Below are 285150 nucleotides of genomic sequence, written 5' to 3'. Positions count from 1 at the left end.
AATCCACGTGGAGACGGTGTTAACGCATGGTTCCTGAATATAAACTCAATTGAATTTATAAATAGTCTACGGGTTAGGGTTAATGCAATTTAACGAAATCTTCCTCTCTTTCAATACATTTGCACGTTGTGTTTTTTTCTGTGAAGCTTGATATTGCTCCTTCATTTGCAAACTGTCTCCAAGCTCAAAAATACATTAAAAAGAGCGTGTCAAATTTGGGCCTGTGCCTTGCTCTTTAGTTTCTAAGATTGAAGCTGACGATTCGTCAGTTTTCTTGAATACAATCTCATTATTATTGTCTCCAAACCTTTACTTGCATTCGAAGTGATTCTGTTTCGATGCCGTCGTTTATTGGTCCCTTTCTTTATCCCAACAAAGCCAGTTACGCGTTTTCTGGAATTTAACTTTACAAAGAAATATAAGCGAAGCTGAAGCAAGAAACAAAAAGATGTAAACCCTGTTTCGTTAAAGGATCTAAAGCAGCGTCTCTTCTTTCTATCGTCTGTTACCTGTGAGGAGATCTGTTTGATTTTCATCCAGGACTTCAAATGTTCCCTTTGAGCCAAATGGACATAAACAGGAGCCAGAAGATCATCACATATTTATCCTCCACTCACCATCTGAGAGTGATTCTCTTTGTGAAACCTGTTCAACACCAGGAGAGTCTGAGGTGAGCTGTACATCCTGTGCCAAACACTTTGTCCTCCACTGGCTCCATAATGTGCTGAGATTTCAAGGCAACATTTTCTCAGACCAGAGAACTTGAACGAGGGAAGCAGCAAGTTTATTACCAAGGACAATAGACGGCGGATAGCTTCCTTCAAAGGGCCTGGGAAAACAGCCGCAGACTGCAGCTCCTCAGTTTGGCTCCTGACGCACTAAACGTGAAGGACGCAGAGCAGTAAAAGACACTAAAAGTCTGCACTAAAACTTCTTTCTCTGATTGTGGAAGTCTGGCTGCTTTTTGGACACAACACTGAAGACGGAGCAAACACTTTCAAACGCGTTTGTCCCAAATACAAACTTATTCATTTATATTTTTGAATAGAAAAACTGTGGAGAGCTGGTAGATAACCCAACAAGGTTTGTGGATATTTCATAACGCGTGGAAACACATTACAATGACCCACCGAGGTAACTTAGCAAAACAATTTCCTATTTATTACTTTAAAATGTAAAAACTGTACCTATATGCATTTTTTCCTCATTCGTTATCTCCATAAAGATTTTAAAAATAATTCCTATACCTCGGATGTTTTACCTTAGGGGCAACAGGCGATTCAGACATGGTTCAAATTGGAGTAGTTTGGCCTTTATATTAAAAACACGGTTGACCATAATCTAAATATGTTTTAAACTCCTTTTTAAACAATATATATATATAAAGGCTGATCCAAATAAATAGAAGAGCGCTTGTTAAACGTTTTTTATTGGCTCTCAGCTCTCTCTCGTTCACTTTATAGAAAATGTCGTTATCTTTGTTTTTATTTTTCACTTTCATCTTTTAATTGGAGACCCGTTTTAATAAACCATTCCAGATTCAAATACTTATTATTTCTATATGATTCTGTTTAATTTCTACATTTAAATGTTTTGGTCATCTCCCTTAAATGATTGCGGTTGCTCTGTCTGTTTTTTCTGTTGGTTTTCTTCGTTTTAAAATATAGTAGCTTACTAACAGGAGTGATCTGCAGCTAATGTTTGTGTAAGGATGTTTTCCGTATAGACTACTCGTCTTAACCTTGACTGCTACAATCACAGCATGGGACTAAGACAGGTCTACTAAAGGATGGTAGCCAGTAACACAAAGGAATAAGTGCCCTGACCACCTACTTTTTATTTTCATTAATTAATTTCATATCTAGTTTAATTTTTGTGCTTTGTATGTTATTCGTCTGTTTACCTGTGGAAATAGTTTTTTTTTAAACTGGACGGTTAATGTTAGCATCACATACATTATCACGTGGTCTCTCATTCTGACACACACACACATTTTTATCATCGAGCATTAATGTGCTCAGCTCCAGTGATGAAACTGATGAAGATTTTTTATTGTAGAATTTAAACCACTGTCAAACAATGAAAAGAGGTTATATATGAACCTATACTGCCCCCTATTGGGTTACAGCAGCAACAGCTCACATGATTGCATCAAACAGTAATGAAGAAACGTGTCTATAGTTTTAACCCTGAGTATGATTTAAATCTCTTGTCTTTTCTGGTGGTGGGTGTTATGTCTGATATCCTCAGGATTTTTTCAGGAGTTCTACATCTGGGCATATGCTATAGAGCTTGCTTCAGGAAAGACGAGCAGGTTCAGTCGCCTTTCTTGGCCTGCACCCCCGAAGAGATGTGCCCTTAGACTGGTTTTTATCACATTAATAACCCAAATAAACCTGTTTGAACTCAAGATGAAGTCGTAAGGGATCTGTTAGATACAGATTAGGTTTAGTTTCTCGGGAAGCGGACAGGATGAGCATCTCCTAAATATAATGTTCCCACTGCACTACTACACATGGAGGCCCAATGAAAATACAACAGCTTCTCAGTGTCAACACACACACAGACACTTGTCTCTCTATAGTTCTCAGGACACTCATTGGGATAATGCATCACCTTACCCTAACCTTAACCATCACAACTAAATGCTTAACCCTAACGCTAACCCTAAAACCAAGTCTTAACCCTTAAACAGCCCTGAATTTAAATTTCTGAGGAACAGCCAAAATGTCCTCACATCAAAATGTCGTGATGATGGTTTTGAACCAAAATGTGGCCTCATAACTATAGAAAAATATGCATACACACACACACACACACACACACACACACACACATTGACTTTCATTCACTGTGTACCGCCTATAACACAGACCTCGTCCCATAACCTCAACCATGACCAATTTCACCTAACCATAATCTTAGAATTCACATACCTACAGAGGTGACGACAAACGAGTAGACACACACACACACACACACACACACTCAACTCTTACTTAATCCTAATCTGTAAAGTAAATTGTAAAAATGTAAAGATCCAATTAAATCGATTATTAAATAGAATTTCGGACTATAAAGTTTCCATGTTTCTGCTGTACTATGTGGTAATGGTAATACTACAGGATTATTCTTATGACTCAGTATAAAACACGCAGTTAAACACCTAACCATATACATTGTTAAATCCCCGCTGGAGAAGTGCGTAACAGGGTTGGTAAAATGCTCTTGGAATATGATACTGTGCTTGTATGTAGTTTTGATAATTAGTGCTTAAATTCAACATGAGCGTGAATGAGTGGAATCATTTTGTTGTGGGAGATAATTCTTTTTCTTCTAGTTCCAAGTATTTGTATTTGAAGGTACATTTGACCGCATACATTCACGGTTGTAGTTTTTCAGTAGCGTTGTCATACAGAGGGTTTTATCGATATCACTGCTTGTAAAGATCCTTTTCTTTACACCCGAAAATAGTAAAATTCCCTTTTTCTCGGACAGATAAGTTTTAATATCAAATATGACTTTAAGATAAGTGCATTTAGTTTTTACAGAAGCCTTATATATATATAGGACAGTTTGTAAACAAGATATTTACATGATTCCTAAAACTAAATCTTCCTCAGAGCTTCACACTGGAGGTTTATTCATTTTTTTTCTCCTTGAATGTGTATTTTTTTCGAAATACGGATATTTCATCATGTGTGTTGTCTTCAGCTCATGGAGCTCCGTGGCGAACTCGAGCATAAAGGCCGCATTGTTTACTGGGGAGGGTCCGCAGGAACAGTGCGCACATCCAGGGCTCCAGTGTTCTTTGAAATAAGCAGTGGTCCTCCAGTGTGTGGGGGGGAAAGGGGGATTTTTATGATTGTGATGATGTATTACAATGCAAATATGCATTGTAACGTGGTTAGTGTATCATATGGTGTATTTAAGGCATTGCATTGTGCATTGGTTCGCTTCATTTCTATCTATGCAAGAAAACATTTTTAAGAGCAAATCATTATTTTATAATCATTCTAAATGTGTCATATTTAGGGTGTGGGTTATTCATTGCCTTAGGACTGTTCTCTTGTGCATGCATGGCCCTGCATTTCTCCCTGCAGCCTATGGCTCAGTCTATAGTCACATTGTTATTGCTCATGTCACAGCACCAAAATAAAACCCGTGGTCATGTGACCCTGAAACTGACAGAAGCCTAAGAATTCTTTAGATGTGACGCGTTTTTTTTCAGTGTAAATATAGAGCACTGCACGCAGGGTTTGAATTGAACCTCCATCCTCCACCCACAATACCCAAATATTTCCTCATGGAGTATTTGCTTTGCAGTGTTGGAGCAAGGGTGGAGCGCAACAACATATTTTGCATATCACGTGACGCCGTATTAACAAATCAACAATTACCCAGGCTTTATTCTTCAGGAGTTGCTAAAAGGCTTTGCAAGAAGACGCGTTTGAGGGGAGCTCCATGGAAATGTGTGAGCGGAATCCGTTAAATCCCAGCTACGTTGGTTCTCTGCTGAATTTTGCTCCACCTGATTCGCTATATTTCTCCAACTTGCGGGGCAATGGAGCCCACATACCCGGGCTGCATCAGCTCCCGTACAACAGGAGAGAGGTGTGCACGCTCCCGTGGACTTCCTCAAGTTCGTGCACGTCCAGAGGAGCACAGCCAGCAGCCGCACAGAGCCGCGCCTTCGGAGGCTACTGTCCGCCGTTTCTGTCCAGCTCCGTGTCTCTGAACTCCTCCGGCGGACACATCAGGGCGCATTTGGAGGAGCCCGTGCGGTGCTTCCAGGACGTTGGGCATAAGGCGGAGGAGGCTGGGAGGAGGGAGGAGGTTTACGCCGGGGAGCACGGGGCGCTGAGTGACGGCGGATACTCGGATGTGCACGGCCGGCCTCACGGTGTTGCGGCCCATACAGATGCGGAGTCAGCAGGCCCGTTAAACGTGAACGGCACCAAGCAGGAGCACGACCCTCTGCAGCCTCCAGCGAGGAACACATGCTCCAGGACCAGTTTTACTGAAGGTTAAGTAGCATTTGTGATCATTTAATGTTTTCTACCATTTCTACGATTAATAATACTGTTTAAAAAACCCACCATGATATTACAAGAATGATTTGATATGTTTGTGTCTTATTTTATGGCAACAACTCTTTATCCAGTATTACGCGTCATCATCATGGAAATATTGTTAAATAAGAATTATATTTAGGCCATATAGTAGGGTCACTTTATTTCTCCTATAGCATCAGTTTTATTATATATATTAATATTCATAGAATGTCCAAATAGATGCTACTGCTCATTGCAATAGCCCTGTTTTCACATTCACACTGTAGGCGTGCTTCCATGGGTTAGCAATATTAAACCGTATTTTTGTAAGGCACTAGCAGCTCTATGTATAAGCAGTGCCACTGGGAGCTTTTATTTCCCTACAGAGCTTCTAACTGTTGCTGAAGTTGGTGTTAATTTAAAAGTGAAAAACTCTGCCTCTCCTCTCAAGGTGCCCCGTGGTGCTCTTCACAAGTGAAAATCCGCAAGAAGAGGAAGCCTTACTCGAAGCCACAACTGGCTGAACTTGAGAACGAATTCATGATGAACGAGTTCATCAACAGACAGAAGCGCAAGGAGCTGTCGAACAGACTGGACCTGAGCGACCAGCAAGTGAAAATATGGTTTCAGAACCGCAGGATGAAGAAGAAGCGGCTCATGATGCGCGACCAGGCTTTCTCCGCGTACTGATGCGATGACCTTTGGACTTGATCGTGACCAGCAGCGCACAGAATATGTTGTGTTGTGTGTGTATGGTATGAATGTTGCAGCACCTCACGAGCCCTCTCGGTTTTAAGGCATTGACATGTATTTATAAATAAGTAAAGTGTTTACAGTCAAATCACAAAATGTTTTACAGTTTTATCAATGATCACACAATGAGTTCAGGAATATTAATAGTAGCCTAATTTAAAAAGAGATTACAGATTAGATTTTACGCAGTGTTCGTCATTGACTGGGATTCCTCAAATGCGCAGGAGGCCTCCTGATGGGCCGTAATGCGTTTAAAATAAACCTGTGAGACTAATTCTTTCTCATTCAACACAAGCGTTACTCCAGTTTAATCAGGATTATAGTCCAGTCTGTCTTTGTGTTTTTATAAATTGGCCTGCGCATGAAGTGTAGGCCCAAACAGTCAAGTTCATGTTTACCGACGGATGGAACGTAAACAAAAAGTCAGTATTTCAAATATTATATAGCTGCATGTCTTATCCCCCCCACCCCTTCCCAGTTTATTGTGAGTCTGTTAGAATAAGTAACGTTACATTTTGTTCCATGTGTGACCGCGTCCACATTCAAGGTCGCTTGTATGGAGGAGAAACAATGCGACGCTTTCAGTGGTGGAAAGTGTTTTTTCTTTAAATGTCTGTAAAACAACGCGAGTTTGTGGATGTGAAACGTTCTGGTTGTCTTCCACATTTCCACTGTGCTGAAGTAAGATTTGATTTTCATCTTTAAACTTGGTTTTTGTGTCGCTAAACAAACAAACCAACATGGTTGTACAATACCACATGAGATTGCATTGGAATCACTCTTGCTTTGAAACTCTGTCCTTTATAACTATACTTGATTAATATTAAATAAAGATATTTAAACTTCGGATTGGACTCAATTTAGAATATCATTCCATAAAGCATGTTATTGGTAGATATTAATATGTGAATGCGACCGGTCATCTCTTTACGCACGGACCACAGATCTTGAAAAGTACCCGCAACCCGAGATAAATTATAAATACTCCATTCTTTATAACTATACTAGATTAATTTAATAAAGATATTCAAACTTCTGATTGGAATCATTTTAAATATAATTCCATAAAACCTGTTATTCGTAAACATGAAAATGTGAATACGACCCTCCAGCTCTTTACGCAGGGATCAGAGATCTTGTAAAGTAGCCGCAACCTGAGAAGAAACCCATTCATAAATAAAGAACATATTGAATACCCTGTAAATAACTTATTGAACATCATATGAGTCGTTTTATATTTTTAAACAGGTAATTAAACCTCGAATTTAATCCATAGCGAGGCTCCACTTTTACAGATTTGCAAATTCAGGATCTTTCAGTCAGGCGGTCACTATTTGTTCAAAATATTCATTTTTTTGAGCTTATGTAAACCTCGTACCACAAAATGTTAGGAACTATTTCTAAACTGGAGGTCAGAGGGATTTATCCAGAAAACCTCGATGGTCATGTCTGCGGCGATGGAAGAGAAACCGCGTATGCCATTGTCCTTATACCTCTTCCTTAAGATAAACAGAATAGTCCTCACCTCATAAAAGTGTGTATGGATAAATAAATACATAATGCATAATGAAAAATATTTTTCTGTTATACCCAAAATCTTTAATTTTGAATGAGTGGGGATGAGCAACCCCCATCTTACAATTTAACGTCCTGGTTTGCAGCTTTCCCATTTGCACATATCTGTCCTCGTCTTTTCAAAAAGAGAAGTACACATTTTCATATAGTCACACTGCTTCAGCAATATTTTATCATAATCATCCAGTTTATTCTTATTTGTAAATTCATTCGCTAATACATCAAAATAGTACTTTGAAATATTCCTATATTTTCTGACGTTTGGCTCCTATGTGCTATAGTAATATTTGGCTCTCCTCCTTAGCACTGATGCGTAATTCCTGCTCTCAGTCGAAGCATAACACAGCAGCAGTTCACAGCCACAGCCAAGACCTCCGCACGTCAGTTGGAACAAGGGGTAGATTCTGTGGCTGTGACCAAATGGATCTGGTGCCACTCAAAAGTTTTTAATTTTACTGTGCACGTTACACACATTTTGAATGCGGTTTATGCGCCAAATGAGTTTACTCTGTGCGTATTAGAAGACATTTTAGGGAACTATATGTGTTTTGTGACAATATTTAGGAGTTTATATTTTCCCAAAACACTTCACTGTTATGTTAAGTGTTCTCTTTCCACATTTTGGTTGTGAATTGACAATATTTAAACCGAATGCTCAGCCTGAAAGCAGAGATTCAGATATGCAGCAGAGATTCAAGATGCAGCTATCTCAGAATAAACCAACCACCAACAGATAGGAAACCTTACAGGAGACTGCATCTAATAATGGTCCCTCCCATTGCATCGTCACCACGTCATCATCACCTCATTACTGCTATTTTCGTGTCTCTGTAACACTGCAGTCATATTATAGCTTCATGAAAGTCACAGTAACATTTCAATCCTGTAATTTGTAATGATATGCGAAGAAATGTGTTTTCCATCAGAGTGACAGTTCTCAGATCATCACTCTTCTGCGTTTTCGGCCGAGGGCTTTTATTTTGTAGAGCAGTATGGGCTAAATGCGTCCGTTTTAACCTTCACAGTTGTTGAGTTTTTTTTAATGTAGAATATGTGTATTCTGCGCCCATAGGCTGCCGGCCTGTTGTTCCACAGCTTCTCTGCCTCCTATAGTTTAAAATCCTTACCACACGCCATACTTCACCTACTGTTAGTTTTTATTGCTCGGACTATTTTGAAGAGCTGTACGCTGAGTTTTCTCTGTGTGCAACACGTAACGTTTTCTCTCTGTATTTGTTACTTTATTGCTTAACTGCCAAACGCAGACAGACTGCGCCATAGCTCAAGCTCCTTTCAGATTGTGGGGGCGCCAAAACAAAGTTAAGGTCAAGTTAGTAGGACGTGCATCAATTCTAACCACAATATTCGCACAAAGTAGTTTATTTGTAAGCTTGTGGTTACATAAAATAATGTCTTACTCATGATGTGAACGATTTTGAAGTGGTATCTTACATGAATTTGGTCAATAGAAGCATCAAAGTGAAGATTACGCACAGCAACAAGATGTTTTCGACTTTGAGTTCAAAATATCAACCTTTCCAGTACAGAATAATTATAAATGTGAAATATTAAAGTGAATCATCCAAAGCACATTTTTAATTTGTAGTGCAGTCATGGAGGATACCCGTAATCTTAGTTATTGCACAAGTTGCATTTTCCAGTCATTCTAAGGTACAAAAGTGAACAGTAAAAAATACAATATTATGTAATAATTGGGTAAGACATTTAAAAAAAAAAAAAATACTGTGCTTCACAACAAATAAAAATACTGAGAAGTGACCCTCAACAGGTCCAGGTTCCCCAAACTCTATCTATTTTAAAGGTTATTCAGTCTTGACGTTTAGGATTTCACTGCAATGTTTTCCTCTCTGCGTTTTTCTGGACTATGAACAGTGGTGCGTGTTAAGTGCCCGAGGGCTTTCAACGTGAAGTATAGTGAAGGGCTGCAGGCTGAGAAGACGACCACAAAGCTGATTTTACCCCCCAATAACAATAAACCTAGTTTCCTTACAGCTTCTTCCACATTGTGTGTGTGTGTGTGTGTGTGTGTGTGTGTGTGTGACCTTCAAGCTCAAAGCAGTGAACGATCTGCGTCTTTGGCCACAGTTACACTGAGCTACAATTAGAACAGAGGGCGACTTTGTGGTCACTGATTCAGGCCTGTGAAAACCATTAAGTGCTTTGCTTTTAATTTAATGTTTTTCTGTCTTATTCTGTAGTTTTTTATGAGAAGAATGGAGATAAAATCATACTCACTCATGCAATATTATTGGTGGAAGATATGACGTTTATCCGTTCACCAGAAGTTGTGCCTCCGTTTTATCCCACCAACATGCAGGGAGGCCTAAACACTGCAGGGATCTCTGCTCTGGCGCAATAAACAGATTTGGGCGCAGCGGCTTGTTGGTGAATTCTTGTTGGACATCACCTGGACCACAGACGGTCAAAGCTGTATAATTTTTTTCTGGACTTGGCCATGGTGTGCTCAGTGATTCATGCTTGCAAGTTGACTTGAGTTCCAAAATCCACTTTGCAAGAGCGCACACCGTGCTCTGTTGGATTTGGGTGCGTCCAAAAACGCGTTCCTAAGCATTCAACATTAAGGTGCTGGCAATGAAAATAAAGACGATGCAACAAATGTTTTAGCATTCCAGTGCGAGAGGTAGAGGCAAATGTGTGAGAGTGCATGCTGAACAATAGAATGTGTCACAGTGCGTAATGGCACAGCAGTTTTGCAGTATTTACTTTATTGTGCATGAGCTTTTTTGCACCGTGATGCACGTAAATGTGACAATGAATTCATTACATTTACATTACATATTATTTATCTCAATCTTTTATCCAAAGCGACTTACTATAAGTTCATTCAACCATTAGGGTACAAACCCCGAACAGCAATAATCATGTAGGTACAATAGCTTCAAATAGCCAAACTACAAGTGCTAAATGTAAGTGCAGCATAACTTAGCTTATTTTATTTTATTTTTTATAAACACCAGAGTTGACGATGGTTATTAGACATCATCTTCTTAACCAAGGTGTAGTCTAATCTATTATTCTAGTATTCAAATATTTATTTCGTGTGTGCTTATTTAACTCTCCTCCAACTATCATGGTGCTTGGTGTGTTATATGCAATTAACCCTAAAGTGTATTTGCATAAAAACTGACTTAATGAGACAGACACACACACACACACACACACACACACACACACTTCTGCAGTACTGTGTTACCGTGCAGCAGCAATGCACACACACACACACACACACACACACACACACACACACACACACACACACACACGCCTTCACCCACATTGGCCTTGGTGCCATTCTCCTCAAGCGTTGCGTCTTACAGGGAGGTCAACTCCAATGTTTGTAGTCTAACTGTTGCCGCAAACAAACATGCCTCCTCCCCAAAAGAGCGCCACTCTAGCGGAATGCGCCTGTGCGGCTGTCATTACATGTCATTACAAGATGGAGAAGGTGCTGCTGTAGAGCTTTAAATCAAATATTCCAGCAGTGGTTCACAAATTTTCTTTTTTTCTTCCCTGAGCTATAGGGCAAGAAGGCTGGAGAGGAGTTTCCTCTGCAGCCAGGGAGCCAATGAAGTCTCTCGTATGCGCTCACATGAGTTTCTCCGGACAGGTTTTAATGACTGATATTATGTATGGTAATTTCTTAGCTGGATCACATGACACAATTACCTCAAGAATCGATCAAGATGTATTGCAGGTCTGCCTACGTTTCCGATTTTTTCTCCCTGGCGGGGTCTTTCCACGCGCCCGCGGTGCTATAGATGGACAAAGTTTAGCACAGTCGAGCTGCCAATTCCTCTCCTCCCTTTTTGCACAGAGGGAAAGGGAAGCAGAGATATGACGGAATACGATGATCGCAGCTGTGCGTCAAATATGTATTTACCGAGCTGCACTTATTACGTTTCGACGCCCGATTTCACATCAGTCTCGTCGTTTCTACCGCAGACCACTTCGTGCCAGGTCAATTTCCCCTATTCCCCCAACATAGCCCAAGTCCAACCTGTACGAGAGGTCGCTTTCAGGGATTATGGACTGGACCATCCTAGCAAATGGCACTACAGGGGCAATTACGCGTCGTACTACTCAACGGACGAGATAATGCACCGGGACTTGATCCAGTCCTCGGGCAGCAGGGCGGAAGTGATCTTCAAAAACGAGTCCTTGTACGGCCACCACGGAGGGACGAGCTCGCCGTGCAATTTCTTCACCGGTGTCGGCCGCAACGGGGTGCTCCCCCAGGGCTTCGACCAGTTCCTGGACACCCCTAACTCGGACAAGCTCGGCGCGGAGCTCCCCAAACAAAAGACAGACTCTGCTGCGCCCGGAGATGCTGCGAACAACAACAACGACACCGAGTCTTTAACCAAACTCGAGCAGGACAAAGCGGACCCGAGCGGGAGCGTGGACGAGGACTCATCCTCCAACTGCGGCGACAAGAGCAGCCAACAGAGTAAGTCACCCTTTTCCTCCTCTTTTGTCCTACAAGGTGTTCACCCAGAGACAATAGCAGTGTCTGCACCGCACTATGCGTCCTCTACTGTGGCCGTGCACGGTTATGTGGCTCCTTTATAAGCATGCAAACGCTTTTTATATCCCAATAAGATCTACTTTACGCTTGTAAAGGTATTTACTGTGGGAAACAGTCAAGTAACCGTGGTTTAAAGGTTACCTGGCGTCTAGTAACAGTAAGAGGTTGGTGGAATTGATTTTTATTGGCAGAGAACTGGAAATAAAATATGCATCTTTTTATTAAAGTTAATATAATTTGCTTATAGGCAGCGTTGTGCAGATATAGCGACACTTAAAGGGGAATAAATCTCCAAACAGCAACGTATGCGTAAAATCCAGTGCAATATAAGTTCATTTTGATGCTAATTTCTCTAGTGGTGGTGTGTGTAGCCTGAGTCTGTGTGTGTGCGTGTCTGAGTGTATGTGTGTGTGTCTGAGTGTGTGTGCAAAGAAAGAGAGGGGCCTTTTTGTTCACCATTTGGTGTATAACTATCTGCAACACGTTAAGTGGACTTAAGTTCAAATTTACAACATTTTATGACATGATGTTCATTTCTGTCAACATTGTTTTCACGCTTTTACTTATTTTCTTCCTGCAGGTTCATCGACCAAGTCGAGGAAGAAGAGGTGCCCTTACACCAAATACCAGATCCGAGAACTTGAACGAGAGTTTTTCTTCAACGTGTACATTAACAAGGAGAAGCGGCTGCAACTGTCCAGGATGTTAAACCTGTCGGATCGACAGGTGAAGATCTGGTTTCAGAACAGACGCATGAAGGAGAAAAAGCTCAACCGCGACCGCCTACAGTATTTCACCGGGAACCCTTTATTCTGATGCATGTGACACACACACACACACACATACACTACATTTTTCAAAGACTGCTCTCCTCTGTACATATGAACCCTGATCATCCTCTTTTTATTCCAAAAAATTCTGGCATTTAAAAAAAAAAAATCAAACAAGATGCCATAATTTTTATGTTTATGTTTTTGCATTACAATCCAATAATACATTTATTTATTTGTGTTCATATATTTTTTTTTCGCGTTACTGGCAATTGAATATCTCTGCAAAGCGCGAGCTGTGCTTTGAAATAATTTATATAAACCCTATAATATGTAGCCTTCTTCCTTGTGTACTGTATGTGCATTTATAAAGACGCATGTAATGTACGTTGTGGTGTGAAATAAAGTAGACACGAAAAAAATATGTATCGTCATATAGTCACGAAACCTGTCACATGATCCATATATGTGAGATTACATGGAGGGAGTTCTCAGGCCTGTTTGGTCCAGTTATTTTCTTTCCCTTTCAAACACTAGATTGTTTACTAAACCTTGAACCGTCTAGACAGTACAATAAAAGCAGCTGTAAATGTCTAAATAGGGGGCTATTGGACTTTGGTGTCCCAACCCCCAGACCACAAGAAGACTGTTGTTATTTTTCACCTCCTTGTCTCAAAAGTAGTTTCACCCAGGCTGTAGATACTTTGGAGAATTCAGGAGTTAAGCTTTCTCCGTATCTCGCCCGAATTTGGCGCATTCTGGCATCCATGGGGGGGGGGGGGGGGGGGGGGTTTAAATGTAGCACATTTAAGAATCGCCATTTGAAAAGATAAGTACATTCACCCGCGAGTGAATCTGCTTGTGCGTTTTTCAAAATGGACGAAATGTGGATTTTGACGCAGAGGATGAAGGGAAAAGGCGCATTTTCCTCTTTGTTTTATTAATGCAGGTGGACCAGCTCCATAATAAGAACCTAAGGTGATTATAGGGGACTCATCTCAACGCAATATCTCAGCAGGGTATAATTCTGTAATCACCAAAGAAAATACAAATGCGTTCTCGTGATGCCACCAGATAATTTCCACTCCAGCAACAATTGGACCTCACCCACTCTCCTTGTTTCAGCGAGCTTTATAAAAATAACAACGAAGTGGGATCATTGCTTATTTCATTCACTAGTTTGCCCCAAAAAGGTTGTTAGAGAACTGAGGTTTCATTACGCGTTTAATTGGCTTGTCATCATGTCCCACAGTGAAATTGCATTACCAACTGTGTGGAGGATCTCACTCTGATTCTCTCTGTATCCACATGAGGGCAGACTTGCCACTTTGGCTCGGAGTGGAAATGCAGAGTTCAGCCAATTTAACACCCTGCACGAAAACCAGGAGTAAACCACCCAACACAGGTTTTATTTAGATGTATTTTATTTTTATTCTAACTGCACCCCATTAGCCATAAATATTATATTTTTGCAGCGTTACTATCTTGATGTTTTGGTTAAAAGTCCCCTGGTTTGATATCAAACTGTTAAAGGGTCTATTTTCTGTGGCGCTTTCAGAGCATAAACTGATAATTGTAGCCCAGATTATTTTCCACTCAGTTTAACTTGTGCAAACGCTACGTGGCGTCTTCCACACATGACAACTACATGTGCAAGTCATGTTCAAGTGTTGAGGAAGGACAAGGTAAACAAAAGAAATATAATTCCTCTCGTGTCTTTGTCCTGTGGACCTCACACACTTCGATCTGTACCTGAAGGCCGCACAGGCCACACACATCTGTGGGCTGCAGATATTATGGCATTCTTAGTGGAAATCAATCATGTGCTTTGTTTCTTTTTTATTTTGATTCACGTTGCATCTTTCTGAATCTGTGTAAACTGTCTTTTGTCTGCGTTTGTAGTTTCGATTTTCTTCCATAAGAACAAAGCTCCTCCGAAGAAACGTTGTTGTAGTTTTCATACTTTTTTATTTCCTCCCTTTTTTGTTATCCTTTATTAAACATCACTGTGTATTTGCAATTTATCATTATTGTTATTAATATGGCTGATAGTTGACTATACACGAATAATATACTCCCATATTTTATATTTTTTTACTGCGTCACATGATGTACTAAATCCCAATGTTATGTCTGAGAAATTGTCAAAATAAGCAACATGATAATTAAAGCAAACATAATGTCCGTGTCATCATAAGTCTCACTTACATGTTTACCTTTTCCTCCATTTAAAATCACAGAATATGAAAGGCTGTGTGGGGAAAGTAGATTTTCTAAAGCCTAATTTTAATGATTAAAATGAAGAGTTTATTAGTTCTATGCCTTTCATTGTGTATTTTGCGATGTCGTTGATTTGCACATGTTTATTTAAAAACAACTTTTAATACCCAACACGGAAACAACTAATACGATATCTACACACCGCAAACACGTATGATTATTTCAAACTTGCCGCAAGGCCAAGGATATAATTATTTCAACTTACTATATTCTATTTTTGTAAAAACCAAAGGAGTCATTAAATTAACCGTGGCTTCTCATCTTTAACATTTTTCCCTTTTTTTTTACTCTAACATTTTAATTGAATCCCCTCTCAGTTGAGAGTCTAAGTCTTTGTATTACACACATTTTCCTTCCTCTGCAAACAAAAACGATGGAGCCCTGCAAAGATAGTCCCCATGACTGTGAACGCACCGCCACCTAAAGCAGATTCCTCTTTTTTTTTAGTTTTGCATTTGAACGTCTAAAAATAAACTTGTGACGAATTGCGAACAGCGGCTGTTGACGTCAATGGCGTGTGCAAATGATAAAAATAACTTTAAGACACATTTCTATGTGCGTTAGATGGACTTTATTTCACAAACAGTATTGACCTTCATATACAAGCACAGCTTGGAGTGACTGATTGCTCGAAGTTTGAATGGTGGATTGTCCAGGTGGTTTATTCTAACGCTGACATGTTGCAGGAAATGTGAAAGTCTTTATTTTCGACTGAACTCGACAACATTTGAAAAACATTTGTGCAAATGAGCATAAAGCAAAATACAAAACCCTGAATTAGTTTTCACTAAGAGCAAGTATATTTACAGCAAAACATTTTATCAATTTAATTCTTAGTTGAAGTGAAAATATTGGAGAGAGTTAATTTGGGTTTGGAGACATTTCAATTATTAACATGAATAAAAAACACTATTAGTCTGCAGTTGTCGACTATGCGCCATGCAGGCAGCATGCACACACACACATACAAGCACGCACACACACACATATGTACATCCTTAGTCTTTCACACAAAGAGACAAATGTCCTCTGGGTGTTTCGCACGGACTCTGCAGAGCCTCGGTGGCGGAGCGGGTCCAATATGAAAGTCTGCGTCTGCCTCCAATTCAAATCAAACGTGATAATTGCCTGAGTTTTATTGAGCAGCCTGCGTGTGTGAAAGTCCCGCGATGCCCCCGCGTTGTGTGTTCAGACCAATTTCAAGTCCGCGTCGTAGGTGTCGCTGTTGACCACGTCTGCATCCGCGGCGCAGAGCGAGTGCGGGGAGAGAGGAGGCTGCGTCTCAAGGCCATTTTCAAATCTCATTGGTGGGCTCGTCATGTGGTCGGGAGGCATCCTGACTTGCAGGGAGATTGTTTTTCCTAGATATGTCAGCTTCCACAGGACATCTCTCTCCTCCAAAGAGCTTAACCCCCAAAAATGTCCTTCCCCGGTAGCTCTCCTGCGGCCAACACCTTCTTGGTGGACTCTTTAATTGGTGCGTGCAGGACGGACAGCTTCTACTCCGGCAGCAGCAACATGTACATGCCGTCCGGCTCAGACATGGGAACTTACGGAATGCAAACCTGTGGACTCCTGCCGTCTTTCGGCAAGAGAGGGGAGCTCAACCACCAAAACATGGGCATGAACGTGCACTCCTACATACCTCAACTAGATAACTGGACTGATCCGAGCAGACCCTGCAGGATAGAGCCGTCAAGTCAGATGACAAACTGTTCATTCTCACAGAGCATAAAGGAAGAGAGTAACTGCTGCATGTACTCCGATAAGAGAGTGCAAAAAGTCAGCCTGACAGAAGTCCCTGCTTATCCCAATGTCGCCCCCGAGTCCTGTCCCGTCGACGGCCCCGAGATCCCGGTGCCGGGCTATTTCAGACTGAGCCAAACTTACGCGAATGGGAAGCACCAGGACAACTACTGCCATGAGCCGCCGAGTCCAAACCCAACACTGATGCAGCTCAGCCGGCTCACCCCAAAACCGCAGTCCACTTCCTCCACGTCCTCCACGTCGTCTAATTTTGCAGAGGTCGAGAAGAAAAGTGAGGACTTGCGGCACGACCCCGAGAACTCCAGGACCCCGGTACCCGCAGAGAGTCCGGATCCAAAGTCTGGCTCGGAGGAGAAGAGCTGCTCCGTGGACATGGAGGCGCCGGTATCCAGTCCTGAGCTGCTGCAGCAGAAGGAAGGGAAAGGTGGGTTGGCTGCAAATGAATGCTTTTATCTTTGTGGCGCTGTGTTGAGAGAAGGCTCGAGCATCATAAAACCAAGTATAAAACACAAACAACCCCGAAAGTCGTAATGTTTAATGAGAGTCTTTCTCAAGTTGCAGTTATAGGCAGCAGAGAATGGTTTTTACCATGCAGCATGCAGACTCTGACCCCTTCCTTTAACTCAGACATTTAAATTCTTACATTGTATTTTTTTAAATAGATATAGCATGCTTTATTTTAAAATGCATTGTACTATTGCGTTATTTCTAGACTCTCGTGCTGTACTTGTAATCCTATTATCAATCTCTGCGGTGTAAATTAAAAATGCAGGCTCTTTAATAAATTGGTGCATTTGCAGCCACAGTGCACAGTTCAGTTCCTGCAGCCTGGCAACATATCAAAAACCACTGTGTTTGAAATTCAATTTCCAATGGAGTACTTTGAGCATTGCATTAATTACACGTTAATATATTTAATATTTAATCCAATTAATGGATTTTTTTTATCATCGTCCTTCAAGCTGCACGTATACAGGTGTAATCCCCCGTGTGCGCTTTGATCAGTTGGGGTTTGATTTCATTTCTCTTTTATTAGTGGTGGCACGGTCGTGACTAATAACATCCGCTGCATATGAATTATTCTGGGATGGTGTTGTTATATTGTGTTATTTCCCATGAGGAGAGGTGTGAAGCAGCAGGTGAGGCTAAAAATAAATGTGTGTGAATCTCCACAGATTGCAAGAGCGACACGCCGACCAGCAACTGGTTAACAGCGAAGAGTGGGAGAAAGAAGAGATGCCCTTACACAAAGCACCAGACCTTGGAGTTGGAGAAGGAGTTTCTCTTCAATATGTATCTGACCCGAGAGCGCCGCCTAGAGATCAGCCGGTGCGTCAACCTGACTGACAGGCAGGTCAAGATCTGGTTTCAGAACCGCAGGATGAAGCTGAAGAAGATGAACAGGGAAAACCGCATCCGTGAACTGACCTCAAATCTCACCTTTTCGTGAGCTCGCATGCTCTCAGTGGTTAAAGCTGTTTTTTTTTATATGTCTCTTCGTGTTCAGTTCAGTTCACTTTTTGGTGGCATTGGACGTTCATTCTCAATTTCAGCGAAACTGTGACTATATATATTTCAGTACTTTGTATGGCATCTTGTATTCTATTTGTTTCATTTATTATTTTGTTATTGTATCACATCAGGGTAAGATTTTGTGTTGTTAAATTATTGGAGACTTCTTCCTCTCCCCTCTGCCCGTATATGGATATAAATCTATTGTGTCGGGGTGGTGGTGGTGAGCTGTGTGTGGGAAAAGACGTTGCTTTTATTTCAGTCATGAAAGCACATTTATTGTCGTATAGTGCAACATTTGTTTTACAGTGTGTGCAAGCCATTTGCTCAGTAGTGAAATGTTTCTATGGGCCTTTTAAAAGTGAAGGAAAACAGTGTTAATCTGTGAATTTACTGCATGTTTGTGGCATGTATCTTGCAATAAATAGATTGTCAAATAAGTTTGTTTTCCTTTTTGTTCATGTTGTGGTCCAACAACTGTCATTTATCGGTATTTGCTGCACCGAAGTGGAAATGTGTGGTATTGCTTGCTTTCATGCAGGAACTATTTCTCCTTAAAACGCTTAAAATCGGGAGGAGGAAAATATGTTTTCTGAATGAGGCTCTACTTTAATGAAAGTTGAAAAGTGGCATCCAAACATTTTGCTAATATGTTCCTGATTTAACTGACGGGATACAGTTTGATATAACTTCTTGCAAAGGTAAGTATTTTTTGATTATATCTCTTTTACGCACAGTACCACCGTTTTTACGCACGCATTTTTAAGATGTTAGGAGAAAACTCCTAATCTACCATCACATGTTTTCAAGAAATTACACTTCCCTCAAGCTAAACAGAGAAGAAAATACTGCTATTTGTTAAACTAAATTAAAAAAGATTCAATAAATGATCTAAATAACAGAAAGGTTGCAGCCTTTTGTGCCGTTCTCTTCCACTCGTCTGTTTCTGTGTATAAGGAAAGCTGCAGCAGAGACGCACAGGGGCGGGGGTCTTGTAATCAAATAAATATGCAGTTGCTTTTATTTGCAGGTCTGTTTGTAACTAAACTAACCGTCTACAGGACTCATCAGGCGGGGTAAGTACGTTCAAGCACAAATTCACAGACACGAATCGCCTCTTCCTCCCTGTACGAGGGTCGCAGGCCTCAATATCCACGTTGTACTCCTTATTGGCATCACTTATTTGATCCTTATGCGTGATAAAATAACATAAAGCTGCAGATCTGACTCATACTGCAACTATAGTACTTTCATTCTGGAGTGATTGTAAAAATAAATCTGCTTCACAACACGCAAAAACGTACCTTCTTTTTTAATCCAAGTGAATTTAAGCCATTACTTTTAAATTACATCTTTCACGCAGCAATATACAGATGTACTTATCCTCTTCAAGTCTCCTTTTTATTGACGGCATGTATAATCACACGCACCTCATAAAACATTTATTGATACATAAAGGCATTATTGCCTTCCTTTGAATTAATGCAATCATTTTCACAACTGCCATTTCCGGCTCGACTTTTTAAAAAATTAAAGCAACCCAGAAAAATATGTTTCCTGGCCGAAATATTAACAATGGATCCGCCGCATTGTGTGAAAAGGGGGGAAATGGCGTCTGTTATTTTACAGCATGTTATTACATCTATTTTACGAGGACCCCGTCAGTCTATAAACCATTTTACTGGCATTGAGGGTATCGGGACGATATTATAAGAGTTTTCCTCAAATATTGAGATGCAGAGAATCCGTCTTGGTGAAGTGAGTGTGTGTTTGTGTGTGTGTGTGTGTGTGCGCGTGGGAAGGGGGGGGTCTTATTCCTTTTTTGTATTGTTGCAACATCCTGCAGCCTCAAGCTCATGAGAAACGGAGAAAAAAAATCATTTGCATTTATTTGAGCGATGGTTTTCTCCCTCAAGTCACATCTGACGGAGCTTTTTATTATTTGCGAAATGAAAAGCGAAATTAAACCTGACGAGGAAAAGAAAAAAAACCGAGGGAGCCCGGACAGGATTGATTTACTTGCTGTATTGGTAAATATGACCACGTGATCCATGTAACCAATCCCTGTAGATGCAGGCCAAGCAAAAATACCATGATTGTTCATAGAGGGAAGCTTCCCGTAACAGTGCAACCCTTATTATATGAGTAGGAAGAGATCAAAAATGTCTTCCAGTGGCACTCTCAGTAACTGCTATGTGGACGCTATCATGGGGCAGGAGCCGGAGGATGTTTACGGCGCTCGCTTTCTCCAGGCTCCACACTCGGTGACCCCGAGGCCGTCAGGTGCCGGGGACAACGCAGACTTCTCCTCTTGCAATTTTGCACCAAAGTCCGCCGTCTTCCCCTCGTCGTGGTCCTCGATTCACCCGCAGGGAATTTATCATCCGTACGCGCACCACCACCATCACCACCACCAGTCCCCGCATCTGCCCGCGTCGGACGGCAGATACGTGGGCGTCCGCTCCTGGATGGACCCCATCTCCAACCACGTTTCGTTCGCCGGATTTCACGCCGGCAGCCGCTCGTACGGGACAAAGCCCGAGGTGCTGCCGCCCAAAGCTGCGGCGGAGTGCGACGCGTTGGAGGCAGAGGCTCGGCCGCTGGAGTTCGCTTGTGCGGCGTCGGAGTGTCCGGAGAAGCCGAGCAAAGAGCACAGTGGCAGCGAGCTGTCGAGCCACAGCGAGCCCAAAGAGGAGAAACAACAACAACTTGACCCAAGTAAGTAAACGAAATAGCCTGTAGTGATTTACAGCCCCAAGAACTGTATGAGCTGGGTGTGTAAAACTGGAGGTTTTACTAACCTATAAAAATGTCTCGAGCTATACCGCGGCTCGGGAAGGGGAGAAAAAACCCACCCTACATGGGTTATTACAGGGGGATCTTAAACTCTTTCATGTTACAGGACACCCAAAATAGATACAGTGCTGCATTTCGATAAGATTTTACCTGAGGGCTGGATTTAGGGAACATTCACTTTCTTCATTTTACAAGAACCCATTGGAAAAAACACGTAAAAGTCTTCTTTACGCATCGTTTATCCCCAAAAATAAATCAGAATTCTCATCTTGCTTTTTATTCCTTGTATTCAATATCACCCAAATTCACTTTGAAACCCATTTACTGAAATTATTTAAGTTGAATTTCAACATGTGCCTCTTGTCTTTCCCCCCAGACAACCCTGCAGCAAACTGGATTCACGCACGCTCCACGAGAAAGAAGCGATGCCCGTACACAAAATATCAGACTTTAGAGCTGGAGAAGGAGTTCCTGTTCAACATGTATCTGACACGAGACCGGCGCTACGAGGTCGCCCGCATACTGAGTTTAACCGAGAGACAAGTGAAGATCTGGTTCCAGAACAGGAGGATGAAAATGAAGAAGATGAACAGGGAGAGGGGCGGCAAGGAGCTGCTATGAGTCCCCTGCTGCTGCTGCCATTTCACACGTTTCCATGTTTGTACCAACTGACGCCATCTGAACCATTACATTTCTTTTTTGGTAGGAGCCTCGATGGCCATTCTTTTAAACTTTCTTTTAGCAAAATGTTGAGTGTGAGTGTCACTACTTGTATGCCCAATGCGCAGGAGTCTGTCCCGGTGAGACTGGTACAGACAGGATCCCTCATCAGAGACTTTAGCCACTCGGAAGTTTTCTGTTTCTATTATTTTCCACACAATCACAAAGTGATGATTGTTGAGCAGTCCCCCTTTCTCCCAAGTAGGAAACGTGCCTATATGTGTATTGCTTTTATAGTTGTTAAGAATTTGGAGTTGTGTATATATAAAACACTTTCACAGCTAAACTACTTTGACTACTGTTTGTCTCAGGACGCACACTATTACGCAGACTGTGGGTGAATACTGACCCTGCGTTGCCTTCTGGAAAAACCTTAAAACAAGAAAATCAAATTCTACATTTCATTTTAAATATATACACGTATATACATATTTCCCTTTAATTAACACATTTGACAACTTTTATTTCCTGCGTGCTGCTGCTATTTTGTGACCTATTTTATTTTATTTCTTCGTAAACCAAAACATTAGTCCCTGAGGCTTTGTTTGCACAAACGCTGCTTGACTCCAGAAACAATTTCATTCAGGCAAATAATATAACGCACAATTTAACCATGCGGAATCACTCGACTTCCTTATTTGCAGCCAAACTAAATCAATAGATTTTCAATCCAAAATAGGCTTAAATTCTGCACGAGCCTTTGTTAAAATCCACTTTTCTGAATGTTGGATTTGAACGGTAGAAAACACAAGTAGTAAAGTGTTTACGACATGGGAGAGGTGTCGCGGCGCATTTCCAATTTATTGTTCAACTTGTACGAAGAATTGCTTTAAAGCAGGAAGAGACGTGGTCCAATAAAACGATAGAAATGGCTAGACGTCTGGGCTAAATGAGTTTATGGCAGGTAATTACACCCCCTCCTTTGAAACTCCTTTTCTTTTTCTGAGGCGTTTGGGTCTGTTGCTGACAAACAGAATGTGGATACTTCTCTTTTTTTCCACAGGGTGTCTGTTCGATGAATTGTTTGAGAGGAAATCAACCCCCCACCCATCCACCGTAATGGTCACGTTTATTCATCAACTCCACTTCCCACCGATGGGAAAAAAAAACTTAACTTTGACTGGTGTGTGATGCAGTGGTGAATTTCCTCTGATTTAAAAATGTGGTGTGTCCAGGTTTTTACCTCAAATAGGCTGGAGTAACATTTATACTTTATATTATTGCTGATTGATACAAATGTTCAACTGCAATATTCAAATGATCAATAGATAAATAGGTCGTTTTAAAATAGGCTCCAATGTGTTTGCATTTACATTGTAGCACCGGTCTACGTTGGAGTAGTACTGGTATCGCTAGAGGGCGATGTTGATCTTTTAGTCCCAGTCCCAGCAGTGTAGTCAAAGCTGGAACATGCAGACATTTACACAACACCTCATGCAACCTATTCACAGATTCAGTCATATATATAAAAAATACTTGTCCTGTATATCTCTATTGGTATACGAATGTTGGGGGGAATTCTCTAAAAAGTCCAGAGAAGTAGATTTGACATCAAAGCTACTAAAAAGCATCTTCAAGCTTCTTTTAAAAACCTTAAACTCTAAATGTGTGTTTATTAATCGCTCCTATTAGTTCCTCATGTAGTTGTTAAAATATTCAGAGGCAACATTCCAGCACTTTGTCATTTTAATCCATACGGAAAAGGGGGAAGAAAGTTCCAGGAGCAGCCTCTGTTTATCACCATTTACATTAACTTCCTTGCAAAGTCCATATCCTCTCATCAACTCAACCCCACTGATTTATTATTTCTGAAAGTATGCAGCACAGTAAGTCCCCTGTTGTCTTTGCATATTAATCCTGGCCTAATGAAAATACTGATGGCAGACTCGTATTTCATTTTACCAAACGTCACAGCGACTCATGCGCAGCCACTGGTTTTTATCAAGGCCACACACACAAAGCGCTGAAGCACTGTGGATCCTCTCTTTTTGTTGTTGCTGTAGATATGTCGAGCTCAGACGTGGTGCTATACTGGGCCTATAGGGAAGGAAATATCCTATAGATATTTTCCTGTTTTCCAAATGGTGCAGCCTCCTCCATTTTTAAAAGCACTGCATGTGTATAAAACATACCTGGAACTAAGAATAATTAACAGTCGGGTTAATTGCAGTTTGAGTGACCCACAAAACACTCCAGGCCTCTGAAGTCTTCTGATCTCCATTAGGCCATGAGGCGTTCACTGTACATGTGGCTGACTTTCAGCGGAAATATACGCGCTTCAAACATCACATGACTCTTATCTGACACATTGGACGTAGACGCTTTACTACTCCGTGTCCCGAGGAGTTGGAGCGAACGTGTCTTCAGTCGTCGCCGACGCCACTAGAAACGATGATTGTCATGAGGTCTCCAGTTGTTTCTAGCAACCAGACAATGACAGCCATTGGCAGCGCGCGCAGAGCACAAGATGGATGCAACAATATTGAAGCAATCAGAGAAACGGCTGAATCGATTATTTGAGCCTTGATGCGACATTTGATGATGAACGCTACGGCATATAATTATGTAATTACTGCTGACTTTCATTGCTGGAGACTTGACCCCAGAGTGACGACGTTCTACGTCTTTATTTGAATAAAAAAATACATGTGGCAAACCGATTACGCACGGGTTTTACGCACACAATAACTGGATTAAACACTGCGTATCTGGGCATGCGCATGGAGGATTCCATGCAGTCGTCCTGGCTGTACTGTTGAAGGCTACAGTCATGTGTCTCTTGACTTTACAGGTCACGGGTGAGGTCAGTTATTTCACTCTCACCATCAGCTGCGTTCACGTTACTCCCTGTTTGTTGCTGCACATCCACAGACTTGTGGTGCAGCGTTATTTCTGTCAGGGCTGCATAGGCCAAGATGTCGTGGCTGTGAACATGAGCCAATGTGGAGCACAAACCCACTCCCTCCCTAATGTTGAGCTTTTCTATTAAATGTAAGATTTAAAGCAACACAGGAAAAAAATGTCCAATCGCAAAAAAACAACAAAAAACACCACGAGATGATATAGGACTTTGGTTGGCTCCTAATTATCACACTCAATGTTAGTGTGCATATGTTACTGTTTTAAAATACATATCCATTTTTGATCTATTCTCTTTGCAACATAAATATTCTTAGCACATTATTTTTCAGTTACTATTTTCAACTTTAGATTCCACACTGCACTGTTTTTAATTCGTTTCATTTTCCTTTCATCCGTTGAAGTTTAAACAGATCGAGGTTTTTATGCGGCTCTAATATTCTGGTTTTGTGGATAATGAGAAGGAAGAAAGTGCAACACGAAGCCTTGTCATAAAACACTGAGAGATGCTGTTTCGATTTCTTACAGAAGAGATAAAATCTAACACATTGAAATATTGTGGCTTCAATTCAAACCACTACTAGTGGAAGATCCACCAAGATGATCAGTGGAGTTTTGACTCGCCCATTAGTTTGTGATTCCTTTTAATTCATGATCAAAGCAACAATACTGTATTTGTTCCAGGAACTACAGTAAAGTATCAATGCACACACATCACTGCAATTACGTTATCAGTAACGTCATGGGGAGAAAACATGAAAAGAATGGAGAAAGAAAAACACAATCACAATCGAGATGTAGCCTCAGGGTTGACTTCTGAGGAATCAGGCCGCACAGAAAGTACAATCAGAGCCCTGTGGTCACAGCAAACCGGAACATCTGAGCCTATCAGAACATTATGTCACATTGACCGTAAACCCACCACACACTGTCCTGTTAGACTCTGCTTGGGAGCACGTGTCAAATTTCTAAATTCATTTACATTTTCATTCAATAATAAAACGTCTTTATCTTCTAGAAATCTCTTAGTATTTGGAGACGACAATACGCGCGGAAAAAGAGTTGATTTATCCAGTTTAATAATCTTGGATGTTTGTCTTTATTAACGTAACTGGTATAAAAATGGGTTAATTTGGCCTTAAACCATGACGACTACTTATGACTATACAGAATATGAAAACATGGAGGCCTGCAGCCCTGTGACGTGCTGAGCTGGTGGTTGCCACATATTTTTTAATGTGCGAGGTAACACTGCTGCAGCTGTGTGTTATATAGATTGAGAACACACACACACACAGACACGCACACACACAAGCAACGTCTAGCTTCCTTTTTAGTCACACCTAGGACATTTATTCATTTAGGCCCCATAATAAAGTTTGTGCTTTACATTTTAAAAGGCCCACACGTGCACCCTGTGTACATTATTAATAAATCATGTAATTCAATTTCTATCATGTTCTAAACGCTATTTATTTTCCATAATCTAATGCCACTGATTGGTTTCTTTGGTTTGTGGCTCTCATCCATTTACTTAACGCATTATATTATGGAGCCGTAGCACCGTTCTTCTCAGTGCAACGTGGCCACTCTCTCTCCATCTGTGATGTCCAATAAAAAAAGGCGGTAACTTCACGACAGAAGAATGAGCAGATAAAATAGTCCCGTATCTTTGCACCGCGACTAAAGCGACGTTAATCCAGATTCTCTTTTTCTCCAATAGAACCATCTAATCCACATAGATTACAGTGGACTATAGTGTTACCATACTGTCATAGTCGTGTAATGCAACAAATCCTGATCTCTTGCATCGCCATTGCGCGTAACACACACACACACACACACACACACACACACACACACACTCACACTCACACTCTATAAGACAGGAAACCAGAGACAGAGCCTGACTATAAATCGCACATGCTGACTCTGGCATGCCACCAGATGACCGAGAATGAAATGGAATAAATTCCTTTTTGCTGCACAAATATTCACACACAAACAATAATGCACTTGCAACAATTTAAATGTCGAGAAGAGGAAAAACCAAAATGAAATTATATGCAGTTATGATTTAGCCCACATCTCTTGCAAAATATTTCGTTCAGGGACTCGTAAGGAACTAGAACAATAGCTGTGCGTCAAGATGGAGGCCAGCGTCAAAATATAAATATGTATTCTTATCTTAGTTGTGACCAAAAAAAAGCCCACTGCTTTTATAATGTGCCATTGTGTTGACATTTACTGCACAGGCCTCCACACTGAAAAAAGCCCAAAAGAAGAGAAACACCCAATCTCGTTGTTCCTCGTTAGTGCGTAAAGCTTCCACTCGACGCAGAATGATTTATAATTACGCCTAAAATGTTTCTTTATTATCAAACTTTAAACAGTAATAGATTGTCCTTCATTGTGGCCTAAGCAGACATTGTACCATCATGTTTTTTTTAAATAGCGAATAACTTAAATGTTCACCAAATCTGCTCTGTGTTGCAGCTTAAACATTTGAAGGCTACGAAGTGTGTTTTCAGATGGAGCCTTACATTTAATGGTGAAGTTGCTTGATAGAAACAGAAAACAGAATAGTGGGGCGACCTTATTGTGTGTTTTTCTCTCTAGAGGACATGGAGGGGCTTCAGCCATTATGCGCAAAGATGGGGAGCACTGCTGCAGTCGAAATTCCTTTTTGTGAGAGGACAATTTACAACTTGGTAATAGACCTTTTTATGTGCCTCCATCGCCTGTCATTGGATGCCACTGGTCATGTGTGAGAGGCAAACGTCTTCATGGCTCTTTTCCTGATTTCCCAGGCGATTCTTTTTCCCACTGCATTCTGCGTCTATGCTGCTCAAACCGATGCGCCACGCTCAGCTTTCTTATTTAAAAAAGAAAAAGAAAAAAGAAAATTCCCACTCATTCGTTTCATCAACGTCCGGTCTGCTGTTATCTGCGGCACAAGAGCTGCCTCCTTCTCCTGGATGACAAGAGGAGCGTTTCAACTTCCTCACTGTCTCACCTCGTCTTTACAAACAGCAGCAGCAGCAACAACACTGGCTTTTCCAGAAAAAACATCCTAATGCAGCGCATAAGTCAAAGTCCCAGAATGGACATGGATTACCTCCTGGTTATAGGTAAGATTTGATTCTGAGCGTGTGAAAACAGCTTTTCTTTCCATGTGCATGTGAAGTTTGACAGCTTCCTGTTTCATTAGTCATGTAAATTAACTGAAGGGTCATATGCAGCTCGCCGGTAATTTGGCGAATTCACGTGTTTGTAGGTGTGCTGCAATAAATGGTTGTTAATGATTTAGACGTGGAAATGTTTGAAGATTTGTTTTAGCGATGATTGAAAGATGTTTTACAGCCTTTATGCTGCACGAATAACTCAGAAATTATTGTGTGCGAATGCTGGATTTTAAATGGATTCACTTGTAAATATTTTGGGAAATGTGCTGGTAATTTTGCTGTCATGTCGCTTCAATTTGAAGACACTGATGATTGGTCATTGCAGTATTCTCAACACATATTAAGAGCTTGTTTAATTCAATCTTAGTTTTCGTTTTGAATCTTTGTCAACGAGCCTTTCCCCCCATTTCCCCTTCTGTTATGTGACACTGAGCCCCACACTTGTATGATCTTGCGTTTCCTCAGCCACCAGAAAATCTGCATCGCTCCCCTGAACCCACTTTATCTGCGCACACTCGTTCCACTTGCTAAAAGAGAAACACCGCACTACAATGGCCACAGAACAAATCGGCGTTGCTGTATATTGCACACATGCAGGTCTGCAGGCAGAAGAGGCTCAGTTTTCATAGCTGCTGTGTTCAGCTGCCTGGAGATGGGGGCCAACTGAACAAAGACAGTATTTCACCGCTGGCTGACAGGCAGCTGCGAAAGTATTTACAGCCTTGCTGCAATGCGGCAAAATGGACACTGTGGAAGACAGCAGGCTCCAGTGCAAAGCTGAGGAAATAAGACAGGATTCAGTTTGTAATGGTGAAATCTGGAGGTGTATATAAAGCTTCTTTTGTCTCTGTTTATATATGTAATTATGTAGATCAGTGTCTGACCACAGGGCCTGCATGTGCACATTTTAACAGAGCATGCAGCTTCCATGTATGGACGTGGTTCCATCCTTCATTCAAATCCATTCACATTTATTTTCGGCTCTTTTGTTTCATTGTGACACAGTGGAAGCTTCTATAAACAGGTTTTTACATATTTAAAACCTAAGAGATACAGCAGCTATTATTTTCTATTTCCTTGATTCTTTATTTATTTATTATTTGTTCCAGTCATATAATCCAATTATTGCACTGATTTAATTACTTAAAAATATTTGTTTTAACTTAATCACCATCTTCCCAAACGAGTTTATTTTTTGCTTTATCTGCTAAATAACGAGTATTAACATCTAGCCTACACTGCAGAAGATTCTCAAGTGGCCTTCCGGTGCAAATCAATGACTCATTCTGTCTATACTTTTCAAATATTATGAGATTTGCAAATTCAGACTTTAGAAATGAAGATAACCTTTCAAATAGGCTGCCAGATGATTTCTTCTTCTTTGTTGAATTAAATCAACCAAATCTGGAGTCATATATCAGCAGCTCACTTGTTTTAAAAAAATCGACTTTATTGAACGAATATTGTAATTGCATGTGAATATTTGAAAGCTCAATATCACTTCCTTCTTCCTCTTTGCGCATCTGCACCAAGAGCTTGATGAAAGATACCATTTCTTTAAATAGCTCGTGTGGATACATGGACATTTTTTACAGTGGGGAGGGGGGGGGGGGGGGTCGTTAAAATTCCAGCAGAAGGCGCTGTTGCCCAACACTCAGCATCACTGCTCCCACCCTGCAGTCCTTTCCCGGCAGCCTCCTGGGCGCTGTGATTGGCTGAGACGCGGGGTCATGTGATGTGGTTCTTGTTTGAAAGTGGGTTTTGGAGAACTTGTGTTTGAGTTTGTTTCAGATGAACGATGAATGATCAGACATTGTGAATAGATATAAATGCATCTGAGATATTTTTGTATTTTTAGCGGTTTGATGTTTCCTGTTTTCAAAGTAAAACAGAAAACTGTTGATCGTATTATTCTCACTCAAAGCTCCCATGGGAGACTTGGACAGTTTCAAGATGTCGCACAGACAAGATCCCACATTGTGACAGATTCTTAATCTTATACTCTGACATCTTCCTCCTGATGAAGAGGATCCTAATGTTAAAGAACATATTTCAGAAGAGAGCTTGTGGACATGACATTTCCTACAAGCCATTACATTACAGATACACAAGGAAGGATGCTGCTCATACACCCAGGGGGCGATGCTGGGGCTCTTACACAAGAATATTTTTTTACGAGGACATGCATGTAGAAAGTGACAAGCCTCTGATCTGGATATGATTAATCTTATTACCTTTCTCTATGTGGCGAGCATCCAAACATTGGACCTCATCATGCAGCTCAGTGTGCAGCTTTGGACAGGAAAGGGAGGGGCTAACGTCTCCTGCGCTCTGGGATTGGTCCGGAAGGATGAGTGACATCAGTCTTGTTGTGGCAGGTTCACTGGTGGTGGTGGGGGGGGGGACCGTGTGTTTTGGCACGAGTCAGTGACGCACGTTGAATGTTTGTGTTTTACATTTCGAGGTCAGATTGCAGCAGTGGATTCATCTAAGTTGAGATGTGCAAGAATGTTCAGAATTTTTAGATTCAGACGAAATGATTGTGAATGTTAATGAGCAGATGCAGTTATGAGACTTTTCTTTTCTGCTAATTACTTCAGTCAAAATGAGATAACATACTGAAAATTATATTAAAACGACTTCTAATTTGAATCCTAGTGCATTGTTGTTCCCCTGTGCGCAATGACAGCCCCTGCAGCCCCTCGGCTTCCTCGTTTCCACGACTTTTCCTCGGCGCACATCAGTGTAATCGGCGTTATTGAGTAAGTGCAACTTTGAGGGTTATTTATGGGCCAGCGCGCCGCCGTGAATGGCTGCGAGGAAACACGTGACACCATTAAAGTTTGTTTTATGGCCTGAGACTTGACAAGCCAAAATATAATTCTCATTGTGTATTAGTAGGGAGCGTGCAGATGGGTTGGAATAGAGCTGGACTTGGCAGCAGCGGCGGTGGCAGCCAGATTCCTTCTCTTCTTCTTCTTCTTACTGCTCCTGCGTGCGTGGATGCGTTTTGTTGGCGCGCCATGAGTTGCGGTCTCTGCGGTAAGCTGCGTTTTATCATCGTGCTCGTGGTGTGCTATGGGCGTGTGATGTCATCAGTGCTGCTTTTACTGTCAATGCTGCAACAGTGCGAGCTCCGGATGGTCTCACAGAAAATGTGCTGCTCTATGAGAAGCTGCGTGTAACTCTGGTCCGTGTTTTGCGTTTAAAACATTTTTTTTCCATGATCCAGTCGGTGCCTTTTTTGTCTGGATGTTGCTGAAGTGATTCCCTGTCACATGATTTTGTTATTGTGCAACACCGAGCTTCTTATTCGCTAATTTCTCATATATTGTAAATATAAGACTCATTTTGTTGAAGATTTGTTTGATTTTCTTGATTTAATTCAATTAAAACGATATATATTTTTTTTTATTATGAATATGTTCTTATAAATATGTTATGGTTCCAAGAAAAATCACAATTCGTTTCAATGAGATTAACTTTAGCCGAACTGGATTTTATAAACCACAAAAATCCTGCAAGAAAAAACCTGCACTACCTTACACAATAAAGCCATTTTAAAATTCTCAATATAACCGTCACTGCAGGCCTAATGCATTTCAATTATAGGCCTTTAAATTATTAATTTGCGCCACTCATTGGGAGGGATCCAGTCTAATGATTAAATGGGTTTATTTGGAGTATTTAAGCTTTACTTTTTATTCTTGTCAGTCAGAAAAAAGGCTTCACATGAGGCCTGCTTATCCCGAAAATTAGATTAAGCAGGCCTCATGTTTTCTGTCGCTGCCATACGATCACACGAGGCTTTATTTCTGTTTTAAAACGTGAAGGAGTGCAGCTGCAGCTTTGAGGCTTTTCGTTGAAGTGGGGCTGCTGCAGGAAACGCTGACTTTATCTTTCTTTTGTTGGGATTCTCGGCTTTGACCCGTCTGCAGGACTGGCAGGGGCAAGGTGACAGACAGGTCAGCCTGTCTCACAAACACTGAAATGTGAAGTGCAAGAACGACATTTAAAAAACGAAAAAAAGATTATTATTTCATGGCCTTTAACTGCGGGTGAAACGATTGTTTTATGCTTTTACTGGAGTTTAAAGAGGAATTTACAGCCTGAAGCTGCGTCATGATTAAAAGTTGACCTCTCCTGTTTTATTCTCGCTCGCTGGGGGCCTGTTTGATAACTTTCAACTTTGAATTTTAGGGCTTTGCTCTATTTCAATAAAGTCAGAATATTGAATCGTAGTCAAAACTATTTTGCTCATATTCCAGTAAATAACTAGTTAGTAAAATTGTAACTATTTGCTTAGTTTATCCTAATAAAGAAGGAAACTTTATGTTTGGCCCAATATTTCTTCAAACTTTCACAATCGTGCCATTGAGCCGTAGAGTCATATTTTGCCTCACATTCAAATCAGAGATAATTACCTAATAATTTAATCTGACTGTAACCAACTCAATGCGTAATGCAGCTCCCTTAAATCCTTCAAATGATTTTGGGTGGATTTCTTTACATTTCAAAATTGAAGCTAAATTTCTCAAATTCAATTTTTTGATAAACATTTTTAGTGGGAATTGAATCATTAGAATATATGTGTGTCCCTTTTCACGAATAAATATAAGACCTCAGTTTCAATCGTTCCCAGCCTCCAACCATTTGTAAAAGATGATTTTTTGCAGTATGTGGTCGCCATGGTGGTTTGGTTAATGGCTGACGAGGGTTTGGTAAACTTTTGCACCCTTTGAGCTGTCAGCAGAGCCGAGAAATAATCGAAGTTTTTGATAACTTTGTAAATGATTCGGTTTGACCTCGGTGGCCTCTGGCCCCATCTTTTGGCCACTGGTGATAAACACTCTGCTTGATGAGCCTGGTATCTGCTGATGCGTTTACACCACTGATCTCTTACCGGACAGAGAAGCTTATATATTTGATTCTGAGCTGGAAACTGGTTTATATTCTTCTTATTGTCTATCGTTTTGGGAATGTGGAGTTTAAAGGAGAGCCGCTGCACAGAATCTTTGGTTGACCTGCAGTTTACAGGCTCATGTTTTCGTTCAGTGTGGTTTTCTCTCTTGACGTGTTACAGCTGAAAATGACAGGGATGGCCCGGTCAGCTGTGCCCTGAGGTCCTGTTTGACTTGTTTCTTGGAGAAGCTTTGACTGACAGGGACTTTTTGAAGCCACTGTGTGACTAACTTTTGATGCAACGTTACAGAAAGTGAAAGAGAAGGAGAGGCTTGTGCTGGAGAAATGCAACAGAAGGAAATCAGCAAAAATGGGAATAAATGGATGATTCATTGAGAGAAAAATAATTGAAACCATAAAGTGACACTCAGATATTATCATAACCCATAATAAGACTTATTCAGTGGGCGTTGTCGCCTTTTGCCTCTTATTTCCTGATGCAACCCCATTTCTGTGTTTTCCACCCTCAGTCTTCGGCACCTTCCAAATCCAGTTTTTGTGATTCATGGGCCCAATGGTGGTCGCTTCCCGTCGTCTATATATACCCTGTAGAACCGAATTTGTGTGATGCAACCACAGTCACAGATTCGATTCTAGGGGAGTATATGGTCGATGAAAAAACTTCGATTGATTGGCGTTCATCGGGAGCTTGGTGGTGCGCGCACAGGCTACAGTGACAGTGAGTTTTATGAATGAGAGTGGATCTGACAACAGCACATGCTTCATAAGAGAGAGGCTCCTGTGGGGGCGTGCTGAAACTCTAGAGGCTCCCAGGGAATCTGATGCAAAATGTTTCACATGTTTGAGGACGGGGGCTGTGGATGATGTTTGTGGTTGGAGTGCAATGGATTTGGTAAAAGTGCGCGCACACACACGCACAATCCAGCTGTATCTTCTCTCTCCTGTGCGTTCGTTTCTGTCTCTGCATTATTGATTCCCAGAGGCTGCTGCTGCTGCTGCTTTCAGCCAATAGGCTCCTGCATGAGACAGTTTTTTTTTGTGGTCAAAGGGATGGGAGCAGATGAAGTGATGAGATTCGTGTAACTTTTGGATGACCCCTTCTTGACAAAGACAGTGTCCATCAATTGTCCTCAGTCATTATGCGCTGCTTTTATGCCAAGGGGCTTTTTGTGTCTTTTGTTGGTTTCTCTGTTCAACACAGCGCCTTCAAGTTAGACTTTAGAAACTGATATGTTTGTATCTACACGGAAAAAAACAACCTCGTGCAACAATATAAGTTTATTCAGGAATTTTATAAATTCTAAACATACATATTGAGATGTATTTAAACCATGCGTGTTTTTTCTATTCATTTTTCGGCTTCATTTTCATTTTTTCTCACGTGACTCTGTTTAAAAGCTTTATTATGATTGTTTTATTCCCACAGGGGTTTGATTTAGACGCATCTTAAGTTGTATCAAATTGCTCTTAGTTGTATGTTTACTCGCGTGTGGACCAGCATCACCTCCATTGGCCGATCTGGTCACATGGTTCGCTAACTTTATTCAGTTGACACCAAGTAGGAGGGCTTTATGGAGGGAAGGGGAAAAAAAGACAACTCGAGAAAAATTAGTATTTTCTACCTTCAGAAATTAATGGCCATGAGTTCGTATATGGTGAACTCTAAGTATGTGGACCCGAAATTTCCTCCCTGCGAGGAATATTCACAGAATAACTATATACCTGAGCAGGGCTCGGACTACTTCAGTCCATCGCAGGACACAGACTTTCAGCATCCAGGGATCTACCCACGGCCAAACTACACGGAGCAGCCCTTCAGCTGCACCACTGTGCAGGACTCCACGGTGCAGCCACGGGGTCATGTGCAGGAGAGATCCGGCCACGCGAGCCCCTTTGACGCACAGACTGAGCAGGGGGCCCCGGTGCCAGTGGCCGGACCCCGGACTTGTGGACAGCAGCAAAACACAAAGAGTCAAAATGGGATACAAGCCAAGCAGCCTGCAGTAGTTTACCCCTGGATGAAGAAAGTCCACGTAACTACTGGTAAGTCTCCTTCTTCTTCTCTTCCTCTAATATGGACCCAGTGAGAGCTGCAGTTTAGAAATCATTCAGTGCAATATTTATGGGAGTCTTTGAAAGGCCTCGCCAATTACACAAGTCATAAATTTTTATAGCTCAGGAAATAGGCCGCGAGGTGAGCGCCTGAAAGCTCCTGAAAACACATATTGACCGCTTGTAATCGTGCTTCAATCTGCTTTAATCCACTTTCAAACCATTCATAATTTCCTGCTCGGGCTTCCATGTGAATTGTCTTAAAGTTTGTGCGCCTCGGGTAAAAAAATTAATAAAAAGAAGGGAACCCACTCCAGTATTGTTTTTGCCTGCATGCTACACTGGCCACATTTGGTGACTTCTTTTGTGTGTGTGTTGTTTTCTTTTCCCAACAGTGAACCCAGATTACACGGGACCTGAGCCCAAACGGTCCAGAACAGCCTACACCCGGCAGCAGGTCCTGGAGCTGGAGAAGGAGTTTCATTTTAACAGGTACCTGACCAGGCGGCGGCGAATCGAGATTGCGCACACGCTTTGTCTCTCCGAGAGGCAGATCAAGATCTGGTTCCAGAACAGACGGATGAAATGGAAGAAAGATCACAAGCTGCCCAACACCAAGGGCAGATCCGCACCAGCCTCCAGCCATCTGCAGAGCATTCAGAAGGATAACCAGACTGATATCACAGCATTATAAGGAAGGATGGATGGAAAAGAAGGAAGGAGAGAGGTGCCATGTCTTATTAGAAGTTAACTGTACATAAAAAAGACAAAGGTTGCATCTGACTTTTTTTGCATGGACTGATGTCGTTCTTTACCTTTATTATTTTTTAATTTAACAAAAATGACCCCAGCAGTGTTGACTCAAGACTGAGTCAGAAAATCAATCAGTCCTTGTAACTGAGAGATTTTTAGTTTTGCAAGTTCCTTCTTTTAATTTCCTCAAAGAGACACAAATGCATCGAAACTTTAATTTTTTCTTTACTTTTCTTTTTTCTTTTTGGGACGTTTCACCTCTGAAGACATTTAATGATCATCCTTCGGCAGATTTCGTGGATTTAAACCAAGTGTCTCTGCCCCTCTTATAACATGGATCCACAGACGTCTTTATGCAGAACAGGGAAGCCCTTCGTTCCAATTACGCACAAAGGTTATTTCAGTTTTATTTTTCCTCCTGGTGAAACTTCATATTAAACGCACAATAATAAATAAACACATGCATATATCGGCCTATATATATATATATATATATATAGAAAATATATATACTTGAAGCATTTATTTGCATAGAGGCACGCCAAACACAATTTCGTAAATCGCAGAATTCCCGCTGGATATTTCAGTTCCACGTTTTTCTTTGTGACTTGTATGTTTTTAACTTATTTTGTACAATAAAGCTTTGAGAAAAATAAAAATTTCTAAAATAGCCTAAAAGCAAGACATTCCTGTTTGCAAACTATTCTGAGTGCCCTTATAAATCTCTCCTGACATCTTTGTAAACAGTGTACATTTTCAGAGGCTCTCTCGTGCCATCTGAAACCCTACATGAAAGATCATTTGTTTCCTGCATGGCATCGACTTACTTCGATATTGGATGTTTTTTTTCTCTCTCAATCGGAAATTATCAAATCCAGGATATTTAGGATTATTATAATAGTTTATTTTTCTCCTTTGATATGAATTTCCACGTCATTATTTATTTGTTTAAAGAACGTGTACATTTTTTCGTGTAATAGCACACATGTATTTTTTAATTAAAAAGTATTCGTTAAACTTTAATTAATCTAGGAAAATATGTTTCTCGTGCGTCATTGGCATGGCTTTACGCAAAAGTTTTTCGGTCTCAGTTAAAGTGGGGGCTGGTTTTTTTTTTCTTTTTGAGGTTTCCATTCACACCAGGACAACCGAGGGGGTTTTCACGTCACGTTTCAAGACAGATATTTCTTGTTTTCCACCGTTATTGTCTTCGGACACGCACACAAAAAAAGCCCAGAAGCTCTCCCAGTATCCGAGGAGGTCTTCCCTCTGAAGTCTTCGCGATGAGGGAGTTGAAAAGGTATTTCAAGCGAAGGTCGACAAAGCAGTAGAGGCAGGTTCATCCAGGGGACACGTTTCAGCCGCAAGGACTGACCCCAGCACCCCTGACCCGCCGGACAGGCAGCATTTTCGCTCCCAGGCGCTTCTTAGCCCCCCTCAGAACTGGAGCTTCTTCTCCTCGACACTTACAAAAAAGCTCCAAGAATGCACAGTAAGAGTCAGTGCGTGAAATCCAGTCTTTTACACTTTTTACAATAGTATTTATATCAGACCAAAAGCTTCTGATTTGCGCATCTGTCTCCTCGTGTCAAGATATCGCCTACAGTCTTTTTTGGTTTTATTTTTGTACATGCTTTCTACCTTGTATTGTGCATTGAGATGTGAGAAGTATATTGGAAAGAAAATAAAGATTTCTACTGATTATGCATTTAAATGTTTGCAAAATGCACTTTGTCGCGAGATACATTTTTATTTTTCCTACTCTCGAAATCATTTCACATTTTCCCTCTGTTACTGAGGATTTTATATTTTCAAAAATTTCTGAAAACTAAATTTTAATTTCAATGTATTCAACACCATTAGGGTTTGCATCATTGACAAAAGAAACACTTGTGGTGTGAAGGCAGTGTTTTTTTTTCCCACTGGTGCCACGAACGTGGAGCCAAATGGAGCTCTAGACAAAACACACACAAATGCACCAAACGTTCGCTACTTTGGCAAATTGAGCCTCGTCCCCCGTCAAGTGTGAGAGTTGAAAACACAAATGTGCCATTTTTTACACAATTACTTGAGTTAATATTTAAAAATGGAATAAAGGAGTTTGTATTTCTCCCCATCTCCATTTTCACTCGTTAGCTCTCGTTAGATTAAAGCAACTGATTCTGTGCGTAAAAACATCCTCGTAGAAAAGGCTCTGCAGCTCATATCAAGCTGATTACGTTCAACAAAAAACACATTTAGATCAAAAGTTTAATTCAACTCTTTAATGTAGATTGATTTCCACATCACTTTAAAAAAACATTTAAACAAACCCAAATGTCCATAAAGTCCACTGTCCTCCTCAGACTCAAACTCACAAAGAGAAACTTTTCCAGATTTCTTTGTTTCGCTCCAAAACCAGATTACGTCCCATTGATTGCTGCTGTATAACATTACGCACACATGATATAAGCAACTGTAGGCTTGATTTTAGACCTCCCCTCCCCTCCCCCACCACACACACACACACACACACACACACACACACACACACAGACACACAGACACTCACACACACACACACCTTTATTGAAGATGACCCCCTGCAACACTGACCCCCTACCCTCCACATTGCAGGATTCAGTTCTGATCTACACAGACAGTGACCATCTAAACAGACATGTGGAGAAACACTGTGCGCTCACTCTGCAGTGTTTTCCTCCCCTGTGACCACTGTCTGATCCCCACTGACCATCTGCGGACATGTAGACGTGCACAGACGCATACATGTTTATGTGCATGTGTATGTGTACAGACGTCTGTCATATGGATTCACAGAGAAGCTGAGACAAAGTGATGCCACCAATCCACCATCCTGCCATAAATGATCTGCACACAGATGCTGAAGGGAGGATGAGAAGGGGAGGGAGATATAGGTGCTGACAATTGCACATCTAACTAACCTACACTAACTAATACACACTTACTAAAAGACAGCGAGTTCTGATCTTTATTTATTATTCAAAAGTCATTAAACATGAATAAAATGGCCAGATACCAAGATTAAATGAAAAGAAATACTTTTCTCCCTCAGCTGTTCTCAGGTCAGATCAGCCTACTACACACCGTGCAGCGTGTAGCCACACTGACCTACATGTCTGAGCAGCAATAAATGGGAGCCAAAGGCAGTGCCATTTTCAATGACACTGCACCCAGTGTAAGGAACACAACGCCGTTGCTCTCCATCCGGCCATATTTGATTTCCAGCTGGTTTCGCAGAAGCCTCCTCTCTCCGAGCCCAGACCCAAACCCCCTCTAAAGATACATTAAAGTGCGCTGTCTGCATTCAGAGATATCATCCAGAGACCATACCACTCCGCTCTCCACTCCTCGACCACGTGATTGTCTAAATAATTAATGCAGCACGTCCCCCTAGAAACACGGCGTCGTCATTAATCGCAAGGACTCTATCAGACTTGAAAACTGAAGAGATCCCCCAAGAAAATAATATCCGATTCCCGAACGCAAGCGTAAAAAGCCGCGCACTTTTAGCGACACATCCGAACCGATGGATGCTTGGGTAGGTAAATATTTCAGCATTTTCTCATGTTGAGCGCTGTGGCTGCTGAATGACGATATCAAATGTCGTGATATTTTGATAAATTGCTCCTTTTGATGTGTGAGAGGAATTGTGTACGGCTGTGGCTGCAGTCGCTCTGTGCATGTCGCTTTCCTTTTCTTTTCCAAAATATAAATGGTTGTAGAAATTGCAGCCCTGGGTGTCGGAGTTTGCAGTTTTACGCATGCATCTTGAAATGGATTGATAGGATAAGTGGTGAAAACGAAGGGACGCTGACATGTATTTATGGATGCTCACTCTAAATAAATGCTCTTTCGGACACATAGCTCATTGTGGCTCCTCCACTGGGTCCATTAATTCTTTTATTCTGGCTTTAAATCAGATTTGAACCAATTAAGCTCAAAATAAAAAACACATGACTAAATATTTTCTTTGAAAACATCCAACATTTTCAATTCCAAACTGCTTTGTTTTGTTGGCAACACATCTTCTTCTTTTTTTTATAGTGGATTTCCACCTCACTATAAGATAAATAACAGGAGAGATAAATAACAGGTTATTTATCTCTCCTTTTTCTCTTTGTGGGACAGTCTGTTTTTATTGTTAGAAGGAATGATCTCATTTTGATTTCTCAGAGGTTTAGTGGAAGTTTGGCCAGGCTGACACTTCTGCCTCCTTGTAAATCATTCTCAGTAATTCCTGAAAGGGTGCGAGGCTGTTGGGGGGCCGGGCGAAAACTGTAAATCTTTCACTTTTATTACCCTCCGAACATATGCTGCGACGCTACCAGTCCTGCATCCCTTCTTCTTCTCCTTCTTCAGCTTCTTCTCCTCCTCCTGCTCCTTCCTCTTCTTAGCAAAGATAAAAAACCACCGGGGCTCTGCCGTCGCTCTCTGCGGCTCCAAATCCTCACCTTCAAATTCACCCTGGCCCCTTTCTTTAATCCATTTATTTACCAACTATCAAACAGTGGTATTATTTAATTAAACTTTTATTTTTTCTTTCCTGTGATTGATAGTGAAAACAATGCAGGAGAAGACATGGCTCCCTCACTCTTTGTGTTTCAGCAGAGACACAACAAACAAAAGATGATAATGTGCTTTATTTGAATACAATCCAGTTCCAGATGGAGGAGGGAGAAAAAAACACCACATGTCATTTATTTCATAAATCATTTTCAAAATGCACATCCCACATCTCTGCAGTAATTGGGCGACTAAACATTCATTGTAAAATAATGCATGTGGGTTATTGTATAGGCCAGTTTTATAGGTTGTATTGCGCAAATCCTGATAGTTTCTATTTGCGGATAAATGATGTTAAAAGAAATCCCTAAAAAGGAAGAAAATGTCAAAGCTGCTGCAGCATTTAAAACGCACAAATCATTTCTACGCAAATGCACTGCACTACATCCCCCAAACAGTGCACGAGATCACGCACTTCTTTAATACCCAAACAAAACCATATCTGCTCCCATGTGTTTAAATACTGGATGTGGCGCAGGCGAGATGCAATGCTCGCAGTTCAGGGGCAGATGAGAAGAAATGGGCAGTGGAACATTTTCACACAGTTGAGGAGGAAATAAACGCCACCCTTTATCAAAATGGATTGGTGAGGTAAGGCTTGGATGAAGAAGGGAACAATCACGTGAACAAATATGCTTGTATCTTAAGGCAGCGCCTTTATTTGTCACCATAACGCTTCCGAAACAGCCTAAAAAAACCTCACTGATGTTATAGCTCCAAATCTGCACAGGCCTATCACTTTCTGAATTCCTGTATATTCCAATGGGTGATTGATTGCCAGGGATTTTTTTTTCTGGAATAAGGATACCTCGTTCGCTTTTTATTGGTAGTTGAATGCGAGTCCTTCCATTCTTTCGGGAATACTGTCTCCATTGGTATATGGAAATGTCTGAAAAACAGCAAGATCAGGTTTAGGACAGCATTGTCTGCAGACAAAGGGTGAAGGATTTATTCCAGTAGAGGAGCTGAGGCTGAGAGGGAAACTGCTCCATGATGAATTGATTCACAGGTAAGCAACTGCGAGGCACAAAGCAACCTTTAACCACGGGTTAATATAATGCAAGGGAAATATTTATGATTTATTCCACTCAGGGAGCTGATGCTTGTTAATGTCGCTCTCTCCAGCGAACCTGCAGCGGATCTGGGATATCCATGCACAGCTACTCCTCAAAAAGCAGCGCTCCAATTCATTTTCTTTCTCAAATATTATCGACACATTGAGCCTGAGCTGCCCTGCTGCTTTTTTCCCCCTTTCTTTTCAGCTGATTTTCTAAATCCTCGACTCGGAGGAAGAAGTAGCAGAGGAACTTTTCTCTTTTTTTTCGCCTCTTGGATCGTAAATCACATTAATTTGTTGTCTTATCGTCACAGTGGCGTTTGCCGTGATTTATGTGGTTTCAACTGTATGGCTTTGTTAACCTGCGACGTTATATTATACATGAGTTCATATTGGATGTTTGAAGGGATGACCGGGCTGGAGAGTCGACAAGGACAAAGGCACATACTCATATTTTCCTGCTGTTTGGACACTTTTCTCTTGCATTCTGGTTATTTGTGGCTCATGCGTAATTTTGTTTATCTACATGGGAATAAACAACATGCCTGGTATATTGTTTATAAGTCAAATATTCCCCATGTGGCTAACATGCTATTAATTATTTGAATTTATCAGCATTTCATCTTTAGCAACTATTTACTCATGATTGTGCGTCTTTTTCAGTTGAATCTTTGAAGGATTGCTGCTGAATTTCTACCGAAAATTACGCATTTTACGCATTTTCTTCAGCAGCACATATTTTCTACAGGAAAAAAAAAACAAACTTTGCATTTTCTCACAACAACAACAGCGAGAATTGAAGAATAGTTTTAAATACAATTATTATTAGCTGCTATTATGGTTGAATTCATGTAAATACAAACGCCTCCTGTTGTTGTTTAACTCAGACTCTGAAGGGAATAAGTGAGATAATAACACTCCACACTGACTCCGGCCCTTTTGTGCGAGGCAAACTTACCGTAACAGCGCGTAGGCGAAAAACACTGTGGTTTGAATGGAGGAGCATGTCTGCGACTAGTAGCTCAGTGTGCACCACCGCACTTGAGGCGCTTATTATTGACCAGCATTAACAAATAATCCACACCGAAGGAATTTTAAATCTCCATCATATATTTATAAAAATATTATCCTCAAATGGAAGCTGGCAGGAACACCCATGTTTTCCAACAACAAAGAGAAAAAGAGTAATAAAATATAAATAAGTTTTCTGAGGTTCCATCTCTACTCTCTCGCCGCCGCTCCAGCATCTTGGTCCTCGGCTGAAAATCTGCTCTGAGTTTTGGTTGAGACTTGAGGCTACTTGAAGTCAAACTGCTCGTTGTTCATTAAACTTTGACTTAAATGCTGAATGACCCACAGGTCACCTAAAAAAGCTTATGACTGCTGAATATTTGGCCTGGCTCTTTGTGTAAAAAGTGCACATGCAAGACTTTTCACTCTCAAGCCGTTGAAAGCAGAGAGTAAAAAAAATCATCCCATGTGGTCATTGCAGGGACAATTGACAATGTTCAACTTGAGTGGAAACAAACCAAAATATCATGTGGTCCAGAGACAATTCGAATTAGAAAAATGATTTTTGGCTGGAGCTTGAATTAATACATGTCCACTAATGTATTGTTTTAAAAACAGGTGAAAATAACCTGGTGTGGTCCTGGTGCTGAATCTTTATCTTTCTCCACAATATGCTGAATTAAATGTCTATTTATTTTGCTGGGATTTCAAGGGGTGAAAAAAGAAAATCTCCACTTCGAGGACATTTTTATTACATTTTATTTCCCTTCCAGGTCGAGGTGAGAGCAGCGGTGATGAATGCGTGAGGCAAACCGAGGAGATCTGCGCAGATTTCGGTGAGTAACACTTCTTTAATGAAGGGAGTGGACGACACAGCCAACTGCTAACCAGGTGAAAGGGCGATGTGTTATTAGGCTGCATATTAACGCTCTCAGACTTTCACAGGAGGCTTAAATCCCACAAACAGACATGAGGGATGGCTTTAACTTAACCTGGACGTGCCATGATTTACGCACGCAGGCCGGAGTCCCCATTTGCAACACAGCCGCTGATATAAGGCCTATAGTTAACGAAGGGAATTTTGTAAAAATAAATACATGTTTACATCTTGCACATTCTCAAATATAACAAGTAGCACATCCATGCAAAACAAAAGGCGTAAAATTAAGAAGAGCTTCACCACTTCATCCCACGATTTCCACACTTTAACGGGTGTAACCTGCTCCATACAAACCTTTCCCTCTTTTTAAACCAGTAAAACAGCTCCAGGCTCTCAGCTCGGCGTGTGTGTGTCTGCGGCCTCGCTCTCAGCCAGAATGGAGGCATCATTTATGAGCCGGAGCCTGTGCATGAAGTGGGAGAAGTCGCCGAGTATGAAATTCTTTCCCTTGCCTTCCTCCTACGCGTAGTTTTACACTTCTGAGGGGCTGCGAGTCTCCAGCGCTGTTTTGCTTTTCATTCCTCTCGCAGGCCGTTTACAACCATAACATTTGCGGTCATAAATTTTGCCGCGGTCCACACTGACAGGTGCAATTGTTATGCACGCCGCGCACTGCGCCTCCTCAAGCCACCAACATACAGTAGAGCCGGGGCCCTTTGATATTTGTGTTTTAGTTAAAACACTGACATGATTTCTCTGTTAGATTCTAAAACAAATGGAGCTGCTGTGTAGAAAATATACACTGGAATATTTCTGCTCATTTGTTTTTGCAAACAACATTTTTTTGAATGAAGGGGGCACAAAAGGGAAAAAGACCAACCACCCAAAATATATTTGGTTGGGGCGTAAGATCTAATGAAATATCATATTTACCTCCCACCCCCACCCACTCAATCTGTCTCTCCCTCTCTCTGCCACCCCCCACCCCTCTCTCTCTCACACACTCACAGCTATCACCTACATTTCTGATACCAACATTAATAACAACCAGTGGAGGGTTTCAGTATTTAGCTATATCTTCTATGCGTAATCATGTGATCCAACATTATGTGAGCCTTGGTGGGCCATATATTTCTGCTGCTGGGGGAACAATGAATGACGGGCTTTGTCAGGCCGTGTGATTAGTGAAAGGGTATTGTGTGTATGCGTGTGTCAAACGCTGATTCAGCTTATTTCTAAGGGACTCCCAAAGCCTCCCAGAGGGTCATTTTGCTGCAAGTTAAACTTTAACTGTTTTGTGCCATAAACAAGTCATGTGGACGGCTCTTGAGTTTTTGGGGGGCTGCAAGTAAAACTGTGGTGTGACGCTTGATATTGGCCTGCAATGTCTGCAGCCTGAGTGTGGGCCCAGCAGAGGCAGTCTCCTGTGAATTAGTTTATTTAAAACCTCTACTATAGGGATTGGAGTAATGTAAGGGAAGGCGCATGTATAATGAGTGAAGGCCTCATCCATGAGTACCCACAGGAGTCTGATATATTTCTCTTTGTAGGTCAAAGACTGGAGCAACGGTGGGAAACACCAATCACGTGAATAAACAACACCCATGCCATTGGATAGAGCTGCACTGGCTTATTGGCTTTGAATCTACAAAATGCAGAAAGCAACATATTACGATAACTCTGGACTTTTTGGAAGCTACACCTACCCCAAACCAGACTCTTACAACTATGGCCCGGCACACCAGTCGTACCCTTCTTCCAACATTGAGAGTGACTACCAGGGCCCAGTGTGTCCCATCCAGACCTCTGCCGTCCGGCCTCCAACCCTCAAAGAAAGTGACCTGAACGGAGACTGCATGCGGCAAAACAGCAGTCAAAGCAGCAGCAGCAGCAGCAGCCAGGCCACGAGTATTGGGGAGCAGCAGGCACCACCACTGTCCGCATCCTCCCCCAGCTCCAACAGCCCTACGCCCCAGAAGAAGAAAACCCCATCAAGCAGTGGCTCCAGCTCCTCCACACCAGTCCTCACCAAGCAGATCTTCCCCTGGATGAAGGAGACCCGGCAGAACGCAAAGCAGAAGGGCAACAACTGCACCACTGCAGGTAGAGGTCATAATGGAAAAAGTGTGTGCGTGAGTGTGTATGCATGGGGGGTGACCTATGGTGACCTGGCCTAGTTGTGCGTAAAGTTTATGAAGTGGTTTTATTATGGATCATAAGATGCACATGTGTTGACTTGCAGGTGGCGAGGTGAGTGATGAGAAGAGCCCACCAGGACCTGCGTCCAAACGGGTCAGAACTGCGTACACCAGCGCGCAGCTCGTGGAGCTGGAGAAGGAGTTTCACTTTAACCGCTACCTGTGTCGCCCCCGGAGAGTGGAGATGGCGAATCTGTTGAATCTCACCGAGCGCCAAATAAAGATCTGGTTTCAGAACCGGAGGATGAAATACAAAAAGGACCAGAAGTCTAAAGGGCTGGCGCACTCTCCCCTGGGACACTCCCCGGACAGAAGCCCGCCGCTCAGCGGCCCCAATCACATTGGATACTCTGGGCAGCTCCAGAACGTGAACAGCCTCAGCTATGACGCGCCCTCGCCCCCGTCCTTCGCCAAGCCCCAGCAGAACATGTACGGCTTGGCGGCGTACACGGCGCCCTTGGGCGGCTGCATCCCGCAGCAGAAGAGGTACCCGGGCTCCGAGTACGAACACCACGGCATGCAGAGCAACGGCTTTGCCAACGCCAATTTGCAAGGCAGCCCCGTGTACGTGGGTGGGAACTTTGTTGATTCCATGCCAGCCTCGGGCCCCATGTTCAACCTCGGCCATCTCCCCCACCCGTCATCCACCAGTGTGGACTACAGCTGTGCCGCTCAGATCCCGGGAAACCACCACCACGGACCGTGTGATCCCCATCCCACGTACACAGACCTCACCTCTCACCAAGCGTCTCAGGGAAGGATTCAGGAAGCGCCTAAACTCACGCATTTGTAATATGTGGTCTCTCTCTGTGTGTATGCGTGCGTGCGTGTGCGTACGTGTGTGTTCGTGTGTGTGTGTGTGTGTGTGTGTGTGTGTGCCAAAATTACGTTGCGCTCTTTTTATTACCTCACTAGTCTAATAACTGCACTCCAAGCGAGTCGTGTGTATTATTACAGTATTATTGATATTACTATTAATGCTATTGTGTAATTATTTTCTAAATACTACAGCTTTGTCCATTTCTCTTGAGTATTTGGGGATGCGCAGATGAGGCACACATGGTTGTCAGTTGTTAATCTTTTTTTGTTTTCTCTCAAGTGCAATGCGCAGATTTTTTGAGTATTTCGTTATCGCCGTTACTTGAAGGTAAGTCTTGTAGAATCACGAAAAGTAGAAGAAGCTCATCATTAGAGCGAAAGAGACAAAGAGAGAGTTAAAGACTCTTCGGGACATTTTTCCTTCTGTTTTTCCAGGATCTCACTCCTCTATTTATTTATTTTCTATTATGCTGCATAATCTTTTCATACTAGCATATTATAGCCTATTTATTATTTAAATCCTTTTGTATTGCACATTATTTATCGTTTTATATGCGAGTATTTATAAGTGTGTGGGGACTTTTTTGGACATGATCAGTGCACTTGGAAGTGTTGGTAAAACAGGGTTTGGAAAAAAAATGCTTTGACTCGCAGTGTATTGTTGCAAAAAAGAAAAAGAGCATTTCTAATTGTAAATCTGGGATAAATGGGGCATTTTGATAGTGTATAAACACCACTATACAGTATGTCCATGGTTAATCTTGTTGTCAAACCTTAAGCAAAACGTAGACTATCGAAGTATCAAATATTATTATACACACCAGCATGTCATTTTTTTGTGTAGTCATTGCTATGTTTGATTTCGTCTTCCATTGTTATTCCATTCAGTTGGATACCCATAAATTTACCTAATGATATCGAAATGTTATATTTTATTGTGTTTAACATTTTGTAAATAAAGTGCTCAAACTTGTCTTGTTTGTTATTGCGTTTTGTTGCTGCTTCTTGTGTTTGGGTTGAAACGCCCTGCAGCAGGAACACACGCTCATCCACCGCCTGTGTGATGATTTGAATTCGTCCCTCAGTGGAGCTGTCAGGTTAACAGTATAGAGAGGAGGCTTATTGACTCACAGCTCCACTGTACAGTCCAAACATTGGGAGCTAATCGATAATTAGACACCGCGATATCTAAGACTCATCAGGCGGCTCCAATGCAAAGTGCATTTCAGCAAAAATAGAGGGCTCTGGAGATTATTGATGTTTTATTGGTGTATGAGGGGAAGTGAGCTTATTTCATCTTTCACGTGTCACATCATTGTTTTTAGACTTGGCTACACGATTATCAGAATAAGCTCAATCACTGCAGACTGTTTAAATTGATCACTGAATAATATTGAAATAATAATAATAGTAATACAGTGGGAATAAAAACCTGCCCATTCCTTGATGGCTATTTAGAGCAGATTAGTGATAATAAAAGTATAGAGGAGTAAAAAAAAAAAGAAAAAAAAAAGAGGTGGTTCTTTGACACTGGAAATGATGCAACGATGGATGGAGGCCCGTGCGTGTGCGCGTGCGCGAGAGCGCAGTTCATCCTTTATTGCTCCTGGAGAGCCATTTCAAAGCTCATTAATCAAAAACTCGTCGCTTTCAGACTCCTCGCTGATCCCTCCTCCTCGTGAACAAAGCATTTGCATTCCACGTCCAAAGCAAAGCGAGCAGCACCCCCCCACCCAAAAAAACAATCTGTAATGGTGGAGGGGGAAGCTGCAGGAAGAAGCATCCCAACTGCTTTCACGTTTCATTTTTTATTATTATTATTTTCTGCAGGTGATGTATCCAAGAATTTAAGAGCATCAGGGCAAATGAAAACTCGTGTCACATGGAATCATCAGCAGGTCCCACACAGCAACAGAGATCCACAAAGTAAATCATAAAACCTGCAGCCATGAAGTGATTGTGTCTCAGCAGGTTTTAATCTAAATACTCCACTGACTGCTTTACTTCTTGATCAGATCCAGTCTGGATGGTTTTGGCTACCAGATTCTACTTTGGGCTACAGATCATCCCAGTGTTCAATGGTTGGCGGCCATTTTAACCCTGGCTGAGTTCTTTCTCTCTTCTCCCCCATCGCTGCTCCCTGCTGCAGGTACTGAGCCCCTGAAAGCTTTTTTAAAATTAAGATATTGAAAAGAACACATTTTGCCCCAAAACAAATGGAATTTATTTATCAAATAAATTCTGGTGATAAAATATGATTTTTTTGATTTCTGATTTTTGCATAAATACATAACTGGACCAAATTGCATGAAAGGAAAACAAGTCAAATTATGAAATATAATAATAATAATAATAATAATAATAATAATAATAATACACTTTATTCACAGCACTTTTCTTCACAATGTTAGAAAGTGCTTAACATGAATAAGTAAAATTAAAAACCAGACAAGACGAGATTAAACAGTAATAATAAAACATCTTTCTGCATGAGCTTCAAAATCTGAACATATATAGAAATAATTAATGTATTATTTTTTGAATCTATGTCATTATTAATATATCGAAAGGTTATTTTTGTATTTATATTTTATTTTTAAATTATTTAATTGTAACATATCCTTTAACTCTGACATGTGATGACCATATTTTGGACAAATGAACCATCAACATAGGAAAGAATCTAGACAACATGGCGCCTCAGAAGCATCAATTTAAACAAACTGATTTCCAGATTTTATGTTAACCCTGCTAAACTAGAAATGTGTGTCAGTAATAATACACACGATAAAGAACCACCCCAATACAATGCATCCACTGCAACTTTATTTTATTAGGATGCACGACTAACAGATTGTTTTAAATGTGCAATAAAGATATTTTCCTCTCAAAAGTAAAGGCCTGTGTCTGTAAAACTACATTTATGGATCTGGTTTGTTGCTCTAATTTGATCATGTATGAAACAATCTTGTTTCATTTGCTTAATAATGTGAACTTTTTATTACATTTTGAAATGGATCAGGCTACTTCCTGAATGATCGTCAGCCTGGTGCCTTGTTGGAGCAGCTGGGAGCTGATTTATTGTCCCTGATTGGATGAAAGCAGAGGAGACCACGCCTGCTCAGTGGAGGCTAATGTTTACATGTGGGCAAGTGTATAGTCCTAGTGTGGGATCACTATTAATGAGAACAAGACACAATCTCTGCACAGGACACACGAGGACAATCACTATTTTAATCCACAGTTTTGTTTTTGACAGGTTGAGGTGTGAGTTGAGGGACAGGGAGTCTGGAGAGGATCTTTATTTCTTTCAGAGACTCTCATGTAGAATAAAGGAGGGACAGTCATGGCTGCTTCTTGGTGTCTGTAACTCTTTAAAGGCTAAACTGGGACATCTCTCCTGCTGCACCAACATGTTGCAGCCCCTGGAAGAAAGTTGGTGGATGTGCACGTCGTCTTCGTCATATCGCGATGGTTCCTCTGTGCGTAAGAGAGCAGCAGCTCTCATCTCCATCCCAGGAGGGCTTTTATGTTTTACGCGCGCTGACTCCAGAGACAACAGGGAGCTGCAGCTGAGAAAAGGTTTTAACACAGAGTATTTACAGGCCGATGTGTATTTATATTTTTATTTCTATTCTTTAACTTCGTCTTTGACCGAACACAGTTATTGTGGATTATCGTCGGATGAAGACTGAGCAGAGGAAGGATTTTCTTTTATGACATAAAGTAAAAAGGACTTGACCCATAGTTAACTGGAGCTGAGGAGCAGAAGACGTGAGGGGAAAAGGGCCTGAAGGTCTGATTTGTTTTTAACACAGCAACTCATTCATTTTCTGTAATGGAGAAATGATAACAATAATAATATGTGTTTTGCCTGTGACTTCTACTGTCTTAAACATGATGGAACACTGTGACTGGAGCATATGTCACTGTAATGTGTAGGATTAATTGCTGGTCTGATTTTAATGTTTGTAAAATTAAATTATAAAGACTATTTGATTGTACGATCCAGTGTCACTTACCTTGAATTTACTAAATTGAAGAAAATATTGTTGATTATTTTGTGTGATAACTGAACGCTATCAATTGATTTTACTGTATAAATGTATTTTTAATTCATTCACCTGATTTTATTCTTCTGTATCAGCCAATCATAAGATAATAACAAGATGTTATTATTAATATTATTAAACCTATTGTCCTTGTGCCAAATGTTGCTAAATTAAATTGCCAGTGACCTCATTTTGTATTCTTATGTATATTGATAAAAGAGAATGTCTCAATATCTGAAATGCAATTTTTATTCTAAATAAAGGACTTAATTTGATGCTCGTTCTCTCACTCTTTGTCTCATTTAAACTTACATTTGTGTTTTTATAGTAAAGAATTTGCCATTTTCCCCCTCACAGTGTCCACACATCTACAAACAGTGTTCATTCTATATAAAATGTTTATATAAATGGTTTTACATCCCAGGTTTTCTTGCTTCAGTCTCTTGAACTGACAGCCAGGATTTCCTCTCTTCTCCCCCACACAGTGCTGCAGTTAAGGCTGAATTCTTTAGTATCAGACGAGAGGAGGAAAAATGATCTGTACCACACACACCCTGAGCATCTGTAAACACTGACAGAAGATGTGAATGTTAGAGGACACCGTTGTCACAAGTCCTTCCTGTTCTCCGGCCTCTGCTGTCATTAAGGATTCACCACACACACAGTGTGGAGGTGAGTGAGCAGAGGAGGCTCACACTGGGCTCGTGGTGCAGGGGGGGGCATCATCTGTGTCGTTTGCCAACTCAGTCTGCACTGTATGTCTCCTGCACAAGCACTGCGTGGCTTACATCACCATATTATTAATGCAAAATCATCCCTAAAGCCAGAAATATTTAGATAAAGGTGAAAACCCTGAAATAAGAATGCAGCACTCCAATCAGGAATGACTGACTGCTGCAGAGTTGCTTTCCATTTTGCAAAATCCACATCTGAAGCACATAAAATCTTAAAATACTATTTCCCCTGTCAGCTCCTATACTCTCCTCTGCTCCTCTGCAGCTGACAGAAATGGATTCCCCATGCACAAAGCGTAGGTGGCCCTTTGTTTTGCTCACCCATGGGAGCCCAAGCCACAACAGCAGTCTTCGTGTTTTCAAATCAGAACATGCAAAAAAAAAAAAAAAATTATAAGGGGAGCTGAAGAAAGATGAGAATTGATGTGAGACTGAAACTCTGGCTGTGATACAATCATTTCTGTGGTGCGGCTGAAGTGTTGCTGATTCATAAAACATTTCAACTTTGAGAAAACCACGCAGCCAAACCACCAAGAATAACAGTAGTCGAGGACCCCCACATTGATCATGCATGTTGTCACAGAAACTGATGTGCGTGGATTTATCGCAGCTCTTATGTGTTAGTGATATTGATATAATTGTAACTATAATAAATGACTCGCTCCTCTGGGTATGATTTAGAGGGCTTGGCCAAAAGGCTCCTCTCCTCCTTCCTTCCTCTGTGTGAAAGATGGCTCAGTGATGTGAGGAAACCTGAAGTAACTCATACATTACCCGAGCCTTGACTACAATGCACTGGGTAGTCTATATCAAAAAGTATTAGTGCCTCTACCTTCTTCTGATGCTCATATGGATTTCTTTCACAGCATTTTCTGTATGAAATTATGAGTGAATAAATTGCATCTTCATTTATCTTCGAAAAACCCTTCTGTGCTGACTGCGATACTCAGCTCTCAGCACTTTACATAATTATATTAGTCTTCTGCTACACCACGAAATTGATTGCCCAGGAAAATGAACCTGGCTTTGCTATAAATTACACCTATGGATCATAAGAAATGTGTTATTTTGTTTAAAATAGTACCTAATATAATTAGAGCTCTAATTCATGGCAAGCTACAAGTGTGCCTATTACAGTAACAGGGTTTGGAATTTAATCTGTCTGCTGGATAAAGAATGATCCCGTGTGGTTTTCATTTGTAATCCCAGACACATTATTTCAGTAAAATAGTCTATGACTTTTAGATATGAGAGATGGATTGTTGAATGAATAACTATATTCATATAACTTTCAGTATCAAAGTTAACAATTCAACTATGGAAGGAAGTTTCAACGTTTGTCCCAAGGCCTATAACTTTTCTTTGTACAGTGAAACTGACTCTGGCTTCAGTGGAGGTGTTAAACCTCTATTGGTGTAAACGCACAGGATCTGCAAGAAGATTTTTTGTGGACAACAGAAAGGAAAAAATACTGTAAAGACATAAAATCTCTAGTTTTTAGGAAACGTCACTCAAATGTGTATAAATACTGCAGTTATTTGAGATTAATATGCAACAGATTAACACACATGTGAGTATCTATAACACTGTGACCATGTTCCCATTTAGCAATGTTTGCAATGGTTTTTGAAGGCCAGAATTTACAAGAGGAATATCCATATATCAGTAGATATATTGATATCAAGATATAAATTCAATACTCATTGATTTTGATCTTATAAAATATAAAAAAATCAGCAGACCTATTCTTTAACTTTCACATCAAACAAGAGAAATTCAGCTTGGTCAATGGATCCAACAGCTCATCACGCCTTGAGCAAGCGCCACATTTTAAAACTGCAACAGTATTTGGTGGAGTATGAGTTTAATCTTAAAAACTACCCTTGTAACACAATGAATCTGTGACTGTGATCCTGAGCTGATGATAAATGAATATTGTTTGACAAAGGGCCGGCAAATAAAACAGTAACAATAAACATCACAATATCATTTTCATTAATTGTAATATAACAAGGTTGAAGGTTCAGCCAACTGCATTGATTAAACACAGTGAGGAGGTAAAGACATAATTGCTCAAGTCAAATGTTTAGTTTGACATCTTTTGTCTAGTTTAGTGAAATCCGTCATCATATTTACCTCTTTTGTTTCTTTACAAAGACACGATAAAAAACTCCAAATTTCAAATAGCAGATGGATGAGTCGGGTAAAGAGAAGGATTTTTCCTAAACCATTTATTCACTATCCAATGTAAAATGATATTTCTGTGACCTCACAGATTACACTTAATGATTCTGAACACAATAATTAATCACGTTTCTGGACAACAAATTGAAGCAGTTTCCAATTCCTTTCAAATTCTTCACTCTAGGTCTTGAATCTCAGTTTTCTAAACTACAATGTGTAGCCCCATTTCTCAATTCCGAGGAGCATTTCCTCCCTCCATTGTTCTCCTTACCTTCAGACCCCTGCATTACAATCTGAAATCCAAGAGCACCGTGGCAGCGTGCAGGGTTAAGTAATTCTGCACCACTGAGGAAGACATTTGATTTCATTTGTAGCATGTCTTGCAGTGGGTGGAGGTGAGCCCACCTTTGGCTGCGGGAGGAGTGAAGCGGCACACATATCTAGTGTTGGGAGACACAAAATTGACAATGCATTTATCTTTGAATAATGTAAATGTCCTGAGAATACGGTGGCAGTGGTCCTGGTGTGTCCGCTGAGGGCGTGGGGCTGTCAGACTCGCAGCTCTCTGGCTCTGCTGCGGCATAATGTGGCCTCCGGCTCCCCTGGAGCATCCCGCTGCTCTGCACCCGCTTTGCCTCAGGCCCACATTCCTGCTTCGGCACACTGCTCTAGCTCCCCACTTAATTTACACTACGGTAGGAGAGGGAGTTAATGCAGAAAACCCTGCCAAGAAGAATCGTGTCTGCTCCCCCTCTTTAGAGGTGAGCTAGTTTAGAGCACGATGTATTGAACAGAGGTGTGGAAGGTTATGGTGATTCCCCAACACATCCTGTGTGCTCATCTGATCCACGATTTGACCACCACATAAACAATAACATAAGACAACTGTGTGGTGAGAATACACTTTACCAGTGTTTGAATTGCTTCCATTATCTTTAGTAGCCGGGATGCAACTTAAATGCTGCTATGAATACTGTGAGTTATTGTGTCCAAGAAATGTGCAGCTTGGAGACTAAAACATGTATTGTTTAAAATGGATGGTTCCTGGCAGCCTGACAGTGTTGTTCAGTGAAGCAAAGTGCCAGTAAATTGTTTGTCTTCTGCAGTGCTGCCCTATAATTCTTCAGGGAACCAATGGCATTGTGTTTGCCAAAGAGAATAATGATAGATGGGATAAAATCAAACTAAAGGATTTTGGGATGCACTCTGACCACCAGGCATCATCTGAATACATTTGTGATGCTGGCAATTCTTATCCCTGCGTTTTTTTCCTGCATCTCAAAGGAACAACTGATTTTATAAAGATGTGTGATGTGCAAGCAATGATTAATATCAATATCATTGCATTTTTGTTGCACAACCAATCCAGTTTATGTCTGTTTAATGCATGCACTGATGAATAAGTAATCCTCATGCAGTGACAGCGTTCTGCAGCATCTGTCCTGGACTCTATATGCTGGATGCAACAGTGCGTGTTATTCCGCATAAAGCGCCGGCTCGTAATGTCTCCAGTTCAGAGGCACAAATGTAAATGTGCAATCTGCTTGTTCAAGTGTCCTGTTGGCCCAACAACAGGAGCACGTCCCCATCTGTTCTCTCTCTGGAGTGCCCAGACAATACATTTCCCCCGCCAGACCTTCCCATTTGCAGGAGCAGAGGTTTCCCAGCCATTTCTAAGGTTACAGGGAGGGTAAGTGCCTCTACCATGTGCTCACAGTTCTCTGGTCTGAACACGTTAGTCCTTATTAGCAGATAGAGTTCATCAAAACATTTATTTGATGCTGAGTAATATGTAAATGTGCTGTCCTTGGCTTTCGGGCTCTTTTTTGTTGCTGTTTCTGCAGTTCTACGGAAAAGACGAGCATGGCTGTCAGTGGAGTGTGATTTGTTGCAAGCCCAGCCTTGCCAACTGTGAGGCACTGAGGTGTGACCACAGAGATGCCTAACATCTCCAGTTGCCTCAGGGCCAGCCAGTCAATTACACAATACTGTCTACCCCGAGCAATGACATGTGCTCAATAATGGACCAAAGGCAAAGAGGAAAACATACCTCAGAACAGTTTATACGAGCGGCAACACCATAATTAGAAAAAGTGTTAGTCAAATACTTTCTCATTATGTTGTATTGTGCTGTGGTCTGTTGTGAAAATGCATGGATTGCTGTCTGTGTGAGCATCTGCTTGCGGCATAGTGCGATTTTGTGTCAGCGCTGTTACACACACACACACAAACACAAACACACACAACAGTTTGTTATACTTGTACTTGCATTTATCCGTTTTCATCAGTTTGCCTCAGAAGAAGAACGTTTGGTTATTTCTGGACCACAGCTGTTTATGAAGACCATGTGTGTGGAAACTCCGAGAGGGTCCTCGTTCAAAGAAAACTGCCTCTCCTTTGTGAGAGACTTTATCGTTGTAGATGCAGATGTGCTTTTTGTTCAAACCTTGCACCTCATCCATTACCCCCGGCCTGCCAGAGAGATAGTGGAGAGTGAATCCATTCAAAGGGACCATGACAGAGCCTGCTGCTCAACTGAACTTTCCATGAACTAGGCTCAACAGCGGGATCCATGCATCAAAAAAATAAGTAATTTCTCTTTGCTGCTCTGGCCTGTGTTTCATACAGATTGCTACTATCAACACGTCCAGCATCCTCATGTATCAATCTGTCAATCTGATATTCGTTTGAGCACTGTATCTGTCTCAGAGGATCCTTGTAGGTAGAGAACAAGAGCGAGCTGGGAATCTCTGGCTTTCTTGTCTTGTTGGATCAAGATTTCACTGAACAGACTGTACAGATATATTTAAAAAAATATACCAACAATGGTCCACAGTGGTGTCAGTGACAGGGAAACTGCTGTTTCTTAATTTTACATTTAAAATCTGAAGCTAAAATCTTTACCTGCTCAAACAGGATGAATTGTTCTTTAATCGCTGTCATTTCCCCTGAAGAAATAAAGAGAAGAGATGTTTTGTATTAGTTGTTCTACATATAAAATACCAAATGAAAAAAAATTCCCTCGCATTGCTAGACACAAACGCGTATAGGCTAAATGTTGTCTTCCCAATTATATGAAATCCACATGCTACGGCCTTTGTAAACTGAGAAAACCACAAAGGCCAAACCAAAATGTGACGATCCAGTTTACGGAGGATTTATGTTTACGTCATGAGCTTTTCCAACTCTTACTGTTATACAGTATCAGTATATCTTACCGTATCGTTAGCTACTTTGAACTGCTGCGCTTACAGCAGCTCGTTCACCCACATAGCAAACTAGCTACCTTCACCGACAGCATGATAGCTCGGCCCAAGAAGGATCCACCCATCGGTTGGGAATGGGAAGACACATATCTCGGCTGCGAATGAAGGAGTCTTTGAAATGGTGACGCAATCGGTCTCCACATGTATCCTCCCAAGGATCTAGCTCCTGAATTTTGACACTCAAATATCACTTCTAACACTTACATGTTCTACTATTGTGGGAACGGATCACATTCACCCATTCATTATCTATATCACTTATCCCTCGAGTGTGAGCTGGAGCCAAGCCCAGCTGACTTTGGTCACCAGTGTATCGCTGTAACAACCAATTACACTCATATTCACACCTAAGGTCAATTTAGTCAATATGATACCAAAAAGAGAACTACCTTTGGAAATTAGCTTAAATAACATAATATCATTTTGCACGATTACTAGAAATTGCATGTGTCATATATATTATATATAACCTATGTATTGACTTTTAGTTTTAACTCACTAGTGAAAAGTCATTTAAAGTGAAGACTTTGTAGAAAAGGTGCAGAAGAAAAACACCCTGTGGCTACAGAATGTTGCTAGGCAACTTACATTTTAAATTCACCGGAGTGAAAAGAGATTTACTTCTGTTCTACTGTACGACCAACCATTCAGATTTGTGCATCACATCAGAGCTGCAGAATTTTGTAGCTGGATCTGACTGGTGGCATTTTACAGAAAAAGATGAGAGCAGCATGAAACTAATAATAGTAAAGGACTATGTATTTTTCAGCAACTCACTTTACTTTCTAATATTGCTAATATTTCATTACCATCAGGAGTATATGACACGGCATATTTTATTATCTGGATTCTTCGGTTGCAAAGTGCTTTTTAAAAACATGCACGGGAAGGTTCCTGTGCATGTTTATAAAAAGCATTTATTTTTAACTAATCAGTGTAAATAAAATGGCTGTTATGCTGACTGTCATTAAATTTCACCGCTGAAAATTGCACCGTGCTTCCTTTATTAGAAATTGCTCATGTGTGAGAGCAAGATAAAGGAAACTGAAAGGTTGACATTTGCAGTACAAACAAAAAAGCTTTTTTCGCTTGCTCAGTAATGGTATTGAGATGGTGGCACTATTGACACAGACCTTGGGTTCGCTATATGAAAAGTCAGTGGACACAATTTAATTTCTGTCAGCAGTCAGGCTCCACAGCCACAATGGATTTCTCTTTATGCCCCAGCCTCTGACTCACCGAGCATCTGTGTGAGCGGGAAACACAGATTCTGCCGAACGCCTTCTGCTCCTCCACCCACTGCCTCTGCCCTTAAGGTGCATTTCATCCACATAGAAAATGAAGTTATATCTGAACTTCGACCAATATTCTATCTTGCCCGGGGGGAAGCTCTGTAAAGAGCTCGCCTTAGTATGACCAGGCAGCAGAGACCACCAAGTGCTGCCCAGGTTCATCAATCTCCTTCTGCACTTACCCAATCTCTAATGACTGCAAACATGACATAACCATCATCTGCCTCAGAAGTTTTACTAATATGAAATCTAAAAAAATGATGAAACCCCTGTTTTTCTTGCTTGCTTTACCTATTGCTGTAAATGCCTCTAGGTCTTTATTCTTATTGCTGCGGTATCTTAAACAAGTCATAAGATTTCCACATGGTTTTACATCTCTTGTCCTAAAGCCACATGGTTTGGATTAAGTCCAGAAGGCTGCGATTATAAAGCTCTCTCATGAAAAATGGATCACTGACAACCTGGGTGCAGTAACTGTTACTGTTTCCGATCGTGGTGGTACAGTATGTCGCAGGGCAGCGTGTTCAGGGTTTTATGGTAACTGTCTGACTGACAGGGAAATAAAGGACCTTTACGATTTTATACAAGCACCGACATAAGATGTCTTTAGTCAAGGGGTGGAGTGATTTATTTTTTACTAATGTTTCTCTCATTGTTAATGTATGCACCGAGCTTGGGCTTATTATATTTTGTCTCATTAAGCACATCAGACCCCGCGTATTCACAATCTGAGCTGTTTACACTGTGAAAATACATGATCAACAATTTCAAGTTTTTTTTATTAAAGCTGCTATTATGAATAATTTATATGAACAATGATGCAAATGAAAACATGTGATGTGAAGGGGGGGGGGGTCACTTGTGTTGATAAACCCATGTGCAATTTTTACTGCAGTTCTCCTCAGATCCACTAGTCTTAGAGCATCCTCCAGCTCTTTGTTTTGTTTTCAAATCCCGTGACTTTACTGTTCAAGTTCGGCATCATTACTTTCACTGTGGCTTCCAGAGGCAGAAAACAGCTGTTTCCAGTGAAATAGCTCTGATTAACCCACTGTAAACTAGCCGACCAGCACCAAACAGCAGATAGGGTCTGCAACAAGCTGGCGAACATTGGGGAGCATCTGGCAGCTAAAGAGCCGGAGTTTTCCCTCAGTATAGTTGGTGAAAAGCTAACCAGACACACCTAACCAATCTCAGATAATGCTAATGTTGCTTCGAGTCACACGTTTAATGACCAAAATTTGCATTGTTTAATCTTAAAATTTTCTATGTAATCTATGTGATTCTAGCTTGATGATTAACATAAAGATATCACCGAAAAAAGTGGATTGCCTATTCTCTGTAGCACTGTGAAATCTCATTAGCGACATGTTGTTAACCTTTTCGTTCCCATCATGCGTCAAAAATCCTTCAGATGGGTGCATTTCCTCCCTCTCTCTGTCCTCGGCGGTTTGTGTCCAGCTGGTTGTCACGTGACGTGGGAAAGCGACCTAAGAGATGGTGCGCTCTCCCAGATCATTTGTCTTAATTAAATTTTAATGAAACGTAGCTCTCTGTACTGTTGTGTCTTGCTGCTCATAAATGAAACATTGTGCTTTGTGGCATCGCTCACACAGTTCTCCTTATACACGCTGCAACAAATACCAAAGCCATGTGAAAGGCTCAATCAATACCTTTAAAAATACTGCTGGCTCCATTTAATGAAGCTTTTCAAGTCAAGGATTTTTAGGACCGTTGCATTGTTCAAGTATTGATTTATGTATTTTGAGAAATACAGTGTGTGTTTTTGCAGATTCCAACAACTCTTCATGTTGCCCCAGTTTGTCACCTGTGTGATTGAGCAGTCTGAATCCTTTTAAGCTTGTAGGACAGAGGCCATGCTCATTGTTCCTGTACGGACGCAGGTCTGAAAATGTGATCTTCTTAGGAAGCTGCATTTAAAGACCAATTGTGTCACGGTGGCCTGGCAAAGCTGTCAAATGGGGCCAAAAATGCATCCCTTCATCGAGTGGATCCTACTGTGGGTCAACCTATCCCAGGATTCAAGCTGTTTTTAAAGGAGATAACAGCAGCGGCAAGCCACAAGACCAAAACATGTGATGCCTACAGTTTTAGATATCAGGTTTCAGCTCAACCAATCAGCTAATGGTACATGTTTAAAAACCAAGGGTCATTAAAACTTTCTCGCTGTGTCCAACTAGCTCGGTTGCTAGGCGACAACGGTAAGGACGGGACAAGCGGGTGAACGAAATCACAGAAAACCTTCGTAGACCAGAACATCTCCTTTCTCTTCCTTTGAGCGTTGCGTAGAATGTATCTTCCGAAAGATTGGGACACAGCTTACATCCTTCACTCTGTTAGCTCAGAGTTCATTCACGGGTATTAGCATCAGAGTCCTGGATAATAATGAGTTGAGGTTTTCTCAGAAATGGATGATGAAGAAACTCTAATTTGAATGTACAACAACTCACACTGTTTTTTATTTTCAGGTTGTTTAATAAATTCTAAGAAAGTTTATCAGGCACTGCGATCAATACTCAGGTGATCAATTTAACAGGAGTTTCACAGTTTGTGTCACAGTGTCTGACTTGGTGACAGTTGATAAAAGGGGGAGATTTATGGCTTTAGACGGGAAATGCATCATGTTATGGAGAAAAATCACAAACAGGTGTGCAGAGTCTCTCATCGTGATCCTGATGAACAAAACATTTCACAGCACCAATGCACTTTATTATGAGCGAAGCTTCACCTGCGTGCACACAGCAGACATAAATATGTAGGCTGTGGTGTATTTTGATGGTTTCCTTCATGCTAACGTTATTTTCGTGAGGAGAAAGCTTCTCTTTGAATTCTCACCTCCTGTAAAGATGGCTGTGCAGTCTGGATTAGTACAGCTGCTCATTGTTATTTCCATGAGGCACTGGCTCTGAATTACTCTGTGCATACTTTATATTTGTACTTTGCTTGTAAAACACTTTATATTTTTATTTGGACATATATTTGTTATTGTTTTATTCAATGTATACTATTATATATAGTGATACTGTAATCTGTAAGGAATTACCTTCAGGATTACTTAAAGGTCCAGTGTGAGGATTTAGGTGAAGGGGAACTATTATCAGGATTTAGGATTCAGGATTCTCATGATGTTTTCACCAGTTCGTTTCATCTTAATTGAATGAATTGTAGTTTTCTTTATCCCAGAAAAGGCCCTTTATATTTAAATACTTTAAAATTACATCGAGGGGACCCTCTCTACGGAGGCCTCCATGTTTTTTTCATTAGTCCAGACTGGACAAACTAAACACCTTTTGAGTTTTTATGACAACAGAAGCTACCACAGTTTCTTTTTCATGTTTGGAAGGAGAGGGTGAGATGAGTGATGTTCAGCTGCAACAAGCAATTTCAACACTATAGATATCACTAAATTATACACACTGTACCCTTAAGTCTTGTTTTATCTCATCTGAATTTATCTTATCTTATATAATCTCATCTCATTTTATCTTATTTTATCTTTATCTCATCCCATCTCATGTTATTTGATCTCATCTCATCAGTATATCATTTAGAGACAGTGTGTGTGTGAGACAGTGTGTGTGTCCAGCAGTAAAGTGTGACGCAGTGTTTGCAGACCACCAGTGAACAGGTGTGCAGCATTGAGTGTTGTCTTCGCACCACTTCCGGGTCGAGCTCCGCTGAGAGCAGCTGAACCCTGCTGTATCTGAATAAAGAGCTCACTCTTTATCGTTATTCCACGTGTCGACACTAATAAGCTGTTTTTATTTATGAGCGGCTCCATCGAGAATTGGAGGGACACGTCCTCTGTCCAGTTAATAGTGTTGGCACTCAAAGGTGAGTTCAAGTACACGTGTCTTTGCTAGCTTGTTGCTAGTCACTGAGCAGAAAGAATGTAGGCCACTAGACTTGCGGGGTAAGTCAGTCACTTCCCATGAAAACCAACTGAGTAGAATCTCCTCTAATATTTTCACCGCACTTCGGTGCGTTGATTTAATGCTCTAAATAGATGCTAATCGCCAATGCTAAACGCTTGTGCTAAGCGCTAGCTCGGGGTGGTTATGTATTAGTTTATTTAAAAATCTAATTTCTAGCTTGGTTAGCGTGGTGAAATATTAAAAGTGCACTGCACAGTTACATTAACATTAACATATTTAATTTTAGTGAAGTTAATTTACTATAATGTTGTAGTAGGTCTACAGTGTGATTGCTTGTTAAATTGTATATTAGTTTGTGAAACTGAAATGATTTAAAAAGGGTGGTTTGAATAGAAATAACAATTTGTTATGCTAAAATCTGTTTATGAGTTTTATGGTTATATAAAATAAGTCCCAGTGTTGAAACACATAATGTCATCATATATGGGATTTCAATACTTTGCAGCTGTAGTATATACTTACAACTATTATTAGTGCTATTACTACTTGGTTAAACTGTACATCATAAGTTGTTCTTATGAAGAAAAAGAAGTTCATGTGGTATATATTTACAGTATTTGTGCTGATTGTTTTTTTCTTATAAATAATTATTTGGAGATTCTTTGATGGTGAGTCCAGCCTGTCAGACAGTGGACGTGTGAGCAGTGTTCAACCGTGGGACAAGTCCATAGAAGACCATAAGTTAAGATAAGTACACTCTTACACTTAGCCACTAACAGGTAGTAGTAGTTATATTAATAGAACATTCAACGTCATTCAACATTCAATACTATTCGATCACACATTCATTAAGAGATTCTGTTGTTTTATTAATTTTATTTTATTTAAATTCTATTTCAGCAATTTGTGGCTCAGTCCTCAAACCTAAGTAGATGTTAGAATCTCAGTTGCTCCCATTGGTTTAGACAAGAGGGAACTGACGTGACCTGTATTCACCGTAGAATCTGACAAATTGAGGTATTTAAAGAAACATAATAATCTCACCCCCCAGCTCTGACATAATTACAAAACATATTTTAGAAAAATGTCCCAAATAAATGGGTAAGGGGGGTAGGAGGGGCTGTGAGGCAGGAGTTGTTCGGTGACATCCCCAGGCAAGAGAGAAATGGAGAGTGAAACAGAATCATGAGGCACCTATGCCATAGTGCTCTTTATAGCTGGTGGTCGTACACCATCCAGAATCCCCTGAAGTGGACACAGCATGGCGGAAGACCATGAGCGTCTCAGCCTTATCAATTTGAGCAGCAGTGATGCCCGGAGCTGGAGCTCTGTGAGCTGAGTATGCAGCTCTCATGAAAAATTCCATTTGCAAATGTGCATAACAGTATGTTGCTATCAAGGGATCGTCCTGCCATCTGCAACCGCTGTTGAGCCGTATGAGGATCCGAAGGGAAAGATTGCTGCTGGTTCCACAGTGACTGCTGCAAATCTAAAAAAAAAAGTATAATAGTAGAGCAGTGTTTGCAAAAACGTCTCAATCAGCAAATGTTTGAAAATCAGTGTGGATTTACTGGCTCACTGTAGAATGAACACTGGGAGATGTGGGCTACCCACCCCTGATTAAGGGCGTTAATATCTTTTGCTAGACTATATAACCATTGGCCTTGCAAGCTACTGGATAATTTAAAACAGATGACATTAAAAGCAGATTCTTCTAACTTTTATTTCATAACTCTGCTGCTCATGCACCTGTCCACTACTGATTTAGAGCAGTTGTTAAACTGTTAAATGAAAATACATGTCAGGCAACTTATTGTACAATTTAATCACAGTATTATCAATGACCATCCTTTCATGTATAAGATATTAATATTTTCATATTCATCTATTTTACATGACAGATTACAAGCGTTTATGGACCAGCATTCTCTTACGCTGACTCTGACTGTAGTTTTAAATTCATCGATTTAACCCAAGATGATGAATTCTGAGACTGAAGAACTTTTATGAGGTGCAAATTACAGGCGAGGGTCATTAGGGATGATTAGAGGTGATGTAATGAGTTTAATCCTCACCGTTGTCTAATATTGGGCTATTACCTTCTAAAGAGTGACTTGCTTTTTATGTTCTTGCCTTAGAGCCTTTAACACAAATTAGCTAAACTTAACCTGACCTCAATATCTCTGAGTTCTTGCTTTAATTTGCAGCGGATAGACCTTCAATGAATATCTGTGCACAGTAGCTGCTTGTGTCATGTACACGTTGGGTCTGGCTTTATAGATATACACTATACATTTTAGTGCATTTGTTTGGAATTTTAAATCACTTCAGATTGAACTAAACTAGGTAGGCCTCTGAGATCATATTCAGCAGTTGTTCATTCATTCAGTTGTTTGCTAAAATCAACTGCACATTCATTGAATTGTCACACGGTACGCAGCAGGATTCAGCATTTACAGCTGAAAACAATTAGATTGTATATTTTACATGCAAAAGCTAATTGGTCTTTAGCTGCATTCAGTCATGCACTGCAGTCTGGACATTTTCCTGACATTATCCAGAGGGGCTGTGAGAACTCAATGGCTGAATCTCCTTCTGTGTTCTACATATGTAAAAGCCAGAGTCTGGGAAAAACTTTTGGAGCCAATTTTCTTCATTCAGTTCATGTCTGAGAATGGCTTTTGTCAGTCGTTGAAATGACAAGATGCACAATAAAGTTAATAGCAATAATGCATCATTAACAACAACTTGATTCAGACATATACAGTGTAGATGCTACATGATGTAGCCTAGTTGTCATTGTTTTAACTAGGCTGCCGTGAAGCGGCAGCACGGTCAGTTGCCATGATTTATATGAAAATCTGAGGGAGGACTTTGGAAGAGCTGTTAACAGTACATGACATCTTCTCTCTATTGATATTGCTCTCTTGTTCTTTTTTTTCTTCTTTAACAATGTCACAAAGGAGGTGGGACCTGAAGACAGCTTCCACATCTACCCTCTTCAATTTCTTGGCGCATGATGACATGGGTGGAGATTCTCTCTTTGAAGTGCCTCATTTGTGTCTTTCTTATGCACAGTGGCTGCAGAGAGGACCTTAGGAGCACTCGCTCACTTCTTTCATTTCATTTACTTCCAGGAAGGGTGAAGGGTAAAGCCACCGGAACGATGAAACCCGGTTACCAAACTCTCATTGTTTTTAAGGGACGCCTGTATGCGTCCACATTTCTCTTTAACTCTGAGCGCAGGGGGAAATTATAATTAATCTGTTAATGACAGTCGGGGCTGTCATAAGCTTGGGGAGTGTATAATAAATTGCTGTAATAAAAATTAAGATTGCATGCATCATTGAGGCCTTCAGAGGGTTTGTTTAATGTAGTTACAAAAATGGTAGCAGCTGATGTGGCGTCCACTGCTCTACCAGGAGAACGCTAATTTCTGAGTGACACTTAACCTGCTGTTGCTCAACCACGGCTGAGGGAGGTGAGGGGAAACCTAATGAGTTTTTCCTTCGTCCCATTTTGAAAACCACTGAACTGGATGGCCTGGTTTGTTTCCGAAAGGCAAAAAACTTTCAATGTTCATGGGAAATTAATTACACCATCTGAAAATCTAGTCAATTCAAAATTCAGCTAAAAGAATTCATTATGGTCCGCAGGTCTGGACAGTGAATGATTGGTCATCGTTTTTGAGGGCACAAACTTTAGACAAATCACCACATGCTCTGAAAAGTCATGTGAGGGTCAAAGGTTGAGTTGTTCACTTGTTCCTCTTCCCCTGAATTGGAACATGAAAGATGCAGCATCGTCTGTAACATGCACTCTGAGGGGCTCGACGTAGTTACAGCCGTAGAGGACTTCCTCCTCTTTGATGAGAGACAAAGCTTCCTCTGTGGTGCAGGCTCCCATTAGAGGAGAGCCCTCGACTTCTGCCCCGAAGGAACAAAAGAACAAATCGTAAGCGTCCTTGCACATTAGAGGATTATCATTTCAGCTGATGTATGACTAGTGTTAGAATGGCTCAACAAAGATACTCATTCAAGTGTCTTTACTTGCGTGGCCATGTTCGTATACGCTCTCCATCTGTTTCCTGTGTAGTCGCCAAGGCCCTGTCACTTCTTCTGGCCATTTCATCCAGAAATATTTGTCAAGGAGAAGACTTGGAACCTTATCTTTGGTGGTGTTGTTTGGGACACAAGGGGCCTCGTTTGGGGTTTTAGCCTGCGGGCAGGCTAGTATATTGCACTTGTAGCCTGACACCAGTTGACACAGCATAGTTGCCCAGGTCACCCTACAAAAACATTGCTCGCTCTCTGGACGAATCCACCGAACAATGGAGATATTTTTGTTGATTGACAGCCCATGGTGCTCTAATTGAGACAAAGCTCACTTAGCTGGAGTTTGTACTGAAGTTTAAAGTAATGACATCCTTCCTGTCCCGCCGTTCAACTTCGAAAAGTCCCGTTCTGTTCGGGCCCTGTCAGGTCACATTGTCTCATCACTTGATTTCAACTGGGTAAGTGAGTAGTAGCAAGTAAGCAATGTGGATGAGTAAATAAAAAATGAAATATAAAATGTTTAACTAGAATAGCACTCAACAGGATACGTTACCCAAAACTTTCAAAAGTATGGATTTGATATCAAACAGTGCAGCCTTTTCACTGTTGGTGTTTAATGTGGTTCTTGAAGCCATGAGCTTTTAAGGTTGATGTAACCAGGAGTCTGTGGTTGAAACATGAAGCTTGTGAGCCAGGTCTAATAGGGCCTCAGTGGAAGCTCGACTGCAGCAGCAGCAGCCTCGGCTGTGATTCATCTCTACTGTTTTGCTGGTTTGTTACCTTACTCTCAAAGAGCCTATAGCTCCCGTGGCTCCCACAACAATTATCACCCACTTGTCTCTCAGCTTGTCTGATTATGCCGCGTTGTTGTCTCGGCCTCTTTGCCGCCAACCTCCTCATCTATGTATTTATCTTTATGTTGCTGCCGTATCAGTCACAGATAAGCCTGTTGCACATCACCTACCAGCCATGAAAGATAATTACAGACAAAAAGGAGAAATGGGCGTAATTTCCAAATTAAGTGAAACTTAATAATACTTGCTCAAATACTGGCAGTGATTAATGGCAGGCAGAGGACTAGGCAAATATATTATGTACATCCAGGTTAGCTGCTTTGCAAGGTAGATAAACAAAGCATTGTTTTTCAGAACATTATTGGATATAAAAATGAACATTTACTACCACTATAAAGAAGATTATTATGATGAGGGAAGGAAAAAGATCTGATGTACATTATTATATGTGCAGTAATTCCATCACACATTTCCATCAAAGCACATATGGGCATTGTACACTATTTATAACAGCAAAGCAGCAAGCACCTCCCCAATAGACCATCCACTTTTTCATACATTTAGATAAAATATAATCATTCTTTTTAATTACTGCACCTAGGCACTGTATTAAAATTCTAATTCACCTCATCCACCTCGATTGATCTGTTCACAGTGGGTGGCTGTGGTGAAATGCACTGTATAATATTCATGCTGCTACGCCTTGGTTGTGCTGTGTGTCAGAAGCCATCTTGCAGCGAATCCCTCACCCACCTTGGAGCGCAGCCTGTGGAACTGATGAGGTGAAGAGCATTGCTCTGCAGCTCCATGCTAGTAATCACGGGACTGAAGAAACACATACATCATCTGCCACACAGGTTGGCATGGCGAGTGAAAAGCCTTCACATCACGTAAGATGTTGGACAAATGATGGCCATACGTGTGTTTGTCTCCTCACAGATGGCTGTGCATCTTCAGTCAGGAAAAAGCTGAGCCTGGCACTTCTCCCCCTCCCCCAATCCACTCCTCTTGCTCCATCTTCCTCTCTCCCTCCATCAGTCTTTTTGTAGCACGTCCCTTTTTTTTCCCGCCTCTCCTCTGCAGGAGGTTTGATATTGGCAACACAGTTAGTGCCCTCCACGGAAATAACAATGGAAAAAATGACATAAATTATTTGCCAATTGTTTGACACATGCAGGGCATTGTCCTTGCTATAATCATCAGCACTCTGTCACCTGAAGGTATGAACGGTGCCACTGCTGCTTTGTGTCTCACTGCTGAGCCTCTCGGGCTGTTTCAGAGCTCCTGTTCTTTCCAGGAAAAAGTATCTGATGCACGTTTCCTCAAAAACGGCGACCAGGGAGGATGGAGGAATAAATCACATCATGACTTTAAAATGTAGGGCTTCTGTATTGGCATTTGCAAATGTGTGAAAGACATCAGGCTAATTCCATATTTAAGCAAAAATGATAAATGTACAGCAATGACATCTTATTGGCTGACAGACACATATATAGCTCATCATTTCAAGGAGCAGCCAAGTTATACAGCTTGAAGTGACACATGGAAATGAACTCCTGAGAAGTCGCAGCAATCAGGCCACAAGAGGAAGTAAAATAAATACAAAAAATGTTATAAATAAAAGGGAATATTACAAGTAAATGGAATAAAATAATACAAATGAAAGTAATATAAATCCAATTCATAAAATGTTCATGTGTATGTTTTCACAATAATAAAAAGCCATATCATTTAAACTATAACATACTGTATGCTATGGTAGACTAATTGTGTGGAGGAATTTCCAACTGTTGCATCACATTCTGTATATATATGTCCTGGAATTATTCATTGGAAGATTAGACGGCAATAAATGCTATAAAATGGTTAAAAAAAACACATTACAACATTGGAGCAACTTTCTCTGAATCTGTCCAGGCCTGTTAAACAATTAACAGCAGTTAATGGCATCAAAACATAAACAGTGTTTTCCAGTTGTATTTCCCCAGGCAAGGAAAATACACTCAGCAACTGTATTTACAGTGGTGGCTGCACTAGAAAGAAACTCTGGAGAAAACAATGTCAGTTTGTGTGCAGAAGTGTTTGGTTTCCTAACGTCATATGAAAGACATTTTAATCAGCCCATGTAAAGACTATTGTGATTAAATTGTGGATGGTGATGTGTTTCAGTAAATATGTAGCATCCATAGAAAACAAGAGGGTCTCCAACTGGCTGAGGCCCATTTCTTCCACAGTACACAACATATTGTGAACTGTGGAAGAAATGCATGAATATGAGATCTTGTGCTGGATCAATACGTGATTTAGTTAGATGGAGAATGATGTGCGGCCCTGATCAGGAAAATACAACAAGAGACGAAAACGGCCCCTCCTCATGAAAAATGCTCATTATCAATGGGGGAGGTGTTTTGTCGAGATGTAATGAGATACTGTCATGCTGTGGCACAGTGCAGAACAAGCAGAGCCACCCCTATGCAGCCTGTACCATTCTATAATGTCCTTGCCCTTGATCAGTTCCCGCTGTCTTCAATTGCACCGAAACCCATTATAAATTAATCACCTCATCTTGCAATTTGCATAAAACACACACAGCACCATTTCAATTCACCTCTATCTATGAACTGGATTAGAAGAAACTGCATTAAATGGCACATTAAAGGAGACAGAGCTGATCTGTAGCAAAAGGCAGTAATTCGGTGACAATGGCAGCTGAGCAATTCCTGTGAGCTGTGTAATTAATGTGTGCCTCGCAACCATACATGGGGAAGAGCTCGCTGCATTTGGGAACAGATAGAGAGATATTTCTCCCATGATTCCTCCTGTTTCCTCTTCCTTCTTGTAATTTCTCCAACATAATACAATATCATTTGGCTGCCATATACTTTTGACATATCTGCAAACAGAATTACTCTACAGATTTCACAGGCCTTATCTTCTGTGTTTATTTTGGCTGCACAAGGCAGTGAGATCTACACCTGCTTACTCAAATTATAACAGATTTATCCCGAAATGAGGAGGCAATCAGCTATCTGAGAATGTCTTGCGATTACTCAGAAGATGAGGAGCCGGCCACGACAGTAAGCTTAACGGAAAGACTGAAGATTGATCACAGAGTTCTTATTTAGACAAACACGACTTTGAGAAAAAGGCAATTCATCTGATCTGTCCTGGAGTATTTTCCCTGTGAATCAGCAAAAAATTGAGAGGCCATCCTCAACTAACATCAGGAAAAAAGAGAATAAATCATTTAATTACTTTGTCAAAACAACATCTGATCATTGTACACAGACACATTTGTTTACCAAGAGTATAATAAGTACTTTTATGTAGACAATGGCACTCGCAAAGAAAATGGTATGAAAGAAATGTATTCTTGGGTCCGCCCATTTATCGGACCACAAAATTAATTCTATCTTGTCCCATATCACATCCTTCTGTCAGATTTCATGGGAATCTGAGCAGTAGTTGTTGTTTAATCCTGCTGACGAACAGATGAGTGAAAACATAACTTCTTTTAAAGGTATTCACTGAATCTACACAGATGCATTTTTTGTCTTTTTTCTGTTGTTAGGAATTCATTTGAAATACACCACCTTACGTTTCTCCAGCAGGTGATTCCTAAATTAAAGACAATTAAAAACTTTAAGCACTGTATATTTTTTTAAAAAAAAGAGAGAAGTCCATGCAGTTCATTGATAAAATGATCCCGCTGTGTAATGGACGTCAAGCTTGTAGAACTCCCTGCCCAACAATCTAACTTGGCAGTGAGGAGGCCGTATTAACAACACAACAGTAGTTATTCTCCCAGTGCTTTCCTAAATGCCACAGTTTGCATTTGTCAGATTGCAATGTATCACTTAGAGGGGGGTGATGGGAAACCCTCCAAGAGTAACCTTGAATGGCAGCCAATCGGCACGGGACCAATGGCCTCCCATTCCTCTGCTTCACTGCACTGCACTGGTGCTGCGCTCCACAGTATATTTAAACACATGCCGACACCCAAGAGGAGGAGAAATAGCACCTGACCCCCTGAAACTGATACCCTCGCAAGCAAGGGAGAGGGGAAATTGTTTAATGAAGATGGATCACGGTGATGGCTTTACATTTCATTTCTTAACAGCGGGCATACGGCTTTATTACAGCCAATCCTCACCTTTGTCCTCTCCCTCTCAGACGAGGCACTCAGGAGGCTCAGTGTACTAACTTTAGTTTGGGTTTTAGGGCCTTTTTTGGGATCTCTCTTTGTCTCTCCCTCTCTTTGTGTGTGTCTGTGTGTGTGTGTGTGTGTGTGTGTGTGTGTGTGTGTGTGTGTGTGTGCGCGCGCGCGTGTGTGCTGTGTCTGTTGCCTCCTGAATGTAAAAATCACCCCCTGCATTGTAGAACTTGCTTAGCTGGCTAGTCAACAGGGAAATGTTGACAATTCAGCCCAGTTCCATCTGGCCACATTCTTCCTGGTCTAGCTGCTCTGTGAGGTCTCCTGTGAAATGATGTCCTCTATCAGCACTGAATGTCACAAGCCCAACACCATTATTGCAGAATAGGATCCCCACAGACTGTACAGAAGGAGAGGGTTTCAACATTTCTTTTATCCCTTCTTTGAATCCCTCCCTCCTTCATGTAGTGGAGAAAAAAATATTCAATATATTTAAGCAAAAAAATGCATTGATTTCAAAATCCTGAATTAATGTAATGTGTAAATTAAAGATGTGCTACTAATGAGTGAAACTGTTTCAATTAGAGTTGCTGTCTGATCACAGTGAAGACAAAGGAAGTCTGAATGGCTACACCTGCATCAAGACATGGTAAAAGTCTGTTGTCGAGGCGAGATGCAATTAACTGATCAGATACAGGGATAAAAGCCATCACTTTTAGAAATATTTTTCTGGAAGACATTCATAGTATTGCACTTAGTATTTGATTTTATTGGATGGTTGGGTCAACAAAATCCTGGACCATAGTTCATTTCCACTTTTCTAGAGACAGTAAACACTGGTTTCTAGTAATCATGACCAGTTATTCTCTCACTTTAACAAAGTATTTTATCCAAATCAAGGTGGGTTTTTGCACATAAGTCTTGCACAAAGTCTTCAGACACAAAGACATGCAGTGTGTGTATAATGATGTCATTCTGCCAGTAGTGTTGTCAGATCAGAAAGGATTCTTTGGTTCAAGCATCTGACAAACACTTCTGCAGACTATTGACGCGTTTAGATTCTATTAGATTTACTTTTAGACAGATTTCTGTTTTTCATTCGCAAAAATAAAATGTGAAAAATATATCTTCAATCGGCATTTGCTCCACAATCACATTTAGCAAACACAAAGCTGCTGTCAATATCATCTCTTGTTTAAAGGTATTTGACCTGTATGTAAACAGGTTGTAAACAGGGAGCGTTAACAGATTCTCATACATTAATCCTTGGTAACTGACGATCTTTACTAAATCTTAGCTAACTGACAGACTGAGAAACAAGGAATAATTATTCTGATGAGTCTGAAAGACATAGGTGGAAGTCTTGTGTGTATGTAATCTACTTGTGGCCACACAACGAGAGCTGACTGAACTCAGATCATCTAGTCACAGGCCTTGGTGTCATCAAGTTCAACCCATCTGAAAAAGGGTAGTGTAAAAGGAACTGACTGTATTGTGCTATAAATAACAGCAGCATTTCAATGGCTGCTGCTGAATGTTTCTGGGATCAACTAATGCTGAATGTAACTCCATGCAGAGTATTCTCCTGCCACAAGGAAAACAGTTTTTGAAACCATATAATTTTGGATCCAAGCAATAAACCCTTTAACCTGCCCACCAGTATAATTGTCCTGCAATAAGTTAAATCATACCTGTGATTAGTTCTTTTTGCATACGAGGCAATGCTGTGAATGTTTGAGGCAGAGCAGAGTCTGGACCTCTGAACCTGAGAACAAAGGCCAAGGGTTCAAATGAACAACAGGGCCCTCAGGCACTAAGTCTGAACCTTTATCACCTTAGATGACAGACCTGAAGTGCATCAGTAGTGCAGTATTTCACTTAAACTGAGCAACCTACCACTTGTATTGAATATTTTTTACATCCTGGAAAGATTGTAATCCTCTTACGGCACCAAACATTCTGATGATTTGAGGCTGTGCTGCACCAAATCCAATTTAGCACCACAGGTAATTCATTTTTGTCCGGTGTATAAAGATATAGATGGACATGAGGGTATGATAGTTCCTCGTACAGCAGCTAGTGAATTTGAAATGGAAGTTAATGGAAGTTTCAGTCCAAAAAACAAAGGGAAGCGTTTGTCTGGTATAACAAAGATGTATGAGTCCTGCAGCACACAGCTCGCTAGTCTTAATGTTAGTTACCATCAAATTGTATCATCACACTGGTAAGTGTACCACAACCTGCCCCTCACCTTATACATTAATGAATTTCAATATTAACAGGGACATGGAATACTTAGAGGAATAATTAATGCTGGACTAAATTGAGTTTGAAAAGCCTGTGGTTTACCGTGTCATTGGTGCAAGCTGTCAGCCAATTGCAGCGGCTGAGGGATTGGGAGGGTCAATTTGTAATGTCCATGCGATGAGCAGCGCTGCTTTACGACTTCTATTTTGCTCCAGTGCGGGCTGCCTTCCCACTGGTGCCTGCTAATGACCCCTCTCTAATGCTGTGCGTAAGAGCAGGGGAGGGTAATGTAAGTGGAGATAGGGGATCCACTTGGGTAAAAATTAATACACGATAATTGATAATATTTCAATGTGGCTTAACGGAATTGCTCCATATCATGTTCAAGAGAATTATAAATGAATAATTAATAAAACATTCACATGTTTCATAATTGAAGGATACGTGCAGCGGATGTTGGGCTGCTGAGTGTTGCGGTAATGGCCAAAGTACAGTAGGAAACTACAAATGCCAACAATGAAGATATTGTTCATGTAATTCTCCAGCAAAAACAAAGAAGTTTTATTTTATTTGCTGCTTTTGTGAACTAAATATCAGTGTTGACGATGTCCAAAGCAGCCCACAGTCCTGTCTGTCTGTTTCCCCACATCTTAGCCCTTATTACCACAGTGGCTTGTGACTGGAAGACTCCCACCCAGCTCCTGAGTGCTTACGTCGCACACACCGTACCCCTCATACATATATAATGCTCTACTCTATATAGTGTCTGAAACATGCACCCTTTTAACCTTCATGCCGTTAGCAGCATTCTTTGTTTTGCATAGGTCTGCAGTTTTATGGTTGCGCTACAGTGAAGGAGGTTATGTTTTGACCCCTGTTTGTTCGTATGTTCATTTGTTTTTAAGCAGGATTACACAAATCAATTGATCCAACTCTAACTGAATTTGGGGAGAGGTGGGGCATGACCCATGAAAGAAGCTGTTACATTTAGTTGTGGATCTGGTTCAGAAGGTGAATCTAGGAATTTTTTTTTTGGGTCACTTAAAATTGAGTCATTTTTTCAACATTTTATTTGATCTCTCAGAGAATGGTTCATGGATTTTAATGGAAAAAGATCAGACATGTTCATGGAACTGATTTTATATAAGATTCTTGTTTGTTTACTAGGAATTCCTCTCTAAAACCAATGCAGTCCAATACAACCGCCCTGCGATTATTCCTCCTTTCATGAAGTTTGTGGTTTATGAATATTTTTACACAAATCAATATCAGTCATATACAGGAATCAATAATATTTCCTGTGAAAGAGAATCACACGTACGTCAAATGTGTTACTGACCTGATTTTACCACAGAGGTTAAAAGTTATACAGACTCGGTTGTAGATGAACTGGTGGACTCACTTGAGTGAACCCACAGTGTCTTGAAGCTGCAGGCGTTGATGGCATTGTGTTTGGAAGTAAAATAATTGCAGGAAGCGAGCAGCCCGGCTAAATAAAGCCAGTGTCGGGGAGAGAGGGTGAGCCGACGGGGCCAGAGCGTTCGCCCGTGATTCCTATGAGTGCGTTTCCTTTTCCAAGCCCTTCAATCCAGCTGTCCCTTATATCAAAGATGTGCTGTTTATGTTTGGAAATCGATTGATATTGTGCATGATGGATGAGCTGTTGGCAGACCTGCCCTCTCTTTGGAGTGGAGTCAGAGGTGGCCCGATTTAATGGATAGCTTGTCGGCTTCGAAACTAAATGTGCAACTACACTGCAACATAAAATATACAGCTGGTAGAAGGTGGCGTTAGCGTGCTGATAAGTCATGATACAGTATCTACAGTGAACACAAAGGGCTGCATGACATAGTCCCCTCTTAAACTCAAACTACTCCCAGCAGGGATATACATCATTTCACGTCTTGTAAAATGTCTTGTTTAAAATCTGCAGATAAATGTGAAAACATGTTTTGGAAGACACTGTGTGACTTGTAAGACAGAAACGCCTCATACTCCACACCCTATAAATACTGTCACACTGCCCTCACAGACTTCTCCTTATTATACATTGAAGTTTAAGGTATATAAAAGGTGGGTTATTAGGAGCTGGACTGCATTTTTAAATGGAGTTGCTGGTTCCTCTGCTCTCAGATATTCTGGAGAGTAAAAGACAGATAGGTGGCCTAGATTAGATAAAGCTGTGCGTGTGTCTTCACAGTCTTATACAAATAGGGAGAACCCAGCAATAGCCATCGTCTGAACGTACTTTCATCCTGGTGCTTTTTCTTGCCTCCAGCGATGGGAGTGGATGACCTTTTACTGTCAACTTCTAACATGACAAATTACAGAGGCTGGATGACCGTGTTTTTTAGGAATGCGAGAGTTCACTGCCTGGTCAGGCCGCTAGCAGGGCAGCGGACCCCTACAATGGAGACAGATGTATTAATTGATAGATAATAGTCATAGATATATTGACTGCGGGGCTCCGTATATTGAGGCTAGAAATTTGATAGCCGAGGAAGTCTTTTAAGGGTTTCGCTACTCCCTCGCCACAGGGACTGCCTGAGCTGTACAGACCTGCACAGAAACTAGATCACGTACCAACATCAGAGCAGATGAGATCAACACCCGCGCTGCTTCCCTTGGTTTTGTCCGAATATAAAGACAAAATTAAGTGCAACCATTTCTTCTGTACTTTTCGTGTGTGCAGTTGTGCGTATGTGTGTTTTCCATAATGGGCCTGTGATGAAATCTAAGAGAGTGTGTGTGACATGTCTTGGCGAGTGATCCGGAGGTGGCTCACATGGTCTGCTCTGCTGTGTGATGTCAGTGCCCTGTTTAATTGGAGATCAGCTGGGCCAAATGCAGCGAGAGCTTTTCTTTCTGACCTCATGCGTCTGATCTGTGCCATCCATTCAGCCCACTCTCTTGCAACCACATCAGTCACCGGCCTGTCAGTTTGCACAAACAGCTCGTAAGTATTTACTCTGCTGATTACGTGCGCTCCAGTCTTCTGCCAAGGATCTTTCTTGTAAGATGCACAGTTGATGCCTATATCTAATTCAAAACACTTGCAAAAAGTGAGGTCAATGATACGTTTAGTGCTGACCGGACCGGCAACTGCACGATCAGGGTCATTCGTAAAGACACAGTGAGGGCTTTTGTTCTTCGAATCAGAAGTGCAGCCATGTGGAAATCATTACATATTTACTTGCAGCGTTCACTCTGTCCCACACAGATTGGATCATTACATATTCCTCATTTGTTCAACGACACCACTGTACTATGCAAATGCTTATTGTAATGGATTTAGTCCCATACACCAAATATCACTGGCGTAGTTATCACATATTGCAGTGTAGCCAACAGTTAGTGAGCTGAGAAAATGTTGCGGAAATTGCCCAACATCTCATCCACATTTATGGAATTGAGCATTCTGCATCGTGGGAAAAATTACTATTTTACCCCCGGGGTTTTGAAACACTCAAAAGCAATAGCACGGCTTTCAATGCAGGCAGGAATTTGTGTGGCCATGATATTAACTCAACCTCTTTGAGGCTTCAGTGCAGTTATTCCCTAAGAATTAATTACACTCAGTACATATAGTAAGTGTTTGGTGCATTAAACATAACCACTCATTTTATTTTACCCATTTTCCTCAGCGTGAACTGCTTTGCAACACACACAACACAGGTAGAAGTCGATGTTTTATATTTTTGAAGTAAAACGCAGCATTTTACTGTAAATAAAACATCATAAAAAGCACTATTCCAGGCAACACACTTTAAACCCAACACACATCTGTTTGCTATTTTCACCATTGAACTGGAAAGACATAGTCCTCGGCGCTTTCGGTACTAAGGAACAAATGTTTGGCCAATAAAATCTCTCATGCAGACTGAGGGGCTCAACCTCACTGTGGCAATATCACTGAAGGCTACCTAGATTCATGGCTAGTCCTCCAATAAAATAAACAGCCAATAAAACATCAGGCTGGGGCTCCCCTGACAGCACTTTAACATCATTACACTTTCAACTGGCTTTCATTGAAAACTTGAATATATATTTGACTGTTCACTATTACTTGTAGTCAACCACATGGGTCCAGACAAGGTTTTATGGCCATCTACTTAATATCACATATCTCAATGCGCTGCGGCAGAGTGCTGTGAGCTCGGTGAGTGCGAGCATCTTGCGGGGAGATCTGGGGCTGATTTGCGCTCACCATTGCTTACATAAACTCCACTTCCACCTAATCACTCTGCCTTGACATCAGTAGCCACAGAGCATATGGAGCATATATGTTTTCCATTCACAGAGGAATTCACACGGACATCACATTGCAAAGGGAATTATATTACAGGGATTAAATAATGATAATAATCATATTAATATGATTCTGCACTGATGAAAGATTAAGAGAGGAAAAACTTGCACGTAAACCAGATAAAAAAACATTAAAATATGATTATGTTACATTATGTTGTCTTTTTTTGGAACACAGCCACTTTATCTCTGCGAATTTCACAATTCAAGTGCAATACCAACAAAACTTGCAGGCTATGTAATATGAAATTATTTAATGGCCAGAGTGTTTGTACATCTTAACATGCAGCAGAGCCAAGAAACATGTCTGAACTAACTCAACTCAGATCAGTTTCTGTGAGGTTAATCTCTTTGACCTTTGCTGTTACTACAGTATTTAACCCAGTGTGTATACAAGAATCTTCAAGAGGATTACAGAGGTCCTTAATGGGGGATTAGCCAAATCCTCATGTTGTCTGCCCCAAATTCTATCGCACCCAGGGATTAGTCGATCAACAACGGCTTAAAGGTTAAGAGGGTGATGTTTAAGACATGTTGCTCACTTTGTTCTAATTGGACTTAAATGGCTCGTAAGCTTCACAACATGGCGTAAAAGTTAAAGAGCTGTGTGCCACTTCCCAATGAAATCACTGAGCAGGGGGAATAGTGTGAAAGACGCCACACTGGCACAATCTGGAGAGCAGTTCTTTTTCTCCTGCTTTTTTAAAACTCTGGAGGTTGGATCTCGCTGGTTCAAGTCTGTAATTACGAGCTGATGACAGGATTGCACATTCCATCAGTGTGTGGTCTATCCTGTGTGTGTGTGTGTGTGTGTGTGTGTGTGTGTGTGTGTGTGTGTGTGTGTGTGTGTGTGTCCTGACACACAGAGATGATGCCAGACTCCCCCTATAGGATGCCAGAGGTACTTCAATAAATCAGGGAGGGCTGGGAACTGCCCTCCTCACTGAACAACCATTTCAACAACAAAAAATCATGAATAAGCAGATTTTTGTTAATGTATTGGTCATAAACATTCTATGTTAATCAAGTACAGCAACTTTAACATCATATTATGTTTATGCTTGATACAGTAGTGTTTACATTGTGCAGCAAATTCTAAAAGTGTGCTTCTCTCTGGTTGCATGTATGTTGTATTAGACTTTTAGTTTTGGGTAGATGCACCTAAAGCTGCTTTCTGAACATATTCCTGAGACGAAGAGAGAATTGCCAATACACTATTATAAAGTATTCTATGTTTAGTTGACCGTAGTATTTGTGTCAGTCATACTGAGTCAGTTTTCGTCACATTGTGTGGGTAAGTGTGTGTTTGCTGTCGAGCCACAGGTGCAAGCAAAGGCCAGCGCACTCCTCACGCCAGATCATGTTCTTCCCTGTTTACTCCTCAAGAAACACAAATACCTCAATTTGTTTGCGACTCATGTTTCGAGGAATCTCGCTCGTCGACTGATACTCATGGAATTCCAGCGAGAGCTTCACAGTGAGTCTGAGCAGAGACGCGGGGAGGCTGACAGTGCTAATGGCTATAAAGATAAGTGGAAGAATGTTGACGCTTGAGAAAGCCACAGGCAAAGGAAGAGGATGAAAGAGAGAGTTCACCACTTAGACTGCTCCCTCACAATGGGGGGACACAACTCGTATTTATCAGCTCTCACACTTCAAATTACAGCCTTTAAATGCTGCTTATGACAGTGAATATATGACACCAACTCATACAATACCCACAAGCCAACATTATATCATATTATGTCTGTTACATCTTTGGCCACTTGCCTGCTGTTTGAATGACACTTTGCAGAAAAATCAAGGCATAAATAAGCACAGAGAAGACAGTGATTGCTGCCTGTTGAGAAATTAGATGTTGAGATTGGAGCTGTCTGTTTGCTCATCTTTTCCTCTGTCTTTTATCTGTCTTTTTCTGCCCTCGTCTCTGCCTCTGTCTACGTCCATCTGCCTCTCTGAGGCGCAGCCAAAGTAAACAGTGTTCAGCTCTCTCAATCACAGGATCTCTCAGAGGAAGAAGGGGGCAGTGCCCTGGCATGGCGCTGGTGGCCAGGCTTGGGGAGGGGGAGAGGAAATAGGCCACTGCCTGAGATACATTCAATCACCACAGCTCCAACTGGGAATTCACATCTATCAGAACATGTGCTCGTGTACTTAAGTGTTCCTACTTGACATAAATATTTGCATGACATGGGCTGACATGGGAGATCCTATCATAAGTCATACAAACCCATCATAGCCCATTACAAGTAGCACTCACGGTGACCACCAAGACAGACAGTGGATAAGTAGAGAATAATGGCTGACTCCTGGCCCGGCAGCAGCTACAGTTACAGAGACATGGGATCATTCTGTCACCACGTTTTTAAACAAAATGTCATCCCGGCTATTAGATTGTCGTTTTTAGCTGGTCCGTCACGGACCTGCAAGAAATAGTCCTATGACAGATAGTTCTCCCGCTGCATGCCTCTCGGCAGTTGTACGCCTGTGCTTTTTCCCACGTACTTCAACCTTTGCCTGACTGCAGCGACACATCGCTCTCAATTGTGCTTTGTGTTGTAGCATGAGGAAGAGCCAGTTATTTTTGGTGTATGAATGTGCCCATGAGGTGTTTTTTTGTGTGTGTGTGTGAGACAAAACTATTAATTTTACTTTTGTCCATCAACACCTACTGTATTTGAGAGGAAGCCGGGCTTTCATGCAGCACTGGGGCCGGTTTGTGTCCATGTGGGCATTTCCTTCATTCAGTAGAGAAAAAAGAAAACACGCTCTGTGACAATATCTCTGGCTTTGCTCTCCTGCTCAGCCTGCTCCTCTGATTCAAACTGTGTGTTACGGATAGCTTTGGCTGGGAACCAGCACAGTTTGCCAAGCAGGTTATCCCGCTGTGCTCTTAAACATAAATCTACTGCTAAATAGTAACTCCTCGACATGCAGACTAGCTGGTCAGAGTCGCCTGAATGAAAAAAAAATCACTTATGAGATGTCGGATCGGTGTTCAGGACCATAAGGTACAAAGTACATGAAGAAAATGGGTCAAAATGTTTCTAGTGTGCACATAAATCTCAAATTTGTCTTAATCTCAGTGTGAATCTCTTTACACACGTCGCGAACGTTCATTTTATGTCTACATTTACATCTTAACCCAGGAAGTCCTTAAATCTTTAAAACAGCATTAGGACTATTAGACCCGTATAAATAATGGATGTCAATGTGGTCAGTTCACATGACTGTGATCAAGATAAAGATTATTTGCATGCATTCATGCTGCGTCTCTGTAGAGAATGATCACTGTCATCCCCAAACAATGGAGCTGATTTATGAAATATGACAATACTGAGACATTCATGATTATTGATTGGTATTGTTAGCAGCTTTAAAAGAGCCATATGTCTTCATCTTCAGCAATGACATACGTATAACAAATAAGTTTACCACGCTGCGAGTGGAAAACCCAAAGGCAACATTTTGGGGTTGTGATGCACATGGCGGGGTTACTTCATTACATCTCGTGTCATGTCATTATAGTGAGATTCTTGCATGAATTAGCAAAATAAATGAATACAAACCTTTTCTCTGACAAGCACATCCATCCAAAACAGGTGGGGAGAGTTTATTATCGTAATACAAATGTCTTTCTTATTAGACAGGTGTACACTTATTGTACTGTAATAAATATAATATCATAATGCACTTATAACTTTTACACTGCAGCTTGGTGAGAGAAATGCACCGAGTAGTTTCAGGGCCCATACGTCTTAGTCAAGTGCTATTCCTCTTGGAAATGTGTTTATGAAAATAATCTATTCTCTATTTGTTTTGAATTGTCACAGACAGGAGGATGTTGCTTCCTCTCAAGGTTGGCGAAGTTGCTCAGATGAATGGCTGTTTGAGACTGCGCTCATATGTCAATGTTTACCCCATTAGTGACAGCTCCGAGGCAGTAGGCCACTTAATTTTGTCTGCGTAGCCTCGACTGTCCCCGCACGCTGGTTCAAAAGTTCAGCCACTACCTCAAGGGTCTCATCACATTCTCGCCACATCTTGATTTTCAAAGCTTCACGAAGAGACTCGACCTGTCAGGAGAGATACCGCAAAAAAACAAAAAAAACAATGATGGAACACAGGTTTTGAGGCAGGGCCCGTCAGGCCAACAGAGCTGCCTCCTGGCTCTCTGGTTAGGAGGCCTGGACGATGGAGCTCATATTAAAGGCTGTGCAGTGGTCCGGGGCATGGCTGCCTGCATCCAGCTAGAAGAGCAATTGATTGTTCTGGAAAATGATGAAGCTTGGGCACAATTAGATTGCAAGGCAGTGCTGTGAGGTGAGAGAGCACCCTGCCTGCCTTGCTCTTGATTGATGGTAAAATAATAACCACTGCTTATTAACTACAGAGTTCACCACCAGGTTAAGGTGGGCCAAAAATTGCTGCTCTTATTAGATTCCGATATGACTTAGGATGTAAAAAGATTATTTTCATCGTGTTGGTGGACAGTGGTTTCTGCATGCAGCGAGGTGGTTCCCTACAGTATGTTGCTGTCAGACATCTACAGGAGGGTTTTGAGTCACAAGACCACTGGGTCAGGAGTCACACCAGGACATTAGCTTATGTTATTCTGACATTCCAGCATGCCAAAACAGATGTGAAGCTTATTCAAATACAATCACTCGCTGTGAAGGTCACACAGGGTCTCTTTATGTTTCACTGTTTCCTCATATCTCCTGCACTGCATCAACGTCCGCTCAGAAATGTTGCACCTAAAAAGCTGGGGGAGCATCAGTTCATCATATTACTGCACTTCAAGATGAATATCCTCTTTCATGCACATGTCGTGGAGCCAAACCAGTGGGTGCACGGCCACATCATAATATATGAGTAAAGAAATATGCTGCTCGTGGACAGAGGTAGTTGCACTGAGCAATCTATCCCATGGTTTAGATAAGGATTAGGGAGGCCAAACAGTCAAACAGCAAATGCATTTTTCTGGAGGAGCGTTTCCTCAAAGTGTCTTTACAAAACAATTTTCCCTCCAAGCTCAAAGCGTGTAATCCTGCTGGTGATTTGTTAACCGGTGCATCTCCCTGTGTGGAGGCGAGGCCACTGGCAGAGCGTTGGGGGGTACACAGGAGGTGAAAGCTTATAGTCGCATATCAGAGCTCAGGGATTCACGCTCATTTATCTCCATTTCTCGCACACGGTGTCTCGTAATAAAGGCTCAAGTGAAAATGGTGTTTATCATTGGAATGACAACATCTCCCAGATGCTGCTGAGAGAAATCTAGAGAAAATAGATAACGCATTACAATAACAAGTCCTTATACTCGGTGGAGAATCCAATTAAGAGAGCCTTACATCATGATAATCATGCGGAGGTGGACTGGTTCATTTAGACCGCTGGATAACAGAGCAGAGGGGAGGTCTGGTCCTGGGGATCAGGGGTAGTTGCAGTTAGACCTGCTGCACATATCAGCAACCATCTAATGTGGGAAGCTTTACCCCCTAGTGGTTCAGTGGAGGAATACAGCCTGAGCTGCTTTTCATACACATCATGGAAAATGTGATTTCAGTGCTGATTGCTGCAACACAGTGAAAACACCCACAAATAATTGAAAGGATCTAAGAGGGTTTCAGTTTGCTTTTGAGAAATAGGGTCGAGTTCATTCACAGCTAATCATTATGTATTGTGGGGTTTGTATGGGATTATATATGTGCGCTTGTACGTGCAGATGTTTCTATATGTATTTAAGGAACAACAGTGATGGTGGGGATGTTGTTGTGCTGTTGCACCACTGGGCCTGTCTGTTCTAGTGTGCTGCTTTCCGGCTGCTCAGCATTTCGGAGGGCCTCGGTGGGACAGGAGGGGGTGGGTAGGTGGGAGAGGGAGGGGACATATGACTCGGCCATGCAAAGCTGAATTAGTCAATCCTATGGTTCTGCAACAGACACATCCCTTTGGCGTCCTTCTGTCTCCCCGTCATCATCCTGCTTCTCAGCACAGCGGCAGATGCAGCATTGAGCCCGATGGTATCTCTCTCCATGTTAGTCTGCAGATTCAGGTGCACATGTTGCCCAAGGGCAAAATGGACATTTTCTATGTGCCTTTCTCAGCAAAGCTCTGTGCTGACATATTAGTTTACCACCCACCAGCACATCCTATGTTTGGCTTGCTCTTTAACATTTACATGACCATACTGTGATTTATTGATGCTATGATAATTCTTTGTTCAAGGATGAAAGGTTTACTCCAACATGTAAAAGGCACAATGCTGATGTCTTAAGATCTCTTTATATAACAATGCAAAGGCTTATTAGTTACTCAACATGATTCTCCAACTTAAATCAAGAAAGATTGTACTGATTTCCTGGAGAAAAATTAACAGCAAAAGTAGATGACATAACCACAGTTACATAACTGAAACATAAAGAAAACTGCTTAAATTATAACACACAAATCATTGCAGCATTTAATTGTAATGTTAAGCATGTTGATTTACACTTTTGTAGTGTATATTACAGTTACATCATTTTCTGATGTCATCACCTCATCTGTTTATCGATCATTCTTTACATTCAATTTTCTCTGTACTGTTTATTTCCTAATGCGCTTGACTACTGTTAGCCTGGTTGACTGTTAAACTCTATTCTACTGAAACTCACTATGTGCAACAACAATAATGTTGAATCTAACCAAATCTAAGATACATGGCTTGTGCATTGTGCAAATATAGAATAGAGTAAAATTAGGTGGTATTATGAGTCATACTCACCTAATGTGACCTTAGAGTCACACTGAAACAGAGGTATTTATAGTGTATGTCATATTTTATTTGTTATATTATATATTTTTTAAGGAAAAATCAAAAACTGAATTAGAACAGCAGGAATACTCAAAGGATGAAGAAGCTATATCCCCAAACCGTGTTTTGCATAATTACACTCAGGCTCATCTGAGCAGCCTGTGTTGACTGTCTTCTCTCTGTGCTGTGGGCAAAGCAATGCATTGTCGGTGATGAGCATGAATGCTGACCTCTGCCCTGTGCAACCCCCCCTGAAAGTTCACAGGAGGGTCAGAGAGTCCTTGTGCCTCTGCAGACACTGTGTTGATGGAAACTTACCCCCCCTCCACATACCCTCAATCTCACCACTCCACCCCCACCCCTCTGTGAGTCTGTCTGTCTGTCACAGCCGGACAGAAACAAACAAAACAAAACCTGGTCACGATGCGAGCATGAGATAGAGAAAATACTTCAGGTCTGACATTGTCGGCTCATTAGTTGATGTCAGGACAGATTAATATGTGAGGTCAACATAAAAACACAAATTTAACAGCCTTACTGATTAAAAGCAAATATCAGATTAAGTTATTTGCATTAGAACTACTGCCCAGGCAGCGACCAAACTCAATTTATCCACACACATTTTTAAAAATGAGGCCTGTTGTGTTTTTGCACTGTGATCAATGATGCCTACTTATTGTTAGTGTCACGGCTGAGGACCTCAGCTGCTAGGGCAGATTCATGCATTTTACTATGCTCTGTGGCTCCAGGCACGACCAGTGGCAAATGGGGTTGATGCTCATCACATGAGGTATCACATGCTGCTAGGCAGAACATCTACCATGTCCTGTATGTGAGATACGCTGCTGCAGCATCATTCTCATTTGAGGGAAGCCATTAATTGCAAAGATCTTACAGAACCCACCGATTTCATGATGTAAATTATTTTTTTATGTGAACCCAGAGCATAAAGGGCTCTGGGATTATTGTGATAGTTTGTTTAGGGATCAGATTAGGCCCTGTGTCATTTCATGCTAGAGATGATAATGGCTGCCACTGCCAAGATGACTGTTGACATCATTACTCATGTGTTCTGCCACATGCATCAATCTTCACATGCTGTACAGACGCTCCTGAGGTGAATGAATTTTTCACTTTGGAGTTCAGAGCGGGGTCACGCAGACACATACCCTCACATATGAGAAGAGCTCAGCAGGTAAACCAGAGGACTTAACGCTCATTTTTCTTTTTTTGTTCCACAGTATCAGGTTACTTTGGCCTTGTTTCAATTATTCCAATCAGCCGACTGGTATCTCCCTGTATGTTTTCAGGCGCATCTCTGATCCAAAATACAGATGATAATAATATCCGGTCAGTGATATGCTGGGTAGCAGATAAAGCATGTTTTGTCAATGGTTTGGAGCCTTTAAACACAAGTCCCTCATAATAGCACGAGTGCATCCTTTATATAGATCTCACACTTTCTTAACGATGAGTGGCACAGTGGTAATTCTACCTGTAATCCCGCATCTTCAATGTCATGGCCTCACAACTATGCTTGATATGATAAATAAAGCTAATCCCCAAATGAAAGATTAGGCCTCCACAATCTGTTACCCCCTTTATCAGATGTCTGAGAATCCACGTGTTCAATACAGATGTAGATGTGATGGTGTTTTAACAGAGGTGTACTCCAGTGTCAGGTGGTGTGAAAGTGTGAGAAAAGGCGGGATTTACCCTCCTAAACTGGGTGCTGTCATCTTTACAAAGTATGTTCAGGGGGTGTGAAAGGGATCATTAGTTGTGAGGCAGCGGAAGCAGCCGTGTTGTCAGCTACCTGCTATTTACTTCCCCTCATTACTGTATGCTGGCTGGTGCTGGTGGGAGTGTCAACATCATTAACATGACTGTCATTAGTCCTGTCCCACACTGCATGGAGAAGTTAGTCCTGGGGAGAAAAATGAAGCATCTTTCACCACCAGCCTCTCTCTGCTGCTGCGACTGTGCTGTGAACACCTCCATTCACTTTATAGAGAATCTGCTGCCTGAGAAGAAGGAGCAGGACTTCTGCCCAGTGGATTGAAATATCTCCCAGCTGCAGTTAATGAAATCTAAGAGAAAAGTTTATAATTTCGAATAAGATTAAAATACTTAGCTGAATGTTAAATTTGAAATAACAGCACTGGTAATTCCTGTATACTCACAGCTGTTACAGACGTGCAAGAAACTGTACAAAAACTTCCTTGTTTTGCTCAAGTTTCTCCAAGATGAAATTAAAGTTCCCCAATTTTGTTTGAAAACATGAATGTGCAGTGATTTGCACTGTCGCCTTGCAGCAAGAGGGTTCCATGTTCGAGTCCCAACTCTTTCTGTGTGGAGTTTGCATGTTCTTCTGTGACTTCATGGCTCCACCCAGTCCAGAGACATGCGTGTGTGGTTAGGTTATTGGTGTGAATGGCATTTTATCTGTATGTTGGGCTTGTAATACGCTGGTGACCTGACCAGGGTGTACCCCGCCTCTCCCTCATTGAGATTGTCTCCAGCTCCCCCTGCGACCCTCAAAGGATAAACAGTACAGATAATGGATGGATGGACTATTATTGTTACTTGAAATGATGATGAAACAAAATGAAATGATAAAACCAGAATAACCTATGTTGTTGTATTTACATAGTGTCTCAGGTTTGAATTGGCTCCTCCAGCAGGATTAAAATAAACAGGGTCCTCCACACCTTGTCATCTGCCTGACTTGGCTGGATGTTATTGTAGCCAACTTCAAGGCCTCAGCAGCAGCTGCAATCACTTATGGCAGTCTGCCCCAGTGCTCAGCCCCTTCGTGCCCCCATCTAGTTTCCCATCAGCCTTGAGGGGGTAGAGCTCCTCACACTCAGTTTCAACCCTCCTGCTCTCTGTCTTGCCTGGCTGAGACCTCCTCAACCTCTGCAGAGGTGACTGTGGATCTACCACGAGCGTAGCAGTGCAGAACACGTCCCGGTGCAGGTTTCACTAAGTGGATCCCCATACTGAGTAGCTTTCAGGCTTTTTGTACGAGGCTCATGTCCAGAGTGGGCTGGGCTTTTTCGGAGGCACAGTGTCCTCCAATGGCAGCTCCGGGATCGCTGTGTGGCTCGTCTGATTTACGGTGCATCATTAAGTCAGCGCATTCCTTTTCCCTGTGGCCCAGGTGGCTGTGGGGCCCGAGGCCCAAACTCACAGGAGCAGAGCAGGTCTCTCTGTGGAGCAGAGCACAGCACAAGGGAGGCAACAGCAGCACACAACACAGAGGGGCAGACCAGCAAATCCAGCTCCGTACCACAAACCTAACACATTCCTGCATGACAGGAAGCACTTAATACAACACATCTCAGCACCTTCTGTTTCATGAAGGATATATGTTGTCTTATGTATAGATCCTCAATTCTCTTTAGTTCAACTTCAACTGCGCCGCTACTGAGACAAAGATTAACAACTTAGAAGGTTGCACTGACCTATGACCTGTGCAACTGCTGGATTTATCATTTTAAAAGAAAAACAAATCCTCAAGAATGAGCTCATGCACTTTTAATGTGAAGGTCTCATTGATGGAATTTCATCATTTGTTTCCTGTAACAAACAGATTTTATTGAGGATTTATGTTTTATATATATTTCAGGTTGTAATTAGTAATTTACACCATTGTGAATGAATGATATGTCAAACTGTATTTTTTTTATATCCTCACAAACCTTCACAAACAACTGAGGTTGGCATAAACCATGACAGATTTTTGGAGCTGCTTTGCCCTCTAGTGGTGACACACAGTCCCAGAGTCACAGACGCAGACCCCCTCCTCCTCCAAAACACCAGCAGGCAGCCACTGCTTCAACCACAGCCTGCCCTCCCAACGCTTTGACCATGTAATAAGACGACTTGTCAATCTGCACAGAATTTCACATCATCGGCTTTATAATTTTCTGCAGACTGACAGTAAAAGGAATTAGCTGTTAGAGATTTCAGCACTTTATGAAACTTTACAAGCAGACTTTAATATTTACAAGGCCATTAAAAACCCTGGCAGACCTCTCAGCTCTGACCCGCACATTAGTGACATACTGTCGTTTATGTTTGGGAAAGAGGCGACTTTACTGATTCTGGTTGTACGACTCTGCTTGATTTATCAGTTTTATGGTTTTGTTATATAACTTCAGTCCACATGAGTAAGTGAAGAGGAAGCTCAGCAGCAGACAGAGCGCCACACTGTCCGCCATCGACAAAGTCACATTTGGCAGTGATGTGTTTTTATAAAAAGTTTATATAGTTTGATTTACCATTTCATCTGTGTGTGTGTGTGTGTGTGTGTGTGTGTGTGCGTGTGTGTGTGTGTGTGTGTGTGTGTGTGTGCGTGTGTGTGTGTGTGATGTTTTTATTTACTATCTACTGTGAGTTCATTCAGAAGGGAACACATTGTGGTTGCTCCAGCTCTTGGTTGCAGCTCAGGGAAATAGAAACGTTGAGTGTGGTGATGATGTGCTTCCTGCTTCCTGAGACCCTCTGAAATTGGCGTTGGTGTTGGTGAAAAGCTTCCCGGCCCCCCCCTCGCTGACAGTGGTAACGTGAGACAGACAGTTTGCCATTTGCTGCATGTCTGGCTCAGATGTCTTGACCTGACCAACTGGACAGGCCTGACTCTCAGCTCTGGCTTATCTCGCTGGCACAGCATTGGTCACTTAACACCCAGACGGCTTGATCAGCCCCTGAAACGGACACAGAGTCAGTCGGCAGCATTTTGTAATGATGTGATTACTGCAGCAGAACATAAACCTGAAGTATATATATCAGTCTTTACAACAAATCAAGTAGGGTTTAAGTATATGACACTTTCATTTGTTTTTTTAAATTAAAGTTATAATACTAATGTCCAAGTACTAATGTGATACATTCTCAGTGGTCACTTTGTTAGGTACCGGTCCAACTTAATCCAGTATTGGCCTTAACAAAGATAATAATATTCAAATTTGATTGACACAGAGAGAATCAGTTTAACTACATGGTTATATGTGAGGTCAATGACAGTGTGTGTAGGGTGGCTAATAAACATTACTGTCTATCAAAACTCTTTATATAGTAGAGCTGGTGTATTGGATTTCATTAGTTATCACAGTTGTAGCTAGAATGTCACTCAGTAAAGAGCATACCTGCACTGAGGCACGGTCCTCCTCTTAAATTACATCAAGCTGCATAAAACTGTGCACACCCAAAGATAGCAATACCCTAAATATCCTGATTTTATTCATCAAGATCCATTAATTATATTGAAAAATGCCCTATGTCGCAATTTTAAAGAAAGTGAAACTGAATAATATATATTAATTAAACATGGAATAATAGGTGTGATTATGGCTTAAATATACTGGAAATTGGAAATGTCACCCTTTATTGACACACTGTGCTCAAGAAATTTTACAACTCTGCAATGAACAACCATTAAAACTTCCAGGAAGAAAAATACTTGTTAATACAGGTAACACCTACACACACAGCCCGAGCCTGTTTGCTGACACAGTAAGCCTACACCCGTCACACAAAATAAATGTTCTGCCCAATAGGAAAGCAATTTTGCAATGCATCACTTTAAGTGAGTGGACCTCTGTGCCGCAACCTGTGTCTCTTAACCTTTCCTTAATTTGTCTTGTCTTGTTATGAGCTCTCAGGAACAACAACAACGTCCTTTCACTATCAAGTTGTAAGTGCTCATGTCTGTGCAGAGGAGGAACGTGTGAGTCCAGGCAGTGCTGGAGTCAGATTTTGTTGTGTTGCTCCCTGCCATAGAGTCAATGCAGCTGTTTCCTCTCTCTGTCTTTGAAGACGTGGCAATGTGAATCCAACACTCAGGCCTCATGCACCACTTCCTATGTACCCAGCACCATCATTAGTACGTTTAAATGAGGGGATAATAAAGTTACTGCTACTTTCACTCTGGATTTACTGCAACCGCCTTTCTACAGCGCACAAACATCAAACACTTCATGTCAACAGAGAGTTGATAAGGAAATGTTATCTCAGGGACTTCCCCTGCTTGACTTGTAAGAGGTTGCAGGCAAATATGTGCAGCTTTGTCCAGCATCACCCTCCTCTCAGCCAAGTAAAACAATTAATAGCTCGTTTGCCGGAGCTCTAGCGTGTAAGGTGAAAATATGCACATGGAGAGCGCTATGTGGTTTTAAAGAGTTGGTGCTGAGAGCAGAATCCCACTACAAGCTTTGGTTTCGCTTCAGCATTTAAAATAAAAAAAGGGAGTGCAGCTTTTCCACTTGTGCAGGACATCATCACTCTTGTTCAACAACCTGACACGTATTTTGGTGGGATTGTCACCACAAGAAGGAAGTTGTAAAACAGAGAGGCTCCCAGTTCAGGAAGCCTCTTTTCATTGTGGATAATGTCACCTTGAATACATGGTGGTCCTTGGTCAGACCCTACACAGAGTTTAGATCGTGAACCACGCTTACATGGACTCTAATATTCTGATACATATTTGCAATAGTCTGAATAAGACTCTGACATGTAAACAGCATTTTCTGATAACTTTAACCCAAATAAGGTCATACTAATCAAATTAAGACGTGGGGTGACTTTACATTATTTAGACATGTTTTATTTCCTTATCACATTAGGACGTATACAAGATGAAAAAATAGAAAGAAAACACACAAAGTGGTTTACACAGTAGCATGGTACATTCAACTCTTTCATATGTGGGTTTTAAAACTTGGCAGATAATGATTCATTAAAAATTTTGCTCAAGCTTCCAAGATGGACAAGGGCCTGTCACATTTGTGGCTACAGCAATTAAATAAAGCTTAGCTTAACACTGGCAGAATAACGTTGGATATAATGACATAGTGGGTGAAATGATGCAAGTCATGATCAGACTATGATCAGTAACATGTAAACAGAAATATGAATGGAATATTATTTTAGCAATTCATGTAAAAAATGAAATAAACAAATTATCGAAATAAAGTATTATTCTGAATAATGTAAATAGTTGGAATATTGTTATTCATGTAAACCTCAATGTGTGCCTGCTAGCATACTCCTATTAGAAAATAGTTTGTAATTGATTGTTCCTATAAAGAGAAATGTGCCTGAGAATATCTCTATCAAGTCTGGACCGGTTGCATGCAACATGCTTGGCAGGTTTAATTTTTAGGACTTGTTTATGTGTTGTGTTTATTCCCTCTCATTCCCCTGGACACTTTGGTAACTCCAACCCTTCATTAAGCCTTATTACGCACACCACTCACTCAACATCTGGCTTGGGGCTCCCAGAATGGCTCATTTGCTGTGCCTTTTTATTGCCGTCATATAGTTGGAGTTGTAAATGCCTGTGTGGCTATGTATTGTTGTCTGTTGTGGGGGAATCACACAGTATTCGCAGCAGTGACATGCAGAGTTAATGTGCAGAAGTTATAGTAGCACGTCCAATGAGTCTCAAGTCACATTAAATGTTCTATCTGCAGGTAGAAAGTTAAGAAACCAAAAACAACAGCGTCGTTTTTCAATCATATAGCTTCATTAGAAAATACCATCAGAAGCAACAGTATTTAGACTTTAAGTGGAAGTGGGTTGTTCAATTTAGCCCTTGGCCTGTGATTGGGTGAATGTCATTTGAGTAAGTGGCACCAAGTGGAGGGATTGGCAGCTCTATAACTCCCTCAGACAGGTTTGTCATCTGTGTCAATGACCCACCGGGGAGCTGGTCCTATTATCAAACCCAGTGGTGATGGATGACCACAGTTCCAGCTGTTAAGGCACTGTCAGAAACAGGTTCCTCCATGGCCCGTCATGCACCCTTTGTGTGTGTGTGTTGTGTGGTGTGTAGTGTGAGTGGGATGAAAAGCCATGGTCAACCTTGGTTCTCTTCGTCTGTGAGCAGTGGTGAAAATCAGAGCTACTGCTGTCACCATTAACTCACAGGGACAAATCTGTAACACGGCAGTTTCTGTTGGCTTAGGACAGAACATTCAAATAAAACATGCCTTTTTAAAACTTTAAACTTTTTCCAACTTTAACTTCCTGTCAGAAAATATTCCCAAAACAACTTCTCAATATTACCTTGTATTTGTGACAAAGGCTGAACTATCTACCACACAAGGAGTGAAGGGTAAGAATTCCAGCAGGAAATTTAACATTTAATTTAATCAAATCTGTAAAACTGCAGTTTTTAAATTAAACGTGTTTTTTGAGCTTCACACTTTTTCTCATTTTCCAATCTAACTCTAAACTCGTGAATTATTCATTTGACTGTTTTAAAACAGAAAAATTTTTTTTGACAATATTTCATTACAACTTTGATATCACTATTTGTGACAGAGGCTGAGGTAAGAAGTCAAAAGTAAAAAATCCAGCAGTTGTACTACTCATTTTCTTTGAATTTCTATTTTAAATTTTTAGATTTCCTTCTTATGATATTGCATGTTTACTTATTACTTTTACAGATGTTCTTTTTGGCTTTCCTCTTTGTTTCGGTAACAAATTTCCCTGTTGTGGGACTAAGAAAGGATTATCTTGTCTTATTGTTATATTTTTATTTAATTATCTACTTCCGCACCAGCATGAAAATGGCAAATATCTAATGGAGCCTTCGGGTTATAAGGTTTGTATTACTTGGGTGGGAGTGATTAATATTGAAGGACATCATGAAGGTGTTACAAACCACATGTCAAGTGTTGTTCTGAACTGCTGTACATGGCCACCCCGCTCCACACGGCCTCATTGTTTCATTGTTCTGCCTCAGCAAACGTGCTTCACAGTATAGTGGCTCGTGTGTAAACTACAGTACATATCGCAGGAAGGAAGAGGGACCTGGTGGTGGTGGGGGGTTGGGAGCAGGATCCCAGACCATAAAACCTGGCAACCGCCCTCCCTGCATTGTTCGCTGCCACCATTCCAGCCCGGTTTCACTGCTTCGCTCCCTGTGTTCTGTGTATCCTGTCCTTTTTAGAAGCAGTAAATGTTGCCGTTCATCAGGCAAAAACATGAGTCCTGCAGCAGGCTGCTCATCTCGTCTTTGTTCTCACCATGAGGACTCTTGCAGGCAGGAAGAAGCACTGCGCTTAAAATCAAATAAATAACCTGCTTATTAAGTCTAACACAGGCTCATATGGGTCCAATCACACAGATATCAGGTTGCATGCAGCATGCATTAGAAAGACTATAATATATACATACATAAAAGCAATTCCAGCCTCTCAGCTTGATGTTGACTCTTCCAAATCTCCTCTTAGAGCACCACCTTGTGGTTGGACTGTGGCAGTCTCCCCTACATCTTGGAAAGCATCAACTGCTGCATTGACTGTCATATGTCAAAAGAAAGATGATGATTAAAAGTGAACACTATGAGAACATACACAATTTATTTGTATTTTTTGTAATTTTATTGCACATTGTAATTGTTAGAACGACTACTTCTAGTAATTATAATTTGATAACATTTATTTTAATTAATATTTAGTCATGTTTGAATAGGGTCTTTTTATAACAAATAAAAGAGGAAACATACATAGAGACAAATAGAAATGTGTGTTTGATAACGTAATGAATATCAATGAATATTGCAGGTTCTTCTCCACATTTACAAGTACTATCTTTTGGTTTCTGTAATAATAACACAAACTGTGTCCATTAGGCTAAATTTAAATCGTTAACTCAACATTTCTTTCTTAAATGATTTCCCCTGTTTCCGTAAGTGCCATGAAACATTCAACAAGACCACAGGACGACCGTAGGACTCTTGTGGAATGCAGATGTTCTCTCTCAGTCTATTTAGTTGATTTAAGGCTGTCAAGGAAGCCGAGCAGCAGCAGGGCCCAGACAGGAGGCTGGACATGACAATGAAGCTGAGGTGCTGCAGGAACGGCTCCCTCTGCTGGCAGGGCACAGAGGCATGTGACTGGAAACACTGCAGCAGGAATATGGGATCAACTGAAAATCTTCACCTCAAATGCTTACACGAGTGTTTATCGTCTGAAAACGATGTCAGTGTTAATTTTAATCATTTGCAACTATGGAACTTAAAGACCTGACATTCTTACCTCATACATTTGAAGTATTCTAGGTCGGTTGTCACATTTTTTCTTAAGCAAATTAATTATAGCGACACATTAACCCTGACGTCTTTACAAACTATATAATTGCGATTTTCCCTCACACGTGTTTACTGCCAGTTGAGCTTATAACCACATGACCACTTGTTCTCCTCCAGTATCAATCCCTCTGCTTGTTTCCCTCCTCTTGGCAGCACAAGAACCATAAACACAGGGCAGAGAACAGCTCTGTGATCCAAGCTGCAAATAGAAAGCTGGGGTCGCAGGAATTTCTTTTTTTTACATGCCACTTTACACACACACTGCAATAAATGCAGCCTTTCTCAGAGATCAGAAGAACCGATGGAGCCTGTCATAGTCATTTCTATGCTACATTAAGAGAAGCAACACTGTAGTTTGCCTTGGCACACGCAAGTGTTGCTGCACGGCCTCAAGCATTAACACCAACCTCTACGCCCACTGATGTGAAGGGTCGATGTCTGTCTGAGTTTAAGAGGTTTTACATCAGGAGCACTTTGCCGTGTTTGTTAAAACTTTCAGAGTGTTTTAGTTTCATGGAAAAGCAAATATTCATATTATGTTTGTAGAAATGTGAGACCAATTACTAGTTATCGTCAAATCCAGTGTTAATGCAAAAAAACGTCTGCAAGCCTATCAAAATACCAGGATGTATTGTATCCAAGATGTTTTGTTATTTGGGATAACTACATTTTATAGTCCTTTATCAGATCAGAGAGCTCATGGGAAACACCCCACACTTTCCCAGCACATGGTCTGTATTTTGAAAATCAATTTCTGTCTCACCGTTGGATGCGGTGCCACTGAAGTCATCAGGGTCATGCACCTCCCTCCATAGTCGTTTGCCAGCCGCTTCCAGCTGAAAAATGGAGCTTTCTAGACTGGAGGGGTATATGAACAGAGATAGCTTGACACAACCATTTGTTTGGCTCAGGTGAATACAGCCAGACAGCAACACAGTCCCTGCTCTGCAGCAGGGCTTGCACTATGGCCAGATCCTACTGGACACTCATTCCTCAAAGATGCTCCAGAGCTCTGCTCAGAGACACTGTGCTACATGTAAAAAGACACAGCTGCTCTTTTTTATTTACTGTATAGATCTAGATTTCAGATTGAAGAGTTTAGGTGGAAAGGTTTATTAGAGGTTGTTAGTAAAGAGCAGTTAATGTAGAGAATATTCTGTATGTATAATTGAAATAACACAAAATACATGCCTTCCCTGTCAATTTTACAAACTAAACAATAGTAATGCAAATTACATTTTTAAAATTCAGGTGATCTTGGATTCCCTAAAATGCGTCTAAAATGTGTTAAAATGATAATAACAATACTGGATCAATAAAAACTATAACATACCTATTTTGTTGAATATTTGGAGAGAGAAATAAATTCTTGTCTAGATTTGCCCTAAAAATGTAATGGATTCTTTCTTGGTCTGTGTCCCATCCCTCCACTAAGTTTTGGTTGAACTTGATAGAGAGATGTGTCCAATTCCTTAAATGTGTCTGAATGTTTTCATCAAGAACCATGAATTATTCTCTTTGATGGGGGTGAAAGTCGTGAAGATATTGAAAAACTTAACTTAAACAGATTTTTCTTACAAGGGTGAAAAAGTGATTAAAAATGTCTGAATCGGTTTTGCTTTAGAATTAAAATCTTCCCTGACCCAGAACACATTTTTCCACCAAGTTCCATGGTAATAAGTTTAGTTGTTGTTGAGTAATCTTGTTCACAAACAAACAAATGGACTGGGGTGAAAAAAACCCTTCTTGGTGAAGGTAAAAATTGCTGCTCTTCTTTATGTTGTACCACAAACATCACACATCCAGTGGCGGAAAAAAACTGAGTCAAATCCTAAAGTAAAAGCAGTACTGTGATATAAAAACACTTTGAGTCCTTCATATTTAAGTAACAGGGACCTGGCATGAACGCAGTCTTCACTTATTCCACAGCATCTCTGTCTTCTTTTTTGGTCAAAGGCACTGTCCCTCTTTATTACAAATGATTAATCCATTCACTTCAATATGCAAGCTTCTACATGCACCATGTATAAATCTGTGAATTGCAGAAGTAAAAACAGCCATGGTGATAAATATAATTGATAATGAATAATAACCCTACAGCCAGTCTCCGCTGATATCATGCACATTAATTTCTCTGCTCTTTATTGCATGTGTCTCCTGCCTTCATATCAAGAGTTTTGCTGGAACTGTTGTGTCGTCCACTTCTGTAATATCCATGGCTGGATGCAGGTATGAGCAGAAACAGCCGGGCAGCTATAATGAATTTGAATCTGTGGATGCGCCAGTATTAGTCTGGTCTCACTGTTTCGGCCCAGCAGGAAATGAATTGCCCTTTATTTAACATTACAAATTACAGGTGACCCACGGTGAGCAGCACTGTGAGTTTGAGTGGTGCGACAAATAGATTTAGAGGGGCAATGATTCCCCTCCCAGATTCCTGTTGTGTCAATGCGAGAGATTAGATGACAGAGGATATTAGGAAATAATTTGTGATTCCCACGGTGATAAATGTAACGTGGTTAGGAAGAAATGAATATGTCCATTTTTGTCACAATTAAATCCGATTAGGTTTTAGATTGCATTACATTGATTTGTTGTATTGCAAATGTTGACGGTGCTAGCTGAAGGCAAAGGAGGATATAAGGTTAGCTTTGCTGCAGGGTTGGATTTTTGGAGCTTACAACGTGCATGAGTTCTGCACCAACCAACACCCTCATTAGATACCCTGAACCCTGTGGTACGGATTTAATCCTCACTTTTCACTCAGTTTAGCCTTTTGCCTTCGTGGTTTCCTGTAAGTAATAACCAAGCTAAGTGCTGTGCTGTAAAATCCTGCTGTCAGCATGGAGGCTGAGTCATGCAGCAGCCGCTTTTAACTGTGTTCTGCCAGAGATTATTCAGTCACATCAGGCCGTGTGTTTGGATCATATAACCTCAGAGATAAATCCATCAGTCCCCTTCTGTATGCATTGAGGCAAACGTTCTCAAACCGCTCTTTCGCACCGTCCTCGGCTCCCTCTCCCGCGAGTGACTTGGCCCGTTGAGTAATGAAGTGTTGGAGTTCTGTAATGAGACTGTTTACAGGGCGTGCTTGTTTCACATGAATCAAGCCCAGTGTGTGGTTAGATAAATACCAGCTTGGCCCCGCACGAAGCCAGTCAAACCTTCTCCTCTGCTCAGGAAATGGCAGCCAAATTCCTGTGGAATGAATGAAGAGGAAATCTGCAAGTGGCAGCCTACGCCGCGAGATCACTGTGAGAGGAGAGGGTGGAAAAGCCGTGGCCCTTCCTTCATGGCTCGGACCTGGGCCAGGGCTCACTAGGTGAGACTGATGGAATAATAATACACATCCTGAGTGTTCTTTTCATTAGCAGCACGGTTTCATGTTTTTCATCATCCTGCTGAGAGAAATGTAGAGACCCTTATTTCTGAGCTGGACAAATTACCTTTTCCCCTCTGGGAGATGCAGCTGCATTCAATATTGTGAGCGTGTGTGTGTTTGAGAGAGATTCTGTATCAGTGTGTGTTTTAGGTGGGGGTTGTAGCTGGATACAGGGATTTCCTGTGGAAATAATAATTAACCACAACATGCTCACAGGGCCGGCGATAAACCCTGAGCCCTCTCACTAAATATTGTCTTTTACAAGCAACCATCAGGTTCCTGGATTAATCTCATTTCCTACACAAGCTTTAGATGTGAAGGAACCTTCCATTAGGATATAAAGATGATTGGTTTAAATCCATGACCTCGATCTTGAGAGTTGTGTAAACCTATCAGTCCGGGCCGTTTGAACTGAAGTGACAGCGCGGCCATCCGTATTTAAAACACATTACCCGTGATTCATATTAGCCCTTAACCAAAGCAATCCCCCATTAACTCCACCTGCAAACACCTCATATCCCGAGTGACCTATTTTCCCAATTACCAGTGCCATTACTCTGCACTTCCCCTCCATGCTGGCCGTCACGCAGACGTCCAGATTAGAGCGGATTTCACTGAAACTCCTGCGACTGCTACATTAGCGCACATTTTTCTTCACTTATTACAGAGCACAGAGACGGAGAGTTACAGCGCCTCTCAAATGAAACAGGCTTGAGTGATAAATCTCTCCTGCTAATGCACACGCTTAAGAGTTTTTGACTGTAAATAAAGTCAGGGGGAGACATGCTGTACTTATATGGGGAGAGCCTGGAGGAAATAGTTTCCCCCTTGAAAGAACACATGGGTGTGTGTGTCTGCAGCCAATCAGATGCATGTTGAACTGCTTTTTTTCCCTCAGCGAGGCCTCATTGCCTTTTTTGCCTTCGTGTATGTGTTGTAATGTACCACAATATTTAACAGATTATGACCTAACCGTACTTGACTCACACTGATAAAAAAAGATCACTTGTTACGTCTGTTGTTTATGTCAGTTTCTCCCAAAAATAACAAGTGACACTCACCTTTTCAACAGCGAAACCAGCAGGGCAAACAGCTGCGTGAATATTTTTCAGATAACCGGGACGACAGTTCATTCTGGGTCAATATATAGCTTTTCATCGTGATCATCAAAGCATCATCCATCTCCTGTGCAAACACTGGTGACACCCTAATTGCCTTTGATAATGCATTCATCCTGTCAAAACGCTGTGATAATCAAGTCATTTCCACAGCAGCCATCGACATTTGCGCTAAATATGTATTTGAAGAAAGATGGTACAGTAAGACAGCTCAGAGGATAACGAGTGCACAGTTAACCTCCGTCTTTGTTGATGGAAGATGCTCATTTATACATTATTCAACCACGAAGTTTTACACAAAATGAAAAGCATAATCTATAACAATGTAGATACATTTGATGAAAAGGAGCATGGAGACCTGTGCCCCCCCCCCCCCCAAAAATAAGTCGCACACTGTAAATGACCACTCAACATCCTGTTATGATAGATATGCACTGAAGCTCGACTGAGTTCTGAGCCACACACCGATATCAATATTTGAGTGTCTGTAATTCAATAACAATGTATCAGCTGATATATCATAACACATGATATTAATGACGTTGGATCACGTCTGGAGAACATCACCACCTAACCACCACCTCAATGGTAAATTACATAGTTTCACTGAAATCTGGAACTCTCTGACTTTGTAACAACTGTAATTTGGTCTTTGCGTTATTTTGTTTGCGTGCTTCATTTCGTTTACTTTTGCAGATGTGTGAATCTGTGAAACTGACTGATTTTGTGTTGATCCATGGGTCTGACTTGTTCTTCAGTTTTTCTTCTTTCCTTGGGAGGTCAAGTGGGTCATCCACTAACCAACAGGTTGATGCATATTTCCTAGTACTTTGGCAAGTACTGAACCTTAAATTGCTCCTGTAGGTTGTGCCGGCAGTGTGCGAGTGATGTGTGATAGAGAAAGTGCTGTTAACTCTTGAAGTCTCAGGTTAACTTCAGATAAACTTCAGAAACACGTGAGAAGTACATATAGATACATTGGGCTTAGCTCTAGTATTTATAGTAGCTAATGCTTGGTTGAGAGTTTCACTGTGAATCTCCCGGCACTTAAACTCAAAGATCTGCCTCCTGGAGATCTATTGACTATTGAGATTAGCTTTCAGTGGAGTGGAAACCACCTTCACGCAGACCATCAAGTGCTAATTGGTTTGGAATGGAGCAAAAGTATCAAGGTACAGATTCCAGATGACAAAGCAGTGATGTAAATGTAGCAGTCGGCTCCAGCACGTTGCACCATGCTTCATCTGTTAGGGATGTCTGATTACGCAAGCAGCGAGCTCCAGCTGAAGCGCAGGGCTCCTCGTATAGTGCACTCTTCTCTTTAATGAAGTGCACTGCTGCAGTGGGGTCTGTGCGGAACTTATCTGCTCAGCCGATGAGGGGGAAGTCTGTGAGGTGGCAACATCCCGATGGGACGCAATACAGATGGAGCAATTAAAGTCGAGCCACAACAATTGTCTCTCCTGTGTCAGACATATTGGAGAATGAGCAGGAACAATACATCCCGTTTAGAATATTTTACTGAAGCTTGCAGACGATATAACTGGCCACCGGAGGATGGAAATGAGAATAGCTAGCGTTGTTGTTCAGGGATTTTTCTGGTAAGTGCATTTACCAAGTGTTAGTTTTGTTCCAGAACTCCTTTATACGTTAAGACCAATCATGATACATAATTGTGATCATCATACATTGGCAGAACTTCAACTTTTTACCCTTCAATGATTCCCAGTTCTACAAAAGACAAAATCCTCCATTGGTTGTACACTAATGAGAGGATTTATACACTGCATGCTGCAAAAGAAGACATCCTCGTTCCCTTTTGAAGATCCGACCCGTCTGCCACGGCGCCCTCTAATAGGCCGCTCAGTTTCCTCAGCTCAGTGGGAGTGGGACGACAGCAGGAGGGAGTTGTTGGGAATTATATTTTCTCTCTCATCATGGGGTCTTCCCTCGACTCGCTGTGCTCTGGAGGCGTCAGGACACTGAGCCAAGCTTGATGATATCAGGCTATAATTAATACAGAAATTAAATTTCACCCACTTTGCCTCCTCCCTGATTTAATTATTTTTTGCGTTGATTAACATCATAAAGCATCGTCCTCTCCATTTGAAATATTTTAAACTGTTTATCGTCTGTGCGTCATCCACTAAAAATAGACACATTCATTTCTAAAGGGTAAAATCTTATGTCCTGTTTAAAAAAGTCTAGCAGAAGTCCAGTTAACACCTTTTTAATGATAATTTACTCTTAAAAGTGGCTTTCAAATGTTTTATCTCTATAACTCTTTTATTCAAATCAGAATGCTCTCATCCTGCCAGCAGTGATAGGTGTTGTTCTCAGATGATTCTTACACTGTACACTCCACACCGCGCATTATTCCCTGAAAGAAAATCAAGAAGGCGTAGAGTAGAAGTAACCCACTTGTACGATACAGGGCCAGTCAGTCAGCAAGTCCTCATCAGTGTCTCTGAGCTGTAACTGAGTCATCCATGCATACTTTCCTGTATTGGGACTTCTATTTTGATGAGCAGCTAAACTCTAGTCTCATAACCTCCGGGTCATATTCCATCTGTCTGTCTGCCTGTCATCTAAACTGCTCGTCCTTTGAGGGTTGCGGGGGAAGCATGAGTCAATCCCAGCTAACATTGAATGGGAGGCTGGGTAAACCCTGGACAGTTTGTCAGCTCATATTGTGTTCCCTAATTCATATCCCACAGTAGGATGTATCTTCAAAGATATTTTCATGGTCCCACAGATGTGATCTGTCCACCGGGAAAAAATATTTCTAATAAACTGGACCAGTTAGACATGGGAAACTTTTTCTGCCTCCTTGTGGGAAGTTAGAAGACAAAACTGATGCGTGTGTCGGCAGTATGGGCTAAAGATGAAGCTACAGCCAATAGCCAGTTTGCGTTGCATTAAGAAGGATAACTAGTATTAAATTGACAAAAACCCACCTATCAGCCTCTCTCAGGCTCACTAACTGACGTCATATATATTTACATTCCTGTTAACAAAAGGGGAAACATTAAACTTTTTGCTGTAGCTTCCAATAGAGATATCCAAGTGGTATTAATCTTCAAGAAAAAGCAAATACTGATGTTTCCCAAAGTGAGAAATTATTTAACGGAATTTCCGACAAATAATAAAAGCAGAACACTTCAGCAAAACCTGTGGAATCACTGGATGTAAACATTGGTCTTCATATCGTTGTTTTTGACAGGAAGAAATCCGTTTGTATCTGTGAGATTACACTGTTTCATTTGAAGAAGCAATTTGCGGCTGGATTAATGGTAAAAAATAAAGTTTCACGCCTCCACAAAAGTTTACATAGAAAACTGAATCACAGTCTTGAACATTTTGTGGATGCATATGGGGTTAATCTGTCAACTTTTCACACATCGTCGTGAAGTGAGTGTGTGTGCGGGCGGCTGTGCACGTCATTAGCCACATACCAAGTGCTCCGGTCTTGCCAATGCCGCAATCAGATCCTGATTAAATAATGAAGACTGTTTCCTGCAGTATGCAAACCATAAGGACACTATAATAAACAGCTGGTTGTGTGCTCGATAGCCAGGCTCTTTCTTAAGAGTAATGGCTTTTTGCTAGTGTTTAATAATGACAAACTGGGGCAATGCAATATTGATCTGCATTTATAATGATGTGAAAAAGAAGATGGTTGTTGCCTCTCAGCTCTGGTTGGAGTTGTAATGAGTGCAGCAGCAGCAGCAGCAGCAGCAGCAGACGATGCATATATCTGTTTAATGAACACTGAACTGTGTGTTTGGAACAAGAGCGTAATGTGAAAAGTTCTGAACCAACGCTGAGTTTTAGTTGCAGCACATTCACAGTCTGAGCTGTGGTGAAGATACAGATCACGCTTTGACAAATGATTATGATGATTTTGATATTTCCCGTAGACAATTCTACTTTTTCATTTCCGGGTAAATTGTCTGAGCTCCACGCGGTCCCGTCCTGGTGGGCTTCTCTCCCGGTCCCGTCTCCGCTCCATGGTTTTTATTAAAGCCAACATTTGTCAGCAGGAAGATGGTTGATATGCAAAGTGTGGAGCGGCGCGCACCTCACGCTTTAGTAATTCTGGCTGTTTGAGAAATGAGATATGAGGAATGCCCTGCTACGACACAACAGATAAGAGACATGAGTAATGTTCACAAGATTTCAGTGTTATTACTCTTTATTCTGTGTTTTTTTATTTGTTCATGAGTATGTTTTGAAGAATGATGTCACTGGAGAGAAATCAAAGCACACTGACTGTGAAAAGTATGTGAAAATATCTTTTTAACACTTAAAAATGCTTTAAAGAAAGGATTTTGTGATAATAGAGTTAAACCAAACTTTTTTTCCTCATTGAATATTGTTTGTAAATATCTTAAGTTACTTTGTGCACCTCCTGTATTTTTGGGTTGAAATTTTATAATCTCAAATTTTAAATTAGAAAAGAGCTTGCACACCATTGCAGAGAAAAAGTTCTTTGGTGTGTGAATTAATTTTCAGCATTCAGTCAAAATATTAATTCAACAGATCCGCACCGTTCATACTCGGACAGTCTGCCACTCTGTAATTTCAGCACATATATCAATATATTTTGGGCGTCAGAATTTCGACTGCAGTAAACGTTTGTTTTTGTTTTAGTTAGAAAAGGAGAGAGAGAAACCAGTTTTAATATGTGCTGATTTTATTTTTGAGCCACTCTTCCTTGAATCTGTGATTCTCTGATTTCCTTGTAGCCTCCTTCAATGAACCAAGAGGAAATGTTGAACGTACACATCTACAACAATCCAATAGTCTGAGACGATCATCACGACCTCTCTTCCTTCCTTGTTTCATTGTATTTTTTCTTTGTAGTTGTTGTCTGTCCTGTTGCTTTTGTTTTAACTTGTTCACAAACAAAAAAACATAAAAAAAGAACATTTAACCTCCTTGGCAGAGGTAATAATTAAAACGTTCAGGCTTCTTAACGAGATGGCAGACTAATTTGAGGAATTACACAGATTGGATTTGTCATAAATGTATATTAAAATATTTTATGTCTTACACACTGGTACATAATGTAAGTCAATGGCAACAGTTTGCGGAGTGTATCATTATATATAATAGAACTCAAAGAGACAGATCTGTGTTTCTCCCCTGATTTTGTTGTCAGACCAGATCTGTGACACCATAAGGTAAAGAATGTTACAGTTTTGAAAGCAAGGCTATTTCTCAGAATATAATTTCTGCGGGCAAGATGAAACGAAAGGGCCATGCTGTGTGAGGAAATTGTTCGGCTAAGTGACTCTTCCCCCCTCACATTGCCAAGCAGCGTCTCACCATATAAATGGCCGTCCAGGCCATTTGTCAGGAACACACATCAATCTTGGTACGTATCGCCACAGAGCCAGGAGGCGAGTCGGTGTAGGCTGCTGTTACCAGTCAGAAATGTGTTGAGCTTGTCTCCTCGGGCCATCCTCGCTCCGTACAGTGCAGGCACAAAGCTGTAGCCACTGTTCTGAAGACTGGTCACTTTCATTAGAGAAGTCATTAAAGGAATTACAGGAGCCTGCTCATAGATTTTCCCTGGATTATTGTAGTTGGATTTGGCTCTATTTATCAAGCATATAACTGAAAAGCTGCCGCAACGGCTGCAAAGAGAAAAGGAAAGACAGAGAAACAGTTCTAATATGTGTAATTCTTATTTTTGTTTGACTCATTGTTTGCATCCACGACTTGCTGATTTCCTGACATCAAGAGAAAATATGAATCCAGTGAAGAGAATTTGACTGAGTAAGAATCTACAGATTTACAGACAGATTTCTTCAAAGATTTGCTGACCTCATTTGTCTGGGACTTTAGTTCAAACTGGTGCTGACACTTTGTTCCACTGTGTCTCAAAGGTGCTGTTCTTCAGATCTCTTAGTTTTGGAGAAAACTTAAGTTATAACATGTTCCTGTAAACACCAAAACAGAGTGTATCCAAACAACAAGCCTCATATCTTGTTCCTCTGAGCCACAGTTTTCTCTATGTCCGTTGCACTGAGTGACATCATCATTCATTATGGGGAATACTGTAGTTTATTTATCCTCAATATCACATGCACCATCTTGCTGTAACTATGTAATACTTGTACAAAACTTGTATTAAAACACAGTTGAAAGAAGTTATTGACAAAAGCAGTCCTTGTTCCTGTCCTATAGCGACGTGTGCTAAAAACTACAGCTGTTTTAAGAGATGAACTCACCATTTAATAACGGTTAAATTATATATGTGAGCAGTTTTAAAAGGTTTACATCATCAGTAGGAATGTATTTGTCATTGTTAGGGTTTTTTGTAACCTCTGAACTACTAAACTGATCATTACATTCATGAGCACAACAGTAGCAGAGAAGCAATGCGTGCACTCAGAGGAGAGCTAATGTGGTGACCTAAGGTGTTACCAGAGGGTGCAATGTGTGCTGAGAAAACATACATATAAAAAACATTAAAACAACCTAAAACGCTGGAATGGATCAGCAGGGACTCAGATTGGGACTCCTCTATAAGTGTGTTGCTTCAGGGATTTTTTCTATGGAAACCACATTACCAGTGTTGCAGGATTTCTCCATGTCTGCAGGACTAAACTGAGTGAGCAAAGTAAAACCCGAATAAAACAAATCACATGGGGAGTTATTGACAAAATAACCATCACAGCACAAAGTCCATAGCTCCTCTGGATCTTTCATTCGAATCACACAATCTACACCAGCAGAGTCACCCAGTTGGCATGGAAATGTAGATGCTCAAAGTTTTTGAATTGATATTATGTAATTATTTATTCCCCCTCTTAATGTGGTTGGTTCGTTTTTATTCATACTGTAAAATCGCCGACAGGGTTTGTGGCCAATGTTGATTTTCTTTTGTGTAGTGTGTGTGTGTGGGTGTGGGTGTTTGTGTACGGGGGTAAGCTGTGTGAATGCACACTTGTGGCGATAGGTAGGTGATGGTTTGTCTATAAAGGGGAGTCATCAGTTAGTGGGGGAAGGAACTAGGAATCGTACCTTCATGGCGGACCTCGTCTTTGCATCACCGTGCGTTGGAAAAGCCTTCAAGTCCCTTTAGTCGCCTTTTTGTAGCTTGATCGCCAGGGTAAAAGTATTTAAAGGCAAATTTTCCCGATGACTTTGAGGATAAATCTTTGATTTGATCATTTAAAATAAAACACAACAGAATGAAATTGCATGTGAACTCTGCACATACACCTTTATTAATTTATCATCTCACTGGTGCCTTGAAAATTATAGTTGCATCAAGTCTTTTGAAATTAGAGCCTCAACGTTTCTCAAATGTTCCCATTTTGACTCATCAGTTTTACTGCGTGCACTGTTAGATACAGACACATTGAAAATCCCTCTTCTGTGTAGTTATTTTTTAAAGGTTTTGTCATCTGATAATAATCAGTTATCATAAACGTGGCATATCTTTATGTGCATTTCCACCAGTTTCCCCCCCTCCATTCATTTTTCATGCTTATATTGTCATGACCTAGAAGAGAGTGTGTATTCAGGGGGATGTTTCTGATCCCGTGTCCTGAGCAGTGGAATAATGTAAGAGCACTGGTGTGTTGCTGCTGCAGCTGGGGGAGCGTGTTGCCATAAAATATTAACGACTTGGAAGCCCAGCCACATGACAAGATGAATGTAATTGGCCCTCGCAGCTCTATCTGTGCATGTTAATGAGATGGGATGGTATTTAAATCAGTCGCGCCCCAGACACTGTGGCTGCAGTCGAGAAATCCACAAACAAAGACACAGTGCGAGAGCACGGATGCACCGAGATAGATACAGAAAATGTCACTTATTATTCAGTTTTGGTGGCTGGGCTGCCAGCGTCTTCTGTGCACTATCATTGTTTTTCGTTTACTTGAGCAAAACATTATTTGCAGCTCAGCCTCTAAATGACTTTTGATCGAAATAATGGGAAATGGTCCTGAGATTAATTTGTTTTTCAGAGGATCTGAAAGGTGGAACTCACAGATAGGAGATTCTGAGAGTTGAGGACAAAAGCTAGAGCTATAAAACTGAGGTAAAGCTGTGCACCTGCACAGCACCTGTCCTGCCGAGATGCCGGGTTGAGCCCTGGTTGTCACTAATGGTCTGGAACAAAGCTGTAGTCCCTCAAACAAACTGTGGCCACCTCAGGAGAAAACGCTGGGCTGTAGTCGTAACTGCAAACAACAGCGTCAGTCTACTCTCCTGGGGGCCACGACTTGGGAAATGTACCAGGTAGTAGTGATGATATAACCTAAATCTTAGAGGAAAAGAGGGCCAGTTTGTTTTCAGAACTGATGGCCTGGTTATATGTGGACGAGGGGGAGAGAGTGCTGTGTGGTTAAATCCTCAGATTTCCAGAAGACTGGGTGAATAAGAAAGTCAGCAGATGGGAAACTGTGTCACTTTACTTTCATTATTCTGACAACTCCTACCTTTTATGTGACAGCGCTGTGCAGGTCATCCTCACTGGCACCTCATAAATGCCAAACTCATGTCCTCTGCTGTAGTCATGTGACACTGGGTGGACCAAGTTTTGATGAACCAAAAGCCCTAGACCCAAAATCTTGCCATGTCTTTGTGTGTGTCTGTGTTTGTGCGTGTGTGTGCTCGTTTTTTTTTGTGCAGACTGGGAGAGACCTGACGCCAAAGGGTGGGGGGAGGTGCAGGCAGGAGGACAGATGGTCTCCCTCATGGTGGCTGAAATAAAAGAGGGAATTAGAGGACTCGAAGGTGTACACTCTGACGGCAATTACAGCAAATAGATTGGAAGTGGACCTCCAGGCACCCGGGGAGGCAGCTCTGTGGGGGAGAGCTCCACCTCGCCGCATCTGGTCCGTACACCCTGAAACCAGTCGAGATGAAACCACACAGCCTGTCTCTCCTCAGAGCTGAGGTAGAACCTTACTGACCATTAGCACACGACTCTACATCAGTGTTGGAACATAAAAAACAGAAAATAAACTTCACGTGCACTGAGTTTGAAATGGATTTCTACATTACCATTTTCTCTTTTTGCATATGTGGCTGAAGGATTTGCAGAAACCAATTTCAGACATCCCTGGGAGCTGTTTTGGGTTAGTTATTCTGCCGCCTGCAGGAGTTTGAAAACAGTCAATTATTTTTGTCTTGCTTGCTTCCGCCCATTGATTCTCAAACGATTTCCACTGCCCCTGCAAGTAAGGATATGCAGCAATTGAATTAAATAAGCCCACCCAATCAATATAAAATACGTAGCACGTCCATGCTCCTTCTTTCATAGCCTGTGGAAACTTGAGAATTCATTGCAGATGGAAATGCAAACAAACCGAAAGATACTTTTATAGATCTATGAGAGCTGTTATGAAGTTTATTGATAGCCATCAAATGTTTAGAGTATAAAATATTTAATGCCTTACTGCTGCGGAAAATATTTGAGCGCCGACTCTCAAAACAGAAGTCGGGCTGCTGTCTGTCTTTTCTGCAGCTACTTAGAACAGTAGGGATCAGCAGATTCCATTAGCCTTGCCCTGTGGCTGAATGAGTGAAATACCATTTAGAGAATAAGTGTCTCTAACCCCAAAACCTTGTGTTCCCATCAATGCATAAATGATAAAGACGCAGTCTAATGAAACAAAAGCCTCCCTGCCAAAGTCGGCCATAAAAGTAACATTTGGGTGAGAAAGACCTGAAGCCATTAACCTCGGTAAAGTGTCTTTACTATTACTCCCACACTGTACGCTCTGCGGTGCCAATGCAAATGAAATACACACAAGACAACAGTAATAAAAAGTTAAGTGATCTAACTGCATCACTTTGCACTTCAGCGAGTAATTCTCGATTCACGTTGAACATCCAGCGGTTACACGCATCCAAAATCAACATTCAAGCTATTTAATGAAAAAAAAGGCAATTCTGAATAAAATATATCGTTGATCCTCTCATAATAAACATTTCTCATATCATTACTAATGTCTTAACAGAGGCAGAGGCACAGATAATAGATACTATAGATGTTCCTGGCTGCTACTTCAGAGTTTCAGACTTCAGAGTATCATTAGCTACGTGCGTTCTCCATGAAGATTTACACACCAGGCTTAAAAACAGAACGAGAGCCCGGGTTTGTATTGTATACAATGTAAATAAGGCTGACTTTTGGCCTATGAGTTATAGCTTCCAGAACTGGCTGCTTTCCCTTGTTGCATAAATTCATGAACAGTAAATCACTGGCCTCTGAAAAAAGTGGAAAAAAGAAACCAATACATAAAAGATAATTAGGCAGAGAACATATGTAACCAATCAATTTTTTGTACTCACGTTGTAAGAAGATGCAGAGGGAAAAACTACAAACACCAAACAAAGGTGGCCTGTATCACACTTGCTTTGCAAAGGTAGTGGCGTAATTAGAAACTTTAACAAATGTGAGAAATGTTTGAGCTAACCTGCGGATGTACAACACATTTCAAGTTCAGTTCATTCAGGGAGAGAAACAGTGGAGAGGAAAGAAGGATGCGAGCAGAATGATGTGCTACAGTCCGTGAGATTATCATCTAATAAAATCAGGTTGGTGTTAAATCATATACTGTGTATAAAGATGGACGACATGACTGCTCCCCTTAAAGTGAAACCAAAGCGTCTTGATCGCCACCTGGTGGCTGGCTGCAGTGTAGTTCAGAAGTCCATAAAAATGTTTTTGGTTTTTGTTTAATTGAGCAGCCTACAGATACGTCCAGAGCCATTTTTAGCCCTAGTCCCTCGGTCAAGTGCATACACATCAGCAGGACATAGCCCCAGCTTCCTCCTGAGATATCTACTGTGCAGACTCTAAATGTGCAAGATGGCATCATATTTTGATTTATGTCAGGATTGTGAGTAGTCTTCCATCCTCATCTATTGTCTTTGTGTTAAACCACCAGAGACCAAACTATGGATGAAAAGAAAGAATTATGACAACTGTAGTCCTATGCTATCACATGGAGAACTTAACTGTAGTTTCAACCCTTGGCATAGCCCAGACTTTAATGTCTGTGAGCAAAAGTCAAGAGTCAGCACTCTAGGAAATATTTAGCGATCTCATGTTTTCTCTTGTGGTCAGTGAGGCTGCTTCTAAATGTAACCAGTGTTCCACAGTCATATGATTTAGGACTCAGAGACCTGGATCCCGAGTACAGAGAGATGTAGAAAATCCCTGAGATAAGCGTTAGAAAGCGGTGGCATCAGAGTCCAGGATGCTTGAACATCTGGTCGAGAGTGTTTCGTATGGGTTGTCTTTTTGCTCCTGTTTTTTTTTTTTTCTTACTTCAAACATCCTCCTCCTCTCACCTTCATTACAAAGGTCAGCTGAAAGAACTGCAGAACTCCGTGTTGCATGTTTACGTGCTCGAAGCAACTATTTAAATTACCTCTCTCTTCTTATTATAAGTCAGGAACCAATCTTTTTATAAGCTTCATATTACTCTTCAACTTTCCACTTTATTTGACATGCATACCTAACAAATGGAAATTTATGTGTTTCTAGAATTTGACTCATCCTGAGAGTATGTGCAGCAGCTTCCTAACATGCAGAGGATAAAAAACATCAGACCATCACTGAGCAGGACTCCTGTGTTTGTGTTGGAGCAGAGTCTGAGGAAGTCTGCTGAACATAGCTGGGACACATGCTCATAAATCACAGACAATACTTTCTCCAAATAAAGGCAAATCGGTGGTGAAATGCAAATGCACTGAAGCTAAAATGCACGATTATGAAAATGGAAAAGAAATGCAACAACCTCTGAATTATTTCTGTTTTGGGTTTTGTGGTAATTTCTGCTTATTTGGCATCGAAGGTTGTCACCTCCACCAAGGATGGTATGTTTTCATCTGTTTGATTGTCAGCAGGATTACGCAAGAGCGACACAGTCAGTTTCATGGCAGTTTATGGAGGGGTTGGGCATGATCCAGGGATGAACCCATTCAATTTTGGTGTCGATCCAGATCAGGGGATGTATCCTGGACATTTTTTTACTTAAAAATACAAGATCGGAAATTTTTCATGGATCTTGATGAAAAAATCAAACCATATGGGACTCATATTCTTTGAGTGTGAACATAACCTTGAATTAATGTTTGTAATAAATATATAAATAAAGCAAAGGTTAAGTCTGTCGGTCGGTCGGTCGGTCGGTCGGTCGGTCGGTCTGTCGGTGGCGTCTGCAGGTCCACTCGGGTCCCATCACTGCTGTGAGCAAACAGCAGCTGCAGGAAACTCCCTGCCTGGCACAGAAAACAGAGGATTCTGAAACAAATACATGCTTTTGCAATGACTCAAACAGCCTCATCTATTCAACTGCAATTTGTAAATGAATTGAAATCTACACTGTAAAAGCAACTGTAAAAAATGGTGAAAACTTGGACAATAAAAAAAGTGCCAAAACACTTACTATCAAATTACACATTAAAAACCTTCAGTTGTTCTAAAGTGAGTGTAATAGAATAGAAATACAAAAACATTAAGGTTGTGTATTTTACGTGTTGCTACAACGGATTCAATGTAATTTAACAGTCAACACTATTCAGAAACTGAATTGTTTTTACAGTGTAACTTTTTCCAGCTGGAACAACTCAAAAAGTTATATTAAGCTCAGGAAGAAACGCTTTCCCAATTCCATGTTGAGTCTGCTCTCACACATTATTCACCAGAGCGTTTGAATGTGAAAAACAGACTCATAATTTACCCACCTATGGTAATGTCGTACAAAAGCCGTGTGTTTCCAGAAAGAGACATTTGTTTTCCCACAAACAAACGCATCCCACACCAAACTAATAACTAAACACCATCTGTGCTTTTGTCTGAGATGTAACCCTCATAAAAAACATTTCATCAAATGGAAATAAATCTTATCGGATATTTGAAGTCTTTAAAGAACTATTCAATATCCTCCGCGAATGATTTTAATAGACTGAGTCATATTTCAGGTGGCCTGCTTTTCAGATTGTATCACTGCTCAACATTTGTCACCTGTCAAATTATTTTCCCCCCACATGTCATGTTCATTTGTCAAAACTGCATTGTTCAAAGTTGCCCACTGCTTCACATCCAACTAAATCAGATTTGGGGGGGATTTCTATTTGGATGCCATATTAATGGTAACGCTGGAATAATAAAATTGTGCACAATTGTAAAAGCCATTTATCTAAGTCTTAATGCGTTTAAGCAAATACCAGGACTAATGACTGAACCATAAAGTGAGCGTGAGCAGTTGAATTTTTCAGGGCGGACACATTTAATCAGCTCAGCATACATACAGTGGTTTTTTTTGCAGAAGCAGCTGCTGCTGACACCGGCCCTGTTTGCCAGAGAGACACAGTTGCAGCAGTATGTGAAGGTGAAAGGTGAAAATAAGTGTTACATTCAAAACTACCTCATTTATTCTGTAAGAGCATTTAACCTCCTCACTTTAATGAGAGCTGGACTTGGCCAGAGTCTCGACCACCAGAGGCCACAGCTGTTCCGAAGCACCGCTGCACGACTCGTACCAGGATTTTAGGGCGTTAATATTTCTGCAGTGTCTGATCAATGCCGGAGAAAACCATTTCTTATCATTCTTCCAACTACTTAGAGCCACGTCTGAATTACGGTTGGTGTATTCGATGCACATTTATTCTTCCCCCCTGACAGTTTTATGGAGCTCATTATCCGCTTTGTGGCCATGGCTGTGAATGGCGAACCTGTGGGGGTTTTATGTGTAGCCAGTAGCTCCTCTGCTGACCACATTTAATGTTCTCTCAGAAGAAGAAGGAGGAGAAGAAGAAGAACAAGGAGGAAGAAGGAAAAAAAAAAAAAAACGGGTGGGTCAAGGGGGTGCATCCAAGCCACTCTGACAACACACAGAGCGCCAGTGTTGGGTGTGTTGATGTGAGGGCGAGGGCGCGGGCCGACAGTCGGACCCACAGTTTTATTTACCTCAGGTGCAGTGGCTCATTATAATGGTGTTAATGAGGAGCAGATGTAGCTGAGTGAGGGAGGAGGGGAGGCGGGCGGCTGGAGGAGCGAGCGATGGCCTGTACAGGGGCTAACCTACATGGAGGTCCGGTGTGGGGATTCCCAAAGTCCCCCTCTAACTACGACCAATACAGCCGCTACTCACGTGTTAATATCTACTCAGCAAGTGCTATTAGCAAACACTGAAAACTGCCGACTGCAGTGATTTACTGAGCCCCTCTAAGCTTGGCTGTGCTGAAAGGTTGTTGGGATATTACTGGAGTCATAAAGGATTCTGAGTTTTTTTTTTTTTTTTTTTTAAACGTCGAGGCTTTGAGAGGCGGAGTCTTTACACAAAGGATTTTACTGTCAAAGGAGGAGGGGTTATGAACTGAGTGTACTATAACGAAGTCATATCTGTGTATCCAAAGATTTTTCCTCTGTGCCATAAACTTCCATTGTTGTCCAGAGTGTTATTATTTTAGTTAGTCTCTGGTCAGTCACGTTCAACATCACAGACGCACTCAGAACTGAGAAAGTTTCACCTCGCTGTCAGTGTTGCGTCTTGCGCGATACAAAAAAATGCTGTTGCACGTTGTTTTCAAGATGTGAAAAAAAAAAAAAAAAAAATTTATAGCTAGAAGTTCAATAAATAGCATTCTGCCAGAGAAGTTGTGGCTCAGACTATAATCAACATAGACAAATTTCTTTTTATTATTTATTTTGGCAGTCTAGACGCTGATGCCACAAGTTTTCTGGTTCTTTACTCTGAGGAGTTCAATGGGGGCATCATGGTGTTGTGCCAGAAAAGTTGTGACATCAGCGTCTACACTGCCAAAATAAATAATAATAACAATATAGCAGTTTCTATCATTGTCGATTAGAGTCTGAGCTGATAAAAACATGTGTCTGCTGCAGAGTCTTCTGACCTGGGACCAAATGCAGATAGAATCTCATTGCAGACAAAAGCCAGATGTTCGTGGGAGTTGGTGGGTTTTTGGACCAGTGCTGAGCGGCTGTCGAACAGGCCTATATCTTATCCTTAAAACAAATCTGTTGCATGTGTTTTTCTGATACGTGTGTTCGACCTCGACTTTTCTTACATAATATGTTTAATCATAAGTGGCTAATTTGGATAACTTCAAAAAAATGGAGTCAAACCAAAGATCACAGAATTAAAAACATCTTAACATTCAAAACTAAAAGTCATATTTCAGAACCTGAAAAATCCACATTGAAATAAAATGATGAAGTGGCTAATTAAAGGATAAAGCTGCAATAATCCATATTTTTTCTATGGTCTGTGTGTTCTAAGCCTTATTCCTCTATGCCATAGGGGCTTCATTGTCGACCAATAAATATTGCAAACATGACATGAGCCCATTGTATCACTGAGTGACATCATCCTTAATTATAATATAAAGTTTTTATATACAGACTCAGATCGGTTCTATAAAATACTCACAAGTAAATGAAACGTGAATCAATCTGTGACTGCACACAGTCACCAACAAATGTAGTATTTCATTCTATATGAAAAACGTCTAGTAAAAGCAACAATTCCCTGATGTTCCAGGAAGTAGCTCAGTATTTAAGAAGATAACAGTTTTGTGATCCATATTTAAAGATTAACATCTTCAGAAGAAACGTGTTAGCATTGTTATCTGCCTCGTCTTTTTAACAAATCTTTTATTTATTTCTTCTTATGTTTTTCCTTGGCTGCACTTAATAGATGCCATTTAATCATATGGCTAATAGATGTCAGGCCATGACATCAATCTGCCATACTCAGAAGAATTAAAAGTCAGACCATTATTGTCACAGATGACAGAACAAGGTTAATATTGAGTAAAATTCCAAAACTCAAAGTCTATATTTCAGCTCCTAAAAACATCTTTTCATAAATCTGTGATATGGCTCTTTATCTGGCCCTTAATGCTTCCCCTGAATCCCTCGGCAAAGAGAAATGCATCCCTCTGCCCGTGACAGGCCCCCTTTTCGCTGATGACAATGGAATGGCTGCAGCTTTGAGTTTGCCATTGTGACTTCTTCTCTGACTGAGCCATGGCAGTAATAAGCTCCATGAGCCCTCTGTGTGTGCCAATGGTGGGCCATAACAGTCTTTATTCACCATGAAGCCTCCACTGGGAGCATCTCGTGGTCCCCGGGACAACAATGCTGGCAGCCAAGCCCACAGTCAGCCGGCCCGTCTTTTACGTTTTTATGGGCTTGGCCTTCCCCCTGCTATTGAGGCAAATGTAGGCCATCAAACAACACAATTTATGACCCAGTCTAAATTTGACCTTGGGCCTCCTGAAATGCCTTTGCTTTCAGGAAACGTAGAAACCTTATGCATTAAAACGTGTTTACATGTGAAAACATAAACTGGTTTCTTCATTTCTTTCACACTGAATGAGAAAATTTCACAACATATTCATGTGTAATGGAGAGTTATAGGTTCCACGTGAGACATAATTCTGCTTTTCTTTGTGCCTGGTGCGTGAGCGACTGTATTTTTACTGTCTGACCTCAACTATTTCTCTGCTATGTTTTTTTTTCCTGGTTACTGACGCAACACAGTGACCTGGTTGACTTTTGCCTTCTGGTTTGTGAGCAGAGCTGCAGGGAATTCCTTATTTACTGCAGGGGTGTGCCTTTCTTGTCTTCATTCACCAGCACATGTTAGATTTCTGTCTCTCTCTCCCCGCTGCAACGCTTCAGTTGTTTATGGCCTCGGTTGTTTATGGCTCATCCCTTTCTAAGAATTGGAAAACCCCAAGCTGCTGATTGTGTTGCTCCAGATTTTTATTTTTTTCAGATTTGCCTTTTCTCTTTACCATCTTCCCGATGGTTTGTTTTGGTTTTATTTGCCATAAAACAAAATGTCCAAATACTCACCAAAAAAAAACCACCAAGTCAATCCAACATCCCCCATGAAATCTAGAGTGAAACTGAATAAATCCAATTATGAATAAGAAAATGAAACAGAAGATATGTGCGTAAAACGTAAACAAGACACAGCAAAGATTTCTGTACGTCTGTTACATAGACTGATGCAAGCTTAGACATACACATTTTATTATACCAGTATTATTTATTGCAACATGCTTCAAATCATTTGGGTAACAATTTACAAAGGAATCATGCATATATGTAAATCTGCAGCTGTTTGAATTAGATTTGCAGTTTTCATTACATGGAAATCATCCTCTTTTCCTCTGAATGTGCCTGCACGTTTTCTGCATTCTCACATTTGATGTAGGGAGTGACCAGGAAGCATGAATGATACAAGATGAGAGGGGGGCTCTCCATCTCTGTATGTTATATGGATTCTTCTCACGCATTTCCCTCTGAGACAAGGGGTTCAGTAATCTGTATCCTTTAGTGAGAGAACCCCATGGAGATGCATTAAAGAGATAAATTGGTATCATCCCCAGTGTGACAGACTCCTCATCTGTCTCTGCTTGCCTCCATTGATCACAATTTATTTTATTTGTGTTGTTTCATTATTAGGCGGAAGAAAAGCATTGCATTAATAAAGCCCTGATTATAAAGTTAAACAGAAATGCTATACTGCTACACAGGAAGCTGGGGTCAGAGTACGGGGCTCCTGCACGCTCGCCCCTGTATCTTCTTACACGGTAAACTGGGATCGGAGGCGGTGCTGATCATTCACCATGGATCTAATTCATTTCTTAACGATTATGAGGCTCTCCTGGACGGGGAACACACTTTAAACAGATCACTGAAATCTGGCATTTCCCAGTCGTCTCATCAGATCTGTGAGATGAAGCACTGAGATGAACCCAAGTGGTGATTTCACTGATACAGCTCCACAGAAAAGCCCCACTCAGGGTTGTTGTCATTCACTCAGCTGTATTGAAATGATGTAGTCTACAAATTTAACATTGTCTTATATTTTACATTTCAAGCAATGATGGTATTGCTGACTCATATTAGATATATATTGAGAAAGGAATAACCTCTAACAAGGCATTTTAATATCAACATGGTAATATACTGTAAATGTCTAATGCACTGACCATAATAATTATTCTCTTTGTGTCTGTTATCATAGATCATTAAAGACAAAACAAAGATATATTGGCTTAAATTAACATATTTGCTATAAGATATAAATGATTGTTAAAATTATTTTAAAAACTAATGTTTGGTCATTCTACATTTACTCCCCTCTCCCATTATCTCTGATTATTATATACATTTTGGTTATTATTTTATACCTGTATATTTTATACACAACTTTCTATAGTTAAACTACATGAAATATACTGTTTTTAGTTTTTATCTCCCTAAATATACGGTCAAACAATCGACCTGCACATATACACGCCTATCCCAACATCTCCTTGTATTGCACAAATACAGTTTTTACATACTCGTGTGATCATCCTGTGCCACTGCAGTTTACTTAATACTATTTCTATACTAACAGTATTTCTGTGGTGATTAATAAAGTTTTATATTATCTCATCTTATCATATTTAGTACCAATCTTTCAAAATGACTGCAGTTAAATAATTGCAATCAAGCTTCCCCAAACTGATGTTTTGTGCTGATTCTGGGTTTAGGTCAGAAAACTAGACAGCCAGTAATAACACTGTGGTAAAGGGCTGGGTCCTGTGCTGTGAGCTCCAACTGTATGTCATGAGGTGATGTGGTAATGTGCTGACAGCACCATATTTCAACACCGTTTTAAAATGACCTGGCTTCATATTTTTTCTTATGAGTCACCGCGATTCACCATAAACACACTCAAACACACAGCAACCCAGATTTGTACTTAAGAGTGCTCTGTTTGAGTGCTGGTCCAGGGTCAGGGACCAATTTGCAGTGAACGTAAAAATAATTTGATGTGGTGATCAAGTCGAGTCAATTTTAAAGACAGTTGAATGTCTGTGGTGTTAGAAGAAGAAGAATAAGAGATGATTGTTAATAGAGCGGTTTTATTGTTACCTCAAAAACACAGCTGTGAAAGGAATGTGAGGATAGGGACAGTGAGAGGTATAGAGAGTTAGAAAAACCTCAGTCACTTGTTTAGGCTACTTGAATATGTGATGGGAATATAATTAATAATGCCAGTTGATTCTGCAATCAGCAATTTAGATAAATACGAAAAATGAATGTTTTAATAAAAACCAGTACAGAGACAAAATCGGAATAGTTTTGCCCTATTTTACATTTTTGTCAGTTTACATTTGAAGTTGAAGAGGTTAGAAACAGGAGCTGTTTGCATGGGATAACAATTGAACACCAATAAAGCATATAGAAATTCAAATTGATATGTAAATGCAGCTAGAATGAAACCGCGGACGTTAAGGTTGTATCCTCATTAGATCATTAGGGTCTAAATCCAAATCTCACTCTCAATATTGTAAAAGTTATTTTCAGTAAATTAAAATAAGATTCACTGAGACAAATCATTTTCTTTTCAGTGAAAGAATGACTTTGTACATGTCCACCAATCATGCTTCATGCATATCTCCTCAGTGGTATTCACTGGTCTTAACAAAACAGAACACTTTATTGATTTAGTGGTTTTAGATGCTCACATGCTGTGAGTCTTACTCTCAGTAAAGACCTCATATTGAGTAGGTCTAAGGGGAAAGGCAGCCATGCTGCTCAAAAAAAAAAATCCTCTTTTATATTCTTTTTAACTGCACAATCCTGATGACACACTTTTTCACTCAGATGTTAAGAAACAAGCAGAAGTCATCTGAACCACATAAAATAACAAGTGAAACATGAAATAATGGTAACGTGCCCTGTGAGATTTGGCTGCGAGCGTGTGGCAGCCTCAGTGAGACAGAACCAGACTGGGCCGCTCTGGAGGCCCACATGTCATGTGCGACACGCCCTCGTACAGCAGGAGCTCCAGGTTATTTTTACTCCAGCACCTGGAGGTGCTACTGACTTGCTCCGGCCTGCAAATTCTTTTCCCGCTGCACAATCAGGTGTGAGAGCAAGTGATCTCCGCTCACTGCAATTAAGATTCTGCCTTCATCTTCTCCTGGTACACAATTACTGCTCTGCTGCTGTTTGCTCTAATTGCTCTTTCTGCCAGGATTGGTGGGAAGCCAGTGATTGGGATGGCAAGGGGATTATCTCCTTTCCTTTACTCTGGCCCCTTAAAAAAATCATTTATAAACTCCCCAGTGTAATTACTGAGCCTGATGATTAATTGTCTATTGAAATTAGTGCAGGTCTAGCTTTCATTTTTATTGCAACGAATATTAATTAATGTTAACTCTCCCCTTTTTTCTTTTTTTCAACCTTTTTTCTAAAGCATATCTTTTGAATATTCATTGTGGTCTTGAAAAATGGGCAGGAGCCAGCGCCTTGAGCCGGGGAACTGACACTTGGCTATCACAAAAAAATGCATATCTGGAATTAAAAGATGCGTTTTAGGCCATAAATAACATTTGCAGGAGGTCGACAGGTGAAGAAAGCCAGCTCTTATTTAAATCATGTCTCATCTGTTTGTAGAGACGTGTCGGGGAATATGCAAAGCAGCATCTCGCCTTTTGTTTTCCTTTGGAGACGGAAGAATAGTCACATTTAATTCAGTTTGTATTTATTTAACCCTTGTGGACAATGACATGTTGAATAAGTGCCACATAATCACATTCAGCATATTGTCATACCATAATGTACAGAACACAATGTCACCTTGAATAAAGCATCCACCAGTAGAATACATTTGGGTAATAATATGGAAATTTACACTAAGGTCTGAATCAGATTAACAATACAATATCTCCATATATAAAACTTTCATTGTCCCGGCCACAGTGTAGTTACATGCACATCATGTGTATGTGCAAGGCTGTTGGAAATCAATTAAAATTCAGGTATACTTACATGTAACTAAATGTATATACATATAATGTGTTTTTAATTATTTTAGTCACATACTCTCACTTTTTGGGACTTACATATTTTTTTGAGTTTTTCATTTTGAGCTTTTTGTGGTACATTGTAAAGTGTAGTGAACACTTTTAAATGGGATGTGTCTATTTGAATACATGTGAAGGTGTTAGTCACGAGTGTATTATTCATAAATACTATGTAAAGAGGCTTGAGATAATGTACTTTGTGTACTTTGTGTGTAATAAAATAGAATTGATTGACTGAATAAATCAGAGCCACCGTCAGACATCAGCAGATTGCTCAACCAGACTAGTAATAAACTTAGTCACAATGTGGGAGGAAAGTTATCCACACACAAAAAAAATGAAATGTTTTTGACCCTCACGTCACCAGTGCTTTCAGCCTCTTCTCAATACTGATCTGATCCAAGATAAGTTGCAGACACAAATTGTCCGTGTAAAAACTACTGCTTAAACCTCTGCTGTCGCCCATCACTGAGCCACAGCATTGCACTGGGTGACATGTTTCTTCAGTTTATTTGGATTCAATCTCACATACACCAGCATTAAAAATAATCACTAGTACACAGATCGTACATTCACCTGCGATTGAAATACTCCTTAACTAAAGCAGTTTTTACTGTTACTTACTGTTTGAGTAATATTTGCTGAAAGAAAATCTACAGAACTGCTTATTGTGAATTTAGAAATAATATTTATTGCTATTTGATTTTAAAGATTTACATGGTGCTGAGTGATCTAGGGAAGCCAGAGGAGAAAGACAGCAAAATAGTTTTTTACTTTCATTTGTTGGAAGTTATCAAAAATAATAACACCTATGTCTGTGTGTGTGTGTGTGTGTGTGTGTGTGTGTGTCCCAGCATGAAATCCAGTCGACCTTCATCTTGCGTTCCTCAGTCCACGTTCAGATAAAGGGATCAAACTCGGCAGATCAAACTAATGTCTTCACCCCTTAGTGTCTCTGAACAGCCGCGGAATAAAATTGCAGCTGCTGTGAAGCGGCTGTGACATAACTTGATCCACGCTGTGACAGCGCACACCACCGCTTGCTCCCTGTAATATATCAGTGCCAGGAAACAGTGGATGTGGAGACGCACTGATTGAATCAGGGGCCATTGAGGCTCTGGGGAGAGTTCTCCACCAAACCAGCAGCAAACACACAAGGATCCCTCAGACTGTATGTGCTGTAACTATGTTTAAAGACTTCATTCAATTCAACTTCTTCCTCACTAAGAACACAGGAGGAGGAAATGCAAAATGTTTAAGTTATTAAATGTTGCATGAAACTAAACCAAAGCAAAGTCAGTAATTAAAATGAAAATGTAACTGAGTTAACTAAGCCTCTAGTTGTCCAAATCATGTCTACGTTTACATAGACAACAATATTGTGACTATTGACTTTATTCAGAATAAGACATTATTTCGATTATGGTTTTTACATGAGTTGCTAATAGAATATATTCCATTTATATTCCTGTTTACATGTTATAAAGCATAGCCTGATTATGGCTCATGTCTTTACATCACTATGCCGTTATGTCCAAAGTTATTCCACCAGTTTTAAAAACCCAACCTGAAATACCCAGAGCATGCATCGTCAAGCAACTGGTAACTATCCTACTGTTAAGATGCTGTGTAAACATTAGAAGAGGTGACGATGAGATCTAGACGTAACAAAATGTGACTAAGGTCAGAATCCTCCACATGTATGACGGGGTAAGGTCATCTGAATATGCTGTGTACATGTCAGTGTCTTATTCAGTCTGTTGGCTTATTCCAGTTCATATCAGAAAACATTTAAAATTGGCAAAAAGTGTAGTTTGATGACGTCGTGAAGGAGCATGGGATCATGGGAGTCGTTGTCTTCCCCAACATCAATGATGTAAATGTACCTGGAGCAAATCATGTTCACAGATGATGTAACATGCGACCAATGCAATCATTGGAAGGAAAACTAGCTAACTGGCTAGCTGAGTATTTTCCCTCATCATGTCTTGTTTGCAGTTGGAAGTTATAGCAGAGACGTGCAAAGCGACGGGTAGAGCTGATATGATGCAATTAAAAGGCGACTTGTAAATACCTTGAATAGAATTCGGCATTTCTCTTGGTTTGAACATTGTTGGAAACTTTTCAGAGACTGAAAGTTGGCACAAGTCAACAAAATATAAAACACACCGTCTAATCGTTTTGATGAAGAATTGTTACGTATTATATCGTTAAAGCAAATGAGCTTTAGTGGAAAAAAACAAAAGTGCCACAAGTGTAATTTCTCTGCAGCTTCCTTGTATCATACATTTGCGAGCATCAATTTGAGTGCCGTGCATAATTTTAAATGCACCACATTAAAGTTGTTTTGATAATCACTTGGCTTGAAGCAGTTCAAGCATCACTGCTCACCTCACCGCTTTTAAAATACAAATGTGATTTACAAATAAGGAGTGTACAATTTATTTGGTGCGAGCATAAACAATAAAGTGTTTACGGCCGTCGCTCCGTGCTTCTTTATGCCTTTATGAGTCACTAACTGTTACTCATCTCAACACACACAGACATATTGTTCTTCCTGGATAAATGACCAATAACTTTGACAAATGACAGTAAAATTGCTTTGAAGAGAGAGATAATAGAAATCAGATTTTTCAGATTTGACAGGTCACGTTATGGGGTTCAGGGTTTTTTAATATGAAGATTGCATTACAATCCAATAAAAGTGCGTAATTGTGAGGTTGACAAAAGATATTTTTGCTTTAGATTCAGCTGCCTGGGGAGTAATAAAACTATTTTAAGTCTTGGCCACATCGCTGATGTTAAAAATACAATAATACTTCCCATCCTACAACCTTGAGTAGGAATATGTCAGGACAGAGACTGGAGGGAGGGTCTGTGGTCATTGTATGTCTTTCTGAACCAATCAAATTCTTATAGTTAAAATTAGATACAAGTGGATGAAATAACGATATATTTGTGATAATAATGTCAACCATGAAATCTTTTGTGGAGCTAATAACATTTTTACTGAAGATTTGGGGTTTGGACAAATTTAATGTTTTGGATTAGCTGAAAAACGATGTGCCTATCTATCATCTTGTGAGTGACTGATGAGCAGACAGAGATGAGACAGTGGACCTGGCAGCTACTAAGGAAATGAAAGATGACAGTGAATCAACATAATTCGTAGCCAATCAAATATGTGTGGCACTGAGAGCTTTGCACAATCTGTATGTGGAAATCCACATGACATCGTCTTAGCACAAAAAAAACTAAACAGCACTGAGGCTTAAACTCTGTGATTTAATGATCTGTGCTCTGAGAAATAGCATGTTGGTACATTAAATAATATCCCACTCGTTTTTCTTTGTTTTGTTTTTAACCTCTGTAGAATCTCTGTTTTGTTTTATTGGCCAACTGGACACTACATGCTATGCACAGTAATGCATCTCTCTGAAAATATGACAGGTTATTAAATTCTTCCCTAATATGCTAATTTGTTAAATTAAACTGTCTTGGGCTCAGCAGGAATAATAAAACAAACTGATTTAAAGAAGTCCTCTCTTTTCATCTATATTATAACTGATAGTTATTATGTTTCTGTATCTGTGTCTTCTGGCTGCGAACGAGGACGAGTGTTACAAGTGCCCGTCCCCACCCCCCCAAAGAAAGCCGACCCCATCCCATCTCTTGCTCCTCTGTGACCCTGATCCTCCCCAGAGTTTCGCTGCTCCGAAGTAGCCTGCGTTGCCATAGTTACCTCCTCCTGGCTACTTTGTCAGGTCACCAGGTCTTGTGAGCTCTTCCCTCAGAGAGCAGGCACAACTAATGTCCTGCAGGTTCAGGCTTAATGTAAATAGTCTCACTTGACAGCCTACTGTACAAATACTCAATTACATTTGCTTAAAGGAAACGATTTGTTGCAACGGCGAGCACCCGACTTGTGTGACATCAGCGTTGCCGGGGCAACGGCAGCTGATTGCACAGGCTGGAATTAGGTATTGATCAGAGGAGGGGGTCCGGCGCCAGTGAGGGACTGGAAGCGATCCGCCAGTACGATTTACAGAGGATGGGGGTTGGGGGTGAACCTGCACACTTCGCCCCGGCTCACAGAGCTGAAAACCCCTCAGGAACCAATTTACACACAGCTACAGTGCAATATCTGCTGCAGTCAATAATGGAAATGTGATGCCCCCTCTGCCATCAATGTGACCGCTCCTCTCCCTCTTGTTAGAGCACCTTGAAAGTTCTAGGCCAATCCATAGAAACAATGGATTTCCAATGATGTGGGGATATTTTGACTTTGGTATTCTGCGTATAATTACACAGTAAGGTACCCACCTCACACAGGATCAGTCCTTTGTAGTCCTCTTTTAATGAATGTTCTTTCATTTGATCATCACCCCATCACTTGCATCCTCCTCTCACATGATTTTAAGTTGTTTACTCTTTCAGCAGGCAGTGTTATCGCTCAGCCCCCGCTGACGCATGTGATCTGAGATTCCTCACAAAATGAATTAAGAGCGTTCATTGTAGAGGGTCTCAGGGATCACTGCATACTTTTACTTGCGACTATTTATGTCCAGAGCGCTAAGAGAAAACGTAGATGGGGACAACTGTAACTTGCAGCAGTTGATTTTAAAATGATATTAAGTAGTCAAGAACATTTTAAAAGAAGCGGGAGGCTACACTTGTAGTTTTGTTCGGGCGATACATTTCTGAGAATGAGCATCTTTATTAGAGCCCCACTAATATGGATTTTTTGGGGGCCAAAAAATAATATAATCTCTTCTGCATCGTTTATTCTGTAAAATAAATAGTAATATCACTGTATATTGGCAAACATAAACATTGATACCATATGATAGGCTCATATCAGCTGATTATCAGCTTATAAATCAGCTGGCCTCTAATATTTACTTTCCAATTATTTCTAGTCAATTTTGGAAGAATACTGCTCAAGTGTGAGTCAAATTCACTTTCATTGTTGTTGAGTGAGCTGAATGTAAGAGTGTGTGATGTAGACTACAAGTGGTGGCTCAGCGGCCAGCGCTGGGTTTAACCATCGACCACAGTCCCTGTGTATGTTGAGTTTGTCAGATTCTTGAGGCTTTTCTCTGTGGTTTTGTCACAGAAAAAAAAAAACATGCATGTTCGGTAACAGGAGGAAAATCTACTGACCTCAAACTGAAAACAGACCCACTCTGTTGATTCAATCTTGTTATCATGTCTATTGGAACTGCAACACACACAAGATGCATCACACACACAACTGGATTGTGGTTTTTAGAAACATATTTCTTCGAGCTTAACTTAAGTTGGGACCAGCTGTTGAACTCTGGAGGCTGAGGTCTGGACAGACATGAGGTATCTGAAAGAAAATGCATGGTCACCCTTAATGAGCCAATCACATTCTTCACACAAGAAAAAGGAAAAACTCCCTCTCCTGGCAGAGCTCTGCAGTGCAATCCTCAGTGTGCAGTAACACCCTGTGACATCTGATGATGTTTAACCCTGCAGAGCTCACCGTAGCCAATTTTCTCCACCTTCCGAGGGAGACGTCTGCGCTGCGAAAGATAGAGCTGTCTCTTTTACATTACACAGACCCGGGAGATGTCAGCCACTTGTCTCATCACAGGAATCGATTATAGAATACATTTGCCATAATGTGATATATGCATATTAAAGTAAATCCTCAAAGGCTACAGAGACTGCTGCTTTAATAGAATCCAGCTATCATCAAGAGTAAATTCCACGACCTCAGTGTAATGGAAAAAAACTGCCTGTCTGATCCTCCCCAAAGCTCTGGTGTGGAATCTCAACGGCGTCTCGCTGCTGTCAGGCTGTGAACTGGGCTGCGGTCACAGGGGTGTTGTGGGTAGTCAGTCCTGGCATCCAGGGGATGGGGAGGGGGTGTTAGCTTCCCTGTCTGGTGTCACCAAATGTACACGTTGCTGCAAAATGATGCTCCATCAGCGAAATGACAGTTTCATAAGCTTTGATTACATCAGAAAGGAAACATGGAGCATTATATGACATAATCTACGACTCCATGATAGTTTGTCAAATGTCATGTATGACAATACTGATCATAATTTATCCTGTTGTCTGCAATCCTTGAAAATCTAATGTGCTTAACTAAAGATCTTTATAAACATTGCCACCTGCTTGTGTGTATGTGTTCACGTGCGTGCAAGTCTTTCTCCCCCCCCCCCCACCTGCTGAGATATCCATCCACTTTCTTTTCTTTTTTTATTGTGTTATTACACATGGGCTGGCGCTGCAAGTTTAATATGTTGTACATTTTTTTTGTTTCGTTCCTCACTGTAGATTCAATGTCATCTCTTTGTTGTCTCAAAATGCAATCAATGAAGGTCTTCCTACCCCATCCACTGAAAGTCAAACCCAACCTATCTGGGGCCACTCTGAGCAGTTCTGTCAAATCTAAGAATCAAGCCCATATTTCTTGGAGTCATGTTGTGCTAGTCCTCACTCCAGTTTGTGTGTTCTCTCGCACATAATATACAAAAGATCTATTGAAATATGCATGAGGCCCATGATGCCTGCACTAAAAATACACTCAAATAGGGAATACATTGACAGCTCTGTTATTGAGCTCTCCTTGAGCTTCCTCTGTCACAGCAGCCACAGATCGCTCTCAAGACTCATGTATTATCAAAAGCACGCAACAGCTCTCTCCCCCTCTCTGTCTCTCCCTACCTACAATCTATCTCCCTCCCTCACTCTTTTTCTTACCCCATCACTCTCTTTCCCTCTTTGTCTGGCAGACACATGCAACTGTAAACTCCAAAACATATAATAAAAGCTGTATTTCTTCAAACCTTTTCTTCAAAGAATAGGTTTTCTCCTCAAAATACTAGAATATTTGGTTACAGATTTCTTCTGTTTGAGAGCCGGCTGCTCCTCCGTTAAAAGGAAACAATTAAAAGGAAAATGTTTTCACTACAAACAATGTTAAATCAATGTTTTTATGTATACAGACACAGACGGAACCTTCTGTCCATACTCTTTCATTTCGTCAGTATTTGTGCATTTCCTCTGAAAGCTAACGGTAAAGGACAATACCAATAAAACGTAGCAGTACCACCAGAAATTGTAGGGGGCACTGTAGTGCAAGAAACTACAAGCATCAATATGACGTTATGCTGCGTTCCGTTACACCTCGGAGCTCGGCCCTCGAAATGACACCACATCCGAATAACCCCAGTTGATAGCACTCCAGTTGCACAGGAACAATGTTTACATTAGCCAGCTAGCCGTTGTTACACGGCATTTCACGCACTCTGCACACTGCAGTAAAACGTCCAGAGACAGTAACTAGACAGTACTATGTGTAAAACACATTTAATGACAGAGGTGCTAATAAACAGTGAAAACTACAGCTTTCACCAATGTTGATATATGAAGGGGTCATCTTGAAGTTCCAAGTCAGGGGTGGTTACTTCACCTCGGTACATTCTAAAGATGAACATTATCACACCCTCCTCCATCGTTCACATGTTTGCTTTTATGAGAACTCAAACTTGACCAGTGCTATTTTTATGAAATAACATTCCACAATACACCTCAAATGATTAAACTTTTTACCATTAACTTCAGCCCAAAGTCTAAATAATGATGTCATGTCAGTTTAATCAGATGTTGTCCTCTTACTTTGAACTATCACACTAACACGTATCGTTTAACAATGTAGATTAATAACTACATTCACAAAATATTTTGATAGATATTTAGATAGAATTTATTTGGAAAAGCTGATGCACCCTGATCCTGTCGTCTCCCTTTAAAACACATCCAAAGCACTGTGTATCAAGGAAAAGAGCAGTTACACCAAACACATTCAATACTTTACTGTCAGACTTCTTCTCAGTTTTTATGCCACCTTAGCCAATGTTTCACCATAAAGAATGAGCTGATAGAAACTAGCCACCAATATTATATTTTAATTTAAAATTTTTTATTTAACATAATATGACTATAAAAGCATTTCTTATATCCTGCAAACTCATTTGTGTGATTAGTTATATTAGAATTTTAATTCAGTATAATCGCAGTAAAATGCACGGTTGGCGTGTCCGCTTCGACCCTTTACACTTTATACTAACGGGCTAAATTTGTAGGTATCAGTTCCAGCTACACCTCTGTAATTGGGCAGATTTTAGAGAGGTGCTATGAAATACACCCCTGCAACTTTAATAAGTTCCAGAGTCCTGGGCTCCATGCAGGTTGCTGCTCCCAAGGTGCTGGTCTGAGTTAGCGAACATTTATCACATAAACATCTAACACCACTCGTGCTAAAGCAGACAAATGCCTTCCTGCTCTGCAATCCCTTCCGTAGCCATCAGAATCAGGGCAACAAATCCAGCTTTAATAGTTATCTATGGAGTCCCTCGCATGCAATGAACACCTACATTTATTTCTCTGCTTTCACCCGATGAGGGTAAGTGGATCAATTAGTGAAGACTACAAGTTCAGCATCTTTACACATAGTATCAATTGTTAAGTTGAGCAACAGCAGGTCCCTAGATTATCTAAGATACCTCCCCTCACTCCCATCCCTCCCTCCCTCCTCCACATTCAAAGCTAGCCTCATTACAAATGATCCTCTGATACACACAACCTTGGCACACACCTTCGAGCTAATGGCCCACAGATTGATTTTTAATTAGTAACACTTTTGGACGGTGGCCAACTCAAATGGACTTTTATGAAAAACTAATCACCTTTTAGCTTTGAGTGTTAAAAGGTGGAAGTGGATGGTCTAAAGCTTGAATACTGTTCAGATATTCACAACCAATGAAAACAACTTGGATGTAATTATTCACAAGTTTACATCTATGTGAATTATAGTCACGGTTAAAAGGAAAAATTGCATTTATCGCTACAAAAATAGCAAAAAAACCTAAGAGTTCACAAAGTTCTGTGCTGAGAGGACGGCTGTGGAGTAAATGAAAAGTGGGTCAGGTCAAAAAATGAAAATTGGGCCAATGAAACGTCAGTCCACATTAAACAAGCAGCTCAGATGAGCCCCAAACTGTGTACCCTGTGAGCTCATCTGGCGTGAGTTCGTTGTCAAAGTGTACCCAGCTTCGACAAACTGGGCCAGTATTTATGATGGCAAAAAGAGACACGCACAACATCTGCAACACTTTATGCCCAGATGTGCACACTGTGATCCTCTGGGTCAAGCCCATGAAGTCTGTGTGCACAGGAATACTCATCCTTCACAATCCTGTAGGGCTCGTATTAGCTTTTAGGTAATTGTTTTAATTTTACACCATAACATTAGGTTTTACATGTTGATATTCTTTTTTATTACATTTTATATCATTACAAAAAAGATTACAAAAGAAATTCTATGCTCTTATAGTTAAGTTTATTATTGTTAGAAATGGGAACATCAATAGACATTATAAATACAGCTTTTTTTTTTTTTTTGCTGAAACTGTCTGAAACTCCATTTTTCAATTTTATAATATTATTATATTTCTTTCTGATATTTGGCCTCCAACATTATTCGTGTGTGTTTATCCCATAAGAGAAATCTGTCATCTATTTTTCTTCCTGAAGTTTCCCTTTTTTTCTTCATCAAAAATCTTTAGTAGAGACCTTCTGTAAACTGAATGTCTTTTATTAGAGTCTGTACAATGTACGGATTGTGAAGTTTGTGAACATGCATGGACACATTCTGAATATTCTCTTCTGCAGAAAATGACCTGGCAACAAATTAAAGACCTACAATTTAAATATATGAGGAGTTTCAGATTTATAATTTTTTTTAACTCAAAATCGAATTAGAGAACTGAATGAGTTTGCTTTGTGAACTAACCCAGTTTGCACTCCATACTGCACAGCACCCATGAACACATGTTTGCATTTGTGTGCTTTATTTGTCTGTTTGTGTGTTTACCTTGCTCCGGGGGGTGTTCATACTTTCCTGGGTGTTCAGGGCTTTCACACGCTGCCTCCAGCTCGCACACGCACCAACACATCTGACCTAACAATCCACTCAACAGTAATTTATCGGTGTGATCCATCATTATCATGTTTTATTATGGCCACCTTTGGAGATATAATTCACAAATAGGCACACGCTCCACAGATGACAGTGAGGGAGAGGGATGTCCTTTACCTTCGTCCTCTGCCAGGAGCCTTCAGGAGTCTCTGTGGCCCTATATGCAAGAGACCAGACCCTGGAATGGGCAGGGGCACTGGGGATCTGGGGAGCAGGAGCATGCCCTGTTAGCCCACTGCATTATGGACCAGCAGGACCCCCATTAAATGCCAGAGTAAGAGAGCGAAAGAGGTAAAAACACACACCACAGCAACAGCAGAGCTGTGTCGGTGCCATGTCACATGACCACCTTTGTATTCTGTAGCCATAACTCACTGCCTGTGTGCAGGGATTGATCCCAGGCTGGACACTCCCAGGAGGAGCGCTGGCACTCAGTGGAGTTTGATCCCACAGATTAATGCAATAGGGATTCCCAGTCCAGGCCTTTGTCTCCAGCCAAACACTTAACGTCCCCCGAATTTGTATCCAGCAAAGGTTGAGACCCATGTTTATTTGGGTAATGAATTGCTGTAATTAATGCACCTATTGATTCCCCCTCAGTGTCTCCTACAAAGGCCAGTCCGATTTCTAATTTAAAGGGAGTGGGAGTGTTAGTGAGAGGATGAGGGAAGAGCAGGAGAGACCCGTATAGGCAAAACAATTGCACTATGTGCTTGTAGAATGAGGACATAATTGTTCAATGAATCACATTTGAATACTTTCAATTAAATATTTCGAGTTGGGGGCGTTTGGTCTCCGTGTGTGTGCCGTTATATCTCCGTGGTTTCCATCTTGTGTTGTAATAAAAATGTAAATCCTTGGAGGGCATCTGAGAGCCGATGAGGACGTTTGCCAAGTAGCATCTAAGAGCTCTGGTATCACGCTAATAACCACAATGCAATTTTCTCACACAAACAGGCGCGAGTGCATTAGCATATAATCCCCTGGAATTATGACGATACTAATCTCCATCACGGCGTGCTCTCGAAGGAATCCAGGATGCATGCTTTGAACTGTTGAACGTGGAGGAATTTACTGGGTGCTTCAAGGGCAGTGGGCTTTCCAGGTTTTGTGTGTGGTACAGTGTTTTTAGAGACCCTTGCGCGGCTCCTTTAAAAGCTGTTTATGTCCTCACTGTGTGGTCGGTGCCCTGTGTAAACACCTGGTCACTGCTGCTGTGGAACATCTGACCACAGAACAATGAACAAGCAGCTGCTCCATCTATTATTGTTTGTTGAGGTTCACTCCTAGAATTGCATTTGCCCCCTAGTGAGTAATTACAAGAAAATGAGCCTATGACCTTTGATGTATATTGGAAAAAACTTTAAGTGTAATATTGTCAGTATGTGCGTATTGATTACAACCGCAATTACTACTAAATACCTTGACAATCCAGGGGTGGGTGGTTTTACTGTTCGAACGATATCTGCAGCAAAGTAATAAATTACAGCACAGAACAGATAACATCGCTGTGATCATGAAGTAGTCCATTAGATTTGTTCTCGCTTACCATCATGGGTGATATTTAAATTGAGTTGATATTCAAGGAGAGCGCGCCGATTGTGTAACAACAATGTAACGGAACTAGTTATTCGAGTCATTAATAATACACCTTAACTAAATCATGGCCAGCAGTTCACTCTATTGTTCGGTTTTCAACAATCTAACAACAGTGATGATGAATAATGATTCATTCCAACCTCCTGGATTTTCTAAGAACCTATGGCATGCCTTATTAAAGAGAAAATAGGTAGAAGACTAATTAAGCAGACCAAATAGGAATGACGGCATGCACAACTGCCAGAGCCAAGTAAGAGCTTGAAAAATGGCTCCTCTGCAATTTCAATTAATCAGTTGTATTTTGCTTAATTTTGTTTGACGTTGGCAGAGGAAACGTCCTCTGGGAGTATCTGTCCTTTGACCACTAATGCTTTAGTAATTCTTCCATCAGTAGAAGCCATGATTGAAACAATCAAGTGTGTGTGTGTGTGTGTGTGTGTGTGTGTGTGTGTGGTCCAAGTATTACTCATGTTATGGGGAACATAAGTCTGTTTACTTACACAGTCACGTTATGGGGACGTATCTTCCTTGTGCGGACAAAAAATAAGTCCCCATAACGTAAATTATTACATTTTAAGGTGAAGACATGTTTTGATGAAGGTTAGAGAAAGGGTTAGGTAAGTAGTAACTATGGTTAAGATTAGAGAAAGTCTCCAGTCTCTACATGTGTTACTCATGTTGTTGGGACATAAATCTATTTTCTCAGTCATATGGGGACTTGTCATCCTTGTTGAGACAAAAGAAACAAATCTCTGGTACATACACTAAGTCATTACATCTTAATGTGATGATGGATATGGTTATGGTTGCCTAAGTCTCCAGTAAATGACTGTGAGGCCCTGTCCCTACTCCGCTGGGAGTGTCCCCCTCCAAACGGAGTCCCAAGGGAGAGGGTAAGAGAACCTTCCCCTAAGAATTGGGACACCACTCGCTATGTCATCAGCAGCCGACCTGCGTTACTATGGTGACAAACAATACTAACGTTATTATATTAACAACCATTATCAACCAACATAACTACAGGAAGGAAGGGAGAGGTTGATCTATTGATCAATACACAGTCTATGTAACGTTCGTTCTGTCAATAGAAACTGAAAACATTATAACATGAGCAGGGAAGGTTTTTTCAAACTTCATATACAGGAGTAAGGAACGTTTGTTTACATCCTTGTTTTGACCGCGTGAATAGTAATTTTCCTGAAACTCTTGTCACAGTGATTCAATTACTTTTTCATTTGCTACTGGATTAAAAAAAGATATTTTAAAAATGTCGTGGTTATGTTGCAAGATTTTTTACTCACATTTTTGAGCACTTTACCAGCATTCAGGTATTTCCTTCTACTTGTTTATTTTTTTTAGGGTGGTTCTGAATACACAATTTGAAGGGGTGTTTGGAGGGCTAGATGGCCACTACCCTACATCACATAGAGAAATGGGTAAACACTACCCCTTCAGTTGGGCCAAGTGGTAGGTTGGCACAGTCAATTTAATTTCCTCTGAAGTCGTGGAACCTTGTGTATGTGTGTGGCCAGAGTTTGTGTGAATATCCCTGTATGAAGGTATTTTAACCTACATATAGTGAATACTACAGATGTGAAGAGCAGAGCAGTATTCATCGTTCATTCTTCTGTCATTCTATCATCTACGCTGTGTTCTTCATTTCTCTTCCTCTGCAGGTTGATTGCAAAGCCCACACAACTGAGAGTAGAACCTGATTAACCTTACAGTGACTCCACAAGCATGTGACCACCACGGTTTCCCTCCTCTCCAGCCCATATAGCTCAGGAAGGAGATGTTGAGCTTAACCTCTGCTACAGTGATGAATTAACAATAGAACAATTCAGTGCCCCAGTAATTACCAAACACTTTGGACACGGCAACATTTTTCAGCTCTGCCACACAGGTTTGTCGGTATTGGTGGCTTTCACCTGGAATCCTGGGGCTCTTTGCTCTTCCTAACTTTGTTTTCTCTGACGCAGATTAGATCTGCCACCCCATTACAGATTCATTTTCCTAATTTTTCATGTCTGCGCCGCGCCCCATCTGCACAGGGCTGATAATTGTGGGGACCAGCCCTGGTGATTAACATCAGCAGAATTAATTACGCCCGCCATTAAGGCTCCAGGTTGCACACAATGATCAAGAGAAATTAACTTTCTCCCAGGCCCCTAAATCATCTCACCTTCAAGTGGAGTGATGGCAAAGAGACAGGCCTGGAGTCCTGGACCCCGCTCGCCACCTTCTTAACCAAACACGAGGTGCGCATCCTGCACCCGCGCCGCTTCCCACCGAGGAGATTACAGCCACAGCTGATGGGTATCAATTACGCTACCTTATGTGGTGGGATGAGCGAGAGGTGTCCAGGGTCTGGTGACTAATGGACCTGGGTTGGAGCCACCCTGCAGCTGCAGACCAGGGAGCTGATGGCTTCTCTGGCCAGGGACGACCTGCCAGATGCTGAGGGGCGCGGTTCACCGGCCTGACACACACAGGTATATATCTGCAAAGCATTTGCCTGCACACCGTGGAGTAGGGTGGCTGTGTGATTGCAGAATAGCCAGAAGCTGATAAGAAAAAATACATGGTCAGTTAAATCATGCAGAACTGCTGGATTAGTTTATCTGTCTGGTTCCCTGTGTGGAATATTAGTTATATCTCAAGAGGAGGCCTAATTATAAGAGAAGAGAAAGTCTTTTTTAAAGCCTTTAAAGATGTTATATTGTTATTGTGTTGTGGCGTAAAGGCATCCACAGACGAGTGTGGCTCCTCAGAGGGAGAGAGTGATGTGTTTGTAAGCTATGCTAATGGAGCAGGCCCCATGCCCCCGCAGCAGGGAGAGCAGTGGTAATGTCAGGAGGAGATAAGCAAATTGCGTCTGTATCATATTGACTTGTCAAGGTTAAGCAGTGTGAGCGAGGGGAGGAGTGAGAAAACTCTCCATCCTCCTCACTTCCTCTGCTCCTGAAAAAGATGCATGGGAGGCAGCGGAGGAGGGTGAAGAAGTGAACCCAGGCAGACAGAAAGGTGGCTTTACTTTGAAGCAGCACCGCCACAACATCCAAACACGGAGTCGTGTTGAGATAGCGATCGCACGGAGCAGACAACAGACACGCGTTTGTGCAGGGAGGGTTTGGCTCGCCGCTCTCGTTTAGACTGATTTGATTTAGCTCCACTGGATCTAATTAAGCTCAGACCCAAACCTCTTTGGACTTTCAGCAGCCATATTGTGAATGTCAGGCTCTGAGAAATGTCCACGAGCGATCAAAACCTGTGTATGTGTGTTTTTATGAAAGCACATCAACAGTGAAGGAATAATGGCCGTCAATGGATTTATGCTCATAAAAAGTGACGATCATTAGCATAAGGAGCCGCATAAATTTTGATGACGGCAAATGCAAAGTGTTGTAAAAATTATAACCAAAGCACTAACAATGATGGTGCTGCCAAGTTAACTTGCACAAAACAAGAGAAAAATGCGGTGAGAAAAAAAAATCCACTGCCCGAGGTCCGTCCCATGGTGATTGTCACAGCGCTTCCCTCTCCCTCTAATTAGCTGTTGCAGTTTTGCTTGAATTCGGTGTATAATCCCCTGGATGAGGTGCAGTCAGCATCTTTCCTGTTCCTAAAAGCACGAGAGGTGCAGTATCATCAACTCCATCTTCACTCCAACACTGCCTGTGGATGATTTAATAAGGTTAAAAGACTAGTCAGCAATTACCCCCCGCTCAGTGGAGGAAAACTCTGAAACACAATCGCATTACAGCCGTAGACAAATGCCAGACACCACATCCGCACAGAAAGTGGCTATCTCTGCTTTTTACAGTCCAGGCATGTAAGACTTTTTTTTCTAGTTAGGGGGTTTGTTAACAAGTTATTTTACTTTTGTGTTGTCTTTTTTTTTTTTGCTGCGTGTGTTTGTGAATCCCAGAGCCTTGTAATAGTCAGGGTGAGACAGTCCAGAGAGTGTCATGGGGTGACATTTACTGCTTGTGCTGTGGGGAAACAGGTAAGCAGAGCACACCATCTACAAAGTAAGTCCCCTTTGACACCGGCACTCCACAAATCAGGGCTGAAGGGCAGGCCAGAACGGGGGGCACTGACACAGAGGTCCTTTAGAGTTCTAGCGCGGCCCAGGAATGTGGCAAAGCGAAGGCAGCTGGGGCAGAGCAACCAGACGTCTGGGATTCGTCTGGCACCATGTTTGCTTTCACTAAACCCAACATGAGACAACTGAAGATGAGAGAAGAGTCTGGTCGGGGTTTGTCCCACTAAACTCCATAGTTGCTTTCCAGTTATAATAGTTCCTAACTGGGTTACCCTCTCCACCACTAGAGGCTTGAAATCTGCTCGTGGGAGGTAACCGCTCTATTGAAATTAGTCCTGCTTGTTGCTCTTATTAGATAATACTTCCTGTATTAGTGGGGCGGCTGTGATAGCAGGCAGATTTACAGCTCTCTGCAGCAGGCCGCTCACTTTTAACATGGGCCGCGTTAACTCTGCTCATTAAACAGAGGATGTCATCACTCCACGCCACCGCTGCATGTAACATGTCACACATATCCTCCACAGGCCAGCCTCTGTCCACCTCCGTCCACAACATCCTCTAAATCTGTCGTTGCCACCTGGACCACGAGTTCCAATGTTTGACCACAACGGCTTCAGCTTCGCCGTGTGCATGTGGTGGGCACATGTGGAGGGAGACACACAGGTGTTTGTGTGTCTGACAGAGCGTTGCACCCCCCGTGACTCCCCTCCAGCTATTGTATGTGTGGACGGACGTGTGGGACAGCGCTCGGTCCGTCCACATGGGGAGAGGTGTAGGCGTGACGTTCATTACAGACCCAACTCTGTACACAGGCCAGATAAGCAGAACAGGACAAGATAAGGAAGCGTGACTGGCCACAGCGGAGAGCAGCCAGATATTCTGATGCCACCACCAGATGAAACTGAACCCAGTACATTTACTGTGTTGTTTTTCCAACACTATTTTAATTACAGCGGCCTTTTAAACCATGTACTCAGAAGCTACTTGCACGCTGATGAATCTGCATGCTTTGCTTTAAACATTTTTAGCCCGAGAAAAAAGCATGGGAGTAAAAAAATATATGATTATACAGCATTTTTATGTCATTGCTCTGCATATTTTTATCTATTTAAGAAAACATCATTAAAGTCTTAATTATTTTTTATTTTTAATACCATTATTTGCTTTAGAAAAGAGAGAGAGGCTAATAGCATGTGGGCTTTCAGTTTGGGTTCAGCCTCAGGCTCCCTCCAAAGTTGTGTCTAAGCATTGCATGGGATTTTATTCATAGCTTCTTTTATACAGTTTATGATTCCTCAAATTTTCCTGGCATGCCCTCTACCTTTACCCCCAACTCACAATTTGTATCAATCAATAAAAATGATACAAAAAGGAAACAATAATAGATACAAGTTGAATTTCAGTGAAATAAAGGCCAGTGCAGTTTCATCAGCCCAACTTTATTTTTACAACATAAATCATATTCATTCGACTTAGTTCCACTCAACTTATTTTCCGCTGTCTTTTCTTTGCACAACACAAAATGTGCTGTAATGAAAAAAGTCATATTTGTGAAATTTAAACCTCATTATTTAATCAAAGTTGCATTCCACAGGGAAAAAAACTATCTTAATTTAAATCAGTTGAGTTAATATACGTATTAAAACATAATTTGCTGAAAGTGAGAACAAAAATATCACACTTCAAAATCATTTTTTGGCATTATTGGGGTTTGATTATTTGCCATATTACCGTGACAGCTGTTCCAAACGTTTCCTACAACACAATTATTCCATCTCTAGGATATAAGTTGATAAAATAATTTGTTCGAAGAATCATTTTTCTAACTGGATAACAGACCATAGAGAATTTGCCTGCATGGGTCCACTTGCAAAATGACCAGTGCCAGCACCAGCTATTATACAACATTAGTCATCGACTCCTGGGACCACAAAGGCCTTATGGTTATTCTTGTTTTAAATGGAGAATTGTCCAATTCCAAACATCACAACATGCTCGCTGTGTGTGCATGGAAATGTTATTGTGTGTGTATGTGTGTTTGTGTCTGTGCACGTTTGTGTAAATTGCCTATTTTGAGGTTTATATGTTGCATTTCTGCTTGTACATGTATATATATGTTTGTATTTGCCTGTCTGTGTGTGTGTGTGTGTGTGTGTGTGTGTGTGTGTGTGTGTGTGATCACCAGGTGCAGAGGTCATAATTCAGCTGCTTCATAGTGATGCAGATAGTGTTTACCGTGTGCAAGTGGAGCCATTAGACATCATGTCTCCAGAAATTTAGCCATTGCCTCTCATCCAATAAATTGCTCCTCTCATCATCAACAGTGCAATCATTCTCAGTGATGGTAAAGCACAGGGGAGGGACGAGGAGCCGGCCCTCCAAGATGGATGTGTGTTATTGTTTGTGGGATGACAGTGTGTTTCAATCAGGTCCTCTGTGCTCTAATCCCAGGTAGCTCTTGAAGTGCTGAGTCAGTTACTGCTTCATCGATCCATCACAGTGGGTTAGTAGTGGGCAGGTGTACTCCTCGGCTCCCCGGAGACCGAGGAAACACCTGCCCCGCACTGCTCGGGACTTCATCATCCCGCCATTCCTTTGTCTCGTTCTGCTGGGAGCTCAACGTCTGGCCACAGAAAACTGTGAAAGCAGCACTTTTGTGGTCGTTTGTTGCCTGTACACAAAAATTAGGGGAAAGGAGAGATGGTTTTCCCTTGACTCCCACACCTGCCCCCCCTCCCCTTTATCTCTCACCCAGGAAGAGGGGACATGCACTGAATGGACCCCACACAACTGCCTAAGGATCTGAACAGATTACTACAAGCTCTTTTAGCAGAGAGCAGACATGCACACAAACACTGTCCCCAAATCTTCTATTTATTATTGTGCAATCAAAATGAATACTCCTTTACAATGGATGTGGAGAACAATGACTTTGGAAGTACATTGAGAGAAAGCATAGTGGTTATTATTACATCTGAGAGTAGTGCACCAGCGAGTGGTGAGAGTCTATGTTTCTCCTGCTGCAGGCAGTCAATTAGTGCCAGAGGGAAACAGCACTCCTCAGTTGCTCTCCGCTGAGAAGCTGTAAATAAAGGCTTTTATTACACCACACTATCTGCGTCTCTTCTCTGGACATCAATAGGCCAATGCGTTGGACTGTCCCCCAGCATAACCACACCTCCTCCTTCCATTTTACCTGAAAACACCAGAGGGAAGTTCACTCTGTGCAATATTAAAATCACAAGAATTAGACAATTTTTGTGATTTACTTCACACAAATTTCTTGAATCCCACCAGAATGCATTATCCATTTAGAAAAGGATTGACAAAGCATATACAGCCGAGCACACTTTATTGCTCCCATAGAGCATTTGGAGGGGAGGTGTAATTATTTGTCCACGTACAGGAGAAGGGGAGAGGAGCTCAGAGCTCATCCTGACCTGTGGCTCATTTAAAAGGCTCTGTCACTATCAATACACAGTGTGATGGCCACCATGTATCAGACAAGAGGAACACGTCAATATTAAAACGCAAACAAAGTGCATCCATTTTCATAGAAACTAATATGTGTCGTGTCAAGCAAAACAAATAACTGAGTAAAGGTGAAGAGGGATAAAGAATCAACGACCGTTCCTTTATAAAAAAAAAAGTTATTTATCCCTCTTTTACATAAATTGTAGAAACAAAAAATAAAAATAACGTGATAGAAAGCCATAACATTAACTTCTATCTTTATCTCATTGTGTCAGTTCATCATTCTCATATCTCATAAGCATCAGCTTAAAATGTTAATTGTTGTTAATTTCATTGAATTTCTCAGGAAATTCAATATAATGTGTTTACAAGCTAATAAGTAGAATATTTCTTTCTCAGTCCAAGACTGAGATAAGATGTTTATGACTCTGAAACCACTAATCTTTCTAACATTCAGAAGCATTATATCATTATTATAATGACACTTATTTTATGACCAGCTATGCCAAGCAAAATATATTTTTGCATTTATTCAAGTTTACAATGCTGGAATGATAAAGCAAATCAAGATTCCTTTTTTAATTCCCCTCATAGGATTTAAAATACAATGCTACACAACTCCAAAGCCCTCTTTCAATCATAATGCTGGATGCTGCAGTTTCTTTGATCTTCAGGGGTTATTCTAGAAGATATAGTTGTTATCCCTTTTGAAATGGGGTTTGTAATATTTTACATTTAGTTCTGGGGTGAGGAGTATTTACAACATTTCAGTGACGGCGAGAAGCAAAAAGCAAGGCCACAGTAATAACTTTAGCTCCTGTAAATTGAATGCTGATTCTATTTATATTTGGTGTGATTTACACCCGGTTTCCTCCATCAGAGTGAACAGGAAACAGATGCTAGGAATTGTTCTCTCCCCAAATTCCTCAGAGAGAGATTCTCGTCAACACCAGCATCTGAGATTGGCTTTGTACTTGCATGTGAAAAGGTAGTAGACAGTGACTAAATTGACTCCCTGGTTTCCCTGCTCTGAATCTCCATTTCCTCAGAGTTTCCATTTGCGTATGTCCGTCTGCCCAAACCCAGGTTATGGCAGGCGGGCTTCCCTAATGGAGTCATGGAGCCAAGTTTACGCTTTCTGTGGACAAGGTCAACCTCGAACACCCAGAGCTCCGTGTGCAGTGGAGGGCCGGGTTTGTGAGGAGCGATTGGGCCATTAAGAATATTTCAGGTGATAAATGTTAAGACAAAGCAAACATATATGACTTGTGTCTCAAAAAATAAGGAGAAAACAAATGCTGCAGTGTGATGCCTGAAACTTTTCACAAACTAATTCTTAAATAAATCAGTACGTTTAACCCCAGTCTGCCTTTTAAAGTATATTTTTGTGGTTCAACAGCTAATGGGCCAATAACAAAAAGTGCATTCTCCATAATTGCATCAATTATGTGAACAAATAGAAACAAATATAATTACGGTTTTTTGGGGATTGGTTTTAATCAAGGAGGCAGAGGTGTGACACATGGGAAAAATAATAATTTAGTTTTGGGGAATATTGTTTGACATTTACAAGGTGAGATAATTTGGTAGTAAAAGGCTTTTCTTCTCGTGGACCATGGTGCCATCTAGAGGACAGTGGAAACAAAAGAGGCCTGTGTTAGTAAAGGCTCTTTGTGTAAGCAATCCTAATAAAGATATTTGTTTGTGCAAATCGCAAAAAAAAAAAACTGTGTTAAGGCAAGTGTAGGATCAGGATCCGGAAGAGAAAGTTGCTTTTATTTAATTTAAAGTGGATTAAATGGCAGGTTATCAGTTCTCATGTGTGATCACTTGACTCTGGCACATGTGGAGCATTGTGATGTGGTGCCACCTACTGTTGGATCACTTCCTCTATAACTTTAGTGATGGAGAATACAAACAGGAGCAGTAATCATATTAATATCCTCAAATTAAAGTAATGCAAAGGTCAAGAGTCTGAACAGTTATATAAATGAGTGTGTATAGGTGCGTATGTGTGTTTGTGAGTGTGTTTCCATACTGTGTGTTTTCATCAGCCACCTGATAAGAGTGAAGGGGGGAAAGGTTATATTCATGTCACCTCTAACCTCGCACATGATTTGCAGCCGCTGGCTCCTCCCTCGCAGAGATTTACTGTACATTACATTTTTGCTGACACGGTTCTCCTCAGTGGCTGTTTCCCAGATATATGGCGAACCATAATTTGGAAGTGTAAAATGGGTATAAAACCTGTATTAATTATTTAATCACGGTTCTAAGTGCTTCCTTTTAGTCCACACCAGGAATGACATCCCCCTCTATTTCAGGGGGTCGTTATATCACTCACTTGTCGCGGAAAAAATTACAATCAAGGCCGAGATTGTGTAAATCACAGCAAACCAAGACGTCTTTATGAGTGTCATTAACTAATAATTTAATTCATCTTTTTAATCCATTTGATGTAAATGAACTGCTAATTGCATTTAAATCTCAGTCTTCTTGCACTGGACCTACAGCTGAAGGCCGACCAGCATATGCAGCTGTGATACATGCCTAAAGAAATACAATGACCAAACAGAAGCTGATACTGATTTAGAAATAAAACCCCTCTTTTTCACCGGTGTTGGCAGAGCAGTCACCAGAAGAGTACAAAATAGAAATGTCCCTGGCAGGTAGCAGTGTGTGGGACCTGTGATATATCTTTGTGTCAGGGGGCTGTTTGGTACAAAGACCAGGGGATGTGATCAACAACCAAACAAACATGTTGTCCTGAGGTTGGGGCGTGGGGGGTGTACACAGAGCATCCGTCAAACTACGCCTGTGAGAGGCTGATGCTGCCCCGTTTACTCACGCTCTCAGCTCAGCTTCTCCTTCTTTGACCATGAGATTGTTTATCAGCCTCCAAGTCGAGATTACAGGGCATGTAATAATGAAAAACATGGGGTTTAAGTGTGTATTTGTATACTGTTGTCTCTATCTGTTAATTGTACAATATCAGTCTCAATGTCTTTATTGATTTAGCTTTTTGGTTTCTTACCTGCCTCAGACGGGTGATTTATCTATGATAAGAAATAATAATTACATTAAACTAAATGTATCTCTGTGACAAAGCTACAGTTTCAGTTCCTTTATGAAGCAAACAGGTACAGACAGCTGAACAACTGTGACATAATGTTTCCTAGCTTGAATGCCTGAAGGGATTGTAACTCCTGTTTGTTCCAAAACAAACAACGGAAAAAACTATTATGACATTTGGACAATATTCTTGACCATCTGCTCCAGTTCAACATCGGCGACACACACAGGCTCCACGTGCCAAGTGTGACAACGGTCTTGCTGAACAGGTGTCGACTGCAAATGCACGGATAAAATACAGCTTTTTATTGTCAGATGAACCATCAGCGTCCTCAAACGGTCCAACAGGGTCCAATTTTCAGAGCGGAAGATGGTTTTCTCATGATCACACAAGGCAGGACAGCGAATATAAATTAATAAAACAATAAAAATAGGACAGCGGTGATATTACTGCTTTAAATAATCTCCACTGAGCAAGGCTAGCCTACTGTCTGTGCTCTGAAGTGAAAACCATGTTACCATAACACTTAGAGGGCGGTAATACTGTACTGTAAAAGCTATAACATGTCTATTATCTCCAAGCAAATACAGTTACTGCAGTGGAATAAAAGGTGCAAAACACAAATTGGCTCTTGAATGTGAACTATGGTCCTATCATAAATACTCATCAATATTATTGTCAGAAAAGCATTACCCTTTTATTGGGGCTGCATTTTCCTCACACACACGACAATAAAGTTAATGACAGACATTGTCTCAACCATAAAACAGTCATATATTTGGAGATGCTGGTCAGCCTCAACAAGGCTCAGTCACACGGACCATAGATCATACTTCCGTCCGATGAAGTATTCTTGTCAGTGAGATCTGACTCGAACTGAAAACGCAGATGTGGGCCACATTTCCACAATTACAGCTGACGGCTGAGGCTAAATCTGTAGCAGCACAACAGTTTACAATACAAAGATGGAAAGTTAAAAGTGTGATGGCTACTTAAGATGATGAACAAAGCAATAAGTCAAACAACACAAATGTCTGCAGTGAAAAAAGACTTTTATGACATCAATCAGGTTTAATGAGTTATTTATTCCATTCCCTGTTAATAGTTTCTAGACTTTTAAGAAAAATCTTCAGTCAGTGTTTTTGACAAGAGACTTGCAGTGTCAGTAACTGATGTAGATGAGCCCTATGTTGAAATTCACTGAAAGAGAATTATTATTTTTGTTTGAGCTATGTTTTCGAGTTGCACATTTCTATAAACATATCCCGTTAAGGCTAATAAAATCATATGACAAACTATGTATCATTTCAGCACAAAAGCAGCATTTCCACTGAATCTAATGGGAATCAGGCCATGCAGCAAGGGCACTGGTCTTACTCAGAGTACTAACACATGACAGTTTGACAGCTTCTTACTTGATTCATGCAAAGAAATCAGTTCAAAATCAGAAGCACTTTTAAGATAAGATAAAATTATTTTTATAGTCCCAAGGACATACCGGGACATTTCCCAAAGAGGACAGTAGAAATATAAACAGAAGTAGAAGTCATAAATAAGTAAACGTACAATCTCAACACACAAAATATGAAAAATAAGTAATATAAGCAATACAAACAAAAAGTAAATTATGATGACATTATTGAACAACTGCTTTTATTTGAAAAGTTAGACCTCACTTTTAAGCTCCTGTCACTACAATGTTCATCTGGCTCATATCTGAACCTGTCACAGGATATTTGTTGTCTATGGCCTGTTGTTTATGTTTTTATTTGACAATAAACCACATAAAGATCATTCAAGTTAAGTACGATTATTAAAATGACTTCTTTTTTCTTCTGCTGTTTAGTGAATGCCCAAGGGTTAAGCAACCAAATCCGGACAGGATATTTGTTTCCTACAGAAATCATCTGAATCCATCAGTCTCAAATGCATCAAAGTGAAGAGGTTTTCAAATATCGTTTTCATACATGAACTTCATACAGTGTGCATATAGCAAATCCAAATTTGCTGTGGTAGCTGAAACAGTGTTGTTTTTCCTTGGTACACATGCACATATTTGTTCAAGGTACTTGGCAAGTAGGTCCATGTATTTTTCCACTATTTTTTCCTTACTCTTTTTGAGGGTTAAGGACAGAGGATGTCACCCTCCACAATGAATTTGGACAAAGACAAATACCAGATTGTTCTGTTGCATGAGCGAAAGATTTACAACGCATGGCACAGTGTCGTGACATTTTCTACTTGGACACCAGCAGCGTAACATTTACTCTTTTAAATGAAATGCTGCCGCAGCCATGATGGACTGAGGTCTGTCTTAGTTCAGGGTCTGGTGAGGAGTCGTCGTTTCTCTTTTAACCAGTAGATGGCGCAAATCTTCGCTTTTGTCCTAACGCAGCTATATAAGATTGAACCGTCGAACAAAACGTCTCATATGACCAGAATCAGAGTTTAGAGTTTGTACACGTGCGCCACAGAAGCTGCTCTGTGTTGTATCTGGACTGAAGGTGCAGGTTGGACGGAGCAGACATCCTGCAGCTGCATCCTCCTCATCTTTAGAGCTTTCCTCGTCACGTGACCCGCTCACTGTCTGCGCCTGCGAACCACAGACATCAGCGAAATGGAGGTGAGCTGCTCCCAAATATTGCAAATTAAACCAACGTGCACGTACAAATGCTCCGAATCCACCGTCGTAACGTGTCACATGTGCAAAACTGGTGCGGGGCGGTGCGGTTTCGTGTGCGGGTTTTCTGCAGCTGAAACGCAGCTCGAGAGCTAGCTTACAAGCCGCAGCTAAGCTATTGGTTGTCAAAAATGCTACAAGCTAACTGGGCGGTGTTGGCACCTGCGGGTTCTGCGTTGGGTTTTGGATGATGGTCACACGACTCTAACGTGTCACAGCGAATGTGCTAATGCTGCAATTTGTTGTCATGTGTATAATAAACATAGCACAGCAGTGGAGCTACAGCTATCCCGGAGTAAACTAGCTTGATGCTAAAGCTAACCAGGCCTGTCAGGCCGTTTCACGCATCGATAGCCTCGCTGCTGATTTTCTGTTTCGATATCACACGTTCACTTGAAAAAGAGAATAAATGTCGGTGTGCTGCTTTAAATTACATTTAACTGAACCTTTCACAAGCGTGGTTAGCTTAGCATGTCGCCACAGCTGGAATATCCTAGACATACAGGCTGTCAAGGATCTAGTGACGGATATGACACTGTCTACTGGAATACACAAGTATCGTTATGTACCCTTAGTTATGACGTATGATAGTGGTATTCTGTAACAGTATTTACGATACAACTCTGTGTGTTCTCTTGTTATGCCATGTTTTTGTAGGACTGTGAATCTAAGGAACCTGAGCAGCTCAGGAAACTCTTCATCGGGGGGCTGAGCTTTGAGACCACGGAGGAGAGTTTGCGGGCCCATTTTGAGCAATGGGGAAGCCTCACGGACTGTGTGGTGTGTATCTGTAACGTTAATGATGAGCATAAACAGGACATTAGAAACACAGCCACACACCACTCCAGCTGTTGACATGAGCCATTGTGTCGTTTCCAGGTGATGAGAGACCCCAGCAGCAAGCGATCGCGGGGGTTCGGCTTCGTAACATACTCCTCGGTAATAGAAGTCGACGACGCCATGAAAGCGAGGCCGCATAAAGTAGACGGCCGCGTTGTTGAACCCAAGAGGGCGGTGTCCAGAGAGGTAAACGAGTCCCAAGTAAACAAGACGGCAGATTCTGTAATTAATGTTTAATGTGCGCTCACTGATGCACTTGGTTTCAGGACTCCAACAAACCTGGCGCCCATATGACGGTGAAAAAGATCTTTGTTGGTGGGATCAAGGAGGACACCGAGGAGTATCACATCCGGGAGCATTTTGAGAAATACGGGAAGATCGAATGCATCGACATCATGGAGGAACGCTCCACTGGGAAGAAGAGAGGATTCTGCTTCGTCTCTTTTGATGACCACGACACTGTAGATAAAATTGTTGGTATGTGGTTATTTAGACTTCAGAGATATCTTGGCTGTTAGGAAATGTTAAGTAATGGTGTAGAAGTACATTCTTTTTTTTTTCTTTGTCCTTACAGCTCAGAAGTTCCACTCAATCAACTCCCACAATTGTGAGGTCAGGAAAGCTCTGTCAAAACAGGAAATGTGTGCTATGTCCAGCAACAGAGGTAAGTGCACATCGAATGGATCATAAATGTGCTGTCTTATATGACAATTACATTTTGAAGTATCTAATCTTTATTTAAATTTGTCCTCTTTTTTTTTTATATCAGACAGGAGTGGAGGATCTGGAAACTTCATGGGCAGAGGGAGTAATTTTGGAGGTGGTGGCAACTTTAGTGGCAGAGGTGAGTCATATTTACTTATCTGATGAGTGTCTAGTGTTAAAGGTCCAGTGTGTAAGATTTAGGTGAAAGGGATCTCTTGGCAGAACATGTGATGATGTTTGTATGATGAAAGAAGTCTACACCAAAGTTTTACATTCACAAAAAATGAATCTCTTTTTTTGATCAGCAAATAATATATATAATAACGGTCATAACCAACTAAACCGGTTACTCAACTTGGCCTGACTAGCCTACAGCTCTATTCTGTTCTGTCAGCTGTGTCTGTGAACTGTTACTTTGTGTTTGAGTTGAGCTAAACTTTAATTAAAATGTTTCAGACAGTAGCGGTACAAAGCAGTGTTGATTGAGATTCGTATAAGGTACCTTAGCAGAGGATAACAGTAGTAAGTCTTGTGCCTATAATTTCATTTACAGTTGTCAGACAGATTAATGTACCGTGATGGTACATATCAGTTCATTGGCTGCACTGACATGCAAAACAAGTGGTTACAGAGCCAGAGGCGACGGACAGTTGTCTTCAACATTGCTGCTCTGCAGAAATACATTGGTCATATTTGTGAAATGTTGAACACAACAGTGGCCTTATCATATTCACTGAGTCTCTTCTGGGACAAGACTTGAAGAATATACAAAGAAATCACTGTTGTTGTATTTATTATACTTTACCCTCCTGGTTTTCAGGTGGCTATGGCGGCGGCAGAGGGGGTTATGGTGATGATTTTGACAATGGTGAGCTGTTAATAAATCTTTAGGATGTATAAATGTCTTCTGATCGAGTTTTACTATGTTATGTTAATACCACATGAGTTAATTATGCCACTTTAATAGATGAGGATTAAAATTATGTTTGCATGTTTTTTATTATTTCAGGTCCAGGAGGAAATTATGGAGGAGGTCAAGGTTATGGAGGAGGCCGAGGGGGCTACGGAGGTGGTGGCCCAGGGTACGGCAACCAGGGAGGAGGATATGGTGGCAGCTGCGATGGAGGCTATGGAGGTAACGGTGGAGGTAAAAATTTAATTGACCCCATAATTCTGCATGTTACATTTAGTGCTAGATCTTAAAAAAAAAAAAAAAAAAAAAAGTATTAGACAGGTGGAATCAAGCCTTACCTTAATATGGACATTTGGCATCATCAGGTTATGGAGGAGGTGGAAATTACAACGATTTTGGAAACTATGGTGGACAGCAGTCCAACTATGGGCCCATGAAGGGAAACAACTTTGGTGGCAGAAACTCGGGTGGACCCTATGGAGGTGAGATTCACCCTCCGAACTCTTTGTGTCACTAACAAATTTCAAAACAACACATCCACTGACCAAATCTTTCTGCAGGCGGCTACAACTCTGGTGGTGGCGGTGGTGGTGGCTACGGCTCGCGGCGGTACTAAATATTTCATGTTTTGGTAAGTAGCGTTCAGTTTCACATCTCCCTCTTAGCACAGTACAGAGTGAGCTCATGAAAGTGCAGAATAACTATTTGTTCTATCCTGTATCCATTCAACAGGCTTCAGTTCTTAGCAGGAGAGGCGAGGAGGTGAGCAAAGGAATGGTCAGGAAAGCTGCAGGTTACTTTGAGGCAGTCATCTGAAAGCATTAGAGGAACACACAAGTCAGACTTTACTGAATCAAGAAGGACTGTATACACAAGACATGAGTGCAGATGATACCCTTCCCTAATTGTGATAGATGTTTCCCGATGAAGACATTTTCCTTTTGTGCGCTGAAGTGTGTGTATACTGTGCCTATGGTATCAGGAGTAAAGATGAAATTGTTGTTATTTCTTTTTAATTTTAATTTTTTTTTAAGTCAGCTCTTAACACATATTCTTTTTAAATGGATAGTTTTCTGCTGGGCAATATATTTGGAACTGGTTTTTGTCAAATAATTTAGTTGAATCAGGCCCTCAGATGAGCTAGAATTACACCACTTTGCTTTCTCACATTATTATGAGTGCTCAATTCCAAGTGTCAAGTGTATTATTGATTTTTCTTGTATGTGAAGCACAGTATGTAAATGGTTCGTAGTACCAATGTCAAACTCATATAAGCAATCTGGATTAGAATTTAGGGAATCCCTCACTCTTCTTGTTCCTAGCAAACCGAATTCTAGATTTGTTCAAATATTTTGATTGGTAGAAAAAGAGTGAATAAAACTGTGTAGTAAAGTAACACGAGGTTCAGTGCGTCATTGGTTCAGAAAAAAAGATGAAATGGGTTGTGATCTGTTGTCTTCTCTTTATGAATGTGAAGTTCAGCAAACCAGCCTCTCCAGAACTTCCTTGTCTTCTGGGAGTTTTATTTAAGACGTAATGTGGGTGAATGTAGTGTGTATTCATTTTCAATGTATTTACTTGAATGAGGGTCAATGACAAGGGAGTTTTGGGTAGTCCTAGTGCAAGGGCCCATACACACCACATATGCCAGTGTTGAGCAAGTAGGAGTTTAACAGCCACAAGCACCTGCAGTTTGGCCCTCAGCATCGCTAGTGTGGAAGATTGCAGATGACTGTCAGACAGGACGTCTTCAGCCCCCAGCACAGTGGACCAGTCAGCATTTTGAGAGAGAAAGGAGAAGGCAGCATCGACGCCCATGGAGGAAGCTTGCAGTGTCGTGCCTGGTAGTGAGCATCAATCGTCAATGTTTTCAAGGCTAGCTAAACCCTTCAGCAGCCGGTGCTAGCGAAGAAAGACTAGTTCCCGGACACATTGGAGATCCACTCTTTAAGTCAGAGATACTTCAGTTTTGCCAGCAAATGCTAGAGTTGAGACATTAACGAGGAAAGGGAGTGAGTATATTTCACAAAAAGCTGACTTTAAGAAGATGGAGCAGGTAAGAGTAACCACTTTGCTTGATTTACAGATGTGGAAAGAGTCTCTTCTTGCTGAAAATCTGTAAAGACCTGATAACATGGAAGGTTCTGGATGGGTAAGAATTTTTCAAAATATTATCCAAGGCTGCTCGTATTGTTATGTTAACAGTGCATATGTTGTAAGGTCTTTTAGTTAAACTGAGCTGGATGACGCCCAGTATTATTCCAGACCTTGACCATACTGCTTGGTTTACCTTTAGTATTGTTTTATTATCGTTTTATTCTTAGCCAATTCTGATCAATTTGATAGTGATGAATCACTCTTGAAAAAATAAAACAATAACCACAAAGAATAGAGCTGCCACCTACAGTTATTTTCATTATAATCTATCCATTTTTTTCTTGATGAATTGCCAGAATTACCAATAACTTTATTTATTTATAGAGACTAATAGCAAGTTAGCAGTCAAGTCATATAAGTAACAAGGCCATTGTTATCCCTTCTGATCACTAAGTGGTAAAAAATATAAAGGCCTCATGTAGAAACACTTATTACTCAAAAGGCATCCCAATAATTGATAAGACTGCTCATAGCAATATAGTATACTCGTGTTTTATACATTTTAGAGTTGGAGCACTTAAATGAGCTGGTTGTTAAGGCAACAAGTTAGATAACCGAAAAGATGAATCGAAACATTCTCAAAGAACATGGCAGGAAATAATAAATGGTTCGAAAGTAATCAGCATTCTGAACAGGAAGCGTTAGCTGTATGTTTAACTCTGGCGTATTAGATTGACCTCCTGATAATTCAAAATAAGTTCAGATGTCAAGGGTAGTTTTCTCTTAAATATGGGAACTACAGATCCGTTTTTACTGAACCTGACACTTGTATCAACCAGAAGTATTTGAGCATTTGAGGAAAGAGCAATCATTTCTCCAAATATCTTTAAATTATTTAATTTTGTATAATTTTAGCCTTTTAAAATGAATACGCATTAATAAGCATTTTCAACCTTCAATAAACTGAGAGCGAGCTACGTTTCTTCTCTTGAGCGTTTTGTATTTGAAAGGATTCACACAGGCAGGTCATGTGAGTCTCACAGGGGAAAACACAATGACTGATAATGTTTTGCAACCAGTTACAGGGAAATGTTTCTACTGAGGGATGCAGAATGATGACTTAATAACACATTCAAGTGTAATGAATGTGAGCTTGGAGAAAGTTCACCAGTTTCAGTCAACAGCTGTTTGTTTAAATAATGTGAATGTAAATGTATGGATTTTTGTTCTAAAAATAAAAACATTTTTTCCTGATGTGAGTAATTATTTTCCAAAACTCACTTGAAAGCAACACAAAAAGTTTGTATGATACAACTGTTAAAAGGTTTTGTTGGATTTTCTTGAGTCAGACATCCTGACTTTGTCCCACTTCAGTTCGACACACACTCTGAAGTTGAAGGTGCAGAACACATGCCTGCGGATCAAGGGGCGGTGTTTGTGTGTGAAAGTGCACGTAGAGAGCACACGGTGATTGCGAAGGGCTTTACCTTTGACTAGGCTTGGCCAGTGTGCCATTGTGAAGTTGTCATGCAAGTTCACACTGAGCACGCTCCACTGTGGCTCAACAATTATGCTCTTTGTTGTGTAGCACAATGAGTGCAGTGGGTGTGATATCTTTTTTTTACGAAGGGACTTTCACAGCATTAAAAGATTTAGGTTACTGTACAAACAAGCTTTGCCCCAATAAAATGCAAGCAGATTGTGAAAAGTGGATTAAACCTATGACGAGTTTCCTTTTATTTTCTGCTTCAATGGTCCTGAATGGTGAAGCCTTCCAGTTGAGACCTGACTTAAACATGTGGTAAGTTATGTCATCATTTCTTATGCTATACATCCATCTGGCATTAATCTGTTGCAGGCTGTGGTTGCAGCTCAAAACAGAATGTTCTCTTCTCAGGAAACTTGAGACAATATATAGCGATGGAATAGTTTATTGAAAAGCACAGAAATTAAAAAAAAAAAAAAAACCTGGGCAGCAAATCATGAAGTGGAAAGTTATAAAATATAGGTAGCAATGATTGAAACAATCATTAGCATACAGGAATATAATTTATATACAATATATATATACACACAAATACCACGTCACAGTTAATCTCAAATGCATTTAAGTGTATATTTACATACAATATTGGATCTGTGAGCATATCAGAGTACAAAAGTAAAATATCAAAAATATTACACATTCAAGAGGAGTAAACGAAAACTATACAATAGTTCTGAGCTACTGATACTTTAAAGCTGAGCGACTACAAGGTTATTGCATAGTATTACTATGTTAACGCAGTACCATACTACATGGGAGACAAGTAGTTGTCCTCGCCCTTGATGAAAGTTTTTTTAATGCGAGGGACGAGGAAGACGCTGCCGTCGGTCGACTGTTGGATGGAGTAGTCGGACGGCGAGTAGGGATTCCCCTTCTCGTCCCGCAGCAGGCTGAAGACCTCCAGGTACAAGCTGTTGACTTGCTGCTTCATCTCCTTAATGTTAGTGATGTTCTGGCTCTTTTCACTCAGCAGACGCTCTTTCTCCTCCTTCAGGGAGTCCAGCTCGCCCTCCAGGCCCACTATGTTCTCCATCTTGCGTTTGCGGCAGTTCTGGGCAGCCACTTTGTTCTTGCCGCGGCGGCGTATGTCTCGGACCAGGGCCAGCTGGGCCTCATTCAGTGGGTGCTTTGACATCATCTCGTTGAAGTCGTCAACAGGCATGTTGATAATCCTGCTCACGCTCATGGGGATTTTGAGGGCCCTGGCCCTCTGCTCGTCTCTGGGGAGACGCACATCTGAGCGCATCTTCTGCTTGTCTTTGGTAAAGGGCACATTGTTGTGGTCACTCTCCTCTGCCAGGTCCGTCTTGTATAGTTTTAGTTTCTTCTCATGGCGCTGGTGTGGCTGCCCTATCTGTGCAGATACAGAAACTACTGTCTGATCGTCATCCGGTTGGAAATTTAGCGAGAGCATCTCTGAGTAGTCGGACTCTGCGCTTCCAGGGTTGTGGTCCATCTCCTCCATGTCGGAATCGCTGTAACCAAAGGACCCGTCTCCAAATGCAGATTTTGCTGGTGAACTAGCATTTGGACTTGTGTTTGAGGAGATGCCTGAATCTGAGTCTGGCATTTCAGCCATTAGATTTTGTTTGCCTCTGTCAAATGCATCTCCAGGCGAGAGGCTATAAAGGTCCATGGTTGTAAAGGAAGGCTTGTTTGGAATATCGGAAATGGTTGAACTTTCATTTCCTTCAAGGCCATGCTGACCGCTGCTCTCCTCCAGGATGGTGTTGGGGTAAAAAATGTCACAGAAACTTTCTGCACCAAAGTTAGTATTTAACTCAGGAGCTTTCACCTCCATTTGACTGAGACTGTCCGGTGGAGCCATACTGGGAACAGACCCATCAAATGTATTAATGAACTCTGCAGGACAAACATTTAAACTGTTTGTTTCCCCCTCTGTGAGACTGGTCATGGGGTAAAACGTGAAGTTTGGATTCTGTACTTCGGGGCTGTTTGGAAGAGAATAAGTGGTTGTCTCCAGTGTGTCCTCCATTTGCATGTTCAGGCATTGCTAGAAGAAAAAGATAAAGAATGTTTTGAATACAATCAGCATATGACAGTACAAGTTCCATGTTTTGCTGTTTTTAGTGTCGGATACAAGGACTTTAACACGCTAACATGAAGCTGTGTGTGTATTGCATGTGTCGTGGTTGCATGTACACTGCTCTCATTGGCTTTTCATGATCTGACACAAAAACTTAACTGCTTGTGTAACAGGCTTTCAGACCGACCCCATTATCCACATGCCAAATTTAAGAAGTGCCATTAATCTCAAACAGAGCCAAATATTATAATCTGGGATTTACAGTTTGTGTTGAAATTGCCTTATTCCACTTCAAACAAGCCTAAACAATAAAGATTTGGTCAGCGAGATCCAGGGTATTTTTAGCCGTGCACTTTTCCCAGCTGATTGAACATTAAAATGATGGTAAAAATATTTTTTAAATGTGTATTATCTTTCTAAAATATTTCTCTTGTTCTTTCACTTAAGTGTAAAAAGATAAGATGTGTCAAATTATTCCAAGGGACATACATGAATACAGAATATTTTCTTGTTTACATTCTTGTAGTGGGTCCTTGGCTGAGAAAGGAAATTGAGAACCTGTGGTTTCTGGTGTGATTGCATAACTAACTTAAATATCCAGTCGATGAAATAGCTCAGTAATCACTTATACCAGTTTCCTAGCTTCGTGTTGGTGTGAAGTTAACCGACCACCTTATCTCCACAGCGCAGTGTCTAAAAACTGAAGCTTGTTTGTATTACATGCATCTTATCAGCAGCCTGCCAGAGGATCTAAGGCAGGGCCGCTTCATGGTAATATCTGAGGTTTACTCTCCCTAACGCAGTGAGAGGTCAAGGCTACAAATGGCACAAACACTACACCCGTCGGCTAATGCAAATATGAGCTACCTTGAAACGAAACTGATAAGGCAGGGAATGAAAACCCACCACAAACAAACGGCCACCTTTCTGCCTGTAATTAGAGGACATGTCTTCTAGCTCTGTTAAATGAAGCTAGTGTCTACTAACCATAAACACCAGATCATACCTTGAGCACCCACCTCCCTAATCCTCTAAAAGGTCTCAACAATGAAACATAATCACAGTGGGATGAGCTCCACATATGTGAGACCTCATTCTCATAGGTCAAACAAAAACATGTTTGTCCTCTGCTGCAGGGCTCCTGCCGTTGTTGCATTCTTTGGGTATTTGTCCAACAACACAAACCACAGTGCCATTGAGGCAATAGAATCCATGTATTATACCTGCAGCTCAGGGAGGGACAAAAGCTCCATCCAGGCCTGCTCCAAATCAAGGGACATCCTCTGTGGTGGTGGCGGCAGCGGCGGCGGTATCGGACCTGGGGTGAGGGTGGCTGGTGGCAGAGGTGGCTGCTCTGGGGACATCATCACGCTGTTCCTGCTGCTGGGCACTGACACAGCAGCTGTGTCCAGGCACACCGAAGGGTTCTGCGAGAGTGTGACAGCGTTCAGTTCCAACTCTAGTGCGCTATACAGCAAGATATGTGTGGTAATAACTTGGTCAATATTCTTACCTCAGTTTCCTCTACAGGAAACGTCTCTGCTAGTAGCTGCAAACATTCATCAAACGACATGGCATCACCATTCTGCTCAGTGAAGCTGACATTCTGCAACACAAGTTGAGGCACATTTAATATAGTGATTTTATATTTATAGAGCTCAGGTCTCTTCTGCTGCAGCAGACACATATGCAAAACTACAGACTCACCTGTGTGCCTGTAATTTCACAGGATGTTGTGCTAGCTACAACACAGCCAATGACCAATAACATGTGGTGGGAGCAGACCACCTCTGAGTAATGAAGCAATGAATGTGCATACCTGTGTAACCTCTAAAGGTGTGACAGACGACTGCAGCGGGGCGCTGGGTGGCAGCGGGCGGGGTATGTACTCTCCCGTCTCCTCATCGAGCTGTAGCTGAGCGAGCAGGGCCTTCTCCTGCTCCCGGAGCAGATGCAGCCTCTTCTCTTCCTCCAGCTCCCGCTGCCTCTGCAGCTCATGCTCTTTCTGCCTGTGGTTGTAGTCAAACACCTCTCGCCTGGCTCCGAGATCAATGTCCTGCTTCCACAGTATGTCGATCAGGTCCATGTCCTAGGGAGAGAGAACCTCGGATCAGTTGAGGGGAGTTCAGAGCTGCAGCCATGCTGCCCGGCAGCAAGAGTGCGAGCGGCACTGAAGCGAGGGAGAGCGTCCCTGCTGTGAAGCGTGGCTGCTGCACCTGCCACACCCTGTCCCTCAGTATCTGTTAACTGACAACAGCACTGGCACTAATGTCAACAGGGAGAAGCTGCATGAATAATAGATATATACGTCTCTGTTTCCCCTGTTGCCACCTCACACCAGCACGTATCCTCACTTGATACCCTTTACCAAAGAGATCATTGCCCATCTGATTACACTGAGGTGTGAGTTTGTTTTTCACAATCCAACTTGCATATAAGGCCACGTCATATGCCCAAGCGCCTTAGTTTTACAGTTAAGTTAAACCCCAAACACTCATATCATATTTTAGAACATTTATAAAACAGGGAAGTAAAAGGTTTCTCAGAGAAAAATTCATGGATCTTGTAAAAGAAAAAAAATCATTTAGGGGATGAATTATTTTGAGTGTGTCAAATTTGATGCAGATTTAAAGGTCCAGTGTGTAAGATTTAGGTGAAAGGAAACTATTGGCAGAAATTTAAAGTAGAGTAATTCTCATGATGTTTTCACTAGTTTGTTTCATCTAAATTGTATGAATTGTGGTTTTCTTTACCCCAGAAAAGGCCCTTTATATTTAAAACTTTATATTAACATCGAGGGGACCCTCTCTACGGACGCCGCCATGTTTTTTACATTAGTCCAGACTGGATGAACTAAACACCTTTTGAGTTTTTATGACAATTAAAGGTTCCCACAGGTGATTTTTAATGTTTGGAAGGAGAGGGTGAGGTGAGTGGTGTTCAGCTGCAACACTAGATATCACTAAAGTCTACACACTGTACCTTTAAAAAAAAATGCAGATCTAGTGAATTCAAATGTGGTTACAATAGGGGACCCTTGGGCAGTGGAGGTGGTGGTGGTGGGGGTCTAGTGTATGACTGGTTTTAAAAATAGATCTGCAATGCTTCAACATTTTTTTATTTAATTTTCTTGAATGTAGCTAAATAAAGTCTGTCTATCTGTTGCTGGGTGGAATTACAAACCTTGTTTCCTTATATTTATCAGTATTCTTACAGTGTCTTCAAAGTAAATGAGTCACATTTAGTGTTTACACATATAATTGAGAGCCGCCTCTATGACAGAATGTTATTACACGGCAAACTTAACAACTCTGACAATATTCTAATATAATTTCCTGTTTATTTTCCCTCCCGGGCCGAATGTTATTGTCATGTTATTCAGGTCTTTAAACCAAGAACGTCCAAGATAAACTGTGTCTGTCTCTTCCCTGCTCTTTTACTTATTTACAGAAGGAAGCCATTTCACAAGACCCTGGGTTGTTGCATAAACCCAGGACACTGGTTCATCGGAATATGTCTGAGCATGTGACTTGTTTGTTCCTCTGGTTTTCTAGTAAATGGCCTCAGCTTCATCGTGCCTTAAGCAGTCATATGGTTTGTAACACACGTGGGCTGTAGGAAGCAAGACACAATAAAAAAGGATGTGAAACAGACGGGAAGTTTTTCTCTCCAGAAAAACACTTTGTGTGGTAAACCTTGACAATCCATAATAATAATAATAATAACAGGAAACAAGCACAGGTATGTATTTTAAGACACTGTTGACCGTTTTTGTGACATCAACTGTGTCACCATGGAAAATAAGAACCCACTAACCCTCATTGCCTCTGTGTTGCATCAGAGGCATGACCGCTGAGGGATTACGCGTTACTAGCTCCGCCTTCAATAAATCACACCCACAGACAGAGGTGAGGACACAGCCAGACACTGTGGCTTCTGCAGGAATGAGGAAGTGCCCTGAAGTGTCCGTGTGGGATATCTGAGCACCACACGTCTTGATGTCACCCGTGTTTTCACGAAGGAGAAACCGCTCTTATTGTCTGTTTGGTTTGGTCACACCTCATAAGCTCATCAGACGAGTCATACGAGATCCACGATCTAAAAATGCTCCTTCACCTACACAGCGAAAGTTCAATCACACCCTTTCACATGTCATTGATTCAGCCGTTACATAATGATGTCATATAACCCAAATTATACTGTTCTTTGCTAATGTTCTGTATCAACAGCAAACAGATTGTGTAAATGTGGGCGTGTGCATGAGATCAGGTAATCAGTATGGGATCTGTGATGTGGATGTCACAAGACCTGTGCACTAAGACCAGAACAAGGAAACTAGCTCAGAATATCATTTGGAATTCCCAGACATCTGTTCAAGACAACAAGCAGAAGATTTATGTGAAGGAGAAAACATGGTGACACAGAACATGTTAAGAACAAGACAACCCCGGGTGATAGAGGAGTGATACAAAAGCGTGTTTGCTTTCAAGTGTGGGTTGTTCATTTACCTCTCCTTCAGCTAAAATGAAAAAAGGGCCTCAAGTGGGGCCTGGCTCCAACAGTTTGTTACACCTTCACCCAGCCATGACCACAGGTGATGAAACACATGTTCCAAAACAACCCCCTCAGGGTCTCCACTAGTTACGTCCACTGACACACTTCCTTCTTACAACAGATTCCTCTAGAAGAAAATTAATCAACACCTCATTCGGTTTAGTCTACTATGAGATTACAAGGTTTACTTAACATGTGATAACTTCACAATAAACAGCGAGGACCGAGGAAACAGTGCGGCCTTTACAAGAAATCATTCACAATGCACTGGCTTGTGTGTATTAGACACAGGGTCACATGCTGGGAGGAGGAAGGAGGGGAAGGAGGGGGGGGGGGGGGGGGGGGGGGGGGGGGGAGAGGTCCTTCAGTGTTTACCAAACTTGTCAGAATGAAAGAAATAATGTCATTTGTTGTTTTTGTATTCAAACAGTACTTTTAGTTACTGAGGGACAACGTCACAAGTTGATGACTATCAGAAAAGAAAGAGGACAAACTTAATATATCTTCATATAAACCCTGTAATACAAGGTGTTGTTGTGGTGTTTTCTATATCACAGCTGTTACTCTTATATTCTAATGTCTGATCTGTGCTATAACCAGGCTGTCCCTTTACACTTGACGATTTAAGAATAAAACTTTACCTGAGCTGTCTCCCTATCAGATCACATTCTAAAACAGTCAGCAGGTCCATGTGAGCCACTTCTCATGACCTCTGGGGAGAAACAGTGCGTTTACCTGTTGACTGGGATGCATCACCTCCGTTTCCAGCATCATGGAGATCTGTCCCGCCGCGAAGAGACGCCTTCTGGCCGGTAAACGTGTGTGTGTTATTCCCCGAGCGCTAGATTAAAAATGGCGAGCGGTCCCGGGGCTGTGCACAGAGTCCGTCGCAGCAGCTGACTTGAGGGAAATATTGCTTCCTCTTAATCTAATGAACATCACGGAAGCGAAGGCCCTGCCCACCGAGCTGCGGAGCCGGGATCGTCCCCCTCTCTCCGGCCTATGAGGCTGGAGATGAGGGCGGTGTGTGCATGCGTTGTGGAGCCCGCTGGGCCGAGCGCACGCAGCAACCAGGAAACAGGGTTTTTACAAAATAAAAACATAACATGTTTATATGATTTTATATACTTGTGTGTACAATTACCCTTGATCATGATGGTGATTATAAATAAAGTGAAATGACAAAACAAAGAAGTTGTGGTTGTTACTCTACGTGAAAACATTTTTGGCTGCATTTTATATAAGAAGCAGTTTGAAGTCTGTCTCTGATTCGGCTCAGGTATAATTATAAAAGTAAAAACTACGTTTCCTTTTAGATTTCAACGCCGTCATCTTAAGGGTTTCGTTTGGTGCATAGCGCCCCCTGCTGGTGACCATGGCCAGTGTGGAGCTGGAGGCCCCTGGGGCCCTAATGCCCCGTGGAAAAGCCACAATTCACTCACTGCTGCTGGGACTCAATGGACTTCAGTGAGGGGAGGAAGAAGTATGTGAAGTACAAGTACCACAGTGTGAAGATACTCAATTGCAATACAATACTTGATTACAGGCAAAGGTTCTGCATGTCAGAGTTTACTCAAAGTATATTTTTTAAGTATCTGTTGCACAAGTAATGACCCTCTATTATTATAATCATACTTGTAAGAGCACTTCAATGTTTAGTTAATAGAGATGGAGCTCATTTTAACTGCTCCTTGGTTTATTGTAGCATAATGCAGCATGTTATTTTCATATTTGATGATCATATGTATATTGTTTTATATATAACATCTTAACATGGGCAATAACAAAATAAGGGCACCTGTGAAATAAAAGTAAAAAGTACAGTTTTCCCAGAAAGTAGTGACAGGGATGACAGAAATCCCACAAAGTAGTTTAAAAGTGAAGTCCCCCCTTGGAAATACGCAAGATAAGTATTTAAACTACCTTGAAACTGCAATTAAGAATAAGATGTGTCATTTCTATCAAGCACCGTCTTTCATAGCTGTATATTTTGATAGTTTATGTTATACACATGATTGAGCTACTTTCCTTGACATTTCAGAAGGAAACTCAATAGACTACATTAGTTAAGTTACTGCAGGGGATTAAGATTGAAGCTGAAGCTTTACGAACACAAATGTATCAGGAAACAATTTAACAATTTAGTTATATCATATAAAGTGATAATAATAAACTGTATTTATTTAAGTGCTATAGTGGGCCTATACAATAGACTAACATTTAAATGAAGTATTCTCCTGAATGATTATCTCTACTTTTAGCACATTTTGTTGATTACGCTTCAGTTCTTTGAATGCAGGGGCCTCTTCTTGCAACATCTCTACTGTGGTATTGTTGCTTTTGCTGGAGGGAAGGATCCTAATACGTTGACTACATGTGGACAGGTCAGACACATCAGCTGTAAACTTTAAATTACCTCACTTTTAGTCCTTCACAGATCAGGCTACTCTTATTTGAGAGAATCTCCGTAAGTGGATTGAACCTGGTCCACTGTGACACCTCATGCGTCAGACCCAGCTGCAGTTTAAAGTGTGTTCCGAGAGGCTGAGTCTGTCATAACACGTATGTGTGGAGAGTCTCACACTGAAGTGCAGCTCGACTGTGCCACTGCGTGAAATTACACCAAAAAAGCCTCGACTCTCTCTACCTCCCCCCATTCCTCCCTCCCACCCTCCCCTCCTCTCCCCCGTGCGCGCTCACGATCACGCGTTCACGTTTGGCAGCTCCACGTCGACATTCTTCCAGCTGCATATAGTGAACTGCACAGGAGCGAGGGGGGGAAGAAGAAGGAGAAGAAGGAGAAAAAAGGTGGAAGCGGCGGCGGCAGCAGTGAAACCACCTCACCGACCAGAGCAGCGCTGCAAGTCCCGCACCACCGACACGATCCGGGCGGTTTGCACCATGAGCCCAGCCATGGTGGATCAGCAGCAGATCAAGCTCCTCTGCTTTTTGCATTTTTTGTAATCATCCAGACTATTTGCCCCCCTCGTGTTGGCTTGCAGCTGCTCCCCCTTACGCGTCCATACCTCCACCAGGTACAGTATGACTTACTTTTCCTGCTTCATATCACCTCTGCTGCACGATCACTGTGACCCTCATGTTCGTAATGGGGTGTTATTTTATTCCCTTGTGCGTCTCTCACAAAGTTGACTGCTGTTCAAGTGCAGCTGGATTTAAAGGTGACAGAAGTGAGGAGCTCATCTGGCCCTCAGCACTTTTCCACATTGCGATCATATCCATCTGCATTGTTTCGTGCTGAGCTCACTCAGCCTCCATGCAGGGCCCGTTCAATTCACAAAGTTGACAAAAGCTCAACAGGTAGAATGGATGACACGCTGGTAGAAAAGTGAAATAAAACCTCTTTAAAGTAGGATCATCCAAAACTGGAAACGTTCCTCATGTCACCTCGAGTAGATATTGATTAATGTGTTAACTTTACAAACATCCAGATGCTCATGCTTACTGAGGTAAGTGGATATATTTTAGGATGTTTTTCCACTTATTGAACAATCACAAATGGTATCCAGCCTTTGGATCTTTGCTGTAGTGAGTTGACACATGTGTAAAAAGTCTCCATATGGTCTGCTTTACCTGCTCTACAGCGAGCCTCCCTGTAGGCCCACTCACAAGCATTCAAGTCTCTGCTACATTTAGCAATCTGCTCTAACCGGTCTCATTCTATATGGGAAATGTCTTGTTGCGTAATTGTGCAGTATATTTTGTGTTAAAGTGAAGTATAGAAAGAAGATAATACAAAATGGATCTCCTGTTTCCCCTTGCTTACTGCAGGTTAAAGGAGCACCCGGTCATGAGGAGGATAAGTGTCTCGACACAAGGACAAACCTATGAGGTGGCACTGTGGCTTTCCAAATAAAGTTCTGTGATACACTCAGACTCTAGCTGCCTGCAGTCAGTGCATTACAGAACTTTGTTTTGGGAGTTAATGCTTTGAACCATTGGGAAATAAGATCCGTCAAACATCCGGACGTTTAGATTGTTGATGAATTTAATTTGCAAATGACTTTTTTTAAATTTTCAAATAAAGTTTCCTCCCTGTTTTAAGCATTTTATCACAGTCTCTTGTCTTTTTTTCTGATAATGTGACCACAGTTTATTTGTATTCTACAGTTTAGCCGCTCTGTTTCTCATCCTTTGTGCACTGTAACTGAGTGAAATCTCTCACTTTAAGAGCATTGCTGTGTACCATATGGAAGCAGTAGACATGCGGGTCAGGTGACTGCATGGAGGTGAGGCAGAAAGGTAAACAGCAAAGTCACATTGATTCAGTTTACTCCCGATTCTCTTTATCAATATATTCTTAATTAAAAATAACACATGATGAATCATGACACTTTGATGATGTTGCTTTATTAAGTGAGTCAGATAAATTATGACTTAAAAATGTGGCAGCAAAAAAGGGATTGGTCTTTAAACAATATATCTGTTACCACCTCAGGGTAAGCTCATTACCTAAGTATACAATATAATACTTAAATACACAGGGTGGACACACTTTAAATTGAAAAAAACTAAATTGGTAATGTACTTTTTTTTTCTGTTTAACTATATTCTGTGCACAGGACCGGCTTCCCTCTAGTTTTTACACTAGAAGAGCTGAATTTCTGCTGTCTCCACTTTACAACTCTACAAACTGGCTTTAAATTCCTGACTCAATGAAAAATATGCAACCAGCCCTCTTCATAAAGTCTGTGACCCAGCCGCATGCCGCAAAGCATCCTGGGAAACAGGTAAACTGATGCATTCAGGAGCCCCTCGGTTTTTCTTTGTCACTTTTGCTTTTTATGTTAATAGATCTTTTTTTTTTTAGAATTAAACGAAAATGTTACATCATCATATTTAATCATTCGGGACAGACAGATATGAACATGTTAAAATACACAGCAACAATATTATATTTGTCCTGACCACACATTTCACAAGATGAAATCAGGAAATGTTTGGCACTATTCATGGTGAGATTTAATCAACCCACAATTTTAGATCTAATCCTTATCTAATCTAATGCCTAACAGCCTATTAACTATCTGTGAAATCACTATTATTAGACAACAATGGTTACAGGTGAAGACTTTGTATAGAACTTTTCATAGAATAAAAAGCAGCTCAAAGTGCAAAGAGTATATTAAGACAGGATAAGATGTAAAAACAATAAGAGAATGTTAAATTTAAATGATCAAAACAAGGCTTAGATCACAATAAAAGAAACTGCATGGTGAATGAATATTGTATCGTGATGTATCGATAAAACCCAAATTTGGCAAACGAGAAAATCCAGTTTACAGGTCTGTGGAAACAGCTGTGGTCGTTTGAAGCTGATATTTCCGAGGGGCTGTGAAGGCGGGGCACTTTCACTGCGCTGACCTCTGACAGGCGCTCATGGATCCGCTCCCTCCATTCACAAACACGGAAGCAGCATGGCGTCCAACGGCAGCGGCGGCGGCGGCTCCGACAGGCAGCGGGTCGCGCAGCAGAGACTGAGGATCATCGCCGGACATTTACGGAGGCCGGCGGACGACGACTCGGCCGTCCGAGCCGCGGAGTGCAAAGCCCCGCAGAGCGAGTCAGACGCCTCTGGTGAGGGGAGGACGGTGCCCCGGAGAAGGTACGCGGCTGTGATGGAGCGGTGGAGTCCTCTCTCTGTGGCTTTAGGTCGTTGTTAAGTCCAACAGCTGCAGGCGACACGCTGGACAAACACACCGGGGAGAGACACACGGACACACCGGCTTCCTCCATCTTTAATACACACACATACACACACACACACACACACAACCCAGGGGGACACGGCTAAAGCAGCTAGCCTGTTAGCTAACCTAACAGAGCAGCCATTCATTTCAGTGGGTGCGGCTGAGCTTACACTCAGTTTAACGTTGGTGTGGTCGACTTTCCCCAAGTTATGTCAGCCGCAACCTTCTCTATGTGCCTCACAGCTCCGCACTGTATCTGTCCTGTGTTAATTGTCAGCGTCAGCACTGATTTAGATGCTAAGACTCAAGCGTCACCGCCCTGGTTCCAGCATTTTCTGTTGCTTTCAGACAAGAAAGTGGCTGAATCGAAATTTGGCGACCTTTTACGCACGAGTCGTTGCAGAATACCCCGTTACGAGTTAATGTGACGTACAGCTGTTACTCTTACGTTAATCTGTAAGTGTAAATCATGTTACGTACAACTGTTGCTGGAATGTCAGTGCTCCGTGCATCTGTTACCGTAAATGTCACGCACAGGCTTTACTGTAATCGTTACTGCATTTACTACTTCTACTAGTACTACTACTACTAGTACTACTACTACTACTACTACTGTTGATGTCATGGTAACAGATTATTACAGTAGCTAATGCTACCTACTAACATCTGTTTAAGCAGTTACGTCACTAGCTTCATCACTCAATAGGTGTGCATTAGCTTCTTGGTTTATTGCACCTGATGCATTACCATGTATTTACATGTTGTTATGGAAATCATCATTTAAAGATGCGTGTGATTAGTAACATCAGTCTGAGGAGTGAAACTTCTCCTCTGGTGATGTAATGGTCCAGGACTCTACAACACTGTGCTGTTGTGTGAGTCTGAAACAACAACTGTAGATTAGCACAATAGTTTGGGGATGTTGGCCTTGTGAAAGTCATCTTGTTCTTTTCTGGTCCCAACAACACAGTGGTGATATCTTGGCCCTGTCTTTTTTTCCAGATGTTGAGCTGGACTAAAGTCACTTTGTGTTGACAGCAACAGTTGGATAATTCAGGAAGACAATAAAATAGTTCAGTGGTTTTTGTCCTTCAGTATTTGTTGTCTACTTTTCTCAGATGCCTCAGCGAAAGTTGGGCTGCAGGGTGGACCCACCTTTTCTTTAAGAAAAAAAATGTATTGTATATATGTTTTCGGAAAGTACGAAGAGACTTCCTCACTCAACCTCTTTTCCTGTAACAACTTTCCTTTACGGTTAGAATGTGGTTTCAGGTCCAGTTTGACAAGTTGTTGGTTTAAAATAATGTCAGTTACTGCAACCACCACTAATTCATTGGTTAAGTGGTGTTCACTTTGTGTTCATTTGGATTACTTACATAATTTTAACAGTTTATTATATACAGTTTGCTTAAACTCACTACAGTCCTGCAATAAATCCTACGTTTTGTGAATATTAACAAATATTGGATTTTTTTTCTTAGATATGTTGGAAAAGACTATTTGGAGGCTATTGAGGTTTTGTTGAATTGTATTCCATTTTACTGAGAGGTATTTTGAATGTTTATCAAGTGTAATAACACATTTAAGACTGAGTGACTTTATAGACAACTTTTCAAGTCTTTCTGTCCAAAGATCATCTGTAGCATAATTAATTTACGTTCTACTGTTAAATGCACACTGTCACATAATATGGGCATTACACTTTAGAAAAATATTACAAAATATACATAACATTGTTGGAAATACAATAGATTTTAATATTGATTGAAAAAATAATCACAAAGGTTTTCACTAGCTGTATATCTTAATACACCCACTGCCCTTAGACCTGCAATTCAGACAAGGAAAACCTCCCTTCAAAAAATCTTCATGGTGAAAAAGTCAAGATTCATGCTGATTGTGAAAAACTCATTTTATCAGGACGGATTTATTTTGCACAACGGTTGTGTTTTTAATCAGAACAGCCTGAAATTGTCCCTCGGTAATTGCAGTCCTTACCCGCTGACCTTGCCATGTACTTGGCCTATTTATTGATTCATTTTTAGTCAGTATGTTCTACACCTATGACGGCACATCACTGGTGGTGAGGATTCATTAAAGTGTGACTCAGTGTGTCACTCTCATTTCTGTTCCCTCTCTAAATTTATTGGAAACTCCATTTTGGCAGGTATTAATCTTAATTATGGCTTTTACTCCACTGTGTTAGCATCCCATCCCGAGCGACTCATGATGAGTTATGGCTGCTCTGAGTGGTGGTCGAGCTGTCTTTCTGCTTCGGGTCCAAGCACAGTGTGCAAGCTCTGTACAGTGTCACAGACAATGCACCAACATCTTTGGTTGTGCAGCTGGTCATTATCTTGGAATATCCCCCACTAATAGCATAGTAACATTTGTGTGAGAAATTCCACGTCTTTGGATAGTGAGCTCAGCCATTTTGGGGGAACACCTTTAAGTCGCTGCTGGCGGCATTCCAATGTGTTAATTGCTTTCACAGCAAAGACCTGATGCGTGTGTGCTATTTAAGTGGATTTCTGTGCTAAATGATTATTAGCTGGAGTTTCTAAGACCAGGGCATACACTGGGACCCGATCATAAACACTGAGCGGTATTCAGAGCAGCTCTGGATAAGACGGCCTGCCAAGTGTCATAAATGTGAAATATTTGAGTGTGTTAAATGGGAAACGGCACAGGGAGAGTTTGTAGCTTCCTCTGTTGATTGATATGCTGTTTGAATGTGTCCCTTCTGCTTCTCCATGGCTATGTCAACAAGCTGTTTGTATGCGAGCCTGCCTGCAGATTGTTTTTTAGTCGTAAGCACCACAGGGAATATTGTAGGTGTGCTGTGTGTGTTCATACTGTAAATTTGCCAACTGATAGGCAGCCCCGCCTTGCTGAATGAAATACTTGTGAATGAAACAACAAATGTTTGACATTTTCTCAATGCCATTGGTCAGTTTGTTCCAATATCAGCATGAAGTATCAGATTGCCAGGAAAGACTGTCTCTTATTTTATCTCTGGGGAAATTGCTTAGACTATCTCATAACAGCCCAGAGGGACTGTGGTGCAAATTATGAATTTCAGCGTGTCATCACCCCAAGGAATAACCTTCACATGTGTTTTTGTAACTACCTCTCATGATATTTCATGTCATGTCTTAACTTTAATGTAAGTGAGTTCCTAAGTCAACCTGTGCCAATATTTACCTTTCCACAGGCAGGAGATTATGAAATGGAATGGCTGGGGATATAGCGATACAAGATTCCTCTTCAATAAGAAAGGTCAAGCAGAATTTACTGGCAAAAGGTACAGTATACTCTTACACCACAGTCTACATATATACTTAAAGAAATCAATTAATAACAGCCTCTGATTTAGTTTCAGAGCAGCCGTGTTAAACTTCAGCCTTCACGGTTGGTGTGTGATTTGAGTCTGTAGTTCTTCTTTGAACAAATTGACAATCCATATATACTGTGAGGCCAGCTTTTTGAAATCCAGTTGCTGTCTCCTTCCTACGCTTACAGCAATGTGGTGCTACTGCCACCTAGTGGCTGGCATTTGAATTGTCATCTGAGAAGGTCACTGGATTTTCAGCTTTCCCAAACCCTGTTGCTCATTAACAGAAAACTCTCTCCAATCTGTTCAAAAACAAAATGTATTATGTTTGTAATTATTGACGTGTCTCTGGTTTTGGGTAAGCACAGTTTTTCACTGACAGTTAAACAATTCAGTTTGAATGTCTGTGGGCGTGCAGAAACAAAGCCATGTGTCCTCAAACTCACTGAATGTAACAAAGAATATCTCTCTCTCTCCATCTTTATCCTCGTCTCTCATGAGAAGAGCAGAAATAGAAATGGTCTTGATATTTTAATCATGACATACGACTGTGCCTTTCCTGTCAAATTGTACACATAGAGACATGGCACAGGGTACATGAGGATGTATTTTGACTAATGAGTGGAGCTGAACAGGATGTTGCACAGCAAATGGCTTCCTCCTGTTCAAGCAGTCGCCACAAACTGCCCCGCTCCCCCCTCCAACTGAAAAGCTACCTTCGGTGGTGTACAATGACTGAGGCTGGGGCACAGTTGAGTGAATGTCAAAGATGGTACTCTCTTCCTCTGCTCTCAATGTGACAGAGGCTTTTTTCATTCTGGGGTGTGTTTCATGGTCTCTTGGACAAAGGCACACCACAGTCCTCTGATAGGCTGGCCCAGGCCGTGCCAGCAGCTCAATTATGCAAGGGATGGCGAGAGCAGTCACATGGACAGCACTGTCACTATTGCTCTGCTTGCCTAATAACCTCGCTGGACTCAACCGTCACACTCTATTCTTATTAGACACAGGTTTGGATTTCCAAGTAAAAATGACCAGTCAAGCAATAAAATATATCTTCAGTTAAGGATTTGGACTTTCACTGCTGACAATCACTAATGCATGTTTTTTTTAAAGTTGATTATCCTCACCGACTGTCTTATTTTACACAATCCAGGTATAGGCTAAGTGGAATGATCCTTCCTGGTCTGCAAGATTGGTTTGAAAACACATTTGGAGCCAGTGTGCAGCATAAATCCCCTGCAACAGTGAGTAAATGTCCCGTTTATTTATTGTGTCCTCAGTGAACGGTAAAGAAGAGCACTCAGTCAGAGTTCATGACCACAATGGCTTGTTTTGTTTCAGCCCATTCTGAATAGCAGTGCTGTGCCGCCTCCCACTCTTAATGAGGCCTTCGTCGAAGAGCTGAAATCCACAGGTGTTCCCTTCTCTCACGATGCAGAGGATAGAGTGTTTCGTGCTTATGGTAAGGCACGTTCTTCACCCCCCACCCAAAAACCCCAAAAAATCCCATTGTGACCTTTTATTGTTCATACACGGCAACCTGTGTAATTATTAAATAATAATTTTTTATTTAGCAATATTCACAATCATTTGTGATGAACTTAATGTGTCATTCCTTTGTTTTCTTTCAGGCCATTGCCTACACGAGATCTTTCCCCTTCGAGAAGGGAAAATTGGTCGAGTTCCAGATACGGTGGTATGGCCAAGTGAGTTCAGAAGCTGTGTTATCTGTTTTTTGTTTTTCTCTTTTTTTCTCTCCTCCCACATAGCATCACTGATCCCCCTGAATGGCTGAGTTGATTTAAAGGGTTAATCTCACCAGAGGAAGAGATATTAAAATGTATGAGTGAAAGCTTAATAAGAAGTGTCAGGGGGGAGGATGGTTGACACCCAATACTCCACAGTCTGCTCCCTGCACAGTTCACCCATGAATTATGATTCTGAGATTGGTTTTCTGTTGTTATGGCTGGCACTATTTTATCATGCAAATGAGTGTTGACTGATGGTTGAAACTTGATTAGCAGCCTCCCAAATGGGCAGCAAATCACCGAGCAACTGTAGACCGTTTCACGCGCTACAGCACCAAATTTTTATCTTTCTGACCTCCCAAATGCACTCTCATTTATGATCCTTCTAACAGATATCTTGACCTATAATTTGCATTCCCCACAAGTCCCTCCAAGTCAAGCTGTGTTTTTTAAGTGGAGGTTTAGTTTTTTGAACTGTAATCCGTAAGCCAGCACTGTGTTTAATTGGATGGCAAAATGTATTAGAACACGGGCATTTCTCACTGCTTCCAAAAGCACTTGAGGCCAGTCATGCACATCCATGTAGGTGGGTATTGCTACTCCTCCCACTCGCTCACCACTCCACTGTGAATGGAATCAGGCTTCGTGATTGGCTGAAGCGTGCTCGTATTGATCCTGCACATCTCACCCCAGAGAGCATAGCTTCATGCAGACTGACTCCGCCTGAGGAAAGCCCCAGGCAAATCACGACCATCAGGCAAATCAAAACGTGCCCTGCCTCTCCCCTAGTCCCCCTGCTCTAATGGCTCAGGCCATATAAATTTGTTTATTGTCTTCTGTATATATGTAGCATTTTGTGCCATATTTTATATCCTTTACAATGTGTCGACTCCTGCTATTATGAGCACACGTAATTTATGAATGCAATAAAGAACGATAAATGGAAAAATTCCCATTCTAATTTCAAAATAATGTTTTTTTTTTTAGACTGTCACAATGATGTAGTGAAAATTGTGGAACTGGCGTGCAAACATAATGTTTGTTTGATACCATTTGGAGGTGAGTCGTGACATTAAACTTTTTTAATCAGCATAATAACATATCATGAATAAGACACAAGATGTTTATTTACATGTTGGCCATTTTTCTGTTGAATGAAACCACATATGAATGAACCAGGTATTTAATTCACTGATTCTGCCAAAATAGCTCCATTTATTTATGTATTAAAGATGTTTTTCAATACTCAATGTTACAGGCATATTTCTGTCTATAAGCAGGAAGTATTTAGGTTTGGTACCCAGCCATAGATTTATATATATACATGTATAGATGTCTGATGCCTCTGCAGGATAAAGAAGGTAGTTGTGTGTACATATACTGTAAACTGTATCTGTGTGTTTAAAAATCCGAAACCAGGAAACCGTCCAATATATACAAATGGTCCATAGGAAGGCTTCTCGACCATTAACTCCTCCTCATACTGCTGTTTTTCTCTCTCAGGAGGGACGAGTGTCTCTAGCGCTCTAGAGTGCCCCCCTGAGGAAACTCGCTCCATTGTTTCTCTGGATACCTCACAGATGGTACGTAAACGCTCTGCTATATGTCACAAGTGTTGATCTGCACTAATGACGAGAAAACCAGAAAAATCAAATGCAATCTGATATACGTTTTAAGAAAAACTACTACAACTCGTTGTACCGGCTTACATTAAATGAAAGATGATACATTTTCAGTCTCCCATGTATGTAAATGAAGAGCGACAGACATTAAAATCATATGCCATTGATATAATGAAATGTTACATAACACTATCACAAAGTGGCCTCAAAATTCAACATGTCACCATCTTAACTGGAATTAAATTGTTTTTCAAAGCAGGTAAGTGAATGGGTCATGTTGTAACTTGTATTTAACTGTTCTGGTGCCGCTGTTTTATAATGGTCTGAAGAAAGACTCATGAAAAAAAACATGCATATTTGAGCATGCATTTCTGAATATCTTTAAATATATATCAGTGATGCATTACTAATTTTGAAAGCAAAAAATGTCTCGAGCGTATATTTAATGTGCAGTTGAGGCATATTTATGATTCTTCGGCATCAGCCATTAATCTTACGGGGATCCCACTGCCCTCAGAGTGAACATGATAACGTTTCATTGGTTATAACATAAAATGGTGAATATTGTCACCAGTACAGTACGGCCCTTTGATCCAGGCGCACACAGAGGTGATATATAAGCTGTCCGAATGCCGCAAGCTCACCAGTCATAGAGTTTGGAGCCACAGACACCAGTGACCAGTGTTCTGTGTCAGGGGTCAGAGGTGAGGTGGCTCCAGTGGAAGCACATGAAAGGAGCAGTATGGTAGGAACATAAAGTTTATTACCTCTGGAGAATAATTGATGGCAGGTGTGAAATGGCCTCCTGCAGGTAGGGGTAGGCCAAGTGCCCAACGGCCCAAATAAGTGGCATATATAGAATTAGATGTTAAATTGAGTTTAACCTTGAGGAATCCGACCCTTTACTCTGTCCCCTAGCCCCTCTGCACACATTTATCCTGAAGACATGTGACCGTCAGACTGGAAGGACAAACTGCGGCGAAACTTTCAGTATTGTGAGCACACTGCCAAGGGAATTTCTGCGTGGACTGCTGTTAAGCGCAGTGTTGATCTGAGATATTTTAAGTCAACATAACAGACATGGTGATAAACAACAATTTGTTTCAAAATCCTGTAACCTACATCAAATGAATGGTGTGATTTTCATGTTGGCAAATGATACAAACAACATTACATTGTGTTTTTCTTATATTGTAAATCTGAAATGTCAATGACAGAATGTTTGTGTATTCAGTCATGTTTTATTTTTAATGGCAGAACCGCATTCTGTGGATTGATGAGAAGAATTTAACTGCCCATGTGGAAGCTGGCATCGTCGGTCAGGATCTGGAGAGACTAGTAAGTACTGCTCATATATATTCATGTTCATCACCCGAAAGAGCTTGCATTACTGTAGAATGTGTCAACAGTCGAGCTGTGTGACCATTCACATGCAGGTTGTCCGTGCTCAGTCACCTTGGTACTCTTTGCTCAGAGGATGGAAAAGGGCTTAGGCAGGAGTTTGAGACGGGAGCAGAGTGCTGAAGGGGAGAGATTAGAGAGTGAGGCTGTGGTCATGAGCAGATGGCACCATCAAGCTAATTCAGAAAAATGGAGAAGGAGCGGGCGTTTGATGTAGAGGAATGCGTGAGCTGCATCTAAAGCAGACTCCACCTCTGCATTTAGACCAGGCCGTTTTGATGGAGCAGATGGGTCTGCATTATAAACTGCCTTCTAGGGGAGTGCTGTGATAAAACAGGGCCTGATTTCACCCCCATATTGTGCTTCTGGTGGGGGTTGTTGTACTTTAAGATCCTTATTATTATTATTATGACTATTGAATGTTTCTGTCTGCCAGAGCAATCCTCTGGGGGCTGGACTGCCCTGAGGAGAACGTGCTGGGTTCTGAATGACCCCTGAGGAATAATCGTCATTTTATTTGAATGAATAAAAAAGGCTGAAACGTGTCCCCTGGAAGTGTGCAGCCATCATTTTTCATATGACATCAGCGCTCCAGTCAAGCAGTGGAATTTGACACAGCTCAAAAACGCACTGATCTCTCTTCATAGCCTTTTCATGCTCTGTCTTTCCGCTCCGTTTATTTTAGGCTTTTGTTAAAATCTTCACTGCCATAAAATCTGGGGTTTAGCATTGCAGCATAACAAGAGCAGTGAAATTCAGCAGCAGAGCAGCAATTACATTTTTCACTCTTGCTTGCTCTTTCTTTTCAGTTGTTATTAAAACATTCTTGTGGGTTTACAATGAGATTGTTTTCCAAACATTTAGGGCTCGTGTTTATTGCAACTACAAAAGCACTTTTTTTTCTCCTTTCTTTTCACAGCTTAATGAGAGTGGCTATTGTACAGGGCACGAGCCTGACTCCATGGAGTTCAGCTCCTTGGGGGGTTGGGTCGCAACCAGAGCGTCAGGCATGAAGAAGAACATCTACGGCAACATTGAGGACCTGGTAAATGTCCCACACTCACCTTAACCTTCCTGCTCATGTTCCAGAGAACAGTCAGGGCACAGCCGTTACTGAACCACAATTAGGAAAAAAATTATGAGCAAAAGTGTTTTGGACTTTACCCTCACTTCTAAATGCAATGGTCACAGTATCAGTGATTAAATATGTTGAAACATGTGGCACTCATTACAATATCAAGATTCAGTTTTTAACATTTGTAGAACTGAAAGAAATGTATGCTTCTCTTGAATATTTGGTAAAAAATTGTTTCTTGCTGTTTCTCTGCCTGAATAGGTCGTCCACATAAAGATGGTGACCCCTCAAGGTGTAATTGAAAAGAGTTGTCAGGGCCCACGCATGTCCACAGGCCCAGATATTCACCACTTCATCCTGGGCTCAGAAGGTTTGCCACCTCTCTCATGTGATTTCAGTACACCAGAGCACGTGTTTGAGGTTGTGTGTTAACGCAGGTCTGTAAAGTCTTTGCGATAAAACAGTAACATCAGGACGGTTCTCATGCTACGGGGATTCTTACATATTAACCAGCTTTCGTGAAGACGTGATCCTGAGGGGTGTTAGTTAGGAACCAGCCCATGTCCTCGCCAGCCCATCTGCGGTGCCCTGTCCTTGTGAACGCCCACAGAGAATACTGCCATATGCCAGGTTCCCCCCTACATAATGAGGAGGTTCAGAGACTCTTGGCATCGTTATGTTAAACAGCTGTGGATACAAACTTTATATTCGCCCTACAAAGCTCAGCAATCTGCTCCCTGACTGGGCTTGGATCACAGCAGAAGTCTCCATTTGTACTCATTAGAAATGATTTCAGTACCATCAGAACCCCAGTGTAAGATCAAAATCAAATGTATCACTAAATTACCAGTAATTATTTTTCAATTCTTTTTCAGAAAAGCAACATTTTTAAAAATTGCTCAAGACTCTTCTGGTTAACTCTGAGTTATACAGTATGAGCCACTCTCTGACCTAGACCTGTGTAAACTGATCTTAGTCAGACATCTCATTGTGGCTGACCTTTTTCATGTTTAGATTATTTTATGTTAGTCAGCCACATTTATTTTTCATTTTGATTCAGTCAGCACAAACTACATAAGCTTATAAATAGAATTAGTTTATGCCTGAAATATTTCCATCTGGTTATATATCTTTTAAGCAGTTTTTACTTCTCTGAAATGAAGATTTAAAGGACAGTGACAGCAGTGAACACAGGACTGTAAATCAGGGCTCATCATCTGCGTCCTTATAAAAAATCCTAAAATATGAAGAGTGTTATGAATGGGTGAGTCCAGTGTCACATTCTCAAGTGTTTAAACTATGTCAAATATTTACCATGTCTCTAAAAGCTGAGCTTTACATTCAGCACTGTGAGTGTGTAATTGTAGTCCAGGAGAGCAAGCTGAATCTTTTAAAATGTATAGTTTATTAATTATAACTTATAATAATAGTAACAATGATATATTAATATTGCTTAGCATAAGAGCATGTATAATAAAACATTTGATGGTGATTTGCTGCTGGGATTGGTGCATATGTAGAGATGGGACAGGACCACACAGCTGTGGGAGGGCATGTTCTTCTGGGAGGCTGAACACTGGAGCTGAGAGGTCATACCAACGCTCAGCTTCATTAAAATTATCTATCTCCTCACCCCAGAAATCCCATCCTGCAGTCTGACAGTAGGCCACAACAACAACAACTTAGCAGCACTCTAAAACCCTCATATATGCTCTGCATATTAAGTGGAACACATCCATTTTGTTAGAAATGACTGTGAAACCTCCAGTTTTTAATTCACCACACAACAACAGGGTCTCTCTATCTCTCTGACCTCAAAGTAGCCAGAATGCAAAGTATTTTCTTCTCCCTCGCTACACCCAGTGTAATGGATGATTAGAATAATCAATGATAATCCTTTTGTCCTTTATACAAATGTGGAGGAAGAAATGTTTGCATGTGAAGACAATTCATGTCTTGTCCATTTTTGATTGTAAATTGGTGGTTTCTCATTGGTCAAAGTAGCCTTCAAATTTTTTTTATCTCAAGTTTCTTATTTTAAAAACACCAGATGTACTGAATAGATTTTTTCCACAAATACTAATCCTGTAGATGAGTTTGGTTCAATACCTTCAGTCATGGATAAAGATGCTTGAGTTGCACTGCAGCATTTCTTTGCATTTCATTCACCCAAGGGACAGTGTTTTTCTGACCTTGCTGTTCTTTTTACCTCCCTTTACCTCCACCCCTTTGCACTAACCTCTCTCTCTCTCTCTCCCTCTCTCCCTCTCTCCCTCCCTCTCCCTTCCTCTCTGACTCCTCCTCGCCATTATCAGGAAAGTCACATGTTTTCAAGTGGACCACTAGGGAGCAGCATGTGGCATGTAGTGTTACATTACACAGGCTGAGGAAGCCTATGTGGGACAGCTCTGTTCAGGGGACATACATCTATAGATGGACGATGTCTGTAATAAACAAAACATTCAGGCTGAGGGAAAATGTAATTTGGTTTACATCGATAAAATTCACTGTGATGTATTTTGTTTGTTGATTTAATATCTTAATTAATTAATCCCTGAGCCAACTAAATGTCCTAAATCCCCATCACAAGTTGCACCAGTCCAAAACCCAAATATATTAAATTTATAATAATACAAAACTGAAAAAAGCTAATTTGAAATTATCAAAACATTTCTCTTCTATCAGTCGAGAAATTGTTCCAGCACTACTTGAAATGACTGCAGTGTTAACACATCATAAAATTTGTATTTATGCAAGTTAAAAAACGTGAGCATTGGTATTGTGACTGTTATTTTGTCCAGTAAATTGAAAACTGGTTCAAAGTTGGCTGATTAGTTGTATTGTTCCTCATGCTGGAAAGAAACAGTTTCATCAATGCAATAAAAATCATTAAGGCACATCTCCAAAAGAAGAACAGCATAGTCATAAATCAGCAACTGAAGAATAGAAAAGAGTAAAATATGTATTCATAGGTAGTCCCTCGTAGTGGGACACATATTCTCAGGTGGATACTATTATGACAACCTTGTTTAGCAACAATTTAAACTTTAAAAAATGTTAACGACCACAATGAAAATAAACCTTCAGGCGTTTTTATCTTCTGTGATTTTAATGTCTATAATAATGTGTTTTTAATCATCAAATAACTTAATTCACTACGCTAGTAAAGCTAGTTAAATAAATGGATTTCCCTCAGGTGCTGATTCAGAAAGTGCATTTTTGTGGGAACATTTATGTGGTCTCACAAACACAGCAGAGACAGTGTCAGTTTTACTGTTATGGAAGTTGCCATTAGCAGTTGCTACTAGTCACTGATATTGCTACTGAGCTGCTGGTGGCAGGATACGCAGTAAAGAATTATAGATGACATATGCTTAAACTTATCATCTCTTTAAAATCTCTGAAGTTCTGTCGGCTGACTTGATGTTCCCTTGTTCTCTGTTGTTGTCAGTGATGGTGATTCACAGTGTGTTTACTGAGACATTTGTCATTTTTAATGAAAGTAGTTCATTATTGTAGTTTGGTTGGATGTTATGACATATTGTCTCTATTTGGTGTTCTCTCATTAAGATAAAACTCTGACTAGAGTTCTTGTTGTTGAGATTTATTGCGATACAAACTGGGTTGTGAATTTTGTTTTTTTAACCTTGCTCTCGGTGCGTGCCTATTTTCTGCGTGGCGTTTATGTCCACTTTTGCAGAGATTGCATCAGAGAGTGCATTCAGTGTAATTTTCATACACTCCTCGTGGTGCTTTTGCATGTGTTTGTTATGCAAATGTTCAAATGAACGATCTTGTATTAGTCTCCAGTTTATGAAACCGTGGGTGCTGGGAGCATTTTTTCGACACAGCCTCTATATTTTGGGGGTTTATAATAGATAGTATTAATGTTGCAGGCTTATGGGATGGCAAATACCGCTCCCTAGCTACAGTTTACTCTCATCTTGGAAACTTGTATAAAAAGAATGAATCTCAGACACATTTGCAGTGTGAGTGGGGAGCTGTTTCGGGTGCTCAATATGACTCCTTCCGCAGCAGCAGCTAACGACCAACAGTTTTGCGGGTCTTAAGGTCAGCCAGGGTTTCCTTGTACATGTATGTGTGCTGCTGCTGTTGGCTCTCGCTGCCTTTGATAGAGCACTGCTTTATTTCCTCGTGCTCTTAAAGCTGATAAATCTTAGTTGTTCCCCAGTGTGTGGTAGAAAACCAGATCTGCTTGGTGAAATGTGAGACAAAGGTCACCCCCAAAAAAACCCTTGGGACGGTACGAGAGCCCTGTAAAACAGCCTTAAGTTCCGCTAAGGGGGGGTTAGGCCATGTAAATTATGGGAACTGATTTACTTCTTTCTACTTAAAATCTCTCACTGTGATTTTCCACAGGAACCCTGGGTGTGGTCACTGAGGTAACGATGAAGATCCGTCCCATGCCAGAGTATCAGAAATATGGCTCTGTTGTTTTCCCAAATTTTGAGCAGGGGGTTGCCTGTCTCCGAGAGATTGCCAGACAGGTAATGTGTTCATCTATCCTCTAACATGTTGTGGTTTGTTCCTGCTTTCACAGTGAGGAGGAGGCAAAACACAAAAATGTATCTATAAAATGTTTTGCTTCTCAGCTCACGAAGAGTTTAAAACCACAACATTCACTAGGGAGACACTTCAGAACATGTTGTCTTTGTATTAACAACCTTTCAAATCTATCTTTTATTGCTTAATTTGTTGGTTCAGTATTTACCACTATGATTCTGAAAAGCCAATATAGACTTTTTTTTTTTTTTTTCCAGAGGTGTGCTCCAGCATCTATACGACTCATGGATAATGAACAATTTAAGTTTGGTAAGTTTCATTAGATTGTTCAGGTTATATCCATATCACTGCTGTCATTACATCTTGTGTGCAGACATAACTCTCATTTAAGGCCTGAGTGTTTTGTGGTAACTCTTCACTACATGAGTGAGCTTCCTATTAGACCTGGTTTTCTTTTCAGCCCCAACACAACCCCTGGCTTTAATCTGAAAGCTTTGCAACTTGTGGCACATGACAGGCTTTTAACCAAGAGCAAAGAAATGATCAAGTTTATTTAGAGTTACATTTTGTTTCACATATTTTATATATTACTTTCCAATGTTTGTGTTGGTGTAACATTGATGTACTGTGTACCTCAGGAGAACAATGAATGACAACGGTACAGAATGCATTGATTTTACATTCTACAGATCTGAATTGATCAATTGATTAATGTCTCTGAAATGAAATAGCTGCACACACACACATATACATGCACATAACGAATTTAAATGAGATTAAAAAAATGACCCTAGCCAAAATTAAGTAGTTGTTCTATTGAAGTTTTATAATGTTGTTTCTTAAGGTCTAGTGGGATGCATCTGGCATAACCAGAAATCTCTTTAAAGTTCCCCAGTCTCCAGGGATCTCATTATCTCCACTATATTTCCACTTTTCACAGAGTAGGCACTTCTTAGCATTAAGTAGGGAAGATGAAGCGACCAGGTTTTTCACTAATAACTAAAACTCATGGCTCTGTGATACCTTCTTGGGCTTATTAGTGGCTTGTCCTCTCTTTTAATCATGTTGGCTGTTGAGTAAGGAGAGTTGATGTATTCACAGGTCTTTTTCAGATTGGGAATACAAGTACAATTTAGCACTGCCTGTCTTGATACACAAGATGAAAAATGAGAACGTTGTAGTAAGTAGCAGGGTGTGTTTATATGCAAAAAAAAAAAAAAGAAAAACTAACCAAACCACTGAGGGGAGAGTTAAAAGTGAAAATTATGCACAGTGTAGGTGTAATTTTCTCTCTCTGGATGTTCAGTATTTAATTAACGAGTATGATGGCTGTGAGAGACCTAAAGACCTGCAATCAAATTTTGGAATGGAAACAATTAGGACACTAAGTGATGAAGAGACTTGAGCATGGAGGGAAATAAATGAACTGTTAAGTCTCGGCGACATCACCCGTGACTTTCCCGCTGTGATTGATAACCATCCCATTGGCCCCAGCCCCTCATTTTCGCTTGTCCACAGGCGCTTTTGTGCGTCCGATCAGGAATAAATCAAAAAGTGTGGGTGAGGAAGACGGATATCACAGTGTCAACCCCACTTCCCTTCGGAAACCTTCTGATTTATAGTCGCTGTCGCTGGCAGCCACTGGCCAGTTGTAAAGTTATTCAAATGTTACCATTTGTTTTTCCTCCTTTTGTTTGAAACCCCCAAATAAATCTGACTGACTTGCCCTCCTCAGAACACTGAGGGAAGCAGGCAGGAGCAGGGTATGACTAATGTGTGAAAAATATTCGGTGTTTTTTGAGCTCACTTGTTGGTGAGTAAACAGAGCTGACTTTTATCTGATATTTTCACAGGTCATGCCCTGAAGCCTCAAGTGTCTTCCATTTTCACATCTTTTTTGGACGGCTTGAAGAAATTTTACATCACCAAGGTAAAAAAAAAAAAAAAAGAAGAAATAATTAGAAGTGAACATCACACCCTTCGCTTGCCGCAGGTGTTTTTCATGAAAAATATATCCAACTCTTTAATCACTAGTTCAAAGGGTTCGACCCCAACCGCTTGTGTGTGGCCACCCTGCTGTTTGAGGGAGACCGTGAGAAGGTCCTGCAGCATGAGAAGCAAGTTTATGACATTGCTGCAAAATTTGGGTGAGTAGTTCTCTCGCCTCCTCCCTGTTTTTAAAACGATGCATTGCTCAAAGATCACGCCCGTGTACGAGAACAGAAATGAAAAAGCACAGTTGGGTGGGATTTTGAACATGATTTGGAGCTGCCTAAGGCGTCCACGTCACTTTATTTAACCAGCCATTAAAGTGAAAAAGGATGGAGAAGCACAGTTACACACTTCAGACTTGGTCTTCCACTCAGTAGTTTGTCTCTGTGTGGATTGATGGATCGCCTGTGGACGTCCTCGTGTCAGCTTTTATGTTAAAGTAGGTGTGGTGTGGGCGGTGATAGTGGGACACAAGTCCCCTCAGGCAGCGCAGGGTGAGAGGACACAGCCTGGAAGTGCTTCCTTCGCTGTTGTCATTGATCATGAAATGGATCAATGAGGACTTTTTGGTGGAGATCAGTTACCTGTCAGTCTGAGAGGACTGTTCTCTCAATCCTGAGCGTGTTTTAAAAACCCTTAACAGAACATCACAGATGGGTTCATCCAAACATCCGTTAACCTTTGTGCCATTCAACTGAATATAATGATCAATAATTATGTATTGTTATGGCTGTGGATTCATAATTCAACACGTTGTGGCAGTGAACTGTTTGAAAAGTGTTTTTTATTTTACCTTTGACAAATTAAAGTTATTTCTAGATAGCTGTCTATTAAGAGTGTGAATGTTTGTTGTTCTCTTTCCTTTATGCTTCTGCTGTTTTCTCTCTTTCTATGAGAATCAGATTTTGAAGTCGTCATTTGCATTGTAATCTCTCTATTGTTCAAGTATTTCTTGTTTCCTTTGTGCTGATTTGCATTTTCCAGTTTTCTCTTTTCATTGTTTTATTACACCAGAAGATTTTCTTAACTTTACAGGTCTTTGCTCAAAACTGTTTGGGCAGCTCCTTCTCAAAAAAAGAAATTAGGCAATTGTTGTTCCTGGTGATAAAAAAATCTACATGAAAATCACAATTTTATCTCTTGAAAGTCAGAAACAATTTAAAAAAACAAATAAATCAAAAGTTTGCTTTAACAGAAGTATGGATACAAATCGATCAGTCAGATTTTATTTGTAAAGCCCATATACAAATCACAATATTCCTCATAGGGCTTGACAATCTGTAAGAGGTGCAACATCGTCTGCCTTTCACCCTTGAGTCCGGTGAGGAATAACGTACTAAAAGCCTTTTAACAGGAGGATAACTGCAGAAACTAGAAACAAGGGAGGGATCGCTCTCCCTGGACAAACAAGGATGTTGTCAGAGCATCAACCAAATAACATTATTTCAATCATTTTAGAGAAAAACAAAACAATTTTTATATTTCATTGTTTCAAATGTGAACACTTCATTTGTTTTATCTATAACGATGTTGAATGTGACCCTAATCCGTCAGAAATCAGCAGTTTGTTACAGCCTCACTTTAATCAGGGATCCTCAGTTCTCCTCACTGGACGATGTCACTGATTTCTTCCTGGGTGATTCGGACTGATTATGTATTACTGTTGTTAGCCTCATTGTTTGGCTCCGCACCCAGATTTGCAGGTAGCTGGAGCACTGCCCTGGCAATGGTCTAGTTATTAAATCATAAGAAACTTGTCAGTTACATGCAGCAGCCTCTGCTTTATTGCATTATTTCAAATAAATCGTGATCACCTATCAGATCAAGTGCCAGTGATGGATTAGTGTGGTTCTGTATGGAATTTTTTCTTCTAGTGTTTGGAAACAGGAAGAAGAACAAAAATCAATATAGTGATTTTCTAATGAGCTTGGCCTGATTAGTTTGGGTGGTAGATGAAAATCTGATTACCCACTGCAGGTGATGGATGTGTGGCTGACCTGTGGCGATGCATGGAGCATAGCTTCATTGATCTGTACAATGTCGGAGTGACAGGCTCCCAGGCAGCTGTTGTGAGAGGGAGCAGTCGGACCAACAAAGCAAAGAGAAAAGAGCTGTTAAATATTAACCCTGTTATCTGCTTCTAGGGGCCTGGCAGCTGGAGAGGACAATGGTCAAAGGGGTTACATGCTGACCTTCGTCATCGCTTACCTCCGGGTGGGTCACTCCTCTGTGGTTTTTTTCAGCCCGAGCTGATGGGCAGGTGGGGTGGGCGGGGTGACTCAGTCTGACAGCAGATAGGATAGCAAGCAACACAGAGAAGCAGCAGAATGTGACCTCGGGAGATCTTTGATTTGATCTGGTCACAGTGGTTGTCAGGGAGTCTAATACCGAGGTGTCTGCATCATGAGGACAGAATAGTGGCTGCAGCCATGATGACAATGGAGAGCTCTCTTGGGTCACTTCTGTCAGAGGCCTGTCGAATAACCACAGACATGTATAACTTTCTTAAAGCTCTGTGATGTGATTGTTGAGACACCATTCATACTAAAAGCTTTTATGATATCAGTGGAGAGTCTTTCTCCAGGTGGACTTGTCCAGAAAAAAGCTGTCTTCAGAAGGGAGAACTATCACAGTGACAGCAGCAGAATCAAACATATGATCATTACATACTGTAAAACATCATAAATAAAAGAATCTCTTTAACATCTTTCTACTGCTACAACTAAGCAAACAGTTTTCTGTCAATGATGCCGTTGAAATCAATAAGTCTCATTTCCAAAATAAGGTTTGGGATGATTATTCAGCACCTGGATTTTATAGTGACATGGTTGTTACAGTGCATGTAGATGTGTTATCCAGTTGCCTATACAACCCCAGTATACTGACTTTGTATGTGCAGGTAAACATAACTGATTGACCATTTGCTTATCATCATTATAATGCTAATATTGTATTGCTCACAGGACTTGGGGATGGACTACTATGTGATTGCGGAGTCCTTTGAAACCTCTGTGCCTTGGGACAGGTAAACACATTGATTAGATTTTTAAAATTTCAATTGATATTAAAAATGTTCTTTAGTCACCTCCCACACATTAAGTCCTGAGACTGTGCTGTAATAACTCATGCTTTTCCCTCCTTTCCTCTATCTCTCATTGCCTCTGTCTTTGACGTTCACCTTCATGCCTTTTCTCCCCCTATTAACCAGCTCTGTGTTGGCGGAAGCTTTGCTTCCTCAGCCTATAAACCCGCCATTATAGATACACACTCACATGCACTCACACTTGCAGAGGAGAGATCTGTGTGTGTTCAGTGTGAGGAAATGTTGGCGCCAGAGTCATCTCACATTCACATGTGGTCTGTTCTGCATGTTTTCATCGTTTTTTCTTTACACACACACAACAAACGAGAGCACACACAGAGCTCCGTGTCGTGTAACATGCCTGACGGCAGGGACCAGGAGATCAGGCACTGAAGCGAGCATATGTGCCTGGCTCATTACCCACCCTCCTTCCCCATCCTCCACATTCCACACACGGCTGCACATGCTTAGGACCGGCGGCCATTTCCACACCACAATGGTCACCACGTTAGTCACTCACTCCTCTTTACTGGCCCTTTTCTAAGTAATACTTTTGCAGTACTAATAGATTTATATTGTGTTATTAATAGACAAATATCACAGTTTGGAGTTGCGACATGACAAAGTGTCATTCTGCTTCTGTTTTTTCTTATTCAGACGTGACTTTTCAATCTGCCATTTACTGTCCTTTATTTGCAGGGTGTTGGACGTTTGCCGGAATGTAAAGGCACGCGTTGTTCAAGAGTGTAAAGAGAAAGGAGTGCAGTTTTCACCATTATCCACATGCAGGTACAGTTAAAGAATAACAGTTTAAACAGAACTTCACAATGTTCAATAGGTCTCCAACACATCTACTAGTACAGATAATACCTCATTTTCCATACAAAGACCAACACAACACATTTTACTTAACTGGGCTGCGAATTGTGATTTATTTTATTATGAATTAATCTACTGATTAATTATCACCAATAAATCAATTTATATTTAATTGTCAGAAAATTGTGGAAATTATGTCTTGACTTGTTCATTTTGTCCAGCCAACTGTCCGAACCCCAAGAATAGTCAATTAATTTTTGTTTTTTATCAATTTATCAGTTGTTTTATTATAATGTTTTTATCTGCGAACCTCAAAAACATCCTCAAATGCTCTCAAGACTTCCACTCAGCTGGATGCCTGTTCGTCCAAACCAAAGATATGAACTTTTACTTTTAAAAGACACATAGCGACTTCTTTAGCTAACAGGGAGTTGTAGTTTTTTAGAAAACTTAAACAATAAATATTGGTTTTGTTTTGGGCTGCTTTCACATAAATGCTAACCTGGAGTGCTAGCATGTATTTATAGCAGCATGTAGGTGCATATTGACCTGATTCCTAATAAACTATGGGACCCAAATTCTTTGTAGTGAAGGAGCATTTCATCTTGTAACAGTGTGGCTCACTGGTCTTTTTAATGGTTCTTGGACATGATGGAGGTCTGAGGAAGAGCAAGGCTTTGATCTGCAGGAAACTTGAGGTTGAAAATATCTACTGCAATTCAGGATATGAAAGGTCTAATGAATCTGACCATCCATTGCTAACTTTCAATATTGAGGTTGCATACCCAAGCCTTCCCCCAGACCCCCAGTGAGTTAGCAAGAGTCGCGCGGACAGACAGACAGACGGCGAGCCGGTGGAGGAGCAGCAGGCTGCCGCTCGCCGATTGAGGACCGATTAGGCCTCAGCCTGATTATGCTACAGCCATTCATTTCCCGGCTGCGGTCTGTCACATGATTGATTTGTCCATTTAACCTCTAGAACAGTCAGTGTGCCAGGTGATGGGCCATGTCAAATGAACAAGGGCTCTGCACCCTGCTCCTCCACGGGGAACAAGGCCATAGAGGAGACATGCAAACTGAAGAAGCATTTTATACTCAACAAAAAGATCATTACACACGTTCAGGCCGCATTCTTATTTAGAGGCAGCCACATGAAGTAAAACGTTTTGTTCTTTGGAAAACAACTAACTAATCTTCTGAGAGTTAAAGTTCACTCATCCTGTTACTTGCAGTACAAATATTTATCATTCACTTTTATTCATTGAGTATTGATCTACGTCCTTATAACTCAGTTTTCACAGCTGTTAACCCATTCACCATCCTTTTACTTTGTTATACAGACTTCTTTTTCTTTATAATTTTAGTATACTGCAGCGATTGTTTTCTTTCTCATTGTTACATGTTGTCTAGACATTCTCTATGTGCCTTAGAATTGCCCTCCGACAAGGTTTCATCCTTTTATTGAATTGATAAAAGAATTTAATGCCTGATAATGTTATGTTATTAAAGGTGACAGTGCCTCCACACGTCCTCCGCTGTCTGGAAAACATGTCTTTGTTTAAACGTTTCTTACAGGGTGACTCAGACATACGACGCTGGTGCCTGTATCTACTTTTACTTTGCCTTCAACTACAGAGGACTCAGTGATCCAGTACATGTATTCGAACAAGTGGAGGTAAGTCCAGTTGTTTTTTTTATGAACATGATACCACCGCTCAGTCTTTTCATAGAAAAGAATTACATCTGATGTGATGATGGTAACAGAGTGAAATGTCAGATTATTATATTCTGTAAAAGGACAGAAATGAGTGTGGTTTTATTTTGTTTTTATTTCCCAGCATGCAGCTAGAGAAGAAATCCTTGCCAATGGAGGAAGTTTGTCACATCACCATGGAGGTACGAAAACCTAAGAGTCTCATGTTAAAAACATCAATTCTGTTCTTACACATTATTCACGTGTAGCACCGTGACAGCTGTAACAGGAGCATTTATATTTGCACCTTCCCCTAAATTTAAATGTATGAAAAGCGGTTGTTGTGAGTGGCAGCGACAGCACCGCGAGCGATCCCAGCGTGCTCTTCCATGCTAGTGAACAAGAGGCCAGTCGTGCTGCATGTGTGCATTTGGTCAAACAGCTTTCATTGGCTGTACCAAATATGTTCCTGCAGTGTGGATGAACGGCTCTGACTCTGCTATTTGTTCATTTCACCAGTGACCAAATGAAACGTGAGCAGGGGAGCGGAGGAGGGGGGGATGGAACAACTCTCCGGGCCCCATCAGGGCTAACCGAAATGGCTGCCTTATCTATATTGCCATCCGCCTCGCTGTTTTCATACATCACTTCAGGCTATTCATCAAACCTGTCAAAAACAGTATGCAGTGAATCAGCTGTGATATTAAATCACAATTTTTCCTGAAGGCGGGGACAGGTTCAAAATTAAAAGATTGCTAATAAAAAGGAGGCGGCGGGTCGGGGTAAATGATGCAGCCGTTATCACCGGCTGTATACTGACCTCCAAACGGTGGCCCGGCCACCCCGAGCAGCGCGGGGAGGTGACAGGGGGGAGAGGAGGGGATATTGATGCAGCTCCCGTGTGCGGGGCCCACTCTGTAATTGTGATTAATAACAGTGGGGCTCGCTATCTGGGTGCAGACAGGCCGGTTTGTCTGCCCACAATCAGCGCTTGACAAATGGAGCTAGTTTCACTGTTTTTGTGTATCAAACAAAACAGATGTAGTCAGGGATGGTGAGGTGGGAGGCCACCAGAGGAAATATACATTTCTGTGGCCCTGTGTTTACAGCAGGTCAGCACTGTGCTGCGTCGGCGTAGGTGAGAGAATCTGGGTGTGTGGAGCTGTTTCTCTGCAGGACATAATACTCAGCTCACCTCACCATGTGACTGCTTCACCATCGCAAAAATCATGGTGAGCGCATCTTCGGAGCGAGTGAGATTTCTCACACTTACTCACAAACAAAACTCGTGTTGCACGTTCTAATATTCTTTGGTTCAGAAAACCAGAATCCTGGGAGAAATGTTCTCCTTAACTAGGTCACCAATGTCGCAGCAGTGAAGAGTTGTTGGAACATCCATCACCGGGAGAGTCATCCATCTATCAGCCCTGCACCTCCTCAGCCAATACGCTGCCTCGGCCATATCGCAGGAGCGCAGGGCCGCTACCTTACCCCGTCTTTCATGTCCCGACCTCCATTTGTCAGGGAAAGCTGCTGAGGTTGAGAACAGCGTGTCACCGGGGTGAAACTCATCCTCAGCCTCTACAATGTCTCCTCTGTATTGGGGCCACCCCTGGGTGCCCGGCATTGTCGCCCCACCTCGTGGCTCCACAGAGCCCCAATCTCTCTAAGTCCGTATCCCCGCAGAGGTCACTGCTCTCAGGAGACAGAAAATCTGACCTGATTTGGTGAAATTCCCCTCGTGCCATCCGCCCTGTACTTTCCCACACGAGAGAAATATGCCACCTTAAAAAGAATACTGTCATTTAAAATAACTACCTGCACTTCTTTGCATGTCTCAGCTGCGCAGACTGAGCACGGTGAGATTGATTGCAATAGCAAGCAAAAAAGAGAGACTCTGACAAGATAGATGTGTAAATTATCACAGTGATGGAGGCAATGATGCAGTCCCAGCACCTTCTGTTTTCCCTCCTCGGAGGAGGGAGGGATGGAGGTGGAACAAGGGGGAAGGACTAAGGAGGAGGAGGTGGAAGGGGGCAGGCGACTTCTTTTAGTTATTGGGCAGCAGCTGATTGGTCCCTCTGTCACCATCTGGAGGTTTGTGTGGTATGAGTCTCTGGTGACCCCGCTGTCTGCCCTGTTTTGTCAGGAGACGGGCCTCACTAGCCTCATGGCCGATTCCCATCTGGGTTTCCTGGCTTTGCTCTGATAACAGGGCGCTCTGACGTGTCAGGGTGGCCACCTCCCTCACGTGCCCTACTAACACAGGGGCTCCCCGCCATGTGAACACTTGCATCACACGCCTGCCTATATTCTCAAGTCTCTGTATCTAATCTCATGTGATTACGCTGCTGGTTGTAAGTGTTTACCCAGCGAGCAGCAGCTGCTCCGGGCTGATCTGTTCTCAAATGTATCTTTTGGACGTAAGATAAATGGTAAAGTTACTTCAGACTTTTAGTTATTATATATTTCATTACTCAGGTTTGTTTCTTTCTTAATCTAACCAACGTTAAGTCCTCAGATAAATACCCTTTGCCTTATTCAACCACATTAAACCGTCTGATAATTGTTTATTGTTTTTAAACAGATTTTCTCTGAGACATTATAATAATGTGAGCTCTGGGTCATAAAATATGCATGAGCCATAGAAGATATTATTCCTCAGTAGTTCAGATTCCTTAAAAAAATTCAACTTAATTTATTTTTTAAATCTTCTTGGGTCCCTTGTGTTGGTTGGTACTTGTTGGTTTTGCCCAGTTGTTAATCCAGCCTTGCTACTTGGGATTCTTATTCTCCGCCCACATTTTGTGTTTCTGTCTCGACTTTAAAATGTAAGAAAATGCCAGCAAATATGTACAACCCTTTAAGAAATGTACATTTAAAAACCAACAGCTGTGAGTCAATTTCCTCTGCTGCAAAGTTTCCTCCAAAGTTTCTATTTCGCTTGAAGTTTTCCCGACAAGAGTTTGGCTCCAGTGACGTCCCCCAGTCCTCCGCTCTCACCAGACCTCTCGCTGGCTCCAGACTCTCCGCAAAGAACCTGTCGGGTGCAGGCGCTTTGGAGTATGTCGGACTGGACAGCTGGCGAAGCTATGGGCACCCTCACTAGGCTTCATGCCACGCTCGCTCCTCAGGTTGGGAGGGTTTGGTGGGAGGGAGGGAGCGGAGCAGCTGAGAGCCAAAGTCCTGCTGACAGAGGACCATTGTGTGGGCGCTCCACGGTTGGCTTTGGCACCCTGTGGGCGATCGGGCCAGTGTCGGAGGACGCAGAGCATCGTTCAAGACAAGCGAGCGCCACCACCCTCACAGGTCAGCTGGAGGAGCGCGCTCGTGTGCACGATGAGACAGAAAACGTGCACAGAAAAGGCCCCGGTGACTCTGGAGGGAGGGAACTGAAGGGGAGAGCTGGCTCAAACAGTGAGGGAGTCGGGGATAGGGCCCACTACAACCGCCAGCCGGCCTCCTCCTCTGGGAACACACAGAGCCTAATGAGTTTGATAGTCTGCTGAGCTCCATAAATCATGCCATGCAAAACATTTCTCCTCTCTGAATAAAAGCATTTATCACCCTCTGTTTATTCACTCACTCTCACAAGATTGATTGGCTCCCAGCAGCCCGCTGAGCAATCAGCCGTGCCGATTCCTCTATTTCTCCCCCTTCGGTCTTTTTCCTTGAGTTTAGTATATCTATCTATTTATTTATTTATTTCTCTCCCGTGTGTCATTCAGTGGGGAAACTTCGGAAGCAGTGGATGAGAGAGACCGTCTCCAATGTCGGCATCGGAATGCTCAAGTCCGTCAAGGATTACCTGGACCCCAAAAACATATTTGGCAACAGGAACCTCTATTGAGTCCCCGCTCCTGTCCATCTGTATCTCACCTTTTTCTAAAAGAAAAGCATCATGTGTGTTTTGGATTAATCAAAAACAATGTGAATTTAAAATTGACAGTGCCATTCATTGATTCACCCAAACCTTTTTCTTTGGCTTTACATTGCACTAATTATGCTGTAACAATCATCGTCGTTCATGTTGAAGCTCATGTTGCAGTTGTGTCGTGTCCTCAGCTCGTCAGAGCGACGGACTCGATGCATCACGACATCCTGTAACAAAACCTTGATATTTGTTTTTGTTAAACATTTTCCTCCATATCCTTGCCAATATAGTTGACCATTTAATTTGTTTTTATTTTCCTCTTTGTGTGTGTGTGTGTGTGTGTGTGTGTCTGTGTCTGTGTCTGTGTGTGTGTGTGTGTGTGTGTGTGTGTGTGTGTGTGTGTGTGTGTGTGTGTGTGTGTGTGTGTGTGTGTGTGTGTGTGTGTGTGGGGCACTTCTTTAGTGGTAAGTTCTAGACGAATGCGCTTTCTAAAGCTCTGTGCCTTTCTAAAGCTTGTCTCTGCCTTCCCCTTCTCGTGCACTGTACTCGTGCACAGTGAGTCCCTGTGTGACGCAAGACAGACTCAGACATGATGTTTTCACTGTCTCCTGTTTGTCTCTTTCATTTCCTCAGGCCTTTTGTTGTACTGACCTATTGCCATAAGACAACTGTGTGTGTGTGTGTGTGTGTGTGTGTGTGTGTGTGTGTGTGTGTGCCTCTTCTGACAAAATAAAAAGCCCATACCTTCAGCCGCCCACCAAAATGTAACACTCCTGAGAAGTACAATATGATTAATGAGAGAGAAAATCCTTGTGTTAAGTTTTTTTTGTACTAAACTTATTTTTGTTTGCATGGTTTGTTAGTGAGAATTTGACGTGGGGGGGAGGTACAGCGTGTTTGCAGTTTAAAGGCCTCCTGTATCCCCGTGCTCACGTTGTACCAAAGACTCAACACGTCAGACCATGCAGACCAACTGTAAACATCTGTTTGACTATATTTGATCACTTCATGCTAACCCAGATTTTTTTAACTCTACAGTAATATGCAAAGATTTCCCCTCTGAAAGCCCTCAAGTGTAGATATTTGTTACTGTTACATGTGCTGAAACTTTCTATTAAAGTCAATGACGTTCATGTTTGCTAAGTTTAAGACACTGCACTTGTTTCTGCTCCATTATAATCCGTGTTGCCCAGAAGGTGGTGGACCTTGTTAACCACCTCTTTGTTATCTGTATTGTGTGAAAGGTTTTTTGGAACGGTTACTGTAACATACTGCAATTTGATATCAGACATTTAACTACTGGTTTTGAAGCCAAGTTTAGCTTTTTTCCTTCTGATGTGTGCTTCACTTTCCTTGGACCACCACATCCTTTTTTATTCTTAATACTCCCCCCCCAAACAAAACAACTTACTTAGGACCTACTATTTGAAATTTAACCCCTGTGTCAAAAACGTGAGAGCTTTTGAATGTTATGGATGTACCTTTATATTTTGTTATTTTCCACTTCTCTTAACAATGTAGTAACATCCATGTGCATTTTGTCCACGCTGTTTGTGCAATAAACTGAATAAAATTCAACTAAAACATCCCAGTTGCTGATTTTTCATTGAGAGCACATTGAGCGCAGCCCACCCCCACCACCTTTTCTCTTCTCAGAGATCATTTCCCATTCAGCTCGTCAATAGTCGCCTTTATTTCTGCTGTCAGGCAGAGCTGGGAGGGTCAACGAGTCCTGGGAGCTGCTTTTTTATTTGCTCTTCCCCTCGACCTCATGTGCCGCACAGAGCTCAGGGTAATCCAGCACAGAGGAGTTTGTCAGAGCTCGTCTTCTGCTTCTTGACTTATTTATTATTTTTCTTGCTACACACAGGCTCATTTGGGAATCATCTTCACCCACACAGCCACCCACACACTGACGTCACCGCCACCTATCAACAGCAATAGAGCTCAGCCTTGGACAGTGAAACACACAGTGGCTGTAACACTCTTCACTCTGCAGTTCATTACTGTGAATGGATATGTTGAATATTAATATGAAGGATGAAGGATTTTGACTTTAATGTTATTTCTATTATAATATATTTATTTATTTCTCACTGATGAACTGTCAGCGTTGCATATTATACAAATATTATTTCAGCTAGTTCTCTTTTTTGTTAAAATGTTTATCGCTTCCTTATCTGACTGTATCATGCGGTTTTTTTCTTAATGACTTTAAATGTGTCTCAATGAAATTCTCCTTCCTGCAGTGTTTCATTGAGGGAAACATCGTGTGTAAAGATACATTTGTCCACATGAGGGCAGCACTGCACTGGGAGAAATACTGTGTAAACTGAATCAGCAGAGGAGGAAGAGAAGTAACATTATCAATATATCAGTGGTCAGAGTTATGTCAGTAATTTACTGTTGTTTATGGTTTTTTTTTAAATCTTTATTAAGTTAATTTTAACAAATTTTTATGCTTAGTTCATATTTTGTTATGAACTCATCATATTTAGCATTTTAATCCATGTGTGAACTTCACAGATTAACGTTTTTTATTTCATAGTTTTATTAAGCAATACAAAGAGTACTAGTACCTGAAACTTGCACTTGAGTAAATGCACCTAGTTCTAGTATAGTTACACCACTTATACTCTACACTCTACCTGTCTACATATGTTATTGCTATTTTCATATTTCATTTGATCTATATTTATTAATTATCTTTATACTGCGTGATGACGTGTTTATTATTTTATTACAGAGGCCTCTATTTAACTTTTCCTTTGCTCCTGCAATATGGGAAATGTCCCTATTGTGTGACTAACAGAGGAATAAAGTACTTCAAAATAAAAATTAATAATAGATCATCTTCTATTGGTTGATGTCAGAATAAACTGGAGCACACGTAGCAGCATCTTTTTATTTAAACTTTAAACAGAAACATTGCACATTTGCCTTTTCATGCCTTAAGGTTTCCTTCAGTTGAGCCCGCTATTAAATAAATCCAGAGTCCAAACTGGGAGAGGAGAGAAGAAATACAAGAAGCACGTTACATTGCAAAAAAGACGAGTAGAAGTCGGCCACGTCTGGAGACCTAATAGAAAAATAGAACAACGATATCCATAATTCACGTAACATGATGCAATAGAATTTAAGTCATGCATTTTCCCGGTGAGATAGTGTGTTTTACTGGTGAAGTTCAAAGTACGAGGTATTTGTCGGCTCACATGTTTGCTACATCCTTAGCAAGTGGTTGGATTTAATACTGCATAAAACATGCAATTCATAATTCGTCTGGTTGACTTCAGTTCAGCTCTTCAACTAAAATACAGTAGAGCACATCCATGCCACACGATGACACAGTCCAATTAACACAACTCCAATTAACAAAGGTACAACACAAGTCATAAGGCATACACACCTCCACTTAAGAAATACTTAGAATAATAATCATCAAATGAAATTAACAGTTTGTGACTACATGGGCACTTCAGTACTACACGTCTTCAGTCTTGTGTAGATTATAAAAGCTGTTTAAAGTTTGTGAGCTTTGAGAAAAGACAAAAGAAAATTAAAGGAAAAGTCTTAGGAAATTCACATATTCGCTTTCTGAGGGAAAAGCTGAACGAGGGGATATAAGTCGCATATCTGTCCGTTAAATAAGGCTACAGTTAGCAAACTAGCCTGGTCCTGTGCAACCATAACTTGTATATAAAGATGGACGACATGACTGCTTCCCTAAAGTGAAGCCAAAGCATCTCTGCCGCCTCCTGCTGGCTGGCTGCAGTATGGATCATAAACCCTGCCTCCTCCATGTTAAGGCTTGTTTGTGCTGCCTATTTGTATGAATAGAGATTTGTCCGTTTCAAACGATGTAACCATCACTGCCCACATACTTCCAGTTGTCTTTCAATGGCATGGTTTTTAAGTCACACATCCACTAGAGGGCAGCGCAGAGAGGGGAGTTTGTGACTCTTAAGAAATGCGACATGTGGACGATGATTCTTAGAATGTCTTTGTTGTGTCCCATGGTTGTGTTCATTTTTAGATGGGACTTCGCTACCATAGCTGTATTGGCTGCTGCGTGGACTCTGGTCTGAAATGACGTGATGGGGGCAAGATGGCAGCGTTTGGGATATTACGGCTTCGTTTTGGAATAGTGGGAGGAAAAGGTGATGTGTCGTCCATCTTTATCTGTCTGCAGCACCTCTAACGCTCAGTAAGTGACGCACTGGATCTACTTTATTGTTGGAGTATTTCTTGGCTAAATGCAACCAGTGGAGACAGGAAATTTATGGTGCTGGCAAAGAAATAGTGCAACACACAAAAAAGCGAATAGTGGTTTGAACTCTTTAGCTTTGTCGGGATGAAAACTAAACAAGATGAAGTGTTAATGAGTTTTAGACGCAGCTGATCTTACTGAATTTCTTTCGGACTGAGCTAAGCTAGCTCTACCCCTTTAATTCCAGTCTTTATGCTAAGCTAATCCAACTGATTAGCACATTTGAGTGCGACTGACCTTATCTGACTCCAACAGAAAGCGAGTAAGTGTATTCCTGAGAACTTGGATGTGTTTCTGTTGAATTAGGAACTACTGTGTATTACTTTATGTTTGAGCTGTCAGTGTTAAATCAGTAGATGGGTAGAAATGTATTTATTTATGATACCAGAATAACTTTATCAAGGCACATTGTGTGTGTGTGTTTGTGTGACAAGTGAAACCCTGCATAATAAAACTGGGCAAAATAGATTTCCATACGTATATAATGTCAGTGCATCGTGGCTAACATGGGGAGACAACAGCTGCAGTCATTGGTTTTACAAATTCTGGCAAAAGAAACACAACGTCATGGTTCAACATGGATTTCCATACTATCTAAGAATCTAGGTGAGGAGGCCATGCATTTTTCATTAGGATCTTAAAACAAGGCACAGGAAGGGGGGGGCGGAGCACTCAATTTGCATTGCAAGCACTGTCACAGGTCCTGCTGTTCCTGCACCGCTTTCTCCTTCAGAGACTCGAAAGCCAAACAATCCAGAGCCTTTTCAAACAGCACTTAACTCAACTGCCTATGTACAAATTTACAAAAACATATCTCTGTCACCTCGGACAAAATGTGAGCAACGAGGAGGTACAGAGAGCTAAAAACCAACCACAGCAGAGGCGAAGGTTCCGCTGCGATATTCTTCATGCCTTTTTGTGTGCAATGCCCAGAATAGTTTGAGTTAGCTCACTGGTTGACATGTTGACACAGTGCTTTGAGTTTCCTTTCTGACATGGTGTCACCGGCTGATTCGTGGCTGCTCCGACAAGCTTGCCAAACACAACTCTGTCAGCCCTCAGCACATGGGAAGACTGAAGGGGGCAGAAAAACCTCTATGATAGCGCTGCACTCAAGTCTAAAGCCCATCTCTAGTAGCAAAAGCGAAGAGGAGCAGAGCCCAACAACCTCTGCATGCACTGCACTGCCTCTGTTGCAGGCTGCATTTAAGAGGAAAGAAGCCTAAGAGATCAGCTCGCAGGTGGCGACAGAAGCTAACTAACAGGTTTGGATGTTGTGCCGTCAGCATCGCCACCGCTGCAGCAGGGTGAGCTGCCAGTTTTAGCCACAGTGCAGCCACTGGTTTCTGCGCCGTCGCCGCTGCAAGGGCTGGCGGGCGCAGACACGCTCTGGCCACGTTGTCTCTTCTTGTTCAGTTCCTCCCATTTGTCCCTGTTCGCTCTGATCATGTCGAGCATCGGCTGGAGTTTGGGATTCAACTTGACCAGAGTCTGGAGAGAGAAAGAGGGAGAGAGGAGAACACGTCATGTCTATAGTGTAATACACAGTGTTGAAAACCTTATTTACCTCCATCAAGGTGTGTTTGATTGTTTGTTAGAAGGATTACACCAAAGCTACAAGGTGGATTAACTTGGTGAAGGATAGGATGGTGTGGATCAGGGAAGAAACCATTACATTTCTGGTGCAGACTCTTTAACATTTTTCACCATTTTCTGCAATCTTTAAGAGAATACTTCATGGATGTTGATGAAAAAAATCAGGATTTAGTGAATTTAAATGATGTGTGATAAGGAGCCTGTTGGACCCTGGTGGCTGGATGCTCTCTCTTGAGTCCCATTCTAGTTATATACTGGTTTTATAACATGGACGTGTGCATGAGCTTGAATTGAACTGGGAAAAGCACCACTAGCATAAAAAGGAGCAGAATCTGTGACTCATATATTACAATCACATTTTATTCGCTAAAGCGTTCTTAAAGATATATATTTTGTGATGCTAGCAATGCTAATGTGGTTATGGTAACTGAGTACAAACACAAGCTACAGCTAATGCTATGGGTATGTCATTTGATATTTAAGTATTAAGGTGATGGTGGCACTAGAGGAAATATCAGGAATCACCAACCCCACCGACTTTGCAATTTGAGAATTCGGATTTAAAATATCTTCATCATCCTGCAACAAACAGATTCTTTTTTCATTTGGATATTTCGAGGAGACTTTGAGGAGTGACACGTGTTGATTCATGACCTGTGTTTAAAGAATGTAACCAGATATTTATGAATTATTTTAGAGAATGTGACGCTCCGCTCGATGACTTGAATGCACATGAGCGGCACACACCAGTGTATGTAAACCAGGGCTAGAGAAGCAGCACATTATTCATCAAACGCAGCAATATGTGCAAAGCAAATTAAACAAAAACACACAAGGACCGGCTTCACACAGTCGCTTGATAGCAGCGGTCCATTAAATGGCTGCTCTTGAAAGATTAGACGCACATGTATGACTGAGATTAGCTGTTTGTCATTTTTTTATGCTCTAAACTGTAAATGGCAGATAAGTAAAATAAATTACCTGCAGGTAATTTATTAAAATGACAGGGGGGATTGTGTTCCCTCTGTTCTGCTAACACTGTTGCCTGCTGGATTTCCAGGGACGCCTGTGTGATAACTTATTGTTTCATTAACCCTGTTTCATGTGGAAATATAACACATGGGCCTGGGTCCCACATTCCAAACAATACAGTTTTTCATTTATTCACACACATATATAGGAGTAGAATGGGCAGCCATTGTAAAAATGAGTAAAATAAATAGGTACATCTACAGGAGGTTGGGTTTTTTTGCATGACAAAGGGAAAATCAAATCTGCAGCTGGCAATTAACTGAGGTTTAAACGAAGGGCGACAATTTTCATTTATAGTCAGAGAGTGTTTTAAATTTAAAAAAAAAATGTTGGTGATCAACTGGAATTCACTCTAAAGTGTGGCCAAGTTAAGAAATCAAGAACACATTCTTTTATTAATGGAAAATTCATAATGTCTACTCATATGTGACAGAATCATTCATAATGTTGTATCTGCAGGAATGTGTGTGCTACTAATCATGAAGCCGTTCATCTGCGATCAACATTGGAGCGCAGCATGGATTTCCATTTCTGCGATTTGAGATAAAGTCGATGCACATTTCTGGAGTCAGGCTGCCTCTGCTCCGCTCCCTGCCCCTGATGTATGTATGTGTCATGTGTCTCTGCACTAATGTAGAACTGAAATGATTCATTAAACATCTGGATCAACACAAAATGAATCCACAGCTGTTTTAGTGAATAATTGCTCTGGGAATGTTTTTTTTTTGGCAAAAAGGTCAAATGTAAATGAGTGATTTGGGGGATTTGTTACTGTTGCTTGAAGAAAATAAGATGTTTATTATCTCTCTTCTCCTGAATTCCACCCAGCTCTCACCCAACCAGTTGAGGCAGGCGGCTGCTGGTTCGGATGTTCTCTCCATAGTTGCCAATGTTTGCTTGTTGTGAGAATATTGGATTTCTCTTTAATTTTGTACGAACACTGACTATGTAAAATGCCTTGAGATAATGTATGTGATTTGGTGTAATACAAAAAAATTGAATAGAATTATCTAAAGACATCATCAAGCCAACAATTAATCAAGAAAATCATTGTAGAATTAAACTATATAAACAATAGATTTTCTTTAGAAAATAAACTTCAGAGTTCCCTATTTAGAATTCGCAATCAGTATACAAACATGTAATAAACGATTTATATGTAAATTTAGTTGTTTGCAAATGTAGGAACTTTTAAAGTGTTTATTAATGCAAAATACATGTCAGTAATCATGAAATATTTATATTATATATAAGATATAATTATATATTATAAATTAGCATCTACTCAAAACCTGGCGTAACTGATTGTCAGAGTCTTTACAGATTTGTCTCGTGTATGGGTTAAAAGAAGATGATCCTCTGGAGGTGAACAGTTCCAACTCTCTCTCTCTCTCTCTGCAGAACACATCCCCTCTGTGGGACACTGTCACTGGTTTGCAAAGCATTATTATTCCACTGATGTAGGAAGGAGAGATAAAGTGAGAGAGGGACTGTCATATGCTGGGGTGTAGAGATGGAAGGTTATATAATGGGGGGGATTAATATTCCACAAAGTAGCGAGCCACCACCAGGAGGAGGAGATCAGCGAGATCAAGAACGAGATCTCTTCCGCCCACGGACAAAAAACCCTGCCACCTCCGAACTTCCTCTCCTCTCCCCCTTGCAAGTTTAATTGGCAGCAGCAGTGTGATCGTAAGCTTCCATATCTGCATTCTCCAAACATCACATGGAGCAGTGTGGAAACAACCCCCCCTACACACACACACACACACACACACACACACACACACACACACACACACACACACACACACACACACACCACTTTGATGCCCTTTTATCTGCACTACAAAGACAGCAACAATGGTGAAAGCAGAGCACAGATCACAGTCTGCTCCAACTTTCCACCCTGATTCTGAGATAATTCAATATACGTGAGGATGATCTATTGTTTGTTGACTAAAACTAATGTGTGTTTTAATATGACAGCACAAAGGAGGAGGAGGTCTGATGCTACAAAAGCAGACAAATCGCCCTGTTGCTCAGAGAATGAATGAACTATTTCATCCTTGACTTCTTTCACGACTCCTCCTCGTGTTTGACTTTCATGAATTTGCCTTCGACGCTCCTCGGCTCTTAACAGACCTCATCTCCTCAGTGAAGTCGGCCTTCTTCCTCCCACACAGCCACCGCTGCTGGCAAGAGGGAGGGGCAGGTGAGCGCTCTTGACGTCATTCAGTAACACAGGCGCACACAGTGCTATACCAGAAAGGACTTCTGTATAGATTTCCATTATCTGCACAGCGTTTATTCCTTCAAAGATAATCTCTAACTCTCGCTCTGCTGGCATTTTACAATAAAATCAAACAAAGTCCTTATTCCATCACATTGCAAGGAAGCTGTTTTGGTCCAGATTTGGCTCATAGACCTCATGGAATTATGGCACTTGGGCTGTCCGCTCCTGCCATAGCAACGCCTCATGTCAACCAAAGGTGGCCTAATTTGTTTTTTGCTATCTGGGCTATATTCACTGTTCAGCACATGGGCCACTTTAGGCTCACATCCAGATTACAGATTGCCTAAAGCACCACATTTGCTAAAAAGGGCCTAGATTTGTTTTGGGATATCTGGGCCACATTTGGTATTTTACAAATGGGCCACTTTCCGCTCAGATCCATTTTGTCCAGGCCACAAGACGGCCAGAAGTGCTGCATCATTGCCAGGAGCGGCCCACATCCATATACAGTCTTACCAGGGGGGATTTAACCCGACTAACATTACAGCTCTTTTAACACACTCCACTACCTTACAGCCAACATTGCAAAATTAGTTCGGACCAAATTGGCCCACAGAACACTTTCATCCGGGCCACATACCACGTGGAGTAATGGCACTTGGGCGGTCCACTTCTGTTTGCCAGATCTGGGCCATAAGTAAGCCATAGCAATACCGCACATCAAATAAAGGTGTCGAGAGAGGCCCAAATTAGTTTTGTGCTTTTTGGGCCATAGTCACCATTAACCACAATGGCCAATTTAGGCTCACATCCATTTTCTCTGGGCCCCACATGTGGTACCATTGCCTGAAGTGGCCCACATCCATATGCTATTTTGCTGTCGGGGGATTTAACCCGACTAAAATCACAGCTCTTTTCACACCTCAGAGCTTCTCTTGCATTTGGAAAGTGCACACTCATTCTGCTAGGATGAGACCTTGAAGTTGTTTCAATGAGAAATCTGTGGCTGCAAAGAAAAGCTGAATGGCTGTTAGTGACAGTTTCATTGCTGGCGTCAACAGAGGGGGACAATAACTGAGGAAGGACGGTGGCTCGGCGCTATAGTCCAATGTGTGTGTCAAGTGCGACACAAAAGAGGCCGGAGAGCATCGAGTGTTACCTCGTACAGCGGCGCGCAAATTCCATTAATCCACTCCAGCTGTAGCCCCGGCAACTCGTCCTTCCTGTTCCGATCAAAGATGGCCTGAAACAGAGCAGACAAAAAAATTAAAGTTGCACCAACCTTTGTGCTCACAACGGAGAAACAAAGGGAAATGTGGTTCTGTGTTTACTATGACATCAGGTTCACGCTCTCTAATGTGCCGCTTTGGTTAAAGAAAACTCTCCCTCGGCTCTCGAGACAATGGAGTTTATTTCATGTGTATTTTCTATTCTTCTTCATTCTCCTGCAGCCGAAAACTTAAAGAGGCTCCACAGCGGCTGCGCTTTAGCGATAGTTACTGGGCTACGACTTTAGAAGTTAATATTTCATTTCCAACGCCCACACACGGAGTGTTTAAGGTTTGACACAAGCGGCGGACCTGAGGCTACTGCATTAGTTATTTCAGAGGGGAGGCAATGTGGCCTGGCTCGATTAGTCAACAGCCATTAATTGCACACAGAAAGGCTGCTGGTTTTTTTCTCCCCTTTAAGAACTTGCAGCACAGTTGAGCCTTCAAAGCTCCTCAATCAAACAGACAGTGGGCTACTCCGCTCCTGTGCTGTGGCTTTGAGGACGATATGAATAAGTCATGAATTAAGACAAACATCTTCATTAGGACCAAAGTCTCTGTCTGTTTTTATAAAAATTATTATTATTATTTATATTATTACTCTGGTTGCGAAAATAAATGTATTTATCACCGCTGCCAAGGAGATCGGGTTTTCAACTGTCTGTTGGTTTGTGTGTTTGTGTGCAGGATTACACAAAAACTACTGAGCAGATTGTAACAAAATGTGGTGAAAGGATGCAGTATAGGTCAGGGGGGAGCACATTCAATTTTGGTGCAAATCCAGATCAGGGGGTGGATTCATGATTTTTTTGTGTGTGTTTTTACCAGATTGTTTTCTTTTGCATTTTTGATGGATATTAAATTCAGGCACATTCAGGGAACTGATATTTATGAGGGTGTGCAGCTTGATTCACTTGAAGGGACTGTTAGGCTTTGGCGGAGATGTGCGCTCTACTGAGTACGAGTCTTGTGTTTTCATCTGGATTTGTTTGTTAGTTTGCAGGATTATGCAAAAAATCACTCAACTGAATTCAATGTCACTTTGCATTATGGGAAAACCGGTTAAATGTGTTCATTTTCTTCAATATCGCGAGATAGGGCTGTTTTCAACATTTAGCTTGATTTCTCTGAGAATAATTCATAGATGTTCATGAAAAAATCATGCATATTTGGGGAACTGATATTTATGAGTGTGTCAATTTGGTGAAAATCCAAATAGAAATCTGGATCTAGTGAATCTAAATGTTTCATGAGGCGACTGCTGGGCCTTGGCAGAGTGTAGAAGAGCTTCAATACAACAAAAAGCCTCCTGTGTTTACAGCTAAATGAACAGAAAGGTCAGTGTTTGTTGTGAATCCCATGCAAAAGGGCTTCAACGTTTTTTTTTTTAAGAATGATTGTCCACAGTTTTGCTTTGGGCACAGCAGAGAGGCAGTGGAGCGGTCAAGCTGACAATACACTTTTCTCACACAGAGACACAAGCGCTCATGTCTCCTGCGCAGTCAGTGTATATATATATATATATTTATATATAAATGTAGAGAACTGCGAGGAAATATATCTCCAGCACCATCAGCATGTTGAGGTCACAGAGGTGAGACAAACTGCAAAAAGCACTAAGCTGCAGAAGGAGACGGCTCGGTGCACTCACAGAGGGTGTGAGCTTCAGCTCAGATCTCTCTCTGTCGCCCTGCTCGAAGAACTCGCTGGTCACCAACTCTGCCACCTGAAAACACAGAGGCAGGACAGCAACTGTTTTCATGGTCATGTAGTCATGTAAGATGAATGAGCTCAATGCATCAGATTATCCTGGTCTGTAAAGTCGCCTGTCACAGTTTTATAAAGCTCAAATATAACACACTGCTTGTTTTGCCCAAACAAAAACATTCTTATTGCACAAGACAAAGAAAAGCAGCAGTTCCCTGGAACAAAGGCAAGGTTGGTGTTTTGTCATGAAAAATTGATCATTTATAGCTGGCTCAGACAGAGTAGACAGATTTCATATTTATATTTCCCACCTTGCGTGAAATGTCCCAAGGTTTAGTGACAGCACCGAGATCACACGCTGTCATCATCATGGACCTGAGGAGATCACACCCACAGGTTTATTTGATTTTTCTTGTTGTTTTACTCTTTAGAAGACAAAGTTGCTGTAATTTCTGTGTGCAGGACATTACCTGCACATGTCCCTATGAGCCTTTACATTCCAGTTGTATTCTCCTTTGCTGACCAGCTCAAAGAACGTGTTTCTGTTCCTGCAGGGAAACACAATGTCCACTCATCAAGGTGTAAAGTACACAAAATCCACAAGGGGGCGGTACTTGCTAAAAGAAGCCTCCAACAAACAGCTTGAAGAAACTGAGCAGTTTATTGTGAAAGTGGAGATTTAACCGTTTAATAAAGAGAACATACTCAAAGTAGAGCGTGAGGTCTGTGGCCAGAATGGACTGTTTGAGCAGCTGCATGAGGTCCCCGTACTCTGTGGACGACAGGTTGGAGAAGATGTTGTGACCCTGTGGAGAAAAACACAGATCAAGAAGATAAATACACTGAATGTCACTTTTTCTACACATAGAGCCTGAAAGAACAGAGTCCAGCTCCCATGGATTCATTATTAATGACAACAACATAGATAACATGTGTTTGATTAAATGTCCCAGCGACCTGTTATACAGCTTTATTTCTGTTCCCTTTTTTTGCAATAAATTAATATTATAAATAATGTAATTATGATAGACTCAATATTAACAATCAGTTGTCATCTTCAAATAATCCAGTTATTATCCAGATTTGCTCACGATTTGCTTCGTACAGGAATTTGGGATAAAGAGGTAAATGTCTACTACAACTATTACTATTACAATCTGTGTCAACAACAGATGTATCACAGAGATTTTCTTTGTTGAAAGTTTAAAAATGTTTTTGTTAAGCTACAGCCTGGTTCCACACCTCTTAATTCTGGAAACCTATTCAGTATTTTAATTAGTCAAATGAATAAAACCAGTATGATAATGGGTTTACATAATGGCAGATCATTAAGATTATCAAAATGTACTTGATTTAATGAAAGGAAAATTAAAAATAAGATTAGTTTGTCTTTCAATATTTTGTCAACACTTAACCAAGTCACTGCTGCTCTGTTATAGAAAGAAAAGCACATTACTAACATCATGAAGAATGGTTCTTTTCTTTCTGTTCTACTCAAGTGTTCGAAGACAACAGTGAGCCATTTATTTACATTTATAGTATGAGTATATATATATATATATATATATATATATATATATATATGTATATATATACAGCGGAGTGAAAGAAAAGCGTCCATGGCATCACTAATCCCTGAAAGTAATCCCACAATGCAATGTGTCCCATTTAATAGATGTGAAAATTACAGTTGTGCAACCCAACAGCTGTCATTGGTAATATAATAATTTCAGTTTACTTCTCACTGTAGAGTAGTGTTGAGTGTCTATGTATAGAATAATGAATCGGTGAGCGAGGGAGGTGATTCTGCTTCTCTACTTTGACTCTTTCATTAAAAAAGAGAGTTTGCACAAGGTACAAACATATGAATGGATCTGCGGTGGACAGTAGGGAATCCAGCAGCTCGGCTCTTAATAAGTGAGCAGCATCTCTCACTGGAGACACTCTATCATTAAAACAGGCCTCTCCCACGTTATGTATTATACATTCATTCACCACTTGGACACCTCCCTCTGGAGGATGAAGAGCCTCTGTGGAGAAAATGGAGGATGAAGAGGTGATGACAGTGAAGTTCTAGAATGAGATGATTGATAATGAGCCATTCATAAAAATATTATATGATTTAAACTGGACAATGTTTTCTTTCAAAAGCTCCAGTGTGAAGCCCGTCCCAGCACATCCCTGAGAATCCTTTTCATCCGCTCGTGTGCTCGCATGAAATATTGAACCACGTAACAGCAGAGACACATCACACTTCTCTCGTTCTGTCACAGCTGGAGCGGATGGAGGGTGGCGAGTAAAATAGGAAGAGGAAACAAACACAGGGAGGACGTTTAAAAGTTTACATTTTAATTAATGGTTGGAGAGGGCCGTCCGATTGAATCGTGAGCTTTCTCCTCTACTTGCGTTAGCCCTGCTATTCATTTATATGCACAGTGGTAGTTCAGCCCCAGTATCAACGGAAACCATTATGATGTTCCGAGCAAACATTTGTCAGCTTATACTGTGTTGTCAGCACCATGATAATGAAGACGCTGGAACCTAAGCCTCATGTGAGCTGCTCCCGCCAAACATCTTTAATTACAACCGCACGCAAACCCAGTCACCTGGTAAAATGTCTCTCTCAGCCAATTACCACCAAATCCATCGCCTCTGTAATTACATTGATTTGAGGGCAGAGCGAGCGATTTGTTTGCTCGCTCACATGCAGCAGACGTGGAGCCTCCATATGTTACCTTTAGGCTCAGTGGGTACAAACCCTTCATCTTTTTAAGGAAAAGTGGACGTCAACATTTTGATTAATGTACATTACTCTAGAGAGTAAAGAGAAATATATAGTATGAAAGAAAACTTTGAAACTTTGATACTAGGCAGCAGAAAACCACAACATGTCTATTTAAAAGAAGATATATTTTAATTCATCAGCTTTTGAGTTCTTGGTAATTGGATTCTTTCAATCTTAGGACAGAACAAGGCTAGCTGTTCCCCTTTGTTTCCAGCCTTTGTGCTAAGCTAAGCTAACCTTACACTGGGTGGCGCTATGAACCAATCATAGAGTAACAGGCATTAGTGTTCGAAATCATTTAAAAATGACATTTCATGCATTTCATGTTATACGTGTTGGCTCACTGTCATGACACGGCAGACCAAACTTAGACCTTAAAAATAAGGCTTCTTTGTATATTCCACAAACACAACATGCAGTTATAGACACTGGCAGAAGCTTCATGAAAATGATAGAGCACCTCACTCTGCAGGATCATAACAGCGTGGTTGAAGTGGTGGTGCTCCAGTGTAGCAGAGGTCCCATAAAGCAGAGCGAGTGCTGAGCCCGTCCTGCCACACACACACACACACACACACACACACACACACGCACACAAGAAGAGAGATAACATCATCAGCATTCAACACATACTGAGAAGCAACGTCTGCTGTTGAGTCTGTTGTAATTCCCTCAACCAATTCACTCTGCACGCTGTCGCCAACTATGGCTCAGTAATAACAGAGTCATAAACCTAAAGTGCAGTTGAATTTCATATCATCAACATTCACTATGATCATTATTTGAATTGGAGTTGAAATCCTGAGGCTTGTACAGCGAGACAATAGAGCCAAAGTTTTTAAATTTGGGAAACTGTTGTTTTTGTAATAATTTATTCTGCCTTCATTTTTTATTTTGATTTATTTCAAATATGTAATTTTATTTATAATAATACTTAAAATACAATTAAATTGAATGAACAAACACTTTTCCTGAAAGCTGATGTGATGAAACTGGCAACTGCAGCATTTCAACACTGAAATGAATCCTCCTGGAGCCAAATCAATCAAGTCCCAGTCAATTGGGACGTGATGAAAAAAAACAGTTTAAGTCTGTGGATAAAAATATCTACACTTTTTCTATGATTATGTGTCCACCTGGTTTTCATTTCTACCATAATAACCTCACTGAGGGAAGAGGAATACGAACTTTAAGCAAGGTGACAACAGTTTTAGCTGCTGATCTAAATGTGCTCACAGTCGCAGTGTTTGCTGGCTCTTCGTTAGCCAGGCCCTTACATTAGCCTTACACAACTTCCCTCTTGACTCTTGCTGATCTGGGCTGAACTGACAGCTGCAGGTGGGAAAACACACAGTAAACTGTGTGTGGGAGGGAGCGTGTTTATGTGCGAGTTTGACACAGACAGACAGAAAGTGGGGAACACTCACTTTGCCTGAAAAGCGTTATTGGTGCCTCTGTGGTCCAAGTCGTGGCACACACAGCCGACTATGAGCGCTAAGATCTCCACCTCTGTCAGAGTCTCCTGGAAGCCCGCCGTCTGATTGGCACAGATGAAAAAACACACACACTATGAGGAACACAGCCGCATCTCTTCTTCTCTTATTCTGCGAAGCTGTGAGGAGAACATTGAATAAAAATGGAAAACACTCCAACAGCAGCAGCAGCATCCTAAAGAAAAAAAACAGTATCTCCCTAAAATGCCAGTGGGACTGCGGTAACACAGTCACACTGGGAGATTTATGGCTTGGATGAATGGGTTCTGCAGGCCATGTGCTGAGTGAGTCACTATAGGTCATTGTGGGGGTAGAGGCAAAGATAGCACAGCCCTCTCTCTCATTAAAACACATGGCAGGAGAGTGCAGGGGTCCAGAACAGCTTACACACTACTATTTCATTTTCCTCTGCCAATAATCAATTCAGATGGGACACCGTGTATTAATGCAGAGCTTGATTAAATGAACTACACCGTGCTGTTTGTGTAAGAGTGTGTGTGTTCGAGTGCGTTGCCCCGAGGACCCTGATCATTCTCCTGGGGTCTCTATTTAAATAAACACCTCTGTTGGGCTCTGCACAGAATGGGCTGTTTGTGTCATTAGCAACACAAAGAAGTCAGCGTTTAACTCCGGGATGTGAGCACAGGTCAAACAGAAATGTATCATCAGCCCGTCTCACTTTGAAAATAACGGGGCATCGATAGCCACTGAAGTCGTCCATCATAACCCCACACTTGATTAACCTTAACTCCATTTGCTGCTGCTCCCTCCACCTCACTGACCTCCAGTGGTAAGTATTAAGCTTGTTTATTTCAACAGAAGCACAGCTAAGATAACGTCAGGGAAAGAAAAGATGTAAATAAAGATTTTATGAAATATTTGCAAAATATGGCAGGTTTACATGAAATACTTGTTAAATTTGACAAGATGCTGTATTTGACCTCAGCCAAGCAGGTTATGTTCTCACCCCTGTCCGTTTGTCTGTCTGTTGGTTTGTTTGTAAGCAAAATTACGCATGACGTTTTTTGGACGGCTCACTCAGCCATTGTCACAACGAATTAGTTTGTACCTCTGCTTTTGCTGAGGACGTCATTTGAGTAGGCGGTCCGTCATTGTAGCTCAGGAAACCATTAAGATACACACTGGCAAAGTAATGTGGCCACATGCTTCCATGACCACCTCTGATGGTGTTCTGAGGGATCAGATCTGCATCCTGAATGCATCTTGGGTAAGTTCATGCCGGTGCTTTAACGTGGCTTGGGATGAATTGTAAAAGTGACCTCAAGTCAGAACAACAACTCAGACAGCTGGTTAAAGTTTTCACGTGCAAGTTGCTGAGTTTCTGACGTCGTCATTTATAAACCAATCAATCTAATTTTACAGTCAGCTTTAAATAGTAGCATCCAACGGAATGTGTTAAAGTTAAACTTAGGTCACTTCCATCTCTCTGAAGCACCAAACACCAATTTTTTTACACAATGCAGATGTTTTTATGATTAATTTGCATACGTTTAAGATTATATCCTTTTTCTTTGCGCATCGCAATCATGCACATAGTGGAAAGAGGTGTCAAGGTGTTGTTTAAACGCTCCGAATGAAAACCCTGAAGTCGGATCACTGACTTCACAACTCTGGAAATGGGACCTTCGGAAGAGCATGTGAATGTGTCTGACTCATATACCGATCTGGTGTTAGCATGATCTTTACCGTTAGCATGGCAAACATGCACTGGCAGACGTTGAAAGCGTGTCTCCAGTTGTGGTAAAGGACCATTCTGTAGTTTTTTCTGACAGTCAGCAGCCATCTGCACAGTGTCTGGAGGGGAAGACCGAAAAAAGAGACGAGCACATGGGTCAGAAATCGTGTTCGAGGGGGAAATTCTGTCAATTATTCAAAGTAAATAGACAAAGAAAGTCGCTGGTCTTATACCTCATAGTCAATCTTGAATTTCTGCACCATTCCCAGCTCCATGAACATCCTAAGAGCGGCTGTTATCATGGCGTCGACATCCAGAGAGAAATCGTCAAAGGAAAGCTTGTCGATGCCCAGCTCGCAAACCAGGGGGATGTTAGCAGCCTGTTTCGTCATGTTAGGATAGAAAAAAAATTGAGGAAAACGTTGAGGAGAATATTAGTTCAGAGAGGTCAGACGATGTTGTGCCATTTTCTCATGATATGTGGAAATATGGAGACATGCTAATTAAGACTCCGAGGACTCATTTGGTAAGGGTTAAGATTAATGAGGGAGGATTTCACTGTTATTTTCCTTTCAGAGCTCATTGACACACACGGCAGTAATCAACAGCCTTTTTTCCCCCACAATTAAACAAACAAAAACACACAACACATGCGTGATTCCAATTAACCCGAAGCAGCCATGTCTCCTGTCTTCAAAGTGGTCTAATGAGGACGACGCACACATATTTCCTTTATGGCTCTTGTCAGCATTTATATCCTGTCGTGCAGCATAACCTGGATTTCATAACAAGGAGTCAATGCTGTCTGAGAAATCTGTGTTACACTTTCAGTCTAATCTGTTCCCATCCTGTGTGACAGCCAACAGAGCTGTGGCGTTTCCCTCTCAAACGTTTGCCTGTCAGGTCAGCAGGTCTTCTCCTCTCTCTTAATTCACGGCCCCAGGTTAAGAAAAATGTGTCAGCCAGGTCTGTTTGCCGGCGCTTAGGCTCGACTCTGAATGTAGAGCAGTTACGAAAGAAAGTGGGGGAAAGGCAGGAGGCAGAGCTCGACGCTGGATGAGGGGGCTGAGAGATCACACAATCACACTGGAAAGCAGGGTTCCTACTTCACGGTAATGGCCACAGGGGAAAATCCTACACATGAAAGTGCAGGAAAATAGGTCATATCTATATTTCAGAAATGTCACGCCAATTAAAAATGTAGATATTTTCATTTTTCATCTTTGTAAATAATGCATCGGGAATGATTGCCTGTTGATTGGAGTAATCCATTTAAAACACCACAATTAGTTTATATTCACTGGGGAATTCTTGGCCCATATTTATGCTTTACGTTCCTGACGCGGTTCTTTGGAGGAACCTGAGAATGAAGTCTGGATGATAGGCTGTCAATAATTTCTCTCTGTTGCCATAGATTTTTTCTTCCCCATTAAAGTTAATGAGATATTGTTATTTAATTAGAAAATATATCTTAATTAAAAGGCCCATGAGCAACACAAATGCATTGTGGGCTAAATTTCCAAGAATTTACCTTCCTGTAAACCATTACATTTTAGACATCAGTGAAATCAATTTTACTGCCGTGTTTTTGTTTCACACTTTAATAAAACAAGGGGGTTCAGTCACATTATAATGCACCTTTAATACTATTATTTTCTGTAATATGTCTTATAAGGGAACGAAGTGAGAAGGAGAACAATGAAATTATATTACTGCAATTATCTGCACAGCCAGAGCAAACCTGATAATCATAAATTGCCATCCACACCGAGAGTAAACACACACTACGTCCCCAGCAGAAAACAGGCAGTTTGTCGCAGTATGTGTTGGATAACTTCAGGTCACTAGGGTGTAAGAAAAGAGTCCAAATCATCCTTCATCATCTGCCTTGTGGTAAAAGACTCGTTGAGTGTAGTTATTCAGCTGCAATTTGCCTTTTAGCAACATTAAGGGAAAATACACTAAAAGGAGGTCATTAGTTAATCAGAGTACAGCATATAAATTGGAAATGGAAATTCATGGATACTCATGGACATAGAGTTACATTTCTTCTTGAAAATGCAGCAGAAAATCTTAGTTGGCCATTAAGTGCAGCCTTCTTTTGAACGTGGGATCATAGGAACCTGTAGTTCACCAAGTGTTTTTACAAAAGATGATAAAACGAGTAACCCCTTATGACAAAAACCTAAAAAAAACATGTTAAGAAATGCTTTGCACTGTAGCCTCATGTCAGAAATGTCCAGTTATTCTTAGCTGAGCTCATACTTTAAGTATGATGCATTTCAACGCAGGTGATCTATTGATATACTTGCTCTAAAATGACACATACATTATAATTTTATTCTCATTATATTACGTCTTTATTTTTCATAATATTGTGACTTCATTATCACAATATGATGAATTAACTTTCATTATAATGTGACTTGATACTCATAACATCATAATTGCAATTTTATATTATATAATATTATGACCTTATTCTTAAAATCGGTAATTTTGCCCCTTAAGTGGCTCTAATAGTTTGTCAGATAAATTCCACTGTGGACATTAATGGGCTAACAATGTGGGAATGAGATACACCAGGCTCTGGTTAAACAGACAAAGGCTTCAGAACAACAGTGTCATGAAATGTGACTTTAATATCCGGGTTTGAAAAACAAATCCCCCAGACCACTGTAAATATAGAGAGAAACAAAAGGGTTTTGCTGAGACAACTGTAATGAAGGCAACTGTGAATATCTGTTACCTTGAATTTGTCAACTTCAGTCTTGGAGCAAGTGGCATGGTAAGACAGCACCTGCAAAAATAATGACACAGTGTCACTCAGGATATTTTTCAGATCATGCTTTGGCTGTGGCTGAGACTACTGTACATTTGTATCACTGCATTTTGGCAGATCTTCCAGATGAGGAAGTTTCCACTGCCCTCTAGAACAGCCTACAAGAGCAGAAACGCCATCACGGATTCCATCGCCATGTTCCCTTCATTTCCTGAGAGAAATACCTCGCACAGACCTGCAGTTGCTTATTTGATCATAAACGCTCATGTTTATTCAGTGCTGCCAGGAGCGATGCATCTACATATTAGTGCATTCTGTTTCCCTCCTTTGACTGCTCTATATCTCTATGTTCTCCCTGTCTTCTATCTTGAAACAGAGCAATGCTAACTTACTATAATGCTCCCTATTTTAATCTAAGGACAAACTGTAAGGCCAGTGTGCTGGACAGCCACATACTGCAGGGCAGATGAGGGATCGCTTTTCGCCGCCTCTCATTAATTCTCAATAAAACCTTTGTGGGGAAGGTTATCTGCAAAAAGAGATCAGCACTTTTTTTCAGGTGCACATTCTAGTAGAAATATGAGACTAAGAAGTGGAGCCAAGCACGAGGACCCCCTGAGAGAGAATAAGTCAGATCTTATATTAGCCCTTTACAGCAGCCATTGTTTCCGGTGAGTTCTGGGTAAATGTTTCAGCGCAGAGCGTCTGTTGACAGGGAAGAATGAAATAGAAGAACAAATAAGATGAGCAGGGAAAAATCATCAGAGGGGGGGCATGAGGCTAACATAAACACAATGAACATACAGGCACGGCAAAAGGAGACTGAAGACTAGCAAGAGTCCAATATACATGTATTTTATATTTTTATTAAAAAACATTTTTATAAAAATATAAAATCTGTGTAAATAGTTACTAAATCTATGACATATATATATATATATATATATATATATATATATATATATATATATATATATATATATATATATATATATATATATACATATATGTGTGTGTGTGAAAGGTTGGTTTTATGAGAATTCTAAACAAAATGGAATTGATCTATAAACAGGTGAAAGGGGCTCATAAAAATAAAGCCTCATTAAAAAGGTTAAATTCAGAGAGGAGGTTAAAAAGAAAACAGTACCTGAGAATACCTATAATCTGTGGTCATCTGTGATCTACCTGTTCAGCCTTTGCTCGCGCTTGATTGGTGATGCCTGCAGAGTCCGGAAGGGGGAGCTCTCGGTGAAGCGGCCACAGAGGAAGTGTCGTATTTACATTTCCACCTTTTCCAGGTACGTCCCGAGCAGGTGAGCTCTTGAACTTTTGAATGTGATCGCTGGGTTGTTTTCTTTGTGACCGAACGATGAGTGGGTTTTGAAGCAGGATTATTTTTTTGTATCGAGTTAACTGACGCATTGTTGAGCAGCTAGCACCAACTCATCCCTCAGTGACATGATGTTAGCATGACTGCTACACGCACTGTGTGTATTTACTGTGTATAGCCCAGCAAGAGACTCACACGAGGTACTAGACGTATGCTTTGTTTGTGTGTGATGAATTAGTAATGAATATGAATGTGTTCATTGTCTTATGTCATTGCCCATTTTAAGGAACAAGTAAATCAGAGACAAATGTTGTTTACATTAGTGTTTTAACTTGCAATCAATTTTAGTTTGTCAATTTAAGTGGGTTTCTTAATTCATAGATCGTTTTCATGAATAACTGTCACATTAAAATTGACCTGCTTCAGAGAAATATCATATTAAATGGAAAATAAATGCACTTTATTGTGTAAATACTTAAGGAACCTCGTATCAGTGTAGGAACTTTTGAAAATACATTCTCAGCAAAGCGACCACAGAGGAAGCATCGTGTCTTAGATTCCTTATTTGCATTTCCTTCTTTTACAAGGTGTAAAATCCTCCATAATCAATATATGGAACATTTAGGAAAGTTTATTTTCCCCTAACTTCACTTTTGGGGGAATTTCCATATTTTAGATTCTCTGTTTGTACGTTTCCTTGCTAGAGTCAATAGCTTAAAAGTTATTTTGTAATATACTAGCATAATTATGTTGTTTAATTGTCCTGTAGCCCTTTTTAATGTTGCACTCCATGGGAGAGCTCATGTAACAATTTAGTCATTGGGAAAAGAGAATAAATGGAGATCGCCTCCAAAGATATTTGATCAAATCACAATGCACACACTCCTAGACTCCTGTTGTAGTAGTGAACAGGTGCAGTACAGAATCCACTGATGTCAACAGTCTGAAGCAGCATCACAGTTTGCATGGTAATGTTTTTTTGCAATTTGAAGCAGAGAAGATGATTTGTTTTTAATAACTTGAAGGAAGGCAGAAGATCAATTAAGTGTTCTTACATCCAAAGCCACGGACTGTTTGGCCCAAGACTTCTTCACCTGGTCGTACATGATGGTGTTGTTGATGCCCAGTCCACAAAAGATCACAAATGCCTAAGAACAGAATTAAACACACAAACACTTTACCACAGCCATTTCTATTATGACCACGTAATACTTTACACAGAAAATGTACAAATACAGGTATAATACCTCAAAGAGACGCTGGTCTGCATCATCAAATGGTTTCCCGTCGAGCCTATTCAGCACTTGAGCGACACCTGGTACACAAAGTGAGTTTATTCATACAATAGAAACTTAACAATAAAGTTTAGTATTGGTAAGGCTCTGGTGCATATATCCTGCCTCCAATTAAAAGAGGATCAAACCCACACACTCTATGCCATTGACTAACATGCATTATTAATGGAAATTAAGCAGAGAAACAACATCCCCTCCCATAAATAGCAGTATGTATATGCAGAAGTTCTACAATGGTGATATCTGTTTTTTCAAACTATATTAAAAATACCAGTAGGCTTAGTGAACACAGTTATAGTGATGAGCACAACACTACATATGAATTTACACGGACACATTTGGTCATGACAAACTAAATGCTGGATGTGTAATTCAATTACTGATGCTTTTGAAAGGAAATTCAGTCACAGAAAAATCTTTTGGTTGATAAAGCACTAATGTGTTATTAGTACGATGAAACTGACATTTCTTGTCACAAAAAACTTTTATGTCTAGGTTCTAAAACACAGTTTCAAACTAAAAGCAGTTTTGCTGTGTATCAGAATTAATCTGCCTCCATACCAACACAACTGAAAATGCAAGTCAGTATGCATGTACACTGGGAACACAAAGCAGGAAGTAAACAGGAAGCAAATATTTAATTTACTGTTGGTTGCAGAAAACACTAAGAACAAGAAACAGCAATGGTGAAAAGTAAAAATCAGGCATTGGCAGGCGTAAACGAAGGAACAGTAATGATTTTTTTTTTTTTTTTTTAAATGATTGTGGATGTACCCAATGCTCAAAAGTACAGATTGTTAAGGCCATAAGGAAGAAAGAGAAGAGATTTGTTTTTGCATTTCAAGAATTTGTCTTTGTTTTTCTAATGGGAATAAAGTCAAAATGTTGGGATTAAATTAAACTACCTATATTTGTACATGAATTGGTAAAGTTGTACTTTGTCTTAATAACAAGGATATTCTTTCTCTTTCAGCACACAGAGTGGTTTTCAGTGTAAGGACTTTGACTTTGAGATTGTACCGAAAACTGTGTCTGTTCAGAAGAAGAAAACCAACTGAAATAGCTGATAATGGACAAATGCAAGGTAATCGATAGTTACATCTCTACACTCTGAGGATTTAATGCTCTTAAAGATTGCAGTCACTCCTCTAACTAGGACTGATGAACCAGTTGACTTTATTGTCAACATTTCCACTTTTTCTCAAAATTAAAAAAATCTTATTCCTGCCATAACACCCTTCCATATAAAAAGTAATAATATTTTTGTATTCATCTCCAGATCAAACAAACCTGCCATAGAAACATTTTCTACATAGGTGAACAGATTAGTAAGAACAATTTTCATTGTGGTGTCATTCAATTTAAAGTACAGGGTTGATGTCGCCTCTCATCTATTATTGCCATCTCTGTAATTAGCATGTAGTTTGTGAAGAGTTAAAGCGTAGGTGGCCCCAAGCATTTAAGCAAATGAAATGGCTGCTTAAAGCCCCGTGGCCATCACATAATCTTTAACTACACCACATTCCCACTGTCACGAGTGTTGTTTTCCATTATCATGAAAGATAATCAAAAACCATAACATGATAATTACTTACAGCTCCATTATTAGTTTTTATGTAAACCCACAGTGTTTGTGTAGCTATACAACAGTGTTTACTTATTGGGTGGGTTCTGCTTAGTACATTAAAACACTTGAGGGATTACACCACATTACAAACAACTAAACTGACCCTAACCAAACTCAACTCACAGTAATCTTAATAAAGTAGCTGTTTATTATAATGGGACATGAAATGAACGCTTTTTACATTTTGTGGAACAACAAAGAGTTGTTTAAAATACCCTCTGTCTTTCAGAGACATACTACTGAATTTATACACAAAGCCACTCTAATGTCCTGGAATGAGATGAATCCTTTTAAGAATTTAACAAAAAGACAATTTTTGGTAACACATGACTGAATTAAATGATTCAAATTACAGTTCAATTGTGTTAATATGACTTGTTAAGTTTTATTTGAACAAATTCAATTATTTGAAGTATTATTTTTGGTAAACACTTTTTTCAGTGTAGTTTGAAATCCTGGCGAAGTGTGAGGCGGCATAGCATCACGTTGAATATGTTAATTGTGATCATAATCTGATTCATCCATCCATCCATTAATTCCTGTTGGACCCTTAGAGGGCTGCCAATAACCACCTATTACCATTTACATCTTTAATGAGATGAAAATGCTGATTTGATGCTAGGTGTGCATCACATGATGATCTGTGACAACCATCTGTGGTGATCTGCTCTGTTTTGAGCAGAGTGTTGAGTATGCTCTTGATAATCTGTCATAATCAAACTGCATCTACCAAAATATAAAGACAATTTAGCTAAATACTTAATTAACTTAAGTTGTTACGTAATGAATTTATGACAAAAATCTATCTGTCAATCTCTGACTCACCTTATCTCCAATTTTGATAGAAATAAAAAGGAAATTACTATTCAATCTGATTGTTTGGAATTTTAAACAAAAGATCCAGCTCAGTTTATGGCTGTGAATTTTGCTACATGTTGCCAAAAAAGGATGGATGGATTTTCCTCACATTTTGTATTTAACATTAAACCTCATTATTTTGGCTAAGTCACAACAATATTTTTGTCATCACATTATGAAGTAGTTGCCTGAAACCTTGGCAGATGACAAAAGGACATTTGTTTTCTAACTGAATGAATCCTTGAGTTGAGAATTTCCTCCCCTGCTGCTGTGTTTGTATAATGGTTTTTCACTCCAGATCCTCAGGTGCCGCCCACACACACACACGCCATTTCTTTCCCCCTTCACTGCTTCTTCCCTCTCCCTTCCCCGACAAATGCACTTACACCTACGCAAAAAAATCTGTATACATGGATATAATACACACACAGGTTTTAACCAACCACCTAAAGCAAATACGCTGATCACTTTCCACTCTCTAACAATGTAACATTAAGCTGCTCTCATTGCTCCTCCCTGCAATATCAAGGACGGAAACCAGACAAGAGATCAATGATTTATCAGAGTGTCAGTGTGGTGTTGGCCCGGGGCTGATTCTCAAACACAAAGCACACAGCCAGGAGAGGGGAACTCCACCTCCAGTGATGGTGCAGCATGGATCTAATCACACACATGCAGCTTCAGCTAATTACATGCTCATGCTCCCCCATCCCCTATTGTCTACTATGCAGCAGAAATGGAAGTAAAGACATTTAAAACCTACATTTTAGAGCATGTTAGTGCAACATGATGTCAGTGCTCAATATGAATATGAAACATAGCAAACACGTAGCCACAAGTATGTGAGCACTTTTGTTTTTGGTCTTTTTTTTTGCATGAGCTCCAATCAAAATAGGGTTTATTGCTACAACATACAGTGACATTTGAGATAATGATGTTCTTCCAACATCTTAGCAACAGTTTGTGGAAGGTTAACTGTTTGTACCTGACAATGCCCATGTAAGGAGAGGTCTAAGAGATGTTTTTCCCAGTTTGGTGTGGAAGAACTGTAGTGGCCCACACACAGCCCTGACCTCAGCACCATCTGACACCTTTGATAAGAGCTAGAGGGCCAACTCTGAGCCTTGCAAACAGTGACAACATCACTAATGCTATTGTGACTTCAAATGAAAACAAATCCCTGTGGCTGTACTTAGCCACATTCTTTGGCCCTGAAGTGTTTTAGACTTCTGCAAATCGAATCTCCTCATACAAACATAAATATCTATTGTTGTATTCATATATCAAATAAGCTCAGCAAAGAAGGAAGCACTGTTTGTTAACTTACCAATGATTTGGTGATTGCTGTTCCATATCGGAACACAAAGCACAGAGCGGATGTGGAAGTCCGAGAACTGGTCTGCCTAAAAATAAAGAGTGTAAATACATTGATAGTATAAAGATTAGAACTATCCACATAAAAAACACATTTCCATGAACATTATACTGAGAAAGAGCATCGAACCTCAATAAATATGTCTCCATAATCACTCAAAAAGCTATTTGAAAACCTCCCCTTTTAGTAGACCAATTAATGAATTAATTAATATTTTAGGTGATTAGTGGTTAAATTAATTAATCATAAAATAATTCTAATAGTTTACTTGTTTTCAAACTGCTATTTTCCCAATAAAGTCAAATTGTCACTTTTTATTTATATTTAGAGGAAACTGCTTCCAATTCCTTTTCTTTGATACAGCATTAAAAACTAAAACACTTGTGACGTACTGTACATTCAAAATATGTTCATATTCCTTAAAGTAGGGTACTGCTACCTCTACCTGTTGATAAACCCAAGATGTGTGTTGGCACGCAGTGAAAGATTTAAAACAATATCCTTCTTTCTAGTATCAAATTATATTTTCCCCACTGGAGTATTAACTATGCATACATGCCTCGCCTCTAATGGAGGAGAAGTGCTACATGGAAATATAGGAACAGTAGGATGAAATGTGCAGTAAGTACCCTCAAAGCCCTTTCAAAGCAGAAAGCTGAAAGTTTCCACATATATTTATTTCAGTGAGAGCCAGCTGTTTGCCCTTCCACTCAGCCCAGGTGGTAATGGTAGTGTCATAAGTGAGTAGACATTTTCTATATTTCTGCCACTCCTACTTCAGGTTGACCATGTCAAAGCTTTGCTGCTTGCAGCTGGATGCGGAGCGGAGTGCTCTGCATCCAGCTGTGGGATTCTGTTTAGATCTATGCAGCATCAGCAACGGGTGCTGTGGTTATCGTTTCCTGGTCTGAGAGGGTCTGTACCCTACAGAGATCGATGAACAGCCATGTGGGAAATTACATTTTAGTCAGTTTGTATTTTTAGGTAGTTCTTAACAAACTGTTATTTATTCAAGTGCACATTTTCTGTGTTAGGTTTTAATAAGTTATTTGAGGCCATCAACAAGGGGTAAACCGTCATTATTTGACAGCAGATATAGACTTGTGATTGGTTTAGCATGTATATCAGCAAGATAGCTGCTGCGGCCACAAAGTGGATCATGATGGTGGATTGAAGACTGTGATCATGGACTGCAGATCATGATGGTGAATCGCGAATCAGAGATCATGATGATGGATCATGGATCGCCATTGTGTTGGCAGCTGATAGTGGATCATGATGGTGAATCCTGATAGTGGTGGTGGATTGTGGATAATGGTCAGATTGTGGTGGTGGCAGCTGATCGTGGACTAACTACTATTAAAAGTACCACATCAGCCAGTGAAACTAAACAAATGTCTGCATCACCCAGCAGTGTGTCTAGTTATGATGTCATACTCAAAGATATAAATAATAAATGTATAACTGTGACTTGTACTCTGATAAAATCCCTTTGACGTCCACTCTAAAAAGAGCATCCGTGCGTGTTCACCTCAGCATCAAAGCGAGGATCCTGATAGGCGTCGCTAATGTTCACAGGGAGTCCTGTGGAGGCAACCAGCTCCGCAATGCTGTTGTTGATGAGCCAGTCTGAGTAAGAGGATTTCTCCATACTGTCTTTAAAACTGGGGTAAGAGAATAAGAGGGAAAGATGACACGACAAAGAGAAAAAGGGGAAACAGTGTTAAACCAAATGTTAAAAGAGAGAAGAGGTTAGAATATTTCTCCAACACACTCCTTTCGTTGATAACTTTATTATCATGAAAATAAAGAACTCCGTTTTATTGCTTTCAAGTAAAAAAAGCTTATTCTCTTTCACGTCTAAACTGCAAGCTTGCAGAAGGCCTCTGTTATTCCCTCTTGTGGACCCTCTTTCTTTACGTCGACTTGCAGTTAATGAAGTTCTCCTACAGTAGATATCAGTGAGCTTCTCCTGCAGCTTATGAAGTAATGAAAAGTTAATTGTGTGATTGTCTTCCTCATTGCCAGACGCCCCCACACTCTGCCACAGAAACACCTGCAGCCCTGCTCAGGCTTCCTATTTACATGTATTGCAGCAGACTGTCACTGACTTCATACCTTCAAACACAACATGGTAAATGTTCAGTGCGGCTCATTAGAATAAACATGGTGAGACGCTGATGTCAGATCTTTTGAATCCTTTTGATCTAGTGACGCAGCTGTGAATCTGAAACCCACAGTGAATGAACCTCATGAGTGAGATGGCAAGATACCTCACCCTTCCTTTTTTTCCTGTCTTTCTTTCCTCCTCTCTTCATTCTCGAGTCATTTAGCTACCACAGACACACGAGCAGCACATTACACTCGCTCAACATTATCCTGCCCGGGGGGGGGGCGGCTGGGGATTGTGAGGCACATTAGAAAAACCTACAGTTCGCTGCTCGCCTTTTGACACCATATTCATTCACCTAATTACACACATGAATCCTGCACAGCCGCTTTTGTTATTCAGATCTGAACCTTTCAGAAAACTGGGGTCATCGCAGAGACGCTTTGCTTTTTTTCATTTCAGCTGGATTTGAAGTGCTGTGTATTCTATCACTTGAAATCACAAACTGTCTGTTTATTTAATTATGTGTCACCAGAAACACAGAACACTAGGGAGCGTGTTTAGCCAGTCGGACTAAATTGGCCGGTCAAGCAAACTTGACATTTCCTTGACTACCACTCATCTCTTACGATTTCTGTCGTATGATTGCTGTTGTGGCCATCACTTCTGACTCAAAGTGACCATCAGATATGGCAAGTGCAGGGCTTGGGGGATAATTTGTCGTCCTTTCAGCGTTTGGTTTTCATCCATAAACATCCCACACAATATTAAGCCTCTCTTCCTCCACTCAGCCATGCCTTGCAGAGGAGAGAAGCAGCGAAAACCCAATTAATTAGGGCTCCTACAGTATGCCTTCTATTCAGAATCAGCATCTTACTCCCACAACACTACAGAATATTCAATTTTTATACCTCCCTTACTTTTTCTCCTTGATGGAGGCTTTACAGATTCAGACAAAGCTATGAGCAGAATTTACAGGTGCTGTGGTCCCAAAAGCAAACAAAGGTGAAGGCATGCTAATTTAGTACGAAGGTTCCATCAGGGCAGATATTACACCATACATACCTGTTTTCAGTGTCTGCACTGCACTTAGGAGACAGCAGCTCAAATGACTTGGTGAACTTTACCACCTGAGAAATTTCAAACAGAAGGATTTACTAAAGATCTTGGGAAAGCACAGAAATGCCCATGCACAAATGTTGAGACAGATGTATATACACAATTGGACAGCAGAGATACAAACAGTACCGGTGACTCAATATCCTCCAGCAATTGAACAGAGCAGCGCTCGCACTTAAGCAAGGTCTGGGCACGGTGCATGATCTTCCTGACAATCTTCTCCAGGTCAGTCTGCTCTTCAAACAAGTCATTGACAACCTCCAAGAGTGCCTGAACACAAGCAACAGCAAAACATTCCCCTTGGCATTATTCTGTTGTAAATCGACTAAATAAGATGTCTGTCTGCAAGTTGTAATGGGGACATTTTAAATAAAACTCTGTCTTGCTTGGCTATTATTTCATTATTGTTATTAATATAATAAATTATTATTATTACAATAAAAGTAAATTGGGTCCTATACCTAGGGCAGTGCCAATACAATTTAAAACACATAAAAATCATATGGTGTCCTAGACCCTTATCTGGATACAGGCCCATCCCCCTCCACTACACATCCAGAGAAAATGTCCATGTTGGGCTGCTCCGCAAAACCAAGAGGGCTGAAGCTGATCAATACTCAGCCGCAATGGCAGCGTCAGGGGGAGGAAGTAATGATCCCAGGGCCCGGGGATGGGTCTGTGGGGGGATAGGCTTGTTCGTGGGCTTACCCGACTCCTGTCATACTCCTTCCTTGAGGCTGCGAAGAGTTGAGCATTGGAGATTGCGATACCACAAAATGGCAGGTACATCTGCAGCACCTGTAAACATATTGAACACTGTCATTACTAAGATAGACAGTGATGAAGTTTACATGGACTCCGGTATTTTGACTATTGGCCTTATTCAGGATAAGATATTACTCAGATTATGTTTACATTAGTTGCTAATAGACAATCCCATTCATATTCCAGTTCACAGGTTTCACATAATTTTGTGACAAGCGACAACTGCTTGACGTCTTAATCAGACTATGCTTTAAAGAATAAGAAGGAATATGAAATATTTTATTGACTACCGTCCTTGTAAACATACCCAATGAGGTCATCCAAAACTGAATCAGTACCTCCTGTAACATTTCTGCCAAATTTGAAGGAATTCCCTCAAGACAATTCTGAGATTTCACAAGAACAAACAAACTATGATCCACCTGCTGTGAATGTTGTCATCGTTTTCCTTTGCAAAAAAAGTTGTTGTGATGTTTTATTTTTAAACCGTCAATATAATTAAAGCTGTTAGAAGGAAAAACAAAATCAGAAAGTGAGTTATATTTGCATCCGAGAAAACTTAAGCTTTTCAACTGGGACAAATAAGAAATGGCCTTTCATTGGCATCATTACTCGCTAGGACAAATAAATCAATCTAACTGGCATTTTACAATTTGACTGAATAGTCATACTCACTTACGCCTTGGGCTGATTACATAAATACGTTTTTTTCACTCATATTTTCTTCACATAAATAATGTAATCACTTGATGTGGCCTAATGACTATAGTTAATGTGTCCTGAAATCGAATCAGCATCTCACTTGTTTGGAATCAAACTACATTTCTTTTTTTCCTCAGCACTGTTGCTGCATAGTGAACAAGAATATGCACGCACTTCTGCAGAAGACGCAGAGAGGTGGTTTCAGTGCATTCAATACACAGGTTGAATTCTACACAACTGCAATTACTCCACAATGTGGCCCAGTAACATGGAATCAATGGGATTTAGGGTTGTGTGCTTCCTTACTCTGCCTCTTTGTTTGGATCTATATTTAGCATCTGTGCTGCTGTGTAAACAATACAATCAGTGCAACAAACCCACTAATATTTACCAGCCCTCAGTGCGACCTGAGGGTAGGGACACTACGACAATAAATGAATGGGAAGTTACTCAGCTGTGGCTGCTGATACGGGGATATCTCTTTTCACCTTTCAGAAAAGATAATGTATCAGTTACTCATCGGTCACAAATCACACTCTGATGAAAATGTGAAGTGTGTACCTCTGACCTACTCAGAAAATATTTTTACCTAGTCCACGGGATCACAGCCTTGAGTTCTAGACCAACATGAGGATTTCGAATAAATACAGTTGAAGGAAATTAATACAGGGTTTCCACTGGGTCAGAAAAAGGTCTACAATTTAATAAGAAAGTCAAACTTATTTTAATTTTCATTCAACACTGTTTTGGCAGCATGCATAGTTTGTTATGTCTCCATGTATCATAGGTCTTTCGTAGAAGTACAAATATTAGCCTGCCGCGATTAAACTACTAACAAGAATTTTTCGCAGTAAACGCACCTTCAATCAATGGGCAAGTTATTCTGGTAATCAGATATTCCTTCCTATCTGTCATACTTGAAATAATTCCTACATTTCATTCATTGAGGTCTTAAAAGTTCTTAATTTAACTAGTTGAAACCTGCAGAAACCCATACACCAATATAGGTTACTTATATTTGTGTCATATACTTGAGTAAAAGTAAATACAAAACATGTATTAGTATTTAGGTATCATACATGTGGAGCTTACTCTGTGCTCTCACGGTTGATTAATAAATCCACGTCAACCTTTCAACTCTAATTGCTGGGTTCACGATCACGGCAGACCTAAAATGGCATCGCAGACATAAAAAGGCTGTGAAGCCTTGGCTCTAATTGCCACAGTTTCTCTTTAGAATCAAACATATCTCCTGGGTTAGTGACATGGATTTAATTTATCACTCTATATTTCCACGGTGGTGGCACTATCTGAATTTAAATATCATGTTGGCTACAGCAAGAATGAATTGTTGGAGCAAAGCAATGCAGGAAGTTATAAATGTAATCGTGGATAAGGAAAAATACATGATGAGATATAAATCCTGCTCCAAACCCTCAGTAATGTGCAAAGCAGATCTTATAATGAGAGGAAAACATCACATCTGTTATTCTTTTGTTGAATGAACATGTGTTTAACTGGTTTTATAGTTTTGTTTCGTTGTTTTTTTAAAGCACCACAATGAAGTTACCCATGTTGCTTTTTGTGTTTTTATCCTGAATGATTCTAACTATGGATAAGGAAAAGATAGTATTGTGCTTATGTCAAAAATAAATTCAATAGAATACCTCTGCTCTAACATGACACACTGATGTGCATATTGTGACACTGTAGAATAAAGCTCAGCACAAATTAAATCACTAAATCAAAATCCTTTCTAATTATAACATAAGAAATATGAGTCTAGCTAATGAGTTAATCAAATTGAAGCACTTAATTCAGTCATCATACATAATCAAGTGCCTTCTGCAATTGTTTTCAGACACAGAAAACAGATGACGCGGAGTGATTAGCTCTGACATAATGCCATTTCAGCTGTCCTTTGGAATTGTCTAATAATGATCTTCCAGAAAGGCAGTGGCCATCAATAGCCCCAGCAGGAGCAGATTCATTAGCGAGCTGGACTTTGGGGATCTGGCTATGGATCTGCCCGCAGAACTAACAGGCAAACCCGAGAAAAGCACTGCTTCCTCTAATTACATTCTGTCAGCCAGGCACTTATACAAGGTTGCATTACAAACAAGACGTTTTTGCCTGTGGACTGACCAGTAAAGAGTGGTTTAATAACCAAAGAAACTGACCGAGGCATTAAGCTCATGCAGCTCCTGTAACTTCAACAACTTCCTTTGGCACAACCGGAATTTCATGAGGCAATCCAGATAAATTGCAAAGCCAACACTTCCCTTGTCCACTTACTCCTGCAAACTACAACTGCCAGTTGATTTAAAAAGCTGTGCTCACTTTGCACATGGGGTAAGATGAAGCCATTGTTGCTTTGCCAAGAATTGTTCACGGGAAAAAAATAAAAAGCTCTCCATTTTCTCCAATCTCATGTGGACCCCCGCTTGTGTCAGCAAAGCAAACAGCAGTTTTACAAATCCACTAAGCAATGTGTGGCAGTAGACCATGCCACGGGGTTCCCACCACGCCAGCCAGAGACAAACCAGTCCAACCATTGGGCGCTCAGCAACAGTGTGAGCTTCTCTGAGGCAGCTCTGCTGCTGCCTTTTCAAGCATGAGGATCAATCAGCTAACAGCTCTCACCTGTGCTGACTGATCCTCTGTGGTGCAGGTGAAGGTGCTCTCCCAGCCCCTTCACCTCCACACAATGATTGCTTCTTTTGAAGGTAACATCAAATATTAATGCAACAGGAATACACACCTCAGTAAATTTCACAAAAATGAAGTCTCTGTTTTATTTTCAGAACATGAATATCTACATATAAGCAACATGAATAACATTAGTCAATCAATCACATTTTATTTGTATAGCCCATATTCAGAAATCACAATAGGGTATATAATCTCATAGGGTTTAACAAGGTGCGACATCCTTTGTTCTTCACCCTCAACAAGAGTAAGGGAAAAAACTACCAAAAAAACACCACAATCAGATGCCTCCACAATCCAGCATCATGATCCACCATCATGATCCATGATCTGCCATCACGCTCTCTGATTCTCGATCCACCATCATAATCTAGGGTCCATGATCATGATGGAAATTAATGATTTACAACCCCTTATTTTATAAAACCAAAGTGGATGATACCTATGGGCATTTTTACAACACATCAAATAAACACTTTACAACACCAGCAGTGCTGCTCTATTAAATAAAATAGTTCTATACATGTATGCAGGTACATGAAAATAAATCTAGGAGCAAAGGAGAGGTCACAATAACTGAACAGCAGATGTTGCATCAGTGCAGTAACATTGGTCAAGTTTTGTAAAGGTTTATGGCTCCTCAGGTCAATCTTCGTGTGGCCAATAAGAAAACTTTTGTACTGGGTTAATGAGACTTTTCCAACTACAGCATCTCTTTTGAGGTTTTCTTGTACTTTGTAAAACAGTCTGCACAAAACCTAAAAAGAAATATATCCTTTCTGTGTAAACTGATATAATTGGTGATCTACAACAATCATGTCTTTCAGCTTACTCGTTATCTAAACTGCAGTTATTGACTGTAAAATAACAATGCAGTGTGGCAAAGCACCACAGGGCAATGTTCAGTTCTAAAAAAAAAAACTCTGGTTATTATTATTATTCATTTGAAATATAAATTAAAAATGTAATTTGAAAACTACATGAAATACTTGTTTACTTTAATTACTAAACAGGTAACTTGTTGAAACTGCTTCTCCAGCCTGTGCTCATGGTACCTAGACCATGATCCTCCTCTCAGCTCCTCAGACCTGCCATGCTCCTTTCACCCATCAGGTGTCTCAGTCCTTCCTTCCTTCCTGTTCCCATCCTCCTTTGATTCGCCCATTCTCTCACCTGTTTCCACCCTTCTCTGCTACCTGCTTGTGCATGTTGCATACTGTTTTCTGTTCCCGTCATCTTGCCTGTCTGTTCACCCATCCACCTGTAAGCCTGTTTATTCAATTTAAAAGCAAATGCACCAGTAAAACATACTGCATATAAAACATATTCTGTATTTTCTTCAATTACAGCCGCCTACCTATATCTGCCCACAGACTGAACAAGATGCAATGTATTGATCAGGCTTTGATCCAGAGAAAAGGGCGGGGACTCAATGGTATTGAGCTACATTGGTATGAATCATGTAAAAAATATATTTTTATTTGTGTGTGTGTGTGTGTTCATGTTTTGCACTTCCTAAATGAATTGGTTAACATGCAGTTGCACAGTTAGACACACACTTCCTTGATTCAAAAAAACAACACAAAAATACTTGTTTTGAGAGCTGTCTACTCAATGTCACAATTTCACAAAGACTACAATGTCCTAATCTGGCATCCCCCAAGGCACAGTTCTAGGTCCACATATGTTTTTTCTCTTACTAATTTGCAAACAAAAAACAACTGTGGCAGGGCTATGTTAAAAACAGAAAACCCAATAAGAAGTCAGTATTGAAGTCCAGACTCAGAAGTCACTATAACCCTAAGGCTCTATCCGTTCCTCTCTGAGAAGCCAGGCAGCTCTGTCTGCCTTTATTGTTTGGGACCCCCGCTGTATAATATCTCATCCACCTTGTCGCCTCAGAGCTTTCACACAGCAAGATTTCATAGTTGCCATCACCAACATGAATATACAGTACTATGCAATGTCATGAATAATCTATTCACATACATCCCTCAAATTGCAAATATTGTTCTGTTTCTCTAAGTCATTTCTTTTCGGGTTTTTAAACTTTTTTTCACTTTTTATGGCTGTGCAGAAATGCATCAAACACATGTAATATCATAAGAAATTGTGTTCTCTCTTCTTTAGCTTTAGATTTACATCAGGAAATTGTGTGAAAGTGGTTATCACAGATTTGCCTCTAGCCAATTTGACAGGGAGTCTGGCAGCCAGAGGGAGCACAGCGGTGAGGGGAGAGTGCTATTTGCCAATCAACTCACACAGATGTTAAACTGGTTTGGCAGATGGAACCAACATGGTGCAACTTTCATCTTATTAAAGGGAAATTTATGAAAATGCCAACCTGTGAATTCTACATTTTACATGTTAAATGATAAAAGGCGTGCAAAGTGAAAGACCAGTTGAAGCAAGATAACACTGCTAGATATAGAAACAGCAGGGAGAGGTCAGCTTATACACTTAAATTAAGTCAATCAGTATATTCCTCCATAGAAGATAATGAGACGGTGCAATTATGCCTGGGCTGAACCATTATCCAAGCCCCCCATCAGATTGCAATACTGCAGGGTTCACACAATTAAGGCAGTGTGGGTATAAAACCAGCCCTATAATGTGCTTAAATATCCTGTAAGCTTTCAGTATATGGCGAACAGCATTTATTTTAATAAAGATACACTAAAGTCTCTAATGACTTCTGCTGTTGCAGCATCATTTAATGCTTTTAAAATTCTGATAAATTTTCCTATTACATTACATTCCCCATAAAAGCAGAGCTGCAGCTGTGCTGCGCTGGGAGCTCACTGTGATGCTAGCATTGCATTTCATTACTAATTCAGCTGTAGCCATCTCACGCATTAGTGTGATGTTAATGCAATGTGAAACATACTCAAAACAAGGGAAAGAAAGAGGAATTCCTTATCTGCATTTGCTATGAACAATGGATGGAATCTAGGGATGTAATTCTGACAGTAGAGGTCCAATGGAGAAAGAAAAAAACATATGATGGATTAAAAAAAACTGTAGCCGTTTGCTTCAGTGGAAACGTAACTATAAAATAAAGGCACAGCAAGATTTGTGCTTTCATGTTCCATCTTTTCTACCCTTCGGGGCTCGTAGCTGCAATAACAGAACAAGTCAGTGCATGTGCTTGTCACAGCCATTCTGCTACATATATTTAAAATGTGGTGATGGACAAACGCATGCTCTGTGTGTATTTGTGATGATATTAATAATTCAAATAAATCATTATTTAATCATTAAGAAACAGATGGCTGGATAATTTCAAGATGTGACATAATGGAGTGGTATAATAAACTATACAAAGTTGTTATTCTTAGTGGTATCACATCAGGGCCTTTGCCCTTTGGAAGATACAGCCTTCAGAAAACTGAATGATGCTGAGAGACAGCCTATGATCCAGCAAGAATCTGAGCACAGAGACTGTGTTTAAGGGCAAATATGTGAGTGAATTTTTTCAATATAAAATACTAGTTACATTCAGACAGGACAAAGAAACTGGGAAAGAATAAAACTGTCAGATAACTCTATAAGATGTTTGTGAAATATTCCTTTTGGAAAAAAAGAGGATGTAAGAGGTAAAGACAGATGTGACTGCAGAGCAGGAGCTAAATCCAAACCCTGAGGACATATGTGATGTGGATATCATCCCAGGTAATGGTGCTTATCTGTTCAAAAGTGGCCATTGTTTTTTCATTGTGTTTCATTATATTCTGTGTTGTCGCAGAATATTGTTACCAACACATAAAATCTGAATGGAATCAAATTAATCAACAACCAACATATCCAGAACCATCTCCTTAAAGACACTCAACAAAACTGGTTTCATATTTTTCTGACTGTGATGTTGAACATTTTCAGTTTTCAGGGGAAAAAAGTGTGCCAACTGGGCTGCTATATTGAATGTACATAAATAAATACACACTTAAGTAATGCCAATCAATAAGCCGTTGAATCATTAACCATGACGTTTAACAAAATATGTGAGTGTAAGAACCGGGGCAGCAATGAAATATGACAGCTCTTACACACTTGTGCACCAACACTGAAAATGTTTTCCCTTTAAAAAAAACTAATCACTAAGATACTGAGCATTTACTACCTCTGCTCTTCACTTCTCTGTGCTGCAACAATAACAAGACTACAAGGGTCTGAAGCCACGCTAGCAACTCTGCAAAGCTGCACCTATAGTGTGAATGTCAGCATAACAACATGCTTGCAATGATATTTCTTACATGCTGATGGTTAGCAGGTATGTATGTTCACTGTCTTAGTTTGGTGTATTAAGATTTGGAATTCATTTGCTATTCATGCAGATGGAAATGTCACTAATTAACCACCTAGTAGTCTAAAACTTCACATTAACCTAATGGTGGTGCCAGAGGAAAAGTCAGGCTGTCACCAAGGTGAATGTCAGGGAACCAGATTTTGAGCTAATCAACAAGGCAGGTTTATTTCACATGTCACCAACTTTGCTATCCCTATACCCCTGCTGTATGAGGCTAAAAGCTGTAACCAAATTACCATTTTGTCATTGAACTAAGTGGAAATATGGTTATTTGTGTTTAAAGAAGTTTGATACAAAGTCCAAATACAATCATCTTCTTTTCTCATTTGCTATCCCATTTAATTATACTGTAAACATGGGACTCTACCTCCGCTAAGGGGTTATGTTTTGTCTGCGTTCATTTGTTTGTCTGTTAGTTAGCAGGATTACGAAAATATTACTGGATAGATTACCATGAAACTTGGTTGGAGGATGGGGTATGGGTGGGGAAGGAATCTATATACATTTGTGAGAAATTGTGAGATACACTGTAGGTTTAGAAAAAGGAAATGTTAAAACAATTTGAGATTCAGTGTTTTACAACATTTTTAACTCATGAATCTTGATGGGAAAAAAAACTCTTGTTAAGGGGACTGATGTTTGTGATCCTGTGCAGTTTGGTGCATATCCAAACAAAAATCTGAATTTACTCACTGTAAATGTGGTTTCATGAGGGGACTCTCTACTGAGTGCCATTCTAGTGTCATTCATTTATTTGAATAGCTAAACACAAAACAGCAACTGTTGAGCTACATTACCAAGCCAGTGTCATTAACAATCCATTTAGTGGCTCTTTAGAAAATGATAAAGCTGATTGATTCAGACATACAAAGCCTCTGAGGGGTTTTGAGAAGATGGACGTTAACTTTTACATGTGAGGAGAACATTTTGACTAATGCACAAGGACCGGGAGGATAACGCATGTCATAATCCTGTATATAGGCCAAGCAGGTAGCAGGATACATATTTCTCCATTGTTTTCACTCACAGCCATAATGATGAAGAAATTACCTTTTCATCATCTTCATTGAAGAGTTCTCCATTTGAGTTCTTGTTGATGGCCTGAGCAACTCCAATGATCTCTCCGTCGCTGTTGTGAATGGGCATGCAGAGGAGCGACTTGGTTTTGTAGCCTGTCAGCTTGTCGATTTCATCACTGAACCGACGATCCTGCAACAATCCACAGGTACGGCGTGAAACAGATTGCAAAATGTTAGGATTTCCCTTTTTTATTTTCAGATGTCAGGTGCAGTTAAATTGACACAAAGTCTTATTGAAAACAGTCCAACAACATGTTTGAGGATTGTTCTACAAAGTGTTGCCTGTGTCAAAGTGTCAGACTTGAAGTGCGGCTGATGCAGCTGCTGATGTGTTTGGACAGTAAAGCAACCATAATTTTTATTTGTTCTGTAATTGTCTAAACAGCAAATAACAGATCTGCTGACTTAAATGGAATCCAGTATTACTTTTTAAAACTCAAGACAAACACAGTGGAAGTATAAAAACTTCAAGAGAATCACACAAGGCCTGAACCTTCTAAAATAGTTTCCCTGAGGAACTCCTACTTGAAACTATCACTGTTTTTTGCCATAACATATATTGTTTATGCTTTTATTTGTCATTACTTTTATTTATTTTATTACTTTTTTTCCCCTCCACTTTATAATGGTTCTTTTTAAAGATGCTACATTAATAAAGTTTGTATTATTATTATTATTATTATTATTATTATTATGGCCTGTGTCAGTGATGATTTGTGTGAACCTGTAGTTCTGACTGTTGGGGTTGATTCCCATGCATCAGCTCATGTTGCACAGTTTGACTGATGACTGACTGTGACAGATACAACCAGACTTGATCTGTCTCTGTCTTTCTGTGACTCATGCGAATTGCACAAACACGCACGCACACGCACACACGAGGAGTAGCGGGCACCTGATAAGCGTCAGGGATGTTCACGGTATCTCCGTGCTCGGCCACGTATCCAATGATCCCTTTCCCCCAAGGAACCTGAACTTCGTCAGAATTCATCGAGGGTAAAACTGTGGTTCCTGCGTGCACGTCAAAGAATTTGGACACAAGTGTCTTCTTGTTGCCGGTCCCCTCCACTAAGAACAAGGAGCACCGGTCCGCCTCCACCATAATACAAACAAACACGAGGATTTTGTAGCTGAGGCTCGTTAGATCCAGATCGTTGGATATGTCTTTTACAAGCTCCAGGAAAAACTCCCTCTCGTTGTGTTCTTTGAGGTAATATTTGAAATCCACGGCTGTGGACGGGTACTGGGGGATGTTGACTCTGGACTCCAGCAGTGCGCTCAGGATGTGCGCAGTGGTCGGGGGCAAGGAGCTCGCCTTCCTCAGCAGAGCCCTTCTCCTCATGCTCGTCAGCGGCTCCTGGGCCCTGGAGTTGACGTGCTCGTCATATGTCCTGTTCACGTTGATGGCCTTGGACCTGGCGAAAGTTTTGCGCAGCTCCCTCTGCGAGGCTCTCCGCTGCAGCCCGTCGCATTTGCTCGCCCAGCTGCTGTCCTTACCCGTGACGCTCTTCTCCTCCCTCGTCTCGGCGCCAGGAGCCGCAGCCGCCACCGGACTTTTGCTCGCCTGGTGGTGGTTCTTGAGCCATTTCTCCACCATGCTATAATTCCCCTTTCTGTTCAGGTAGTCCTCGAATAACTCGGGATGCGAGTCCAAGAAACTTTCCACGTCAGAGAACACCATATTCGCCACTGCCATGTCTCTTCTTCTGGTGGCTCTCAGTGAACCAAACCCACGAAGGCGCGCAGAGAAATCGCATCTATGAGGCTTTTACTGAGGGTTAAAGTGGAAACTGTTTGAATGCCACAACTTCCAAGACGCAGACACTGGGAACACCCCCGGAGCTCCGGCTGCATATCCAGTTTCCACTCTGTGGGGAGAAGGACGGAGAATCTCTTTGCGCACCAGCAGCGCAGCCCTCCACAGCATCTCCACACCGCGCGCTTAATTTAAACCAGTCAAATCCCATTTACTTAAAAAAAACAACAACATGGAAGCAAATTCATGCTCTTGTATTGCAAATGAGAAAAAAAAATCCAACACAGAGCCATTACCGAGCATCACTGTCGTTGGGGTCTTCTTGTGCGCAAATGACGCTGGCTGTGGTTGGCTCTATCCCGCTGACGCTCGCCTCGTCACACACACAGGAGCTCAGGCTTGCCTCAGCATCAGCCTGTGGCCATCTGAACCGTTTGGCCTCCTCAGAGAGGCGCTCCGAGTGTGATGAAGGTGATGATGATGATCTTCTCACCATGCCCAATATCACATGTATAATGTAGAATAAACTTCACAATAGTGTATTACAGTGGTGGGTGTGTTTGCTATTTGATTATTATTACACTCAGCAATAATCCACTGGTATTCAAAATGTATAAGCTTCATAAGAACTTAAGATCCAAGGTGGCTGCATTATAATTGTATGACAATATGCTTGTGTCGTCAACATAATGGATTCCTATGAGGGCTTTGGTGACGGTGCTGCAGAGCTGACAAGTGTAATCAAAGTGAGCGACTGTCGCCTAAACTGCGTTTCACACCATCAATAATAGATTGATACAAGCCGACATTGCATTTATCTCACATCCCAGTGCAACTTTGGAGGAAACGTGGAAATCTGCAGAGGTCTGTGTTGTCTAGTTGTGTAAAAGAGACGGTTGTTGGCGGAGGGAGGACTTCAGAAAATCAAATTCCTTTGGATGCGATTAGTGAATATGTGCATGTGCGGTATCTGAACGCTAGAGGGAGCAATACTCCACCACTTGGAATAGAAATATAGATGCTCTGCTCAACTCTGCAGTCATTGTTACTCACCTATGATAGAGCTTGTGATATTTAGGGTAAGCAGCTCATGACAAATCCATACCGTCTTTTATCAGCTTGATCACACAAACTGTCACAATCAGCATCAAGCATTACCTGCTCTAACTTTGATTGAGGCCACACAACCTTAAAGTACAACATCCTATAAAAATATGCAGCATTTGTGACATTTTCCAACATCAAACACGTTTTTAAAAAGAGCTACTAAGACTTCAACGTGCTCCATTTAAAGGGTACGGTGGCCGATAGAGCTCAACACACTGCAGATTAAGAAAACACATGCAAATACAGAAACACCAGAAGTGTTTCCAGGGGACCCCTAAAAAGTGATGAACCTAGCTTTTGTTCAATGCTTTGTGATGTTGTTGAAGTGTGCTACCCGTCAGTGGTGATGAAACTTTACAAAGCACTGGACTACAGCCAGGGTCATTACTTTTTCGGTGCCCTGGAAACATTTCCAGTGTTTTCAGCTAAATTTGCATGTGTTTTCTTAATTTACAATGTGTTGAGCTCTTTTGGCCACTGTAGAAGGGAGATAAAACTCTCCTCTGAAAAAGGACCAGATGCTTGTATGTCACATGATACCTACTAAAGCAGTAGCTAGTCATACCAGAAGTATTCCAGTGTTGCTCAGTCTTGCATGTGTCACATAGCACCAACTTGATCACAAATTTGCTACATTATCTAAACATAGTAAAAAAAAAAAAAGGAGAGGGCTGGATGCATTAAAGCCTGCCATTGTCCCCCAAAGCATACATTTAGTCTGACACAGTTATATATTGACTTTTAGGGACATAACCTCTCAAACACATTCCAACAAATGTTTTGTCTTACTTTTATTCAATTTGAAAATTCAAAGTGGACACAATAAAAGACTGTAGAGGAAATCCAAAACAATCAGGCATAATTATTCTTGGAACAAATATTGAGACAACCTCAGTACAACTAGATGACAGTCAATCAGCAAACATAATACACATTGTTCAGTCCCTACATTCAGAATACAACAGTATATGGTTTGATAATTTATGTTAGAAAAATAACCTGTTAAAACCAGGGGATATAGTTTGTTCCACCTCAGTGGAGGATCATCATCAGAAACAGAGGTACAATGGTGACAAAGATTGGCTACGAGTGCCAACACCTCTCCGACTGCTAGCTTCTCTCCCTGATTCTGAAAGAATGACAAGTCCTGGCCTCTTGAGCAGTTTGAAGAAGTAGAGTTCTTTATGAGGTTGCAGACTTGAGATATGCTATGAGATCGGTACGCTCGTTCTTCTTTTTGATGCCGGCGAAGATCATCTTTGTTCCTGGTATATATTTCTTGGGGTTTTCCAAATAAATCATCAGGGTCTCCTCATCCCAGATGATACCTGGAATTAAAGTGAATAGACACAGCAGAGAAACATGTTTTAGCCAAACAGCACAATTTCTGCTTGAAATACCTTGAATTCACACATACAAGTACTTACCTTTGCTTTTGTTGGCATCAGTGTAGGAGTAGCCCTCTGCCTGGCCTGTTTTGCGTCCGAACAGACCCCAAAGGTTGGGTCCAACCTTATGCTTTCCACCATTCTCCACAGTATGGCACTGGGCACACTTCTGGACAAATGCCTTCTTGCCTTTGTTAATGTCTGCAGGCATGGTGTCTGTTCAGAGAAAGACGGGACAATTGCACTTATTAGTAATGATCACACATTGATAAACCATTAAAACTAGTATTTTAGGATTACGTTCATCAAATTCCTGCTTGTGTAAGACTATAAAAAGTGTCTCCTCTTTCAGCCACAGGGGGGCGCTCCAATACGGATCTGGCATTGTTACCAAACTGTTTTAGGTAACGTAGATTTTCAAATGTATACATAATAAAGTAAGAAACATTATTAAGTATTACTGTTTATGTTTGTTTCTACCATTAAGATTTACAGGAATACATATTATGTACAGTGGGCCTTTTCTATACAGGCAAATCATGTTGGGTGTAAAAAGAGGAAACACACGTTGACTTATAAAGAGAAAGTATGATGAAGTAATGTGAATAAAATGAACGGATGTTTAAAGTGAAAACGAGGCTGAGTTAATCAAATGAAAAGAGAGAGGACAGTCTCCGGAAACACCGGCCGGCTTCAGACCACGTTGCACATGAGCGAAACCGGCAAAGACGAATTTAAGTCGCATTAAAAACCCTAAACCTGGTGAAGACAAACAGAAAAGCCTTTCAAATAAAAGTTTGTGGTCTTACCTTTTCTTTAGTCTCTTCGGACGACTTATTGGGACGTTTGAGTTCTTCGATGTGTCCTCCAAAGCCTCGGTCACTACTGTGGACTGTGTGACTCACTAACGTACGGCTTCTTGTGAGTGGAGGTACTCCCTCTGACGTCATCAGTCAGCTGACCTGGTTTCATCACGTCTTTCAGTGGGAGCTGTTGTGAAACTGTGCAATGTCAAACTTCCACTACCACCTCTACATGTCTGACAGTATCACTCAACCAGAGTCAGAGCAGAGAAACAATGAGCAACTCATTCAAAACATCTTGTTGATAGGTGCTAATAAAGTGCTGTGGTGGAGGAAGTACTCAGTCACACTGAGCAGTTTGAAATTCACTACATCCAGATTTTTCTTCAAATCTACACCAAATTATACACACATAAATACCCGTCCCCTAGACATGACTGATCTGTTTTGAATTAAGATCCCTTAATTATTTCCAGTCCCTGTCAAAAAGGGGAATCATTTCTTTTCACTATATATTTAATCGCTGTGTAACACACTGACATAATGTTTGAGTATTGTGGTCCTGAGTTTCATACCTATCCTGTATTGACACATTGAAAAGCAAAGATTTTGTCAAATGGGAGGGTCCATGATCTAGTTTCTAAGGGGTCCTCAAAGAAAGAAAGTATGAGAACCACTACTCAAATCACTTTAGTTAATCTAAGTATGAACTTGCCCCTATAGCACTTGCCGAGTGTTTCATTATCGTTGAGTGTCATTATGGCAGTGGCCTTTTCCAAAGCCATTTAAAGGTGTTTCTATGCTTTGCTCTCCTTAAAATGATTCATCTTTCTCTTCCTAGTGCCTGTTTATAAAATTGGATAATTCGCATGTAACATGTAACACCAATAACACAATGACATCATCTTATGTCATATGTTACCAAACGGAAGCATATCCACAAATGTATCATAAACAGTGTGATTTATGTCACATTGTGATATTGTAACATATTTTATTTTTCCTATTTCCTATTTCCTATCAGGTATTAAAAAAAAGATATATCAAATGTGAATTTATTGAAGTGACACTGGCTGGAATTATTCATCTCTTTATCATCAGAGCCGTTAACAGCACAGTGTGTGTTATGTCATCCTGCAGGAGCAGACAACAGCAAAGGTACGGTCACCAAAAGTAAACTTACAGACCTGTTATTCATGCTCTGTCTTTTGCCTTCCCACACATTCACTCTCACTGATTCCTGCCCACACAGGATTCATGCAGTTCCCCCTCCGCTCCTACATTAGAACGCCATAACACGGAAACGCTCAGTCGTGACCGAACTATTCTGGTAACAACGAGCTGTGGGGCAGGGGAGGGAAAAGCTCAAACTGGAGCATGTCAAGAGTTCAGAGCCAGTCGTGAAATCTGATATCCAACCATTTTTTAGATGAGCACAGACAGATGAGAAGAGTTTATTGCTCCACTGGCCAACAGGCGACTTCTCAAGTTACTTTTACACATAAAACCCTCTCTCCGTAAACTGTACAGGTTTCCAAGATAACATGCCACTGGAGCATAAAAAGTCACTTTCACTATCGAAATGTATTTAAAGGCCTGACCCACCCACACATATATTTCAATTTACTCTCTTTAACCTTAACACAGGCCAATGTTTTTGTTTCACCAAACACTATATCATTATAAGAATAAGACTGTCAAAGTTTCTAACCCAAAAAGGGAAACACAACTGATAATATCATGAGGGACTTTAAATAAATCACACTGTCTCTTATGTCCACACAGTCTTGAGAGGACATCAAACGAAGCGACACAAGATTGGGTGAACTATAGGTGTGTATGGGCTCTGGAGCGCAGAAAATTAAAGTACTTATTATGTAGAATGTCCCTTTTCATCATGTTAATGGGTGTTAATTATTATTTGTTGGATACATGACTGGTGCATTGATATATAAGCAGCATTTGTTGTAATTTTATCATGTTGTACAGGCTTTGTACTGAATTACAGGATGACCAATAACTGAATTATGTGGGAAATATTTATTCAGTCCCACTGATCACAAGATACAACATCACATCAAATGCATCAATGTGCACATCCACGTCGTCTCTGCATCATGGGATCTGACAGAGCGCATGTTTGCAGCTCATTAACTGTAAGGATGCGTTGGTGAGAGCTGTTGCCAGGCAACTATACAGTCTATGGTTATGCATGGCATAGATAAATGAAAAGATAAAAGCAGCAAAAACCTTAGTGATGATTTTTGTTACAGAAAAGATTCACATTCCTACAGTCACTAACATAAGTAGTGCGCCTGCAGTGGCAGCATTGCACCATGTTTGACCTCAGAGCTCCTTATGTAATCTGTGACGTATGGAGGGCTGACTTCATCACTGGAGGTTTCATAGTCTGTGCCATAATATTTCCTGATAAGGAATATCAAGTGGCGGTCTGATAAGCACAATACCTGGAGGTAAAGGCAGATTTCTAGGGATCTTCTCATGGTCAGGTTAAACTCCCAGAGTACCCCAGGGCAAAAATATTAATTATCAACCCCCCATTTCAACATCAGTCAATCAAATTGGATTTGTAAAATCCATTGTCACAAATCACAATTTTCTGCATCAGGTTTAAAGAAAGAAACAGAAGCTCCCTAAACTGACATTATTTTTGAACAACTGACTGATGATAAGTAATTTGTTCTTGCCAAAATGTCACCGGGACCAGCTTTATAATTTAGAATATTTCTGCAGTTTTCTGTAATTGAAAAAACTCTATATTTTGTAAGTCAGTCAAAATGACCAAGTTTTATTCATTGAACAATCAGTCGGTGAGCCCAAATGTTCGCTACCAGAAGTAGCGATGCTACTGCACCCGTCGCGTGCCTTTGGGCGAGAGGAGAATATCAGAGGACATTTAGGCTAAAAATATGGTTTAGATGACGTGGAGTTGAGTCTGCCATTTAAGAATCAGCCCCCCAGTCATCTCAACTGTCTTGGATTTGGCTGCAACACTGTTCACCCCTGAAACTCCTAAAGTGCTTTGTGGACTCGAACACTTCACCCACCCCTCCATCCAGTGGTGAGTAGATAATGAGTTGGTTTTCATTTTTCGGTAAACTATCCCTTTAAGACGCTGCGTAACCACTTGGTTCACTCCGAGTCCGAGGACTTTTGCACATCCGTCTCCACGTTTTGCGACCTTCCGCCGGCCGCCTGCCTCGGATCCACTCCGGTGATTAGTTCCCGCTCAAAGCCGATCTTGCTGCAGGGAGGAGCGAGCGGAGGAGGAGTGAAGCGGAGCCGAGCATCACAGCTCCGCATTCAAGGAAACACCAGCGCGGCGCTTCTCTGTTTCTCCCTCTCCACCATGTTCCAGCCTCCGTGCGCCCATCGTCTCCGGTGAGAAGCGGCGGATAGACGCGGGTGTGGGTCCCCGTGGAGGCCGCTTGTCTGTGACGAGGAGCTGGGGAATCTCTGGCCGGCCAAAGGAAGGGAGAACCCCCACCCCCACCACCCCCACCTCCTCAATTGTTTCCTGCGCCAAGAAGAACTGTAAAGACATGGTCATCACCCCGCGGCTGTGGTAAGGACATACTGAGCTTTATCTGTCCTCTCTGTGTCCACGCAACCTCTACAGCTCATACAGAGGAAACCACTGTGTCATAAGGAGAAAAAAAATAATAAGGGGGTGGGGGGGTTCATTCATTCACGGTGACCCCCCCCCCCACCACCACCAGCAGTATTTGCATCCGAGGACCAGTCAGACACGAGCACGTAGCCTGAGCTAGCTAGAGATGGAGACCCACACATCATCACAATTACAGGTCCATCATCCTCATCCAGGACCTCCTCCTCCTCCTCCTTCTCCTTCCTCATCTCCCAACTAACACACACCTCCTCCAAAGAAACATGGATGCTGTATGTTGGGGTGGGGTGGGGGGGGGGGGGTGTACACCAGCCAACTCCAAATTTGAACATGCAACCATAATGCGTCACTGACATTTTCACCCTGTTTCATGGCTTCTCCCTCCTTCCCATTGAAGTCAGCAGTCATCACAGATCAGGAGACCGTTCCCGAGCCTCATCTCCCCTCGTTATCCTCCGTTTCCCACCCATCGTGTCGTCAGGGTTGAGAACTCGTTGAAAGTTGGCCAACTTCCTCTCCATCACTCTTCTCGCCTGCTCTTGCAAACTGAAGGTCAGACAGTGACTTTGCAGAGGTCTAAAATTGCACAGATTTCACATAAATTACAGCGCAAGCCCGAAGAGGAGGACTTGGGGGGGGTTTTGTCATTTGTCAATGTTCTTGTGGAATTGATCAGCAGTGGATGATTGATTTTCGGATGGGCTTTAATAATTCTTGGCCTGGCCTGAGGAGATCTGCGGCTGAAGGTGTCATTAGATGAGCTTTGAAAGTGAGAGGTGATCAAGATGAGGCCAACTTCACTGAGATGCTGAAAATACTAGATTCACCCGTTTCTTTTTACCCCCACATGTTTTTAATATTAACAGTTAATAATTGACTTATTAAATTACCTGCCACGTTCAACTAATACTACTACTTATACTAAACTACTGACTAATACATGGTGTTAAAGCCCATGACTCATCTATAACTGTCTGTTTTGTTTGGGTTAATCAGCAGCATTACACATGTTCACTCTGTTATTAGCCTGATTAGTTTTGGGTTCTTTTGTTGTGCTCGGCATCATTAAAAATGTATGGACAGCAGTCTACAACATGATGCTTGATACTGAGTTGCAATACTGAAACAATTCTTTCTGTCATGTTTCTATGAGAGCCCCACGATATGTTTTTTTGAGGGCCGATGGTGATACTGATGTTAGGAAGTAAAATATGTCCTATACCAATATACTGGCTAACATATGTATGTAAAAAAACACAATGATTAACAAAATGTCCTTATCAAACCCTTATGACAAAGAAATGTAATTGAAGCTTCATATTTGACAGTCTACCCTTAGACTTTATTGTAAATAACTAAATATAAAGAAAACACAACCACATATGTATATAATTTGTATAATTTATAAACTTAATTTATTAATGTTAAATTTAAACATGAATGCACACCTTTTCTGTATTGTTTTTTCTGTAAAACAAAAGTTTTCATGTCGACGCACGTCAGCAAACGTACCCCAATGTCTGTGAAAGGCGAGTATAAACACATGTTCTCCAAAACTCTTCTCTGCTATTTAACAATTAGTAAATCAAACATCTACAGCTGAAGATTGTGTTATCTGGACAGAAACATAAGATACAGTATAAATTGAATGAATTAGAAAAAACTACCTACAGAGTTGGTATCAGCTTTCAGTTCCTGAGAGTTTCCAATGTGGGCTCAGGTCAGGCAGAATTAAAAAAGTCTTGCAGTGTGATACCCAGCTCTACCTCGATGATGTAATGTTTGCAGCGCAGGATAAACTGGCTCTGTCCAGTTGGTGTTGTTTAAAAAAAAAAAGAAAGGGAAAGAGAGACAGGCCTATTTTCAAGAGATGTGCTCATTGCCTCCAGATGTCACGTGCGATCGGGTTGATCTATTTAGCCTGATGCTGTTTACGAAGGTAAATGGTGAAAACGCTGCTGTGCTGATCGATATGCATTATTAGTCAGTTGTAAATCCAGACAACGGCTGTCCTCAAAGTCCCCTGTAATATAATCTTGGGACATGAGTCTGCTTTTGTTGGCCCACTTTAATTATGCAACAGAGAGGGGGGATCAGCAAACTTGGTGGACTGCTGGTCGATAATGTGTTATTGTGGCTGGTTTGGATGTGGTGACAACACAAACATTAATGTTTTTCCTCTCTCCTACTAACGCACACTTACCATTATGCTTCATGGAATTACATAAATGCAATTCCATTAACATTTTTGTGGTTTTATGTGCACTGACAGCAGCCAACATCCAAACATACAATATGAAGCGATCCACCATTTCCTCCTATTATTCTTCATATATATAAATGATGCCAAGGAGGTTACATCTTCACCCCTGTACATTTGTTTGTTTGTTTATTAGCAAGATTATGCAAAAACTACTGGATGGATTATCCTTCAAACTTGGTGGAGGGATGGGACATGGGAATCTTGGACGTATTGATCTTGATTAAATGAAATCAGGCACATTTAGGGAACTGATAGCCATGAGTGAGTGCAATTTGTTGCAGATCCAAATCCAGATCTTGCAGATTTAAATGTGGTGCCATAAGAGGTCTCTTGGGCCTTCGTTGAGTTATGTGATCTACTGAGTACCATTCTAGTTTGGCTTTGGGTCTTGTGGTGCTGCATATTGAACATATTGAATGTTTGAATCTGAAGTTTATTGTCTTCATCGCTGCAAGATCTCTTAGAGCACTGCACACAGATAGAGGGGATTTCTTTGGTCCTTTAAACCTCTTCAGACAGCTCTGCTCCTCTTGCCTTGACCCACATGATGACAGATGATACTCTTTATTTGTGACATGCTATTGATCCCTCATCCCTCATCCTACAGAAATGTGACTTTTCACTTGCCACCACCACTAAAGTCACAGCACATATTTAGCCATACAAGCCTGAAGCCTGTAGTTGTCATGATGTCACACTGTTTGAGCTTCATTTAGATTCTCACAACTTTATAATCGGAAGTACAATAATTCACCAAAATTAAAACATGACCACAGCTGCTGCAAATGTATTTGCTGGACTATAAAAAGTACTTACCACCACTACATTAAAATAACGAAATTTCTCAGAAATGAACTTCCTGTGATAAATTAACACAGATATAAGGAACTAATAAACTATCTAACAATTGAATGCCAACTCTTTACGACCATGTATTAATATACAATCAGAAATATCTTTGGTTTATCAAAAATTCCTGATTAGAGAAGTATGCAATACTTCCATTAATCTGTTTATATGCTCAGTAGCTCTCCAATGGAGACTTGGACACTTTACAAATATTTATTTGCTGCAGAATCAGTCGGCCAACATAGCAAGAACTAAATAAAGTGGAACTGCTCCGTCAGGTCTCACATGTGCTTTCCTAATATGAACAAATAACTAAAACTCTCTTTGTTACCTTTAATTCACCTCTTCAACACAAGAAATCGTTCCACAGTCATTTAATATTGATGCATTATTCAGCAATAAACATACTGGGTAAATGTTGCAGATATGCTGCCAGTGCAGACAACACACTAGTCATAAATGAGGCCTTGTCTCCTGTTAATGGAAACTCATTGAGCTGTTTACTCAGTTTGTTTTAAGAGTCTCCGGAGTCTAATTTGATAAACCTTGTGTGAATCTCTGAACCGAATCTCAACAATAATGAGATGATGGCACAGGTCAGAGGTCAGAACATCTATGACAGTTCTCATCGTTACCTTTTGGTTTCTGAAAATCCCTCTATCTAGCGCATGAAATGAGACGGAGAAGATTAATGTATGTGAGAGAGCCGAGGGTGCATTATGGGAGGAAACGAGAGAGAGAGGAAAGGGAAGTGAAAGTTGTTTCTTGCCTATTGAGACACTTCATGGAGGTGGAGCCACACAGCTGTTGGCTTTAAGCGGTTTTGAGGAAATTAGACAGAAGAAAGGCTAATTTTTATAAATAAATCTCTGCAGTGTTTAAAGCATCAGCGTAAAAAAAGAGGCTGCATGTTGCAGGCTGTTTCAGTTTGAAAATGGTGATCAGTAGTAGAGCTTTTCACACATCCTCTCTTCACCTAAACTCTTACATTTTCATTGTTTTTATCCCATCACCATGGATCTCACCATACTCTTTCATTAAAGCTTCTTTCAGGCACTGAGCTGGTTTAGGAAAAGCCTCATTCCATATTCTTAAAAAAAAAAGTACTATAAAGATTAATATAAAGATTATTACTATAAAGGAAACTGCTTTTGCCTAATGATGAGTAAACAATTGCATGTTAAGACTAAACCTCAGCAGTGAATGTGGGGAAGTTGTCAGAGTTTGGTGGAATTTTACTTCAACTTGAGGCATTGAAAGAATGTCGACAGAAGGGTCTTTTCCTCTGACTCTTACATACTATCGTGTTGTTGCTTCTCGCCACTGAAGGCTCTTCTTTGTCTACATATTGAAACTCTGCAGCCACAGTCGACTATCTGATCCTCAGACTCTCTGAAAATGAGTTTGAGCATAAAGTGTGTCGAGAGAAATGATCACATCTGCTATGTGCATGAGTCTAGAGAATATTGGAATAATCTGTCTGATTTATTGCTCTAAAAAAACATTTGAAAGATAGATAGAATCATTTTCTTACCTAGGTTTCTCATATGTATCATCTATCATGTTTGGAATATTCCATTTTAGTGGCCACAGCTTCAGTAGAACCAGGCAAAACATTTTAATGATATCACATCTGTAAAAAATGACTTATGCATTCTTCAGAGTGAAAGTTGAAGCACTAACTTCTCCCTGGAACTTTTTTTACAATGGATTTCATCTCAAAATGTATTGTTCCATGGTTACAGGATTGAATCAGACCATAACACCATGTTTTATCAGCACAAAACACACATTATCATCTTATAACCACAGTGTAATGAGGACAGTGTTTGGTTTGCTACTGGCCTGTGTGTTTGAGAAGCGTCACAGTAGTATCCATGTGGCAGCGCCTGCCTCATCCTCCTTCTTAGAGCGCCATAATCATGGTGACTGGATTTAGAAGATTAAGCTTATGACTAATCAAGTTCTGTGCGGATACTCCCCCCAACATGGCAACTGCCTTCATGTCGAGCAATGTCGCTGCTGTTTGTGTTTGTTGCGCTGGAGCCAAACACACTGCTCCACGTAGGTTTGTCATATTTTAAGAAAGCAGTATTTTACTGTGTGGAAGTAATAAGTTATTCAAAAGTGAAAAGTTATCATTTTTAATAGCCATTTTTGCGGTCACCCCACTTTTACTAACAGCAGCTTCATGTCTTTTTTATGTCTTAAATGTACAGTAAAAATGTCACAGTGAATTTTAGCTCACACACTACTGGAAAACTCCTGTAGTCAAAGGTTAAAAGTGTTGTTAAATCAGGAGGTTTACTCTGAAAGTACTCCTCGCTCTTGCTTCCTTATTAGGTCAAGGAGAGGGGATCTATTAAATAGGCTAAGTGGCACACACTATCTGAACGGACTTAGCACATAGTCCCACAGTAGCTTAGATCCTCATAGGCTTAAGAAGGGGCGGGGATGGTGATGTTGTCAAAGGATCTGAAATATAGATGATATAGTGTGTGTGAGTATACTGCAGCATCGCATGTGAGCTTGCATACTGCTGGAATGTGCAGAGCTGCTCAGTGGAGTTTCCCAGACCTGTGGGAGAGCCTATATCAGAAATGTTATGTAGTTAAAGCCACAGGAGGCTCCAGAGTCGTATACAATGCATGTGAACACAAGCAGTCTGTGGTGAGATGTTAAAACTCTGCCCTGCTGTACAGTTTTATGTTCCAGTATAATATTGTGTCCTGATGTGAGACTTGATGTCTGATTTGCTATACTATAACTGGGACTACAACTAAGGATTAATTACCTCCACCGGTTTCACCCCTGTCCCTTTGTTTGTTGGTGGATCTGGAAAAAAATCTGTCATGTTTAGAGGATTTATGAGAGTGTGAAATTTGGTGCAATTTGATTGGATTAAAGGAGACCTTTAGTCTTTGGTGGAGGTTTGCTTTCTACTGTGTGACTTCCTAGTTTGTTTGTTTATCAGCAGGATTATGCAAATACTGCAGAACAGATTTTTATTAAACCTGGTAGAAGAATGGGACATGGGTCTAGAAAGAACCCATCAAATTTTGTGGATCCAGGATTTCTTTCCCACTTTCTTCAATATTGCCAGATTGAGCATTTGTTTTTACATTTTCCAGGGAGTATTTCATGCATCTTGATGAAAAAAAATCTGACATATTTGGGGAACTGATTTCTGTATTTTGGAGGTATTCAATTAGAAATAGAAAGATTGTGTTATTCGTGCTCGTACATGTCGACTACTCTCATCATATCACCAAGCGTCTCTGAACTGAACAGGGTTTGTTTATCTGTTTGTTTTCCTACGCTCTTGGCATTGATGTATGTTCTATCAGTAATGGGAGATCCTGAGAGCTCACACAGTTCCTCTGCAGAAAGTGTTATGGGTGTCGGTGTGGAGCAACACAGTGCCGTCACTAATGATGACAACAAGCTCTCCCAGTTACTGCCTCAACATTGGCTTTACCAGACATTTTAAATCTACTGCATGTATTTAAATTATGACTGAGCTTTAACAGTTTAAACCAGAGAATATTGTTGTCATCCTCAACTTTTTATATAAGTTTTGATATATTTTTCTGCTATCCTCACTATTTATCATCATTATCTAAGTGGTAATTAGATGTTTGAGGATTTATGTCACATAAGCAGTTCTTTGGGACGATCTCCATCTTCCACAGTGAAGGCAGTGACAGTCATGAAATGACCACATTTCTCTAATTGTACAAAGATCTACTGTTTTCCGTTAAACTGAAGTAAATGGGTGGACACAGTTAGAGGCTCATGTCATTAGAGGTTATAGACTGCGTTTTTATGCTTCTCTTCTCTTAACGAGCAATCACATGGGTGGAACAAGTCGACCGCTTACCAGGGTTGGTGCTTCGATCCTTGGTGGCTCCAGTCTACATTCTGAAGCGTCTTTGCCCAAGATACTGAGCCCCGAATTGTGCTGTGTAAAGCTGTGTGTGTGTGTAAACGGATGAAAGGGAGTTGCAGTGAAAAGTGCTTTGAGTAGTTGATAATCGCTGAATAAATGCAGTCCATTACCATTTACTCAAATTGTTATACACTAAGTCACATTCACACAGCGCTTTAAATGTCATGCTGTTCTATCACACGTCATTCACATACAGCTGTCAGTGTTCAAAGACACAGAGGTGGAGCCAGGGATTGAACCACTGACTCTCTGTTTAGTGGACGACCTGCTCTACCTCAGGAGCCACAGCTGCACAGAGATTAGAGCTGTCAGGGCTGAAACAATTGGTTGATTAATTGAGGTATTAATTGACAACAATCAGGATTATTTCTTGCTCAGATCTTAGTAAATTTAATATCTCTGGGTTTTGAACTGTTGGACAGAAGAAAACATTAGAAGACGTCACTGTTGGCTCATCAAAGTTGGGATTGTGGAATTGTTGCAATATTTCTATGACATTTTCATCGATAATCAAGATTATTAGTTATTAGCCTTAATATTAGGTTCACTCTGGGTTTGAAATCATAAATTCGTTAATTCTTTAGTAATATCTTTTGTTTTTCAGATGAACAGCGAGCAGTGAGAGTGAGGACGTATCAGACGATGCCCCTGATCTGCTGGGCCCAGTGCTGAGGGAGGTCCACAGAGTCAAACTGGTCGGTGCCCACCATGTCTTACCACCAACACTACCAGCGAGGCCTCCACGGCCGCACCATGAGCTCTGAGGAGAGGAGCGCCATGCCAGTCAACAAGATGACTTCCACGCCAGTTCACAAGAGCGCCTCCTCCTCTTCTTCTTCCCAGCGCGACAGCCGGCAGGTAATTTTCAGGGGAGAGCGGCACTTTGAATGGAGTAGCAGAGGTAATATATACATTATTTTGTTGCAGGCAGATAGAAGGCAGACAGGGTAATCATGATATTCATTCAACAGTCTTAGTGTGTGAGACAGTTATGGCCATTGCGATGTGGAGACCAAAGTTCAAAATCAAAGTTCTTAATTTTACTGTTAATGGAAAGCAAAGACAAATACTGACAGATGGATGGAAAGGTTCAGATTTTGTCTACAGAAGCCGCACCATGTCCAACAGCCCGGAAGTAGCATAACTGTTGATCATTCATTCCCCTCAAACTGAACCAGGAGCATTTGCTTTGACTGTGTTTAGTAGAATCCCTCAAATGTGGTCAAGTCAGTCATACATAACAATCTCCTCTGATTATAACTTTCTGTGAAAATGTCCATTGAAAGAAAACAAAAAACGAACCTTCTTCTCTGAAAGACGTTATCGGACTGATTGGGTGACTAAGAGAGAGCACTCCTAAATCCCTGGTTAGTAAGTAAAACCCTTGCAGAGACATGGTAAACAATGAGATGAGCTCCTATTTCACAGTTCACGGGACAAGTGTTTATAGTTAACCCCAGCAGAAAGCCACCTGAAGCCCCCCGTCCTCCTTACCTCACCAAGCTGCTGCTGTGTCACCGTGGCTGCACAGAAACTGGACACCAAAACTGCAGTCTCTGACATCACAGCTTTTCCGTCGGCACCGGGTCATGAATATTTCATGAGGGACAGGCGGAGGCTTGGTGCTCCACTGAACATGTGGCATGCTCTGGTATGCTGTGTGGGAGCCCAGCTTGTGTCCACGGGAGACGGCTCTCCGAGGAGAAAAGGGAGCTGGTCTTAAGAAAGGAGGACAGTTTGAAAAGCATAGTCAAAGCCTGCTGCTTGATCAAGACGACAGTTAACCGCACAGACAGACGCTTCTGTTCATTGTTCCCATCCTTAATGTCGCGTACTTCCTTTTGATAACAAGGCCCTCAGGGGTAAAAGGGTTCAGGCTTTTCATTTTCTGACGCTTCATAATCTTACAGCCAAGTTAATCTCAAAGCAATGTTACCTATTAGCACATTTTTTCTTATATTCATCTCTTTTCCTTCGGTTAATGATGTCAGGTACTTGCCAAAGATGTAGCTGCAGAGATAGCAACCAATTAAGTCTTTGACCGGTAGATTCCCTTAGTTTTATGCACCTGCTCGGTCAATACCTCCACATAGTCAATGGCGAATAGAGGGAATCAGCAGGAAGACCAGAAGGTAATTGGGAATTAGTTCTTGATTGTTGCAGCTGTTTTTTGTTATGGTTTGAAGTGGTTGTGTCTGTGGATGATCCAGACAAGTTGTGTAATATAACAGAGGCGGGTGTATCATTCAAAAACACAGACTTAAAAATCATCTTTTGTTCCATTCAGCTATTCAGAGATTTCACTCTTGACCATTATAAAAATGTTCAGTTTATCACCAGCACCAGTCAGGGAGACTCTGACTAATAAGTGGATGTGTCTGTAGTCAATATAATGTGACATAATTCAGAGTAAAATTGAGTATATGTGGCAGGACGTAGTATTATTCCTCAGATGTAATGAGATCACTCAAAACTGGATGTTATTATATTCTCACCAAATCTTCCTTTTAGTAGCTGTTTTTCCTGTACAGGACGTAGTTGACATCAAATTTACATTGTACCTTGCACTTCATAATTCTCACCCATTTTGTTGTAGAAGCTGCAGATATTCTCAACTTTGAAAATAGCAGCTGGAGGAACAGACTCACCAGGTCCTTTTAGTAGCTGTTTTGTAGCTTTTATTCACATCACAATCGTCCCGATGACTCCATCTGTTGATGAAGATCATGTGACACCATTGAAAGTCCTGAAAAGCTACTAAAAGTCCCTGTTGAGTATGTTTTTTCATCTGTTATATCCAAGGTCCAGGATTAACTTAAATGATCATTAAAAAAACTGATATTTTCAAATCAAACTATAAGCATGAATGAAAAGGATATTTTTCCTCGCAACTAAGCACGCCGGACCAGTAGGTGGCAATAAAGTGTACATCAACGAGCCGTCAAATTAGGACACTGTAAGCATGCTCAGTGACCTTATTCTACTTTGGTGGTAATAACTTTTAACATTTTTTTTACTCATATTTGGTTATCGTTATTTGACCTCTGTTTCATCACCTTATCAAAGACCCCTCTGGCACATGGCTCAAAGTGCTGATAATAACTGCATTTCAGTCACTTTGAACAGCATTATGTGGCAAACACAGAGGAAAAGCTCATTTTGCAAAATACCCGCATTAGGCTTGGATTGCGAGGTTGGCCTCCAGCAGAGATACGTTTCTTTGAACTCATTTGACATTATGCAAAGTTATGCATAAACCTTAGTTGTGTATCATGGCAGCATTATGTTGCATCACTGTCTGCTTAGTGAGTTTCCAGTGTAAAGAATACACAGCACAGTGCATTGGTCCTGAGGGATAACCTGAGGAAGCACAGCAGACGCTGAGAAAGACCTGAGCTGGTTTTGGCTGAGCCTCAGTTTTTTAGGAAAAATGAGAGTGTGGAATTTTGTCGGGGGGGAAAGCCTTAATGAGATCCAGCCCCCATTTTCAAATCAATACGTGTCACTTTCTCCTCTGCAGACAACTGCTATTCACTCTGGAGACCCTCATGAGTGCAATTAGAGGCACAACCTGCAGTCAGAACACACACACACACACACACACACACACACACACACACACACACACACACACACACACACACACACACACAGTTCAAGTCAATGCATGATGATACAAGATGTTGCCACAAATATCCACTTGTTATTTAATGGTTAGATGGGATATTTTGCTTAAGATATAGTACATGAGATATATCAGTGGTAAATATTTATGAAAAGTCTCCTTGATAAATGCGAGTAAAGAAAATGTTGATATGATTATTAGTTGCTAGAAGATGAGATAGTGGCTGTTTTCAGAGTCTCACACAACATGTGTGTTACTGTAGATGTCATTTTTGCAGCCGGACTGGTAAATCCATGTCAGCGCATGTGAGTCTCTCCCTGAGAAACATGAGAGAGAGAACTTTGAAAAGTTATCATGGGCTTTTCAATGTTTGCATGCTTTATTTTTTGTGTCATGGTTTTTATGACTGAAACTGGAGCTGCTTAGTTGAACTTCACTTAAGACTGATGATTTTCATCTTTTAGAAGACGTAGCAGACATTTGTCCCTAATACCGAGATCAAGTAAGTCGATTGTTACGTTATCTTGAGATCACTACGTCTCATAGGAAAAGCTGCAGCTTATGATATTGTTAATTATTCTCACTTAGTCTGCCGGATATTTCCTTGATTATTAAATTACTCATTTGGAATAATGAAAGTTTAATATCAGAGTAGTTGCAGATTAATCTTCACTTTAATTTTCCTTTAAAGAATGAATGAATTGACTAATCATGAATTTTTTTTAAAATGCAACTTTTCTTGCAATAATGGAATAAACCTTTTGCTTTCTGGTGAGAACCAGATATTTATCCAACAATCTCTAACAACCAAGGTGTTGTTTTTCTGAGACAAGTGAAAATGAGCTTGTTATTATCCCCGAGATAATTAACAAGGTAATTAACTTGCTAGCTCATGATTAGGGGAGAAAATAAAACGACTGCAAATACAACTGTGCTTGGCTTTGTAGCCGTCCTCTGTGAACTGTGAATGAATGTTGTTCAATTTAACATTTTCAGGCCTTTTTTATTTTGTGTGTTTAATGAAAGTGTAATTCCAATGAAAACACAAGAGACTTTGTTTCTTTCACTATACATCATTATATCTCTCTGGGGTCTAAGTACAAAAAGCATTGAGAATGTTGTTGAGTTGTTCAGAGTCAGTCCTGGTACTATACTTCTACATCAGTGTCTATGGGAGATGAAGGATGTGCCTGACACACTGGTCGTCAGTAGTCGTCTGTTGTACTGATATTTATAGAGCTGATTTAGCCTAAAGTGTCTCTGTGGAGTGTTTGTCCTTCCTCTTACTCAGGTAGACCTTAACTGTAACAGTTTGATTCATTGCAGCATTAAAAGGTCTCTTGTGCTACACTGCTGAGTGTCGCTGAAGACCTGGCCTATGAACTGGACACAGGTACAGGTAGACTGTGTGATTTAGTTGATGATCAGGATGAAACGAATCCTTTCACTGTTCAGTGTCTTTTCATTATGCCTCCTCACTGGTGACAGCCAGTGGCCAAAGACATTATGTTTCCAGGTCATCTGTCCATCCAACTGTCCAATTTTTGTGAACAGAAACACGATACAGAACACCTTAAGGGATTATCTTGAAATTTTGTACTTAATTAGAATTTGGGAGTCAAAGGGTCACTGTGACCTAATGTTCCTGTGCATGATATATAGGATAAAAACCCATTGGGAATTTCAAATAGACCGAATAGAATTCGTAGGTTAAAGGTCAAGGTCACTGTGCATCACATTTTTTTATGCCTCATGAACCTGTTATATTAAGAACGCCTTGAGAGAATCCTTTGTAATTTGGCCACACATGTTTTTGGCCCCGTGTACATGATAAAGTCAAGAAATGTCTTCAAATTTTGACCAGTTGTCACTTGGAATCAAAGATGAACCGATTAGCTTTCAGAGGTCAAAGGTCATGGTGCCCTTATAAGAGTTTTGGGGTAAAAAAATGTAGAAACTGCACTGGTTGGCAGAGGCATACAGCCAAAGGTAATTCTAGTTTAATGCACTGACATCTCATTACTACTGACAACTGACTGAGATTCTTCCAGGGAAAAAAGCCTTCAGTACATCAAGTTAATCTTATCTCCATATCAAACAAACAGGCTCAACACAAGAGTGGATTGTTTATTACTGAGTGTGCCACAAGATCCTTCATTAAGGAAGGAAGCTCAATGAGAAGGACCGGCTCATTCAGCTTTAAATGATTCTGCATCCAGATCAATGAATGTGAGCTGAGTGCAGGAAATTACTTTGGCTCAAATCCATTCTATTTCCAGAGTCAAATAACAAAAGTAAATTCTCTGACTGTTGCAATAACGTCCATATAAACCCACATATGTTATATAATGTTATATACTGTAGTATATTCCATATACTATGATTTTTGCTATATAAATGGAACCAGAGCTTGTATGGACTGTTCCACATGAGCAATCTGTGGATTTGTATTGTTGATTAGTTCGGAGCTTAAAATGATACAGAGGAAAGTGTATTGAATTGGTATATTTGCTGCAGGAGCCGTTCTTTATTTAGTGCAGAATTGATTTATCAATTTAGCCCCAGTTAAAGGTCTGTAATGCTTCAGATAAGACACAGGAAGTCTGTTTGAGAGGCTGCTCATCATCTTAAAGGTTGTTATAAAAAGGAAGAAGTGTTGAAGTATTGATCATTTCACAGGCAACTTTTTACATTTGAGTTTTTTAAATGGCAAAGTCCTAATCGCTCTGAGGATAATGAGCAGACCGCTGGCTTTTTACGATATGATTGCTCTGAACGGTGAGGTATTCTTTGCTAATGAAGTTGATCTCATCCTCTTCCCTATAGTTGCTCAGGGCCCCTGAGAGGAGGGGCTGCCGTCGGCGGCGGAGAAACTCGACCTTATTACCAGACCGATCCAGTTGCGTGGTCATTAGATTAAACAAACTGTTGTCTCCTTTTGTTAAATGTCCTGCAAACCAAGGTCAGGTGTCGTCATGCTGTCTTTGAGACTGCAGCGTCACACAGAGCAGTGAATAGACAGGCTGTTGCTTGTTTTGTCAGAGCAGCTTGCGCATGTTGATTGTAGATTTTGCCTTAAAGGCTCTCTAATGATTCAAGTATAAAATGACAAATCTACAACATTACATGCAAATGTCTTATCTACTCAGTCTCCACAGATGGATAGATACAAAACTCAGGGTACAGCCTAAACAGGTTGCCAGCGTATCGCAGGACAGATTACCATAGCTGTTTTCAGACATTAATTCTGGATAATGTCAGGACATAAGGTTCCATACATTATCTGGAACCTTTCTCATATGAACAATGCAGCAGGAGATTGTCTGGCTCAGATGTGTTCATAACGCATACTAACTAAATAACTAAGACTGTGTTTGTCTAGGAACCTTTAACTCATATCAAGAAGCGGGTTAAGGACAATACGTTTTTATGGCCATTACAGGGATTCTGGGGAAACTGTTCTGAATTACAGTGCAGTATTCAAAAATCTGTTAAAGTGAATAACCAGTGTTGTTTTTTTCCTCTGTTTATAAATAAAATTATCTAATGGAAGTAATTTACATAGTAGAAAAATATTTTTTAAATTAAAGGTGAAGTCATATTTCACATTATTGAGAGTCTTTGGTAAATAATATCTCAGGTCAGCCATGGTATCATAGCATTAGATGGGACAGTTGCATGAAAAAGTGATCATGCCAGAATAAATGTGTTACAAAAAAGGGACTGGATAATGTCAGGGTAGAACAACAGGAGTTTCTTCCATCACCCATTACTTGGTGATTGTAGAGGGGGGGCACGGTCAGATAGGGTCAGCTTACCGGACCTCGCCATCCCTCTGCTCCAGAGGTGTCACTTTGATTCACAGGCCCGCGAGAAGCAGGAAAAGGCAAAGACAGGAGAAACTAATGGAGTGAAAACGCTCAGAGAGCAGGAGGAATGTGAATGGGGCAGTATTTCTTAAAATGTGTGGTACAGAGGAAGAGAATAAACAAGTGTATCCCTGTTGTTTTCCTCTGTCTGTCAGACTTTCGGCGTGACAGCAGAGTTTTTTTGAATACTGCAGGCGTATTCCCTTTATTCTTATCCTTTTGGAGTAGTAAGTGGACTAGTTCTGACACAGCGTTGTATGTCTTTCCGTCTCTAGGAGGCTGACAGCTGGGAAATCATCGAAGGGTTGAAAATCGGTCAGAGCAACGTCCAGAGGCCAGATAAACACGAGGGTTTTATGTTGAAGAAGCGGAAATGGCCCCTGAAAGGCTGGCACAAGGTAAGATACACAGGCAAAGCTGCTGGAAAAAAACAGACGTTCGTTTAAGAAACTTCCTCCTCCCCTCACCCTCGATGGGCCTCTCTTCTGCAAGCTGAGTGGAAATTTAGTTTGAAGTCGCCACCGTCAGCATCGGCTTCACTGTTGTTTTCTCAAAATATTTGAATACTGGTGGAAACCTGTTCTTGTTGTGTACATATTTGAACCCACAACATGAATGTCCTACAGACACAGTGGACCAATTTGTATTCAACCTACAATCTAAACAGGTCCAGTGTGTCCTATATTGAACGTCCGTCCTTCCTCATATTTAACTAACTTTTTTTTCCGGTGCTCATTTTCTCTGCAGCGGTTTTTTGTTCTGGACAATGGTATCCTGAAGTACTCAAAATCCCCCATTGATGTAAGTAATCCTGACTATAACCCGCAGGCACACGCAGGGCAGGCTGGCCTGACATCAGCTCGGCCTAGCAATGACTCAGCAGAAACATCTGCATCATGGACCATGATATTCAGGTTGTTTCAGGACACAATGTCACTTAAATGATAAAATGAGAATAAAACACAACCTTGAAGAAGAACAAGTAAATTCAGACACACTCTCTTGTAATTGTATTTGTGTGTTTTCCTCCCAAACACAAATATGTACACGACCCGCACGCACACATTCACATATGTCCCACGACTTAACCTGTTACCTGTCATTAAACACATGCTACATACGCAGTCACTCACATCAAATGGGTTAAGGCCTCCTCAGCCTGCTGTTTTGGTGGTTGAGTTGTGTTGGAAAGTTAAACTGAAAACAATTTGTCTTGCACTTGTCTCAGATCCAGAAAGGCAAACTACATGGCAGCATTGACGTCGGCCTCTCCGTCATGTCAATCAAAAAACGAGCCCGTCGCATTGACCTGGACACCGAGGAGCATATCTATCACCTGAAGGTAACACTGATGAGAGGAGTCAACACTGACACTTCAGGGTCAGCGGATGAAAGAGTTAAACTTTCCTCTCCTCCTCTTGTTCCTCTTTAGGTCAAATCTCAAGAAATCTTTGACGTCTGGGTTTCCAGGTTGCGTCATCACCGACTCTACAGACAGAATGAGATTGTGCGATCTCCCCGTGATGCCACCATTCGAGCATTTCCTCCCCCAGTTGCCATTGAGTCTCCCCAACCTGCTGCGAGCGTGGTCCATGAAGCAAAGGTAAGTCCTTAAAGCCCCTGATACTATCTTAAGTGCCCTTATCCACCTGTGAAGCAGAAGCAGAACAAGCTCCACATCCTGACTGGGACAAATAGGGCTGTTACACCATTGGACCATCAAAAAGCTTAATTAATCAACACAGCTTCTCTCTTAAGTCCCGGGTATGAGCATGACCGCTTCTTGGTGCTGATTGGTTGTAATAGTATTGGGTGGCTCAGTCCCAGCTACTGTCATTTTTCCATTTACAAAGCCAGAGCTGTGTAGATTCTTTGGTCTAGACAGCTAGTGGACCATGAGGAGTTATTAACTGAATCCGACAAAAAGTGCATTGGACTAGAATCACATTCTCTACCTTTAACAGACAAGTCATACCTCTCCTGTATTCAGGCATAAAATTAGTCTGTGGCTGTGCTCCGAGCAGAGTGCAATTACTTATTCAAGAGGGGTATGTCATGGGGAATGAGGGATCGCCTAGTTCGGTTTTTATTATATTTTTTTGAAAAGTAATATATATGTACCAAAATATCCTCCAGAAGAAAGGAGGTAAAATTCACTCTATGGTCAGACAAGATTGTGTCTGTCTGTGTGATGGTTTCTTACAGGTGTGGAAGAAACTGTTGTACTTGTGATTTTAGCACTTGTTTTTGTTTCATGCCTCAGATCTGTCGACTGTGGCTAATTATCAGACTAATGACTGTGAACGTGTAGACAGAAATCTGCCTGATGCAGTAAAGCGGACTGGACAGGTAATTGTATTCAGATCATTAGAAAAACACAAACGATTGTTGGTCTAGACTGTTTCCAGTTCAGTGTGAATCTCTAGTCCTTGACAACGTGGCTGATTTGCTAAAGCGGGTTCTCCTGGGATTGACGCTCCATGCTCCAAACAGGCCATTAGAGGTGATCACATGGATGTGGAGTCAGAGAAGCTGCAGCCTGATGAGCTCTCTCAGGAAAAAAAGATTAAATGAGTCACAGAATCGCAATTGACTGTTCCGTCAGAGATATAGAAGGAAGATATTCATCTGCTGCACAAACCAAGGAAAGCTTTAAAGGTTCAGTGTGTAAGATTTAGCAGAAAATAATCTACTGGCATAAATTTAATATAAAATAACCCTAGTGATGGTTTCACTAGTGTGTTTCATCAAAATTGTATTAATTGTTGTTTTATATACCATAGAAGAGGCCCTTTGTATTTAAACACTTTATATTTACATTGAGGGGACCCTCTCTACGGAGGCCGCCATGTTTTTTACAGTAGTTCAGACAGGAAAACTAAACACCTTTTGAGTTTTTAGGTTCTCTGACATGTTTGCAAGGAGAGGGTAAGGTGAGGGGTGTTCAGCTGCCACATGCAATTTCACCACTAGATGTCACTAAATTCTACACACTGTACCTTTAACTGGTTAACTGACCTGTTCAAGGGCAAAGAATATATGCTGGTAACTTTTTTTCAGATTTGTGCTAAAATTAGTCTAATTAAGTCATTTATCAAACAAAAACACAAAAAATGTGCTTCTTTTGGATTCTCAAATATGAGCCTGTGCGTTTGTGTGTGTGTCTCTGTGTGTCTGTGTGTGTTATAGATATATTGAAAAGAGGAAACAGTGTGGTAAAGGTTTCTTTTAACAAACTAGTTTACTTACCAGCTGTGGCTCAGCTGTGATGTGCACTCAGACAGATGTGCTGCAGACATTGCTGACTCAGATAATTATAAACAATGAAGTCGGAGGGTGCTCTACTGGACAAACTACGTGATGACAGCACTTTTAAATTACCTCAAGCATCTGTCATTGCATTATGTTCTGTAAAGTGAAGTTTTTATATCTGTTAACATACACACTGATACCAATGTGTCTGTGATAGGCCAATATCAGCAAATAAAATCAGATGACTGATATTTGTTCTGGCTCAACTTTTCTCTTCATTTTATAATTTTACATGTTGCAAATCAACCTTGTTTTTGGGACTGTATCTGTTCTGACTGTGCTTTGACTGACAGATTTACCCAATGAACATCACCTCCTCTATTATTCCCTGTCAAAATCACTGCTGAAAAACTCACCTGAATTCTGATTTTGTTGCATCAGAGGAATCTTGTTCGGTGACTGATTTGTCTTCTGTGGCACAGTGGGTGGAGCAGGTTGTCTGGTTACCAGGAGGTCAATGGTTTGATCCCATTTTCCCTAAAGTGTCTTTTAGAAAGATACTGGACCCCAAATTGTCCCTGATGGCTGTGCTGGCAGTGTGTGACTAATGTGTGACAGAGAATGTGCTGCACATTGAGGCGTTGTTTGTGTGAATTGTAAAACTGTACTGTAAATACAGACCATTCGCCATTTACATTAATTCCACACATTTATCCTCTGGTCACGTGTTGATTCTGTGACTGCTCCTGTATCACCACAGCAGGCCAAACCGAGCAGCTTGCCCTGGCAGCCAGGGGCCCCCAACAACAACAGCAACAGCAGCCTGCCTGCCTCCTACAGTAACGGCCAGAGCAAGGTGGTTGCTTGGCTGCAGGAATCAGAGGAGATGGACAAGTGTGCAGAGGGTAAGAGCAAGATCCTGTTTTTATGCTGCCAACAAATCTGATTTTACAAAAGGAGTTGATTAGATCAAGCCTGAGGCCTTTATGATAAGTCCTTCGAAAAACCCCTCAGAGGAGTATTGATGACCATTTCATGACACGCAACACTGAATCTGTCTGTGTGGGTGTGAATTTCATTTTCAGAGCTCGCTCGATGCCACTCGAACCTGACAGAGCTGAGCCGGTTACTGCAGAGCCTGGAGATTCTGCAAAGGACTCAGTCAGCACCCAACTTCACAGATATGCAGGTAAACACACACTCACACACACACATGAAGAGCAGGTGAAGCAATGTCATTTAGCAGTTTCTTTTAATATTGTATTGTGGACTGTATGCGTGTGTTGCTCAGAAGCCCATTTATACTTTATACTCAGTTAAAGATATAGATATGTCAGTCTAAGAAAAGCTACTTCCTTTGAAACACTGGATTCAGTGGTGCTCACAGCTACCTGCTACCTGCTTCTCTAATTGATCACAATCTATTTTATGTTTGATTATAGTTTTTGGCTGAGATGCATCTTTTAACACCACATATTGCATTTGCTAAACATAATTTTTGTTTGCTGCTCATTTGTGGCAGTGTCTTTTTTGTCATTTCACTGCAATCGGTGTGTAAATTTTGCTTTCTTTGTGATGTGTTTGTCCCATTAACCGCAATTTGCATATTTTGCTCCATGTGTGCCACAAAGACCAATTGTGTAGAATTGTCAAAGAAAGAAAAGCGCTTGAACAGAAGATGGAGAACAAAAAGTGTTGGCAAAGACGCAAAATTCCAGCTTCAGGTACCTCTCTTCAGATTTCTGCTCCATCTATATTATGTACAGACCATAGACCATATAATAATAAAACTATATAAAGATGGACAACGGGTCTTCACCCCCCCCCCCACCCAAACACCTACAGAAATGAAGCCAAAATATCCCACAAATGAACACTGCTATCTTAAGATTTTCATGTCATTTGGAGCCAGATTCTTCGCAGCAAGAACATTTGAACATACATGGGTTTGATAAGAACTACCTACAATGACAGAAACTCATTTGATTTGTAGTACTTTGACTTTTTGTTTGGTCTGTGTCCCATCTTTAAACATGGAGGATGCAGAATTATCTATACTGCAGCCAACCAGCGGGTGGCAGTCAAGGTGCTTTGGCTTCACTCTTGGGAGCTGTCTTCCGTCTTTATATACAGTCTATTTGTAAGGAAACAATCACACAGACAGATTTTGACCATAAGAGGGTTTTATTATGTTATTAATTAATAAGTCGGGGCACAGAAATCTCATCATTAACAACTGATCAATTATTCATGGAATCTCACAAGAAAAACAGCAAAGATTCACAACAATAACTATCATTTAAGATTTAATGTGTTTGAGTCTTGAAGAATCTGAACTCTCTCTCTCTGTGCCTCGTTGTAGAAGATGCCTTTAATGTTTTCTTTCTCTTTTGTTCTTTTCTATTGTTGAATCACTCTGCTCTACAACCTACACTTATTCGTGTGGTGTGTCATGGTCTGAGTAATTATTTCTCCATCTTTGCTAATTCACCTTGATTTTGCTTAATATATTAATATATGCCTCCTGAAAAAAATGTATATGCCTAAATATACACCAGAGCCCGACCGACATAGATTTTTGGGTGGTGACGCCGATGCCGATATATTGAAGAAATTGGTAATGATTCCCAAGATGTTGTCTTCAAACCCTTATGACAAAGAAATCAAATTGAGGTTTGATATTTCAAACTCAATCATAAATGTAAATAAAGAAAAAAAAGAAAACTCAAATTCAAATAAATATATAGAGCTTGACTCTTAACGATCAATTTTTAATGGCCACTCAATAAATCGGTCAGGCTCTATTTCACACAGTGGCTCTTAATCGACCTCCATCGTGAATGGGATTCATGATTTTTTCATGAACGTATAAGTGATGAATGAACCTCTTTAGTAGTCAACTATATTCATTTCTTCAACTACAACAAGCCATTCAAAGACAGCCAGGATGGAGGATTGACAGTGGTTTTCTCTGGTCATCATTTCCCTCCAGGTCCCTCTGTCTGCCAGCATGTCCCCTGTCCGCCTCCACTCATCCAATCCCAACCTGTGTGCCGAGCTAGTGGACTTTCAGCCCCCCGTCTCCCGGCTGACCGACAGCGTTGAGTGTGCCAGCGACTACATTAAACTTCAGGAGGAATTCTGCACCATCGCACAGAAAGGTAAGCAGATAGTGTAAATTGTGGGATACGTCCCAAAATATGTACGTAATCTTAAAGGATTATTCTCGTTAAAAACATTTAGATCTTTTATTTGCACGGGCTGTCTGTTTGTTATGATAGTGTTCCTCTAAAAGTCATTGTGGAGATTTCAGAACATTGCAACATCTGTCATGAGCATCAAACACCAGCAGTCTGAGGTTTAGCCAGATTTGAAACAAATCTGCACATTAGATAAACATCGTTGGAGGATAAAATAAATACAAACAGTAAATTTTTTAACCAACACCTTTCACAGACGACTGGTTGGTTCAACCTTACCTTTCATACTGTCAGTAGTGATGTGCAAAGAGTTTGTGCAGTGAGGGACGACATTTTGGGTGAATAGTGCACAAAGTTCACTGAAATGATGACTTGTTTGAAACCTGTATGTTGATCTGAAAACATGAGTTTCACCAGTTAGAATTTTTTTTGATGTAGCTACGTCACAGCGTGATTCACACAATATCATCTTAACCAAACCCAAGAGTGGATTGCATTTAAAGACAATCAAGACAAGTTAAATAAAAGAATGAAACCCACTAACATTTTTAAGACTGTGTGTATATGTAGAAATGTGTCCACGGAAACTGTAACACTCGGCGAAGGCATACAACCGCAGTGAGGTAATTACAGATTTCCACACTACCATACATTTTTCATTTTGCTCTATCCCTGTACAGTCCACTCTCTGTTGAAGTCGGCCTTCAACACTGTGGCCATAGAGAAAGAGAAGATCAAACAGATCCTGTCTGACCAGGAACAGTCGGATCAGTCGACGCAGATCAACTCTCTCAGGAAGTCTCTGTCACAGGTAATGAGCTCTGTTTACCCCAATTATTCTTCAGTTAATCTGAGCCTTTGTCCCACTTAAGCCCTTTTCAGACATGAATTTTGGATAATGTCCAAAAAAATGTAGAGCACACAGGAGGCAGGACATACCTTTACCTTTCAAAGTCGACATCTTCGTCTGAGCCTTCTACTTGTATCGCACCTTTCTGCCTTGAGATATTTGTATTCTTCTAGGTTTGCGTCTTTAAGAGACTCTTTTAAGAGTGTTAGAGAAGCCCACTCCCCTGCTGTTCTTACGATGCTTACGATTTTCCAGCTGTACTCTCACATGAGCTCACTCTGACATTTTCCAAACATTTCACCAGGGAACTGGCAAGAAACGTTCTGGAGAATTAACAACTCTAACATTTTTGCATAATTCTAGGAGAATGTCCGGAGTTTAATCCATGTCTGAAAGCATTAATACAACATTTGGTTACTTTAAATTAAAAAATTTCTGGTGCCTTTTTATCATCTCATTACTCAAGAAATTACTGCAGTAATTTGAGTAATATCTCTTTGGTGTCTTTAAACTGAAACTCATTTTTGTAGTTGTCATGTTTTAAGATTCGCTCATGATCACAGGCTGTCAGATAAAACACACAAGCTGCAGTTTATTCTGAGCTGTCACGACAATCATAATTTAAAATGATGATGAGAGCAGAGGTAAGTGAGTCGTGGAAGCCCAATCATTTTCCCTATATTAATTGGTGACAGAGAAAAATGTAAACTGTGGTTCATTAGCTCTGCTCCTCAGGGCCACTTCTCTAGATCACTCATTTAATTGGCCTGGAACTCTGCTAACAGTTGACATCATTTCAGTGAAATGTTTCTGCTGCTTTATCTCTTCTTTGTGCCTAATTGGATGTTTGTGTGACAATGTTGGAACCGGCAGGAGGACAGCTTTTTATGACAAGGTTTATGGTCAGGAGTCGAGGTTGTTACAGCTGCAGCTGCTGATGTGACCTATTTTAATCCCTGCAGGGAGGTACTGAGGGATGTCTTAATTTTGAATTTCTTAATTTAACACATACAAACATACCTGAACTATTTTGTTTGGTCTCTTGGGGGAAACAGAAACAAGCTCTAAAGACAACTTGTTGACATAAATCACCTCAGCTTAAATGGACAGTGCACCAAAAAATTTAAATTCACTCATTATCTACTCACCCCTATGCCATTGGAGGGGTGGGTGAAATGTTTGAGTCCACAAAACACTTTTGGAGTCTCAGGGGTAAACAGTGTTTAAGCCAAATCCAATACAATTAAAGTAAATGGGACCCCTTCTCCAGACTTAAAAAACATGCTGCGCTAGTGGTGTCTGTCAAGTGTCTGTAAGCCCCGACATTCATATTTGACTAGAAACGGCAATTATCAGCGGATAATTGTGGGCTGAGAGTCAATAGTTAGTAGTTATGGTTGCATTTCTGTGGACAGAATAACAACTGTGGATTTTGTCCCCCATCTCTTCCTGTTTAGTTTCTTTAGTAAGCGATAGTGATCTGTTCTTAGCTGCTATGGTACGAAGAAGCAACCAAAGAAAAACTTTCCGTGAGTTTTCTGTATTGATAGGAATATCAGCTCAACCCTAAATGAAACAACCATTGAAAACCTATTGTGCTGCGGTGATATATCAGCGTATAGTTGCATATAAAACAAAATGAATGTGTTTTTTGTCATCCAGGCCCTGTCCCAAAACGCAGAGCTTCGAACTCGACTCAGCCGCATCCACTCTGAATCTGTCCTGACTGAACAAGTTGTCAGTGTGAACATAATCTCCACGCCTGACGAGGTACGTCACTTTGAACATCCGTCACTGATAAGGTTCATGTCTGACTCACTGTATTACTGAAACTCAAGGTAGTTCGTATGGTTGCTTCCTGTATTTGTCGAATGCATTATTGATTCCAGTCCTTATAGACTGGTGGTGTTTCCAGTTCGCCCTGGCAGGTAAGCTCATAGATCATGATTCTATGCAGAACCTGACATCAAGGTTAATGGAAAAAATTTACAAATTAGTAACGGATGGGGGCTTGGCCTCTGGCAAGGATACAAATGCTGCAAGATGAAGTCTGTGTTTGTTCAGGGCTGCTTTTGGTTCTGAACTGTCACTACAGCGAGGAACAGTGAACGTCTTGTGTGTTTGCCTGCAGGCCGTGGAACAGATGGGGATCCCTCTGACTCAGCAGGCCTCTAATGAGAGCCGACTCTCCATGTCAGAGTCTGTCTCTGAGTTCTTTGACGCCCAAGAAGTGCTTCTGTCAGCCAGCTCGTCGGAGAATGAGGTATAACAGGGGAAGGTTGAGACGGGAATAAGAGCTATACGAAGCAGAATTGGATCAAATAAGGCGGGGGGCTGAATTTCTGGATGTGCAGGGATGGAGATGTTTGGAAACAATGACGTTTGCTGATCGGGACTTTTTGGTCACAACGTTCGTCAGGATCCTATCACATGACCCCCTTCATTTTCAGTTACAATTCCACCTCGTAATCCACCCGAGCTAAGAAACCCCTCCTCATGCTTTTAGCCATTGCTGCTCCTCATTTGTTGCTCAGCTCTTTCTGCAACTAACAACAAAATGTATCCTGCATACACTGGCACACGCATGCCTGGTTTACATAAGAGGTCACGAGTATGGACATGGATTAAAACTGATACAGACAGAGATTGTTTTAAAACGTAATAGTTTGGATGTACCCCAGATAAAAGCTGGAGCTAGCCTGCAGTTAATGAGAGCAGAAAGTAAAGCAGCAAAAGCTTATGACGAAATCTCGGGTCACTCAGGAGGGCTATTTTTTGTGTCTGAGAATAATAACTCTCCTCTTCTGTCTGTTTCTCTTGATTTGCAGCATCTGGCTTTGTTAAAAAGGACGTTTGTTCCATCACTTGAAACAATAATTTCACCCTCTCTCCCCCTTTTAACTCCTGCGAACACCCTGCTCCAAACAAAGTGGTCTCTGAGGAGCCATTAAGCATTGTAGCTCTCCAGGCCTTACACTGATCCATGTTGAAGGATTGAATCATCAACCTTCCCTCCACACACAGTCCAGTAGCTCAGCAGACCCACTCAGACCAGTGCTACACTGTCAGTGAACGTTCCCCAGCAGCAGGTGACTGTAATAGAGGTTATTACGGCGAGTGGCGACAATATGCTCCTTTTCAGCAACGTCAATGGCCTAATGGTGTTTCTATATATAAAGTATGAAAATGCTGCAGTGTCTTATCTCATGATTACTGCATTGGGACAGATAGCCGGCGACTGCTGCAGTTTGTTGGCGTCTGGCAAACTACAGTTGTGTGTGTGTGTGTGTGTGTCTGTGTGTGTGTGTGTGGCTGAGGCAGTTCTGCAGTTCTGATTCTGACTCCGCTCTGTACCTGTCTCTCTCTCAGGGCTCAGACGATGAGTCATATGTCAGCGATGTGAGCGATAACATTTCCGAGGACAACGCCAGTGTGACTGATAACGTCTCCAGACAAAGTAGGTCCAATACTGCACTGTCACAGGCCTCCGCGCCTCCACTTCTACAGTACTGTAAGAAATGCCAAAAGCATTCACAAAGGAGAGGATCCGGCTCAGGGCTCCTCACACAGACACAAACTCATTTATCTGAGCGGCCGAGGCAGTTGACCTTGCAGTGTTGCTCTGTGCCAAGGATTCCTCCTCCTCAGCTTTATAAAAGCGACAGCTCTGTGTACGGAGAGGTGGGATCTCCCTCCGACATCTTTGTCACATACCACACAGGGATGTTAAACTTATGAATGAAAACACTCTAGGTTCCTGTACAAGTCTAAAAAAGTACAGGAATGTTAATTGTATTTCAGAAACAATATGTAAAGATATGTTTTGTCCATTTTCAAGTAGAACCATTTTAATATATGTGATGTTTGGAACTATGAACCTGTAGCTGATTGACCACTTCACACTGGTTGACTTCCCTACACTGGCCCTCAGTTTGTCTTTCAGGGTCTGATTTAAAATCGTATTGATTACTGCAAAGCCTCCTAGTGACCTGGTTCCTCTCTGTATATCAGACCTTCACCTCCGATTCGATTCAGTACGAAGCTTCTTGAGAACCTCAGGCAGACGAGCTGTATTATATCCCACAGCCTGCACCAGGCTCACAAGCTGAGGACACAGCATTTCCACTTCTAATCCTGCACCTCTAGAACAATCTGTCCTCAGGAAGCTCAGTGACAGAGTCGAACTCAACTTTTAAATCTCTTTTAAAAACATTATTTTAACAGGAGCTCAGCCTGACCCAGCTGGAATTTTCTCTTTCACTTGATATTTTTTGAATTGTCTCCGAAATAGGTTGAAAAGCACCAGAATCCCCCTTGAATCAGCTTTTCCTGCCATGAATAAAAATCTCATCTCAGCTCCTGGAAATAGAGAGTTTATTTGACATTTTTGCATAAAAAGTGGCAATGAATAAATTGTGAAAATATGAACCAAACTCATTTTAAAAATTCCTCTTATCATGTAAAATATGTAAGAGCATGTTCCCATCGACGGCTCTGACAGGTGTAAATGTTGTAACCTCTTGTTTTCCCAGTGGCCAACGGAGACTTTGCTGGCAGTGCCTTCCGCAACGGGCGACGCACCTGCCTGCCGGCGCCGTGTCCCGACACCAGCAACATCAACCTCTGGAACATCTTGAGAAACAACATCGGTAAAGATCTGTCCAAAGTGTCCATGCCAGTGGAGCTCAACGAGCCCCTCAATACCCTGCAGCGCATGTGTGAAGAGCTGGAGTACAGCGAGCTGCTGGACAAGGCTGCAGAGACAGAGGACCCCTTCGAACGCATGGTAAAGTGTCACATACGTCATTAACGGGTACTTTGTATGGAGAATGATAACTATTCTCTATCTGATGTTTTCTTTTGCTCTGTAGATGTTTCTACTCACATCTTAAATTCCTGCTAGTGTCTTTGTCAATCACAAGCCAACGTACAATATTCTCTCATTCATGTCTGAGACGTGACAGCACACTCTAATGTAGCTGTTCACCTCAGATCCTCCCACTTTCATCTGTCTTCATCACTCTGTTCCTGACAACGCCTGTTAATATGAGCTGGTTCATCTCATCTTTGTCTTGTTTTGACTCTCACAGGTTCTTGTTGCCGCTTTTGCCATCTCAGGCTACTCGTCCACTTACTATAGAGCAGGAAGTAAGCCATTCAACCCTCTGCTCGGAGAGACTTATGAATGTATTCGTGAAGACAAGGGCTTCTGTTTTTTCTCGGAACAGGTACGTGTGTTCACAGATTACTTAACCAGTGGTTTCAAAACTGTTTAACTACTAATAACAAACCTTGCATTTTTATTTCTTAACATCTTGCAAACATTGACCTGCTGACATGAAATCAACCAAAGACAGTTTATTGTCTTTATTTCTAATAATTTTAGCTTTTGGAAATCTGAAATGATTAATTCGATAAATAAAATCTTCATGACAAAGACAAGATTAAAATTGAAATAAGCAGAAAATCTGCCTTTTCACTAAAGATCATGTAAACCAGCTATGATGTGTAATCTCAACAACAACAACAGCTGTCAGACTGTATCTATTTGATCTTCTCTCGAAGGTGAGCCACCACCCTCCCATCTCCACCTCTCACTGTGAGTCCAAGAACTTCACCCTCTGGCAAGGTACGTTACCTTTCTAATTGGAGAGGGATCTTACTCATGGGGAACTGAGGCTTAGCAGATGAGCCAGAACGACTAATTTAACCTCTTTAATATGCAGATTAATCTCTATAGAACAGATTTCATGACTTAAAATTTCAGAATATGCTGAAATTAGGAAGTATGTTTTCATTTGTATGTTTTTACTATTTTGCTCTTTCAGATGTGAGATGGAAAAACAAATTCTGGGGAAAGTCGATGGAGATTTTACCAATAGGGAGCGTGAACCTCATGATTCCCAGGTAACTGATCCAGATAGTTTGTTTCTTGGTTTAAACCTGAAGTCAGAAACTTCCTCTTAACAATTAAGGCATTACATCATCTCAGCTGCTTCATGTCATCTGTGTTCTTTTAATCACCAGTTTATAACTTTTAAATTGCTTTCACATCAACATCCAAATTATAATTATGACTCTAAGGGACTGATTGTTTCTAGAAACTCTACTATATCTGAGTTTGCACTAAACCAGCTGTTTGTAGTTTGGTACACACCCATATGGCTCAGTGGTAATTAAACCTGAAAACAAATAGTTTTATCAGTGCCACCTGCTCCCTGACAGCTCTGAATAATACATACTTGAAACTGAAAACCACATAAGTAGAAACTTCACACCAACTAAAAGTTAAAGTACATGTAAATACAAATTTGTGGCTAAGAGGAATCCACAAGAGGATGGAGCCATGAATAAAGCCCTTGACTGGGAAGTTTGTGGAGGGGTGCACATTTTTATCCCTCAAATCATTTAGACATTAAAACTGAAAATGCAAGATTAGATGAGCTGCATTAAAACTAGATCAAGATTTTCTTTTTTAGTGATCAACATCTGTCTTTTAAAGAAACCAAATTGATCTGGAATAAAACCAAGACAAAAACGAGTCGGGTGCTCAGCCACTTAAGATCCCTGCCAAGGCTGATTTGCACCCCCCCACCCCCACCTTACAGAAAACTTTATTGAAATCTGTGAAAATGTCAACAAACGCTCTAATAATAATAAAGAAAGTGAAAAAAAATCCTGAATCTGCCCCCTGATCTGGATCTGCAACAAAATGAAATGGGTTCTTTCCTGAGTAATACCACATCCTTCCATCAAGTTTCATGTTCATCTGTTCAGTAGTGTTTATTGCTGCCAAATTACAAATGTAGATGAAAACAGGACCTCCTTGGTGGAGGTAGTAAGGTTTTTATTGAGTCATATTGTTTAGCAGTACCCTGTGGCAGCACCTCGAGGAAATAACCTGCTGTTGTGTCTCTCTAGGTTTGGCGATCACTACGAGTGGAACAAAGTCACCACCTGCGTACACAACATCCTTAGCGGACGACGGTGGATCGAACATTACGGAGAGATCACCATCAGAAACACAAAGAGTAGCGCCTGTCTCTGCAAACTCACCTTTGTCAAGGTACAGAGATGTTTCTGACAGTTATTAGAAAATATATTTATTACCCTTTTCATTGTTGAGTTCAAATATTATAACTAATGTTTCTGCCCACAACAGGCAAAAAGAAAATATTCATGAGGGAATACAATACTTGTTTAATCTCTCTAAACTTTAGTTTTTCATGCCTTTCAAGATTTTTACAAATTTGTCAAAATCCTGTTCGAGAATCATTCTTAATGCTACAGTCCTTTATTTTGTCTTTTGATGTGTTTGCTTCTTTATTATGTAAAATATGTTTATTATGTTTTATATTTTATATAAAAAGTAAATCAACGTATCATAAATCTAAGCTGATGGTGTTGGATTTGTCTTTCAGGGAAACTACTGGAGTTCTAATGTGAACGAGGTTCAAGGATTTGTGATGGATCAAGAAGGGAAAGTGATTCACAGGCTTTTTGGGAAATGGCACGAGGGCCTTTACTGCGGTGTCCCACCTTCTGCCAAATGCGTCTGGAGGCCAGGTAGACGTTACTTCTTCACCCACACTCATATCCGGACTTGAGTTGAAGTTTTACTGGTCGTTTAAAGTGCACGTGAAGTTTTGATTTTGCACCTGACACAAGCCAGTGGATGTTGTTTCAGTGATTTTAAGATGCTCTTCATGTCGCCCTCTCCTCGTCAGGCTCCATGCCCACAGACTACGAGCTGTACTACGGCTTCACCAGGTTCGCTATTGAACTGAATGAGCTTTGCCCCGAGTTAAAGGATGTTTTGCCGCGTACAGATGCCAGATTCAGGCCCGATCAAAGGTACAGCACTAAAACTAGACTGTAACATCAGTGAATTGCTTTCGTCTGATGATATCAGAGCTCAATATTGAGTTGCGTGACCTTTTGTCAATGCGCTTCATGTGTCCGTCTGATTCTCTGTCTGCGTTCACTGACACATTTGATTTTTCTGTCACGCAGGCATCTTGAAGAAGGGAACTTGGAGATGGCGTCCTCAGAGAAGCAGCGTATAGAGGACATGCAGAGAGCCCGGCGGAAGTGGACCGATGAGAACGAAATCAAACAGGAGCCGCGCTTCTTCAAGTAAGAACAGAGAGCAGATGTGTGAAGCTCTGTGGGTTCTTACCTGAAACCGTGTGTAAGCTCATAGACTGAAATATACAGATTCATGTTTCATGTATAGAACAGTGAGCACTACAAATGTATTAGAATCTCATTAAGACACAAGGCTCTAATTCTACTCCCAGTGTTAATTGTTAAGAATTCAGCCTGTGAATGAAAAGTAACTCAGTTGTGTCATTTAACTGACTGAGTCACATTTGCAACACTACTGCCTGTTCTTATCATTGATTCATCAAATGTGCCTGTAAACCACCATCAGCTTTTATACCTCATTATATTTCTTCATCATTAAACTTTAGAATCATAGTGATCAGTAGATTTCACAGTCTATCATTTTATAGGATGAAAGGACAAATGGCGCAAACAGTGAAATTTAAATTAATCACAGTAATTAATCAAATTTTACAGAAGGTCAAAGACGTTCTTTCTTCTCAAACTTTCTCAATGTCAGTTTATGTTCAGGAGATAGTGTAGTTTTTTTTGGTTATTGGTTATTTGCCATCCAGGATAACATCAGCCTGATCGTTCCTCCATGTGTTTGTGAATTACATTTTTATGTCTCAGTGATAATTGCTATTTGGGGGCCAAAGGTCACGGTCATGTGACCACGTTATTTTCAGAAGCCCTTGATAGAATCCTTTGAAATTTGACGCAAATGTACACTTAGAGTCATAAATGAAGGGATTAGATTTCAGTGGTCACGGTGGACTTACATTATTGTGATGCAATAAGTCAGGAATACCTGGATGGACTGAAGCTACGCTGGTCTGTGGAGGACTACAATGACAGGGCGATAGTTCTATTTTGGTTACAGCTTCATTACTTACCACCGTCACTTGTGTGTTTTCTTCCAGGAAAGTGGTTGATGCAAACCACAGGGAGAGGTGGGTCTCCAACAACACGTACTGGGAGCTGCGCAAAAACCCCGGCTTCATCAACATGGAATCCACAGTGAACCTGTGGTAGCAAACGGATTATATGGTCCCTCATACCATCATCACACACAGGAAGGCTGTTACCTATGCACAATAAGGTGTGAAGAGAAACGTGTGACGGATAAAACATCGGTGTGCATGGAGAGGAGCGGCTGCAGAGCTGGACGATGGCCCGGTGTCCAGCGACCCTGTCGGGCTTCTGTGGTGCTCGGTCATCCACCCATGGAAACATCCAGTAGGATCTCCTTCATCGTGCTTCTCCGTGCTGGGTTGTCAGGGCAACAATCGTAACACTTCTATGTAGATCTTTTCCTCAGCTCCTTTGTTGTCTGAGTATGTCCTTGCCTTAAAACGACACGTCACACGATTTAGCGCGTTTTAGTTAAAGCCATTCTGACAGCCGTTTGGGTTAGACTAGTCTCTGAAGTAGACGTTTTGATTACCTACAATACTGTGCATGTTTAGAGAGCAGCTTTCACTGGCGTAAAGCCGCATTTACTGTTTCATCGATTATTGTAGAAAAAAAGAGGTATTTTTATAAAATATCTTGGACTCAGAATTTAGTGTAAAAGTACTATGGGAATTGGCAGATTTTATTTATTCTTGCCTTTTAATACTGTTGAATCTGTGTGATAGCAGTACTGTCTCTCGGGAAGCAGCCCATTTACATTTTGAACCTCCCCTCCCTCCCCCAACTCGGCCGAGCCTCGCTTCAGTCATCACTCCTTGCCCTCCCCTGTCCCATGGTCTAATTAAAAAACACAGTCATGAAACCATCGTATGGTTGCACAATTACTTACATACATCACTCCCTCTGCAGTCAGCATGTCTTCTGAATGTGGTGCAGTAAATGTTTCCATCCGTGAATTATACTGCAAGTTTCATAGTAATCCGTTTGGTATTTTCTGTGTAATCCTTCGAACTGGAAACACAACCTCCTTGGCGGTAAACAGAAGGGCGACTGGAGAGAGCATTCCTCTACCAAGGCTAATGCCTTCTCTCTGTATATGAATACATATCTCAGTACTGTTATAGAGTTGAGTAATCCTACCAATGAATAAACAGTCAAACAAGTGCAGATGAACACATGATAAATATAAAGGGAAGTGGTCTGATATCCTAAATTATTTATTTGTCATAAAACATTGTCCTAAATAGTGAAAAGTTAAGATATGTGCATTGTTCCTTGAAAAAACCATAAACATGTTGAAAAATGCTCCATGTTTTAATGTTGAAGAGAAAAAAGAATCCTACATCTGCCCCTTAATCCTCATCAGAACCAAAAGATATTGGTTCCCTCCCACACGCCAACTACTTTAGTAGTGTTTGCATAATTCAGCTTTTAAACAAACAAACAGATACAGTTGAAAACATAACCTATATAATGGAGGTTTAAAGAAAATATGTATTTCCATTATGTGAAGCAGTTTTCCAAATGAACGTCCTTGTTCTGACTTACAACCAAAACTCTTTATATGTTCTGGAACAAAGAAAAGTAGTAAATCCTACCAGCAAATGTTGTTTTTCCAAATCACCAACATTACTATTTAGTTATCAAACAGTTTTCTTGTGATTGATTAATTAACGAATCAGTTAAATATGTCAGTGAGTCACCTGCACAGCAACGAAACACCAGAGACACCTACAGGTCATCGTATGAAAATGCAGCTTCAGGAAACAAGGATACTTCTGTACAGTAACAATGAAAATACTGAACCAGCTTTAAAGCTTTGATCGTAATGTGTCTGATTCCCCAGAGACTTGACTGCTATGGTGGTTCTGCAAAGCACCAGTTACTTATTTCTATATTTATTGCAAAGCAAATTAGCTTTAACACTTTTGTGTTATAGAGTAAGAAAATATACCGCAGGGTTTTAGATTGAAACCCCAACACACGCGAGTGGCCACACGTTCTCCGCGTGTCCGGGAGCTCATGCCTCGTTCAGGACTGCAGGCTGACGGCGTGAAAATATAAATATGTAGAGTGAAAACTATGTGAAGCAAATCCATCCTGTGTGCACTGTTCACATGGTACTGTAGATTACAAAACCAAAAACATGTTACTGCTTTGCACCCATAGACTTTTTTCTTTAAGTATGAAAATGTGCTTTTAATTTGATCCCAGGTCACAAACTCCAATGCTACAACTCATCAGTTTCACTCGCTGTGCCTTAACGCATTTTATTAATGCCTCACAAACACACTGCTGATGAGAAGCCCCCCCCCCCCCCCCACACACACACGCCAAGAATAAGGCCCGCCAGTAACAAATCCGACTCGGCCCATTCTCCACCTGCCTGCACACGATCGAGTATATCAAGGAGTTAGCTGTTCACAGATGTTCCCCACTGCTCCACGTAATCAGTACTTTTCTTGGCGATCACTGTAAATACAGCACATTTTAGAAGAAGATGGGTGAGGACTGTCAGAGACGATTCCTCCTACATCTGCTGATTTATTTTTAATGAGACTGAATCTCAGCGGTTGTGAGTGGAGGCGATGATTAGTAGTGTTTGAGTCATAGTGTCAGACTGTAGTGAAAAAGAAAACAAAAAAAATCTAAAAAATCGTGAAATCTTTTCATGCTTTCTTTGTCCATTATTCAACCTGCATGTCTAGACAACTTAGCCTGCCAATGAATGTTGCAGATGCCTTAGAAAAAAGACGTTTTTCTTTTTCCAATTGGACTCTCATGTTTTTTTTGAATTAGTTTCGGACTGACATGTATCACAGTTTTTTTTTCAATCTTTTCAATCCTAATGGGTACCTTCTAAAGTGCAATTTTAACAAAGTACATATCTTTCCATGAACACCGTACACTGCTGCTACATAGTGCTTGTTCTAATAAAACTGTAAAACAATTGAGGAACATGTGGTTTGTATGTAAAAGATATGGTCATAAAAGTTTAAGTTCAATAAGGACGACTTTCTCTGTCCCATTCATTCACAATTCTCTCTCCCTCCTCCCCTGCCTCTTTTGATCAGCTGCGATCAGTAATCCAATCAGATTTTGCCATGATCTCGATCAGCCACTCATGTTGTCGCTGTCAAACTTTAAATCTGCGACCCTCCTCCCCTGTCACCTCCAATGTTCGCTCATCTCCTTTAGATCCTCAACATTCTCTAGATCCCTTCAACCACCAGGTTTGAATTATCTTTCAAAAAAAAAAATGGCAGAAAACAGTGAAAAATGTTGGGCCCAGTTTTCAGACACTAAGATGGGGGGGTTGACTCGTCTCTTTTTTTGTCTGAATAACATTTTGAAATCTGAAGGTATTTAGTGTAAAATCCCACAATGAACAAATACTCCAGATTTAGAAGCAAAAACTACGATTGTTGCGTAAAGATTTGAAAGATTAATCAGCTTCCAAAACAGTTTCTGTTCCTTTATCACTGCATCAACTAAAATCAGCTGATTTTATTCTAATTCATGTAGAAGCAAGACCTAGAATAACCGCACTGCGTACTGCTTTGTGACCTTTGACCACTGAAACTTAATCACTTTATCTTTGAGTCCAAGTGACAACTGATCAAAAGTTGAAGAAATTCCCTCAAAAACTCTCCAGAGATCAAAAACAGGTTTTTTGAGGCCACCTTGACCTTTGATCACCAGAATCGAATCAGTGAGTCCAAGTGAATCGCACCAGATGTAATGAAACTTCCTATGGACAGTCCTTATGTGTCACATTCACAGGGATGTGAGGTCCCTGTGACCTTAACCTTTGACCTCCAGGCACCAAAATCTCATCAGTTCATCTCTGGGACCGAGTGAACGAAGAAATTCGCTGAAGGCATTCTTGACATATCGTGTTCACGAGAATGAGACGGACAACCACAAAACATAATGCCTTCGGTCCCTGGCTGTCGTGGAGGCATGAAAATGTGTAAACACAGATCACAAATACAGGTCAAGTTACATTTTGTGCATTTAATTAATAATAAAGAAATATTTTACCCCAATTAGAATTAAAATCGCAAAACTGAAAATCTTAATTTGTCAGTTTCATTCACTGACAACTGCTCCTCCAGGAATCACAGACATCTGCTCTCTCAAAACCTTCTGTTGTTTGACCACTGACAGAAAACAACACGTGTTATCGTTTAGTGCTTGGATTTATTTTCTGGATTTTGTTGCTGCCTTTTTCTCCCAACAATGTTCATACAGCCGAGGACACCATCAGTAACTGCATTTAATACATCACAGGATTTACTTCTAGGTTCTATGGTGCACACTGCAGAGAACAGACCAGCAGAAAGAGCAAACAGTCAAATAAAGATGTTTTATGTTTCGTGAGAGTCGAACATTTGGTTGTTTGATTTTCAAATTTAAAATGTCAAAAATAATCTCTCCTCATCAATTCCCTTTGGTATTCAGGTCACTTCAGTTTGTTTAAGTTAAACAACTTTAAATTTAAAGTTTCTATCGACTGTCATAAAACCAGCTGCCGAGAAAAATCTAAGTCACATAAAAAAATAAATTACATCAACTCGAATGTAGATGAAAGCGTCTTGCCTTTAAAAAGGCAAAAAACTTTGTGAGAGAAAATATTGTGGAAAAAAAACAATAAAACCAAGACGTGTAAAAACATCATGAGGAAGTGCTTTATAAAATTCATAGTAGTGTTCTCACTGAACATCCTGCGTAACACATGATTGATTTAGATCTTATCATCAAGTTATTGTGGACCATGAACTGCTTTGTCATATATATATTATTATAAAAAATAAATCTTAACCTCATCCTCGAGCAGGAAGACTAAGTGGTAAGAACACGTGGACATCAGCAGATGTATGGTATGTGACAACGCGGGTGAAGAGGCTGTTGCGACTGCGGTGGCGTTTACTTGGAGGAGGCCTTGATCTTGATGTACTGGAGGGCGCTGTGTGCCGCATCGTTGTGTGCGTTGCTACAGGAAATGCCCGTGCCGTGGCAGACGGTGACCGGGGACGTGGACAGCTCTGCCAGACACTGGTACTGGCCGTTCACCGTCAGCTCATCTGCCAAAGACACATACACAGTTTACAAAGCGGCACAACAGACACAAATAAATATAAAGCAGTGATTCATTTCCCTTGGGAGCTTTGGCCCCAGCCTGTGACCTGAAGGTCCATGGATATTTACCATTAATGATTTTCCTATTCCTTAAACTTGCAATGTGTTACTTTGGCCACTAGGGGTCGCTCAATCAAAGTAATAACAAAAGACCTAGAAAAGATGAAAATCGAACTGATGCGACTAATCGTCTTCACGGATGAGTAAATGTATTCAAGTCAGATTCATGTTACGCAGCAAACGGCAATGAATAACTGTGATCCATAACGAGTGACCTGAAGTTGAGACCGAAATGAAACACCTGCATTACCGTGAAGAAAATTGTGGATTTTCTGGATTTGAACATTGTTGGAAACAGTTTGGATGAGGAAGTATACAAGTCAACAAACAAATACCATAGATCTAGTTGTTTTTCAACATTTTAATGAGGAATTGAAACATATTTTATCTTAAACCTGCAACTATTTTTTTGTTTCAAGAAATTTCCAGACCGAACACCTAAATAAGCTGCTACAGTCAATATTTCAATAAAAATATTGAATACCGCCATTTTAAAGTTGCACTCTAGATCACTAGATCGTCATAAAATCTGATCAGATAGAATCACAGATGAAGTGTGGTCTGTCTCACCGATGTTGAAGTACGTGACCTCAAAGCCTTGCTCGTTGGACAGCTCTAACATCATCTGAATGTAATCAGTGTTAGGAATGCTCAGCGGGTTTCTTCTCAGTAAACACATCTTCTCTGCCGGGGAGTTCTTCAAGTTCTCAAACCGGACACTTGGTGTAGGCATCTGAAAATGAAGAGTCAAATGTCAACACAGAAAACTCCATGTGTTGACCAGAGGTGACACAAAAACCCCAAACATTAGAAATATGCAACATACCCATGTGATTTCAGAACAGCCCGACAGACTCTGCAGCTTTGCAAACATTTTCTCTGCAGCTGCCTTTTTAGCCACCTTTTTTGAATTTCCTACAGCTTCAAAACACAACACGAGACGGAGAACAGGATGAACAATGACAAATGAATGTCACTGTAAAGGATTTTACATGAAGATCGCTCGAACCTTTCTCTGCCAGGGACTCCAGCCGACAGGTAACAGTGAACTCTCTCTTGTGTGGTGGACCAGCCTCCATTAAAACTGAGTATTCAGGAAGACGCCACCCTCGGTGCAACGCTAGCTCCTATCAAAAGCCAAAAAGAAAACTGATTGAGACAAGAGAAAAACAGAGTGGGTATTTTATTCATTTTATTTATTTTATCCAATGTGCATATCAGACAAGAAATAATCTGCTACTGACACTTTGAATTAAAGTTGAGTAAATGGGCAAGTAGCTTTCTCTACTTGTGGTTTATCCCTGAAGTTTAAAACACACATATGCAAAGAAACTACCACAACTGCACACAGACAATCCCACTTACACACTTGTGCAAACACACACAAACAGCCCAGCTGTGATTCACACACCTGCAGTATCCCCACTGAGTTTGGATGATTGTTGGTTTCTGCTGCAACTCCGTTACTCTCAGACTTCACAGGAATGATCCTGGTGGGAAACAGAGCAAAGTGTTTACAACACAAACATTCACATCAGGCTGGCAGCTTTATAAGCAGCAGTGTGGGACGTCAACTGAATAATATTTTCTGTATTGACTTATTTTCAAATTACTTTTACAATTAATTGCTTTGGAAATGTTTTAAAAAGAAATAATACGAAAAATTATTTTGTGGTTTCAAAATATTCATGGACATCTTACAATGCATCATAAGTGACATAAAAGGTTGAAATCAAATAAGAGAGGGCTGGACAAGATAAGATGAGGTTATGTTGAGGAAGCTGAGCTCAATATTTGTGTTTTGATGTGTGAGTCCAATAGAATGAAGAGACTTGAAGAGTCACGGTGCAGAGCAGATGAAGGCTCCGGCAGCCACAGCGCTGAGTTTAACAGACCCAGGAGCAGCCTTAGGGCTCAGGAGGGGGTGTGGGGGCAGAGAGCGTCTGGAAGGCAGCAGGTTATGGAGAGCTTCAAAAGTAAGCAGTAGTAATATGTGTTGTCATCCAGTGAAGCTGGATGAAGGGTGGTGTGTTGTGGTCACTGGATGATTTTAGCAGCAGAGTTTTGGATTATTTGTCGTAGGATTATGAGTTTATTGAGTATACCACTAGAAATATTACAGTCACAGTTAACAAATTACTCATGGTAATGTACCAAAGCCCAAAGTGAATGTCCTGAAATGTACGACATTTTCACCAAATAAATATATGAAACTCAAAACAACATCAGCTCACAGTGCTCCAGTGTCTTTTTGCAGGATACTCAGGGCAGCCTCTGCAGCCTGGTGTTTAGCAGCCTTTTTACTGGGACCTTGACCTGCAATACAACACAATTACACACACAACGATTATGTAACAAAGTCCAGAAATTATTTTTCAAAGCACAGTCAGCCTCAAATCACAAGTTAGCCACCCTTGATGTCGGAAGAATAAATCCTCTGTTTAAACTCTGGAAGCCCACAAGGCCACTTTAATCCATTGAGTTTTGATGTAAAGTGTTTAAAGGTGTCAACTAACAGGACTGGAACTGATCAGCTCAACACGGAGAGCTTTGAAAATGCCTTTGTTAACAAAAAAGAAATCAAGGTATATTGAGGACATATTTAAGAGTGAGCTGCAGCAACAGACACAAGTGACAACAAGGCAGAAGAGACAAATAATGTATTGCACAGTGAAAAGAGTAATGTAAGATTTTCAAGTCAAATAATAGGCTTGATTGAGCGACAGGCAGCGATCAGCACAGCAGGGGTGAGACTGTTAATGTACCTGTGCTGCTCACATCTCCGATCTTCACGCTGAAGATGAAGCTGGGCTGGTGAGCCTCCCCCTCTGCCTTCTCCATCACATACACAGGAAGATTTCCCGTTTTGGTGCCATATTCGTGCAGGATTTGTATCGGTGTTTTCCCAGGAAGGTTCCTCTGCGTTTCAACTGGGTTCAAGCTGCGTGAAGTAATGAAGCCAGCAAATTAACCAGAAGCATAATAAAAATGGTGCTGTTGCCATAAATCTCTGTAGTTAACACACTGAAAATAGTGAAAGCAAATATTGTGAGGAGGAGGGAATAACTAATGCAGCATAAACCTAATAATTTTCCGAACAGGTTTTGGAAATTTATTAGAATATGAAACACAGGAAACATCAAAAAAAGACTTTCAAAAATTTAATGAAAGTATTTTTTAACTTGTCAGGATGCTGGTTAATATAAATACTGATTTAGATCAATATTTTGTACTATCAATGAATAAAAGCTCATTATAAATCAAACAAGCTGCTGATTTTCACATGTGAAAAGCTAAAGCCAGTAAGGATTGAATTAATAACCAGTTATTAAAATTAAAAGATGTTTTTTTTGTGTATTGAATGGTTGATTCATCAAACCTGAACGTCACTCAGTAGAGTGCATACCTAGGACCAACACAGTCTCCTTAAACTACATCACGGGCGCACTAAATTTCAAAACATGTTGGATGTTTTTCCATGAATCATTCTCTGAGAAATCAACGAAAATGTTGAAAAACACCTCATCAATTTTACAGACAGTGAAAAGAAATCCTGCTTCTCCTCCCTGCTCTGGATCTGCACCAAAATTGTATGAATTCCTCCCAATCCCATAATGCATCCTTCCACCATGTTTTGTATGAATCCGTCCAGTAGTTTTTGTGTCGTCCTGCTGACTAACAGACACAGATAAAAACATAACCTTGGCAGAGGTAACAACAGAGAAAAGGCTCCAGTAAGGATTGAATTGAGATCAACTTTCTGTGTATTAAACGGTCAAATAATTGTTTTTACCTTTAATCTAGTTCAGCTTCACTAAGCAGCTTCCTCACAGGTGAAACTTAACTGGTGCCACGACTCGACAGCATCGTCTGTGTGACGTCTCCACCAAATCAAACTGTCACGTGAAAGTATCATCATGTTTATTTAAAACATCATCCGATCTTTACACATTGTGTCTGTCTGATATTAGAATCAGAGAATGTGCAGCCATCACTCGCTTTTATCAAACTGTATGTGAGAAATGATTCTGCCCTGAATGTGATATTATAAAGACCCTGAATATAATCACAATAACAATAATATAACTTTATTTGAATAACACAAATCTAAACAAGGAAACGAAGCTCTACACAAACTTCCTGGCAATAACAATTTAAAGTAATTAACATATTCAATTTAAAATATATGACTATAACCAGGAAAGCAAAAGTGTTCAGAAACACACATGTGCCCCATGGAGCTGACCAGGACGACCACAGCCTGGTGTGCAGCTAAATGATCCACAGAAGCGGCTGCAGGTAAGCTGCCTTGCTCAGGGGCACTTGATCAGGGTATTTTACTATCGGCCTGATTTAGTGTGAGGATCCAGCTTCTGTGAAGAAGTCTCCATTATTCAGTTCAGACGTCAGGCTCCAGTGACATGTGGTGAACTCGCATCTTCCGAAACATGAGGTCAATCAAATGTGTATCGATCTGGTTCCTGTGTCTGTGGTTCGAGAGAAACATCGACCTCTAGTGTCTCGGTAGTTTAACACTCGAACACACTTTAGATAATGAAAGTGATTTAAGAACCACGTACCTGGAGTCTGCGGCGGTTTTCACAGCTGCTGACTGAAAAAGCTTCTGCGCCATGTTGCTTTGTGTTTGTAACTTCCTGTTTTCAGCTGGAGAATATCTGACAACGCTTTAATAGATGTTTGAACTGAGCGTCAGGTTTTTTATGTGACCGTGAAGAAAATTAAAACGAAGCTCCTCATTGTGACCTGACCGGGAAATCACCTGCTGTAACATCATATCAACATCCGGGTCAGCGGCGGGTCAACTCATGTGACTTGCGCTAAATTTGTTTACCGCCACCTGCCGGCGAGAGAAGGTCACTGAGGGCGTTTCACTCATTGGTGATTTCACTGCAGGAAAAACAAAACTTATAACTCCACACAGCAGGAGTGCAATCATCAAGTTAGAAAAAAGAATACATGCAGGAAACCTGGAATCAGCAAAGAAATAAGGTTTCAATTTTAGATGAACCTCCATATAAACACTGGAGCAATTACATAAACCACTATAATTAACCACCATATACTGACATACTTCTGATGCTTGTGCCACCCAGTGCAGTTGATGTGTACATCCATTTATTTCCAGACTCATCTGAGCTTTGACCACTGAACGTAACGGACGAACACAGTAGAGTTTGAAGAGTCTCAGTTTAATATAAACACACAGAATGAATGGATGTTCAAATGACTGCGCATAAAAAGTATTGTTTGACTGTCTCAGTGGAAAATTTCTGTTTAAGCTGCATTAAATATCTCATGGATTTATGATGTGTAATTTAAATGTTCATGTAAAATAAAATGATAGTAAAATTTAAAAAAGGCTTAAAGCGATATGTTGAATTACTCCAGCAATGATGTGCACAATCAATTCATAGATACACTACAACAAATGGAAAAAAAATACATGAAGGAGGGGCTGGTACTTGAGTGTAGAAACAACCAGTTAGACTGTTTACTACATCATTGTCCTCATTAACAAATAGAAGATGGGTCAGGAGTTATAATGAAATATGAACACATTTGGAAGAGACTCTCTTTAGTCTGTAAGGAATCATTTGAGGTGAGTCGATCAAACAGAGGGCAGCCTGGGGGAAGGAGCCTCGGGCACCGGGAAGACTACCCTCTTCCTGAACGAGAAGGCTGGCTGAGGCATTTGCTTTTTTTCACCAGTGGAATCGGTCTTCTGGCTCACATCGTCATTCACTTTGGTCAGGATGGACAAGAGGTCAAAGCCACTGGAATAAAGCAGACGATACAGTAAGAGGATGGCCTCGTAAAATGACCAACTTAATTATTCTCTCATCTTCACTGTCAAATGTCATAAAAAGTAACTTGGTGCTGAATAAAGTGACAGAAGTAAAGGGGCAAATTAACTAAACTGGAAGTGAAGGAAATGTTTAAATCATTTATGTAACTTAAACAGAAACAATACCACACAATAAACAAAAACTACTTACAAGTTAAATCCTGAATGAAGGCATCAAAAATAGAAACACTCTTTATCCCAACTAACCAGTGCAGTTTCTATGTACATACATTTTTTTTCCAGACTCATATTAGGTCACCTTGACCTTTGACCACTGAAATTTCATCAGTTAATCAATGAAGTCCAAGTGACAATTGATCAAAAGTTGAAGAAAGACCCTCAAGGCGGTCCTGAAATATCACATTCCAGAGGCCAAAAACATGATTTGTGAGGCCATCATGACCTTTGACCATCGAATGACACGTGTGGGAAATTTTGAAAGAACTCCTACAAGGCGTTCCTGAGATATCACATTCACAAGGCAAAATATGTGATTTGAGAGGTCATAGGTCACCTTGACCTTTGACCACCAAAATCACCAGTTCATTCTTGAGTCCAAGTGAATGTTTGTACCAAATTTGAAGAAATTTCCTCAAGGTGTTTTTGAGAATTCGCGTTCACGAGAACGATCCTGACAGACAATCTGAAAACAAAATGCCTCCAGCCACTGGCATGAAAATAGTAAAGTCCAACTTCGGCTTCTTGATGTAACAGGGTATCTATTGGTCATCAGTTAGCAGTAATGGTCTTCTACAATAATAAGGGCAAGAATCCATACAACAAATATTTTCCAATGCAACAGTGCTTCAAAAACTGTTTCCCCCTCTAGCAACATCTATCCATGAAGTGAAAGTTCTCACCTATATGGTTAATAACCCAAAGCACAACAGAGACACCTATGGACCAATTTGTTGTCCTGCATACAACTAACCCAACTAAAGGCTCCTTTAGCTACTAATGATGAATCAAATGTAGCTTAATAACAAATATTTATCATAATTTCAGCATGCGTAATTTAAAAAACTATTCTGAAAATTAACTGTCGTTGTATTAGTGCAGTGGAGTAAGAATTTAAATATTTCACTCAGACATAAAAGAAATAAATCTAAAGAAAAATGGAGATTTAGAGGTAGTCCAGAATTTGTGTAAATTTTTTGTATTTGTGTAAAGTTATTTTCAACCACTGAAAAAGAAAAATCACATCATCCAACAAAATCTGATATTTTGTTTTTCTCACCTTGGCACCATCTGGATGAGGTACTTGCACAATGACTGAATAAACCAGGTGCCCCTCTGCTTATCTCTGTAGGAAACAAAGGAAGGAACGGTGGCCATCGATATCAGGAAATCCGCATCTACTGGAAAGGAGTCTCTAACAGCATCAGTACAGATGAGACTGGTTGCGGGGCCATCGGCCTCGATGTACACTGCACTCTGCTCTTTTTTGCCCTGGCAAGCCTGGATGAAGAAAAGTTTGGGTTTTTGGGCCAAAGTCGGGCAGTTACGTGCATTCAAAGGCTCCATCAGGTCGTTGATCTTAACAATTTTGTTGTCGACACCGTGCACTCCTCCCTCCAGGCCGTGGCTGAGAACAAAGCACGCCACGCAGGACATCTGCCTGTGGTCTCTCCTGCCAAGATCCCACAACAAAGACAGCATCTTCTCACGTGTACAGTTGAGATGTACCTCGACGTCAAAGCCCAGCCACTTAAACACATCCCTCAGACACTCTGGAGGATTAACGGATAGAATAGCAATATCACAGTAGCACAAAGAGTTAAATTAGTTCATTAAACATAAACTTACCTTCATCAATCATGGTGCCATCACGAGGCTTGAGACTGGTCTCATGGAAGACGTGGTTGTTGATAATCAAGCAGATACCTCTCTTTGCTTCAGTCATGGGATAGATGCCCAAATCCTACAAACATAAATCCACAACCAAGATTAAATAATCAGATTATTGTTGTCCAAGTTTTGCTAAAAGCTATACCTTCAGAGTATAGTGTTTGGGCATTTTACACTTAAGAGTTTGGACCATGATCCAAACCAAGGTTCAATATGTTTACATGTGATCTGTTAATTCCAATTTCACATTGCAATTTAGGGAGTAGACTAAAGACTTTTGTATGGCACATACAGGCTGCATCTACCTGTACTTGATATTAACTGGTTTGTAAACAGGCGTGTGTCTGACATCGGCATATTGTCAGTTCGCCGGGTCTTTCAGTCTGAAATTAGGAAATGTCTAATCTTTGTTTCTTTGCCGTTGTATTATCTTTATTAGCACCAGCATCCCCAACTTCAGACTCAGTACCCAATGCAAGTTCAAATTAACGTCCTCGTCATTCAGTCATTATACTGTCTGCAGTGCAGACTACAAATACATCTTCTTTTTCATCTTCTGTTGTGTCTCAACTTCCTGCAATTGGTCTGAAAGTCCAAACTGTCCAAAAAAGTGGTCCCACACTGTAAATGATCCAAACCATAGGTTTGTTTGATCCGGACCGAGACCACCTCTTCGGTCCACACCAAATTTTGCTATATTGTTCTGGATGGTTGTCCGAGGAACCTTTTACACCTTTTATTTTGGTTCAGACTAAAAGTTCCAGACCAAACAAGGTAGGTGTGTAAGTGCCCTTATGTTAAAATTTGCTGTAGAGCCCATATCCAGTCTAGTACTCTAGATCTTCTAATTCCCACAGTGTGAGAATAATACTGACATATGAATCAAACACAGATATTCACACAGCACCCCTCAACAAGAAAGGGCCTTAACATAAGCTGACAATGCAGGAGCCAGTTTATTTTCTACATTTGCTTTTTTGGCCAAACATAATAAATGTTAATCAAGTGATGTGATGCCGGGGGTTTCAAAGCCCCTGAAGGTCTGTGACTGGGGCAGTTGACCATTTTACCGTGGCAGTAATTCAGCCTTGAACTCATGAACTTGTATAACTGAGAGGAAATAAATCACACACCTCACTGTTTGTAGATGTCTGATTTTCAGGGAGGCTCCTGCTTTCTTGAGACGCCGAAACAGTATCACTGTTCACTGTGAGACAGACGAATGCAGTGGAAGAACAGTGTCGTCATTTTCCACAAAGATAATTCTGTCATGTTCGGTTCATAAAGCTCATCACTGTGGAAAAGACTTACAACAATGTTCTGAGAAGGAAAGGCTGCTCATTTCACTGCTTAAGTGTGATTCTGAAGAATCTGGAAAAGTCATAAAAAAGGATTTTGAAAAAAATTCTGCTTATGAAATGGAAAAAAGTTTCTGTTAAACATCAAATCCAAAACAGAACTCACTCAGAACAGTGCTGGAAGAATCAACGGAATACTGCGGGACACAAGAGAAATTAAAAATAAAATACACCACAAGACAAAATAAATCGGTTTCATCGTCATATAAGTGATTCTGTATTTTCTTACCAGGGTAGATGACTGGAGGGCTTCTAAGAATGAGAACAAATGATTTTGCGTTATAACTTTGCATTAAATTGATTGAAATGAAACAGCAGATGTTTACATATGTATCAAATTTACAACAATATAATAAGACATGTTTCAGAGTGGGAAAAGTCTAAATTAAGTATAATATATATATCATATGTATGCATGTATAATAAAGTAGAATCATTTTTTCATAATTGCTCTTGCTCCTCCTGCTTTGATGTGTTGACTTCAGAACCAGCCCAGCTAACCACTGAAAGAAACTCTTTGACGGGAGAGAGTGTTTTCTGTAGCTTACCCTGCTGTGTCTTGAACTGGTTGATCTGTCCTCTCATCTTGGGACAGACTGAGTAAATGATCGTCTCCAGTTCACTTAGGTTAGTGTCACTCAGGATGTCCATGTGCTCCATCTTCAGGAAGACGTCCAGCAACGACTGAAAAGTTGAGCAAATTTACACTTTTATTTTATAGAAATGTATTTATAGAACTGTGTTTATGCAGGACTTCGACCACTCAAAGCACTTTACAGCCACATTCACATTCTTACAACACTAACAGTATTTTATGCTTTTTTTTACAATCACTCATCATCACGCATTGCAAGGTAATTTGGTGTTCAGTATGTTACCCAAGGACACTTTGGCATACTTAGAGGCAGAGTCGAGGACAAAACCAACGACTTTCTGGTTAGCGGATGACCAACTCCACCTCCTGAGACACTGCCGTCCATGTATTGTTAACCAATCAATGCACAAAGTTGTAGCACTGCAGTATTTATAGTTTGCATGTTTAGAACTGATTGTCTCTTGTCTCCTCAAACCACAGGATTCAAACGCTGACACAACTCACATAATTGTCCTCCAGTTTTCTACGTGGGACCGTTTTGTACAACAAAAACTTCACTTCTTCCAAGTCCTCTCGAGTCATCTCCTCGTACAGGTTGTAGAGCAGCTTCCTAAAATAAAACAGTACAACCCAAGAGTTTTCTCAGTTGGCCTGGTATTGGACTGGACATTCTTGACATGTATCACCGTCGTATGTTAGTATTCTGACACCACTACCATTTTAAGCAATGAGAAATTGCAGTTTTCCATAGATTTCAATGATATATATGATACATTTATGATATATGACAGATGTTTGGACAAAACAAGAGAGGGGTGACCCCAGACTCCAAGAAATTGCTATGGGATTTTTCTTATATTTCTATTTTATGACTTTTCAGAGACCACTAATATAAAACATAATCAAACAATAAATGACATCCAAAACCTGAATTCCTTCTATATAAGGAAGTTTACTCTGGAAACATTTCTAAACATCTAGTCATCAATGTTCATCAGGTTCATGTCTCTGATACTGATCCTATGCTTTGTATGAAGAAGGTGCATCCATTTAGCGTGAGCGTCTTCAAATAATTTCCTGTAACAATAATTATTGGATGATTTACTTAAAAGCAGTAAAATGTGAGCAGCCCACCTGTAGGGAGAGATGAGGCTAGTGGTTGTAGGTTCTCTGTCGTTGAGATTGAAGGCACTGACTAGGTCGAGGCGTTGTATGGTGCGCAGAAGCTCAGTCAGCAGGTCTCGTCGCTCATGCGAGAGATGGTCTCGTTCCGCCAGACGAGAGAAGAGGTCATTGGCTGACTTCACAGAGGTTGGATTTCGGTCCAGGATGTCGGTGCAAAGAAATATTAGAGCTTTTACCTCGTCCGTACCCAGGGCCTTCCCCACATCTAACAGGAGCTTCTGGAAATCCATTCCCTGTATTAAACACGAGGCAAACTCACTCAGACGTCTGTTTTCTTCTCTAACATAATGCCTGTCACAATTTCATCTTTATATACATTAAATCCACAGTTTTATCACAGATAATAACCATAACATGTGATGGCATTCTGGAGGAGGTTGTGTGAATCCCTTAAAGTTTTCGCACCAGTTAATTTTAAGATATAAAGGCCGGGATGACCTGTAAGGAAGACCTTATAATTACCACCTTGTCTTATGTTACAGTACTTATGGTAGTTGGTAATCAACACCTCAGAAGAATATTATCTGATTATGACTTTCACTCCCACATAAATCCATATGACAGCCTTCTTCCACTTACATAAAAAGGAGAAACACCTTCAGAGAGCTGTAGTTGTAGTATAACTCTGTGAGCTGTTGATCACTGTATGAATCAGGAAGTAGAACAAGTTTGATTAAATGATGTCTCTCAGTGATACCCACCTGTCTGGAGGAGTTTTCACAAAGTCTGATTAAAGTTATTTAAAGTCCACTTCAATATAATCGTCGTAGAAGTAGAAAACTTCTATGATAGATTACTTCCGGACACAGACCTCAGCGCAGCTCGAGTCGAATGAGCAAGTTCAAACCGAAAGTAAAAGAAAGTTACAGGATTATTATCGTATTTTTGCGAGACTGTCACGCCCTGTTCTACAAACAGCGTTCAAATATAGATCATTTCAGAATTCAGAGACTATGTTGAAGTTACAATTATCAATATAGAATTCAAATGAACGTGTACGATACTTTTGTGATTTTAAGACTAAGGTTCCTGTGGCAGAGCCCGGATCATGTTTCTTCGGGGGACATCTGAGGGCGGGGTCCTGAGCAGGTCGTGACGTCAGGATCAGGAACATCTGGTGAAACGTCAAAAAGCACGTGGGTTCACTGAGGTCCAACTTTGAGCTCAGTTTGAATCACTCAGCACAAACACACAGTTGATTTCTGACTGGATCTGTATTTTCCCCAGTGACCCAGCAGGTTGATGCTGGATGTTCTGTGTTTATAAAGTGCTTCTCTGGTCTGGATGACCCCTCAGTACACACAAGACCATATTGTTACACTAACTCTGCGCAAAGGAGGGAGGCACTGACGTCAATTAACAGCCAACAGATATTTACCAAACTCCAATCAACATTATAGTGTGGTCAGTGCGCCCAGCTAACCAGTGAGCAAGAATGTATAATAATCTTATATTATTACTTTTTTCTATTTAAAAAAATAAAAATGTCATAAAATAAAGTAAGTTGAGTTAATTAAATAGTTACTTAA

General features: G+C 40.8%; 14 protein-coding genes and 4 long non-coding RNA genes across 28 annotated transcripts; 13 read left to right on the top strand and 5 right to left on the bottom strand.

The window, feature by feature from the left end:
- The first annotated feature begins 4297 nt into the window (after window positions 1–4297).
- Window positions 4298–6654, top strand: hoxd12a (homeobox D12a). Its single transcript, XM_020089806.2, has 2 exons — window positions 4298–5026; window positions 5506–6654. Exons 1-2 carry the CDS (start codon window positions 4465–4467, stop codon window positions 5742–5744), a joined length of 801 nt encoding a protein of 266 aa, XP_019945365.1. The 5' UTR covers window positions 4298–4464; the 3' UTR covers window positions 5745–6654.
- A 4116-nt stretch (window positions 6655–10770) lies between these two features.
- hoxd11a (homeobox D11a) lies at window positions 10771–14910 on the top strand. The gene is made up of 2 exons (XM_020089921.2): window positions 10771–11871; window positions 12530–14910. The coding sequence occupies exons 1-2, from the start codon at window positions 11259–11261 to the stop codon at window positions 12763–12765; spliced, it is 849 nt and encodes a 282-aa protein (XP_019945480.1). The 5' UTR covers window positions 10771–11258; the 3' UTR covers window positions 12766–14910.
- A 648-nt stretch (window positions 14911–15558) lies between these two features.
- On the top strand, window positions 15559–18718 carry hoxd10a (homeobox D10a). Its single transcript, XM_020089917.2, has 2 exons — window positions 15559–17190; window positions 17942–18718. Exons 1-2 carry the CDS (start codon window positions 16419–16421, stop codon window positions 18214–18216), a joined length of 1047 nt encoding a protein of 348 aa, XP_019945476.1. The 5' UTR covers window positions 15559–16418; the 3' UTR covers window positions 18217–18718.
- A 1428-nt stretch (window positions 18719–20146) lies between these two features.
- On the top strand, window positions 20147–22080 carry hoxd9a (homeobox D9a). Its single transcript, XM_020089919.2, has 2 exons — window positions 20147–20996; window positions 21451–22080. The coding sequence occupies exons 1-2, from the start codon at window positions 20420–20422 to the stop codon at window positions 21693–21695; spliced, it is 822 nt and encodes a 273-aa protein (XP_019945478.1). The 5' UTR covers window positions 20147–20419; the 3' UTR covers window positions 21696–22080.
- A 5245-nt stretch (window positions 22081–27325) lies between these two features.
- hoxd3a (homeobox D3a) lies at window positions 27326–47088 on the top strand. The gene is made up of 4 exons (XM_020089916.2): window positions 27326–27784; window positions 42992–43054; window positions 44649–45201; window positions 45341–47088. The coding sequence occupies exons 3-4, from the start codon at window positions 44751–44753 to the stop codon at window positions 46087–46089; spliced, it is 1200 nt and encodes a 399-aa protein (XP_019945475.1). The 5' UTR covers window positions 27326–27784; window positions 42992–43054; window positions 44649–44750; the 3' UTR covers window positions 46090–47088.
- On the top strand, window positions 33396–37280 carry hoxd4a (homeobox D4a). The gene is made up of 2 exons (XM_020089920.2): window positions 33396–34804; window positions 35209–37280. Exons 1-2 carry the CDS (start codon window positions 34333–34335, stop codon window positions 35505–35507), a joined length of 771 nt encoding a protein of 256 aa, XP_019945479.1. The 5' UTR covers window positions 33396–34332; the 3' UTR covers window positions 35508–37280.
- A 14218-nt stretch (window positions 47089–61306) lies between the features above and the next one.
- Window positions 61307–64885, top strand: LOC138411927 (uncharacterized). Its single transcript, XR_011244416.1, has 2 exons — window positions 61307–61498; window positions 62197–64885. It is a non-coding gene; the product is annotated as an uncharacterized lncRNA (long non-coding RNA).
- Window positions 64886–90673: 25788 nt separating this feature from the next.
- LOC138411933 (uncharacterized) lies at window positions 90674–110888 on the top strand. The gene is made up of 3 exons (XR_011244426.1): window positions 90674–96226; window positions 97178–97319; window positions 110019–110888. It is a non-coding gene; the product is annotated as an uncharacterized lncRNA (long non-coding RNA).
- A 33067-nt stretch (window positions 110889–143955) lies between these two features.
- On the top strand, window positions 143956–150078 carry hnrnpa3 (heterogeneous nuclear ribonucleoprotein A3). 4 transcript variants are annotated; one of them, XM_069532397.1, is made up of 11 exons: window positions 143956–144212; window positions 144927–145049; window positions 145149–145295; window positions 145376–145586; window positions 145684–145773; window positions 145879–145953; window positions 146635–146682; window positions 146824–146961; window positions 147093–147209; window positions 147288–147358; window positions 148814–150078. In XM_069532397.1, the coding sequence occupies exons 1-10, from the start codon at window positions 144207–144209 to the stop codon at window positions 147341–147343; spliced, it is 1011 nt and encodes a 336-aa protein (XP_069388498.1). In that variant the 5' UTR covers window positions 143956–144206; the 3' UTR covers window positions 147344–147358; window positions 148814–150078. The 4 variants fall into 4 exon arrangements, with proteins under 4 accessions (XP_069388498.1, XP_019945803.1, XP_069388499.1 ...); XM_020090244.2 differs by lacking the exon at window positions 148814–150078 and adding an exon at window positions 147460–148123; XM_069532398.1 differs by having other exon boundaries at window positions 144074–144212; window positions 146824–146949.
- A 659-nt stretch (window positions 150079–150737) lies between these two features.
- On the bottom strand, window positions 150738–158041 carry nfe2l2a (nfe2 like bZIP transcription factor 2a). Its single transcript, XM_020090231.2, has 5 exons — window positions 157707–158041; window positions 154237–154506; window positions 153931–154023; window positions 153641–153844; window positions 150738–152384 (listed from the first exon to the last, which is right to left on the bottom strand). The coding sequence occupies exons 1-5, from the start codon at window positions 157743–157745 to the stop codon at window positions 151119–151121; spliced, it is 1872 nt and encodes a 623-aa protein (XP_019945790.2). The 5' UTR covers window positions 157746–158041; the 3' UTR covers window positions 150738–151118.
- A 1668-nt stretch (window positions 158042–159709) lies between these two features.
- On the top strand, window positions 159710–161039 carry LOC138411764 (uncharacterized). The gene is made up of 2 exons (XR_011244257.1): window positions 159710–160006; window positions 160761–161039. It is a non-coding gene; the product is annotated as an uncharacterized lncRNA (long non-coding RNA).
- Window positions 161040–162334: 1295 nt separating this feature from the next.
- On the top strand, window positions 162335–189437 carry agps (alkylglycerone phosphate synthase). Its single transcript, XM_020090003.2, has 20 exons — window positions 162335–162594; window positions 165894–165983; window positions 167170–167260; window positions 167358–167478; window positions 167648–167722; window positions 168752–168823; window positions 169268–169347; window positions 170644–170724; window positions 171707–171832; window positions 172124–172232; window positions 176243–176370; window positions 176644–176695; window positions 178240–178316; window positions 178421–178533; window positions 180523–180592; window positions 181342–181403; window positions 182160–182249; window positions 183855–183954; window positions 184118–184175; window positions 187701–189437. The coding sequence occupies exons 1-20, from the start codon at window positions 162407–162409 to the stop codon at window positions 187820–187822; spliced, it is 1905 nt and encodes a 634-aa protein (XP_019945562.1). The 5' UTR covers window positions 162335–162406; the 3' UTR covers window positions 187823–189437.
- A 1300-nt stretch (window positions 189438–190737) lies between these two features.
- pde11a (phosphodiesterase 11a) lies at window positions 190738–230053 on the bottom strand. Its single transcript, XM_020090001.2, has 20 exons — window positions 228882–230053; window positions 227958–228116; window positions 219134–219223; window positions 218555–218695; window positions 218372–218436; window positions 216728–216860; window positions 215149–215224; window positions 211289–211356; window positions 211097–211189; window positions 208679–208729; window positions 206163–206309; window positions 205941–206048; window positions 204168–204277; window positions 203201–203291; window positions 200661–200761; window positions 200426–200503; window positions 200267–200330; window positions 199900–199974; window positions 198137–198220; window positions 190738–193604 (listed from the first exon to the last, which is right to left on the bottom strand). Exons 1-20 carry the CDS (start codon window positions 229680–229682, stop codon window positions 193368–193370), a joined length of 2772 nt encoding a protein of 923 aa, XP_019945560.1. The 5' UTR covers window positions 229683–230053; the 3' UTR covers window positions 190738–193367.
- On the top strand, window positions 209699–227941 carry LOC138411747 (uncharacterized). The gene is made up of 3 exons (XR_011244231.1): window positions 209699–210009; window positions 212310–212420; window positions 223951–227941. It is a non-coding gene; the product is annotated as an uncharacterized lncRNA (long non-coding RNA).
- A 1569-nt stretch (window positions 230054–231622) lies between the features above and the next one.
- Window positions 231623–233237, bottom strand: LOC109631327 (cytochrome c-b). The gene is made up of 3 exons (XM_020090004.2): window positions 233047–233237; window positions 232277–232453; window positions 231623–232177 (listed from the first exon to the last, which is right to left on the bottom strand). Exons 2-3 carry the CDS (start codon window positions 232446–232448, stop codon window positions 232032–232034), a joined length of 318 nt encoding a protein of 105 aa, XP_019945563.1. The 5' UTR covers window positions 232449–232453; window positions 233047–233237; the 3' UTR covers window positions 231623–232031.
- A 3047-nt stretch (window positions 233238–236284) lies between these two features.
- Window positions 236285–270518, top strand: osbpl6 (oxysterol binding protein-like 6). 4 transcript variants are annotated; one of them, XM_069532468.1, is made up of 24 exons: window positions 236285–236626; window positions 237091–237241; window positions 244355–244608; window positions 251520–251642; window positions 251992–252045; window positions 252473–252586; window positions 252677–252847; window positions 255257–255401; window positions 255582–255685; window positions 256128–256220; window positions 257489–257657; window positions 258377–258507; window positions 260209–260316; window positions 260678–260809; window positions 261916–262003; window positions 263079–263332; window positions 263637–263774; window positions 264112–264175; window positions 264375–264453; window positions 265468–265612; window positions 265968–266112; window positions 266274–266400; window positions 266560–266682; window positions 267576–270518. In XM_069532468.1, exons 3-24 carry the CDS (start codon window positions 244459–244461, stop codon window positions 267685–267687), a joined length of 2769 nt encoding a protein of 922 aa, XP_069388569.1. In that variant the 5' UTR covers window positions 236285–236626; window positions 237091–237241; window positions 244355–244458; the 3' UTR covers window positions 267688–270518. The 4 variants fall into 4 exon arrangements, with proteins under 4 accessions (XP_069388569.1, XP_019945791.1, XP_019945792.1 ...); XM_069532469.1 differs by having other exon boundaries at window positions 236363–236626; window positions 237094–237241; XM_020090232.2 differs by lacking the exon at window positions 237091–237241.
- A 1232-nt stretch (window positions 270519–271750) lies between these two features.
- On the bottom strand, window positions 271751–277595 carry prkra (protein kinase, interferon-inducible double stranded RNA dependent activator). 3 transcript variants are annotated; one of them, XM_069532471.1, is made up of 10 exons: window positions 277350–277570; window positions 277111–277256; window positions 276563–276665; window positions 275535–275710; window positions 275004–275085; window positions 274181–274259; window positions 273779–273896; window positions 273596–273690; window positions 273340–273502; window positions 271751–272654 (listed from the first exon to the last, which is right to left on the bottom strand). In XM_069532471.1, exons 4-10 carry the CDS (start codon window positions 275608–275610, stop codon window positions 272497–272499), a joined length of 771 nt encoding a protein of 256 aa, XP_069388572.1. In that variant the 5' UTR covers window positions 275611–275710; window positions 276563–276665; window positions 277111–277256; window positions 277350–277570; the 3' UTR covers window positions 271751–272496. The 3 variants fall into 3 exon arrangements, with proteins under 3 accessions (XP_069388572.1, XP_019945146.1, XP_019945145.1); XM_020089587.2 differs by lacking the exon at window positions 277111–277256 and having other exon boundaries at window positions 277350–277582; XM_020089586.2 differs by lacking the exons at window positions 276563–276665; window positions 277111–277256 and having other exon boundaries at window positions 277350–277595.
- A 363-nt stretch (window positions 277596–277958) lies between these two features.
- Window positions 277959–284727, bottom strand: casp10 (caspase 10, apoptosis-related cysteine peptidase). 3 transcript variants are annotated; one of them, XM_069532470.1, is made up of 12 exons: window positions 284626–284727; window positions 284201–284263; window positions 283571–283854; window positions 282941–283046; window positions 282390–282525; window positions 282071–282093; window positions 281948–281978; window positions 281795–281854; window positions 281617–281690; window positions 280442–280556; window positions 279873–280365; window positions 277959–278564 (listed from the first exon to the last, which is right to left on the bottom strand). In XM_069532470.1, the coding sequence occupies exons 3-12, from the start codon at window positions 283849–283851 to the stop codon at window positions 278399–278401; spliced, it is 1485 nt and encodes a 494-aa protein (XP_069388571.1). In that variant the 5' UTR covers window positions 283852–283854; window positions 284201–284263; window positions 284626–284727; the 3' UTR covers window positions 277959–278398. The 3 variants fall into 3 exon arrangements, with proteins under 3 accessions (XP_069388571.1, XP_019945144.2, XP_019945143.2); XM_020089585.2 differs by having other exon boundaries at window positions 284201–284714; XM_020089584.2 differs by lacking the exon at window positions 284201–284263 and having other exon boundaries at window positions 284323–284714.
- Between the last annotated feature and the right edge of the window lie 423 nt (window positions 284728–285150).

This window comes from Paralichthys olivaceus, chromosome 10 (genome assembly GCF_024713975.1).
Source record: "Paralichthys olivaceus isolate ysfri-2021 chromosome 10, ASM2471397v2, whole genome shotgun sequence".
Classification (NCBI taxonomy): Eukaryota; Metazoa; Chordata; class Actinopteri; order Pleuronectiformes; family Paralichthyidae; genus Paralichthys; species Paralichthys olivaceus.
This window is presented reverse-complemented; position numbering and strand designations above follow the sequence as displayed.

Excerpts from the sequence above, each read along its gene's own strand:
- prkra (XM_020089586.2), bottom strand. The coding sequence starts at position 277,402 with ATGGCGCAGAAGCTTTTTCAGTCAGCAGCTGTGAAAACCGCCGCAGAC. Across the intron at positions 273,691-273,778 it reads GGAGTCCCTGGCAGAGAAAG|CTGTAGGAAATTCAAAAAAG; the intron begins GTTCGAGCGATC and ends TGTGTTTTGAAG. Across the intron at positions 273,503-273,595 it reads GCTGTTCTGAAATCACATGG|ATGCCTACACCAAGTGTCCG; the intron begins GTATGTTGCATA and ends CTTCATTTTCAG.
- osbpl6 (XM_020090232.2), top strand. The coding sequence starts at position 244,459 with ATGTCTTACCACCAACACTACCAGCGAGGCCTCCACGGCCGCACCATG. Across the intron at positions 252,848-255,256 it reads GCGTGGTCCATGAAGCAAAG|CAGGCCAAACCGAGCAGCTT; the intron begins GTAAGTCCTTAA and ends GTATCACCACAG. Across the intron at positions 263,333-263,636 it reads AGGACCCCTTCGAACGCATG|GTTCTTGTTGCCGCTTTTGC; the intron begins GTAAAGTGTCAC and ends TGACTCTCACAG.
- hoxd3a (XM_020089916.2), top strand. The coding sequence starts at position 44,751 with ATGCAGAAAGCAACATATTACGATAACTCTGGACTTTTTGGAAGCTAC. Across the intron at positions 45,202-45,340 it reads CAACAACTGCACCACTGCAG|GTGGCGAGGTGAGTGATGAG; the intron begins GTAGAGGTCATA and ends GTTGACTTGCAG.
- casp10 (XM_069532470.1), bottom strand. The coding sequence starts at position 283,851 with ATGGATTTCCAGAAGCTCCTGTTAGATGTGGGGAAGGCCCTGGGTACG. Across the intron at positions 281,855-281,947 it reads TTCTTCCAGCACTGTTCTGA|ATTCTTCAGAATCACACTTA; the intron begins GTGAGTTCTGTT and ends TGACTTTTCCAG. Across the intron at positions 280,557-281,616 it reads AGACATCTACAAACAGTGAG|GATTTGGGCATCTATCCCAT; the intron begins GTGTGTGATTTA and ends TTATGTTTGTAG.
- agps (XM_020090003.2), top strand. The coding sequence starts at position 162,407 with ATGGCGTCCAACGGCAGCGGCGGCGGCGGCTCCGACAGGCAGCGGGTC. Across the intron at positions 171,833-172,123 it reads ACGGCAACATTGAGGACCTG|GTCGTCCACATAAAGATGGT; the intron begins GTAAATGTCCCA and ends CTGCCTGAATAG. Across the intron at positions 176,371-176,643 it reads TCCGAGAGATTGCCAGACAG|AGGTGTGCTCCAGCATCTAT; the intron begins GTAATGTGTTCA and ends TTTTTTTTCCAG.
- hoxd10a (XM_020089917.2), top strand. The coding sequence starts at position 16,419 with ATGTCCTTCCCCGGTAGCTCTCCTGCGGCCAACACCTTCTTGGTGGAC. Across the intron at positions 17,191-17,941 it reads GCAGCAGAAGGAAGGGAAAG|ATTGCAAGAGCGACACGCCG; the intron begins GTGGGTTGGCTG and ends GAATCTCCACAG.
- LOC109631327 (XM_020090004.2), bottom strand. The coding sequence starts at position 232,448 with ATGCCTGCAGACATTAACAAAGGCAAGAAGGCATTTGTCCAGAAGTGT. Across the intron at positions 232,178-232,276 it reads TGATGCCAACAAAAGCAAAG|GTATCATCTGGGATGAGGAG; the intron begins GTAAGTACTTGT and ends CTTTAATTCCAG.
- hoxd9a (XM_020089919.2), top strand. The coding sequence starts at position 20,420 with ATGAGTAGGAAGAGATCAAAAATGTCTTCCAGTGGCACTCTCAGTAAC. Across the intron at positions 20,997-21,450 it reads ACAACAACAACTTGACCCAA|ACAACCCTGCAGCAAACTGG; the intron begins GTAAGTAAACGA and ends CTTTCCCCCCAG.
- hoxd4a (XM_020089920.2), top strand. The coding sequence starts at position 34,333 with ATGGAGGGAAGGGGAAAAAAAGACAACTCGAGAAAAATTAGTATTTTC. Across the intron at positions 34,805-35,208 it reads GAAAGTCCACGTAACTACTG|TGAACCCAGATTACACGGGA; the intron begins GTAAGTCTCCTT and ends TTTTCCCAACAG.
- nfe2l2a (XM_020090231.2), bottom strand. The coding sequence starts at position 157,745 with ATGATGCTGGAAACGGAGGTGATGCATCCCAGTCAACAG. Across the intron at positions 154,024-154,236 it reads CACCTTTAGAGGTTACACAG|AATGTCAGCTTCACTGAGCA; the intron begins GTATGCACATTC and ends CTTGTGTTGCAG. Across the intron at positions 153,845-153,930 it reads TTCCTGTAGAGGAAACTGAG|AACCCTTCGGTGTGCCTGGA; the intron begins GTAAGAATATTG and ends ACACTCTCGCAG.
- hoxd11a (XM_020089921.2), top strand. The coding sequence starts at position 11,259 with ATGACGGAATACGATGATCGCAGCTGTGCGTCAAATATGTATTTACCG. Across the intron at positions 11,872-12,529 it reads CGACAAGAGCAGCCAACAGA|GTTCATCGACCAAGTCGAGG; the intron begins GTAAGTCACCCT and ends TTCTTCCTGCAG.
- hnrnpa3 (XM_069532397.1), top strand. Across the intron at positions 145,774-145,878 it reads TGCTATGTCCAGCAACAGAG|ACAGGAGTGGAGGATCTGGA; the intron begins GTAAGTGCACAT and ends TTTTTATATCAG. Across the intron at positions 145,954-146,634 it reads TGGCAACTTTAGTGGCAGAG|GTGGCTATGGCGGCGGCAGA; the intron begins GTGAGTCATATT and ends CCTGGTTTTCAG.
- hoxd12a (XM_020089806.2), top strand. The coding sequence starts at position 4,465 with ATGGAAATGTGTGAGCGGAATCCGTTAAATCCCAGCTACGTTGGTTCT. Across the intron at positions 5,027-5,505 it reads CAGGACCAGTTTTACTGAAG|GTGCCCCGTGGTGCTCTTCA; the intron begins GTTAAGTAGCAT and ends TCTCCTCTCAAG.
- pde11a (XM_020090001.2), bottom strand. The coding sequence starts at position 229,682 with ATGGCAGTGGCGAATATGGTGTTCTCTGACGTGGAAAGTTTCTTGGAC. Across the intron at positions 200,504-200,660 it reads GACCTCACGCTCTACTTTGA|GAACAGAAACACGTTCTTTG; the intron begins GTATGTTCTCTT and ends GTTTCCCTGCAG. Across the intron at positions 198,221-199,899 it reads AGCTGAAGCTCACACCCTCT|GCCATCTTTGATCGGAACAG; the intron begins GTGAGTGCACCG and ends GCTCTGTTTCAG.